At 35.9% G+C, this 239,961-nt stretch overlaps 9 protein-coding genes across 14 annotated transcripts in view; 3 read left to right on the forward strand and 6 right to left on the reverse strand.

Moving 5' to 3' along the window:
• smg (sterile alpha motif domain containing protein 4 smaug) overlaps positions 1-4,098 on the forward strand; it is a 9,632-nt gene extending 5,534 nt beyond the window's left edge. For both annotated transcript variants that reach the window (XM_014352605.2, XM_014352604.2), the window contains exons 2-9: positions 860-1,087; positions 1,169-1,490; positions 1,578-1,822; positions 1,901-2,011; positions 2,090-2,479; positions 2,563-2,725; positions 2,804-3,053; positions 3,123-4,098. In XM_014352605.2, the coding sequence (XP_014208091.2) occupies positions 874-1,087; positions 1,169-1,490; positions 1,578-1,822; positions 1,901-2,011; positions 2,090-2,479; positions 2,563-2,725; positions 2,804-3,053; positions 3,123-3,287 (1,860 nt within the window). In that variant the 5' untranslated portion in view covers positions 860-873 and the 3' untranslated portion in view covers positions 3,288-4,098. The remainder of the gene's footprint in view (positions 1-859; positions 1,088-1,168; positions 1,491-1,577; positions 1,823-1,900; positions 2,012-2,089; positions 2,480-2,562; positions 2,726-2,803; positions 3,054-3,122) is intronic.
• Positions 4,099-12,582: 8,484 nt separating this feature from the next.
• On the reverse strand, positions 12,583-31,239 carry LOC106639204 (uncharacterized). The gene is made up of 26 exons (XM_089594613.1): positions 30,778-31,239; positions 28,990-29,094; positions 28,518-28,902; positions 27,155-27,232; positions 25,844-26,024; positions 25,441-25,666; positions 25,048-25,201; positions 24,837-24,966; positions 24,526-24,750; positions 23,735-23,908; positions 23,342-23,502; positions 20,569-20,851; positions 20,367-20,481; positions 20,159-20,273; positions 19,311-19,439; positions 18,044-18,397; positions 17,788-17,958; positions 17,561-17,716; positions 17,151-17,258; positions 16,721-17,060; positions 16,518-16,656; positions 16,321-16,426; positions 15,852-15,961; positions 15,646-15,778; positions 14,138-14,241; positions 12,583-13,305 (listed from the first exon to the last, which is right to left on the reverse strand). The coding sequence occupies exons 1-26, from the start codon at positions 30,882-30,884 to the stop codon at positions 13,212-13,214; spliced, it is 4,383 nt and encodes a 1,460-aa protein (XP_089450739.1). The 5' UTR covers positions 30,885-31,239; the 3' UTR covers positions 12,583-13,211.
• A 1,953-nt stretch (positions 31,240-33,192) lies between these two features.
• On the reverse strand, positions 33,193-34,169 carry LOC149374221 (leucine-rich repeats and immunoglobulin-like domains protein 1). Its single transcript, XM_089594813.1, has 5 exons — positions 34,145-34,169; positions 33,949-34,104; positions 33,575-33,871; positions 33,353-33,453; positions 33,193-33,249 (listed from the first exon to the last, which is right to left on the reverse strand). The coding sequence occupies exons 1-5, from the start codon at positions 34,167-34,169 to the stop codon at positions 33,193-33,195; spliced, it is 636 nt and encodes a 211-aa protein (XP_089450939.1).
• A 901-nt stretch (positions 34,170-35,070) lies between these two features.
• LOC149374222 (vascular endothelial growth factor receptor 1-like) lies at positions 35,071-37,158 on the reverse strand. The gene is made up of 8 exons (XM_089594814.1): positions 37,020-37,158; positions 36,758-36,909; positions 36,390-36,680; positions 36,131-36,296; positions 35,923-36,037; positions 35,664-35,845; positions 35,384-35,553; positions 35,071-35,082 (listed from the first exon to the last, which is right to left on the reverse strand). Exons 1-8 carry the CDS (start codon positions 37,078-37,080, stop codon positions 35,071-35,073), a joined length of 1,149 nt encoding a protein of 382 aa, XP_089450940.1. The 5' UTR covers positions 37,081-37,158.
• An 8,711-nt stretch (positions 37,159-45,869) lies between these two features.
• LOC149374223 (platelet-derived growth factor receptor alpha-like) lies at positions 45,870-53,401 on the reverse strand. The gene is made up of 18 exons (XM_089594815.1): positions 53,394-53,401; positions 53,191-53,241; positions 52,945-53,029; positions 52,679-52,853; positions 52,417-52,568; positions 52,056-52,349; positions 51,789-51,960; positions 51,581-51,698; positions 51,380-51,522; positions 49,809-49,964; positions 48,731-49,027; positions 48,514-48,614; positions 48,270-48,420; positions 47,722-47,946; positions 47,525-47,648; positions 46,843-47,098; positions 46,235-46,566; positions 45,870-46,155 (listed from the first exon to the last, which is right to left on the reverse strand). Exons 1-18 carry the CDS (start codon positions 53,399-53,401, stop codon positions 45,870-45,872), a joined length of 3,126 nt encoding a protein of 1,041 aa, XP_089450941.1.
• A 40,549-nt stretch (positions 53,402-93,950) lies between these two features.
• On the forward strand, positions 93,951-150,832 carry LOC149374224 (uncharacterized). Its single transcript, XM_089594816.1, has 8 exons — positions 93,951-93,979; positions 148,235-148,658; positions 148,733-148,871; positions 148,947-149,084; positions 149,178-149,317; positions 149,497-149,759; positions 149,811-150,155; positions 150,508-150,832. Exons 1-8 carry the CDS (start codon positions 93,951-93,953, stop codon positions 150,830-150,832), a joined length of 1,803 nt encoding a protein of 600 aa, XP_089450942.1.
• exp (expansion) lies at positions 113,881-233,322 on the forward strand. The gene is made up of 10 exons (XM_089594507.1): positions 113,881-114,061; positions 223,562-223,693; positions 227,879-228,036; positions 230,599-230,830; positions 230,921-231,119; positions 231,593-231,843; positions 232,198-232,221; positions 232,584-232,683; positions 232,778-233,083; positions 233,207-233,322. The coding sequence occupies exons 2-10, from the start codon at positions 223,583-223,585 to the stop codon at positions 233,320-233,322; spliced, it is 1,497 nt and encodes a 498-aa protein (XP_089450633.1). The 5' UTR covers positions 113,881-114,061; positions 223,562-223,582.
• On the reverse strand, positions 179,886-184,096 carry LOC111643296 (vascular endothelial growth factor receptor 1). 2 transcript variants are annotated; one of them, XM_089594482.1, is made up of 8 exons: positions 183,992-184,096; positions 182,199-182,302; positions 181,962-182,112; positions 181,456-181,680; positions 181,239-181,377; positions 180,768-180,951; positions 180,346-180,677; positions 179,886-180,254 (listed from the first exon to the last, which is right to left on the reverse strand). In XM_089594482.1, the coding sequence occupies exons 2-8, from the start codon at positions 182,241-182,243 to the stop codon at positions 179,990-179,992; spliced, it is 1,341 nt and encodes a 446-aa protein (XP_089450608.1). In that variant the 5' UTR covers positions 182,244-182,302; positions 183,992-184,096; the 3' UTR covers positions 179,886-179,989. The 2 variants fall into 2 exon arrangements, with proteins under 2 accessions (XP_089450608.1, XP_089450607.1); XM_089594481.1 differs by lacking the exon at positions 183,992-184,096 and adding an exon at positions 183,004-183,299.
• A 762-nt stretch (positions 233,323-234,084) lies between the features above and the next one.
• Positions 234,085-238,275, reverse strand: Stt3A (catalytic subunit 3A of the oligosaccharyltransferase complex). Of its 4 annotated transcripts, none has more exons than XM_014352583.2 (11): positions 238,064-238,275; positions 237,583-237,686; positions 237,348-237,515; positions 237,110-237,270; positions 236,629-237,018; positions 236,163-236,555; positions 235,913-236,077; positions 235,581-235,769; positions 235,287-235,506; positions 235,022-235,210; positions 234,085-234,528 (listed from the first exon to the last, which is right to left on the reverse strand). In XM_014352583.2, the coding sequence occupies exons 2-11, from the start codon at positions 237,677-237,679 to the stop codon at positions 234,383-234,385; spliced, it is 2,118 nt and encodes a 705-aa protein (XP_014208069.1). In that variant the 5' UTR covers positions 237,680-237,686; positions 238,064-238,275; the 3' UTR covers positions 234,085-234,382. The 4 variants fall into 4 exon arrangements, with proteins under 4 accessions (XP_014208069.1, XP_014208067.1, XP_014208068.1 ...); XM_014352581.2 differs by having other exon boundaries at positions 238,093-238,274; XM_014352582.2 differs by lacking the exon at positions 238,064-238,275 and adding an exon at positions 237,800-237,984.
• Between the last annotated feature and the right edge of the window lie 1,686 nt (positions 238,276-239,961).

Consider the following 239,961-nt stretch of genomic DNA (forward strand, 5'->3'; position numbering starts at 1 on the left):
TCATCGAGTGAGTTTTAATCCATCGGAAGATGGAATAGATAATCAGGTTTAGTGATTTTCAAATTTAAGAAGACGATTTGTTTGGTACCGTCATCGATTCTGGAGCTTGGAGTCGAGATCATTGCTATTGTCGTTTGGTCATGCTTGTGCAGTACAACTGTATAACTAATTGAAAGGTTTATATGCACATAAATGCAACATCTGCAGTACATTAATTTGTTGTAGGGTTTTTTTTTGTACCTAAGTGATACCTAAGCAAGTAATTTTGCATAGAGATTTTGTTCTTTCAACATTTCAATATTTTTGGTTGGTCCAGTTCAGGTTTGAAAGAAGTATGGGTGAAGAATAATAATCACACAAGAAAAAATAGAAACATATAGGTGACCTCCCCTTGCCAATTAAGCATGTGAATATGTGTATGTGTGTACGAATTTGAGTGCCTGAGCCTGATGAGTGTTACATTGGCTGTCTGGCTATAATAATTGATGGTTAACTGGGCGTGTAATAGCTGTTATACCGTTATCAAATTCTTTTATCAGGGCATTCGTTTGGCTCTGAACTTCATTGCCACAGCTTGCAACATTGCATTAAATTCAATCTACCATAAGTGATATCTTAAGACGTTAACTCATTGTTTATTAAAGATTGAGAAAACTTGGATAGTTTAAAAAGTTGAAACAATTGTTGCAATTCCACACGTCTGCATATACTGGTTTGAACAACTGGAATGGTTTTAAAATGGTCTATTATGCCATTACATGATAATTAGTGTTTTATTCATACCCCCTTGTTATTGCTAATGACTTGTATCATTATTATTACAATAAGTGAAAATAAAAACCTTTTTATCTGCTTCCAGGTGTGGTGTACAAAATGAAATGGTCCCCACAAACTCTGTTTTGCGAGCAGGTGGGCGAGTTGACGCGGGTCTTCTCCCAGTGGAACGAGTGCGAGCAAACAGTCGTGCTTTATGCCCTTTTGCGCCGAATCCCGGCCGTGCAGGCGCGTTTTCTCGCCCAGGCAGTCCAGCACTCACTGCACTCCGTCACTGAGCTTGACTCACAGGAAAGAAATGCCAACAATCCTGGTAAGTTTCTTTCTTTTTTTTTTTTTTTAAATAACGTTGTTTCGTTTTATTTCCATTCAAACAAAAATTTAAATTTCACAGCTTACATCAATTCATTGCTGTCGGAGACGACGGAGGTCGCGATAAATCAGCTACTGACTCACCTCCCGCTCCTCAGACCGGGAAACGTCGAGTGCAAACAGTCGTACCTGATGGTCATACCCGAGCTGATTAATCACTGCGTGAGCACTGGCCAGTACACCGAACAAACGCAACAGTTGCTCAGCTACACCCTCATTCATCCTGCCATTACTAGTCAGGACAGACGTTCGTTATCTCAATGGCTAGGACAGCTCGAGGAGCGAATCTCGAACACGCCGATTCAGAGCAGCACCGAGGATTATTCCAACAATGCGCCGCTGAGGTAAACAAACTTTTGTTCGGCACATCTCTCCAACAGAGCTATTGGATGATTATTTTTTACGGATAGAAAACAATATTTTGCCTATAGATGGGACACGACATGGCAAAAGAGTGTCAAGCAAAACGACCAGGTTGGACAGAATTATGGTACACAAAACGGCAGTCCCTTCAGTTTCCAATTCCAACTACCAATAACGCGTCAGCGACGCTCCAACAGCCTCACGCCTCCCGTGGCTTCGTGTCTGCAGCCCGAGATTCTCGATCGTAGCGGTAGTGCGAATATCTCCACGAGGCACAAGACGAGAAGTTTCAGCGTGTCCGGAGATCACTCTTGTGAGTTTTACACGCTATGAACTTTTAATTGTTTCGGTAACAATTCACTTTTATTGCAATTATTTTTCAATCTCGTAGCTGCTATTATTGGGATGGGCCCTCTAAGTCCTCCCAGCTCATGTGCGAGTAGTGGTAGCGAAGGTCGCTTGGACGAAGCTTCTGCTCGGCCACTTAGCTCAGGAATGCGAGGTAAACGCAATCTAGACTACCTTAGACCGATCATCTTCTATCTTGGACAATACAATATAAATCCTTCATTACTTTCAGACGTTCCAACGTGGCTAAAGACGCTGCGTCTCCACAAGTACAGCTACCTATTTGCAAACCTGTCGTACGAGGAGATGCTCGAACTGACAGAGGATCGCCTGGCCGAGCAGGGCGTGACTAAAGGTGCGCGTCACAAGCTCGCTTTGTCCATATCAAAGTTGCAGCAGCGCTACCAGACGCTTTGTGATCTGGAGAAGGACCTGGTGCAACCACAAGCCAACGCTACCGGTACAGGAAGCTGTCAGTCTGGACAATCGTCGTTTTCTCCAAAACCACTGCTGGTCAGCGCACTCGAGGAGCTTAAAGCCGTATTGGCGACTCCTCTGAAGCCCAGCCAGGAGAACTTTGCCCAGGACATACCCACGCAGTTTACCAAGGTCTTGGGTAAACGTAAGTCTCAAATGATGGTGGATTAGTTTATTTCAAGTTGGACATGATTAATATTGTTGGTTTCGGCTTGATTGTGTTTTTAGTGACCAACAGACTGGCTCTCGAGAGCAACATCGACGACGCAGTGCTGTGTTCGTGCATAAACATCTTCGAGAAGATACTGCAGCACGACTGCTTTACTCCAGCACAGAAGGAGAAAGTACAGCAATGGCGCAGCCGTTTAGGCAATCCCCGACCTACTGCCAAGTAAGAACAACTCTTTAATGAAAAAATGAAAGTAGCTATAATTTTACGTGCCAACTATATTGTGGATTTTTTTTGCAGATGGCAGCATAATCACGCGTACTTCAATCGCAAGTACATAAATACACAACAGCACAACCGAAAGCCAAGCTTAAATTTAGGCCACATTGGCAGTGTAAAATCTGCAAGCAATTTTATGGTCGCGCCACACCGAAACAGCATATCTACGCCGTATTTACAGTCAAGCTCAAGTCAGTCGTCTAATCAGAGTGGACTCCAGTCGATCTTAGTTCCCGAAAAACGTCCCAGTCTTCAGGAGACTAATCTTGAGGTAACTTTGTTTGACATTAGCAAAAATTATCACGAGGATGAATTTAAACATTTTAACGTCGAATTGCAGCTGATGCAGAGAACGTTACAGCGCACGTATAGCGCGCCAAGGGACAATTTCCTTGGTTACTCAAGCAGTGCAATCGAGACAACGGAGCCCGAGATCAACTCACGCTTGGAATCTCTCTGTTTACGCATGACCGAGCAGGCAATTGGTGGCTTCGGTGAGGCCTAAGCAAAAAGAAGAATCAATAAAAAACATAAAATTATTGCTTTATCAAGAATATGTCAGAATGACGAGTATTCTTATAAAAAATTTCTCGACTACTCACTCGCACGCTCTTGAGCGGCAACAGGTTAGCGCTATTTTTATAATTTTTTTTCGTTTTATGACGACAACGTTGATTAATATTATTGACAATGAAGAGAAAACGAGAGCGAGAGAGAGATAGAGAGAGAGAGAGAAAGACAATGAATCCCCAGATAACTCGGTTATGCGTGTTCACACATTGTGAAGTATATAAATTTTTCTTTTTTTCCTTCGTCCGGTAACTCGTATAGTGAACCGACGACGTGTAATATATAACTGTGTGCGTCTATATCGTAATCTATAATTTTTAAGGGCGATTGAGAGAACAAATGAGCATACACGGAGGTCCAAATTTGACCAAATAAATCGATGACGTTTCTGCCCGACATTATAGGCGTAAGGTAGAATATGATAAAATACATTTTTCCTCAATCCAATAATTATCAATTAATGAAAAAACAATCTTCGTTTGATACACTTTTACTGCTTCGATTGCATCGCTCTTGTATTTTTCTCGGAACGCGCGTGACACAATGTGTGAAGATTTAAGCACACGATTAAGTAAACCAAATGTTTTTCATTAATCGATGTTATAGACAGAGAGGAAAAAAATAGGAATCACATGCTCGTAAATTTTTTTTTTGATTTAAGCCAAGTTTACCTAGACTATATTACACACTTAAACTGCAACGCCCTTTAAGACACAAGCAAAGGGTCTATCACGCGATTGAATTTTCTCATGAGCCGGTATTAATCGCAAACAAACTCGCGCAACGTTGAAAATAAGTACGCTAAAAAAAAAGAAAATTTTCATGAGAAAGTTTACTCTTGCTTTTTAACGCTAAGGACTTAGTGCTTACGACTCTTTGAATAATGAAAAAAAAAAAAAAAAAAAAAAAAAAATTAATTAAGTCGCCTAGGACTATCGGGTGATTGTTGTCTCTCACACACAAAAACACACAAACACTAGCACACAAATACAAAGACACAATTACACACGTACGCGTGTGGAAGGTTAATTATTAAAGGTAACCGGCTCGGGGTCGGCGCAATATTAATTAAAAAAAAACGAAGAATTTATTTCTATCTTGACGAAAGACTAAATCTTGGATCTCAACTGAGAATGTGTTCATCAGTCGTAAATATGAGGAGAGGGTGAGGGGTTGAGAATACGACAATAATCCCTCGAGTCCTAAGTGCTAACGCTATAATTTATATACACATATATTATAATATATGTATATCATATTATTCTTATTATTATTATAAAGTAATGGAACTGACAGAATTTGGCAAGCCAAATGCTAACAGATGAACAGACGAAGAAAAAAAAAATTATAAATAACTAGAAAGATAGATTCTTTCCTTTAATATTTACTTAATCAGTAATATTCATAAAAAGTATATATTATATACACGAATATATTCTATGTATACATGCAATTAATTATATATATATACATATATTATATTAGAAAAATACTTTTGTTTTAAGAAGATGAACAAATCGCAGCTATGATCAATGTGTGTATAGGTACGACTGAATGTGCGGTATTTTTTTTTTTATTGCAATATTTTTTTTTTTTTTTTTTTTTGTACAAACGTAATTGAGTGGTGTAAGTGTGCGTATGTGTATGCGATTTTTAAAAATCACGCAACTTGCAATATTTGTTTTTGTGTTATCCATTTCGGGAAATGGAATTATTCTGATTTTACGCTCTCAAGCATCGTGTACTCTTTATCAATTTTTTCTCAGTTTATTTTCGCTCGTCGCTCATTATGATAATAATTTTTTCTTCCTTTTATCACTACTTTGTGTGTAACGAATGGACTGAATAATACATGGTTTCGTCTCCTTTGTCGTTTCGATCGTGACACTTATTGCGTGCAATGATATTTTTATTTTTTTTTTTTACTCCTGACATGTTTCGAGTGTAGCGTTCGTTGCATGTCTTTTTCGTTGTAAGGATACAAGAAGGATGAAGAGAGAGAGAGAGAGAGAGAGAGAGAGAGAGTTCGTGACCTCGTTCGTGCGCTCAGTTGGATTCGATAGAAAAAAAAAAATTTTTAGTGTCAATGGAGAAAATTTTTTCTTACATACACGTGCCACAGCGCACGATAATGTTGTGTTAGCTTATTCCTCTGCTTTGCGTTTTCTCCGTTGTACACTCGACATTTTTCTCGGGGTGGAGAAACCAGTGCAATTTTTATTAATAAATTTTTGCTACTGTTTTTTTTTGCGAGTCAAAAAAATGACGATACAAATTCAGTTAAATTCTCAAGCTACCAGCACTTTGTACGTTAATTTGAACAGTAACATTTGTGATTGTTTTTACGAATTTTTTGTCCGTACATTGACACAGTACTTCATTTTAAACATAACATTTTGATTAATATTAAGGCGATCGAATCATAATATTATATCGTATCAACATTGACTGTAAAATGTACTTGTAAAACGCTGTCAATTCATGAATTCCTACAAAAGTGTAAAGAAAAATAATAATAGAGAAAAAAAAAGAGAAAGAAATATAACAAAGTAAGCCTGCGTTGCACGCAGTTAATATATAAATAGTAAATCTATCGCGCGTGTATCTATATAACAATATCCACCCCACGAGAGAAGAGATATGTCGGAAAACGTTGAACGAAAGAAAAAAAAACTAATGAAAGAAAATAGAGATCGATTCGAGCTAAGCGCGTGTTCGTATCAGGTCTGTGATTCAAAGTGTTCGCGTGTGTTGGAGAGAGAAGAAAAACGTCTATATATACATACATATTTAACATTGACATGTACGAGCACGCATGGCGTGCGCTTTTATTTTGCATGGATTTTTTTTTTTTTTTTTTTTTTTTTTTTTTTTTTTCGTCAAGCGCAATGATTATTAATTAAGGATATTATCGACTACTTAACTGATATAAAACACTATAATTGAGATGGAGAAAAGGAGCACCGGATGAGAAGACGAAGAGTCGCTTTAAAACTTGTATGCTTTGTTGTAGTTTTTTAAACACAGATTTCGCGAGTTGCAATATCCACGGCGTGCGTATATATGTACTACTTTTGCAATATGCGTTCGTGTACACGTGAATGTGCTTATGTAAAGTAAAATTGGAGTAAAATTGAAATTACTCGCTTGTTAGGATATAAATATACTTACTCGAGTGGTGGAAACGATGTTTGCCAATTTGTTGATCGATTGTTTAGATTTTTGTTTTAGACATGAGAAGTTTTATTCCAACTATACTGAAAAGAAAAAAAAAATCAATGATGTACAGTTTTTAATGGAGGCGTATTTTTTTAAAACTTTTTATAACATTTCCTACGAGCGTATTGATGCTTTACGGGAGAAAAATAAAAGAGTCAAATTCAAATGGTAACGTGATATTAATAAAGTAAGGAATTTTTCTAAAAAAAAAATAAGAAAAAAAGAAAAACAAGGTTGATCTTGATTGTAAATATTCATTGTTTTTTCACTTACCTCCACGATTTTAAATAACAATAAAAACAGCAACAACAACAATAATAATAGTAACGATAAAAATAGTAATGACAAGAATCTCTGGATGTGAAAATTCAAGAGCTATTTTCAATACTAATATTTTGCGTAATTTTTTCTACAAAGAAACTTTTCCACATGTAAAGAAAAAGAAAAAAAAAATCTTTGATGATAGTAGTCTAGAATGATTTCATGTGCTTGCTAAAAAAATCTGCATTAGAAAAAAAAATAAGAGTAAAAAACATCGAAATCTGTGGCTTTGGATGATTACAAAAGCATACATTTCTCCCGCAAATGAAATTCGCGAGCGAAAAAACAAAATAAGCTCTTAGCATTTGACCGCGAGTAAAATTTAACTGAAAACAAAAAAAAAAAAACAACAAAATAAAAATAGTGAAGAAAAAATAAATCCCTGACGAGGGTTAAACAAAACACAGTCAGAGAAGAAGCGCCTTTCGAATCGTTAACGAACCCTCTACAACTAATTGTAAGACTAAAATTAACTCTTAAAGTATAAATAATCAAAGACTGACAATTTCACGCGTTTCCTCGAAAGAACCCAAAAAAATCTGAAAAAGAACACGAGCGAATCGTCGCCGGATGTATCGACGTGTTCTTTTTTTTCCTGTAGAAGAAAGAGCGTGTTCTCGAAAGCGCGTGAATGCAACAATTGGAAGACTGCAGTTGTAAAAAAAAATTTTTTTTTGAAAAAGAAGAAAAAGTTACATAGTAACGGGAGGGCGTTGCAAAAAAGCTGAACGATTGAAAAGCGAGAAACGTGTGACGTGCTAGCCGAATCTCTCGATATCGAACTCGAACGCGAAGCACAGCCCACGTACTTCGTAGTTACATTAATTTGTAATCGTCGGGTTATACATACATATTATTAATGCAATTATGCAAGCGTTCGATCGGCGCGTTTACGCGTACTGTAAGCGGTGAATTTGCAGGTTGTAATCAATGCTGATATCAGCCGTGTAGTGTGTTTGAAGGATTACCGATGCTTGCTCGCGTCGATCTTTTTTTAATTTTAATTTTATTGTGTAAAAAATTTTGTTGGTGTGAGAAAAAAAAGCCATCAAATTATAAAAAAAGCTCGACGAGCTTCGGTATATCAATGCAATTCAAAACACTCGATAAATATCGTGAACTTCATGGAGGATGATTATTTTTGTTCTATCAAAAGCTAGTCAATTGAATGTTCTTTTTTTTTTTTTTTTTTTTTTTTTTACAGTAACTTCACGTAAGTATAGCGCTCATTTTATCGTAAGTTTAATCGAACTTGTGCATGATCCCAGTGTAAGGAGGGAAAAAATTTTATTATGATAATTTTTTTTTTTTTTCTTTAATGTTTTAATTGTAAGTCGAGAGACAGCCAAGTTGGTTGTTTTGAAAGATTGATTTTTCCAAGCGAAAACGGGCTTGTTTGTGCAAATAACGAAGAAACTTTTGACTGATTTTTCCCTTTGCGCTTTCGGTTCTTTAACTTGCGTAACGGCATTTGCTTATTGCTACATTGTGTAAAATATATACCATTGGACATTGCTGGTGTCGCTGATTTTTATCGATTACAGGAATGGCGATATCGAAAAATATACATACATGCATACATATATTTTTGTTCAAAGATGTATAGATATTTTTTTAATCAACGAGTTTTTTGCGCAAAGTACTTAATGTCCACCATAAGTTTTACCACTTTTGTCTCAAAGACACTTGCAATGTTCGATAGTAATATTAAATGCGAATGATTTATCGAAAAAGCACTGATTTTTTTTCCGAAATGTCGATTCAAAGTGATTGTTCCAAAATTAATTGGCGCGAGCCATGATGATTCGAGGAACGCCAGAGATAGGCTGTATTTTGATGTGCAAAGTGAACCAGTGGGTTTGAATAACCTTTGACTGCTAGGATTATATTGCTAGAATTTAACGTCTTTTTCTAAAAAATAAAAACCAAGTCTCGCTAAAAGTACAGTTGTGTCGATAAAACGAACGAGACTTGAAAATAAAAAAGTTGTAAGCCAAGTGCGATAATAATCGTGTGAATTTTTATAATTGCTTAGACTACTTTAGCTTACTGATAGAAAATTGGGGAAAAAAAATTTTTTTCTTAAGATGGAGTTTCCTGGGACTCCTATCGAGTCGAAAAAAAAAGAGGCATCAATCTTTCGAAACGGCATCACGGTTACACTTTTGAGAAGCATAATAAAATTGTGCGCGAAAAAAAATGGAGAGAAAAAAGAATTCAATGATCAAATCAATCACTTTGTCCTTTGGCGGGGCCTGAGCGAGCAAAGCGAGTGAACATTTAATATTAAAAAAAAAAATCTTTAAAAAAGAAATAAAAAAAAAAAAAATGCGAAATCAAGTTGAATTCTCGATGAGTGCTCCTTGATGGAGTCGCGTTTGGTTATCGTCGCACGATTTACCCTTTCATTTTTTCGGTGATTCCCGTGATTTTGTAATTTAGATTTAGAGAACGAAACGACCTTGTCGTCGACATTCGTTCAATATCCAGTTGCATATACTACGTGTAATAATTTTCGTATGATTTAAGCCAAAATTATCTCATATACATGTAATATGATAAATAAGTATTTGACATACTATCATTATTACTTTGCGTATGTATATTTTTACAATTTAAGACATTGTAATGATTACTGTAATAATAATGATGATAATAATAATAATGGTAATAATTATAACGATAATAATAATATTAACAATACTACTATTACTACTAGTACTACTACTACTTACTGTGTGAAATAAAAACTAAGAGCTTTAATGAAATTTTCTTGATGATCGGAACTCGGCGTCTTTATGAAAACTCCACACACATAGTCGCCCGGCAAAGTGCACAATCGCATGCCGTACTTTTTTTTTTCGTCGCTGTATTTTCCTCTTACGTTGAGAAACAAGATGATAACTTTGTAAAAAATCCCACCTGCAAAGCTTTTGTATACAAGTGTGCGTTATAACGCACGTACATTGTACATCACGGAAAACCTTTTTTTGTCCCAACATGTACTTATATCCCTTTTCTCGGATAAATAAAAATTGTGCAGAAGCTCGTGTAACGAAACAAAAAAAAAGATAATTCAGGAAAAGTATGATCGGACGGAAATCTTGGAGTCGAAGACTCACAAGGTTGTGCATCAGTCTTTACCAAATACTTGTTTTTTTAAATTCTTTTCTACACAAATTTCTTTTACCTCAATGTGGTCTATACATCAAATGAAACAATTTGTTAAAAAAAAAAAAAAAAAAAAAAGATGCATCACCTTTTAAGAAAGCACGATCGTGCGCTCTTTTATTTTTTTTATTTCGAAAACAAAAATAATCATGTAACTTTTCGCATAAAAAGTGGCGTCCTTGTAAACATATATTTTTCACGAACCACGATAATGTATTTAGCATTTGGAAAAACTGTGTAAACGAGCTTGCGAATGATGTACACCACCGAATAACTCACGTATTCATGTATGTATGTAGTGAATGTGATTCACTACATATATTTAATATTACTATCGTAGATGCCGGTGGCCGGCATAGCGTATAGATTTTTTGCGTTTGAATGGGTGATAGATTTCTGATGACATCTACGCGAAGTGTAATTGTGAAAGCGAGTGCAATTTTTGTAAGCTTTACTCTGCGATTAGTTTTGGGGGCGGGGGAAAATTCATATTCGACCCGCTGTAGAAAACTATTAGGAGAAAAAAAAAAAAAAAAGAAGAAGTAATGTCGAATGAAACTGCGACGATGTGATCGTCGCGGCGTTGTGACGTGTATACGTGCGCGGCCGCAGGCATGCGGATGATCCCTTTTTAATCGACGATACGAGATGGGAAGGCGTAGCTCTCCCCTTAATTTTTTTTTTTTTTTTTTTTTTTTTTTTTTTTTTTTTTTTTGAGAAAGAAGGAGGGAAAAAAAAAGAAAAAGAACGGTGTGCGAGAGAGCAAAGAAAAAAAAAGCGTAAGCTCGGATGATGCATTATCTTATACGAAAATAAATGAAAAATAATCACGATGACGGTAATGATTATTGTAATAACGCCATTTTTGTACTGTTACGACGTCAGCAGTTTTTTTAAATATGACGATGGTATTCCGATGTTGTAGCATGGAAAAAACATTTTTTAATAAAACATTTTTCATACGGACACTGTATATGTATGTACGCACATGTGATGCGAGTATCATTGTTTTGTTAATGTTTATCCGCTTGTTCCTCTTCCTTTTGTTTTATTTTGTTGAAAATTTTACCATTAAAGGAGCCAATGAACAAAATAATATGAAAAATAATGTCTTGAGCGTCTATGGCATTCTCCAGTAAAATTTTACTCGTAGACCAATATTGGAAACTATTTAATATCTGTAAAATCAAATTAGTTATCAATTAATTGTCGTAAAGTTTATCCTGTAACTGTTAATTTCTGTTATTATTTTAACATTTCTTATCCTATACCAATTTTGATTTGATGTAAAGTGATTGTACATGTAACCATCTACTTATAAACTAGCTTTCACTTGACAAGTACTAATTTGATTTTTATATTCCCAAAAAATTCAGGGACTGAAAACATAAATATTTATTGCGATATTCTTTGAAGTTGGAAATAAATTTTTTTACGCACACATTTGGGGCACTGATTGTTGATAAAGTGCAAAACCTTGGTTAATTTTTGATTAAAGTTTATACTCACCTAGGAAAAAAAATTTCAATTTTCCAAGATGGTAAATTTTAAACCAATAACCCAATGAATTTTCTTCCAATTTTCGTCACACTCAACTGTTTATGTGTATATACCAGTGTAAATTCTCCCGAGGGAAAGAAGGAGCCAAAGGAAAAAAAGAAACCCACTCGCCGAAAGCACAGGTAAGGCCCTCGTCCGATTTCTGCGTGACAGGTTTTTCGTCGTGGTCGTCGTCGGCTGTAAGGTAAAGAGCACACCGCCACAGAGAAAGAGCCTCTCCTGAGACGACGATTAACTCGGACGTGCTCGCGAAGCCACCCTGGCGTTTATAAATTGTGTTTATTCCCTGCCGTAACGTGTACTGTTCTTCTACTCCCTCCACTCCACTTCTTCTTTTTCTTGTTGCAAGCACAGCAAGGATTTAACGGGGATTGGATGGAGAGAAAGGAAAAAAAAAGGGGGGGAAGACGTAAGTTTTGGTGTGTGCTGCTTATGTAATTGCGCTGGAATCTGCATGCATCGATTTTTCAAGATTACCGCACGTGTGAGTGTACGAAGGGAGACCGGAAGAAAAATACCAGCTGGCGCTCTGTGCCCTGAGATGTTGATACGAGTATACGGTTGCATTTTTTTGTACTCTGCATTGGGGAACATGGCGAGGATGCATTTGGCAATACGGTTTTTGTGGTTTTTCTTTTTTTTCCAGTTCAATGCTTCTACTTTTTTCTTGTGTTTAACGAAATCGTGAAGTTGCACGAAAAAAGAAATATGTAATACCATCTTTCTGCCAATGTAAATTTGTAAAAATTGTGACGACATGTACATCTTATTAATCTGTACTTTTTTTTATATGATTTATGTAGGGATGCATGTTATTATTAATCATACCTGATGACATATCACTTCAGGCAGTTTATTTAAATAAACGAGCTATCAACAATGGATAACATTGTATATGTACAAAATGGATTTTAATTTTGGGGCGGAAAATCGTGATCGTCAAAATAACACAGTCCAAGTCGATTGATCAACATCATTACTTTTAATGCGATAACAATATTTACAAATAAAATAACAATAATACGTGTATGCAGCTCATATCGGTAGCAACACAATTATTGCATAATTCACGCATTCCACTGGCACATTTGCCTGTGCCCTTTTACATTGAACGATATAAAAATCGAACACTCGCCACTTCATAGTTGCCAATCGGCAAAAAGGCACATTTCGATCGAATCGTTGGGATTTTGTTGATTAGAAAAAAAAGGCAATTTTTTTATGTCAAATTTTTTCAATCCATCGTTTTTTCCAGGATAAACACCTAAATGGGTAACTTTTCAATTCAGAACTTACGACACCATAATCAGTAGACTTTTTAATCGATACCAATTCGTATACAAACGTCGATCGATCGTTTTCAATGTATTTTTTGTTTCGTCAATTAATTCATACACCATAGCGAATAAGATACGCGCTTGAGTGTACGTGTCCGTATAAAATGCCAAACTGGTAAAGCTTTGCGTATGATTAATATGCATCTTTTTTTTTTTTTTTTTTTTTTTTTTTTAATTTCATTTATGAATTATTCAACGAACGATAAATAATGAAGGTTTCAATAACGATGCGTTTATTGGTGCTTCGGGAATCATGTCTTCGTGGCTTTCGAGACTCTCGAGACCCTCGAGTCTTTTGACGCCAAGGAGGTCCGTGACGGTGGCCGGCTGTCTGGTTTGTCTAATCTAGAAGGAAATAAAATTCATTTGCGTTTGTGTAAATAATGCGAGATGATGTTAAATGGCTACGAAAAATTAATTTGTAGCAAATTTAAGTGTATGTTGAACACGTGTGGGTATTAAAATAATCGACAAACTGGTCGATCAATTTATTCCCTCAATCAGTTCTCTCACTCACTTTACCGGTTTGGTTTAATATACGTGTATATGAAAAGGGTAGTATAATACATACGGATATAAGTTAGTTGGCAGTAAAGTTGAGAGATTTTTTTTTCTATTTTGGAATTGATATTTTTAATTTCTTTTCCTTATTATTATAAAACCGATAGTGTGTCTTGTATCATAATTTTAGTCAAAATCATAAGGGTTTATATTTTATTTTTTTATTTTTTTTTTATTTTTTACGAATGGTAGTAAGTTTTTTGATTAATTTCTTTCAGATAAAAATACTATCTAATCAACTTTTAGCGGCAATAAAATTGAAAACAATGTTTCGTTAATAAGTCCCAAAGAAATGATTGAAGTGCCGTCTTCAGGGCTTTTTTTTTTAAGAATAAGTATTTTTTTTACGCGGGCTTCCTTGGCATATCTTTGTCCAAAATGAAAACAAAGTTTGAAAACAATGGGTGTACCCACATAACACGTATTCCAAAGCCCGTAGTCTCCGTACCCACGCCAAAAGTCTTTGTTTCCAATTCAAGTCTCCTGTATTTATGATATTTTTTTTTTTTAATTTTAAAAAACCCAGATGAAATATAAACAAAAAATAAATAAATAAATAAAAAAAAATAAGTGAGCTAGAAGGTGATGAAATAACATGCGTAAACTATAAACTCACCCGTTGCTTTTTGAGCCACGCTTGAACATGTCCGACAACTTTTTTTTCAGGTTCTTCTTATCCTTCTTCAGTGCTTCGGTTAGGTTCGCCTCGGATCCCGAGCTCTACAATGCAACAGTTTAGAAAATTATTGAGTTTGGCCAGTACTACATTTGTGTTCCTGTCTGGAGAAGAAGAAGATGGGGAATTCAAACGGAATCGACAAGGTAACGAATATGATTTTGTTTAATATGTTTAGACATGTATTGTATTAAAGTTGTACTATAATAATAGTCACTGGGATTGGAAAATTTTTTTTTTGAACGATTAGCGAGTCACGAGATGAAGTTTTTTATTCAAAATTCGATTTGCTTAGATTGATCGGTGGCTTCAGTGATGAATAACTTTAAGTTATATCTAAGGTGGTTCATGGTAAAAGTACCAATAGTAAATTTTATCTCATATCATATTTAATAAATATAATAATAAACTTTACTGGGCCCAAGTGTTAGTTGTGTCTCTAGAAGCCAGTTCTTAAAATTTTATTTTTCATTGTACAGACTAGTTTTATGCATGAACCATCTCAATTAATATTAATTAATACATTATTTTTAAAACTCTTTAGACGTTTGTAGGTTACATTAATAATTATAAATGACATGATATATATTCACGTGCGTTTCATACAGTTGTAAGAAAGAAACAATGATCAGATGCATGAACGAAGGATAACAAGGCGTGAAAATATATTTTTTCCTTTCAAACATTCTCAGAATGTAACACATATTATTTAAGTATGTGCGGTGATCATTGATTGTTCATAAAATAGAATCATGCTAGAGTATAAAATAAATATTAGTGAAAGAATGGAAACCGAGACTTCCATTTAACAAGAATTAAATAAAAACAGTAAATGACAGGGGGATTCTGACAAAACACACAAAAGGTGATTTTTTTACAGACAAAATATGAATTAGAAAAAAAGTATGGGCACAGTTTGAGTATGAATTTTTTTACCTATTATATGTGTAAAACATGATCTGAACGTCATGATTCTTCGGTTCATCATGGCAAATTGACTTGACAGCCAATTCAGTTACTCACGTATTTTGGTTATAATTGAAACAACTTTTATAAAATGAGCCATGTATGTATTTTTCCTTGTGATACTTAAGCCTTAGTATTTACATTTACATGTCTAATGTATATGTCTTATTGGTAAATTTTTTGCTTGAAGTAAGAAAAAAAAAGAAAAAAAAGAAAGATAAGCGAAAGCGTAATTGCAATTTTAGTTTACAAAACGAAGAAGAAAAAAAGTAAAGGAAGCTAGTCCTGTCAGCTTTGCGAGCGATTTATTCCAAAAAGTGTATCAGTCGATATGACTAAAAGCACACAAACGATTCATCCTTGTCAATTGTTTTATTGAGAATTTTCATTGTTATATTTTTTATCATAAAGAATATAATGACTTGATGCAGGGCTACAACATGAGCATCGTTATATTGTCAAAAGCTTCGGTATTCACGTACCTGAAGGGACGAGTCGTAAGATGGATCGTCCAGGCTCGCCGATTTCGTCAGTTTCGTCGTCATCTTGCGAAATATTCCCTTGCTGTGTTTTTTGTCGAGTATCTCGCTCTGCGTGGATTCAGTTGACAATTGGCTAGACGGACAAGTTTTAACATTTCAATTTTAATTCATACGTTTAATTTGGAAAAATTAATGATCGCACGAACCTCTCCATACTCGCGTCTCGAACTAGACTACCGTGCCGAGTACTCATTTCCGAACCGTTCAACGACTGTAGGCTCGAGACGTTGCTGTTGCTGTTGTTTCCCCATATAGACTGGAAAGCAAACATGAATTGCAAGTATCAGAAAGAGGATAGCTATTGACTACGTTTCATGTGTACAGAACTTGATTTTTCTTTTTCACACCCTAACAAAATTTGTGAAAATCCTTGTTTTATTTTACTTTAGAAAAAATAACTCGTCTTTTCATTTGTTCTAAGCCAAAGAGAATCGACAGGCTCACAAAAAACGATGGAAAAAAAAATTTTCTTCCTTCGAAACTGGTATAAAAGAAAATAAAACTATCAATACTTTATAAGATAAAAATCCCAAATGCGTGACTTCCACAACAAACTTTTTCAACTTTCAAAAGCACCTTGTAGTATATTTTTGATAAAACGACTCATACGCATACCTGGTCACCTCTTCCGGTCGTTTGCTCCAGTGAGAGGCTCTTCCTTTTCAAGCTCGGTTTCGAGCGACCCGTCACTTTCCCAGCATCGTTTTCAATGGACGAAGACCTACAGAGAAAAAAAAAAAAAAAAAAAAAAAAAAAAAATTAATTTACTTCTGTATACAGGAGCACAAACACACTTTAATGTTTACACCCACCGTTTGCTCGATTTCTTCGTCCTACCAGCGCTCTCGTCCGAGGACTTTTTCGACTCCTGCAGCTCCCTGGCGACCTCCATCAGCTTCTTTATCGTGTACTCCAGCTTCTCCGTCTTCCCGGCCGGTGCGACCGACGAGGCTGCAAAAACAATTGTCACGTCAACCCCTCAAATGAGACCGACTCTGCCGGCTCAACGCACTACCTCGACTGACGTCCTCCCTCGACTCCAGCATCGGCGAGGACTCCCTCGACTTGGGTCCTTTGAGCCTACGAGGCGGCGTTGGCGTGTACAACTCCTGCCTGCCGCGCCCGTCATCCGCGTTACCATTCGTCTCCGGGAATAGCCTCATGAGATCATCCACCTGCTGCAGCAGGACGTTCAAATTGCGCGCCTCCAATTGCTCGGCCCTGCGTTTGCTGATCAGCAGGCCCCGCAGGTCGTCTATCTCTTGCTCGTACTTGTGCTTGTCGCGGCGCATCTTTTCGTTGCTCGTGCGCAGCTTCGCGTGGGCGTCTCTCAGCTCGATCAGATCGGTTTGGAGCTGATTTTGGCGTTGGATGAAAACAAGCTTGTCATTGCTCGTACATCGTACGCTTGGGTTTTGTGGAAAATTACTGGGAGCAGTACTCACCCCGAGGAACTGGTTTCTGCTCTCGGTCTTTTCCTCCTCGAATTGTTTTTTCATTTGCTCGGATCTCCTTTTGTTCTCCAAGCGCTCCTTGTCCCGCTCTCGCTCCACCTACGGGGATCAAATGAGCGCAAATATGGGTGCAATCGTTTATTCATTCGTCGTATGATATTTCGATGCGACCAAGAATGTATTCACTTGGTTATTTGTAATATATGGGCCCAAAAATGAGACGAGCTTTTCATCCAGTGGGAACTGACTTGGTCTGTCCATCTCGACAACGAAAAAAAAAAAAAAAATTACGAAATACTGCGAGTGGCTGGATAAATTTGGTCGTGATTTCAGGAATTTACCCCGGTATCGAAAAAACATTGTTTAAAATTTATATTAAATACAAAAGAAGGTATGCATACCTCGAAGAGCGTCTGTCTGAGGTCACGTGCCAGTGTCGCCGTCTCCTGCAGTAGCCTCTGCTGGTCCTCGCGCTCCTTCTGCCAGGCCAGTTCCATGCGCACCTTCAGCCCTGGAATCTTTGCTCGTCCGCTAGCCAACAGCCTCTCCTCCTCCAGCTGTGAATAAAATTTTTTTTTTTTCCCACAAAAAATCTCACCATTTTGTCGTGAGACGACTATATACATACCTCGTTGACCCTCGACTGCAGCTCGGCCATTTTAATCTCCGAGGCTGCCTTTTCAGAGACGAGTTCCGTCTTCAGCTTGGATGCCTCAAGCTTTGTCTCCGACAGTTCGTCCTCCATCGTAACGATCTGCTTCTCTAGCTGCGCTCGAATGGCACTCGACACCTCCTCGTCCTTAAAAAATACAGTAGAATTAGTTATTATTAAAAAAAAAAAGAAAAAAAAACACAGTCTTCTATCTTACGATTAATATTCTTACCTCGGTCGATGCGCCCGTCGATGCGTTCGATTGTCTCCTGGGCCTGGCGTTGCTCTTGAGTTCACCGATCGTCCTTTGTGCTCCTTCGAGCATCTGCTTGTAAGTGTCGCGCTCGCGTTTGTACCTCGTGAGTTGCGCCTGTATGCTCTTGATTTCGTCGCTGATTGCCTGGATCCTCTGCTCGTAGCGTAGTTTGCTCTGAGCGAGCTCCGTTTTCCGCAACTTTTCCGCATTCTCCAGTGCTAGTTTACTTTTGCGCAGTTCTGATTCCAGGGCCGAACTGTCGGCTGTTAGGTTGCGCTGGACCTTGGAGACCCGCGTGTAATCTTGCAGCTTGCCGCTTAGGTCGTCGTTCTGGTGAATATGGTTTTTCATTTTTTTTTTAGATGTTCTTGGATCTTTGATTGTGGATTATGACAAAATCTTTATGAACATTAGGGTTTCTCGAGTAGATATTTCTTTTAGCTCCAATCGCTTTTTTGTGACAGTAAACTTAAAGAGTACTGTAAATTTTTGAAGACGAAATGAAAATGACAAATTTATTTATTGTTTCATCTATTTGTTAGTTCATAACGAGTAATCTTCAATATTTTTGTTTGCAACTGCATAATTAGAACTTGACCAAACAATGAAATATAATTGAATATTAATAGCTTCAAGAACATTTGATTGTTTCCCGAATGAATCATTAATTGTGATTATGGATTTAGTTACAACTGCAAGACTAAATGCTTATTTTTGGTTTTATTAATGATAACTGGCTTTTAAAATATTATTTAATTCAATTAAATTAAAATAAAATAAATTGATAAATGATTAGTTTTGTAATAGAAATTAAAAAAGTATTTAACACTTGAGCAAATTTTAACTGACAATTAAATTTGTTGGATGAAAGTTTTTTATAGAAATATTTTATGCTAAAGATTAAATTTAATTAATTATTTAAAACAAGTTTTAGTTTAAAATTGAATAAATTGTTTCTTGCATTACAAATTAATTAAAAACGTGAACTTGATTCTTAAATGAATGCCCAATCAACAAAAATTATATTAAATTATTTCTAACATCCAACCTACGTGAACAGTCTCTCTAAAAATTTAATATTATCTGTATTTAGGAGTATAGATTAATTTTACAATTTTGAAACTAGTATAGTTTCAACCTTAGTTCAAAGCTGCAAAGAAGCGATTTATTGCTCATCATGAGGGAGCGGAAAAAAATGCAAGTCTAAAAATTAATCAACAGCTCAGTGTCCACGTGTACTCACAACTTTCTTCAAGTCCTCGATTTGTTGAGTCATCGAGCTGCTCGCCTTTTTAAGCCTGAGATTTTCCTCCCGCAAATCGTCTTGCGACAGTAGTCCATTCGCCGTTTTTTCGTACTCTCGCAATTGTTCCTGCAACGCAGACAGAATTATTGATGTAGGTATACGGGAACCGTACCCATTAATTTAGCTCTCCGGTACCTATCGCTCAAGGCGATTTCACACTGTCATATATGTACTATCAAAGAGGGAATGTCAGATAAATGGTTAATTTGGAGTTTTCGTGCCAAAGTTAATTGTCTCTGATCTCATGGGGTGTGGTGAGAATCATTGATGTGATTGGATTTTATAAATGTATGGTTGAATATTTCTGAAAAACTAACAGTGTAGGGTGGTGGATTAATGCAATTAATCAATCAATTTTTTGTCGTTCGGAGTCTCTAGTCTACCTTTGGAAACCTAATGGGGAAAATCTAGAGTACGTATATAATATTTATTATATTGAGTATACTTATCGATTTTATTATTGGATTAAATGTTACAGTTATGCTAGATATATAATCTGTTAGGTTTTCGATTAGATAAACGAATTAGCACATAAAGTAGTTAACAAGCTTCTCTCGTTTCACGTGAATTTCTACGTGATACTGCAGTAACTTGCCTACAAAGACAATAAAAAGAGAAAATTAGTCAAGAAGCTTTGGTTTCACACTTGAACAATTATTAAATCAAACTCAATGAAAGTCTGCTATTTTGTTAACGATGATAAATTGTCGGACAGTGTGAAAGCCGATAAAAAAAGAGGCAATCTATATTATATTGAGGGATGTTAAAATGTATGGCATAATTACTTCGAGGCGCGACTTCAGCGTTAGCCATTCGGACTCCTTGAGCCTATAGAACTGACGAAGCTCTTGCAGTTCCGCTTGCAGAGTTATGTAGTCCTGCTTGTGGTCGATTAGTTGTCTGCGACGCGAATAGATGGATTATTTTTTCCTCTCCTTTCATCGCTCGATTGCGTAAATTTCTAAAGGCAATTCATTTTCACTAGACACTTACCCGTTGAGAAGTTGGCTTTCCTTTTCGAGCTGGGACTTCGTCTCGGTTAGTTTCTCATGTTTGCTACTCAGATCCTCGTACTGACGCGTTCCTCTTTTGACTTCGTTTTCCAAATCTTTTTTTACGGGAATTTAGAGTATAATTTGATTTTAATTTTACCGTGTAAAATATATTTTTCAAATTTTTATTACTGCAAGCTTACTTGCTATTTTTTCTTCATACGTGCTCTTAAGGTCTTCCAATTTTTTCGAGTTTAGTCCAGCCTTTTCCAGTCTAAGGTTCTTCTTTTTTAATTTTTCGATCTCCTCGTCCTTAGTTTGTTTTTCTTTTTCCAGTTGGCTCGTCAGTTTGTCCTTCTCCTTCTTCAAATTGGCCAATTCTGACAACAAATCTGATACCTTCGATGATGTTGAATTTTTGAGATTTTCCAGTTCTAATTTAGTCTGCTTTAGGTCGTTTTCCATTTGAATTTTTGCTGTTTCGACCTGAAGTATATTTTACAAGTTAGTATTTTTGTTCTAAATAACTTTTAAGTTCCGTTAAAAAAAACTTTTTCTTACTCAATACAGCTACTCTTTTAAAGACATGACTCCTTATTACAATTTTATTACAAATAATTTTTCAATTTGTGGAAATTAACAAACTTACTTTACAAATAATAAAAAAAAAAAAAAAATTATTTTTGAGAAAAACGATTGACCATTAATGGCACTTGTAATTCGCTTTTTTTAGTTACAAAAATACTATTATAAGTTATTTGTACATAAAAAATTGTTGTTTTTCATCTCTTATACCAAATTAAAAACACAATATTATATGAAAACATAATACTACTGTATCTGCAATGTTATCATGAGAAATCAATATAATAGAGACTTAATACAACTATTATTAAAAACCCATTTTTAGTAGAGGTTTTACGGATCCTTTTGTGCACTTATTTGTCGTAGTGACAGTTTAAAAACGCCAAAAAACTCAGTTTTTTTTTTTTTTGGACGTGTCTCACCACTTTTTTAAACCTGAAAAATTCACAATAACAGAACAAAATGTGTCCATTACAAAAAAAATATTTTTTCTGCTATACCACTTTAAAAGGCGTTTTTCTAGAATTTTTTAAAAATCTTTAACGGCTCCAGAAATTTGAATTTAATTCCAAAATTAAAAACAAAATATACATTAATTAGTTGCTTAAAAGAACATTTTAAAACATTTTTTTGAAATTTTTAAAAATTGTACAAGGTGTCAAAAAAATTAAATACATATTTTTGGCATTTTTTTACATTTTCACTGCTACAAATAAATACAAAAAAAAATTGTTAAACAATTATTAAATCTTTATTTATCATTGAAGATTCACAAAATCTTTTTTGTACTTATTTCTCATAGTGATGTTGAGAAAAAATGCCAAAAATCTTAGTTTTTAATTTTTTGGATCCATTCCACTAGTTTTAGAAATTTGAAAAAATTCACACTGATAAAAAAAAGTAATTGTTTTGTAAAAAAAATATTATTCCTACGCCACACAAAACAGGGCTTTTTCTAAAATCTTTCAAAAATTACGAACGTCTCTAAAAATTTGAATTCAGGGCAAAAAGAAAAAAAAAAAATTTTCTTATATTTTTTACCTAAAGGGCATTTTTTAAACAACTTTTTAGATTTTTAAAAAATGTGCAACAGGTAAAAAAAAAATAAATACAGATTTTTAGAGTTTTTTTACGTTGTCACTGCGACAAATAAATACAAAAAAAATTGTTAAACAATTACTAAATCTATATTTATCATTAAAGTTTCACGGAATTTTTTTTTGTATTTATTTCTCATAGTGATGTTGCGAAAAAATGCCAAAAATCTTAGTTTTTAATTTTTTGGATCCATTCCACCAGTTTTAGAAATCTGAAAAAATTTACACTGATAAAAAAAAGTAATTGTATTGTAAAAAAAATATTATTCTTACACCGCACAAAACAGGGCTTTTTCTAAAATCTTTTAAAAATTACAAACGTCTCTAAAAATTTGAATTCAGTGCCAAAAATTGAAAAAAAAAATTTTGTATATTGTTCACCTAAAAGTGTATTATTAACATATTTTTTTAGATTTAAAAAAAATGTGCAATAAATCAAAAAAATTAAATACAAGTTTTAAAATTTTTTTTTACGTTGTCACTGCGATAAATGAGTAAAAAAAAAAATTGGTAAGCCAATATTAAATGTTTATTCTTAGTTGAAGTTTCACGGAATCTTTGTTGTATTTATTTCTCATAATGCTGTTACAAAAAAAGCCAAAAATTCCAGATTTTTATTTTTTGGGCCCGTTTCACTAGTTCTAAAAATCTGGAAAAATTCTTGGTTATAGAAAAAGAAGGTTTTTTTTTTAAACCCACAAAAAAGGTTTTTTCTAAAAATTTTTTTCCATTTTTAACAATTCCGGAAAATTTGAATTTATCGCTAAAAATAAAAAAAAATTTTCGTTTGCTTGTCACCTACAAGAGCATTATTTAAAACTGTTTTAGAGTTTTTTTTATTTAGCCGAAAAAATTAAAAAAAATTTAAAGAAAAAAAAAAAAAACTGAAAAAGATATTTTTACCAAACCTTACTAACAAAATTTTACTGAGAGTAGTCTAGAGACCTAAAATTTAGCACATGAACATCTTTATATAGTATCTTCTGATCCGCAAACTTGAAGTAAAGTTCTTTGGAGCATTTTTACTTTCCTTAACTGGCTAGACTTTTTTATTAGAAAAAAAATGCATCATTTGAATAAAATTTAAATTTTTTCGCCGATATTACCGTAAACACATAAATAAGAATAGAATTTAAAAACACTAAAGAAAATTCACGTTTTTGGAAAATATGTACTTTCAGTTCAAAGAAAATAGCACAGATATTAATTACGTGTACGTAAAATATTTCATTTTGTGTCCATTACAAAGCTACGATAAATGACAACTCTAACAGCTGCATAATACGTTACTCACCGTAGTTAGTGTCCTTGCGAGTTTCGTCTCCTTGTCGCCAACAGATTTCAGGTCCTCTTGTAGTTTTTTGCATCGCTCCTTTTCTTGGGCAAGTTCCTTCTTCAGATCCGTCAGGTCCGTCTCAATCTTGGCTGTATCCTTCTTCGTCGACGTTGCTGCCTCTGTGTTTGAAACATTTACACACGTACAAGAAATCGAAAATATTAAAAAAAACTTTTTCAATTTTATTTCTGACAAAAAGCAAACAAAAATTATTCCATTAAAACAGAGATAACAATATCATAGCGTTGCAATTCGAAGTATTTTACGATCCAATTTAGAAATGGGATCTCTCCGAGAAAGAAGAGAGCACAAATTTCGGATAAGGTACTTAAAAGGGTTGTGACAATTTACCGAGATCCTTTTTGAGCTGTACGACCTCGTTATAGACCTTGAGCTTATCTGCCGACAGTGAGAGTAATTTCGACTTGAGCTTTTCTTTTTCCTCCTGAAACTTTAACTTCTCAGAATCCCAAGACTTGCGCTCGGTTTCGAGCGATGCCTGGCTTTCTTCCAATTTCTTCTTCACTGTAGTAAGCAATTATAATCGCATGAATTATATACTCTCAGAGCCAGTATGACATTTATAATTCATTTTTTTATCAATAAAAACGGAGACGAGTGCAAACATTCATTTTGTTTTTTATTACCAACGATCATTTTTGTGTGCACGAGGAATTATATAAACAATTTTCTGTTAAATCCCCACAATCTAAAGAAAAAAAGAAAAAAAAAAAAAAAAAATGTTTTCAAGACACCAGACAAATTTTTCATAAAAACTGTTTATGTACACTAAAATGAATCTAATGAAAAACTGATGATCTCTTTAATGCTTTGTTAGTCGTGTGAAACGCGCTTAAAAGGTTATTTTTTATTAATGAAAGATTTCATTTTCATTGTTTTAAAATCAATAATAAATGATAAGTATTAAATAAGACCAGCTTATTTTTCATTTATCTTCGCTAAATAGTGTTTTTAAAACAAGTATCTCTAATAAACTACAAACGTTTTCGTAAATTTAATTGAAATCACCGTCTTTTGACCACAGCCTCGAAGCAACCAGAGCATCGACAAATCGGGCTCAATTAAAAATTATTCCCTTATTTTTATACATTACATAAAAAAAAATCTCATTCAACACTCACAATTGACCAAATCCTCGTTTTTCGAGCTATCCCCGTTTACTACAGCCGTTCCAGTAGTCTTGTTCTTTTTGGCCTCTTTTTCCTTCGTCAATTCTTTTTCCGTCTTGTCGAGCTTTTCTTTCAATAGCTCGTGCTCCTTGGCCAATTTGTCGTACTTGAAACTTGTATTCGGCAATCCAAGATCGCGATTGTCAAGCATGTTTACCATCACGTTGATTATTTCTCCTGTTAATATATTGAAAATGTTATTATAGTGCATCAAACAAAATTTCTTAGTTTATCTTAATTGTATCTCTAAAAATGTTTCTTACCCACATCCTTTTCCATACTGTCGGCCAACTTTTTGATTTGCATCTTCTGCGCGTACTCCGTTGGTTTTTTGTTTGTTCGATTTTTGTACTCGGTCCCAACCTTCTTCAGCACGTCCTCTATCCTTTTGATCTAAATTTTTGTCGATCGAAGAAATAATTAGAGATTCGTACAAAGAAAAAGACACAACCAAAATATCAATCTCACACGCACCTGCTCGTACTTCTTTTCCAAATCAGTCTTGTCGGCCTCCAGCAACTCGGCCTTGCGCTCGATCCTCTTGAGCTTAAACAACAGTACCCGGCAATTTTTGTTCGATTGTTCGAGGTTCTTCTTCAGTTTCGTGTACTCGTCGGCCTGCTCTTCTCTTTTACCATTAGAAAAAAAAAGCGTTTTATTGCCCGTCGCTATATACAATAATAATTTATGATCTGGTAGCTTAGATGTTTACGTGCACGGAGAGTAACGATACTCGTAAAACATCACATGAATTATTGCATAATCATCGTGGCAAATCAGCCGGTATATCGGCGCTATTGTTAAAAATAATAGATACATTGCACCAAAGGTGCCCGTTGGCCAAAACTTGATAAAAACAAAACACACCTGAAGTTGTCCTGCATCTCGTAGATCTCCTCCTCGAGTTCCCTGATCTCCTTCTTCATGTCCTCGTTCTCGTCCATGAGGCTCTCGCAGAGCGCCTCCGCGGCCTTGAGCTTCGAGCGCAGCTCCTCCGCGGCGCGCTCGCGCTCGCTCTTGTGCGTCTTCAAGTTCAGCTCTCGTTCCAGGCTCTTTATTTTAGCTGCAAGACTCGCGCGCTCCTCCGTCAGTGCTTCAAAGAAAATAATATTTTACAAGTCAAACTTTCATTTTTTTTTTTTTACGTATAGAAATATTTTCGAAGGAGAGTCGAAGCCGAAGCTTGTCACGTCTTTGCCTCTTACATCATAGTTCGACGCGACTAAGAAACAGAAGGACTGTGGGGGGGGGGGTGAAAAGAAAGACTCACTATCGTTTTTCCCTTGAAGGTCCTTGACAGTCTTCTGTAGCTTGAGCACGTCGGTGCCACCGGACGACTTGGCCGGGGAGTCCATCGTGGAGAGCTTGCGCAGCAGTATCTCGGCCTTCTCCTTCTCGACACGATCGCACCGCGCCCTCATGTCGCTCAGCTGCGTCCTGAGTTTCTCGACCTCTTGGTCGCGACGCTGCTGTCGTACAGAGAGGAGGAGGAGGAGGAGGCCGGGCCCCGGTTAGTCTTTTTTTAGGGCTCTTATTTTTATGATCGCGAGGATGTCACAATCGCGATTTGCAAGCTAAATGAAACTGCGTGGCTGTCGGTGTGTGCGTAATATCGATGCCTCGGTATAGAGAAAAAGGTACCGTCTCGCAGAAGTTATTGAGGTGAATTTGGTGGTTGTGCTTTTTTTTTTTTTTTTCCTTGCGATTGCCTGAATTTTGGGTGATTATCGACAATCCATGGTTTTTCGAAACTTAGATATAAATTTGATCGAGAGTACTAGTTACAGAGATATTAAATTTTTTCTTCTACAAATCGAGGTGGTGCCTTTTTTTCGTCAACGCATCGATATATACGTAAATATGTATGAGCATGTGTTCTATATAGACACTGCTCGCATAAGCGTTTATAAGTTATTCAACAAATAACTTTTTTGTAAATTGCGTATAAATTTTATCTGTGGGTCACGATTTGACTTGACGGTTTTCGCTATACATGTTTTTTAATATCGAACTAATTTTGTGTGTATGTTTTAAACATATTAAATTGTTCAGGTATATAATAACTTACGTATTTTTTGCATAACTTTGCACCAATTATTTAAAAAAATTATAAACAAACATACAGTAAATACTTCATAAAAAAATTTTATTATTATTTTTTATACTAAAATTAATCTTTAAAAAAGTTTCAAATTATTTGATTGTTGTAAAAATTTTTATTACGAGGAAAATAAAACCGGTTTAAAAGGTTTACAATAAATTTTAACGGATCGACCAAGGTGAAAAGGGTTCACTACAGTTTATTTACTGTTTTTGTTGATGTAATGTTGCATGAGGTATAAGGCTGGACTACGCAAACCATCTATATGCGACTAAAGTAACGAACGATGTCTCGAATGGTTTCATTAATTTTACCTAGTTTTATAAAGTATTTAAGAAACTACTTTGCAAATGTATAAGTTATCTATTGATACGATTAGTTATGATGAGACATTTTTCGATTACACTACGATAGACTGTGACATCCTTCGTTGATAACAGAAAACAAATTGTTCATTCCAGTCAATAAAGTCAAAATTACTTTTTCGGGCTTTTCCGTCACTTTAGTGGACGATTCGGTTTTAGGTCCATTTCGCTCGGCGATTCGCGATTTCCTTACCTTCGATCGATTATAGAACGGGAGAGAGACAAAATAGGAAAATAGAAAAGATTAATGAGGTTAATAAACAGAATTTTGCCTTCTCTTTTTAAGAAATGATAGTAATGGATAGAAAATTAATCCATGAAAACATATAATATATAGACTTGCAACAACAATTAAAGCTCATTATTTTATGCGATACCATGTTTATCTTGAAATAATTTTGCTATTATTTTGATATGAGATTTTTGATTTATAATTTTCAAAGAATTAAAATTATTAACTCATGACATATCACAGATGAGCTTTATCAAAATTAGTTTTTTACAACAATACAGGACATTTATTGTCAAAACATCAGTGAAAAGTACCGGTATATTTCAGTTAACTATAATTTTATAGATGTTTTAGATTTTCTCAAGATGTAAGCTCTCGTAAAGTGCCTACTCTTACAGTTTTCTTAATTGTATAGTAATGAGCATATACGCTCGTTTATGCTCATCACTGATACACCATCTTTTATGTATTTATTTTAATCGATGTATCTTTGTTTCTGAATTTTTATTATGATGATGCTTTTTTCACCAGTTGATTTTTCTCAGTTATTAATTAAAAATGGTAAATAAATCCTAAAATATACAAAAAATAAAAAAAGTTATCGTTTGGAGATATTAAGTACCGATTATTTTTATAAAGTAGGCTCCAAAAACATTTAAAAAAAATTGTTTCTCCAAGAAGCCGATACTTTTGCAATATGTATATTTTCGGGTATCGAAACATCTACAAAGTTACAACCGATTTGATAAGGAGATTTTTCACTGCCTGCTTTGATAGTATATGTCTTGAAGACATTACAAAGTACGTTAACAATGCATTTTTTTAACATGAATGATCATTGTTTGTGTTTGATATAAATCGTACAATCGATGTGAAATGATTTTTAAAACTTCATGAAGAAGATCGTTCATTGGTTCTATCAATTTTTCAAAGCAGCGAACAAAATTGTACATTTCACAAACACAAACACGTAATGAATTGTAATAGGATCACAAGTCATTCAGTCAGGAATAAACTATACACACGCTAGGGAGAGAGTAAGGCCGTCAATTTTTCATGATAAACTGTACTGCCGATTCCTCACCAACTTTACTCTCTCTCTCTCTCTCTCTCTCTCTCTCTTGTATACGAAAAAAGCCTTCATACACATATAAACTTTCTAACCAAATGGGTACAGGAACATTAAAAAAAAAAAAAAAAAAACCAAAAACAAGTAGAAGCAAAATTCCCACATGTCCAATATCACCTGTATAATGAACTCGGCATCGTTGTCCGAGCTCGCCCCGTTGCTCTTATCAATCACGCCCTTGATCTGCAGCTTCTGCGGCTGGACCGTCGACTGGCCTTCCGTCTTCGTGGGCATGGGGTACCTGCGATCACTGAAGCTCTCATCGACACTGAAGCGCCGGAAGTTGTAGCTATCGGACGACGAGCCCGCGTAGGTCTTCGGCCTTGGTGGTCTGACCGTGACCGTGACCTCGGGCTCGTTGGTCACAATCGGCCGTAGATCGCTCAGGCTCGCGCTCGATAGGTCCGCCGCTGAGTTCCAGCTGCCCGTTGAATTTTGCTCGTCTTTCACGAGGTTCGAGGTCGACGACCAGCTCCGCCGATTTTCCGAGCCGTTCGACAGACTGTGGGGGTGGAGAATCGGGAGTTTTTTTTTTTTCTCTTTCTTTGAGATTTTGTTTTTTCGGACAGAGCGGAAAGCATATCGTTACCGGCGCGCTGGAATCATCGGCTCCCATACCGATAGGCTCGGCGACGAGGAGGTCGTGTCCTTCGTGATCTTCTTGACAGCTCCCTGGTTGTGGTCCTTGTAGTCTCTATTGAAAGACAAGTATATCGGTAGAGCAATGAGTACCGAACAAAGATTCGATCGATCTGTCTCAGTGGTGTGGTCGTAGGAAGCGAAGCTTCAACTAATTAAAGACCCCCCCCAAAAAAAAGAGGCCAAAGGAGAGGAAGCTAAAGAGAGAAAAGCTCGCAAACTTCAGCAGCCGGCCTTGAACTTGGGGCCATAATGGCTGGCCACGGCAAGTCCAGGTTCTGGCAGTGAGCGCGATTTTTCCATGTGGCCTTAATTAAGTCCAAGCTCTCATCATGTTCCTCCGTCTCTGTCGTTGTTCTTATTTCTACGACAATTTTAAAAGGCCCCTTTCCTCTCGTATTCAATTTTCTCGGCCGAGTCCGAAAATAACGATATTTCCGCGTTGTTATGCGGCGCGTGGGTGCGGTTTTTTTAACAAATCTGTTTTTTTTTTCTTTCTTTTTTTTTTTTTTTTTTACGGAGATACGTTTAGTGTTGCGTTGATTAACTATCAATGTAAAAGTCGAGAGGCTTTGTTAAATCCATATTTCTTAGAGTTTTTTTTTTTCATGTGAAAAAATGACAACAACCTTCATACGGTGAAGTAGTTTATTGGTGTATATAACTATAGTTATAAGGCGACGGACGTCACGCGAAACGCGTCAAGTGCGTTTGTTTCTTTTTTCTTTCCGTGAATCCAGAAATAAGACTCTAACTTTGAACTTGCGTATAATACTTTGCTTTGTGTTAGTGAACAAAATTTTCAGGCGCAACTTTGCTCTCCACAGCTTATGTTTTTGCCAGAGTAAAAAATCTGATTGTACGTAATAAATAAACTGTTGTAATTATAGGTTCAAGTCCAGTTAGAAGAAGTTATATACCATTTTTATTCATTAAAACCATATTTTATATGATTCATTTTTGGCCATTTTTTTTTGAGAGTGTAACTCTATGTAATTGTTGTGTTTTTTTTTTTTATTCTCTAAAAGGAAAAACTTTGAAAAACAACAATAAACAGTTACAAATGCATAATCAAGAAAATGAGAATGAATTGAAAAAAAAATATTAGCCATATATCTTTTAAAGAAACTTTTTACTCTGGCCTAAAATATAGAAATTGCGTCTTGAGCGTTAAAGTTTAGTTTTTTTTTTTTTTTTTTTTTTTTTTTTGCAAAAATTCACCCATTCGTGCTTTTCTTGTCAATCCGCCTGCTATTTATAACAAACGTCACCGCGGCAGAAGCAAACGTGCGAGATTCCCCATCAATCCCAAAGTTTAATTTAATTTTAGTTTCACTTCATCGCCGATCGTAGGCAATAAACAACATCGTACATTGACGCAATTCATTCAATCCGTTGGCATCAGCCGCACTGCCAACTGTAGTCCACATGTATAAATATACACAATACCTTCTTTGCTCCTCGTTCACCCAAAATCGAAAATACTTTTATCATACAACACACATCTGCAGATTTCCTTTCCCAGCTCGTACACAGCCACGTGACCTAAAAATAACCGAAACAAACCCTCAAAAACACGAGTAGTAGACGCGAACGCATATCGATGCCCGGTAAACCCAAACAACGAGACTTTTCTCGCACCCACATAATTTTCCTCGCTCACTTTTCAAGCTCAAAACAACCTGTCAGCGCGACCGCTCCACCTACTCGTCGACTTTTCATCGGCACTGTAGCTTACCTGTAGCATCTTTTGCATCTGGTAGGCCATTTTGTTTGAGGATGAAAACCCAGGGGACACAGTGGGTCGCCCGTCGAGGTTGGGTACAAGTGGTGCATCTTGTTCATTACCCTTGAGTCCTGATGGTTTTTTCGCTACCTAGCTTCCATGGGAACCAATTGTATTTTTTTTTCGTCTCCCGTGAAACTTTTTACAAAAATCGTTGGGTGGCTGGCGCGAGTTTGGCTGATTTCAATCCACAATCTTGGGCGCTTTTCATAGTCCAGTTTTTTCTCCACTCGGGCACTGGAGGGAAGAAATCGGCGCAGGTATCGCCACAGCCCTTGAAAATCGGTATGACACGCAGGGACACTTTTTGAACTATTTGGTTTGTTGTGGTGAACAAATAAACAAACAAACAAAAAGATGCACTAAATAATAACCAAAGGGCACAGTTTGTCGAAAGCACATACTGGAAAGAAGAAAAAAAAAAAAAAAAAAGAAGAAGAGACTCGTTCGTTTGAAGGTGTCGGGCACCTCGACCCAATTTTCCCGTGGCCCGCCGCGAGTCGTGAAAAGCGGGACGACGGCGGCCACGGCGGTGGTGGTTTGGTTCGTGCGTCTGGGGGGATCCGTCCCTCTCTTTTTCTTACGTAATTATAAGCGAGCTCTCTCCTCCTCTGTCGAACGAACGAGCCAACGCGTAGATGAAGACCAAGAGGTACGGAGGAAAGACGATAGTCGGGCGCGTGTGCGCGTGGCGGATCGGTCGCTAACCCAAATGCGGATCAGAAAGAGACGATCGGCCGATTAAATTTACCCGGGGCGTCTTCCTCTCCTCCGCCCGTCCATCTACGTGGATTCTTTTTTTTTTTCGTGTCGATTTGTAGCCTATACGTATATATGATGTACACTCACGGACGCGCTCGAGAGCTTTTTCACACTAAAAGAGTATATAGGCCGGAGCTTTACCACTACTTTGTATAATAGTGTACACGCACGGCGTGTCGTGGAAGTTGTCCAAGTTTAGAGCGAAGTTTCTAAAATTGCGGGCACACCTGCACTGTCTTTTGGGCGAATTGACGCTAATTTGTCGCTCTTGAGATGCGCTACGCGCGTGCAACTTTTATTTCTTCGAGAAAAATTGATTTCTCCAGGCGTATAAGTCAATCAGAGATCGATGATCATATCATTTTCGCTGATGCTTTTTTTTACAGGGGGTATTTCTACAATATGTAGTGACCGTACGATTATCTTCCTATTTTACGAGAGAAAAATGTCTATGGTTGTCTTATCATCTACCTATACTGAGATCTACCAAAAGTGTAATCCATTGCAACAACACTTTTGTTTCTTACGGGGAAGACACATGCACTGCACCGATACGCAGTCATCATTAAACACAGTGTTTTGCTTGACGAGAAAACATCACCGTGTCACACGAAAATCACAAAAACGGTCCTTCCCGTCGGTCACTATTTAAAAACCCCGCAAACAGAGGTCACATTAGGACAGCGACGATGTCCGGTGTGTCTCGGCGCCTACTACTAGCACATCGGCGGAATCCCCAGAGAGGCTGCTCCTCTCAAAAACACGCGCGTGTGCGTGCGCCGGAACATTACTCGCGTCTATACCTCTGTGCGAATTTTTTGGCCGGTTGCCAGTACAGCAGCAGCAGCAGCAGCTCTCGTGTATATTTGTCTCTAGGCTGTAAATGCATGTTGCCAGCCCCATTAGAGCTTGTGTGTCGTACTTATTATCAAATGTGTGGAGTGGCTGCTCAGAGAGGACATAGAGCTGATTTGAGGATACTTCTTAGCCCCAAAAAGGCCTAAATTGAACGGTTTGGTTAAAGAGCTTGTGGGTATATAACGAAAACGAAATTCTTCTATAATAGTGATAGGTTCTTTTTTGGGTGAAAAGAGTATTTTCAATTGGTTTCATACGTAGATAAGTTATCTGTATTGAAATTTTTTTAAAAATTTGCTGAAATCTCAACCACTTTGTTCTTTATTAGATATCAAGATGGGGTATGGGTTATGCAGGAGTTGTATGTTCGTACAAAACAACAGTACAAATAATATTTTTTCAATATTTTCATATAAATATTTTTTTAAACGCAATAAATAAGCAACAGGTGTAGTTGTAAATAATAGCTGAACAAATAATTGCTCCCACTTGGTATTATTAAATAAATTTACTATTTTTATTCGATTAAATACTTTTCGGTATACAAATTTTACTAAATTTACTTTTCAATGATACTTTCTTAAATGTACATAAATTTTATGTATAAGTACACAGTAGTTTGTATCGATTTTTTTGGATTAAATATTTACAATTTAGTTAATTCATATTTAAATTTGTTTAAATATTATAGAATCTTTTCAGTCCCTTCAATCACTTTTTCATTGGAGAAGAAAAAATGTTTCTTGATCATGACTGTCCAGAGTTCATGAAACTACTAGGTATTTCCTTACATTCTGGGGCCAACTTTTAACTATTATTGTTTTTTGTCAGCTATAAAAAATAAATCTATATAGAAAATTTAAATTGTGTTTGAATTTAAGTTTAAAATATTTGTTTTGAAATTCACCTTTCCATGTAGTTCTTTAATACAAATGAGCATCATAAAAACTATGGAAATAATAATCAACCAACTAATTATTGCAATTTGGTGCAAAGCTGCTCCTGCCTCTGTAATTAAAATTAGCTTTTTAACTCTCATTACTAATGACTTATCATACAGTGTATTATGTATATTTAAGGACCTTTGACCAGAAGTAACGTGCAATAGTAAAAATTATAATTTACACACCTGTCATAGTAAGCTTTTGAAATTTTCGTACGGATCCAAAGCGATTCTCAGCTTGACACGAATAATTTCCGTTATCACCTTCCAAAAAGGATCGTATTATTAATTTTTGGTTATCATCCATAAAAACAAAGTTTTGTGATAGCTCTAACGGTACATCATCCTTATACCACTTAATATGAGGTTTTGGCTTGCCATTAGCATAACACCATAAACGAATACTGTTTTTAGTATCTTCCACCGACAAAATTACTTCGGTGTTATTCAAATTTGTTCTAATAAAGCTAGGTTTCACTGGATCTAATAAATAGAGTAATATTTATTGCAAATAAAAATAAGTCATCTACTTTGTACTTAAATTAATAATACGTCATTACCATTAAGTAGAAGGAGGTATTGTGCAGACTGGCTATTACCTCCTGCTAATCGTGCTGTGCAAGTATATTCTTGTTGATCTGATTCCTGCACGTTACTAATTAAGAGAATACTGCGATAGGTAAAATTAGTTTTTTCTAACGTGATGCTTACTTTACCTAAAACCGATTTAACAAATCGTAAGGTTGGTGTACAGACGAACTGCGTGGTTAAATGTTTTCATGTATTGAGGCAATTACCTGGTACTTCATTTACGTTCCATTTAATCGAAAAATACTTGTAATTAACAGCAGTACAGATTAATTTGACGTTGTCACCTACGTATAGTTTTCTCTTGAGTTTTTCAATCCCCATATCGGTATTTGGTGCTCCATCTTCATTGAACGGTGAATTAAAAAATAAAAAAGAATTAAGATCGGAAATCAATGTTTGATAAAAAAATTAGTATAAAATAATAATAAAGGCGTAAATACCCGTAACGAGAACAGTATGACTTCTAGAGCTACAGTCATAAATATTGCAAACATTGAAATTTATTTTGCCAAACATTTTCAGATTTTTCAGTGTTACTTTTATTGAATAACTTATTGGCTGAGGCGTATCTATTTCTGTAAACTTAATTGGTAAAAGAATCGTTAAGGTCATGGGTATTTTCTTCCCCGTATATATTTAGTGTTGGGATTTATCGATACAAATATATTACCGTTGTTTATTGGTATTTGATGTGTGCAAGTCATTGCAGGGGGTAAAGAAAAGCAACAATAGAGCCCACGATGAGGGAAAAGTGCAAACTTGTAGGACTTTTGAGACTTGATACGTTATTGACTGTACAAAGTTCAGTTTTTTAACTACTTTGCGTTATCAAGCGTGATATAAACAATGAGGATAACAGTAGGTGCATGCTTAATAGTTTAATAATTAATAAAAAATTAAATTTTATTATCCAACAGATTACTGACAGTTAATGAAATTATTAACAGTAGTAATAACATGTTCCTATTGTTCTGGAAGTGTTTTATTCACAATAAATCTGAGGCAGTTTTTTATTATGCCAATGACGATAATATACATAATATAGATACATGCAGAATAACACAGCAACGTAGAGCCGTTATACGCAAAGTTCATGAGAATAGCTGTAAAGAAAAATAAAAATGAAAAATCAAGTTTATGCGTTACTGACTTTGGTGTCATCTTCGTTTCGTCACTACCAACAAATCCCGTTGTCACTCTTTTGCTTTTACGTTTAGTACTATGAGTAGCTATGATATTTGAAATTATTGTGATTCACGTCGATTTCACGTTTAGCATCTCTAGTTAGTAAACTCGCGCGATTTGACACCAGCAATGAGTAAATAAGCCCACAAGAATCCTACAAGTTTTTACTATTATGGAATCAGGTGGTGCCAATAGACTTGCATACAATTCATAGCTAACCTTTAACATAGACTTGCTGCAGCCATAGTTAAATTCAGTTGTTCGGCAACTCGTGTAGGTACATAATGCATAAGGCTTGGGATATCCAAAAGCATGAAGAAAAAAAATGGCGTCATCATCAATGTCGTAATATTTTTTTGAGGCTGATATTTTATGAATCATTGGTCTGCCTGTGAAAGCAAATACATAAATTAACTATGAGAAGATAGTACTAAAAAAAATAAATAAATAAATAAAGCAATATTTAGTAAGACTAATTTGTGCATTGTATTATGCGTACTGTGAATTTCGAGAGTAAAATGCAAGTACTTTATTCCAGCGCTATTATTAGCTCGAAGAGTAAAATCACCCCAATATTTCATATCGATATCTTCAATCGTTAGATTACTTGTTGTTTCATCACTTGACACTGAGAAGCGATCTGTCATTATTTTTTTGATTTCCTGGCCATTGGGCGCCAACCTTAAAAGTTTCACATTAACACCACGATTTATTACCAGTGGCTGTCATCAATTTGTTTATATAGTTGAACATCTTACCATGTGAGTGTTGGAGGAGGGTGTGCATCGATGTGAGCTACAAAAGTAGCTGAATCATAATTGTCTAGTTCTCTGATTATTTTTCTATTGTCAGACGTTAGATTGATGTACGGTTCTACAAAAGATAGATTAGAAGAAAAAAAAAGGTTTTACTTTCCTTGTTAGTTTGTAGGAAAATAATGTATAAGCATACGTTTACGCAACTTACTACATATTTTGATGTAAGTAATGCTTGTCAAGTTCAAGGATCCCATTACGTGGCACGTGTAATTTCCTTCATAATCGTGAGTAATATCATTCAATATGAGCTCAGATGTGACTAGCTTTATAGAGCCTCTGTTCTCTTCAACAACATTCGAAGTTTTGTTTAAATTCTGATAATGGCATTTAGTAAATTTTTAGGCTGATTTTAAGTGAAGAAAAATAGGTCTATTTGAATTTTTAGGTGCGTGTTCATGTTCTCTTACTATATTATATGGAGTCTTCCAAAAAATTTTGTAAGCATTTTTTATTTTTATTCCAAATCTGCATTTGATATTCAAGGTTGAGCCAACAGCAGCGTACCCTAGATCGTCCATTTCGATACTTGGAATTTTAAGCCAATCCTCATTTTCAATAAAAACTTTGACATCTATTTTTTGTGACAAACCATTTTGATTAACTTCACAAGTGTAATTGGCGTCATCTGTGTATCTTGAATTTCTGATGGTGAAACCGGTTTTCGGATCAAAAGATATTCTCGAGTCGTGCTGTAATTCCTAAAAGATAATCGATAAGATTGCGCCATTTTCTTATTTTTTGTGAATAATTTGATCGACTAAGTATGTATTATTACTTTGCCATTTTTTTTAAGTATCACTTGCGCTGTAGGAAAAGTTGGGCGACATGGCAGAGTAATACTGTTTCCGACCCGACCGTGAGATTTTAGATAACCATTAGTAATGTAATCGAGAGAACCATCAAACGGTGTAAAAGCCCATTTGGATGCTGCGCCAAAAAAGTTTTTTAATTGATATGTATAATTTTTTTTGGCGTTATTATTACTTTATGTAACTTTTTTGTGCAGGAAAAGCATGACAAAGTTACAATTTTCTCACATTTAATGTAAACGTACAACCAACTGGATACTGTACGCTCGATAAAGCGTTTTCTAAACATTGTTCGATTTTTTTTCACACAGCCATACCAACCGGTATCTCCAACGACTGTCGATATCCTTGTAAATATCAAATGAGAGTCAGCGTCTTTAGAAATTTCAGGATGGGATGGTACTACCTTCTCATGATTGAAACATTCTTTAAGTTCTTTCCACAATTTATCTCATCATTTTAATAAGTATAAAGAAGTAAAAAATTGCGTGACTTACGTCATAAGCACTCCTTGAATCACTTAGTTCTTTAATATGTTGTCGATCGTAGTATGGGTACAAAAATTTAAAATTACCAATACCCAAACACGACAGTTTCAGAGCATCTCCTTCGTTCAGCTCCAATACATCCAAATCGGGTTGAAGAGATAGGCCGTATACACAAAAGCCTATAATATATTTATAAAAATTTACTCATGTGACATTAAGCTTGTTAAAATTGAGTCACTTCTGAAAAAATCAGCCCAAAGAATTAAACCAAAAAACAAAAAGGAGCGCGATAGTGCAAGGGTAGTGCCATTCTGGTATGTAGGAGAGCTATTGTGTGATGCTGAAGCTGTGATACTCTCGTAACATATTATATGGAAGTCCTTAAGTGGTCAAACACTATAACTGTCTGAGATTTTTTTCTTTTCGAAAAAGTGCGGCTATTTTTTCTCTTAAAATAAGTAAACTGGCTTCTTGAGGATTATTCGTAAGAATGGAAAATGAGATAACGTAGAATCACTACCGTTGCTATAAAAAAGCACAAGATAAAAAAAATCTTGTTCTAAACTCTATGTTTTAAATGCCTATGAAACGTGCTCTAAGAATTATAAACAGTGCTTATACAAGTGCATAATATCTGATGGGAATTACTTCAAACGGGACAATACAAAGAAATAAATATTTTATTTAAACATATAAAAATTATTTTTATTTATTGAACAAACTTCGTATAACTGCGGTATAAGAACTTATTTACGTATATTGTCTTACCGAAGGGAAGATTTATAAAAAGGAACAGCGCTGCCCATCGTAGAAGAATAAGCCAATCCTTGTTTTCTTGATAATCTGGCATGATGTTTCGGAGGGTATACTTCACTCTCCTATCCAAATCTTGCCATCCGTAGACTCGATTCAGTAGAAGATTTTAACAACACTCAGTAACTCAGTAACTCAGTAACCGAGCGTGCACTGAACATAGGTGTATACTTTGGATACACTCAAAGCACGTGTGGATACTACAATAAAGAAAAAAGAATCGTATAGGAAAAATGCTGATTATACGTGAAGGCATAGAGGAGGGGTAAGCTTAATTAGTGTTAGCAATGAAGATTACAAATTATCGGAACACCAATAAAGTCGCTGATGGCGATAATAAAGTAACTAAGAAAGAGAGAGAGAGACATATGTTTATATAAGGGGAGTATACTGTAAATCCGAGAGTGTTAAAGTACACGTTTGAAGCATGAAGTCGAAATTTGTGTTTTTCTTTTAACGTGCATTACATTGAAAATGCAAACATTACAAGAAAACCAAATCGATACTTCGAAAATTATTTCACACATGAGTGTTAGGGGCACGTGATGACTTATTTATTTTTTTTAAACAGAAGACATAGCTTCACTATAAATACAGAATGAAGATGCACTTAATTTGAATTAACTTTATAAAATACATTCAATGAAAAAAATTAATAAGTGCAAGTGAACTCGAATAGTTACTTTTTATAGTTATAACAAAAGACAAATAGCAGGAGAAAGACATTTTTTATTTTTTTTATTTTAAGCAGTAATAAGAAACACTTTCATAACTGTGATGATAAATGATGAGAAATAAAGATAAAAAACTCAATAATGGTAAACAATTGTAGCAATGTCTATCGACAGACCGCTGACAAAGAGCTGCATTAGTAATTTCCTCTAAATATCAATTTGTGTACCAAACTACATTACTTATATTATTATTGTGTGTATTGCCTGTAACGAACTATCGATAACATGCATGTGTATATTAACAGTAACGTTATAATGATGTGACAAAAAAAATTCTGTACTCGTAGGAATGTGTTTTGAAAAGTTCATTAAACTCATGAACAATTACACTAATTGTTATGAAATTACATTCTGTAGTGAAAATATAAAATATTACTTTTTCTAATAAATGCTCATGTTGTAAAAGTGACTCGTTGAAATTTATTTTTACAAAATCCAGAGTAGTATCATTACGATATCACGACAGTGATAAACACTTATGATTAAAGCTTTGTTTGGTAAAAGACACATTTATTTTGCTAGAATATACTTTAAAGTAACAATAGTTTCGTATGAATGCAATTCTCACAAATAATAAGTGGCGACCATTCATTATTTAAAATATTTTGTTAGTCATTTACAAAGAATGTATCACATTTTTGTCTCGACAAGTTGCTAAGTTGCATAACTGGTTGTTGGCGTAAGTCTTACGTACATCCACCTTCATTATTATTCAGTAGCTTCGCCATTACACTATTTCTTTGTAATTCATTAACTAGATCAATTTGGGTTTAAATAATCAGTGAGAATTTCATGACTTCATACCTCGTTTTACTGTTTTTTGGAAAATTTACAATTTCTGTTGCAAGCAAGAAATTCCGTTTGGTCATGAACTGTTTGTTCTGGATCTATAAGATCAAGTACCTCTTCTTCTTCGAAGTATGCCAAGCGAGCTTTCAATTGCTGCTTTTTTTAAAGCTTGAAATAACAATCAAATGATACAAAAATTTATTTCATATTTTTAAATGATATTTAGAACTATTTGTTTTTTGATAACTCGATTACCTTCTTATATATTATACTTAAGCAAAAACATGTTACGAAAGATATTAAAGTCATTATTAACAGAACTCCCATTCTCATTTTAAACAAAGGTTTTTTAACTCCTAAAATCAAAAAAGGTTTTGTTAATATCGTGATCTTAGGTCCAATGCTATTTAATCTGTAAAATGCAGGATCTGTCCAGAGAAATAAAGTATAATTATGTAACATGGTGGTTCAAGTACTTTTAACGATAAATTTTTGGGATTTTCTCACTGATCCAAAGCGATTTTCTGCTGAACATGAGAAGTTGACGCTGTCGCTTTCCAAAAGATATCTAACAATTAATTTTTGATCGTCATCCATTAAAATAAATTGTTGCGATGATTCTAAACGTTCATTGTTCTTGTACCACATAACACTAGGTTTTGGTTCTCCATTAGCGTAGCATCACAAATCAACACCTCTTCGAGCTTCTCCTGCTGATAGGATTACTTCGGTATTGTTAACATTTATCATAGTAAAGTTAGGTTTTACAGGATCTGTAAAAAAAAAAAAATATGTTATGAAAATAACTAATTTCATCTGTTGTATGAATTTAAATACGTGGTTATTTTTGTGTGAAATTGTGAACAGTTTTTAATTCCCTACTATTTCAAAAGCAAGGCAAGTGATTTTGCAAAAATCTATCATAATTTTTTTAAAGACAAAACTTTTTAATGAGGTCTTAGAAAAATCAGTGAGTATCTTACTTTATTTTAAGCAAATTAAACAGTTTTTTCGCACAATTAAAAAACATGTAGTAGCGCAGTTCATGTAGTCGATATTATTTTTACCTGCTAGTGCAAGGATATAAGATGCATATCCAGTACCAACATCTAATCTTTTTGCTTCGCAAATCCATTCTTGTTCGTCTGATTTTTGTACGTTATTTATGAAGAGAGTACTGCGATAAGTTAAATTGGTCTTTTCTGAAGTAATGATTACTTTACCTAAAAAAGTAAAATTTTGCTGAAAAGTTATATAATATTAATTAAGTGTGAAAAATCCTACCAGGTACTTCAGTCGTGGACCATCTTAAGGAATAAAACTCGTAATTAACATTAGTATATATCAAAGTGACGTTATCACCTGCGTATACTTTTCCCTTGCTTATAATCCCAATATCTGCATTCGGTGCACCATCTTTATGAAATTAAATCATTTAGCAATACAAAAAAAAAAGATAAAAATTTGTCAATATGAAATTAATTTTAGACAAATAGACAGCCAATATTTTTATATACCGGTAATAAGAATAGTATGCCGCTTAACGTTGCAACCGTAAATATTACAAGCTGTAAAATTTATTCGACCGAACATTTTTAGATTTTTTATTGTCACTTTTATATAAATGCTTTCTGGTCTAGATGGAGCAGCTTCTGTTCCCTAAATAATTAAAATGATCAGATAATAAAAATAAGTAAATATTCTTAATTATTATTGTAAATTCTAGCGTAGCTAAACTCTAACATAGATGTTTTGCAACCACGAGAAGCGATTATACCATGATGACATTACTGTTTTTATTTTCTGACCATAGGGCTTAAACCTTAGAAGATTTAAATTAAATATTAATCTATTTGTTGCAAATAATAAACGTAGTTCATATTCACATGAACGTAATCATATATATGCACAGTGCAATTCATTACCATGTGAGTGTTGGTGGCGGGTGTGCATCGATGTGAGCTACAAAAGTGACTGGAAGATTATTGCCTGGTTTTCTGATAACTTTTTTATTGTTGGACGATAAATTGATGTATGGTTCTGTGAAAAATTGTTCATCGAAATCGGTTTCACTTCCATAATAAAAAAAAGAAACAATTTTTGTAACTTACCATATATTTTAACGTAAATAGTAGTACTTGAATTCAAGGACCCCGTGACGTGGCAAGTGTAATTTCCTTCATAAGTAATATTATTTAATATAAGCTCAGATGTGACTAACTTTATAGAACCTCTGGTGGTAGAATTTTGGTGTTACAATGTGGGCTGATTTTAAGTTAGGAAAAACAGGTCTATTCGAATTTTTAGGTGCATGTTCGTGTGCTCTTACCATATTATATGGAGTCTTCCAAAAAATTTTGTCAGCATTTTTTTTTTTTATTCCAAATCTGCATTTGATATTCAAGGTCGAGCCAACAGCAGCGTACCCTAGATCGTCCATTTCGATACTTGGAATTTTAAGCCAATCCTAATTTTCAATAAAAACTTTGACATCTATTTTTTGTGACAAACCATTTTGATTAACTTCACAAGTGTAATTGGCGTCATCTGTGTATATTGAATTTCTGATGGTGAAACCGGTTTTCGGATCAAAAGATATTCTCGAGTCGTGCTGTAATTCCTAAAAGATAATCGATAAGTTTGTGCCGTTTTCTTATTTTTTGTGAATAATTTGATCGACTAAGTATGTAATATTACTTTGCCATTTTTTTTAAGTATCACTTGCGCTGTAGGAAAAGTTGGGCGACATGGCAGAGTAATACTGTTTCCGACCCGACCGTGAGATTTTAGATAACCATTAGTAATGTAATCGAGAGAACCATCAAACGGTGTAAAAGCCCATTCGGTTGCTGCGTCAAGAATTGTTATGTAATTGCTACATGTAAACTTTTTTTATGTGCTACAATTGAGTCTGATTTTTTTATGAATAGAAAGGAGGTAAGCACTAGCATTTTCTTACATGTAACGTAAATGTATAGCCAAGTGGATTCCAAATCGTGCCAGTCCTTGCTCAATATTGTCTCATTTTCATAAAGGCAACCATACCAATCAGTATCGCCAACAACCGTTGATGGTCTTATAAATGTCAAATTAAAGTTCGAGTTCTCAAGAACTTTAAATTCTGTTGGCACTATCTTCTCGTCGTTAAATTGATTTTGGTATTATTAAAATTTATTTTTCGCAATAGTGTGCGGAAAATGGGTGTTTTTCGCACTGGTATTAGTGTGGAAAATCGATTTTCCCACATAGTGTGCGAAAAAGGTGTGTGGCAAAGGTTTTTGTCGCACAGTGTGTGGAAAAAGTGTGCGGAAAAGGTTTTGCCACACACCGGAAAAAATTTTGCCACACACTGGAAATCAAAATTCATACCTATTTTGTACCTATTTTCCTCACACATTGTGAAAAAACTTGTACGCAACTCGTGCGGGACAATTTCCCGCACTAGTGTGATAGACTCGCACTCGTAGCCGGTAACTCGTACCTTGCGATCACACTCGTGCTACGCACTCGTGTGCTCAACTGGTACTCGTTCCCGTCAACTCCGGCACTTGTGTGAGTCAATCACTACTCGTGCGGGAAATCGTCTTTTCCGCACTTGTTACGTAAATAACTATAACATTTTAAGAAGGAGAATAAGTCGTGTCACTTACGTCGTAAAATTTTCTCGTATTAATTATTTGACTAATGTTTCTTCGATCGTAGTATGGGTGATTAAGTTTTGTACTACCATCACCTGTACATGTAAGTTTCAAAGCATCACCTTCGTTTAATTTCAACACATTTACATTGGGTTCAAAGAAAGGCCTGACTCTACAACAACCTACAACGTGATTTCTGGTTATCTTCTCGCAAATATGAATTAAAACATGACATATTTGCTCTGTCAACTGATTGTTGACAGTGTAATCACACATTTACTTAAATTCACTTACTAAACGGTAGACTCGTAAGAAGAATCAATGATGTCCATGTCAGTAGCCCGTCTTCATTCTTCTGATAGTATGACATGATGCTTCGAAGGAAGCAATAGCCTAAATTCACCCACCACTTGAGATCCTGCACTTCACAGCAACGTTGTTATGGGATAGAATATTTCAAAGAGTAGAAGAGATAGCCATACTTGTTCACTTACCAAAGTAGGTGTATGTTTTGAATATGCTCGAAGCAGAGACAAGCATACGAGTCTATAGTGAGTAGGAGTGTCACAGCAAGTATAATATGTCAGTACGAAGGAGCTGTAAACATTATCAGCGTAAGCAATTCAAATAATATATACACGAAAAGTATGGAACGACAAAGATAGAGAGAAAGGGGACTTATCAAAACTTACTTTTCTTTCTCCAACGGAATATTTATATTGTACGTAATATTTATGGTAAAACTGTTTTTTCGTACAGATTTTGAAAATAGATATTGGTTGTGAACATTATTTTTTCATTTTATCATTTCCATTTTGTTTGTGCATCAATAGTTTACTAGTAACGGAATGATCTCGTATTCATCGTTCTTTGGTATCTAAAAGTAGTCAGGAAATCAGTAGCCGTACTTAAACTATCTTTATCATTTTTATGGTGACCACATAAACTACTTTATTCTTTGCTGTAGTTAGTATAAAATATAAGTTGGCTTTTTATTATTCTTTAAAAATTATTATACACAAGAAGTGAGAGAGAAGAAGAGGTTTTCAGGAATGAAACGGCTAAATTGCCTAACATAATATACCTGCAGGTGATGAGCAAAAAAATTTCAGAGCACACAAGAGAGCATTGCAAAAATTAACTGTACAACCTGCATTGATCAGCTCTTATTCTCGAACCGAAGAAGTGTCAAAAAAAATTTGGGGAGGACAAGAATAGCTTTACTCGTGATTGAAACGCCGTACAGGTGTGCCATGATAATGAGAGAAAGGAATCGATTTCTCCTCTCTTTTCACGAATAATTTTAACTACACTGAAAGAAATTTACGGCGGTACTTGCTGGCTGACGGATATTCGGAACATTATAGTTTTGTGTCACGCATTTCTTTTGATTATTATTATTAGGTATAATTATTATTTTTAGATCAGTTACGAATAGTTGGGTCAAGATGCAAAGAGATGATCATTTGTAGTGGGAAATGGGTCAATTGAAATTCAATAGTACATTAAACATGCTAATTTCACTCATACGATGCGCTTGAAAGAAAGGTTTTTAGGACACACGTTTAATTTTTATTAGTGGCTGTGGACATAAAAAGAAAAATTATCGAAAATTGTAAATGTGTAGTACTAAGGGAGTTGTTACGGTCGTATAGGAATTATGCCATCAGAAAAATCGAGTTGAAATAATTAGGTTGAATAATTTTGATGGATAAAAGTATGTTAAAATAATCAAAGGCAATTATATCGTAAATAAGTAGGTACATGTTTTATCCAACGCAGAAAATGAATACATATGAATATTTTCTACGTTGTTTTTACATTTATACGACAAAGTTAATACTTTATATACAAAGCGGTTACAGTATAATTAAAGTTCATATGTTTCTTTTATTTTCAGGTGAGTAAGAAGGCATAAAAAGAGTTAACTTACCATCCTAACCGTAAGTCACTATCCATTACTACTAACTATAAGTCTACATTCATATCAAACCCAACACGCAATATGTCTACTGCGATCTATTTTCAATTTAATTCAAAGACGTGAAACTCATTTAGTTTTGACTTAGTTTTGAAGTACCAGTACCTTCATTACAACCCATGTTTCATACATATTTACCCTAAGACCAAGTTGCAAATCACATTTTTTCAAATATTAATTTTTTAACTGCTAGAAAAATCTAAGAGCTTTTTCGTTTTACCCATAACCAATGGTACATACGCAAGTCTATTATATATTATATACTATAAATATACGAAGAGTATCTTGCTATTCCTATAAAACGAACCGTTAAAATCGTTTTATCTTGGTTTCACTTAAAGTGGTTCATTTTTTAAAGATAGGATTTTAAATAAATGAGGGTACAAAATGATGTGTACAGATGTTTCTGAGTGAACAGTTTCGTTTGAATAGTATTTTTTTTTTTTTAATTCACCAATAAGTTTGACAGCTTCACGCATTGGTTAACATTTTAATGGTAGACATTTACTTAATGAAAAATACGGGAAATTACAATAATATTTATCAAAATCATAATACAGATAGATAATTCTGAAAAATATACAACAAACTATGCTGGCTAGAGGGCAAAGTTTTACTTGAAAAATATATTGGGATTAATCAAGTGTTACGTGCTTTTGTGATGACATCAAGGGTGTGACGTTGACGTAGCTATGCTGGGATGGAGCAAGTCTAACATCTCCCGGTGCCGCCATCATTTCCAGATAATTTTTCTCACCTTTCAAGGTATCTAATTTATTAAGATTTTCGTACTTCCGGTTCCGCTTCATAAAGTAGGCTCTGACATCATCGTCTAAAAGCTCGCCTATGATTCGGACCAGTTCTGAAAACGATGGCCTCAAGTCTGGCTTAGCGTTCCAGCAGTCGAGCATGATGTTGTAACTATAATAAAAGTAAAAATTACAGCTAAAACTTTGAGTAAATTGCATTAGAAGCAAGTATCTCTCGCTCTTTTACTTACATGTATTCGTTGGCATATTTGGGTCGCCCCATTCTGTAGCCCTTGTCGAGTTTTTGACACATCTCCTGAGTGTCCATGTTCGAGTATGGTACCTCCGCGAGGGAAAATATCTCCCAGAGTAACACACCAAATCCCCAGACATCTGACATGGTTGAAAAAATCCCGTTTTTAATTGACTCTAAGGCTGCCCATTTAATGGGTATCGGGCCCCCCTTTACTTTTCTGTAGTAGCCATATCTGTAGATTAACTTGGCTAAGCCAAAGTCGCAGATTTTGACGATGTTGTTATCTGACAACAGAACGTTTCTAGCGGCAAGATCACCGTGCAAAATCTAAAAATGGGGACACACGTATCAGTAGAGTGATAAAGTATATAGGTGTTAAGAAAAAATGAAACCATTGTAAATTAATTGAAAAATGAGTCTCTGGAATTTTCATTTACTGTTATTGGAAACAGATGACAAACTTTCGTAGCTACTTATTTACTTGACATCGCGATATTTGTGTTTGGTATTTTTTCAGACAAACTTAATTTTTGACTAATGATAAGTTCATTCCACGAGACCGTAATAGATAAATAAGTGGTGTTATAAATATTTTATACACACCTTTTTTTGTGCCAAATATTCCATGCCGTTTGCTACTTGAAAGGACCAAGAAATGAGGTCCTGGGAACAAATGAACTTAGGATTACGGTCTTCAAAGTCACTGCTGTAGTTAGCGCTCCAATTCGTCTGAGAGTCATCCCAATTAAGTTCACTATCAAACTCGATCAAGTTACTAGAGTTTTGAGTATCTGCGTTGAAGATGACGGGCTCTTTGTTTGAGTCTGAGCTAGAAAATGCTAATTCTGAGTATTTTGTGCTGTGAAAAAAAAAAAAAAATATTTTATAATATCTAACCAATATCTCTAATATTTAACTGTTTTCTTTAACCCTAGCTCTATTTTCTTCAATTTTATCGTTTAAAAATTATATTAACTGATTGAATATTAATTTTTATTAAACATTCGATCACTATAGCAAAACTGTATCTAGTTTTATATGTTAAAATAGGAAAAATGAGTACTGTCAAATTAAATCATGACATGGTGAAATCATCTCAAGGTTTTGTTTTTAATCCAAAGAACTAATCCCTTTAATACCTTCCAAACATCATTACACATACACGCATACCCACATGCATAGTTTTGCTCGTATACTTTAGCCATGCTGAACTACAATAGCTGACTACCCTACGAATATGTAATACAGTAGTATGTACGGTCAATATATTATATACCAAAAATACCTGTCTTTCACAACAGATTGTTTGCTAATTGGTGCAAACTGATTGATGAATTCATTTTGGTGATACAGCAGGTAGTCTTGCAGATTTCCTAACTCACAATATTCTACGATTATCATCAGTTCATCTAAAACACATTTAAATGTTAATGTTAACGAGGGAGACTTTTATACAATACAAACTTTTGTATAAATAATTACGTTCAGCGATGTTTCTGGTACAGGCTCCAAGAAGATTTACAATATTTAAGTGCTTTCCTAAGTGCGCCATGATTTTGAGTTCGCTTATCAGAGCACGAGTGCAAGCTGATTCTGCATTTTTATGGGTCATTTTAATGGCTACAGTCGTAACAGGCTCGTCAGCATTGATGCCATACGCCTTAGCCTTCATAACAACTCCGAAATTCCCAGTTCCCAATTGTTTTTCTTAAATGTATGGATTACGTGAAGATTATTAAAATATTCTAGCATTTACAGAAGAAAGGGGTATTTTAGCTCTTGCAGCAAAAAATAAGTTAAATCAACTCAAAAGATATAAAAGAGATTAATCTTACTAGATTCAATGAAAAGACAACTATGGCGAGTTAAAAGGGTTACTGTAACTCAAAGTATACAAGGAGACAACTTTAAAACGTTTTCTTTGACCTCCTCTAAAAATAAACCTCTTTTATATGGTGAATCTAAGTTTCCCTTTCTTTCTTCTATCGATGACGCTTTACTTAATCTACAGCAATTAGATAATCACATACCTATTTCTAATTTTTCACTCGCAAATTCCCACTTTCTGTCGTATGGAAGAAGTACTGCTTGATCATGCACCGTTAGTTTAGGATTTATGAGATTAGGTGCTCCTTTCTCAAAGTACGCCAGGCCAGCTTCCAACTTTTTCTTTTTCTTTAGCTTCAAAGAATTATTGAATTATGGGAAAAATTAGTCTCATACATTTAAGTTTTATGAAAAAAAATGTTCAAAAGTAATAAAATTTCTTTTTACCATGATAAGTCGGAATTTGATGAAAAAGTAAATTAAAATGAGTACGACGATAACAATTAACCAAGAAAGAACGCTAATCTCAAGCAAAGTAATTCCAATTCCTAAAATTATCATAAATTTTTTAATGAATATTGTGTTAGTTATATTAATCAACCAATTCATTCAATTTTTTACGATGAATAGAGTATAATACAATAACACACGAAGGATACCATACCTTTTACAATATATTTTTGAAATTTATTTATTGTTCCGAAGCGATTTTTGGCCCGACACGAATATTTTCCGCTATCTTTTTCCAAAAGGTATTTTATAATTAATTGTTGATTATTATTCACTAAACGAAACTGTGATGACAACTCTAAAGGTGCGTCATTCTTGTACCAAGTGATATTAGGTTTTGGACTCCCTTTGGCATAGCAGTATAAATAAATAGTATTTTGGGCTTCTTCTGCTGACAAGATTACTTCGGTATTATTCATGTTTACTTGAGTGAAGTTAGGCATTACTGGATCTAAAATAGTATTAACCAATTTGATCAGATAACTCTAATAGATTTAAATAATTATTACAATCTAAAATACTGTGAAAAGTTTAGTACTTTACAATTTTAGTTCTAAGCATGAAAAATGAGATTTCTTCTAAATAAAAAGTTTGTTTCACAATTATCAATTAATGCTGAATAAATTCTCCCTATTCACGGGTCTAGGTGAAAAATTATCTGTATTCAAAATAGACGTATCCGTAATTTGATTTATGTCCTTACTATTGAATTATATGGTTAATTCTCACACTAATAAAAAATTTCGTATGAACAATACTGTCTACAAATCATATACGTATATTCGATTACTTGTAACTCTACTCGCTTATCATTCGATAAAATTCTTTTTGTCAATCAAATATACATTTTCAACACAAAGGAACGTTGTTCCTTTAGTCTTTTATTACATATTAAATAATACGATAAAAACACTGAGGTCCTATTGTCTATGTTTCTGATATTCTTTTTTTTACTCTTTCCTTAAATTTTAGTACCGTAAAAATTTATTATGTCGAAGACAAATTTTTTTGGTATTTTATTCAGTTAAAACATACAATAAAAAGTTCATTAACCAAATGCAACCCATTGCATCTACTGGAGACTCGTATAATCAGATTAATTCCGTTCTACAAGATTACGGGATTAATTTTAACTTGTCTCTAGCTTCACTGGAGTCTTATTTGCGGGATAAAAACTTAAACTAAAAATTTTAATTTTTCGTATATTTTATGTGAATCTATTTGAACGTTACCTTCTAGTAAAAGTAGGTAGTCTGCATAACTGTTACCAACATCTATCTTTTTTGCTGTGCATTTCCACTCTCGTTCGTACGATTTCTGAATATTATTTATTGATAGAATAGTGCGATGAGTAAAATTTGTACTTTCGTACGCAATGTGAATCTTTCCTGAAAATAGTCAAAATATGGTTAGGTTTGTGTTTAGCTATCCAAGTCGTAGAATATTTTCATTGAGAGTTTGGTAATATACCAGGTACTTCAATCGCATTTGTCCATTCCACCGATTTATACATGTAATTCACAGCAGTGCAGACTAGCTTGATGTCATCGCCCGTGTATACTTTTCCATTCGGCTTTTCTTTTATAATCCCAACTCTCTTATTTGGTGCTCCATCTTTTTCAAATGAAGCAAGTTTCATAATATAAAAATTAACATTAGATGAAAAATTGAAGACTAAACTACAATCAAGGTATACATACCAGTAACTAAAATTTTATTTTCCTTTGAGCTGCATTTGTCCTTAATGCAAGCCTTGAATTGTATTTTACCAAAGGTTTGCAGATCTTTGATTAGTACTGTTTCGGAAATAATTCGTGGATGAGGCGTACCTACTTCTGTACCCTTAATTAGTAAGATAATCAATAAGGTCATGACTTTTTTTATTGCCCTTAAATAATATCTACCACGAAAATTTATTGATGTAGCCTAAGCAAACAAGACTTCAGAAAAAAAGTAACAACCAGAGTTTTACTGTTCCAATAAACAATGTAATGTAGAAAATCAACTGACATAAATGAAAAAAAAAGAAGTTTTTCGAGGTAAACAAGAAGAAAAGAAAATATGTTTGTAAAGTATGTTTTTCACAAGCATTTGAAATGGTTTTTGCTTGGTAAGAAAATTTGTGTATAAAAGTTGTAGACGAATAAGAGACATTAATATATTCGAGTTCTTTTGTTTGTCATAATAGTTTACTAAATTTAACGTACTTTGTACTTTGTTTGCTTTTGCTTATTTGGTGGTACTTTCATGTGTTATAGAAACCTGATGTAAAACAAAAATCGACGACGGTGCTGCTACTGGCGAAATGTAGCAAAATATATGTTACTGTGTAATATCGGAAGATAAATTTCTAGTCTAAACTATTAGGGTAATAAAGCTGTGGTTGACTTTTTTTAAATTACCAACATTTCATGCTCGTTTGTATAGGCTAATATACATATAATTAAATGAATTACGATTATTAAGTCCTAAATAGCGCATAGCTAACCTTTACAGGAGATGTTTTGCAGCCATAATCGAGTTTATTCGTTGGACAACTTGTGTACGTCCATGATGTTGTAGGCTTAGGATTTCCATAGACGGTGAGAAAAAAACGTATATCTTCTCCAATGTTGTAATAATCGTGTAAATCTAAAGTTCCTGAAATATACACTTCACCTACAAGAGTAAATAAATAAATAAGAAACAAAAAGGCAACGTTTCGAAAATACTAGTTGCATCCAGCAAAAGATGTCATGTATTAAATAAAACTTACTGTACTGTATTAACTCAAAAGTTAAGCGACGTACTACAGCACTATTACTTGCTTCAAGAGTGTAATTGCCCGCATTGTAACCGACAATCTTCGGGATAGTTAAACTGCTTGTCGTTGCGTTGTTTGAAACATAATAGAGATCATCCCATGTTATCGGTGTCATTGTTATTTCGTTACCAAAGGGATGGTACCTTGAAAGTTATGCAATCAATATTAAGACTAATTAAATGTATCAACAAGTTTAATTACCATTTAAGTGTTGGCGGCGGGTGTGCATCGATGTGAGCTGTAAAAATGACTGGAGGAAATTCATCTAATTCATCCCTTTCGATGAGGTTCTCATCAGTCGTTAAATTGATGTATGGTTCTACAAAAAACGTATCAGGTGAAAAATGTATTTCGATTCTACGTTAAGTTAAAAAAAAAATAAAGGAAGCATATGCGTATCTTAACTTACTATTGTATATTTTAATATAAACATTGGTACTCATCACAGTTAAGGTTCCCTTTACGTAACAAGTATAATTTCCCTCGTCATCATAAGTAACACTATTCACAATGAGCTCAGACGTGACTAACTTGATGGAGCCTCTATTCTCTTCAATACGATTCGTTACATTCCTTGAATTCTTATCATTGCGTAAATTTGGTAAATAATTTATTAAATAATGAGAATTTAATTGTAGGTGCGAATTCTAAGTCATGAGGGTAAATGAGCTCTCACCAGATTAAGTGGAGTCTCCCAGGAGATTTCGTAATCGTCTTTTTCTCTCATTCCGATCCTGCATTTGACATTCAAGGTTGAGCCAACAGCAGCGTACCCCAGATCGTCCATTTCGATACTTGGTATTTTAAGCCAATCCTCATTTTCAATAAAAACTTTGACATCTATTTTTTGTGACAAACCATTTTCATAAACTTCACAAGTGTAATTGGCGTCGTCTGTGTATCTTGAATTTTTTATGGTGAAACCAAATTTGCTATCGAAAGGCATCCTCGAGTGGTACTTTTGTATCTCCTAATGCAATAAAAATTTAGTGCAAGTTTTTAATTTTGTGGAAGTTATTCAAACAAGTATACATTACTTTGCCATTTTTTTTAAGTATCACTTGCGCTGTAGGAAAAGTTGGGCGACATGGCAGAGTAATACTGTTTCCGACCCGACCGTGAGATTTTAGATAACCATTAGTAATGTAATCGAGAGAACCATCAAACGGTGTAAAGGCCCATTCGGTTGCTGCATCAAGAATTGTTATGTAATTGCTACATGTAAACTTTTTTTATGTGCTACAATTGAGTCTGATTTTTTTATGAATAGAAAGGAGGTAAGCACTAGCATTTTCTTACATGTAACGTAAATGTATAGCCAAGTGGATTCCAAATCGTGCCAGTCCTTGCTCAATATTGTCTCATTTTCATAAAGGCAACCATACCAACCAGTATCGCCAACAACCGTTGAATGTCTTATAAATGTCAGGTTGGAGTTTGAATTATTATGGATTTCAAACTCAGATGGCAGTATCTTCTCATCGTTAAAAAAATTGATTTAAGTTTTTTTATAATTTGTTTACGTCATTTTGATATGTTTAAATCAGTGAAGTAGTTAAACTTACGTCATAAACGCCACTAGTATTATTTAATTCTTTAATTTTTGTTCGATCGTAGTTTGGGTAATAGAGTTTAACTTTTCTACCCTCGCTGTGATAGCATGTAAGTTTCAGTTCCAATCCTTTTTTTAGCTTTGTCCACTTGTATGTTGGGTCGAAGCGTGGTCCTACTGCATGGCAAGCTATATTACGTTACAAAACATATATTTTATGAGCAATGTTGAGGTGTTTATTTCCATCCCAACACCTCACTTGACCACACCGTACAGCTTTTTCGGTGTGGTCACGCGACGTTTTGGAATCCTAAAATAATTTGCAACGTTCAGATGAAAATTAGTGTTTTAGAAAACTTTTAATTACTGTTTTAAATCGTTTTATTTTCCACGTAACAATTTTTCAGAAACGAATTGGTAATCATAAGTTTGTGTAAGATTAGGATGTCTTACGACTAATACCCTATCATTGTTATATCACAATAGTGGTACCGTAAGCCGTAAAAATCCATACTTTACAAAATAACTCTAATGATCGTTGCCCACGAATAATATGATTGATTTTATTAATCTCAAGAAACTACTCATTCATTTTATTCAAGCAGCTTGATGTTTCCGAGTTATTGGATTCGACAAAAATTCCCAGAATTCAACGTGTACGATTGGTGTTCAAGTTTAAGAGGCTTTAATGATGTAGATTCAAGACAAAAGCTGCAAAAATAATCCACTCATATTTGAGAGGTCTAAAGACAGTTCACAAATGGAAAAAAATTCGACTTTAAATATAAATATGACGGGACCTAAAGAAAAATTGCCATCATTTACCAGACAATTGTGGAGCTAGTTATTAATATACAAGGTTACGGTTATAATAGTAAAACTTACCTATAAATACGCTCAGAAAGAAGAACAAAAACATGGCACCGTGTGGCAACATGGTCACCCAGTAGGATATCTTCAGGCTTCAAACCTCACCTGAGGATACTAAACTTTGAAACTATGATCAAGTAAAGTATCGGTTAAAAAATTTTAGACTAATTTCCAGAGATGAGAAATTGATCGACCTTAAGTATAGGCATTTGCTTGTGAGTTATGACATACTAGCAGGTGAGTGGGAACTAAGCCAGAAAGGGGACCCCAGCTTCAAACTGCGATGATATGTAACGGCATAAAAGAGGGGCAAGCTTAATTAGCGTTGTCCATTAAGTTGAGAAATCTATCAAGATAAGGTTCTAGCTTAAAACGACACGCATACAGAGGAACTTAACGAATAGTTTTTTTCTCTTACTCAATTTTATTGTAGCTCTACACATATTTTTAATAGTACTGTTTGTTTTCAGCTTTCCAATACTCGAATGTAGATGAGTTGATTGGAAAAATTGGGGATGTTCCTATCAAAACAGTATTAAATTCATCGCTTGATTGCTACATTTATTAAATGTCGTTTTTTAGTTAATAATTAATCAATAATTGACAATAGTAAAAACATACTAAGGCTTAGGTCAACTTGTTGTCTTTGATAGAAAATCAAGAGCAACAGCTGTTGTCTGGTTATTGGCGTATTATTTTATTTTAAAAAATTTTCTTAATACTGAAAAAAATTTTTAAGACGCATGCATTTCTTTAACGTAAGACATGTGTCGGCTTAGTTATAAAAGTCAGTTTAATCACGAGTGATGAAATAAATTAATAAAAAAAAAAAAAAAAAAAAAAATAGAAGTTGTTTCATCATAACGGCACGAGCTAGTAATGCTAAATATCATTCAAGTTCGTAGTCGATTTTATTGTACAAAGCGTAAAAATATCGATGAAATACATTAAAATATATTAATTCGTATTATTTCTTTGTGACATCAGTTCACTTCTATACTTGATAAATGTGTTAATGCTTTTTTAAATCATTTTGATTATGAAAGAAAAGACAAAATCCTTTCCATCTATGCATGCTTCTATGCAGTTTCATTTTGTTGTAGCTCGACAAATATTTTTTAATATTCATGTTTCGTACGAGCAACATGAATTTTTGAAAAAATTATTAGCTGTTGCGAACTATCTACTAGTCCTCTAATTATATATCCGCTGTATTTATATGAGATTTTCAGGTATATTTTATTTTCATATGTGTCAGTATTGTGCTTAATAGTGCAAGTAAGAGTTCATGATGAATACGTCAAGTAGAGAAAAATTGCATGAAATTTTTATTGAAGACAACAATACTTATTATTTTAATCATTCTTGTATCTTTACAATGTTTATCTCATCATGCGGTACATGTGAACTTCAAGTGAAATAAATTACAAGCCTGTGTAAAAAATAATTAAGAATTGATTAAAAAGTATGTAAATATATATACATAAAAATCATTGTTTTTAAAAGTCAAGATGCGCATTGTATGTATCTCTACAACAACACGGTCAGTTAACAAAGAAATTGACAAAAAGAGGAGAAAGTTTTTGTTTGGTATATTTGACGAATATTTTGGACATCAAACGTTTGGGTATGAAAGAGTATCTCTAAGACATTTTAGATGTTTGTCACGTTATTGGACAGATTTTTCATTCTTCCGTTATGCGTTTTTTTTGTACATATACCAACACGTGCATATGTTTGTACAAAGCACACATCAAATCCCACGTAATAGAAGTCCAAATCATAGTTTAATCAACTGCTCTGATAAACTCTGACATGTATTCTTGCAACCATGAGACTAGCATACACCGAAGAGACGGAGGGACGGGGAAGATCCACTCGCGTAAAAAGGGGGAGATGCATCATGGAAAATAACTTTTATTTTAATACATATTATATAGACATTATAAAGCATCATCAAAAGTCAAGTGGGAGTAGGATGAGATAGAAAAGCGCGAGAGATTAGTGAAAGGACGAAAGACGCGCTCGTGCGTATGTACTAAATAATTGGCTTACGCTCTCCTACGCTCCTACATGTGACTATCTGTATACGACTATACCTCCACCATAATACACACCACGAAGGATTGCTCTCTCGTCCTTTTTGTGTGCAACTATAATGGAACATGGTTTTTCCACTACGTCTGGGCCAAATTGTATTGATCAGAAATAGTTGATTGATCAGACATTGATTTCATAATGACTTTTGATTGAGTGCGTGTTATCGTGAATCGGTAATCACTATGTCAAGAGATCATTCAACGGATCGGTACTGTTATTGCCCTGAGATTCTCTATTGTTAAAATTTTTAAGTATTCATAAATTCATTTGTACGTGTGTATATTTACATGATTCTTTTCTAATTTGAGGTCATTCATTCCATTTCGGTCAAAGTACTCGGTACACGTGATTAGGATGGTAATAGAACAGAAATATACGTTCTCTTCGTGAACAAAAAAGACCCAAGATGAAGAGAAAAGTATACCTACGTATTACGTGAGAGGCATCTTACAAAAGTGCGACTAAGGGGAGAGGGAAAGGTGACGGTATTATTTTTCCATAGAAGATTTTTACTTTTGCACGATACACTTATATACTTGCCTTCGTACACATGCATTGTATTCCACGTTAATACAACTCCACTATCTACCATCTACATGCCATCGCATTACCGAGTGCACGAAAATTCACCATCTACCAAATTATTTGCTATGACCTGCGATGTAGCTGCTGTGTACCATATATATGCTTGTTTATTTGCCGCCTACAAAGTATAAAGTTCCCTAGTGAAATACGTTACATTGTGGGACTATAGTCCAAATTTTAACATTTAAATATAGATTATAAATATGGGTCAACATCTTTTCTTACCCTATCAACATTTTTCAAAGCACTTGAATTTTCAAGGAGACAAAATAAGTGATGAGCACGAAACCAAAGGAAAGTAACCAAAGCAGAAAAGATGAATGTGTCGGCATGAAGAGCAACTGTGTGACGTATTGCGTTTACAGCACGTGTACAGTCAGTCTGTACACGCAAAATGCGAACTGCGAAAGTTGAAACAAAAGAAGAGATTTATCCTCCTTCTCTTTTCTCGAGCTGTGATAGCAGACCACCTCATCGAGGATAAATCCTGCGAGAGTGGCTCAGTTTGCCTCTTGCTGTAGAGAGCCACGGATCTCTCTTGCATTCTCCTGTAATACAAATTATGCGCTTCGATTTGTCAACTATGTTATTAATTTTGAAGAATGAGAAGGTGATGTGCACGTGTGCGAGTGTGTTAGGGGGTTGTACGTATAGATGTAGATGAAATTTAAAGAAATCAAATGTGGGATACGAGGGTTTGAAACTCTTGCGAATGTCATTTTTTTGGTTTTATCAATTATATTATGAAAAAGTTAGATTTTTTGTATGATCAATACCAACATGCAAACCGAGTGACAACACTCCACAAATGAATGTTGGCAATGTTTGTTATCCATTGCAAGAAAAATCATAGGTAGAGTGTACACTGTACACCACACCGATGATACCCTGATAATTTCATTGTCCGGTCAACCTCGGTAATGAATATTGTTGGGTTGCTAGAAGAGATAGATGGATGTACAGTGATTTTTGTTCGATGCTAATTTAAATTGATGCCGTTGGAGTGCAGATTTTATTGTTGTTTTATAGCTGATTGTGTAAATTTACATAGTACAATAGGATCGTAGCGTCCCGTCGTTGGACTTGAATAAGCGAAGAGACAAAAAAAGAAGCAAAAGGAGAAGTGTGCGGAGGAGACTCTCGGGACAGCGAGTCCAAGGAGCAAAAGGACCACTAGAAGCGGAGTAGTAGTAGCAGGTGCGTCGACCCGCTTTTTTACGCTTTCTCTCTCTCCCTTAGCCGGTTGCTTGACTTTTATTAAAAGTAATCCAACGTAAGCAACACTTTCAGCCTAGTCTTGTAACTGTAAGTGAGATGACAATGGTTTAGGATATGTTAACAAGTACAGTAGTTGTTCGTTAGTTGGCCGTCCGGAATTAAATTCTTAATGAGATGATTCGAGCAAGTTGGTAAACTCTATAAGTCAATTAAAATATAAGTGGGTCAATAATTAGGACCAAAGCAACGGTATGCCCTCCTCCTCCTCCGCTTCTTCTTGTAACATCACTCGAATCAGCCCGTCCGTGTGACTAAACGCTTTCGATAAAACCTTCCCATGTTTGAATGTACCATCATCGTCCACGTTTAATCAGATTAGGTGCAGAGATTATCTAATAAACGATTTTTTACCGGTCGATCGACCACCTTCTCGCTCATCATCTCCTCGCATTCCATTTTGATCCCTCCGTCCTCCCGCAATCCCAACCCACTGCATCGTACTCCTTGGACACGATGACGTTTTCAATATACATAAACTCTCGTCTCGAATAAATCATCCCTCCCCGACCTACAATAGGGCGAGGGTCTCTCGTGCAGGGCATATGTATATGGTATACTCGGTAGGACTTTTCAGCGTGCCATGCGATGCGCTTCGCGCGTTTATACGGGATACGTGGTATCTTTTTGCATCGGAAGGTAGAAAAAGGAGAAAAAGACGTAATAATAGCCCCTTTAAAGGTTCAGACTTTTTTTTTTTTTAATGAAGAGTATGTAGGATGTAGAAGGTAAAGAGAAATACGTGGTATGGCAAAATTTACGATACTTTGCCGTTTACATGATTTATGATTTTATGCAAGTACGAAATAACATGATGGTATGTTTGAAAATTAAGTTTGGATTATTTATCATTTTTTCTATTTTGTCTTTAATTTTAGTCAGATATCCATTAATTTTATTATCTCCCGGAACGTTCTACGTCATGCTTCTAGCAGATACCCATCATGTATCTCACTCTCCCTTTTTTGCTCTACTTGTATACTGATATTTTATATTTCTACATAAACAAAAAATTCTTGAATCGGAACATTGCGTGGTTTTGAATACATAATAATGTCTTGGTAGTTGGACAACATTTGCCTCAAACTACATAAACCAAATGCATGAGTAAAGGATCACTTTCTTCGAATTAAAAAACCGATGGAGAAACAAAAAATCACGAGTGACAAAAAAAATTGAGAGATTCAAGCGTAAGAGCCTACAATTTTTCTGTAGTGATAAAATTCATTTTTTTTCAGTAAAGAGTCGCAAATAATGATAGAACAATGAGACGAGAGGACAAGAGGGTGCACAACATATATAGAGCATAAATACGAGCTCGTCTTTGAACTGTAAGGTTGTTCGAGGCGTATACAATGCAGTGTACATCACTCTATAGCCTCTTTCAGCATCAGAGCAGAGCGTCTATGGGTTACTCGGTTAAACCGGTGTGCTGTCGCTGCTTCCAGCAAGAGCCTATAAATGGTACCTATATAATACATATATACCCACCGCTTATTTATTGGCTCGTTCACTCACGTGTTGGTATACGTATATCTATATTCGTAGGTTAGGAAAAGTGGTTTTCGCTCCATACGATCGCTTGGGGCTGATTCTCTCGTTAAACACTCTCGTTCTTACGTATGTACGCTTTGGGGGATCATTATTTGCTGCTATACATGTATGCGTGTCATCTACACAAAGGGATTTGCGTACGGCTCTCGAATTGAATCTTATTTTATATTATTAATTTTTGGCAAATGTATTGATAAATATATTTTTAAAGTTTATATTCAAGATATATTAACTACAATCAAGTTTAATTTTTCTTATTTTCGGTAGAAATTACATTGTTAACAATGATAATTAAAAGAAAAAAAATTCTTTATGCTAAAAATATTTCTCATTGAAATGGTTAATCAATTCAACACTTCAACATTTTTGTGAAAATATTTGAAACCTGTAAATAGAATGACTTTAAAACGTAGTGACATTATTTATACATAACAAATATCTCTAGAAAAAGTACAGAATTTAACTGTGAAGCATTATTTATATACAAAAATTGTACTTACTATTACTAACGAATAAAATATTTATCATAATGTAATAAACAGACATGTAGTTCAAATAAATATCCATAATACAAATTTTTTGTACGTGTCGATTCGATTTCATTTAATTCTTTTTCTTATGATACCTTAAATATTTTTTTCGTGAAGCTGTTGCTTTGGATTTAATTTTTAAGAATTAGTTCTCGATGCTCCCTGCAATTACACCTAATCTGCAACAGATCCAAGGCTGTAGACTTTTGTAAAAAATTACAATATATATATAAAAAATTCACTATTAAAATGATTTATCAGCAATCAAACAAAAAATACGGACGGAACATCAGCAGCACAAAAAAAAGTAAAAAATCTCAGCTCAGCAGATTCCCAAAGAGATCTTCGATCGTGTGATCTTGACCCCTATGAGCGTCGACTGCATTTAATTACACTACACTCGCATACTAACAAGTGGATAGGTAGGCACCAATACATGAACAATAGCTCATCAGAGTCGCTAATTTGTCACACACGTGCATTGAGCTACGACCACATCAGCTACGTGAGCAAAGCCTTGTCTGTTTCTCTACTCTAATTAAATGTCTCGTATTTAATTTAATTTTTTTTTTTTCATCTTGTATACCAGACAGACGTGATCACACGGAGAGAGAAGGTGATGAGAATCTGATTCAATGACCTATGAGCAGAAATGCCATGTGATTCTCGAGTAACGAGGCTTCTTCTTGTCGAATGTATATAGCGGTCCGAGGTAGTTTTTTTTTTTTTTTTTATTTAACAAAAAATTTGAAATTTAGCGATAACGATGATGACAAGTAAAGTACAGTATGTAATACATAGCGAGTGGCGAGCGCGGGCGATTGTGGCTGTGAAGGTGTGTTATGCGTTGGGTCGCGCAACAGCCTTCGCATTCCTTGCCAGTAAATATAATGTCTTGAGGTATAGGTAGCTACAGACATATTTTTTAATTGGCTGTTACTTTTACCGCGGTTAAGTGAAAGCCGGTGTTTTCAGGAAAACTCTGAGCACTGATTCATTCCCCAGAGTGGTATTTTCTCCTCTGCCTCCCTACGTCCGAGTATTATGTTTCACTGTACCTTTTATGTATTTGCATACGTGTATATTTCTATTCTTTATAATTTTTGTCCTCGGGGTTGTTGTCAGCTGACCGGCTGATATAGGCATGGATGTACAATGTTCCTACGTATACGGTTACTTCCGGCACCCAGGCTTCAACTTGAAAGCGTGGGTGGCCAGTCAACGCGCCCATTTTACCTGTCCGTTGCGGAAAGCTCCTTAAGCACACACGCGTGTCAATAATGGAGCAAGAAACGCCAGAAAAGTTCTCAAGCGTCCTTGTCCCCTTCCTCTTTTTCTCGGTCAACGTTTTCCGGCCGTTCCCTGCTGCTGCCACGCTTACGAGCACATTACACGTTCACGTAGCTAAAACGGCGAGCTGCTCGAGGCTCGAGAACCAAAAGGGAAAGTCGTGATCCTCAAAGTGGGGAATCACCATAGAGAAAGAGCAAGAACAGAAGAAGAAAACGCGCTTGAATCGTAAGACGTGCTAAACAGTGAGTAGCACGTTATTGGCCTACATTAATTTTATCATCCTTATTACAAGCTAATATAAACGTTCGATCAAACTTAATTTCATATATATTATTAACTATATGTTCGTAAAGAGCAGTTGCTGTTGTCCGGAGAACCGACTGCTGGGCGGAATTTTTCCAGGAAAGATCGACCGCTCGGATAATTGACGCTTTTCACTTTTCGTAATGTGTTACGTGTGGGTTCAAGAAAAAAAATTTCAACTGCACGTATACCTACACTTCCCGAGCAAGTATTGCTGTTGGTATCTTGTAAAGGAGGTGTGGATGAGATAGCCAAAAAATGTTTACACGCTCATTCATAAACCCCTACTTAACAAAGTGTACGAACTTTCATATTAATAATTCGAGATACTTTAATAACTATTGGATTGTAATCGAATCACGTAATATGAGTACATGTGATGGAACAAATTGGAATTAAAATTTTTTTAATAAAAATATGAAATTTAATTATTTTGGGAAAACCAAAAGTAGCTGTACACTTTTCCAATGTATCGGTAAATGAAGACCACACCTCGCTCTCTCGGGTAATAGTAAGACAAAAACAGGCAGTCGCCGATAGTACCGAAGTAAAAGTATCGCCATGTATACCCATACATCAGAACATTCGATCAACGAGTCCACGATGTGTTTTTCAGCTTGTGCCAGTGAAAGAAAAAAAAAAAAAAATTGAAATTACAATCCAGCGTTGGCATAAAGCAGCGGATTTTCAAAGTGAAATCACCGCCACTCGAGAGCAAAGAGAATATACTGAGAGAGACGAGGGAAATCTCACGCGCGTGTGCTAATTGGGACATTATCGCCTTACGTTCGTTCACCACCAGCTACGGTTTATGGGACATGTACCTCGTGTATGTGCCCACGTTTTCAAGAGCAAAGACGAGCTGTCGATTTCCTCGAAAACACGGATCCTCCCGCGTGCAATTATAGGTATTTTTTTTTTTTTTTTTTTTTTTTTCCAAGCGAAAGGTAAGAGGAGGAGGGTAGGTATCGTGCGATGCTTCCGCGTTACTTTTTACTATATAGACACGCGCACGCGTCGGCCAAATAGGCGTCCTTATATCCGTTACAATCGGTGAGTATACAACAACGAACTCGTGCATCGTTTTTGCTGTTGTTGTAAACTCTCACGCCGCGTTTTCTCCCTCGTCGCCTCTTACTTCCGATTCATTGTGTGCTTTTTAATTAAGTTACGCATGAGTTTTACTTTTTTTTTCGCTCGAATGGGGAGTGTGAAACCATCAGAAAAGTGGTAGATCTTCCATAAAAATGTCCTTCACATATCTATAACTAACTATATGAGATAAGTCTTCTGTCTTAACTTAACTTCTGTTACACAATGCACATCTCTTTGGAATATACACCAATGCCAGGATTGCAGGAAGAGACATGGATAATAATGTAACCAAGACCTTGCTGAAACATAGATTACGTCCGTTGAACGTCTAATGTAGCATATAGGTACGACGTCGCGTGCGGTCACACATCGTGTAGGTGTGTAGGAAATGGAAGTGACAACTCTTTTCTTTCCCAGTTTTGCCCTGCAGTCAATGCAGTCGAACATTATTGCGGTGCATTGAGGAAACACTTCCGCAAAACCACAGCTGTAATTACAATAAGACTTTTCCCACTCTCTTCAACTCTCAGGTACACTGTGCGTATAGTGCTTAGTATAGTGTGTATAGTATAGTGCTTATCCTTTGCAGTAAGTAGAGGGGAAGGAAAAATATAGTGGGTGCAATTGCGACACCTCCTCTTCAGCGAGAAGAGTAAGTATTAAGAAAGCCAATGAGAGAGGAAGATACGTGTCTGCATAACTTTGTGTCTGTGTGTGTGTGTGTATTATATTGCGTAAGTCAAACGAGATGCATCTTAAAGCTACACGTGTATGTATATATGTATTTTGTGATGTGGATGATGATGCTGTAGCTAACGAGATATTGTCAGATTTTTTTTTATCAGTAGTTAATCTAGTGCTGTATATAGGAGGGTATAACGCATCTAAAAATTAAATTTGACACTTTCCAGCTCTATATCGATCCGGTTGTGTATAATACACGTGCTCAACAAATGAATACCTACAATTTCTTGCTCCGTCGTCAACTTCAAAAGTTTTCACCGCAGAGATGTTCGGAATCTCGAATTGCAAGGCATTCGATATCCCATAGCACCATCTCTCGTCTCCTCTGCGCGTACATATGTACGCAACTGTACTCCCTAGAACAATCGGGAAAAGCAGATAGCTCGTTAGAGCACCTACTCTGTACGTGCACATTCACGCCTTCCGATACAAGACTCGTGGACAAACAAAGAGGTAACCATAAATTACATGACCTGCCTTTACTGCGTGAATCGCAGATCTCTTTCCCCCTCCTTTGGGCGCATATTATGATTTCGCGTAGCCAACCATCCCATTTATGGATGCATCTTTGTGTCCATCTCTGTGGTTTTTTTTCTTTGGTTCTCAACGTTTAAGGAGTGGCATACTCGTGTCCATTAAATATACCAACTCACAGACCTCGCACCTACTTTTGTATCCACCTCACATCCAACAGAAATTCTGTAACATCTTTGCTCTTTTTGTAGGTTTTGTAGGTACAGTTTTGCAAGTGGTACTTGGGATTGCGTGTACTTACATACATCTACGAGTCAGCTGAGTCTTCTTTATGTTTACTCGCAAGGATATATTTACTTGGGGTATTTGTATCGGATGACAAGCCCAAGTGCTTGCGTTTGGAATTTTTTTTTTTTTTTTTTTTTTCTTCACTCGGACACTTTCGTGAGCTCATCACAATTGGTTTTGAGTATTCAATATTAAACTGATGTGCTGGAAAAAAAAAGGAACCGTGATCTATAAACATTGTGCACCCATGACCATGCAGTACGTGATCTTTATCCTTATGTTGACTGCGCTTACTCGTAGTAAGAATAATAAGTTGTATTATAATATCTCTGATAAATTAACTATTACACGAGTAAAAAAAAAAACTGTCACTCCAAAAGTCTCATAACTTGATAAATGTCAGTTATTCATAGCGAATCGTTACAACAAATTATTGCGACGATGACCTTCCGCGACATCGTTATCGAGAAAAAATGTAGGGGGTCCTATTACCAAACAAGTAGCTCAAAGTACGAAAATATTACGATGCCTATTTCTATTGTATCCGTCTATAGAGCACTTTGTAGCAAATCACTACTATTTTCTTACCTGTACATGTATATACTTAGATTTTTCCGGATGTACGGTTCATTAGCAGATTCTTACACGTGTATATGCGCAATATTGCATATTATATATAGCGGGTGAAGGTACTTGCACGTGAAGTGCCGAGAAAAAGAAGTGAAGAAAAACCGGACTAACCGCAAACGACTCGTGACGATCGAAAGTGAGACAGGGGAGGGGCTGAAGAAATGCGCTTACGCATTGAACTGCATTTTTGTATGCATAATGCCCCGAGCGATTTTTTCCTTCTACAGATTGTTATCGAGTCTGGTCTTGAAAAAGAAATCGCTTTTCGGGGAGTTGCACGTGCATTCCAACTAAATTTTGGAGACATTGGGCTTCAGTCGACTTGTATGATGGGAGTTTTCTTTTTTTGCAAGTAAACGCGCGTGATCGGTACATTGACGGCCCTTTAAAGAAATTTTACTGACAGTAAAAAAAAAATAATAGTCAAGGTAAAAACCTGTTTTCGAATCGGTAGTCGAAGAAATGCTAATTTTATCGCGATATCAGATAACATCCGATCTCGAGCGCCCAACCTGCTGGTTATCGAGATGAGCGACTATTATGATTCATCTGCGGTGTCTGCAGTTGCTCGTACATCAATGTAAATTTGTGTCGATTATGAAATGAATATTAATGAAGTAAAGTCAGACGCGTTTTATGATTTATTACTCGTTAATTGAAACTTCTGTCGTACGTAGGGCTATTAATCAATGAAAAAAATTCCTTGCGTAATCGCCACATGTCTACAAGTCTACTTTAAAACGTACCAATTTTGAATTGGAAAAGTCCTTGTATAATTGGCTTTTTTTTTTTTTTATCTTGACTGTATCCAATTTACTTTATTCTACGCTGCAACGAATACACAAAAATAGTGACAAAATCGTTACTCCAGGATTATAATCATCAACATTATCATGAATCAACTATACAGTATTGCGTTGTTATCGTGTTTTAATAGACTAAGCTGTATATTGTAAAACAATAATAATTATTGGTTAAAGGGCTTCTGGTCAACTGACCAATCTGCTACGTGAGAAAAATATGTCGTTCATTATAAACCGCAGTTGTCGTGATGAAGAGTCGTCGTGAAATCCTTGCATCATGTAACATTTGTACTTTGCATAATTCGCATTTGGTCATGCTCTGGTGTGTTCCATCATGCTTTTATGATATACTGCACCTCTGGGGTCGTGCATACTCGGAAGTGCCGAAAATCGTCAACCACCTGCTGGGCAGCGTAAAAATAACACACAGCAAAAAATGAGCCCATCATCTGCACGCAATGGATAAAAAAAGTGTTCAGAGCACGTCAGACAGCATCGCGAAAAAATTAACGGTATACAACCTGCATTGATTGGCTCCGATTCTCGAACCCAAGCAGCATCGAAAAAGGATTTGACGATGGTAGAAAGGGCCTTAAAAGGAATTTTTTCTTTTATTATGCAGTTAGTTGAACTCATTAAAACAAACATGTTATCTTTGCTGGAAAACTAATAAAATGAAATTAAAAATATGTTAGCGAACAAAAAAATCAAGTGGAAACCATCAAAAGTAATAATAAATAGAGTACATATTTTTTTGAAGCGTGTAAAAAGATATCGCAACCCCACCAAGTAACAACAACATAAAAAAAAAATCAGTTGCCCTTTATATTTTTAAAATCCAACGCGATGTATGTTCATTATGATGTATTTTCAAATTAATCAGAATTATGTTAGTTTTATCGCAACAAATTTCTAATTAATATCTCGCAATGCTGCGGTGATCGTACCTTTATGCGTATACGAAACTAAATCTCGCCTAGAGGCAGACACGCAAAAAACGTAATGATCAACCAACAAATATTGTATACCTACGTTACAGTAGCTTAGGTAGAGAAGACGTATAGAGCAAAACGATAATAAAGAAGCCTGAAAATCCATTATCGAAACTCCCAAGCGCTGATCTTAATACAAAGGGTATACTTCCCTCGCGGGCCGTATAATTTATTTGCATTCTTATGTGTTCCGACAAAGGATTCGCCACACGCTGCAAAGCGTTGCTCTGCTGTACCCACACTTATACCTACGCACAACACACGCAAAAGTGCGTGGCGTACAGAAAATCAATAGGCTTTTCATTCCTTTTTGCGATAGCTCGACGGCCCTGAATAATATTGCAAGCAGTAGGTTAATGGAGTAAGGAGCATAAAGAGTGCCCAGATGCGCTTTCAGCGAGAAAACGCAAACGAACCCCTGTATACCTACGTACCCTCGTCCAAGGATATATTTTTATTCGCGTAGAAAAAAGAGTTTACCTGTATACAGTGCTCGTGTGGCGCAAATTGCGATAAATTGCTATTTTATGACTAATTAAGCAAATTGAAAGAAAAAAAAGAACATTGACCTTTGCAGCTTCTCTCTACTGTACCTATATCTATACAAACGAGGCATGAAGACTAATGATCCTCGTAAATCAGGTAAATCGGAAAATAGCATGCATGGGTATATACGTTTCTGAGCTCTTGCGCTGGGATACATGTATACCTTTATTAATGGGAAGGGGAAATCCTTGTGACGATCTTTTGCATGCGCGCGCGAAGGGATACCTGCGCTGCAAATACTGTATTATACTTACTAGATTCATGCTGGAGAAAGAGGATAAGGATGAGTCAAGGCCGACTAAGGTCAAGAATCTCATTTCGTCTTGCTCACATGGAGATAAAATCAAGACGGCCTAGATTTTTTGCCAATGTTCGAAAATTAATCTTTGCATATCCGAGATTTCTCGTCGTTTTGGGCAAGTCTCACGAGAAACGGTGATAAATACATTTGGATTAATCCCGAGGTAGTTGAAATTTCTTGAAGAATCTGCCCTTACTGCTATCATCGATTCTTCTTGCACTTCCAGGATTCAAGGACTTTTTGGAATTGCTTCCTTGATCGGCATGAGTAATTGCTTGGCATTTGACTGACACGACTGATACTAATTTCTAAAAATTTTTAATTGGATAGAAAATTATTTCTCATATTGTATGGGTTGTCATTAGTACTGCCAGCATCAATTATTGAAAAGTAAGTCAACATGACTAACAGTTTCACAAATACCTCACTCAAAATTGTTTGCCATGTGGAACCTTCGACATATGAATGTTTAATTTTTTCAACTAGTATTTCCATTTCACTTATTTTTACCTTGCCACTCAACGTGTCCATTGAAACGAAAATCGTTCAAGTACTCTTATCATATTCATACTTTTAATACAATAGGTGTTTTTGCCGTCAGTTCTCAAAACACGTAGTCATTATAATAAAAAAAAAAATAAATAAAAAAAAAAAAACATTATTCATAAAATTTAGTATTCGCTCATACAATTTTTCCACCTTGCCAATGTAACCAAAGATTTATTATTATACTATTTAAATTTAAATATTAAATTTAATATTTAATATTTTTCCTTAAAATTCAACATAATAGGTAAGTTGATAGTTTTTTCTATTTTTTTGTCATCTTTACCTTCCTTACTTCAATGGTTAGACAAGTAAAGTAATTTTTTTTGACGGTTAAAACATTTGTTGGATCAGCTACTTGTAATCATTACGTCAAGCAAAGTGTTCTTACTAATGTAATAGTTTACCAATTACAGTAGTTGTGGCTGTAACGTAAACATACTATTATTATCTTTTACGCTAATTATTTTGCTTTATTAGACCTCTCTATTGGGTTTTAAAAACAGTTCTTAAAGCTACTTAAACATAATTTTCAATTGTTGCAACCGTGCAATAATTTTACAACACTTAAATAATTTTTTTGAAGTAAATTTTGTTATCGAATCAATTTATATTATCTTTTTTCACCTGGTGCATGTTATATTTTTAACTTTGCACTTGATACTTTTTTGATGAGTTTTTTTTTATCATTCTAACCAAATATTATGAACTATGCCAGATAATACAGTCTTTACGCACTCAAGCTTATAATCAATAAAAAGGATGCTTACCATTTTCTTATGTTTGATTCAGCACATTAGTTTTCATATATAAGTGCAGCATTCATTCAACGCAGAACACAGTTATTCATTAGTTTTCCAATGGTTGCAATATCAAATTAGAAATTTTTCAAAATTAATAGTAAGTACGCTTACACAGTATTAAAAATTATTCGGTAGTATAAAGAAACCACTAAGATCAAAGTATTTCGATTTTTGCCAATTATCGTGAAAGAATAGTCTAATACTTTTTTAAATTCTCATTCACGTTTTTAATTTTTAGAGGAATTGCTTCATAAAAAAAATGTGGGGCAAAACACCATTTTTCAACTTGCTGTTCTTAAGCTTGGTATTTTCCAACACAAATGCTCAAATAGAAACATTACTAGAAGGTTTTGGATATTTGTATCAAGCTTACGAATTTGTTTCCACAAATTTTGGAAATTTCGAAGTAACACCGTCGGCAGAAGAGCTTCATTATCAGTCATTGCGGAGCGATCTACGTGATTTGAAAATGGATTTGGAGAAGATGGAACATAATCTTCCGACGGAAGTGAATATTAACAACCGTTTACAGGAAGTAAGGATGAAATTTATCGATATTGATGGGGATTACGACAAGTATATCAAATACAAAAAAAATCCATCTCGCTACGAGCCCCAAACTTTATCTGAATATGCTGAAAAAATGACAAATGAATTGCCCCGAACGCTGGATAGAATTTATAAAGATGTTATTAAGAATAACCTAGTTAATCTTATTGAACAATATATCAACGTAAGTACATGATTTTTCGTAAATGTAAGCTGTGTAATTCATTTTTTTTTTTTTTTATTGAGAATTGGTGTTCGCAGAATGTAGACCCTTACTGCGAAAAAACACAATCACGGCAAAGATATTTTTACGATTTTTTCCGTACTATTCTGTCATACGAGATAAAAGGCATCGTCATATTGGAATACGCTCATAAAATGAAATACGAAAACTCCACGCATGGTAATGTAATTTTCCCGCTTTAAGTTGAAAATTATCTAGTTTAAAATAAAAAAATAAAATAAAATAAACAAATAATAATTTTAACTGCTTCAGTTAGTCACGTGCAAGAAAAGCAGGATTGGAAAGAGCATGCAAGCGAAATAATTAGGGATACTATGAAAGAGTTTAAAACAATTATCTCTCGTACCGAAAGAGACATGTGAAGGTGCGATCCAACCACACCTACGGAAAGTGAGCGTTGGCCTTTATGTTTATTTCTAATTTTGGTTTGGACGAAATCTAATCAAGTGTCTTGGTTTTTTTTCTTTTTTAAGATAAAAATTTTGTTGAGCTCAAACTATTTCAAAGAGTGTTATATCATGGCTGGGATTTTACGTCAACATCTGGGTCAAAACCTTCCAAATTGGACTCCTGTCCAGTACCGCAAAAAGATAAAGGCGTTGCACCTATATGTGAATTCAGTTGTTCAAGCAAACAGCGCCGTTGTAGTAACGTAGTGAATTGCACGGCACTCGAGTACAAAAAGCCCATTGTTGCATGTATTTTGGTACGACCATTTTTATTAGTTGTGTAAGTAGTAATTAAATTATCAATGAGAAAATGTTTTTTTTTTTTTACAGCACATGATGCCATTTATAAACGAATCAAATATTTACTTTAATACATACTATTTTTCTTTACAATAAATAATTATTTCGTTAGAGGCGATACAATTAAATATTTATTTGGCTAAATGAAATACTTACCCAGTAAAGAAGTGAATGTTAAAGAGAAATAATCATTGTTTTGAATATTCGTAATTAATAGGTTTCGGCCAATCATCGTTCAAGCCAATCAGAAATAAATTACAAAAAAGAAGCTCTTCAAAGGCACTGCTTTCCTGATAGCTAATTTTTAAAAAAAGTGATGAAACAAATTAGTTTCTAGCCAACGTACGTGTCTATAAATGTACTGACAACTAAATTTTTTTCCAGTGAAGTAAGAATAGCTAAAAAAAGACAGAAAGAACCAAAGTACTTGTTTTTAACTCAATAATGAAGGAAATATCTTCAAAGTAAAGTTATAAACATACCTACATCTAAAATTGCAGATTGTAAATTAATTTCTTTCATTCTGGTAGCTACATTTACATATTGAGCGAGTTTAAAGTTTATTAAACTTCTAATTCTTTGAGTTTCCAAATTCGAAGTTGCAACGCATACTATACTTCATAACTCCTTAGTAACATAGGCTCCTAATTTTGTAGTATGAAATAAAGGCCTTGTTAAGAACACATCGCCTCTATAATGCTAACTTACAGTTAGCATACTTAAAATGAAAACTACCAAAGGTTCACATCACATATTCTTGTGCAGCAACTAAGTTTGAGGACTTAAATTTTTGTATCATGTAACAAGGAAGCAAAAATAATAGGCGGTCTTTTTACGAAGCTAGAAAATCCATTTTAAAGCAATTTAGAGAAAACTTCAGAAACTGGTGTAATTAAGGCCGATAATCACTATCTTATGAATAATACTATTTCTCGTACAAATGATAAAACTTCGCGCTTGTTTTAGTACATAAACTAATTTGAACCGTTTGATGCAGCTATTTTTTTTTATGAAAAAACAGATCGATGAGTTTATACCTCTTCCTCCCATATAAAATAAAAAAAAATAAATAAATAAAAAACTGAAAATTAACACAATAACCCTGAAAAGTCAACGAGTAAGCCGTAAAAAAAATATCGTTTTCTCAGATGATCATTAAAACGACAGATTTCTTAAGATTTCTGGCCTTATTAGATATTTTGAATCATCAAAATTAAAAATTAACTTGGTTGAATTTAGTTGTTAAAATATATTTATCTTCTCAAACAATTTTTCTCGGTGTCCACAATCAAAATTTAACATATTGTTATTTATTTTTTATGACTGATTGTGAAATTGCGAAACTATTTAACCACCTTATACGTCTACTTTAAAGTAAACTCCCGCCATTTCAATATCTCTTTTACAAACGCTTTATATTCCTTACTTTTAATTGTTTAACAAACAACAATAGCGATAATGTAAAAAAATTTATCTTTGAAGTATCGTGTCAAAAATCACATGCATCTTATCCGTGTATTATTTAACTTTTTTATAATTTATTTAACACCCAATTGTGTGTATGCTGTTATTGTTCAACTGAAAATGGCTCTGATTCCACTGTTCTTTTTGCTGCTTTGTATTTTAGTTAGTTCGTAAGGCAATGTGGGTAATGGCAGTGCTGCAATACTAAGAACAATAGCTAATTAATTTTAAAAAATGACGTCCGTTGGTAAAAATTATTATTCTATATTTTATTAAACAATTTTTGAAAATCGTAGCATAAGTTGTGGTCATTTATGATTATTACTATTTTTATTGTTACCATTATCATTATGATGATGATTATCCCTCCTATTGTAGTATTTAGTTATTATTTTTTTTTACTCTTATTTTTATTATTTTTAAAATCAATATTTGGATCAAATATGTGGTCGTGGCTTGAGTGAAAGGCATTGCCAATTTATGCCACATTTCTCATGTAGACTTATATACATTTTTTTTATCATATACGACCTGTTTAAACATTTTTTTACTACTTCACGTTGCTACTTGAAGATTTGAGAAACCTTTTTTCGACCCGACAAGGCCAGATCCGAAATGGTACTTGTGATCCTATTTGACTCACAACCATTGTAAAGAGAGTCGGAAAGCATTCGCTTACAAAACTCGCGTGGTTTAGTGTCACTAGGATATACTGCAAATATGAAGACATTAAATGTGTATATGATAACATCTGGAGACAAAGAATGCGATATTACTCACACCAACGACTCGAACAAAATATCTCCTGGCTTCTTTGTACGAAATCGTTCACGCAAGCTTACACGCAAGCAATCGTACACTTTTGAAGAAAAAAAAATGTAATTATCTATTTTGTTTAATGAGGCTCGTGAATTTTTCTTTTTATAAAATTTTGACATCGAAGTATGAAGATTATAGTTCATATCTACTGACTTTAACAATAATTTTTAATGAAATCCATTTAGTTTACTCAAACTGGCCTCTTTTCTTAATTGTTTTTTTTTTTTGAGATTTTTTTTTTTTAGGAGTAGATGTACAAAATCATAGTGCTTTGACAAAGAAGCCATGCATGCAGGTGTGCTCATATGCTCGATCACTACGCAGTACAGCACTGTGTTTATATGCGTTGCATTTCAATATCACCCTCTTACTAAGTCTTGCATGTGTATTTTTGTACAAGTACAAGACGTCAAATTACAGGAATCTTAACTGATACAAAAAGGCATTGTGTGCGATTGTGTTGCGTTTTGAATAGTATATATTGCGTATTTCAACTCTAACATTTTGCAGTATTTGTATTTGAAGTACCCCCCCCCCACACACACACACACGCACACAAAGCGATTAAATCTGAAGTTTTTTTATATTTTTGAATTTTTAATACTTTAATAGCTTGAAGCATTAATATTCGTCAAGTGATAACATTTCATCAAGTAAGAGGCTCTAAAAAAATTTATTAATATCAATTGAATATTCGTGGTATCATTTCTAATTTACATTTAGTTTAATTAATTCACAATCCAAGTTAACAAAATCACTGCTTATTTAACTTGTTTTATTTCATTGAAGAAACTGAAGAGACCTTAAAATATACAGAATAGTCGGATAAACACAATACAATAGCGTAATGTAATTGTTGTAAACAAAAAAATTTTTATCAATGAGAAAATGTTTTTTTTTTTTACAGCACATGATGCCATTTATAAACGAATCAAATATTTACTTTAATACATACTATTTTTCTTTACAATAAATAATTATTTCGTTAGAGGCGATACAATTAAATATTTATTTGGCTAAATGAAATACTTACCCAGTAAAGAAGTGAATGTTAAAGAGAAATAATCATTGTTTTGAATATTCGTAATTAATAGGTTTCGGCCAATCATCGTTCAAGCCAATCAGAAATAAATTACAAAAAAGAAGCTCTTCAAAGGCACTGCTTTCCTGATAGCTAATTCTTAAAAAAAGTGATGAAACAAATTAGTTTCTAGCCAACGTACGTGTCTATAAATGTACTGACAACTAAATTTTTTTCCAGTGAAGTAAGAATAGCTAAAAAAAGACAGAAAGAACCAAAGTACTTGTTTTTAACTCAATAATGAAGGAAATATCTTCAAAGTAAAGTTATAAACATACCTACATCTAAAATTGCAGATTGTAAATTAATTTCTTTCATTCTGGTAGCTACATTTACATATTGAGCGAGTTTAAAGTTTATTAAACTTCTAATTCTTTGAGTTTCCAAATTCGAAGTTGCAACGCATACTATACTTCATAACTCCTTAGTAACATAGGCTCCTAATTTTGTAGTATGAAATAAAGGCCTTGTTAAGAACACATCGCCTCTATAATGCTAACTTACAGTTAGCATACTTAAAATGAAAACTACCAAAGGTTCACATCACATATTCTTGTGCAGCAACTAAGTTTGAGGACTTAAATTTTTGTATCATGTAACAAGGAAGCAAAAATAATAGGCGGTCTTTTTACGAAGCTAGAAAATCCATTTTAAAGCAATTTAGAGAAAACTTCAGAAACTGGTGTAATTAAGGCCGATAATCACTATCTTATGAATAATACTATTTCTCGTACAAATGATAAAACTTCGCGCTTGTTTTAGTACATAAACTAATTTGAACCGTTTGATGCAGCTATTTTTTTTTATGAAAAAACAGATCGATGAGTTTATACCTCTTCCTCCCATATAAAATAAAAAAAAATAAATAAATAAAAAACTGAAAATTAACACAATAACCCTGAAAAGTCAACGAGTAAGCCGTAAAAAAAATATCGTTTTCTCAGATGATCATTAAAACGACAGATTTCTTAAGATTTCTGGCCTTATTAGATATTTTGAATCATCAAAATTAAAAATTAACTTGGTTGAATTTAGTTGTTAAAATATATTTATCTTCTCAAACAATTTTTCTCGGTGTCCACAATCAAAATTTAACATATTGTTATTTATTTTTTATGACTGATTGTGAAATTGCGAAACTATTTAACCACCTTATACGTCTACTTTAAAGTAAACTCCCGCCATTTCAATATCTCTTTTACAAACGCTTTATATTCCTTACTTTTAATTGTTTAACAAACAACAATAGCGATAATGTAAAAAAATTTATCTTTGAAGTATCGTGTCAAAAATCACATGCATCTTATCCGTGTATTATTTAACTTTTTTATAATTTATTTAACACCCAATTGTGTGTATGCTGTTATTGTTCAACTGAAAATGGCTCTGATTCCACTGTTCTTTTTGCTGCTTTGTATTTTAGTTAGTTCGTAAGGCAATGTGGGTAATGGCAGTGCTGCAATACTAAGAACAATAGCTAATTAATTTTAAAAAATGACGTCCGTTGGTAAAAATTATTATTCTATATTTTATTAAACAATTTTTGAAAATCGTAGCATAAGTTGTGTTCATTTATGATTATTACTATTTTTATTGTTACCATTATCATTATGATGATGATTATCCCTCCTATTGTAGTATTTAGTTATTATTTTTTTTTACTCTTATTTTTATTATTTTTAAAATCAATATTTGGATCAAATATGTGGTCGTGGCTTGAGTGAAAGGCATTGCCAATTTATGCCACATTTCTCATGTAGACTTATATACATTTTTTTTATCATATACGACCTGTTTAAACATTTTTTTACTACTTCACGTTGCTACTTGAAGATTTGAGAAACCTTTTTTCGACCCGACAAGGCCAGATCCGAAATGGTACTTGTGATCCTATTTGACTCACAACCATTGTAAAGAGAGTCGGAAAGCATTCGCTTACAAAACTCGCGTGGTTTAGTGTCACTAGGATATACTGCAAATATGAAGACATTAAATGTGTATATGATAACATCTGGAGACAAAGAATGCGATATTACTCACACCAACGACTCGAACAAAATATCTCCTGGCTTCTTTGTACGAAATCGTTCACGCAAGCTTACACGCAAGCAATCGTACACTTTTGAAGAAAAAAAAATGTAATTATCTATTTTGTTTAATGAGGCTCGTGAATTTTTCTTTTTATAAAATTTTGACATCGAAGTATGAAGATTATAGTTCATATCTACTGACTTTAACAATAATTTTTAATGAAATCCATTTAGTTTACTCAAACTGGCCTCTTTTCTTAATTGTTTTTTTTTTTTGAGATTTTTTTTTTTTAGGAGTAGATGTACAAAATCATAGTGCTTTGACAAAGAAGCCATGCATGCAGGTGTGCTCATATGCTCGATCACTACGCAGTACAGCACTGTGTTTATATGCGTTGCATTTCAATATCACCCTCTTACTAAGTCTTGCATGTGTATTTTTGTACAAGTACAAGACGTCAAATTACAGGAATCTTAACTGATACAAAAAGGCATTGTGTGCGATTGTGTTGCGTTTTGAATAGTATATATTGCGTATTTCAACTCTAACATTTTGCAGTATTTGTATTTGAAGTACCCCCCCCACACACACACACACGCACACAAAGCGATTAAATCTGAAGTTTTTTTATATTTTTGAATTTTTAATACTTTAATAGCTTGAAGCATTAATATTCGTCAAGTGATAACATTTCATCAAGTAAGAGGCTCTAAAAAAATTTATTAATATCAATTGAATATTCGTGGTATCATTTCTAATTTACATTTAGTTTAATTAATTCACAATCCAAGTTAACAAAATCACTGCTTATTTAACTTGTTTTATTTCATTGAAGAAACTGAAGAGACCTTAAAATATACAGAATAGTCGGATAAACACAATACAATAGCGTAATGTAATTGTTGTAAACAAAAAAATTTTTATCAATGAGAAAATGTTTTTTTTTTTTACAGCACATGATGCCATTTATAAACGAATCAAATATTTACTTTAATACATACTATTTTTCTTTACAATAAATAATTATTTCGTTAGAGGCGATACAATTAAATATTTATTTGGCTAAATGAAATACTTACCCAGTAAAGAAGTGAATGTTAAAGAGAAATAATCATTGTTTTGAATATTCGTAATTAATAGGTTTCGGCCAATCATCGTTCAAGCCAATCAGAAATAAATTACAAAAAAGAAGCTCTTCAAAGGCACTGCTTTCCTGATAGCTAATTCTTAAAAAAAGTGATGAAACAAATTAGTTTCTAGCCAACGTACGTGTCTATAAATGTACTGACAACTAAATTTTTTTCCAGTGAAGTAAGAATAGCTAAAAAAAGACAGAAAGAACCAAAGTACTTGTTTTTAACTCAATAATGAAGGAAATATCTTCAAAGTAAAGTTATAAACATACCTACATCTAAAATTGCAGATTGTAAATTAATTTCTTTCATTCTGGTAGCTACATTTACATATTGAGCGAGTTTAAAGTTTATTAAACTTCTAATTCTTTGAGTTTCCAAATTCGAAGTTGCAACGCATACTATACTTCATAACTCCTTAGTAACATAGGCTCCTAATTTTGTAGTATGAAATAAAGGCCTTGTTAAGAACACATCGCCTCTATAATGCTAACTTACAGTTAGCATACTTAAAATGAAAACTACCAAAGGTTCACATCACATATTCTTGTGCAGCAACTAAGTTTGAGGACTTAAATTTTTGTATCATGTAACAAGGAAGCAAAAATAATAGGCGGTCTTTTTACGAAGCTAGAAAATCCATTTTAAAGCAATTTAGAGAAAACTTCAGAAACTGGTGTAATTAAGGCCGATAATCACTATCTTATGAATAATACTATTTCTCGTACAAATGATAAAACTTCGCGCTTGTTTTAGTACATAAACTAATTTGAACCGTTTGATGCAGCTATTTTTTTTTATGAAAAAACAGATCGATGAGTTTATACCTCTTCCTCCCATATAAAATAAAAAAAAATAAATAAATAAAAAACTGAAAATTAACACAATAACCCTGAAAAGTCAACGAGTAAGCCGTAAAAAAAATATCGTTTTCTCAGATGATCATTAAAACGACAGATTTCTTAAGATTTCTGGCCTTATTAGATATTTTGAATCATCAAAATTAAAAATTAACTTGGTTGAATTTAGTTGTTAAAATATATTTATCTTCTCAAACAATTTTTCTCGGTGTCCACAATCAAAATTTAACATATTGTTATTTATTTTTTATGACTGATTGTGAAATTGCGAAACTATTTAACCACCTTATACGTCTACTTTAAAGTAAACTCCCGCCATTTCAATATCTCTTTTACAAACGCTTTATATTCCTTACTTTTAATTGTTTAACAAACAACAATAGCGATAATGTAAAAAAATTTATCTTTGAAGTATCGTGTCAAAAATCACATGCATCTTATCCGTGTATTATTTAACTTTTTTATAATTTATTTAACACCCAATTGTGTGTATGCTGTTATTGTTCAACTGAAAATGGCTCTGATTCCACTGTTCTTTTTGCTGCTTTGTATTTTAGTTAGTTCGTAAGGCAATGTGGGTAATGGCAGTGCTGCAATACTAAGAACAATAGCTAATTAATTTTAAAAAATGACGTCCGTTGGTAAAAATTATTATTCTATATTTTATTAAACAATTTTTGAAAATCGTAGCATAAGTTGTGTTCATTTATGATTATTACTATTTTTATTGTTACCATTATCATTATGATGATGATTATCCCTCCTATTGTAGTATTTAGTTATTATTTTTTTTTACTCTTATTTTTATTATTTTTAAAATCAATATTTGGATCAAATATGTGGTCGTGGCTTGAGTGAAAGGCATTGCCAATTTATGCCACATTTCTCATGTAGACTTATATACATTTTTTTTATCATATACGACCTGTTTAAACATTTTTTTACTACTTCACGTTGCTACTTGAAGATTTGAGAAACCTTTTTTCGACCCGACAAGGCCAGATCCGAAATGGTACTTGTGATCCTATTTGACTCACAACCATTGTAAAGAGAGTCGGAAAGCATTCGCTTACAAAACTCGCGTGGTTTAGTGTCACTAGGATATACTGCAAATATGAAGACATTAAATGTGTATATGATAACATCTGGAGACAAAGAATGCGATATTACTCACACCAACGACTCGAACAAAATATCTCCTGGCTTCTTTGTACGAAATCGTTCACGCAAGCTTACACGCAAGCAATCGTACACTTTTGAAGAAAAAAAAATGTAATTATCTATTTTGTTTAATGAGGCTCGTGAATTTTTCTTTTTATAAAATTTTGACATCGAAGTATGAAGATTATAGTTCATATCTACTGACTTTAACAATAATTTTTAATGAAATCCATTTAGTTTACTCAAACTGGCCTCTTTTCTTAATTGTTTTTTTTTTTTGAGATTTTTTTTTTTTAGGAGTAGATGTACAAAATCATAGTGCTTTGACAAAGAAGCCATGCATGCAGGTGTGCTCATATGCTCGATCACTACGCAGTACAGCACTGTGTTTATATGCGTTGCATTTCAATATCACCCTCTTACTAAGTCTTGCATGTGTATTTTTGTACAAGTACAAGACGTCAAATTACAGGAATCTTAACTGATACAAAAAGGCATTGTGTGCGATTGTGTTGCGTTTTGAATAGTATATATTGCGTATTTCAACTCTAACATTTTGCAGTATTTGTATTTGAAGTACCCCCCCCACACACACACACACGCACACAAAGCGATTAAATCTGAAGTTTTTTTATATTTTTGAATTTTTAATACTTTAATAGCTTGAAGCATTAATATTCGTCAAGTGATAACATTTCATCAAGTAAGAGGCTCTAAAAAAATTTATTAATATCAATTGAATATTCGTGGTATCATTTCTAATTTACATTTAGTTTAATTAATTCACAATCCAAGTTAACAAAATCACTGCTTATTTAACTTGTTTTATTTCATTGAAGAAACTGAAGAGACCTTAAAATATACAGAATAGTCGGATAAACACAATACAATAGCGTAATGTAATTGTTGTAAACAAAAAAATTTTTATCAATGAGAAAATGTTTTTTTTTTTTACAGCACATGATGCCATTTATAAACGAATCAAATATTTACTTTAATACATACTATTTTTCTTTACAATAAATAATTATTTCGTTAGAGGCGATACAATTAAATATTTATTTGGCTAAATGAAATACTTACCCAGTAAAGAAGTGAATTTTAAAGAGAAATAATCATTGTTTTGAATATTCGTAATTAATAGGTTTCGGCCAATCATCGTTCAAGCCAATCAGAAATAAATTACAAAAAAGAAGCTCTTCAAAGGCACTGCTTTCCTGATAGCTAATTCTTAAAAAAAGTGATGAAACAAATTAGTTTCTAGCCAACGTACGTGTCTATAAATGTACTGACAACTAAATTTTTTTCCAGTGAAGTAAGAATAGCTAAAAAAAGACAGAAAGAACCAAAGTACTTGTTTTTAACTCAATAATGAAGGAAATATCTTCAAAGTAAAGTTATAAACATACCTACATCTAAAATTGCAGATTGTAAATTAATTTCTTTCATTCTGGTAGCTACATTTACATATTGAGCGAGTTTAAAGTTTATTAAACTTCTAATTCTTTGAGTTTCCAAATTCGAAGTTGCAACGCATACTATACTTCATAACTCCTTAGTAACATAGGCTCCTAATTTTGTAGTATGAAATAAAGGCCTTGTTAAGAACACATCGCCTCTATAATGCTAACTTACAGTTAGCATACTTAAAATGAAAACTACCAAAGGTTCACATCACATATTCTTGTGCAGCAACTAAGTTTGAGGACTTAAATTTTTGTATCATGTAACAAGGAAGCAAAAATAATAGGCGGTCTTTTTACGAAGCTAGAAAATCCATTTTAAAGCAATTTAGAGAAAACTTCAGAAACTGGTGTAATTAAGGCCGATAATCACTATCTTATGAATAATACTATTTCTCGTACAAATGATAAAACTTCGCGCTTGTTTTAGTACATAAACTAATTTGAACCGTTTGATGCAGCTATTTTTTTTTATGAAAAAACAGATCGATGAGTTTATACCTCTTCCTCCCATATAAAATAAAAAAAAATAAATAAATAAAAAACTGAAAATTAACACAATAACCCTAAAAAGTCAACGAGTAAGCCGTAAAAAAAATATCGTTTTCTCAGATGATCATTAAAACGACAGATTTCTTAAGATTTCTGGCCTTATTAGATATTTTGAATCATCAAAATTAAAAATTAACTTGGTTGAATTTAGTTGTTAAAATATATTTATCTTCTCAAACAATTTTTCTCGGTGTCCACAATCAAAATTTAACATATTGTTATTTATTTTTTATGACTGATTGTGAAATTGCGAAACTATTTAACCACCTTATACGTCTACTTTAAAGTAAACTCCCGCCATTTCAATATCTCTTTTACAAACGCTTTATATTCCTTACTTTTAATTGTTTAACAAACAACAATAGCGATAATGTAAAAAAATTTATCTTTGAAGTATCGTGTCAAAAATCACATGCATCTTATCCGTGTATTATTTAACTTTTTTATAATTTATTTAACACCCAATTGTGTGTATGCTGTTATTGTTCAACTGAAAATGGCTCTGATTCCACTGTTCTTTTTGCTGCTTTGTATTTTAGTTAGTTCGTAAGGCAATGTGGGTAATGGCAGTGCTGCAATACTAAGAACAATAGCTAATTAATTTTAAAAAATGACGTCCGTTGGTAAAAATTATTATTCTATATTTTATTAAACAATTTTTGAAAATCGTAGCATAAGTTGTGTTCATTTATGATTATTACTATTTTTATTGTTACCATTATCATTATGATGATGATTATCCCTCCTATTGTAGTATTTAGTTATTATTTTTTTTTACTCTTATTTTTATTATTTTTAAAATCAATATTTGGATCAAATATGTGGTCGTGGCTTGAGTGAAAGGCATTGCCAATTTATGCCACATTTCTCATGTAGACTTATATACATTTTTTTTATCATATACGACCTGTTTAAACATTTTTTTACTACTTCACGTTGCTACTTGAAGATTTGAGAAACCTTTTTTCGACCCGACAAGGCCAGATCCGAAATGGTACTTGTGATCCTATTTGACTCACAACCATTGTAAAGAGAGTCGGAAAGCATTCGCTTACAAAACTCGCGTGGTTTAGTGTCACTAGGATATACTGCAAATATGAAGACATTAAATGTGTATATGATAACATCTGGAGACAAAGAATGCGATATTACTCACACCAACGACTCGAACAAAATATCTCCTGGCTTCTTTGTACGAAATCGTTCACGCAAGCTTACACGCAAGCAATCGTACACTTTTGAAGAAAAAAAAATGTAATTATCTATTTTGTTTAATGAGGCTCGTGAATTTTTCTTTTTATAAAATTTTGACATCGAAGTATGAAGATTATAGTTCATATCTACTGACTTTAACAATAATTTTTAATGAAATCCATTTAGTTTACTCAAACTGGCCTCTTTTCTTAATTGTTTTTTTTTTTTGAGATTTTTTTTTTTTAGGAGTAGATGTACAAAATCATAGTGCTTTGACAAAGAAGCCATGCATGCAGGTGTGCTCATATGCTCGATCACTACGCAGTACAGCACTGTGTTTATATGCGTTGCATTTCAATATCACCCTCTTACTAAGTCTTGCATGTGTATTTTTGTACAAGTACAAGACGTCAAATTACAGGAATCTTAACTGATACAAAAAGGCATTGTGTGCGATTGTGTTGCGTTTTGAATAGTATATATTGCGTATTTCAACTCTAACATTTTGCAGTATTTGTATTTGAAGTACCCCCCCCCCACACACACACACACGCACACAAAGCGATTAAATCTGAAGTTTTTTTATATTTTTGAATTTTTAATACTTTAATAGCTTGAAGCATTAATATTCGTCAAGTGATAACATTTCATCAAGTAAGAGGCTCTAAAAAAATTTATTAATATCAATTGAATATTCGTGGTATCATTTCTAATTTACATTTAGTTTAATTAATTCACAATCCAAGTTAACAAAATCACTGCTTATTTAACTTGTTTTATTTCATTGAAGAAACTGAAGAGACCTTAAAATATACAGAATAGTCGGATAAACACAATACAATAGCGTAATGTAATTGTTGTAAACAAAAAAATTTTTATCAATGAGAAAATGTTTTTTTTTTTTACAGCACATGATGCCATTTATAAACGAATCAAATATTTACTTTAATACATACTATTTTTCTTTACAATAAATAATTATTTCGTTAGAGGCGATACAATTAAATATTTATTTGGCTAAATGAAATACTTACCCAGTAAAGAAGTGAATGTTAAAGAGAAATAATCATTGTTTTGAATATTCGTAATTAATAGGTTTCGGCCAATCATCGTTCAAGCCAATCAGAAATAAATTACAAAAAAGAAGCTCTTCAAAGGCACTGCTTTCCTGATAGCTAATTCTTAAAAAAAGTGATGAAACAAATTAGTTTCTAGCCAACGTACGTGTCTATAAATGTACTGACAACTAAATTTTTTTCCAGTGAAGTAAGAATAGCTAAAAAAAGACAGAAAGAACCAAAGTACTTGTTTTTAACTCAATAATGAAGGAAATATCTTCAAAGTAAAGTTATAAACATACCTACATCTAAAATTGCAGATTGTAAATTAATTTCTTTCATTCTGGTAGCTACATTTACATATTGAGCGAGTTTAAAGTTTATTAAACTTCTAATTCTTTGAGTTTCCAAATTCGAAGTTGCAACGCATACTATACTTCATAACTCCTTAGTAACATAGGCTCCTAATTTTGTAGTATGAAATAAAGGCCTTGTTAAGAACACATCGCCTCTATAATGCTAACTTACAGTTAGCATACTTAAAATGAAAACTACCAAAGGTTCACATTACATATTCTTGTGCAGCAACTAAGTTTGAGGACTTAAATTTTTGTATCATGTAACAAGGAAGCAAAAATAATAGGCGGTCTTTTTACGAAGCTAGAAAATCCATTTTAAAGCAATTTAGAGAAAACTTCAGAAACTGGTGTAATTAAGGTCGATAATCACTATCTTATGAATAATACTATTTCTCGTACAAATGATAAAACTTCGCGCTTGTTTTAGTACATAAACTAATTTGAACCGTTTGATGCAGCTATTTTTTTTTATGAAAAAACAGATCGATGAGTTTATACCTCTTCCTCCCATATAAAATAAAAAAAAAATAAATAAATAAACAAGAAATAAAAAAAAAAAATTAAAACAAGAAACAAAAAAAAAATAATACAAGAAATTAAAAACAAACCAGGGGGTATAAATGGGTCATGGGACCCACGGTAAGAACGAAGTTCTTTAAACATGACATGAGTATAAAAACACAATTTCTCAGGTAACAAGGGGGTCGCCAGACCCGTAGAAAGAACGAAGCTCTATAAACGTTAGTACTGCATTCATGTAGTTCACTAAACAAAAACTTAAAAAACGAATTAAAGAAAAAAATTAAAAAAATAGTTCAGTACTCACGATGGTTGAACTTCGTGAGAACGGCGTGCATAAATACAGTACTCACGAAGTTTAACCATCGTGAGTACTGAACTATTTTTTTAATTTTTTTCTTTAATTCGTTTTTTAAGTTTTTGTTTAGTGAACTACATGAATGCAGTACTAACGTTTATAGAGCTTCGTTCTTTCTACGGGTCTGGCGACCCCCTTGTTACCTGAGAAATTGTGTTTTTATACTCATGTCATGTTTAAAGAACTTCGTTCTTACCGTGGGTCCCATGACCCATTTATACCCCCTGGTTTGTTTTTAATTTCTTGTATTATTTTTTTTTTTGTTTCTTGTTTTAATTTTTTTTTTTATTTCTTGTTTTATTTTTTTTTGATATTTCATTTTAATACATTTTTTTTATTTTTTTGTATTTCCTTTATTTAATTCCTTTTTTTATTTTCATATTTAATCTTTTTTTTTCATTCCCTTTTTTATTTTATTTTTTTTTATTCCGTTGTATTTATTCATGTCTTTTGTAATTTTATTTCATTTTATTTTCATATTTCATTTCATTAATTTAAAAAAAATTTTTTTTTCCACTCATTTTTTTGCGATTTTATAGCTTATTAATGCAATTTTTATTTTATTTTCATATAATTACTCAATGACATTGTGCCATTATTTGTTTATCAAATTCAAAATAAGTACCCTTAAAAACCATTAAAATGATATGAAACTCGAATTATATTTATATAATGATCTTACATAATTCATTTATAATTGATTTACTTTGAATTACTTTATTTATATAATTATGTGATAATGTAACATAATTTGTTTATCGAATTCGAAATAAGCGCCTCTAAAAACCATTGATACATTCTTTAACTCTATTCCAAGTATTTAGAAAACAAATACAAAAACAATTTATCATAAATCGAATGTATTATCAGTGAATGCATGTAAAAATGGAATATTTCAGTTACGAACCACACCATAAGTACAAGAAATCAAGTTTCCATAAACGGCAGCACTCGTAGCAGAGTGGGTAAGGTACTGGACTCACATGCAGAAGGTCGAAGGTCGAGGGTTCATAACTCTTTATTGGAAAATGTTTTTTTTTATTTTTTTTTTTTTTTTTTTTTAGAATTGTAAAAGAAAGAAATTCAAAGTGAAATAAAAATTATTGTGAGAAAATAAAATTGGGAGTGTGAGGGAGAATGGTGGGCAAAGGTGTGTAGAAGAGTAACACGGCACGGTTGGCCGATATACATATATAGTGGGGAGAGGGGAAGTGTATAGAGAATAGTCGGTGAGGGGGACGGGGTAAGGGGGGGAAACTTGAGAGGAAAAGTAAACCACTTTCGTTTCAAAAAAAAAAAATCTGTCGGTTTTAAAATTCCAGCCCCCCGAGTAACGCGACATAAAGAACTTCGTTCTAAAAGATGTTCTTTGTAAACTGTTTTTTTTCTTCTTCCGTTTAGAAAGATCAAAGTCAACGTCGCAGGTACAGTTCTGTCAATGAAACACACAAATACATGGATGAATTCAGTTTGACGCAGAAAATCTCCCCACCAAGTTACTGCGACAAACACTCTGAAAGAAGAGTATTTGAATCTTCTTTAGTTACAGTAAGATTAACAAGTATAAATTATATAGCTTGTGACTGTATCTGTAATGAATTAACAAATTCTGATCGGTACATTAGCTTGGAACCCGTTATAGCAGATGTTGAAGAAAATTTGTAAGTTACCTATAATTGATATTTAAGAATCCAATTTATACGTTTTCCAGAACAATTTCAACTCATTTCAAATATTGATGGCGACAGTGTTGTCACTGGCGTGAAATTTGTTTTAGTAAACCACACGCTTCACATTCAAATTCAACAGGGAAAACTAAAGCAGTATGGATCGATAAATAAAGAATCCCTTAAGTGGAAAGATATAGAAACAGTTACTGAGTACGCGGATGAAATCATCACTTTTACTCCAGATGATAAAGAGAAGTACAAGACTCGTGATACTTATAAGGGAAAGAAAACATTTAAACTGGACTGGTACGACAAGCGTGGATTGTATCTGGACGACATGGATTTGAAGAAAAACGAAGTCGTTGCTGGTGTGAGATTTGGCTTAGTTCGTCAGAAAAACAATTTTATTTACGTCAAGCTGGACATAATGGCAATGGAATTTAACTACAATAAAGGTCAATTAAATTCTAGAGAGTATTACTGGTGGTCATTGAAACAACGTTCGTTAGACAGGTATGTATAAAAAATTATATTTGTGCTTGTACATATACACTTGCACTGCGTACATGTTCGTTCTTATAACTACATTATGTATAAATGCAAGTGAAATGCGTGTTCTATCACCATTATCTGTTACATAAGATACCCTTTTTTATAAGTATAATAATTTCCAGAACTCATCTAAATCTGGAAGAGTACGGCACTCCAACTTTATTAGAAAACATCAAAAACAAGCCAGATGGGGTAGCACACAAATATGCGAAATTCACCCCTTCGGCATATTCATCCAAGGACGCGGGACAATCCACTTTGCCTTTCATTGACATCCAGCCTGTCGTTTCGGATCCACCTGTACCCCTTTCAGGCATCAGCATGGATATCAAGAGAGCCGATAAAAGTGGAGGATACCTAATATTAAAAACGAAAACGTACGACGTGTTGTGGGAATTCAATACTACAACTGAACAATTAGAGTTTTAGTTACTCTTATCTAACATGTATTAAAAATAATTTAATAAAAACTGTTAAAAAGTTTGAATACTGGTCTGTATCTATCCCCAGCAATGATTGTGATGATTCTTTAATGCATAGTACTGTAATTTTTCATGAACATTTAAAAAGATAATGATCACGTATGCCTGCTAAGAATTTATTTTTTACAAGTTTTCTTAAACGATTCTTGCTCAAGTATTATAAACAAAATATAAAAAATACGTATGTGTAGTAGGCGGGGCCGACACCACATGGTAAGCCGCGTTTTATAAATTTAAATTCATTTGAAATAAGTGTGTTATCAACCATGTACGGTTCCATCCATGCACTGATGGATTAATCCATCGAAAAACGATGTTTCATATTAAGAAATAAATGATCCTTTACAATCGTCAGCACCAACCAAGCCTTTCAATCAAATTTTTCTTATTCTTACATTTAACGTTATATACAATTTATATACAAACTTTTTTTTTTTTTATAAATAATCTATTGGTATTGTATGAACAGTATATTGACGACTAAGATTTTGAGAAAAAAGTAATTTGTCTTTTTTTGCGCATGTATAGATAATAATAAGGTAGTCTAACTTTTGTTATTGGCGATATTTTCCGACTTTTGAAGAAATTGCAATATATGTAATTAAATGTATATGTAAGTTAAACGATTTTTAAGAAATAAATACCTCTTTAAAAAAAAGGCCCCTCAATTGTTACAACACCTAATGCCAAAGCCTCCTTAATAACTACAAAAGATAATACATGCAGTTACTTTGATGGTACACAGACTCTGTTTGGAAATGATGTATCGGTCAGCTCTTAGGTTGGCAACTATTCGTGCCTATAATTGACTAACCAATTGTGTGATCACGCACTGTTATAATAAGTTAAGTAATTAGCTGATTGGAAACCAGGCGATTTTGTAAGATATTGAGCAGTTTTTTTGAAATTCCTAAATTATTACATTAGTGTTAATACTAAACTATTACAGATGCATGCGCCAATTAAAAAGAAAGTTAATACTGCTAACAATTTGGCAAATACATCACTCAAAATTTATGACCATTGTTAATCTTTGAATCATCATAAGTGTAAAATTTTTACCAACTAGTTTTTTTAGTTTTGTTTACTTTACCTTATTACCCACCGAAGTGTCTATTGAAATGAAACATATTTGAGTATTTTTATCACCAATGATGAGCGATTTTTTCCACATGTTGTATGCGATGTCAATTTTTTTTTCTTCACATCTAATGTGCCTTCGATGATTCTTTAATTCTCTAACCAAATATTATGAACAGCGTTGGATGGCCTATTTTTGGCATTTTTGCATGAGTAGTTCATGAATTATTAAACATTTTTAGAAAAGTATGTTTAAAAAAGGACGTTTATTATTCGTTATGGAAAATTAAGCACATTAGTGATCGTATATAAGCAGTACTTTTTAATCCATGAGAACCAGAGTGGTCTAACGTATTTGCAACGCCAACTTACTCTGATTGATAGTGTTATAGAAGATTATCATCAAAGGACGGTGGAGACGGGCGTTGGGTTAAATCTCGTTTACGGGCCACGTCCGTCACGATAGTAAGTAAACATAATATTTATTACTAAAATTATTTTGCAGTATTTCAAATTACATTGATACTTTTTAAATAACACGTAATAAAACTGTATATAACAAAACGTACTTTATTATCATAATCAACTGTAGCGAAAAATATAGAATTTGTTCTTATTCTTATCAAAATTTTTAGTTTTTAGGGATATTATTACTTCGCATTGAAGATGTGGGGTGAAAAAACCTTTTTTAAACTGCTTTTTTTGAGCTTGGTATTTTCCATCACCAATGCTCAAATAGAAATATTACTAGAAGGTTTTGGATATTTGTATCAAGCTTACGATTTCCTCTCAAAAAAATTAGAGAATACTGAATTGAAACCGTCAGTCGAAGATCTTCATTATCAGTCATTAAGGAACGATCTAAGAGATTTAAAAATAAACTTGAAGGAAATTGAACATCATATTCCGAGGGAGGTTGACATGCATCGTCGTTTGAACTCATTGAGATTGACATTTAGTAACATTGACAGGCGTTACGATGAGTACATCAAGTACAATCAGAACATATCTCGCTATCAACCCGAAACTATATTGAATTATGCTGAAGAGACGAAAAATTTACTCGAAATGTTACGTCAAATGCACAATGATGTTATTGCCTTGGATAAAAACAGTCTTGCTGCCCTCGTAGAGAAATATATCGACGTGAGAACACAGTTTTTAAAAAATTTTTATAGCATGATTACACCTTTTAACTTATTTATAATTTATTTATGTGTGAAGAATTTGGACCCTTATTGTGGAAGAACTGAAACACGACAGAGATATCTTTATAATTTTTTTCGTATTTACTTGTCATATGAGACCAAAGGCATAGTGATCTTGAAACACGCTTATAAACTTAAATACCAGAACGTCACAGATGGTATCAAGATTTTTCTCACATCTCGTATATTAAAATTGTTTCCTTATTTAGTAGAATCTATTTTTACTGTTTTAGCCAAAAACTTGCAGGAAAACAAAGATTGGAAAAAGTCTGTGCGCAGAATGATTAAGAATACAATGAAAAGTTTCAAAATCATGATGTCTCGTGCCGAACGAGAGTTATGGAAGTGTGATCCAAAAACACCCGTTGAAAGTTAGTACTGCACTTTATTTAATTTTTACTCATAGTTTATGTGACTCAAATCAAATGTGTATGTTTTTTTTTTTTTTTTTTTTTTTTCAAGACCAAACATTTGTTGAGCTCAAGCTTTTTCAAAGAGTATTATACAAAGGCTGGGACTTTAACAATTTTGGGGTTTTTAATCCTCCTCGAAGAGACTCTTGTCCAGAACCGCTAAAAAATAAAGGCGCAGAACCCATATGCAAATTAATACCTTGCTCAAGTAAACAGCGCCGTTGTACCAATGTAGTGGGTTGCAAGGCGCTTGAATTTATGAAGCCCATCTCCGTATGTGTTTTGGTCAGTATAATAATTTTCACTAGTGGCTTTACAATTCCAATGATATGGTTTTCATTGATTTGGTTTCTTCTTTTTAGAAAGATCAAAGCCAACGTCGCAGATATAGTTCTGTCAATGAAACATACAAATATTGGAGTAAACTCTCTTTCATAGACCACATTTTTGTGCCATCTTATTGCAATGAGAATTCTGACAGAAAGTTATTCAAATCTTCTGAGAATACAATGTCTCCAGATGTTGTATCTACTTTAGCTTGTGACTGTATTTGTGATGAAATCGAAAACTCTGATCGGTACATAAGCTTAAGACCCGTCATGTCGAAATTCAAAAAAAATTAGTGAGTTACTTTGGATTAATTTTCAAGAATTTTACTTTTAGGTTTTTATAGAAGATTTTTAATCATTTTAAATATTGACGGTGACAGTGTTGTCACTGGCGTGAAATTTGTTCTAGTAAATCATACTCTTCACATTCAGATTCAACAGGGAAAACTGAAGCCGTATGGATCGATAGGGAGTAAATCTGTGAAATGGAAGGATATTGAACCTTTTTCAAATTATAAACTTAAAATTCCCACTTTTTCTCGTAATCTGAACAATGTATACGATACTAGTGAATTTTATGATACAATAAATACAGTAAAACTTGACTGGTATGAAAAACGTGGATTGTACCTGGACGACATGGACTTGAATAAAAACGAAGTCGTTGTTGGTGTGAAGTTTGACTTAATTTATGAAAAAAGTGATTACATTTACGTAAATCTAGACATAATGGCAATGGAATTCAATTACACTACTGGAAAATTAAACCCCGATAAGAACTACTGGTGGTTCTCAAAGAAGTATTCATTTAACAGGTATGTTCACTAAGTACATTCAAACTCGTATAATTAATTTCATATTTATTGATTAGTCCATGTTAAATTAATTTCACACATATATGTATGCATGATAATTATTTTATCAATTCTCTAAAATTTAATACTTCAATTATGACACACTGTATTTCCAATAATAATTCGTGTACTACTCGCGTAAAATTCACTTTCTACACAAGTACACCAATTTCCAGAACCGAACTGAAACTGGAAGAGTACGACACACCAACTTCGTTCGATAATGTGGAAAATAAGCCAGATGGGGTAGCACATAAATATGCGAAATTCACCCCTTCGGCATATTCATCCAAGGACGCGGGACAATCCACTTTGCCGCTCATTGACATCCAGCCAGTCGTTTCGGATCCACCTGTACCCCTTTCAGGCATCAGCATGGATATCAAGAGAGCCGATAAAAGTGGAGGATACCTTATATTGAAAACAAAATCATACGATGTGATGTGGGAATTCAATAATACAACTAGTGAAGTAGAGTTTTAGTCATTCTTAACTAACATGTATTGTATTGAATGAAATAAATATTTAAAAAATAAATTGGACTAATAAATTTCTGTTATCGATAGTGATTTTGTTAAAAATTACCGGTACAAATAAGTACTATCAGATTTTATAACCATGTAAGAAAATTATAAATTACAAATGGCTTTTACGAATTAGTTTCTGACTTTCGAAAACGATAGTGGCTGAAACAAGATGCACAAATGGTATGAAAAGAAAAAAAAAAAGTAAAAGTAAAAAAATATATGGATTAGAAAAACGTTATTGAAAAAGCTCTTTGTCTGTAAGTCCAAACTTTCTATAACGATCGTCGTAGCTATACAGACTGAGCATGATGAAGTTGGTATGGATCATTACAACCATGGGGGCTAATGGTATGTCATGTAATATGTCTCATGATTTTTTGCAACAAAGGCACTTTTCGCGAAGAATCCCAGGAGATAAAAGCAAGCAAAGGCCCCTGGGTCGCATAAAAAAACAGCATTACGAATCGTGTGTGCTGTTGAGGCTCCACCTACGACTCATTCTTCCCTTTTTTATCCCCAAGTTCTCCCTGGAGCCCTGGTTTTCGCCACACTCGAGGGCCCGCAATTTCATGCCGTATCGATGCATACCGCGCAACACGTGTCCCGTGGTCACGCCGAGACGAATGATGACGTTGCGTTTTAAAGGCCAACGTGGACTGTTTTCTTTTGGTACTCGACTGTGGTGAATGAACTCTCGTTCGAGGAATTCGGGATTGTTGGCTGTGAAAAATAAGGAGCAGACAAATTGATTACGATATCGGGAAGACGCCGAAAAATCGATCGCAAGGTTTATCCTGGAAGGAAATAAGAGCTTGTTGGAAGACCCACCTTTTGAGAGAGAAAAAATAAAAATAAAATCTTGGTCTGCACAACTCCTGGATACGGCTACTGTATCATATTTACACTGTGGCAACAGTTTATATATCCATACACGACTAAGTGGGCGCGGCAACGACTGGACGGTCAGACAAAAGAAGACGAAAAAATGTGGTGGACCGTTAGCAAAATAAAAAGTTTACCCGCGTACATGTACGAAAACCACCACTCCACGTGACACGTACGTGCGTAACAGTACATAACGTAACGCTGCTAAAACGTACGCAGTTGGAATATGGTAGATGTAACACACTCTTTTATCAGCACGCGAGCGCACACGTGCGGATTCTTCAGTCGTTCCTTTACTTTCTTTCGCTCCTACTTTGTACTTATTTCTTTCTCTCATTCGATGGAGGTGAGAATGGCTTGTATTTTTCTTCTTCTCTGGCTGCAATGTCATCATCGATAGAGTTAGTTTTGTGAATAGTTGGGTCACAAAACAGTTCATGGAGAAAAAAAAATTGCTTGAATTGCGTCATATGGCCGGGAGTCAAGTCCACATTAGACACGCATATCCTTTTTCGCCCAATATCCTTCGTGTGCTACGTCGTCGCCTATTTTCTTCGAGGCATGGACGCGTTTATGAAAAAAAGGGTGAGAATGAGCTTCTGTGGTGGCTGCCTAAGCTAATTCCCTCCGATAAAATTTAACACGGATTGGGGGTTGTAAAATATTGGCAGCGCCACGCAGGCACGGAACGAATGAACAACTTCAACCTGCTCTCGCTTTCTCCGAAGGAACAGCCTGTATGTACGTCACACCCACAATAACCCACACCCTTTTTCCTCACTCGCATACTAATTATACGCGCACAGATATATACTTAAGCACAAATCGTCTTCGTTATTCCTTTATGAAAGAGATTGGCAATTATTTGCCTCGTCGTGGGCTGTATTTATACCTATGCTCTACTCCCGCGATGCAAATTCGGTGAAAGTTACGGCTGATGCCACTGCGGCTTCGGACTCTCTTCCATCCACATATGTATATATATTTTGGGCCTCATGTACAACCTAAACACAGACGTTGAAATCTTCATAGATGACCTTGAACTTTTACGTATGAGAGACTGTGTAAATTTATTCCCGCGCACATCGTGCTAATTATGGTGTAAATGACAACTAATGTTCCACAATAGTATTCATGTTCGTCACATTTTTTTTAAGCGCTTGAAAAGAGAATTTTTCATTTCAAAAAATTTGAGTCGATGACAATCATTGATAACATACTTAATATGTACGAGTAACGGGGGGATTTCGTTTTATAGATGTTACTAGACAAAAATTATTTTGATCCAAGCGATTACTAAAGAGTATTCAAAGTTTTATTAGCTATCTTGAATTTCTGAAACGTATACTTGCGCAAAAATTACAGAATGTACATTGTCATACTTGTTATAACGTCTCCGTGAAACAATGGTGACAATCGAAAGCAATAAAATTCTACTTTCGGTACTGATTAAGAAAAAAAACAAAAAAAAAACCATCTAATCTGTAAAATTCCACCCTATACTTATCACACCTCACACAATGTGGATATACGTACGATCCCAGAGTCCACCCCACTTCCTGGTTCAACAATATGCTATTCACCCATCACCTCCGATATTAAATCCCACCTTCTCCCTCCTCGACAAGATAAAATTGACATAAAGAGCAACAATAAAGACAGTCGCGGAGTGGCGATAAAGTTGGGCGTCACAATGGATCTGCAAATGGTGGGCCTCTCAAGGTACGTACGCTGCCAAAAAATTAACGCAAGGATAAGATAGATATGCGACTTTCCACGAGCAATTTCGTGCAATATGCGACCGGCAATACATTCCTTGTTTTGTTGAATGGGGCTTCACGAGGGCGATTAAATGTCGAAAAATTCACGAATAGCCGTAGTTATCTGGTCAACGCTTGTTTCTTTTGTATCTTCGTGTATGATTGGATGCTTGAGATTAGATAATGGCTGAGCAGCATTGCCTTGGGCTTACGTATATACCAAAAGAATTCGATGGTTTTTTTGGTCTTGGAACACATTCTTACTCGACATTTTATCAAACTACTTTGTAATTTACACACGTACGTATCGAAGAATTGTTGTTTCCCACAAATATTTGATACGTAATAGTTAACGCATCTTAAATACAGTAAAATACACGATCTCGAAAAAGTTAACAAAGTTTTGTTTTTAATTTTGATCATTTATCATCCGATCATGTATTTTGATCCTCATTGATTCCATTTATCAATCATGTACACGTTTATTCACTACATAAAATATTGGAATGATTTTGTTTTTTTGTCTTTTTTTAAAATTTTTTAATTAGTTATTTTAAACAGATTTATAGATTTTTTTGAACGTAGGGAAATATTTATGATAAATATTTATCGCTAATCACTTTATTCAAACGTATGCGTAACAGTCCCGTGTAGCAAGTTGAAGCTAGGAAATCCCAATCCGAACTGAATTCTTCTAGTATCACATTATCTCACCTTTTTGCTGCCTATAATGGAATTCCCTACCCTTCCTCATCTCTCTTATCTTTAACATTGAAAATTTTACCTGCGAGTAAGGGTAATCTTCGTGCGTGTATTTACCATGAACAGGAAAAATATATACATGCACGTACGAATGAGATCGTAAGAAACCTAAGGACTACGTGTAGTAACTCCATATGCACACAAATTAAATAAGGGTAGGGTGAAGAAGCTGGAAGCGCGCGGTTACGTGTATGATCGATCGTTTCCGGGATCGATTATATCGAGCCGTACTTACTACTCTTGCGAACGTGGACCACCAGTATGAGACACAGCGCATACACACATACAAGCGTACATTCACACGTGGTAACAACATCGTTCCGATGATATTTGCATGCATTCTCGGTGCATGTACAATCCGTGTGCGAGTCTTACTACGGAAGTGGGACGAGTTTTGATTTTTTTTTTTTTTTTTTTTTTTTTTTTTTTGAGCTGCACACTGTAGACTGACTTGTAAATTGCACGCAATGAGAGATTCGGATATTGTACATACCCTTTATTACCCTTATTGAAGAGAAATAAAAATAAGAGGGACCCGAAGAAGTAGAGTCCCTTAGAGAGTTCCGATTATTTTATTTGCTTCTCGTGACATTGGCATGTATTTACTTCCGTTTGATTTTTTATCGACCAAAAGCAAGAACTTCTCAGCTGTGATTTGAACAATTTGTCCTCTAAATGCAAGCTTTACTTTTTTACTTTTATCTTATAATAAAATGAAAATCTCGCAAGTTTTTTCTACTGTACAGATTCTTTACATAATAAATAAATAATCTTTGAAAACCTAAATTGATTGTTCTGAATCCGATCAGACTATTTTTAACACTATTTTTTCATGATTTCAAATGTATACATACGTAAATTACATTGCTGCTTTTTTTATCCATCATAAGCTAACTATTACTTTAAATTACTTTGTTTCAGGTGACTCCATTGAGTATTTATATTCTCTTTTGCAACCCAAGTAACCTTCAACTCTTGAGATAAGCAGTAAGTACACATCTGTGTGATATGTATACATTTTTAGTCATACCCACATTATGAAACAATGAAACAAGTACTAGAACACGAAAAATATAATTTACTCATAATTTACCGAAAAAAAAAAATATATTCTCTCTTGTGAGTCGTAAGTGGTGCTAAACGACGCGTCAAGATTACCAGTTTTCTCTGCCAGGAGCATCTCCCCCTCTCTCTCTCTTTTCACTTTCCATCTTCTTCAACTGCTCATCCCCAATTAATCTTTACGTTCACTGTAGTATAGCAGTAGCAACACTGCTCCCTATTTTCCTCCCGAGTACATGCGTTTACTTAATAGAAACTGGGGAAAAGCATTTCCGCATCCAGTCGATTTCTCCTCTTTATGATGCCACAGTACATACGGCGTTATACCCGATAGGTTGAAAAGTAACGCACGAGATCTCTTGATATTTTGGGGTGTATGTACATGTTAAAAAGCATCTGCACGTGAACATACTATTTCGCTATAATTTGACAGATTCACGCGGGCAGTAAATACTTTGTGTCACGTGCATTACGATAAAAAATAAATATTTTAAATTTTCAAGGGATACAAAGATATAGTTACGACTATATGGACGCATAGCCTTTTGAATGTGGATACAAGAGATTCAGAACGCAAACTAATATTAAATAACCACTTGAAATCCTTTATCACTACCAAAAAAGTGGTGTATTGAGATTAAAAATGTAGAGACAGAAATATACATTACCAGAGCTAGAAATAAAAACAGTGTCTTACAGAGACTGAAAGATTTAAACGTAGATAGGTACACAAGAGACAGATTAATAAAACAGTACTTAGTGATACATCGTTACGGGAAAAACCGAGAGACACAAGAACAGAGAATTGAAAAATCATGAAGATAAAGAGTTATTAATAAAAATTTATTAATTTATCTTTTCGATGGTAATTATCTAATGAAACAATAAATAGATCGGAATTACAAAAAAAGAAGCAATAAACTCTGATCTACTTTTGTACGATCCAAAATTAAATTCAAACACACAAATATTAACTAAGCGGATTTTTTAAAAAATTTTTATAAACAGCTGCGACATTGTAGAATATCACAAGTGTATAGACTACCGCAACAACCAATTACTGAGTTGAAGCAACGATTGAAGCACACGTAATCCTCAACAACCTATTAATTATAGAAGCCGCGAGAAAACACGCGCTGTTCAACACTAGAGGTAACAACTGCAACAACATACTCACTTACCCTCTCTCTGTACGTATGAATATTCATAACAGCCATACCGGGCCCTTCGTTGTGTCTCAGCAAGTGTTGCATGAACAAATATACGAAGGAGCCGAAACCACCTACCTTCGATAAAGTGCTATGTCATGTAATGTACACCTCCAATACAGAAATAACCGCCAAAGTAGTACAAAAAAAGACCAGATAGCCGTACGCTAATTATCCAGGAGGCCGGTCGGGAGCTGATCGAACAGCTGCTGCTGTTATTTCCCAGGTAATTTGCGTTACTCGCAATTCAAGCCTAGCACTGGCCCAAGATTCTTTTAGCTTTACTCGCTGTCTTACTCTAGTTTGGCAAAAAAGTGTGAAACCGACGCTGGATTTTCCCATAGAGTATGTGGTACACGTAGTCTTAATGTGGCTCAGAACTACGTGGGTCTGATGTGAGATGCACATGCACGTAAGGTGTCGGCGTGGGACTTGTTGTTGTGGTTGTTCCTACAACACGTGTGATAGTGTACGTACCTTCTTACCTCCAAGCCACGTGTACTCTAGTAGGTGTATAGTTTGATGTTTAGATTTTCTCTTGGAGGGGTAGGTGCTTTTTTTCCTCCTCCACGTTTCAAGTGTCTGGATCTAAATGTCGAAGGCGTGTTTTTTCTACTCTCCCGGCGCTGCTATTATTTACGGGTACGTCTATACTTTGATTTAATTCCAATGTACCTACAGTTACACACTTGGTAAATCATTTGTTTATTCCATCCCAATTTAAATTACTTACACCTTATCAATTCATAATTATGACGAAAGCGCATGTGTACTCGTGTGATAAATAATTTTCATTATTCTATTGTATACCTTGAAATTTATTTAATCCATCCAAAATGAGATACAAATAATCATCATTCATTTGGATATCGATTATTAGCAAAAAATTATTTCTTCGCCCTAATTTTTCCATCACAGTAACGTCCCATCTTCACCCCGACATCACGAAATAACTAATAAACTAGGGACTAATTGGCTTTAAACTACAGTACCCACATACTAAAAATGTCCCTCCCATGCACAACAATATCTCCTCAAAATCCTCTCTTTCTCTTAAAGTCGTAAAAGCTCAAGCTTCTTCTGAAGTTCTAGCTGCTGTGCGAGTTCGGTCATACCTTGTATAACACAACATATTATATTTACGAGCAATAATGTGCAGTGGAAGCTAACATGCACGCCAACTTTTTTCGACATGAAGCACCGAGATAAAGGTACAAACCCTTAAAACGTGCAGGGATACATTCGCAAATACGGATGTATTACATTCGCGATGTGCACTGGCTTATGGTCGGTCCAATGTCATAATAACCCGCACGTGTCAAGGCGTGACGACACTTACTTGCGACGTAAAACCTCGAAACGAGGAATGAGAATTTTCCTCCCTGTTTGCACGACAGCAAAGAAAAATATCGAGGGTTGAAGATAAAACATGTGCACCAACAGCGATAAAATGTAAGTAAGAACGCGCGCAGTGGCGTGACGAGATTTACGAAGATTGAAAAGTGGGCTCGCAAAATTTAGACGCACATGACTCAATTTTCTCCCTCGTCTTCTCTATACTCTATTCGATGCAATACTTGGTGCATACCCTACTCCACCGTGTGATCCGTGTGAGCGTATCCGTATATAAATATATGCTATACGCCCTGGACTAGAGTCTGATTGAAAGGCTGGTAGGGGTGTATCTTATGGCGCTTGTCCTTTGGCCAGCACAGTGGTAAAACATCCACCTACACTGGGGAAGCTTGGCTTGTACTTATGGGTAACGTAGCAAAGAAGTTGTTTTCAAAAAAATCCAAAGAAATTAATTGATGACGTGCAAAGGGAAAATTGGGCAGACTTGGATACCATAAAAACGTGACGGTGCTTGTAAGAGTATGTACAAATGTGGATTACCTTTGACGATTGTTTCCATTGCTGCAGGGGAGCGTACATAAATCAAGGAACTGATGAATTTTCATCTTCTCCACTTCCTCTTCTTTTGCTCAAACTTTTTTTTGGCATTTAAATTATTTCATCAAAATACACTTGATAAACAAACGTGTTTTACGAAAACTCTACAGCACAAAATTTTTTTATACATTTTTAATTAACTTTCGAAAAATTGAATGAAAATATCTTTCTGTGAACATTGCCTTGTACTGAACAAAAACAAACAAAAAAAGGTTCTACGTTCTATAATAACTTGTCGAATCAAAGCGTGAAAATAATACCAATAATTTAATCGAAAATCTGCGATTCATATTCCGAAAGGTAAGTAACAAAACCTTAAATACCCCATTGATAACACTAACGGGTAACCTCTATCAAAATAGAGAGAGAGAGGGAGGGACAAACTACGTACCAACAACATAACGATGTCCGCGCCTGACTTAAGTACAAACCAACGTGGGTAACGATCCAACGTAGCCTCTGCTTAGCCTTAAGAATATATCGACGTCGTTACCGTACACCCACACAATCTTTTAATGCGAAAAGTAAAACAAAAATATGCTCGTTATTAACTATTCGCGTTGGTCATTCAGTCGACGAAATGTTAAGTATGAAGCAAAGCTTACCTATAAGCGGTACAATAAAGAGCTTTGAAGTAAGTACCAGAGTTGACAGCGATTAAAATAAAAAAAAGAGGAAAAATGAGAGACGAACGATACGGGTTCCTGTACACATGAGAGAACTAATCGGGCATAATTCGCGTTGTTGGTGCTTATGTCATAAGAAGCCGATGAGCAGTAAAATATAGAAAGCCTATCCCGTACGTCGAGAGATCTGGGAAGGGGAGGCTCGAAAATTCATACCCGATCGTACGGATCATAAATCGCGGTGCTCGGAGCAGCTGTCGTCGGGACGTTTATGTGTACTTACTGTTTTTCCTGTGAGCCTCATCTGTATTAGCATTTAGAGTACTTGCTCTTTATTATATATACACATGTTGTTATGACCGATGTGACGAGCTTTTCTTGTTTTCCTTTCCTGCAAAGAAAGCTGTTCGTAGAGAATGAAGAATCCAATGTCATGCAGAAATTTTACGAGATTACATTAAAAGCAAAGTACACTATTTTACCAATAATTCTTGTCTGTACTTTCAAATGTGTGTCTTGGTGGCTAAAAAAATTCAACAACTTCTTGAGAAAATGATTGCTTTGTTAAAAAGTTTTGCTTCCATTGTAATTTGACTTGTGTACCTACCATGTTTTATCTTAAAAATGAGACTAAAAATAATTATTGGTAATACTGATACTTTGTAGTATGAATTTCAAACTTCAATCAAGAGAAATTACTTTGGGAGATACGTACATTACAGCATGACTTTATTGGATTATTTTCACGCAGACGTGGCATACGTGTTGAAAAAAATACGAAATGATTGAATTGATTAGCCAGTGCTAATGTCGAGTGACTAAGTAACTATTTAAGTTACATCGTGTCAAATATACTATACATGCATTCCAGTACAGACGATCGTGAACACACCTTAGGAACAAAAATTAGCAAATAACTTCACCCATAGTGCACGTTATATACACGTAGCAAAGCTCATCGCAACAGAATTAGAGGCTGCATCGATGTGGAGTCGAGATAATCAATGAGGCTTCATACACCAAGCATCGTGTATTGGTACAATAGACAGCTGCGTGGTAAAATTTTATTCTCTCCTTGCTCGTGCTGTAACATTTACGGTTTGCATGTGTAAATTAATTTTTAAGGAAATATCGAGCTTAATGGATGAAAAACATCATCTCCCTTACTAATGCTACCATTTAAATAATTGAACACATACAAATCTGGCAAAAATTATAAAACTTGCAAAAGAAAGTAAAGATTCTCTATTGACATCTTCCAAAATCTTCTTTTCCAATCATACGTAATACATCGAATGAATTTGTCCGATCGGCAATAAAACAACGAAAAAAAGAGCACCACCTACCGTCCACCCTTTCCACGCCACACACGAACTTTCGTGCCCATGTGAGTCTATAATTCACGCGAGGGACATATCAGAAAAAGAGAAAGAGTCCCGATCATATCTTGATACCTGTACGTACGCTTTCCAGGCACCTTAGCGACTCCACTTGTACCACGTGCAAGTGTATATGTGTAGGGTAACGTGGAGTGTCGATGATGGCACGGCGCGATTAGAAGAAGCTACGGCACCACCAGTCCCCTCTTCTTATTCTCTGCGGCTTTTTGTCCGTGCTGTGGTCCCTCCGGTGACAAATCGCTAAATTAATTCGATGATACAGCCAATGCCGATGTCTATGCTCGTACTTGCCGTACTTTGTTGCGTTTTGCGCTAGGGATGTTGCGTCTATGGGTATCCGCTCATTTTTTCCTTCCTTTCAAGCCCAAGAGCACAAGCTTTGGTTTATTGCCCAATGATAACAATCAGTACAGCTTGTTATGGCGCTATTGTACTGCAACTTTACTTGTTAGGAGATGCGTGTGTTCTGATTACGATAACACCTGCTTGTGTTGTTGACCGTGTAGTTGTTGTTGTTGTTATTGTTGTTGTTTTTTTATTGGCTGAGGTGTATCGTTGCAATACTCGACTTGAAGACGATTCAATTTGAATTTTGATTGTCTTATTGTTGCTGTTGCTTCAAAGATTTTAGATTGTCATCTGCAGGTCTAACTGACGATTGTTCAATACAATAATGCGCCAATACTTGGCTCAATTTTCGGGATGAGAAAGAAAGTGCTGCATAACAAACAATGAACATATTATTTGCATGTTGGTACTGCATATATTTTGTGCAATATTTCTATACACTCCACTATTGTATGAAACTTAACAGTACATACAAATATGTACTTCTTTTTAGGCTTTATCAATCTAAACGAATTTTAGATACAGTAATTATAGTTTTCATAGACCAATCGCACTTTTATACAACTACTCGGTGAGTACTCCTTCAGAGCTAATTTATGGATCACATTCAGGACACACGAGGTCCTTAAAAATCGACATGAGCGATACTTACTTTGTTTATCAGACTCTATTATTAAAAGTGCTAACTTATTTTGCAAAATTCATGGTTCAAGTTGCATAAATGCCGAGCAACGCGTGTTACAATGAAGATGAAATCATCACGAGAAGAATCAAATAGTCACAATACGCAAACGCCCATAGGCCAGTAGTGAAATACACATTACGCAAATTGGAAACCTCAGCATTGTTGCGCACCGCACAATGGAAATACTTGAGATTATTGAGCCGATGATGCATATATAAATACACACATGTGCGAGGCGCGAACGATTGAGCATAAAAGCGAGAAAAATCGTAAATCAGGAAAAAGAGTAATGAAGTGAAAAAGAAGCACACCCGAATGATTAATATTGTAGGTAATGGCGACAATATTACAACAATAACGAGGATGCCACAATAGCCCCTTGGGAAATTAATGCACGCGCTCTGCATTCCACGAGCAATTCCACTTCTCGTTTTCGCGACGCGACGCAACAACATTAAATGTACAAGTCCGTACTGAGAATGCCGGGACGACAATGCCGTGAGACATCATTAATCACCATCTCTTTTATGCAGATGGACCTGTTGAGCTAGCGTAAGGAATAAATGAGACGTGTTGAAACTAAAGTGATGGCTGTCTGCAATGAATTGAAGTACTGGTCCCTTTCCAGGATATACACTAGCACTGATTTAAGAAGATGCTGCTGCTGCCCTGACGTTTAATCTTTTTTCCTCCTCATTTTGAAGGCACCCTAATTCATATCTGACACTTATTCATCATACTCACGAATTTTCCAATTTTCCTACAATTTCAAGACTCGAGTGTCTCTCAACATTCAGTTTTAAGACTACCGTTAAATGTTTCGATAATTTAGGACAAAGGAAAGTAGAAGTAGCAAGGCGTGGTAAAACAGGCAGATCCATCCTGAAAGGCATCCACAGCAAGTGATACAATAAAAGTGATAGTGGATACAGCACCGAGAGGGAAAGAGGAGGTAAGAGTACGTAGAAGCAAAAGTTCTGGAGTAGCTCTGCGAATCTAGAAAGAGCGAATTGATGAACGTGGAAGTAAACCCGTTTCGTAATTTAAAAATTCACCCTTTGTGATTTATTCCAGATAAAAGAAAAGAGAATCTGATGGTATCGGGTGTAATGTGTATATGCATGTGGGCGTAAGAGATTGTTTTGATATTTCATACGAGTTTGAACAGAGGACTGGGAAAATGCGTATTGATGTATATCGTGTACCTATGCATTCCCTCGAACTTGTAAAGAGCTTATATTTTATATGTATGGTGCGAGTTAATCGGTATAATAGTGGAATGCAGTTGCGTTTGAAAATATACCAAACTTAATTATTTCTACGAGTATTAGTACTTATTAGTACAGATGCCAATTACTGCAGTAAAAAAAAAAAATTTCGCATTTGAGAACGAGACTATTCTGGTCAACGAGTGAAGATTCAGGCAAAAGGTATGGAAATTGTTCTGATAATTTTCTTATATTTGTTTATTTCTTTTTTTTATGATTTTCTTCAATCTCGTATTTGTACTTAAAGAAACATTCTATCTGTTTGAGTTATCTTTTTTTCTGCTAAATTTTTCAAGTTTTCATGTTTATGATTCAGTAAAAAAATTTTTAGTAAATGTCTAGATATTTGTACTTCTATAAAGTCATATGCTTTTGTTATTTATAATTATATCCTTTGTTTTTTATTCAATAACTCATCTTAACCTTTTATTTTGGTTTAAATCATGAAATCCTCAATGATCAATATCTTTGCTTTTCCGTGCCTCATTGTTTCCGGATGGTAATTATTCACTTTGCGTTATTTTACCTTAAAATTTTTTCGTGCATATAAATGATAATGTCTGTAGGCTATTTTTCCGTCTGGTATTTAAATTTCTTTCCCTTTTATCTCCAACGTTTGCTTTTACATCTTGATGTACCTAATTTTATATCTCTTAGTAGCTAATTTTGTGCTTCTATTACTACTACCTTAATGTCTTTGAGATACTAATACAAGATTTTCTCTTAGAGTGTTTTGCCCTAGAGCTTTTATTGATGTCTATGCTATTAAATTTGTATTACCTTTACTTTCTTGATATTGAGTCAAATTAGTTCATTATCACTTTCTCTCTTTTACTGTTTTTGTGTTTATAGGGCATCATAGCTACTTCGTTAACCGTGTGTTTCGCGTGTAACTTATAATTATTGTGTTGAGCAACTGTTCCTTATACTCAAGAGAATAGACCGGACGTATAATGTCAGTAAGCTTGGCCTGGAAATAGAAAAGGAGGGACTGATTTTTGAAAGGAGGTGCTGTATTTTGAAAAATTTCCTCCAATTTATTCAGAATAACTATTAACTATTTTACCGCTCATAGTTACGCATCAGTGTAACTTCAATTTGTGAACTTTTTTTCTCCCAGATTTGATAAAAGTCAAGCTTGTCGGGGCAATAAATATTAAAATATTAAAATCAACAAAATGGGAAGCCATCATCGTCGTATAACTTCCTTAACGTTGGAAGAGAAAGACATGAAGACGACTCGTAAGGTAACGAAAGCATCGTTATTGAAACTTTCACCGTCATTCGTTGAATAATTCATAAGCGAATTAAAAAAAAAAAAAAAAAACGCATATTGTACGTCAGATTCTACCAGTTTGACATTTTATGTTGGCTCACGTACACACGCGAGCATCTTTTTCAATAAGGTAAATGAAAAATCGAGGAGGAGAAAACAAACATGCGTGATTGCATTTTGGGTATAATAACTTTTTACGAATCAAATTTTTATTTATTTAACAAAAATTTTCGATAAACTAGATCGAACTCGATGAAATTCATAATAGTAAACTCATCGTCTCTAAAAATTTACCAGAACACCTAATAAGAGCAAAACCTCGAGTCCCTTACCCACAAGAAAAAAATCTCGAATCAAAAAGCAACAATATTATAACTCCCCGTTGACACACTTAAATTACCCAAAACTTTAACCGTATTATTGCATTCACATCTCGAGAGGAGGAGTGAGAGCACCAACCAATTCTTCTTTCGTTCTTGCCTCCCTCGATACTCACGGTAATCTTGAAAAATCGATGTATGCAAATTCCAGCACAATTACATAAGCAACAGCACTGTATCCTCGCCGTATATTACGTTTCCTTTTCTCCTCAAACCCCGTTACATCCGTGCGCTCGTAAAAATAAACAAGAATCAAAGTGGAGGGGATGGAGAAACGAGCACAAAAAAGAAATAAGGGACGAGGTACGGAGACGAGCTTATATTTATACGCACACGCATTTTGGCAGAGAATAATCACAATTTATAAATGCCAGGATGGCTTCACACGGCCTCCCGAGTGAACACGTCCGAATTAATCGTCGTCAAGAGAGTCTTTTTCTCTGTGGCGGTGTGCGTATATGGAGGCTCTCTGACGTTGCCGCCAACGACGAAAAACCTGTCGTGCTCGGCCTGAACCAGGTGAGAGCCATACTTGCGCTTCCGACAAGTGACAACTTTTTTTTTTGTTTATATTAACATATGGTTGGTTCCTCTCTGTTTTGACAAGCTCACCCGCGTACATGTGTACATGTTTCCACTGATCAATAGCGTGATGTGTAAAATAAATTAATAAACATTGCACATTCATTTATATATGTATCACATTTTTCAGCACATTTTTTAATTTTTTTTACAAAAATCACGCGATAAAAAGTACAAAATATTATGTTTTTTACAGTTGCACGAGTCATAGATTGAATTTTAGATGATAGCTCGTGTTAAGACGTCTTTTTCCCAGCACTAGGAAGTTTTTACAATTCTTTAATCAGTTGGGACAAAATAGCTATATATATAAGACTTTATGTTACCCCCATTTTTGGATAATCTCTTTGCTTGTGTACCATTTGCGTATACAGTAGGTGCACTAGCATACATATGCACGTATATCTGATGGTCGGTTGAGGTTTATCTACTTCCCTTTATTTTCCGTCTGTCTGTCTATACGTTTCCTAATCTACTGCAGCTCCCAGGCTACTGTGCAGAAACACACTTGTAGATTATATCCTTTCGCTTGAAAGTTCATAATATTATTGGGTTCCTACCATTGGCGTCGTTCAGGATGTTACCTTACAATATATATTCCAACAAGAATTACTAGCATCTTAAAGGGTATGAAAAGCTGATATCCCAATTTTTATTTAATATACAAGCCAGACACTCTCAATGTACATTACTTACTTTCGGTAAAAATTTCACAAGTTCCCCATAATTTTTCTTTTCTGCATAATATTTAAACTAAACTAGTTTTAAAGAGCATGGTGATAAAAAAGTGAAAATGTCGAGGCAACATGTGGCGTCCTCTCAAGAGATGGGACGACCTCGCCACATAATCGATGATGCGCTCGTACTCGGTTACCTTAGTTGTCTTACATGAATTCTCGTAGCATACGCCGAGGAGACGAGGGGGAGAGAAAAAGAGATCCTCTCACGTAAAAAGGGGGAGATGCATCGCGCAATCCAATTCTTGTATTATGTGTGCATGTATATACACGTATTGGTACTGTACATAACGTAGCAGAGGTAGTAAAAGTCAAGTGGGAGTAGGAGGAGATAGAAAAGCGCGAGAGATTAGTGAAAGGACGAAAGACGCGCTCGTGCGCACTAAATAATTGGCGTACGCTCTCCTACGCTCCTATATGTGGCCATCTGTGTATGACTATACCTACACCATAATACACACCACGAAGGATTGCTCTCTCGTCCTTTTTGTGTGCACCTATAATGGAACATGGTTTTTCACACTGCGTGTGGGCCAAATAATGTTATCGTGAATCGGTGATCGCTCGTTTGATGGGTCAATACTGTTAAATTCGTCAGTTGGACTGGGTATTACACAATAGGAGCTCAAACCGCTGGTATGGCTTTTTGCGTATTTTTATTTATAAACAACAATCAATTTGATACGATTAGGCGTTGTCGTTCTCAGCATCTCTATTGTTATACTTTTTTTGGCTCTACTACTTTGGTGCGTTCGCTCTTTCTATGTGTTAAGAAGCCATTGGTGGGAAAAGAGTAGTAAAGCCATGGGTACATTAATAGTGTGCCTTGTGAAAATTTATCGAAAAAAAGAAACGAAAAAAAAACAGTTGCTAACTACAAATAAAACCACTTATCTGTAAGTACTTATACGTCAAATTTCAGCCAAAATACTTGGTGTACGCGGCTACGGCGATGAATATAATAGAAGAGAGGAACGTTGTCCCTACGGACAAAAAAATCAAGAGAGAGAGAGAGAGAGAGAAGGGCATATCTTTCGTACGCGAGAGTTATAAAACCGCGACTTTGAGGGAGAGGGGGGAAAGGTGACGGTTTTATTTTTCCGTGGAAGATGCTCGCTACTTTTGTATTATAAATACTCAGACTTACCACCGTACGTGTATATAATATAGCTCCTACTCTTTCACTGACGCTGCACGATGATGCCACCACATTTCGGAGCTTACAGAAATTAACTCACATTTACTCGTTCATGTGATTAGCTCTACTTTAATATTGTTGCTGTGCTTGTGCTAATTCACTTTCGTTCTACATACTCTGCACTCAAAGTGTGGGACCAGCTGTTCACTTCAGATGCGCTCTTTGATACATTTACTGCAGCTACTGTGGGAAAACAAGAGAGACCACGAGTAGTGGTGGTAATGGTATGGAGTGTAAAAACACTCGACTGTGTATACACAACACTCCACTCTTCAAACGAAGTTATTCAAATCCGATTTTATGTGTGTCGGCATTGTGTATTTATGGTTGCGCCACAATGAGATACTCTACGTGGTTATTACGTATAAATAACTGTAGTGCAATCAATTTTGCCACTTTGATGAATTGAAAATTTGAATAACTCCTGTTATATACTTAAAGAAGTAGTATGATATTTTAGAAATTTATCACAGGATTCACATAATCTTGTGGCTATCAATTTTGGTCTTGATTAAATATTTTTAATTTCAATAAATGAACCTTCCTTTTTTTCAACTGCTAAGAGCACATGTTTTTTCATGATAGTTTAACCTCGAAATGTCTATTAACTTAAAACCCCCTGATCCCACAACCTCCTAACCAAATGTAACCTTATGATAAATACATGTTTAAACTTCGTAACTCAAAAATCTTGATCTGGATATACTTATTTTACTTTCTTGAGCTCATAATTTGTAACCCCGAATTTTTACCTCCAACACCCTAACTCTATAACCTTAGCCCCTGAATAACTAAAGCATACAATGTAAACGTGTGAAACAGATGGGAAAAATAAACCGATCAAACAATAATTAATTAATGAAATAAGCAAGTAAAGGTTATAAATAAATGAGTCACCTAATCATTGCATGAATAAACAATTTTTACATAAAGTTAATTCATGAGGTTCTCATGAGTCCATCGGGACGTAATCTGCATAATGTGTGAAAAGAAATAAAAAGAAAATACCCGTGTATGCATGCAAGTTCTGCGGAAAAAAAAAAAAAAATTTACGTAGAAATCGATGTGAAAATCACAACTGCCATTAAATTCTGTAGACGGGAGGCGCCCTTCCACCATTGATATCTACCAAAGATCTATTGTACCAACGTACACCTTCATTCCCATGGATGTGTATCCCATCATCACAAGTCCACGCCACCACCCTCTCCAACACCACCACGAAAATACGAAACGATTTAATGGATTCTCTATACCCCTAATCGTCCCTCGTGTTTGTTTTGTGCCCACTCTGATCCCTCCCGAACGTAAAATAGATGCACACGTGTACAGTCACGTCTCTCAATAAAACACACACACGCGAAACTACAACGTCTCCGTACCCTATGACTTATGACCCAATAATCCTCTGAAAAGCCAATTAATCCTCGCTGCCGCGCCATCATCAGCTCGACTCCATAAAATTCATCCCAGCGCCATTCTAACGACCACGGAATTAAGTCCTCTCCTTGGCTTTTCGATCGTAAAATACACACGGACACTGTGGGAGGCCGCAACTCTAGAAAATTAGACCAGGCTCCTTAAAGTTCCCCCAGGCAGGTTTCTCTCGAAAAAAAAAGAAAAAAATACCCTATAAATCAACCCTTTCCCTTTTTTCTCCGCTTTAATCTTTACTATTCGCTCAGTCGCCTCGGCGATAAAGAATCTTTTCGAAAAGTTCGTATACACCCACAAACCCTGCGATCTCCACGTGCATTTGAAATAAAAGTGTCGTTGCATAACAGCCAGCGCGAGTGAGCGAGTCGTGAAGGGAGCGGTGCGAAAATTTCCGAGGTGCTGCACGAACGAGCGTACGCGTATTCCGTACAAATCCACATCACCGCGTCTGTGCGCAGTGCTCGTACTCTCCCAAGGATGAGTTTGAAAAATTTCAGCAGTGAAATAGCTGATATGTTCGTTAGCCTCTCGACTCGTTTGGTTGTCGTCGGTGGTGAACTTTGCGATTTTTTTTCTTCCCGCTCGGCGCTCGTGTGTCTGACCCTTCGGCCACTCGTGCATGACTTTTTTTTACATTTACGTCCTTTTGTCGATTCTTTATCGTTAAAATCCACGATTCACTCTCTGGACAGCAAAAGAAAGCTCGATGTAATTGATATCTGTGGGCAGGTACGATTATGATGGTCGATGAAAGTAAGATGGCTATCGGCGCAACGACAGATCGACACTCGTGACCTCAAGACACACTTTGCTCGATTGTTACGGATGCTGGGTTTGTACGCAAGTGAAGGCGATAGCGGCATTTTTTTCCAACTGTCATCATCCTTTACTGATTCTTCTTCTTTCTTTGAAACGGAGAAAAAAAAAGTTTTTTCCCAAAATAATCAAATTTACGTATTTACCAACTGCTTGTCCGGCCAAACTCGTCTTTATCTACTAAATCTTTGGAAATACTCGCCGTTGTAGAGGTCGAGGCAACCATGGAGTAGGAGAGGATAAATATTGAAAAACTGACAAGTAATGGAAGTACTGCTCGAGTTCAGGGTAAACCAATAAATTTTCACATCGAAATAATTGGTAATCACATGCAATCTAACTAGAAATCGAAGAATTAAACCAAAATTTGTTCTAGACATCATAATACACTTTAAAAATTAGCGCAAAAACAAATAGAAAAGGTACCGAGGCTATCCTTGTATCATACAGTGAGTAGTGACGCATCACGTCTCAACTCAATACTAACGAAAAATGTTAAAGAGAGAAGAAGAAGAAGAAATTCATTTTAACTCGAACGCATTGATATTCCGCGAAGAATTGGATTAACTTTGAGAGCATAGTGCACGTCCAGCTTTCGCCCAAAATAGTACTTATATAAAAGCAGCATAGCAGCAAACAACAACAGGCGAGGCCAATCCTTCATCTTCTAAGGTGTACTCGGGAGGGCCAACGTCCCGAAAAAGAAGAAGCGTGACAGAGGTAGTCCAAGAAAGACACGCGGTGTCAGTAGTCCGGTATACACGTATGGTGTACGTATACCGTTCCCCGTCCTCTTCTTCTTTTCCCTTTAGCTTGTCCACCTCATTCCACCCGCTGTTTTTTTTTTTTTTTTTTCACTCTTGCCCTCGTCCCTTTTATCAATTCTTTTTCTCCGCCATCCGTTCCGTACATACGTACTGCTTTTGTGCACGTGCATGGGTACCACCCCGAGACACGATAAAGGGCGGGGAGGTATATTTCACTTTTGACATAATAAGCCACGTCCAGACCCCAAAGCCCGAGGCCCCGAAGCGGTAGCCGCCTACAAAATCTCGCATCTCTCCCCCTTTCTCCTGAAATTAAATGTCATTAGGTGACATTAAACGTAATGGCATCTCTCTCGCGTCTTCTTCACCCGAAATGTATGCCATTTGTCGTCCTGCACCGTGTCACGTCTCTTTCGTACCTTTTATTGTTGAACACTGTACCTCCAATACTGAATAAACGTGTATATATTTTAACAAAAATAAGGTACCTGTTGTGTCGTCAACTTTTTCTTAATCTTAAAATATTAGCGATAATTTATTGCCACTCGAAACACAAGTTGAATAATTTTTCTCTCATCTTTCTTTAGCAACTGAATCGACGGGTATGTATATTATAATTATTATTAAGGGGCTCTCAACACTGTCGTATATTAAATGTCCTTTTACCTTCACCGCCAGACTCTGCTTTCGATCATACGTTACAACATGGTTGTATACCTGAACTCAAGTACTTGTATTCTAGTAGTTGGTATACACGTATAAATAAAGGTGACACTCTACTCACACCCATATATAATACCCTTACGTTAGAGATTTACGTATGTAAAGGTTTATTTTCATTTGTCAAGCACATTAAATAGAGCCATCAGTACTTTTAACTATTAATGTGTGTGTGTGTGTGTGTGTGTGTATGACTTCCTGATTGCATAACCCTCCCGATCGAGGAGCGAGTCGACACTTTTCGATATTTATCAAGATCCATCGCATCGATCGCATTGACAATGGGCCATTATTAAGTTTGACGTTGCATCGCTGCACCCCCTACCCCCGTCCTTCTTTCCATTCATTAATTATGTCATTCGTTCGTTCGATAGAACTCGCTCTGAAAAGTGATGTTACAAAATTTATTTATTTTTTTTCGTTCTTTGTACAAATAGCTTCCGCAAGCGTTGATAATAAATAAGCCGCGGAATTGACAGACTCTAAGTTATGCGGATGCATCACTCACGATCCAACGTCTGAAGAACCGGTTCTCTTTTAAAGTCGACCTACAAAAATTTCACCCACCCCCCCCATCCTCCCATCAGACGTAATATTGATAACGCAGGTACCATGTCGTGTTTCGATCATAAAAAAAACATATGGTCTAATTGCATCACGGTCATTATATCCTGTTTCATTTTTTCTACAATAGTTTCTCCTGTCACGTTTTAGCCAAACTCTCTTTTGGCATATTATCCTTATTTGGATGGGTTTTCGCAATGTCACTAATCGTCAAAGGAAAAATCTCATGTTGTTTTAACTCACCACACTTTGGTTTATTACTTATGACATCTAGCTTTATCAACATCAAAATAGTTATCCAATGACTGCAAATTTTAACTCTATGTTTTCAATGCTCCAAACATTATTGCACATTGCCTTTTAAACGTATTTTGTGGTTGTAGAACTAGTGATGACATATAAAATGTGACACCTGATGGACCAAACTCACCAAAGAAGTGCCAATCAGCTTTTTTTCAAAACATTAGGCATACGTGTTTTGGATATTAAGGGTAGATGAAAGGTTTGTAGAGTTGATGGAATCCAATAAACAAAAAAAAAGGGTGTTCGTACCTTTAACGGTCAGTAATCTGGGACGAGTATGGTTTTTTATTAATAAAATGTCCGTGAAACAACGCAACCTTGTCGTTCAACTTTACCATATGTTTGTACGACCAAGACACAACTCGGCTATAATCAACCGTACCGGTCGCATACCGACCCCATAGCCATCGGTACAAAGACACAGACGTGGGTATTGTTTTCAAAAGACGACATTATCGAACACGCATCGCCCGTAGGGTCCACACTAAACGTACCATTCAGGCCTTTTCCTCGTGCCTCGCGTGTAATCGTAGGAGGAAAAAAAATCAAGCAGCTGTATCAACCCACTCCCTCGAATGCTCTCGCTCTCCTCCCCGTGATTTTCTGCAAAGGCCGCGCGCTTACACTTACTTTTCTGTCCTATTTCACGTACGTATAAATATAAGTATAAACATGCCTACGTACAAACAAAAGCAGCGCAGAGAGAGAGAGAGAGAGAAACGAATCAAAAGGGCGAGAAAAAGAAAGATCGAGAGATCGGTAAGTAACGGCGCATGCGCGATCTCTTTGAACGAACCCCTCCACACGCTCACTTTCTTCAGTACCCATGTTTGCACGCTGTGTGTGTGTGTGTGCAAAGGCAAAGAGGAAAGGTGGTGTACACATATCATCAGGAGAGAGATACGAGTATGTAGGTGTGGAGGGCGAGTGTGTGTCGTACTACATTCACCATGGGAGAGTGGGTATATATGTATGTGGCTGCGCGCAAGACGAGAAACCGCGAGCGTTGAAGCGAGAGAGAAGAATTACAAGGCTGCTGGTTCTCCTCCTCCGGCTCCTTTGAGCAGCGACAGCGAGCCACCTTGCTAAGGAGAGGACTTGGAAGCGCGGCTCAGTTTGCCTCTTGCCGCAGAGAGCCGCGGATCTTTCTTGCACGTTTCCGTGGCATTGGCGCGGATTTGCGACTCGAGATCGGTACGGTTTCGGCGCCACTACGATCTGTATCCCGTTGTTTATTCCAAGGATTTAAAAGAAAATAGTGCATGTTTGGGCAACTGTGTCGGGGGGGTTGTGCGTGGAAAAGTAGGTAGGAAAAAAAAAAAAAAGAGAAACAACAACAACAACAACAAAAAAGAAAATCGAAAAACAAGTGCGGGGGAAACAAATTTTTTCAACCCCTGCGAGTGCAACGGTGTTTTGTACCAGCTTCACTTTCCTTTGGTCTCCCGTGCAAACTCTGTACTCGTACTACAAAATTAGTGTCACTTTACTCATTTAATTGTTTATTTTTTTATTTTTTTATTTACATTTTTTTTCGTAAGACAGAAACCGAGTGATTGTTCGCTAACAATCAACAAATTGATGTTGATTATGTTCGTTAACTATTGAAGCAACAACACCAAAGTGTTGAGTGATGATTTCCTGATAATGTCGTTATCCGGTCAACTTCGGTAATGAATATTGTTGGGTTGCTAGAAGAGATAGATGGATGTACAGTGATTTTTGTTCGATGCTAATTTAAATTGATATACCGTTGGAGTGCAGATTTTATTGTTGTTTTATAGCTGATTGTGTAAATTTACATAGTACAATAGGATCGTAGCGTCCCGTCGTTGGACTTGAATAAGCGAAGAGACAAAAAAAGAAGCAAAAGGAGAAGTGTGCGGAGGAGACTCTCGGGACAGCGAGTCCAAGGAGCAAAAGGACCACTAGAAGCGGAGTAGTAGTAGCAGGTGCGTCGACCCGCTTTTTTACGCTTTCTCTCTCTCACTCTTCCTCGGTAGAATGCCTGACTTTTATAAAGAGAAACCAATAAAAAAAAAAAAAACCAAAATAAAAAACAAAATTTGGTAGAGTTTCGCAACTGTGTCTGTACAATGGACACGTAATTTTATTTATTCTCGGTTCGATAAGTATACGCCCGCAACGTGTTGTAGTCGTTGCTTACGCCCACGCTTTTCTTTTTTTTTTTTTTTTCTTTCTTTTTCTTTGCTTTTGTGGAAATCGAGAGATTGTGTCACGACGGCAGTATCACGATGATGACGGCGAGGATTGCGCGGCTTGCCGCCTGCCCCGCCGGCTGTGCAGTTGGTCGGGAAAGTTATGAAATCGAAAAATAGGATAATGGAGTCTTGGGGGCGCTTGGATAAAGTGTCGCGGGCTAATGGTTGGGTGATTGGTCGATCGTCATCGTCTCATTGAGATGGTAATTTTTGGGTATTAGAGGGTATTACGAACTCTTACTGGGTGTCTGGCGCGACTTAAATCAGAAATGTTTTTTTAACGGGTTTGTAGAACATTTCGCTCATTTTGTTAGTCACACACGGTGAAAAAGAGCCACTGTACTTTTTACCGTTAAATTGCGTAACATGCAGTGAAAATCTCCAAATCTTTACAGTGACACAATAAAAAGTACCTCTGGAGTGAAAGTTTTTTTTCATGATGGTATGGATCATAATAATCGATAAAGTTTCCTAGCTTTAAAATTACTCCATAGTCCTGCCCTATTTTCAGTATCCTTGTATCCATATGAATTTTGACTCAACTTTTTTTTCGTCACACGAGACTATAGGGGCAATCGATTGAATGCATTACATTCTTGACGCGTACCGTTATTTAATTGATTGGATGAATCGAACTTCATAGCAATAGTCGAACAATGCCAGTTGACGCTCTGGACGACGATGATGGAATATGTTAACAAGTACAGTAATTGTTCGTTAGTTGGCCGTCCGGAATTAAATTCTTAATGAGATGACTCGAGCAAGTTGGTAAACTCTGTAAGTCAATTAAAATATAAGTGGGTCAATAATTAGGACCAAAGCAACGGTATGCCCTCCCCCTCCGCTTCTTCTTGTAACATCATCCGAATCAGCCCGTCCGTGTGACTAAACGCTTTCGATAAAACCTTCCCATGTTTGAATGTACCATCATCGTCCACGTTTAATCAGATTAGGTGCAGAGATTATCTAATAAACGATTTTTTACCGGTCGATCGACCACCTTCTCGCTCATCATCTTCTCGCATTCCATTTTGATCCCTCCGTCCTCCCGCAATCCCAACCCACTGCATCGTACTCCTTGGACACGATGACGTTTTCAATATACATAAACTCTCGTCTCGAATAAATCATCCCTCCCCGACCTACAATAGGGCGAGGGTCTCTCGTGCAGGGCATATGTATATGGTATACTCGGTAGGACTTTTCAGCGTGCCATGCGATGCGCTTGACAGCTGTGCACATTTTTGCGTCTTTGCACGTATGTAGACGGATACACGCAGTATCTTTTTGCATGGAAAAAGGAGGAAGGGAGAAGACACAATACTGGCCGTATTTAATCCCTCGGGAGATTCATTCCTGTTTTTTTTTTTTTTTTTTTGTTTATTTAAAATGTTTTTTATATAATGCGTAAGGAACGAGGAGAAGAGAGAGATACGTTGCGTTGCAGAATTTACGATTGCTCGCCGCTTGCACATTTTATGGTTTTATGTAGGTATGTAATGCATGTACGTACGCGCTCGCCACTCGGTGAATTTTTTACTTTGTGTCTTTTTTTGTCGTCGTTTCAGTATTATTTCTCGATTTTTAAAGTGTTTCTGTATAAAAGCGAAGATCGTCCTACGTAAAAAGCGCAACGCCACCACCGAAACATGTGACGTACACTTACGAGCCACATAATTACAGTACGACAACGACGATGATAAATTATTGGCTCGCCTGGCGGCTGGATCTCTTATTTCTCTTTGCTTAATAAACCAGGAATATAAGGCCAAACTCTCGATGGGTCATTAACTTGTCTGTTATTGTATCTTTGATGAAAACGGTTCCTTTCGTTAGAATTGAGTAGAAATACGCAAAGTAAAGCATGACCAAGTAAATAAATTTTTTTTAAAATGAGATTTATTTAATATGTAACTCAAAAATTTAACAGTCCGTAAAAAACAAATAATCACTGGTTCCAAATAATTAATTGTTCATTTCGATACATGTAATTTCGATGTAAATCAATAATTAACGTAAATATTTTTTTAAGCAATAATTATTTTATTTGAAGGATGATAAATTTATTTAATATAATTTAATACATTTATATTTTATTTAATATTATAGTCGATAGAATTATTCTGAAATATTAATTAAATTAATGAACACAAATATTTTTTTATACACGTCTCAAAATAATCAAATAAAAGAGTTAAGACTGAGATAAAAATAATATTTATTTAATTAAATGTTTAAACTAAAAATTCTCAAATTATCGCTTAAAAAAGTATACTTTGAACTACAACTAAAACCCGTAAACGAAACCATTAAAAATTTTTATTTGACAAATAATCATTAAATTTATTATTCATTAAATAATAATTCATTCTGTTACGCATTAACTAACATGAATACAAATGTGTGTACAAATATTTTATATAAAAATGGCTTTATTTCTAATACTACCAGTAATGACTTTAATAATTAATTTTTTCCATTAATTGTTTAATTTTTTTGTTTAATATACATATTTATTATGTAGTACAATTATTTCATTAAACGTATACTTCTGTATGTTTAAAATAAAAAAATGTTTCAGATCCTTACACAAACGTTTTAATTGAAACAAAACATAATTGTGTATTTTTGTGAAAAAAATAAAAAATTTTGTTTGCTTTTTCGTTTTCTTCGTTTCCCTTGCCAACATTGTTTACCGAGACAAGAAGGAAACCGATCCCTTTTACCGATATCCTTATTTCTTCCCTCTATGACTTTGTACGAGTGATTCCAAGTCGTGCTCTCACCGAGTGCATAAATTGATCCGGAAACTGTTTCTGCATTGCTTATTATCTGAATATTATTTAAAAGTCATACAGTACGAGCACAACACGATATGTCTGTCCACCTCTCTAGCGACGACCGACCGACTACCCGATTTTTCACCTTTTTCAACTCATATAGTCCACAAATAAAGATACCTGTACGCCTCTACACACACGGCATCGTTATCCTCAATAGCTTTATAACTCCCCTTCTGGAGGAAAGGAAGATGAGAGTGGGCATAGAAGCACGCGCGCGTGCACCTCCTCCCCGGCACGCTTCCTGCCTCTCTTTTATCTATACTCGTCTCTATAAGGGAACCGCACGAGGAGCCGTCGAGGCGTTTAAGTATATAGGCACGATGCAAGTGCGGAAAGGGAATAATACATAGTTAACAGCTCTCCCCGATGCTGATGGTGTGTGTGTGTGTTAATTCATTGGCTGGAGTTATGGGTGCTGCATTGGTACCCTCTGTGTTTTTTTTTTTTTTTTTTTTTTTTTTTTTTTTTTTTTTTTTTTTTTTCCAAGCCACCCCATTCTCGCTATTGAGCTGTATATAATACGATACGGCGAGGCGAAAATTGTAGTACCGATCGTTACGGATACTCTGCAGAATTTGATGCACGCTCGGTGATGACGATAATCGTGTTTTGTATTATTTCGCTGGAATTTCTATTGATTTTTTTAACAATATTGCACAATACGCGCATTCACGGGGGAACATTCGATGAATGGTATATTGTGCCTACGCACTCGATTCTCAAGCACGACACGTGTGCAAAGTTGCGAAATCGATTGGCGAATCGGTGCATCTCTCGACGTTCTAAATAACACTCGGCCATCCGAGAAAACAAGAGCCGAACGAGCGAACAAAGAAACACCTTCTTCGAACTGAAAAACCCATGAAAAACAAAAGCTTACAACAAATGAAAAAAAAAAAAAAAGGAAAAAAAAATAATTGAAAGATACACGCGTGAGAGAGCTCTGGTGATGCATTTTATCGTTTCGCGTGGATGAGAAAACGAAAGACAACACACTGCACTGGAGCGGAGAGTCGCGAATAATGAAACCATATAAAATAAAAAAAAATAAAAAAGAAGAGAAGACAAGAGGGAAAAATAGGTGCACTACACAGCCAAGCTCCTCTCCGAACTGTGGCATCGTACAATCCCCCTATGTATATCCTGCTCGAGGCGTACAGTATATGTTATAACACACTAGCCTCTTTCGGCGTCAGGGAACGCGGACGAGATGTGTCTATGGGTTACTCAGTTAAACCGGTGTACTGCTGCTTCCAGCAAGAGCCTGTGGTACCCATATACACATACCTATCGCTTATTTATTGGCTCGTTCACTCACATGTACGTATACGTATATCTATACTCGTAGGTTAGGAAAAGTGGTTTTCGCTCCATACGATCGTCGGGGCTGATTCTCTTGTTATACACTCTCGCTCTTATATTTACGCTTCGGGGAATTATTATTTGCTCCTATACATGTATTGCGTGCGACCCACACGAAGGGGTTTTTGCATGTGACTCTTTAATTAGATTTTTTCAAAAATCATTTGTTTATTAAAATATAGATTTTTAAGACATTTAATATGGCCTAGATATTTTTATGTTGGCAGAAAATTGATCTTGGAAAATGTGCATGTTAGCATTATTTATTTAACTATAACGTAGTTCTTAAAACATTAACATTTTTTTTACTTCCTAAACAATTTCTAAAATTTTTTCTATGAATTACAGCTAATTATATTGTTGTATTTGATTGATTAAAAAAAATTGTATACCTCCTGTCTTTGCAATCTTACATTAAAATTCAATTCATTAAACCCTAAAAATTATATTATATCATAATGAACTACATTACACTATTTTATATTATATTATATTATATTATATTATATTATTTTATATTATGTTATATTATGTTTCATTACATTATATCATATTATAGTAAGACTCATGATGTGTGCGCACACTGAATTAATTGTTGTACAGAGGTGGGCAAAAAAGACTAAAACCGATGGATATACCTTTATTTACGTAGTTAAGGGGGTAAATCTTCATAGAAATTGATATATCGCTTACCATATGAATTTACTTATTAGGAAGTCTTTACAGAATTAAACGATAGAAAAAAAAAAAAAAAAAATAACAACAGGAAAGTTACACAAATCTTACCTTTATTACTTTGCGTACATTATAATACAAAGTATGAAGCGTTCGAATAAATTACATTAACAAATCTCAAAGTCCATCGTCCGAAAAGTCCGTTTCACCTACATACATACACGTACAAAAAATATACAGTTAAGCGCATACCCGAATGAGGAAGGCGTATATACGGCAACTCATGCAGGAATCTCACGTCTTCCACTCTTGCGTTCTCCTTATACAGTTTTCAGGCAGCAGAACTACTGGGTTACTCTCATATATATATTATGTCCATTAATATGGAAATAATGCGCTAAACCAGTTCTCTCTTGTGCTGTTATGGCTCTCCTTCGATTTCCACCACATCCACGACTTCACTACTACCATAGTACAGGCACAACCTAATGCCGATACTTGCAAACCTCCACCATACTTCTTGCCGCTGACTTTCTCGTCAATGCCGTATACATAGGAGCTCACAGGGTGGGGCTGGACTGGCCTGTCTGTAATGTAAGCACCGAAATGTTACAGTTGAGAGGAGATGAAGCAAAAAGGATCGTACGGGTGCACTGCAGGTGTCTATTTACGTCTCGCGTGTGTTGCGAAATGCATGCTTAGACGATGGAGGAAGGAAAAAAAAAAAAAAACTAGTTTTTCCACGTGCACAGCCGATACTTTTGCCGATCGATCGACTTTTCCGCGAGCCGATGAGCCGGGTTGGACGGGTTTTTTCTTTTCTTGCGTAATGAGATTATGGGCTGCAGGCTTCTTGATTTTGTACGTGTTTTGAAAGAGGGCCAGTGCAGGTAAAGTCTCTTTCGAGATGAGATGCGTTGGCTTAGTATTATATGTATACACCGAGAATACGTACGAACGAAAGTGGTACAATTTTAAGTGGACTGTGATTATATTTTGCGTCATCGAAAATTGGAAGAAGTTAGGGATAGTATAGGGGAGAAATTCTTTAACGAGCTTCGTCAATTACTTCGGAATTGAGTTTTCCCTCGGAGCTATGGTGTGTGGCTGTAATACTGATAGATAACTTTAGAGAGAACATAATTCATAAATAAAAACGTGTGTGTGTATGTGTGTAAGTGAATTTTTTGAGAGTGTAATACCGATCAGGGGGCACGAAATTTCCATGAATTTCTGGACAATTTTGATTGAGAAAATATCTCGTTGCGTAAAGGATTGTTCAAAGTTGCGGGGCTCCGCAGCTACTGCTACGAACAACTTTCACAAATAATGGACTAACAAGTTTTCCTACACGTGTGACTTGTTGTTCTTTTTTTTTTTCTACTCCTTTTTATGTCACCACTATCTTATTAAAATTGTGATTAAAGTGATACATGTGCATTAATGCTCAACAGCAAAAAATATTGAACAATAAAAAATACAGCTTTGTGAGTTTCATTTTTTACTGCAAAATTTTTGGAATGTTAACAATTCTCTACGCTTTTTCTCTGTGTCTAGTTCTAGATACCTCAAAATTCTTTATATTTGGTATTACATGTATATTAATATAAAGTTATTAGCTAAATTTCCATATTAATTATTTAAGCAAGCACTTATAATAAAATTAGACTGAAATTCGAATAAAAATTCTTACCCCACGATGTAAGAGTGATGAACCTGTGAAGACATTAAAAATATAAAAAGAAGATATAGTAAAAACACATTATAAACCATAAAATAAAAACTAAAAAAGAAAAATTGAAAAAAAAAAAGAATAATATACAGGCATTGTGTCAATCACTTCAATAAATAAATATACTGTAGGTACATGACGTATAGTCTCTCGTCACCGAAGTCAATTGCCCATATAAGCAACTTCCCAGTTTCAAGCTGCACACGTAGTATAACAATATATAGGAAACTGCATCATCCTCATAATCATTTCTCTCATCAAACAAGACGCGCCTACTTCTTCGCGCGCTTGCGCAAAAAGCAAAAGCTCGTAGCTGTAGCTAAGAAAAACACAGTTATGTGTATGTAAACGCACAATCGTGGGTGGTGCTTGGGACGTTCGGCTCGTAATAGGTCGTTTCTTCGCGCTTGCGCCTAAACAACTCGTGTACAAAATGTAGAATCGTAATGCTGGGAGGGAGAGAACATATAATATATATACGAGCGTGTAACGTAAGCGACCTACGCGCCGTTCGTCGAAGTCTCCGCTCTTTAAGCAACAGAAATGACGACCTTCGCTCTTTCTTTCCGACAATCTGTCCCTCCATTTTTGTTTTAGATGCATCTGCCTGATGCATGTTTAGTCAAGTTTTCTTTATTTTTATTTTGTGGTTTATTTTTGTTAATGTAGATGCCACAGCCTTTTTTTGATTATGACAAATAAAATTTTTTAATTGTTAAAATGTTTGATAATAATTTCAACAATTTTAGTGCCTGTCAAACGACTATTTTCACAAACAATTTCTTTCTCCATTTTTCAGTTTTTTACTGAATAAGCAAGAAAAAAAAATTTTTGGATACGCTTGTTTTTAGGATACACTTGAAAAACACTATTCCAATATCTGTTTTTTGACATGAAGTAATCATTCATTAAATGGATCAGAGGAAAAACTATCTACTTACAGATGAATTTAAACTAGATGAGCTCGACAGTTTAATGGAACTGATTACATGGAGTACTAAACATTTTAAAAGGTGCACAATACTTTAAATATTCTGTGTTTAAAGAGAATAATGAATGCTCGTTATATAAAACTACAATATGTGCATATTCATTCTATCCAGTAGGTTTGAATTAATTTAAGACATTAAGCTTCGTTAATTATCGATTTTAGCAAATATAAATTTTGTGTTGATTTAGTCTTCACATGCCTTACGTTTTTCTTCTTAAACTTACATGCTTCGTTGCTTCAAAAGTTAGGAAAATTATGCTGCTCAAAGCATTTTTTTTTTTTTTTTTTTTTTTTTTAATTAATAATCATCCTTAATCTCAAGAAATCGCTTTTTCCTCCATGATCAGTAAAACCAAAACGATGGCAACATGTTTTATTGCTTAACAGCCTAATTGTATATCTCTTAGCCTGAGAATTCTTCGCCTATATCAAACAGCCCTCAAGGCGAAATTCGATAAATTTCGTCATTTACAAAAACCACGTGATCAGGCGCATGCGTGTGTATGTGAGCGAACGAGGCAACTTTTTTTTTTCTCGAATCAAACCCACTCCTTTACAACGACGATGACGAAGACGACGATGCTTACGACGGTTCTGACTAGTTTTCGTTGATATTCCTTTACGTAACAATCCACTCGAAGTGAAAAGAAAACTACTTTCTACTCCGGCTGAGCTGATGGCCATTTATACATGTACACGCCTTGGAACGTCTGAATGATGAATTAATCGCCCAATTGGATTATAAGTACCTACCTACGTTATTTTTTTTTTCTTGCTCAAAAAGGCTTCCTTTCCAAGTAATGATGTAAAAACGTACGAGCAAAAGTGCGTGTTAGAGTTTGGAATTTGTTAAGGAATTTAATAAACTTTTAAATCCTTGTAGTCTTTGTGGATTAAGATTACGCAGTACTGTGAGAACACTCACTGTAGTGGTTGCTATAAAATGCGAGAGATGACGGTACGTCTAAAGATGATACTCAGCCGCGGTTATTGAGCAATGAGCTTATTTCACCTTTCGAAATGCACATACTTATAGTGCTGTAATTAATTTTATTTTTAATTAAAAATATGGCCAAAGTTTTTCTCACTTATTTATATTATTAAAAATTATTATATAATACAAGCGTATTTTCGATTTTCAATAAATTATTCACATATTTTTAATGTTTATTATTTTATTTAACAATATAAGTCGTCACACCATAGATAAAGATTCATATCAGCATAAACAAGACTAATGATTCACACTATTAATGTATAAAAAAATTTTTCATAAAATTTCTTAGCATTTTACATTTATTGGTCATTTAAAGTTATTAAATTAATCACAAATGTCAATACAATAGTTCCATTAAATTCCGCGAAATTGTTATTTTTTTTTTTTATTTATTTTTTTTTTTTTTAGTTTAAGTGAAACATTTTAATTTAAATTAAATCAATTATAGTAAATTAAATATTGTAAATAAGTTAAACTGTAGTAAAATAATTTTCTCAAAAATAAATTTTATTTTACTGTATAAAATTGAAACAATCTTTTTTTGATAAAATTAATTTTATTAAAAAAAATGTAATACTATTTAGTGAAAAATTTAATCTGTTTTATGTGATTAATTATTTATCTTTAAGTGATTAATTTTTAAAATTTTGTTTTACCACATTAAAATAGAAATAAATTTAATAAAAAATAAAAAATGTTTAATAACGCTGAAAAAAATGACATTTTTTTTAGATTATTGTATGTGCCTATGAATTTTTCAAATATTTTTTTTTGGCTTATTTTCGAAAAAAAAATCATTTAAGTTCAATTTAACACAAATTCCTATATGGATCAGTTATTAAACTACACTAAAACAGCTATTTAAAGAAATCAAAATTTTATTAAAAAATTTCTCTTATTTAAAAATAAGTTTATTAAAAATTAACTATTTTTTAAAAAAGAATTAAAAAAAAAATTACAAGAAAAAATTTCAAAAAGTCACATTTAATTAAATTCAATTAGTGACCCCCATACTCGCCTATCTTAAATTGTCGAAGTAAATAATTTTTTTTTTCTTGAATATACGTCTGAAAGAAAATTAATACGCTCATATTATGCTCTTAAAAAGAACGTAATTTTTTCTAACGTTACGTAATATTTTTTATTTTTTGCCAGAATATTAATAAATTTAACAAATAAAATTAAGTTTATATGTATAGTCAAAACATCGCGTGTAATATTTTTTTGATCACAGTATTAATTATTATAGAATTTTTATGACATATTTATTATTGGATTAAATTAAAAAGAGCCTACAAAAATTTTTTCACACAATTCGTTTCAGTTTTATACAATTAAATAATTAGAATTTATTTAATTTTATAATTTATTATTAGTAATTTTAGTAATGACTCTTATTTTTATCTCACGTGTATCTTTATCTACCCCTAATTTTTATTATTTAATGACTATTTGATACCTATACTATCGTACGTTACAAAATCAAGAAAACTTTATTTTAGAAATTTAAATATTTTTCAGTATATATAATTTTTTACACAAGCATGTACTGCACATTACGTATGTAAGTATATCAAATATATAATATGATGTTAATATTTGTAAAAAAAATGTTTTTTAAACAAATCGTCCAAATGTAATTAGTTATAGTTTTTTACAAAAAAAAGGAACCGTAAAAAATATTTTATTTGATGGAGCAGTTTTTTTACAACCTGTTTCTTGAAGAAATCTTTCTTATTATATAAAAAAAATTCTTTTAATAAGATTATAATAATCCTCAGTTTCTTTAAATTAGGCTGCTCCGGCTGATTTTATCTGATAAATGGACATCCCGTTGTAGGTTCAAGGCCTCATACATTTATAAAAAAATTAAAATAAATTTTTTCCTATAAGACACAAGTGAAGAATCAATCACTCGTGAAACGGTTATTAGCAATCATAAAAAAAACTGCGACATCAGCGGTGCAAAAAAAAATTCTCATTCATCAGATTCCCAAAGAGATATTATAGCGTGCGATCTTGACCCCTGTGAGCGTCGACTGCATTTAATTACATTACAGTCTTCTGCTCACAAGTAAGTGAGCACCTACACTTGAACAATAGCTCATCAGGGTCGCTAATTCGGTACATACACAGTGAGCTACGACCATATCAGCTACGTGAGCGAGCAGAGCTTTAGTCCGTTCTCTCTACTCTAATTAAACGTCTCGTATTTAATTTAATTTTTTTTTTGTCCGACCTTTTCGTCTACCTGACGCGATCACACACAGACGAAGGGAAAGAGAGAAGGTGAGAAATAAGAGAATGTCCCGCGTGTGCCACACACACCAAATCGTGACAGTCTGATTCAACGCCGAAGATAACGAACGGCCTATGAAAAAAGATACACACATGTACATACACAAGACGAAAAAGGCAGTAATGACAAAGAAGGTTTTTTTGTTCTTCCTTTTTTCGGAATATTATCCTAATTTAGAGAGCAGAGCCGCACGAAAAGTATCACAGAAAACGAATTTTTGCGGCATATGGCTAATAAAAATTATAAAGATGGATTACTACATACTACAATATTATAATATGCTCTTTCTCTCGCTGCAGATTTTATCATCTTTATCTCCTCCTGGGTAGTTTTAGAAGAGGACCTTTTCCATACAAAATGCATAATTTATGATATATATATATATATGCTGTGATTATACATTATTTAAAATGCAATGCATTGACATATTAAAATAATAAAAAATACATGCTTTTTACATAATGCATCATACATTATTATTTTTGTTATAATGATCGTAACATCATCAAAAAATAACTGTGAATGTGAGTGTTTGGAAAAGGAATGCGCGCTTTCATGACTTGAAGAGTTTTTTTCCTATGTACACAAATAAACCAACCTGCAAAACTGATATTGCGCAACCCGCGATATGGAATTTAGGGAAATTAAGAGAGCCAACAGCAGCTGATTTGTTGGCTCTTGTACCATCCTCAGTCTTATGTAAGTGGCGTTGTAATTATGTACTCGTCGATTGTTCGATCGTATGTATTTTGTAAATTGAAAAGACACAAAGACGAGGGGATACGTTGCAGATGCTTATCTTTTTGATTTTGAGTCCCTCACTTTTCTTCTTATTTTCATTTTTTATTTTTTTTTTATTTTCATACAACAGCAGCACGAGTGACTAATTTGTCTCGTTAAATCCATCAGATTTATGTACGTGTACATTATTAAGGGTATACTCTTAGATTAATTGATAATACAACGTATATCCAACATTACACATGATTAGCTTCATGTAAGTACATTTAAGTTACAACCATCAAAATAACTGAAAACTAAAATTGTTCATAGAAATAAAATTTGTTTTAGTTTTATGCACTGATTGCGTAAGCTTCCCCATCTTTTAAATCTTTAAAAAGATTTTTGTCAATTTAATTGGTACCACCAGATCGGCGAGGACGATATTTTATTGCTTTTAAAAATAATCCTGAATCCTTAATTTGCATATACATCCCGACACTCCAACCGTTCTCTTACGCGATAACTATTTTTAGATGTACAAAAAAGCAAAATCGCACACTAAAATCCGAAATGACCCCATGGAACAGATAAGCAATTAATGAAAGAGAGGGAGAGCAAGATCATAAGACGACAAATGTACAATATGTATATGTATGTGGCGAATGGTATATACGCGCGAGCGACTGTTGACGTGAAGGTGTGTTACGTGGCGGGCCGCGCAACAGCCTTCGCATTCTTCGTTGGTATACATGTCGAGAGGTAAGCTGGTTCTTACTCTTACCGCGGTGGTGAAGTGAAAGCCAGCGGTTTCAGGGAAATTCTGGGCGCCGATTCCCAAGCGAGTCTTATTTTTTGCCGTGTCTGCCTTGCTTTTGTATTCTATACCTTACACCTATAACTTGTATACGCATGTTCTCACTAGGTTTATTTTTTATTTGTTTTTATTTATTTATTTATTTTTTTTTTTAACGTGCACGGGTATTGCATACGGTTGGAATGAAAAATTAAAAAAAACAATTTGTTCGTTAACTAAAAATGAAAAGAATTTTTGAAACGTGATATACAAGGTAAGAGAATCGTATAAGTGTAATAACGCGTTATTTCGCGTAACTAACATCGTAAAAATTGAGATAATGGCCCGCGCTGCCATTATACCCTAAACGATTAAGCCGGAGTTTACACAATTATCCACGCTTTGCTGCTGTGCTTTACGCGTGTAACAGAATAATTTACAGTTCGCAGACCATACGAATCTGTTGGAAATAATAAAACAGCTGTTTAATGTTCCGTGATATACTTTTATATTAATTGTTGAGAAAAAAAAAACAAAAACATGTAATATCAACCTCGTTTTGTGTAAGAAACAACAGAAACAGTTTTTTAAATAGGTATTTTTATCTATCGACCGATGAAACTAATTTCTAATCCGATTAGTTCTCATTTAGGTAAAAAACTCACGTATCAAATCAATGATTTGCTCTAGTTATCCTCATTTTTAATTTCCTGACAATTCCCCTAATTTCCGAAAAATTAAATACATCTCACCAACTATAAATGTATCATGATTAATTACAATTAGAATGAGCATCACAATCGACACGTAACTTTGTCCTACACACAAACGAAAGATGAAAAAAAAAACTTTCTCCCTTGGCATGGCGATTCAAAATATTTTTATCAATCGATCGATTCGAAATCTCAATTCGCATCACTGTAAGATTCATTTGCAATTCACAGCATTTACATGCACAAACGCATACGTGCAGAGACGCAAAGTCCCCATCAATCATGATTTCCTCCAACGGAGTCTTACAAAGTGTACGGGGAAAGGCCCATTATCGTACAACAATAGAGCATTTATATCAATTTCTCTCGACGCGTCGCAGCACATGCTAAATTGGCGCTTGTTCGTCTTTCTCTCTCTCCCTCTCCCTCCGATATGTAAGTAAAAGTCTCTCACAGATAATGGTTTTTTTTTTTCAACCGGAAAAAGTGACTACTTTCTACGAGTCTTACGACCTTTTTTCTTCCCCTATCTTTTTCTCTGCTCGTTAAGTTACTCGTACACACAGAAAGAAAATCACGGCTCATAAGTGGACGTACTTATGCTTGAAGTACCTATACGCAGTTCAATGTTTTCCTATGGAAGTAAAGTCCAAAGGTACTTAAAGAAACTTGAAATCTTTATCATATTTCCTTTTTTTTCACCTAACACAATGTAATGGTCTGTATGTATAACTAATAAGACTTCCCTTTTTTTTATTACACATACTTCCTGCAGAAAAAAGATTATGGCTATTCATCTAATTTATTTGTTATAATATTAAAAACATGTGTTGTTATTGTCAAGTATGTAGACGATTTTATTAATACTTGCAAAACAACCTTTTACCTGTAGAATCAACTCCTTCCAATGATTCATCTACGTAATTATAAAACGTACTTTTTTTTGTTACAGGTAAGTGTCGAGTCACTGAAACCATGAAATTTTGTAATCGTAAGTACCACTGCATTTTATATCCAATTATTTCAATAAAACTTTATTTACGTAGAGCTAAAAATAAGTTGATCTTACAATCGTCTTGAAAAAACTTGTAAGGTCACCAAGAAATATAATTTACTATCTTTAGTTATGCTTACACTTGAGTATTACACGTATAATGTTTGTGATACAAAGTAAGAGAAAATTAAGTTTTATGCCCCTATTTATCTTACATAGCTATATGTGTAATAGCGGTTTTTCTACGCTACCCTAAACCTAGTGGTGATGAAAAAAATACTCCACGGAAGATTTGTAGGTGCAGGAGATATTACTTAAGTAAGGTTCTTGATTTTTAAGCAATTAAAAGTGGCTCCGATGTTCGAAAAAAAAAAAAAAAAAGAAAAAGAAAAAGAGAGAGGAGAAAACCAGACGACCTTAAAAACAATCCCAGAACGTTAAACGAACAAACTTGTTTTATAGAAAGTTTATATACATTAAAATACCACGAAAAATGCCTGCATACCAACTTAATACGTGACACCATCTCGAATGAAAGAGATAAAGATCTTTTGAAGAACTCGGAAAGATTTTTTGAAAAAGTACTGCTTTTTAAACTAATTTGATAATTATGGAACAACTTTTCTTAGCATTAATTATAATTTAAGATTTTCGATATCTTTGAAATAAATTTTATGACGTCTTACTAATTCTAAATTCTGAATAAAATTTGATTTACATATTTGACGAATACTTTTATAGGTAAGTAATTTCTAATAATCAAAAGTAACTTACTTATTTTTCATAAATTATAGAATTAAAAAAACGAAGGCGTCTCGAAATTTAATTCAAAGATGCATTAAAAGTACATAAAATCATTGTTAAAAAAAAAAAAAAAAATAGTCTCAAAAAATCTCGAAAGTATCTCTACCCACATGTTTTCACTTTCAAAGTTATCGAATATACCTCGGGATCGGTAATATTTTTAAGCCGTATCTTTTGAAGATTTCAAGCAGATCGTAACCTTTTTTACCCGGGTAACTTGCACAATCGCGAGAGTCCCTTCTCCGATTGAAATACATTTACGCACAATTACCATCGTCTTTTCTTCACGCAAGTATCCACGAAAAAAAAAAAAAAATGTGTCTTTACGATCGGATGAGGGAAAAAAAGGCAAGACGAGGAAAAGCAACGACACCAGGGCGACCTCAAAGTACATACTTTTGCGCATTAAGACACTCTCACACTCACACAAGCGATGGGGTCGAAAATACCAAGTAAGTATATATTCGTAAGTGTATACGCGAGTAGGTATATAGAGAGAAGGCGACCTTCCTTTCGCTCAACGGCAGCAGCAGCCGCGGCGGCAGCAACAGGCAAAGTAAGCGGGACCTCGCCTATTTTTCGATATTGCCGTCGAGATAAGCCGTTTATGTGGTACCACGCCAACCATACACCATACGAATATGGGTATACATGTATATCATGTGTATGTGTACATAGATAACTACTCTGCACAAAGTACATGAGCATGTATATAATATGTATATGTATCGCAATGGCAGCAATGTGGAGCAGTCGTTACGGCTTGCGGAGCAGACCAGCGCAGCAGCCAAAGTGAAAATACAAGAGAGCCACGGCGATTATATGTTCAGCAGCGGGAGTGGCGTACGCGAGTTTTCTATTTTTTCTTTTTTTTTTTTTTTTTTTTTTTTCTTATTTTCTCTGTCTCTCAATTTATGTCGGCGCACGCGTTTATGTGTACGCAAGGTGATCTTTGTGTGCACTCGAGTCCCTTGGGCGGGGAGAAATTGATATCTGATAATGGACCCCAGCTGCACTGTCTCTGAGCTACTTTTACTCGCGTCCCTGCGTAAGTATCTAACAGTACGCCCATGCACGAGTTTCAAATTTTAGTTTACTGCCTCGTTTGTGTAGGTACGCAGGGGAATTCTCGTTTCTGTGCCTCCGTATGATTTCCCTTCTAGAAATTTTAACGGGGAAGTCGATTGGTGTTGTTTTACGGCCATCGTACTCACGCGCGTGCGGAAGGAGTCCAATACGCCCAGGTGTATTCTTGTACTTACAGAATGTTTTGTGTAAACGTAGAAATACACAAATGTGCTAAGGATGATGTGTGTATTATGTACGCACTTGTGTATATGGGCACACGGTGGCAGTTGTTAGTTGTACCTGGACTAATATATAAGTACTGCTCGTGTGTGCTGTCGAACCGATTGTCTCATTTGCTGAGAATAATGGACTGTTTTTGAGTGATGGTCAGTTGAACAGAAAAATATAGCGCATCCGAATACGTCATAGAACACGTTGGTGTCAGACAACTAAATGGCATTGGCTAATGCAAATTATAAGAAATTTTTATGTTTTTTATCAAACTGCTGTGTTTTTAACAGTTTCATCAAATGTTTTTCATTTAAATCTTAGCAAAGTCATCGTTTTCGTTAGCTATCAAACACCTGCATCTTACCGAAACTATAACCTTTCTTAGTAGGTACTCAGCCAATTTATCTTCTTAGCGGTCTTGCATGCGTAAGTTTGACAAATTAATTGAAACTTATACATATTTGAGAATTAGTGCAACTATGATGATGAGTAATGCAGCATTTTTTATTACCGATTTATAGGTGTATCTATAAATACAGAAAGTACTGTGTGACTCCTAACTCAATACGTACACGTAATTATAATTACAAGATACTAAAGTATTTTATCGAATAAGAGAGTTTTGCTCAATCGTTTACGAAAACAACGCACGTATACACCTCGCATATGCCAGTGTAAGTATGGCCTTGCCACGCTGAAACTCGTCCTCCTCGTCTTTTTTTTTTTTTTCAATATATTTTTATTCATTCTGCTCGATTGCACCGAGAGAAAGCTTTCACTTCTCTCGGAACGTTTCGTTCCTTTTTTTTTCTTCTTTAATTTTGTTTGTGGTACTATTCTCGATTTCTACCGGTTTCATTGATGATTTGTACGCCTGTACCCGCACTTATAATTACTGATAGTGCTTTCGAGTATATATGTTAATGGGGAAAAACCTGTTCATGTACACTACATCTGACTTTGCATACATAAATCTGTGTGTATATCATGAATCAAGAGAAGTTTCGAGCAATAAAATTTTAACACTAGAATATAATTGGTGTACACTCGCGCTTGCACTCGTACCTAAATTCAACAACAAATTATTCTTGCCCGTATGAAAAAATTGACTTTGTGAATTACAACGAACGAAGTACGTATATGTATAAGGTTATTTTTGAACGAAATAATTCGCACGTTATCCCATCACGTCTTCTCGTAGCGCAAACAATTGTAATAAAAAAGTCAATTAAGATATCGTTCGACTGTTGGTGATGTGCAAAAAAAAAAAAAAAAAAAAAAAAAAAGAAAATAAATAATATCCACACGTTCTCTCACAACTTCATTGCACGAGCGATATTTATGATTTTACAAAACGCGCGCGTTAATCAAAAATTTATGGCTAATATAACTCAGTGCGAAATCGCTTGCGCTCACGCGTGCCAATAATAGCGCGAAGAATACCAAAAAGTAAGAAGAAAAAAAAAAATACTCGCGAGCGTCCTTGCCCGTCCCTCCTTCAGCTCACATTTTCCGGCCGTTCCCTATACTGCTACCACGCGTGCAGACACACACACATATGCTTGTACGTATACGTTACGGTGGAGAGCCAAAAGGGAAAGTCGCGATCCTCGAGCGTATAAAGTGGGGAATCGGTTGAAAGAGAGAGAATAAGAAAAAACGCGCTCGCACAGCACGCTATGCAGAGCACCGAACGGCGGCCTCCATTCTCCTCCTCCTTTCAGGCTAATATATATACAAATATATATAATACAAGTATACGTTCGATTTATTCGTCTACTCTTTCTTTCGTATGTTACATATTATGTGTGCGATGCACGTGAAGGGTGACGTTGGCGTCGAGGATTTCCAAAGTGTGACGCCAATTTTTTTTTTCACAGAGGTGTATTAACGGTATATACATGCATGGGTACATCATCTTCGTGACGAATGATCGCAGTTGTCTGGAGGTGCGGACGCTATGGACTAAATTTTTAAAGGAAGGATCGTGTAATTACCGATTTTCACTTTTCCCGTGTGTTACACGCAGCTTGTTCTTATATTTGATTGCTGGGGAAATTTGTTTTTGGCACCTTTCCATATAAAAAAGCAGAAAATAAATATGTATACGCTAGTCCATAGAAAGTATAAAGGAAAAAATGTTATCGTCTGCACATTTTTTTTCTTCTCGGTATGTATTACCGTTACCGTGGTACCTTTTTTTTTCGGAGGATAAAAACTTTTCCACAAAAAAAATATTTATCTCCAACTGGAAGAACCGTTTTGTACCCCCGACTCTCTCGAGTACAGCGGGACAAATTACTTTCCTTCCGCGGTACTTGGCTATGGCGGCTCTAGGATAATAAATATTTAAAACAGCCGAAAGAAATTCTCGAGGAGTATTAAATTCAGCGCCGCCCGATTTTCTTTTTCCTTTTCCACGGATCGATAGATCGTAGGCATGTAAGCGAGTCAGACTTTCGTTTCGGCCTTAAAAGTGGGCTGTATACGCCGTTGTTGCAGGCGTGTGTTTCTCTTTTACTTCGCTCGGGAGTACAGCGCAAACGCGCGAGTGTTTTTATTGTTCCATCAGGGCGATATTCCGTTAATTTCGGATCAAAAAACTTTTAAACACTTGATAATACGTAACATTGGAAATCAGCATTGAGATCGGCAAAGAAATCGGCCTACTTTTTTTTTAATCACACTGATTTCGGTGCCTCGAAATCGGTTTGTGCCAAATAAAATATCTCTAACACGTTGCGTACATTCGAAACAAAAAAATAAAATCCTACTCGTACACATTAATCTCTTTTCGCAGACTATAACACATATTGTGATCGCTCAAACGGGTCCTTGTAGATCGTTATTAAAGATTTTTTGACGTACCGATTTTTATCCACTCGATCTCAACTACACCGCTCCTGTGTGCTCCAAATTCTCCCAAAACCTCTACACAACTCCGTTTCTTTTTCTCTAAAACAAAATTAAAATTAAAAAAATCATTTGTACGTACGTGCACACTTAAAAATTAAAAAAATACAACGCATGCACGATCGCTTGTAAAAGTTATATTGCGTATGTGCGTGAGTATTCGCTTATGAAAGGCGTACAAGTTGCGACGTCGTCGCGCGTTTCTGCGAAGAAAGTCGAGCAGTCGCGAATTTATATATATATACATACATTAACGTGCGATCGGTACACGTAAGTAGTATGCCGTACGGCGTGTGTGCAACCTACTCTCCCTTTCCTTCTCAAGAACGTTATGTAGATGCGTTGAGAATTACAGAGTAAAGGTGTATACTGCGATGAGAATTTATGGATACCTTTTGGGGATTTCCCGGACAAATGGAGAGTTTTTAATTCGTGCGCGTAAAAACCGGTAATTAATTTTTCAATATTGTCGTATTGCTATCAAACTCTACTACTTCTCGGGAATTTCCAAAGCTGTAAACGCACGAGGTCAATACACATCCCAATAGTAGAGAAAAAGATTTTCATTATCGCAAAAATCGGTATTATTTATCTCGACGCATTTTTCTCATGCCAGAGTAATCATAATTCTAACGGTCCGAGAATATAGTACACGTTCACAGTAATTGTTTCTCAGACGACAAATATTACACAGCATTACACATAGAGAAAAAGAAAAAATGTATTGAAACAATTTTTCGCACAAATTTTCATCATCCCAAAACATGTCGAGCATCTTTGCGCGCAATGTATATATACCGATCGCTGTAAAAAACCGATAGCGAACGAGGTACACATTCCAAATGAAACGTGCTGTTATTAATAGAAGTACACTTCTCTCGTGATTTTTTTCTTTTCCTCCAAACAAGGAATGTACGTATAGGTTGATTTATACGTACAATAGTGAGAGATAGTTCTCGGTGATCGTCATCACATCATCACCATGAGGATACGTCATTTTTCAATCTATTGAATATACCTTTAATTAATCGTAGGCCCTTACTTGGACACTATAGCATACGGATCACTGAAAATTTAAGATATATTGATGACCTGACTGATACGAAGTGAAAATTCAAAATTTCTCATTACAAAAGTACGAAAGTTAATTACGCCGAGAAAATCGAAAGCCGTGGTACACTTTTCCAACATCGGTAAATGAAGACCACACCTCGCTCTCTCGGACAATAATAATCTGCAGCAGTAAAAAAGACAAAAACAAGCAGTCGCCGATAGTACCGAAGTAAAAGTATCGCCATGTATACCCATACATCAGAACATTCGATCAACGAGTCCACGATGTGTTTTTCAGCTTGTGCCAGTGAAAGAAAAAAAAAAAAAAAATTGAAATTACAATCCAGCGTTGGCATAAAGCAGCGGATTTTCAAAGTGAAATCACCGCCACTCGAGAGCAAAGAGAATAGACTGAGCGAGACGAGGGAAATCTCACGCGCGTGTGCTAATTGGGACATTATCGCCTTACGTTCGTTCACCACCAGCTACGGTTTATGGGACATGTACCTCGTGTATGTGCCCACGTTTTCAAGAGCAAAGACGAGCTGTCGATTTCCTCGAAAACACGGATCCTCCCGCGTGCAATTATAGGTATTTTTTTTTTTTTTTTTTTTTTTTTTTCCAAGCGAAAGGTAAGAGGAGGAGGGTAGGTATCGTGCGATGCTTCCGCGTTACTTTTTACTATATAGACACGCGCACGCGTCGGCCAAATAGGCGTCCTTATATCCGTTACAATCGGTGAGTATACAACAACGAACTCGTGCATCGTTTTTGCTGTTGTTGTAAACTCTCACGCCGCGTTTTCTCCCTCGTCGCCTCTTACTTCCGATTCATTGTGTGCTTTTTGCGGAGTTAGCTGTAATTAGTCAGTGCGTGGTCGCTTAATTAAGTTACACATGAGTTTTACTCTTTTTTTCTCTCTTGAATGAGAGTGGGATTAGGTATATGTTTGAGCGATGACGATCTGAGCCGATTTCTCTATCAGAAGATGTTAAGGTTTGCACAGATGCCGTAATGCTTGTGCTTCGATGAAAAAACAACTAGTGGTATGAGATTTTGGGGCTTCTGACGGAAGTAATTTATCATTGATTTCTTGTTAAAAAAACCATAAATACATGCGTTCTTAGACAAAAAAGACATCGTCGTTCTGTTTGAAACATAAATCACCATCAGGACTATTTTTTATCCGCTAATTACTTCAAACTTTTAGTTAATTTTATTTTCCGTTTGACTGTTTGTCGAGGACAAATCTGCCAATCGATTTTTCGAGCTATAGTGTCCATACTCAGTCATGCTGGAATTGCGAAATCAGCTTTAATTTTATAGATAAAAACAATACAAAATAGTATGGTAGATAAATAATGGATCTCCTGTTTTTTATAAACACACCGACATGGACATCAAAATATCAATAATACTTGACATGTATGCCATCCAAAGTTGGTGTGTCACCCATTTGTCCACAACCTCTTCGGCATATGGATTATTCTTTAAATTGATGATAAGACGTGCAAAACATGTGAAGACATCATGATAATAACAAAAAAGTAACGTTTCAACAAGCATTGAAGGTGAAGAAAAATATATGTAAAAAATTTAACTTACAGAGCGAAAAGTAGCAACAAATTTAGTTTGAGTAAGGAAAAAAAAATTTATTTTTTCTAAAGCCTCAATTGATTAAACTGAAAAGTAGAAAATGACTCATATGTCTTCAAGCCATTCGCATGTTATTATAAAATCCGGCTGATTGCTCAGAGAAATTAATTATTGTCCATACATTGTAATTCCACAAATGAAATGTTGTTTTAAATAACGAGTTTGAAAAATACTTTATTCTTTTCTCCAAAGAATCAACAAATTACATCTCACAAACATTGCTTGACAACACAAGCCGATATTAGGATCGAAGGAGCTGATGGATACGCGCTGAATCATATACGTATATATATATATATATGGAATCGCGTGCGTCGAGCCCACAGACGGACAAACATCACCAATAATGTAACCGAGACCTTGCGGCAACAACGATTACGGTATACGTCTTTTACACACTGCTGGCAGGCACGTATACATGCGTACACACATATCCTGTGGACGTCGCGTGCCGCCACGCGTGTCGTCTAGGTAATATAGGAAATGGAAGTGACAACTCTTTTCCTCTCTCTTTTCCTGTCTGTACTACCGAACGTTATTGCGCTGTTGGAGAAGCTGCAAAAAAAAACGCACTTCCACGCGCCACAGCTATACAAATTACTATAAGACCTCCCCACTGTCTTTCGCTCGTTCGTGAATCACCGGTAGGTAGGTAGGTAGGTAGGTATAGGGGAGGGTGGGGCAGGCAGAGCACGGCGGCTCAGCACGGCACCCTCATAATATCAATAATCATAGACTTAAAAAATCGAATTTTCCCATAAATGTAATAAGAAATACTTATCCTATTATCCTCTATGCTTTCTATGTCGAAAAATGACGTTTCCGATTTATTATGTAATTTTAAAAATTTCACTGCTGAGAAAAAGTTGGCTTCATTTTTCATTGGCTTGAGACAACTCGAAAATAATAGATTCTTTTTTAACGAAAATGGGTGCATTTGATAGCTTAAGTCTTCATCTTCAAAGCACTATTTTTTTTTTTTTTAATTAATCTGAACAATGTTATAAACAATATAAAACCTCATTAAAATGGGGCAGGCGTAGCACGGTCAGCAGCTGCGGTATATATTTGCTGCACTTTATCAGCTGACTGCGCCTAACCTGATTACGATTCTACTTCAATTTTTCTTTTTGTTTCTTTTTTTTAAATATTGAATTCATCTTTAATGTTACTTCTACATTTGATTTAAGTTAGAGTGCCACGGCCGCCCCACCCTCCCCTATACACACAGTGCGTGCCGATGTGCGGCAATACCTTTTCCTTTGCAGTAAGTAGAGGGGAAGGAAAAATATAGTGGGTGCAATTGCGACACCTCCTCTTCAGCGAGAAGAGTAAGTATTAAGAAAGCCAATGAGAGAGGAAGATACGTGTCTGCATAACTTTGTGTGTGTCTGTGTATATTATATTGCGTAAGTCAAACGAGATGCATCTTAAAGCTACACGTGTATGTGTATGTGTATTTTGTGATGTGGATGATGATGCTGTCGCTAACGAGATATTAGATTTACCTCCAGAGATCGAAATGAATACGTGTCTACTTGTGTGCTTGTGGTGAATTGTGTGTAAGTTTTGGAAGATTTTTTCGGTGCGATGATTGCTGGGAGCACGATTTTTTGTTCATTTAGACGCTAGTTAGATAAGTATGTTTATGTAAGCGTTGGCAGAACATTAAAGTAAAAGCTATACATACAGGAACCTCAATTGTAGTGATTCGTATTTTTGATGCGGAGAAATTTGTCCTATTTTTTGGGTGGTGTACTTACACGTGACCGTAGATGTTGTGTTTTTATCTTCGCTCTTCAAATCAAGGACAGTCAATTGAGTGAATCGTTTAATAGCAACGCATCCAAAAAATATTTATAATTTTTCCCGGGTGACGTATGTACGCTCGATGTATTTTTTTAGAATTAAATAATGGCCCTGCAACTAATCAAAAGCATCAGTTTGATAATATACCCTACCCGATACAGAATACAACCTAAAATAGAGAAAAAAACAAACTTTTCATTACATGTACAATCTATAAACCTTCACCTCTAAAGTAATACCTTTACCACGTACAAGTCGTTTTTTGCGCATGTATCATATCGCGCACGTATACGCGTTACGAAATCTCTCTAGCTGCCACACTTTTTTCGTCGATATCACGATACAAAACTTACACATAATACATGGAAGCTGCAAGGCTTCCGATCGCTGCTACCCGATTACGAATATGTTTGCAAGCATACCCGTGTTTGCCTGCGTAACTTTGCTTGCGCGCGTGACTGTACGAGAAATTCTTCTCCCCCTTTTTTTTTATTTTTTCAATACTATTTGCGGACTTTCTTTCGGGATTATATACCGAAAAAGTAAGCGCGACTATACTGTTGCCGTTGACGAAGCCAAAAGTGTTTGCCATACGTATATATGTATAACCGGTAGACGTATGAGAGTCTATAAGTGCGGGTAAACGCGTGGAAGAAAGTTGCTCCGCTTTGCTGTGTGTTACATGCGAGAGACGTTTTTGTGAGGGCAGGATACATAAATACGCGTGTACACGATATACCTACGACGTGTGTTTTTATGATGTAAGGAGTAACTGTGGAGTACATGCGTCCGAAATGAATCCGACTTGTACACGTGTTACCAATTTTTTAGCTGTTACTTCTGTTTAAAAAATATAAGAACAAATCAGTGACTTAAAAATAAAACATGCATACAGGTGAATAATTGAAACACGCTATGGAAATGTAGGAAAATGTTACCAGATAGGAGTACAAAACGAAGATTCACTTATTGCAGAGATACAGTTGAAGACTTATATATGTAAGTGGATAAACCAATAATGTGAATATCACGAGCAGATTTAGGGACACGTTGGCGGAAAATGAAAAATTAGCGTAAGAATATTAACCTGGAGACATAATATGTGGAGTAAAGATAAAAATTGGAAACATGAAAGTTGACCAAATCACAGAGTTAAAGACACCCATGTGAATGCCAAAGGCAAACGAACAACTTAAGTAACATTCAAGGAGCATTTTAATAAAAAATAAGAACAAAGAACAAGCCATATATTGAATCAAAGAGAGTCATAAGGGCAAAAAGTATAAAATGCTTACATCGTTAATTATAGCATTGATTGAAGTTAGGCAAATCGTTGGCGATGGGAAGCAATGCCAACAAATGTTTTGTACGTGATGGAAACAAAACTGTTTTTTGTGATACGTTATTAATTATACTCGTTCAAACAAAAAGAAAACATGTTTAAGTAAGTGTAATACACCTTGATGGACGAGAGGGTTACGTAAAACTCATGGCGTTTTATTTGAAAGGAGGTGGTGTATATGTGTACGGTCGAAATCAAATTTTTTTTTTTTTTTCGTCACTCAAAAGTAACATTTCAAACTTCGCGAGTTCAATTAAACTTTTGGAAAGACAGGGGTGCGTGGAGTTTTAAATAACGTGTCAATTCGATGTGTATGCATTTATAAGGTGGAAATTCGTTGAAATTAACTGCGAATTTTTTCCGTTTTCCGTACACAAACGTTCCACTTTCTATTTCATTATTTTGCGAGATCACAACGTGCAATGTTATTAAGTACACATGTCTTGCTCGGTTGTTTTGTGTTTTCAAATATTTTCCCTGACTTTCAATTTTACGTTAAATTTTGTCATATACATGGGTACGGTGTAATAGAAACAAATATACGTATAGGATTTCCTACAAGTGCGTACTGCGTATAATTGTAGGTGTACGTACACATCGTTTTACTGCTTGCCCTTCCAAGAATAAGTGCATTTGAGCAGAAGCTAAATTGAAACATCTCGGTTTGTTACACCATGTATAATTATAATGACTCGCTTACATTAGTGCTAATATCGCAGCTGCGAAAATTATCAGCACATTATAGGTTTATCGTATGTACGTGCCTTTCGGTAAACAGCAAAGGATAATCAATCCTTTCAAATCGTTGCCCAACGCGTCCCCCCCCCCCCCCATTATCCCATCAAACGTATCGACACGTATAGAATCGGTAACATAATCGTCTTATACCGAACCAAAAGTGTGCGCCAAAGAAGATGATGGCATAAAATGATCCGACTCACTGATTTCGCAAGTATAACATCTTCTCCCTAACTCTCTGTGGGCTTATATCAGCAGGTCATAAGCACACCTGACTCACATTTCGAAGGAGAGAGGCAAGGACAGGATTGCGTTGAAGATCCTTTGCAGCAGAGACGGGGGATTATTAAAAATCGAGAGTCTCCCTTTCCTCGCTTCCGATGACACGATTATCTGACAGTTGTATACGCTACGCTCGGCTCACTCGTGACGCTTGGAGTTTCGCGTGTTTTTAATCAATCTTTGCATAATATGGTATTAATGATGTCTTGGCTTTTTTTTTCTTTATTTATTTATTTATTTATTTTTTTTTTTTTAACAACTATTACTAAAAAAAAAAAAAATGATTCATTTGTTTTCTCAAAATTAAAATCTCACTACTTGGCACATATACTTATTATTTAGAAAAATCGAAGATGCCCACGAACACGGGGGAAAACGTACTCGGGGAGATGTTCAATAGCCGCATTTCAATACCGATCCATTTACCGATTTCATCAATATTGTACGAAGCGCGAGCTTTGGGCTTTGGGAAAAATAATGCACAATCACCATAAACAGAACGCAATAACATCTCAAAGCGTAAATACGTGCACACATAAACACTCCAACAGCTGAACGAAATAGACGACAACACGGTGGTGGCGCAGCTGTTATGAAACCTCGTTCCCCGGGTTTTTTTTTTCTAACTTCTGCAGGTATATTACACATAAAACAGCTGGCACTGGAGTTACATAAAATACCCCCCAACTGATATAATACGTACACGTATACACTTACCCTGTGACTGGCTTTGCTTACTTATATACTCTTTTTTTTTTTTTTTTTCTCGTAATTGAGCGGTGAAAATGCCAGTGCGCGAAAGGAGCATTTTTTATATTCTCCCTCGCTCTCTTGTAACCAGAGTACAGAAACTAGAATACCCGCTCGTGCAGTGTGTGTATAAAATCTGTAGAGAATGAGAAGTCGAAAGTAAAAAAAATTCGCTCGGTCATGCAGCCGACAGCTAGACTATATAGCTTGGGCATTGTCTCCTCACTCTGTTCTCCGATAATTATTATTCCACCCCCTCGCGGTGACTCTATTTTTTTTTTTTTTTTTTTTTTTTTCATGTCGAGAGAGCGAGAGAAGTGTGGAGGAAAAAGAAATTTATGCTAATACCCCAGATTTCTAGACCTAGCGCCTGTACACGCCGCCGCACTTGGTTAGTCTCTTTTTTCTTTCGCGTCGTCGGCGTCTCGCAAGAAAGTGAGGATTTATGGTGCAGGCCTGTCGATGAAAGTTCTCGACCTCCTCCGCGAGGAGTTGAGCGGCGCGTCGGGGCTTGACGCTATTTAACACACTGGCGCTGGATGGATTATACATTCGGCTTTCGTATCTCTCGACTCGAACCTCCAGGGATTCGATGTTTGCTACTGAAATAATCGTCAGTTGTACACCAAACGGAATTACTCCCTCGTATCAGGTGGAGAATGGATCTTTTTTCAAAAGTACTTTATCCGCCAGATGGAAAGTTGATATGAACTGATCTATGCACGTCTGCATTCGTAAAATAGCATAGTTGCTTTTGTTTTCTCGTCACTCCTTGCATCGATTAGTCACCTGATGTATATTTTTACATCAAAGTCACAATTATCTAACGTAAATCAAGAGCAAGATATTCATCGATTGTAAAATTAACTTTCAATCAAATGAACCCTAACAGATAAATAAAAACACTCAATCTTTTGTACTTTGGCTTTCGCCCCGAATGGTCAACTGAAAATACCAACGACAGCAGTAAAGACCGAGGAGGAGAAGGTAATTTAAATAATGGCATTCAGCGTCAAATTGCGCTATTTCATTATTACGACTGCTGAAGTCATTGTAGAATATGGTGGCTTTTACTGTTTTCATGGAGTCAGGTATTCTTGTCTTGCCTATAGCATATGACGCTAATATATTTACTGCACCTATAGATATGTAAGCTCTTGAAATTCATAACTTATTGCCGGACTAATTTGTTTGCTGTTTATTTTGCTCTCGTCTATCCATAAATAGAATATAATACTTTGTATTGAAAATTAACGGTGCATGACTTGCGTCGTACGTGACAAGTATAAAAAATATGTTACCGAAAAAGAGTTCAGCGGTTTGATAAGAGGAAGGAAAAAGTTTTCATTGCTTATGTTACAAGTGGAAATTTTTAAATTGCGAAAGCAACGAAAAAACGCCTGGAAAAATAGTTTTGCGAGATAAAAAAGAGAGAGGCTGCCGTGGCTCTTGAATGTATAACAAAAAGAGGCAGTACTTAAAACTTTACTGCCTCCAAGGAGTTTGTGCTCTTGTCGTCGCAGTGATCCCAATAATTTTTAAGGTGAAAAAGTTTCTCCCAGCTGCCATCATTATTACCATCGTCCGTTCCCAGAACTGTGTGGGTTATTATTGCGTTGCGTAACAGGGTATACCCTTGTTCCTTACCTCATCGAATATCCTTTCCATCATTATTTTTGTCATTGTTATGGTCACTTATACTTCAAGATTTTTCAACTCCCCGGTTTCATGTATTAAACAAATTAAAACTGTTATCGAAACAATGTAAGCAAATAATACGTATGAAAATCATGGTGGTAAGTATATATAGAAATATCTACTGACGCTGAAATTATCTTCCCATAAACGGGAATGACGAAGAAAAAAAAAACGTAAGACTGTAAGGATGTAAGAGTACGATGAAGGTAAGATATATACTTTTTTTTTTTCTCATTTTTACATTGTTGTACTATTTGTAGTACTCTTCCATTTCAAGATACGTGTTCGAGATGCAGTTGGGAAGCAATTCGGAGCTCTACCTTGTGTGTGCAGGTATATTATTTGTGTGTATGTGTGGGAAATTGACGCGAAGATCATGACGCGGGTGGCTATGAGAAATCAGTTTGTACTGATTCCCTTCTCCAGCTTCGAGAGCTGCTGCTGGGTGCACAACTAACATTTGTATACATGTATGGTTGCGTGAAATCTTTGTTTTTCGTCTAGTGGGAACGTGGATCGTGTATTACGCTGTTGTTGTTGTTGTTGTTGTTGTTGTTCGTTACCATCTTGTAAAATTAGCGAACCGAGCTGTATTGTATGGATGTACGTATAGAGTGAGTTATCTCTCTACCGTACATATACTGCTGAGGCATTACGTTGGGTGATTATTTAAGAAATATTGGTGCTATTATTTTAAGTATATTTGGAGTAAAAAAAAAGTTTTTTTTTTTTTTTTTTTTTTTTTTATGCTTCCCTTAGAGATTACAGGTTCGTGCCATTTTTTTTAGAACAATCTGCTTTGCTTGATCCATTGCTTGAAATCGACCAACACTTTTAACGTTTAATAGTTAGAAGCCATTTAAGGAATGTATCAAAGTTTAACATTAAAAAGCATCATGGAAAAAAAATCATTTATACAAAATTAATAAGCTCATGTTCAAAAAAAAAAATGCTTCTTGAACAGGTGATACAAAAGTAATAGCTTGTTTTAAGCTAAATATAACTGTATGTAAAAAAAAAAAAAAAATAGGACTTGTGCATGTACATGCGTAATCTCAAGGGTGGCCTAAACACAAACTTGTCTCACGCAACCCAGGCAATTTATTACTAATTACTATACAGATCACAAGACGCATAAGTATCCACTGTAAAACTGTTTAACGTATCGGTAATTAACGATAATCGCTGATGTCCTTTTCAAAATTCTTATGATACGAAGCAACCATCAAAACAACAGTGTACCTTTCACAAGAAGAGTCAACTGTGTACCGCAAGCGTATACTATAATCTCAAAGACCTGCAGTGTATTTCTAGTGTTCTGCCATTCTCTCGCACACCGCAAACGAAAGTAATAGTTTTTGTACATCACTTAACATTGGGCAACATAAACAAACAGAGAGAAAGAAAGACTCGATATTTTAGACAACCGCTATTACGCTATTTTTAGCTGTTAGGAGTGTAATAATCGTCCTCGCTTCTCACACTCTTCCTTTTTTTTTTTTTTTTTTTTTTTTTAACGCAGAAACAACAAACAGCTTGACGGGTTTGTGAAATACTTTAAATATTTTCAAACACCTAATATATTTTTCAACAAGTCTCTCTGGCTCTCTTTGTCGGGAGGTAAAATTATATACACTTACGTGCGTCAAGGGACTGCAATGTTACAACGACGAAACTTAATAGATTTTTCACGCTAAGGATTTGATGTTATTATCATTATTATTTGTTTTCGTAATATCGCGTAGCCACCTCTGTTACGCACATTTTTCGTGTATACCTACAAGCGTTAAACACACCCCATGCAACGCGCTTAAAGAAAAACCATTGGGCCCTCGCCCGAAAATCACCATATCCCACGCAATAACGTATTCCCACGGACAATACGAACGCATCTGAAAATCAAATTTCCTGCTCCCTATACCCATAAGCTCCGTATTATTCCAGCCACACATTATAAATACGCACTCGGCAAACAAACGCTTAACTTCCTACTGTACTCCGTCGTCCACTTCAAAGGGTTGCACCGCCTCTGCGTACTGCACGTCCGAAATCTCATAACACCATCTCTCGTCTCCTCTGCATATACATACGCAACTGTACTCCCTAGAACAATCGCGAAAAGCAGATCGCTCGTTAGAGCACCTACTCCGTGTGTCCCTAACCACACGCGCGGACGTACGTTCACACCTCCCGACACAAGGCTTGCGGACAAGCAAGGGGTGGGGGGAGGAGGAGCCGTAGGTTATTACCTACCTCCTCTCTCTGTTGCGCGAATCGCAGATTTATCTCTTTCTCTTTCCTCTTGGGCGCATTGTACGTTCGTGTAGCCGACGATCCGACTCGCGGGTACACATCCTTGCGTCCGTCCCTTCGATTTCTTTTTCTTCGACTCAGGTATACTACTTGTAGTATCGCGGCGCCCAAGGAGTGGCATATACGTGCGTCTTTTGGATATACCACCCTAGTCTTCGCACCTATTTATGTATACATATCTAACAGGAATTTCGTATCGCCTTTGCTCTCTTTGCACTGTATACCCGAGTACATCGTGTGGGCACTTGTGCAGAGCTTATCTCTCTCTCTTTGTAGGTATATTTTAGGTACACCTCTGGAAGTTCAAATGCCGCCCGAGCGACTCCACGCGTAGAACTTGTATACATCGCACCACGAAGTAAGTATACATACTATCTACGAGAGTCGGCTAGCTTTTCTCCCACAAGGATGTTTACCGAGTGTGTCCTCGTAAATGATAAAGAACAAAAGTGTCGGAATTAGTATGCTTTGTTTTTACATTACTTTTACGTCCAAAGGGACAACTTGGCGAGCACGTGATTGATGGTTTCAGGATTTCTATGAAAAAACTGATAACGTGACCGTGATTCATAACCGGGATCTCCATGCGCCCACGACTGCGTAAGTACCTATTGTGTAATTGCTTTCCTTCTGCTGACTGTTTTCACTCAGATGTGAGAATTTTAAGAGTTTAATGCGTTATTTGGCTGCGGATTGCTGGATATTCTGTTACCGATTTTTTTTTTAAAACAATCACAATTTACTAGATTTATCTGTATCATGTCAAATGTTTCCGAATGTTCCAAAACTACATGATACTGGATCCAACCAGCAGTTATACTACAAAACACATCCAAAAATGTTGAACAAATGAAAGTATTTTATCGTTAGCCTTTATTTTACAAAAAGGTAGATTATTACCATCAACAATCTTTCGTCGTCATTGGAAAAAAATGTTAGGATTCCTATTACCAAATACTATGTAACTTGTGGTACGAAAAAATCTCGAGGCCTCCTTTCCCATATCCGTCTGTTGTGCAATTCGCTGCAGTTCACTATACCGATCTTTTACCCGTACATGTATATACATACACTATAGTGCAAACGGAGATTCTTCCGGATGCTCAGCCTATTAGCGGGCGCTTACACTTGTGCGTGTGCAACATTGCGTGTACCGCGTAATGGTGAGAGTGCAGAAGAAAAGAAAAACCGGACTAACCGGAAACAACGCGTGACGATCGAGAGCAAGAAAGGGGGGAATCGAAGAAATGTACCGATTGCACGCGTGCGCGGTGAGCTGCATTTTTTACATAACGCCCTGGGCGATTTTTTTTCCCCGCCGATCGTTACCGAGTCGGGTTTTTAACTCAGTCACTGACGTGTCCCTTTTGGAGGAAAAGATCGATTAGAAGAGTTTTGTACGGCGTTCCAGCTGGATTTGGGGAAAATGAGTGAAATCCGAATCGCATAATTGGAGCTTTCCACTTTTGATGTACGCACACGCAAGTTCGTTATAGAAACAGCGTTTGGATCTGTTGGATTTTTTTGGGAATAATGGGCAAAAACAAGTCTTTTTGTAAAAAAAGAAAACAGTCATTCATGGAATGCAATCGTGAAATTTCACTTGGCGATAAATATTGATGAAAATAGTGGTTGAGAGCATTACTGATTTGATATAATCGATGGTACGCCAGTGTTATCGCGATATCAGATACTGACCGATCGAGTGGCCAATCTGCTGCGATTATCGTATCGGGCAACTATGCAGATTTGTCTGCTCCTACTGCTGGAGATGCTTTTACGCATTAATAAAAATTTGCGTCAATTATGAAATTGATATTAATGAAATAAAGTATCCGATGCGTCCCCTAAATTTATCGATCATAAATAAAAGATTCCCACATAATTGTTTTTTCTGTGAGTCAATCAAAATTGTTTTGTCTGCGAGTGTACTTTTGTATGAATGTAAGGAGTGCTTTATTTTGAAGTTGTTTTAGATATAAAAGCAATTTATAAAACTTAATTTGTTGTGCACCTTGAAAAACTATTTCCTTAAGTACTTTCTGTTTTTTTAAATTTTCATTAAATACTTTTCCATCTCTATTACCTTTTTTCACTCGGATCAAATATTATTAATACCGTGAGGCAATCAATTTTCTGTTTAGCCATCATTTCATGAGGTACAAAATTCATTAAAAAAAAATGTTTTTTCACTTCCTACCGGATGTTTTTATCTTTCTAATCAAATGGTGTATGCCTAATGACGTATTTTCGGAATTTTCAAACAAGAAGGTAACAAGTCATTAATCTCTTTAAGAACATAGAATAAAAGACTACTTATCACTTGCCATATTTAATTAAGCATATTGAACATCACATATAAGTATTGCCGTTACTTCGTGGAAACCAGATGTCCAACAGTTGCAATAGAGCAACTTCATGAAGTTTTGAATTTTTATCGTAAGTATGACTTACATAACGCCTAATAATAAGATAACGCAGTATTTTATTTTAAAAAATTAATTAAGTTGCTTCATGAAATTTGATAATTCACTATGTCTGAAGTAAATATATTACTTTTTATGTATCAGAGAACAAAAATATTTGATTAACTATTTAATACTGCATCATTTTGCAGTTTGTATTAAGCCAAATATAACAACTAGAATCATAAGGGCTTTTTTTCGATTTTAGTTTTTCAAAATTCAATTTTCATTTAAAATAAACGTTTTAAAGATTATCAAACTGCAAACTTATAGTATCAAAATTTTAACACTGTCAATTCCATTTATTTTAATATTAACAATCGTACGTATATTTTTATGTACGTGACATTCGAAAGTCTAATTTTGGTAATATTTATGTAATACATTTTTGTCAATATTACAATTTAAGTATCTTTCTAATAAGAAACTCCTCAATATTTAAACAATAAAGATAGTAATATACATTTTGCTTTCGATTAAATAATACCACCTACAGTCAATCACATTTCTTTTTCGTAGATGATCATTAAAAAACTTTAATATATTTTTTACTCATGCAAGTGTCTAATTTTTAGGGACATTGTTTACTCCACGTTAAAAATGTGGGGTAAATCACCACTATTCAGTTTATTGCTTTTAAGCTTGGTATTTTCCGTTAGCAATGCTCAAATAGAATTAATATTAGAAGGCTTTAAGTATTTGTATTCAGCTTACGAATATGTCTCGGAACATTCGGGAAATTTCGAAGTAGGACTATCAACCGAAGAGATACAATATCAGTCATTAAAGAAGGATCTACATGATTTAAGAATTGACTTGAAAAAAATGGAACAACATCTTCCGTATGAGATCAATATACAGGCCCGTTTATACTCATTGAGAATGAAATTCAAGGACATTGATAGATATTACAACGAGTACATCAATTATAAACAGAACAAGTCTCGGTATGAACTGGCCACTTTGGAAGCATATGTTCAAAAGACGACGGAGGAACTGCCCATTGCGATGAATAAAATTTATGATGATGTCATTGATCTGAATAAGGATAGCCTTGTTAACCTTATAAAAACTTACATCGACGTAAGAATATGACTTTTTGCAACCATGTACCGTGTAATTAAATTTTTTAGTTCATTCATAATTAATTTGTGCAGAAATTAGACCCTTACTGCGAAAGAACACAATCGAGGCAGAGATATTTTTACGACTTTTTCCGTTTTATTATATCGTATCAGGTGAAAAGTACAGTGATCTTGAAACATGCTTACAAACTGAAGTACAAAAACGCACACGGTAACATAATTTTTCCCATTTCTGGATTAAAAATTTTTTCACTAAACAAAAATAAAATTACACCAACTGCTCCAGGTCACTATGTGCAGGAGAGAAAAGACTGGAGAAAATCTGTGCGGAGAATAGTTAAGAGAACAATAAAAAAGTTTAAAGCAATAACGTCTAGTGCTGAACGGAACGTATGGAAATGTGATCCAGTAGAGCACGTGGAAAGTGAGGACTGGACTTTATTCAAATTTTTACTGACAATTAACACAAGATTACATAATCAATGATCTTGTATTTTACATTTTGTTTTTTTGTTAGATAAAACCTTCATCGAGATGAAACTTTTTCAGAGAATACTATACAAATCCTCGGATTTTAGGCGCAGTAATGATTATTCAAACTTAAATTCAAATTGTCCAGCAGCGTATAAATCGGAAGCATATTTAGGCGTCGAACCTGTATGCGATACAAATGGTTGCTCAAGCAAGCAGCGCCACTGTCGAAATGTTGTGGGTTGCGAAAGACTTAAACATGGGGATTCAGTGTATGCGTGTCTTACAGTAAGCATAATAATATTTTTCTTGTTGTTTCAAACTGTAACTTGGAATTTTACTGCAAACTGAATTTCTCCGTTCAGAAAGATCAAAGCCAACGTCGGAGATACAGTTCCGTCAATGAAACCTACAAATATTATAAGGACAAATTAGGATGGTTCGATAAAATTTTTCCATCCTTTTACTGCCCCCAAAATAGTACCCCAGTATCGTTTAAGAGTAGAGATGATGCAGAGGACCGAGACAGTTTGTATAATTCAGCTTGCGACTGTATTTGTGATGAGGTGGAAAACTCTGATCGATACATTAGCTTGGAACCCGCCATATCAGACATTGGAAACAATTTGTGAGTCAAGTTTCCTTTTTACGTAAATAATTAACCTTGTATGTTTGTCAGAACGTCATTGACTAATAATAATATTTATGGCAACAGTGTCATAACTGGTGTAAGGTTTGCTCTAGTAAATCATACGCTCCAAGTTCAGATTCAACAGGGAAAATTAAACCAGTACGGATCGATAGGGAATAAATCTGTTAAATGGAAGGATGTAGAACCAGTTCCTACTTACCGGGGTGAATACGAAGCCAAAATCGCTAATTTTACTCCAGATGTACAGATGATTTACAGAGATAGTGACCAGTACAATGGAGTTCACAAATTAAGACTAGGATGGTTCAGGCGACGAGGATTGTATCTTGACGATATGGAGTTGGGGAAAAACGAAGTTGTAGTTGGTGTTAGGTTTGTTGTTAACTGGGAGAGGTATAATAGACACACAGATTCCTTTCACCTCCAGTTAGAGATAATGGCAATGAAATTCAACTATAGCACTGGTATATTAAACTTAAAAGACTATTACTGGTATTGGTCAAAACAACCTTCATTAAACAGGTGTGTTGACAATGTATCATTTAACATATAAACATAATTTTGTATTTGTTTTAATAATATGAATTACATTTTTTAAATTTTACACATGTATATGTAAAACATTTCTTCGTATACTATCATCAAACATTGTAATTGAATTTTTCAACTAACGTATTTCCAATGGCACTTAATGTACTCATCACGTAATATACAACTACTTTAGTAGTATACCTGCTTCCAGAACTCTGCTGAATCTGGAAAAGTACGACACACCAACTTCGTTCAGTGGTGTGGAAAATACGTTAGATAGCATACCACATAAGTATGCAAATTTCACCCCTTCGGCTTATTCATCCAAGGACGCGGGACAATCCACTTTGCCGTTCATTGACATCCAGCCCGTCGTTTCGGATCCACCTGTACCCCTTTCGGGCATCAGCATGGACATCAAGCATACTAATAAAAGTGGAGGATATCTTTTGTTGAAAACTAAAACATACAACGTTCTATATGAATTCAATAATACAGAAAAAGAATTCGAGTTTTAAAGCTTTTAAAATACTGATGGCTTATTCGGAACGTATTGACTAAAAAAAATTTTTATCAGCCACAATAAAGTCATGTGACAGTTTCATGAATAGAGCAATTATTAAAGTTTAAAATTATATGACCAGATAATTGATTATATTAGACCGCAAACTAAACGTGATTGTTTTTGCATGTTATGATTTGTATAAACCAATTTGGGAATGTTGATTTATAATGTAAAATTTTTCCATAAAACTGAATAAAATATTTCTGAAATGTACACTTTGCGAATAAAGCTATTCTTGAAAGTTAAGTTTTTTATATTTCCTTACCCATTTTTTTGGATATGAATAATATAATATTCTAAGTATTAAAGAGGAAATTTTTCTCGCATTTTCTTGTATGCAGATAGGAATCCTTGCACTGCACTATTACAAATTTGACTTAATACGAGAGGGAAAGGAGAATAACGAGATCAGATAAACGGTGATAAATGATTTTGTTTAATTTTGGATATCCTGAGAATGTTTTCCGTCAATAAAAAGTATATTTAATTTACCCTAACGCAAGCGAAAATTTTTAGAATATGTGACAGTTTTAACTCATTAAAGCACATCAAAAAGCAGAATTAACAGTGGAACTCCCAATTAACAACTCTAGCTCGCGAACCGATAAAGCATCAACGAAGATTTGGGGATGGTAGAAATGGCCTTGTCTGAAAACGGAGAAAAATACGTGTGCTCAATCGTACAGAGAGGAAAGCCAGGATTCCTCCTTTATTTGCGTGATTAATTTGGACTGCGCTGTAACAAATGTGTGGATAAACTTAAAGGCCAAAGAGTATTTAGGGAAGTTCCATCTTTGCGTCACGTATCACTTCAGCTTCATTATCTTCAAAGAGGCAAAAACTAAAATCCATATGTAAAAAATTATTTTTACTACGGAAATTTTCATCTCTTTTAATCTTAAGTACTTTTAGGTTTTAGGAAGGGAGTTTCACGTCATCCGCAGTTCATCTGAATCTATTTAATTCAATAGCCTATTATTGATTTTTCTAATGATCATTAAATACCATTAGCTGGTACATCAAGTATTATTAAGAATTTTTCATCATGGAATAGATAAAAATGTTAAAAAATTTTAGCAGAATACTGAAAGTTAAGAATAACATAATTATTATTGAATAGATGTACTAAAAGTATAAAAAATTATTGTTGAATTAGGGCATCTTCTTTGAAACATTCGTAAAACAGTTGAAATGAAAATAAATATGTATAAATTAATCACCTATCTAAAACCATCTTAAAACATTCAGATTTAAAGTTAGATACCTCGAGAACGGCACGACTGAGTATTCATTTTTAAATTCCAAAGCATCTGTAAGAACGTTCCTTTTTAGATAAATTATTTGAAGATCTCCACTCTCTTCTTCCCACTAATAACAAACCTTATACTACTTTCTGAACTAAAAACAATACATGTGATGAATTTTCAAGACATGCAGCGTAAGAAAAATTTGTAGGTACTGTGAATGAGTATAATTTCTGTATTTGCTTATGCAATTGTTTTATCCAGTTAAAAATGTACGAGAATTTTTATGATTAAACTGAATTTTTATATGATTTTTAAAGTATGCTGTGAATAATCTCTGAATATAATAAACATGAAAAAAAAATTTTAACCTTTCCTCATTAAACATCTCGATAAACTATTTCCTAAAGTAATTTGCATTTTTTCAGTTATTATTAAGTCCATTGTTATTACCCTACCCTTTTTTTTAATCGGATCAAATGATGTAATGTCGTCTTGTGATCAATTTTTTTTTTAGCCACCATTTTGTGACGTTAAAAATTCATTCAAAAAACATGTTTTTTCACTTCCTACCGGATATTTTTATCTTTCTAACCTAATGGTGTATGCCAAATGACGTATTTTTGGAATTTTCAAACGAATAGGTAATAAGTGATTAAGCATTTAAGATTACATATAAGTGCTGCCGTTACTTCGTGGAAACCACATGTCCAACAGTTGCAATAGAGCAACTCCATGAAGTTTTGAAGTTTCATCGTAAGTATGGCTTACATAATGTCAAACCATAATATATCGTAGTACTTTATTTATTACAATCAATTAAGTTGCTTTACAAACTTTAACGAGGAATTCATTGAGCATCTAAAGAAAAAATAATTATTATTGAATTTACAATGCTACACAAATGTACTCACATAGTCGTGTATCAAAATATGCACTATAATCTTTGAGACTTTTTGATTTTTGTCGCATTTTACTTTTTAAAAACTTACTTTTTATTTAAAGTAATAGATTGGACGATTAGCAAATTATAATTTTGAAACGTTGAAGGTAACAAAATTACGCTTGAGTCGCTGAAGTTTCTTTTTATTTTATATACATAAACTAATATGCACAGCTTTTTTTGCAAATGATATTTGAAAGGCTTACTTTGGTAATCTTGTAAAAAATTTTAATTTGTTTGAAAAACTGAAGCTGAAGACAAAATAAATTCCTCAACATTCAACGAATTTTTTAATGATTGACAATATGTATTAAGCATCATTGCGAATTCAAAAAATAATTTTCTTTCCCTCATATTACATAATCTATTTGATGTCAAATATTATGAAGCAACCTAATTGCTTATTACAATATAAATAATTTTATAAAACGAAATTCTCTGACATCTAGACAATTTCGACAGTAATATACATTTTCCTTTGGATTGCTATTTGTAGTAATACCACCTGCAGTCAATCACATTTTTTTATTCAAACTGTTGTTTAATTTTTAGGGACATTATTTACTTCACGTTAAAAATGTGGGGTAAAAGACCACTACTCAATTTACTGGTTTTAAGCTTGGTTTTTTCCATCACCAATGCTCAAATAGAAAAATTACTAGAAGGTTTTGGATATTTGTATCAAGCTTACGAATATGTCTCAGAAAATTTAGGGAATTTTGAACTAAAACCTTCAGCCGCAGATCTTCAACACCAGGCCTTAATGGACGATTTGTATGATTTAAAAGTGTATGTAAGTAACATAAAACGTAATCTCCCGGATGCAATAGATATTCGTAACCGTTTGAATACATTAGGGGATAAATTAAGCGATATTAAAAGACGTTACGATGAGTACCTCATGTATAATAAAGATCAGTCTCTTTATGAACCTGATACTTTGATCAATTATGCTAAAGAAGTAAAAAATAAAATTCCCGATACTTTGCAAGACATTTTTGATCAAGTTATTACAACTACTAACCTACGAAATAGTCTCGTTACGCTTATGGAAAAAAATATCGAAGTGAGTACATAATTTTTTTAAATATCTATCGTGCTATAACATATTTAATCACTAATTACCATAATATATTACGCAGCATTTCGACCCTCATTGCGAAAGAACACAATCAAGGCAACGATATTTTTACAATTTCTTTTACACTATCTTGTCATACCATATGAAAGCCATAATGATCTTAGAATATGCTTATAAAATACCATCCCAACACGATGATAATGGTAACATAATTTTTCTCGTTTCTTGATTAAATTTATCTAATTAAGATTAAAAAACATAAAATTTTTCAGATCGTTATGTGCAGGAAAAAAAAGATTGGAAAAAGTCCATACGGAAAAAGATGAAAGAAATAGTAAAAGAGTTTAAATCGATAACGCTTCGTGCCGAACGAAGCTTATGGAAATGCGATCCAAAAAATCCCGTGGAAAGTAAGTACTGGATTTAATTTATATTTTTAATAACAGTTAACACAAGATAACATCATCAACGGTCTTGTATTTTACACTTTTTCAGACAAAACCTTTGTTGAGATGAAACTATTTCAGAGAGTATTATATCAAGCCACAGATTTTGTAATACCCGCGCGTGCTACAAGAGATAATCTACGTTGTCCAGCGCCGCAAGAAAACGAAGATCGAGGCGCAAAACCTTTATGTCTCGGACTTTCTTGCTCAAGCAAGCAGCGCTATTGTAATAATGTCATGGATTGCAAACCACTTGAAAACGAAAATAGAATTGATGCGTGCATTTTAGTAAGAATAGCTTTTTTTTTTTCTTACTTATTTCATGGTTATAACACATAAATATTTCGTTAACTTGATTTGTTCGTTTAGAAAAATCAAACCCAACGCCGAAGATACAGTTCTGTCAATGAAACTTACAAATATGAAGACAAATTTGGTTTTATCGAAGGATTTCATCCACCAACTTATTGCGACGAAAACTCTGTCCCAAGAAGATTCGTAGCCTCAAGAAATCCATTAGCCAGTTTAAGAACGTATAGACCAGCATGCGACTGCATTTGTGATGAATTGGAAAACTCTGATCGGTATCTTAGCAAGGAAGCCGTTATTTCGGACGTGCAAAAAAATTTGTGAGTTAAAATTAAATTTATTTTATAAAAATTTTATGGTTTAACAAAACTATGCAAACTAATAGAGTGGATTTATTGCGTCAGTGTTATCACTGGCGTAAAATTTGTTTTAGTAAATCATACGCTCCAAATTCAGATTCAACAGGGAAAACTAAAGCAGTATGGATCGATAGGGAATAAATCTGTTAAATGGAAGGATGTCGAACCAGTTTCTTTTAACAAGCACGAATATGATGCTAAAATCGCTAGTTATCCTCCAAAGAAGAAAATGATTCACTTAGCTAGTGACTTGTACAATGGACAGCACATGTTTGAACTTGGATGGTTAGATAGACGAGGATTATACCTTGATGACATGGAGTTGGGGAAAAACGAAGTCGTTACTGGTGTTAGATTCATATTAATGTTAGATAGAGACGATTCCGTTTACATAAAGTTAGACATCATGGCTATGGAATTCAATTACACTACTGGTCGATTAAACTTAGAAAATTTTTACTGGTGGTCGGAAAAAAATAATGTACTTAACAGGTGTGTTCACAAAGTATATTCGAGCAAGTATAAATGATTTTATACTTGCATTATTGCACATTAAACATTTTTGAGTTTACATGTCCACGCATCCCAGTGCATTGACTTCATACATACGCGTGTGAAACATTTCTTCGCTCACTATCATCACATGCAGTAATTTGATTTTGAATCTACAGTATATAAAGTCGCACTTTATGTACTTGTCGCATAAAATACAAATCGTTTAAGAAGTATCCACCTTTTTCCAGAACCGAACTGAAACTGGAAGAGTACGACACTCCAACTTCGTTTAAAGATATTGAGAACAAGCCAGATGGCGTAGCACACAAATATGCGAAATTCACCCCTTCGGCATATTCATCCAAGGACGCTGGACAATCCACTTTGCCTTTCATCGACATCCAGCCAGTAGTTTCGCGCCCACCTGTACCTCTTTCTGGTATCAGTATGGACATCAAGCATACTGATAAAAGTGGAGGATACCTTATATTGAAAACGACAACATATGACGTATTGTGGGAATTCAATAATACATCCAAACAATTGAAGTTGGAAAGGTTTTAAAACACTCTTGACATATTTAAGTTGAATTGAATGGAGTAATTGGTTTTACAAAATTTCCATCATGAACAATGAATTGTCATGCAAATATTTTGTGAATAAAATAATTGTTAAATTTTATAAGTATTTAACCAAGAAAATAGATACATGTACCTTCAAAAGTTGAGTTGAACGAATTTTCTAAAACAATTTTAGCTCAGAACTACATAAATTATTTCAAAAAAAATGAAATAAAAAAATGACAGCAACGAAAAAGTGCTAACTGCAAACCGTGCAGAAGCCATCTCATACACTAAATACATGCAGACATATATTGTATCGCTGCAATTTTCATATTTTTATGAGTTACATAAATGTATTTTAGAGAATGTTTATCACAAATGCCATAATTCTTACAAATAACTTAATTAGTAATAATTCCAAAGTCTTAAATTATTTTACTAAAGACGTTGTATAGTATTCCAGAATCATTATCAAAGTATAAAGGATATAATTGTGTAAATGTAATTCGTTTTAAATATTATTACTCTTGAGTATTATTAATTTTTTTAAACTATACCAATATACACTACAACATCCTCGATAAACTCGTTTGAAAAAAAAAAAATTTGTTGAAATCCCAATATGTACGGTTAAAATGCTTTTGTAACGTACGAAAGTATAGGTAAGACTCTACGCTCCCTCTCCTTAAGTCTCGTAACAAGGGGCCCTAGGGCCAAGAAAAAGGAAACGCGAGCAAGGAGAGAGAATCTTTGAAATAACAAGTACTGGTCATTCTCGCGGCGCACCTCTTTACCAATATCTTCCCTACGTAACAGTTTTATTACATTTCTAGAACATATTCAAGGCATATTTTTTTTCTTAATCTTAAGTACTATATTCTATTTTTCATGTTGGGATGGAATTAGTATTTTTATTTAACTTAATAACTTGGAGATATTGTCAAGTCTATATAAATCCAACGGCCTTTAGTTTAATAAATTCTATTCGTTTCTACTGTTTTTGCAGTGTTTGCACCACTTCACATATGTTGTTCTTACACGGCCGACATTAAATTAAATTTGAGTGGAATTGACGAGTTATTCGCAGAAGTGCAGTGTTGGATTCAGGAGCTCATATAGACACACATATGCATACAAAAATTGAGTTACATACAAGTTATATCGTGTAAGTATATAGAAAAAGATGATACTTTATCGTAGAAAATTTCCATAGTTCATTGTCATGACTGCTCTTTGATACATTATAATCTAGAGTTTTCCAATCCATTAACTTCTCTTTTTTACTTAGTGTCTCTATTGACATGAAACATATTCAAATGTTCTTTTCGTTTTCAACTGTTTCCTTTTCCACTCCGGTAATATCATGTTACGTCACGATGTTAACAATTTTGTTCAGTCATTGTGTCTTAACGTTCAAAGTTCATGTGAAAAACATGTTTTTTTACTCCAAATTCACACTTCTTTAGAAAGTTTTTATCTTCTTAACCACATGACAATTAATATATTCTTGGTATCATCAAAAGAATATTAATGGGACTCTATGCGACAAATTAAAATAAAAGGATGCTTATTGTTTGATGTGTTTAATAAAGCATAAGAGAGATCGTGTCTATAAAAGTGTTTCATTCACTTCGCGAAAACCGTAGTTGTCCAACAGTTGCCTAAAAGCTACTGAATTAAATTTTGAAGATCAATAGTAAGTATGGCTCACGTAATATCAAATTTATGATAATTTATTATGATGCTCTGTAGTATTAGAAAAAAAGTTGATTGTAAATTAGTAGCTTGGTTTTAGATTTTCAAAAATTATTTTCTAATGAAACAATTACATAAAAATATCACGGTCGTATTAATAAAAAAATTTTTTTTAATTAGAAAATACGTGAGTTACAATTAGGTGATTAGCTTACTTTAAAGTTTTTAACTTAATTTTGTTGTAATACATATTTGATTTTGAAGTACCATAATAGTGCCACCTACAGCAATCACATTTCTTTTTCGTAGATGATCATTAAAAAACTTTAATATATTTTTTACTCATGCAAGTGTCTAATTTTTAGGGACATTGTTTACTCCACGTTAAAAATGTGGGGTAAATCACCACTATTCAGTTTATGGCTTTTAAGCTTGGTATTTTCCGTTAGCAATGCTCAAATAGGAATGTTGTTAGAAGGATTTGGATATTTGTATTCAGCTTATGAATTTACTTCAAAAAATTTTGGGAATGTCGAATTAGAACCGTCAACCGAAGAGATATATTATAAGTCATTAAAGAAGGATCTGCGTGATTTAAAAATTAACTTAGAAAAGATGGAACACCATCTCCCAAAAGAGGTTAATATACATGATCGTCTGTACTCACTCAGTATGAAATTCAAGGACATTGATAGATATTACAACGAGTACATCAATTATAAACAGAACAAGTCTCGGTATGAACTGGCCACTTTGGAAGCATATGTTCAAAAGACGACGGAGGAACTGCCCATTGTGATGAATAAAATTTATGATGATGTCATTGATCTGAATAAGAACAGCCTTGCTACCCTCATGGAAACGTACATCAACGTGAGAATGTGATTTTTTGGAACTATATACGTTATTATTAAATTTTTTAATTCATCAATAATTAATTGGTACAGAATTTAGACCCTTACTGCGAAAGAACACAATCGAGGCAGAGATATTTTTACGATTTTTTCCGTTTTATCCTTTCGTATGAGATCAAAACTATTGTAATATTGAAACACGCTTACAAACTAAAGTATAACAACACAAATGGTAATATAATTTTTTTCATGTCTCAATTGAATTTGTTTTGTTGTTAAAAAATAAAATTACATCAATTGCTCTAGATCGTTATGTGCAGGAAAGAAGAGATTGGAGAAAGTCTGTACGCAAAGTAATTAAACATACTATGAAAGAGTTTAAATCCATAATATCTCGTTCCGAGCGAGACATGTGGAAATGTGATCCAATAGAGCCCGTGGAAAGTGAGTACTGCACTTTATTTGTGTTTTTACCTGTATATCATACGAGATATTATCATCAACTATCGTGAATTTTACTTTCTTCAAGACAAAACTTTTGTCGAGCTCAAACTTTTTCAAAGAGTACTGTACCAAGGCTGGGACTTTACTGAAAATATGGTTGACTATTTGAAAATTGAATCTTGCCCAGCGCCCAGTGCCCAAGGCGTGGAACCTATATGTAATCCTTATTCTTGCTCAAGCAATCAGCGCCATTGTAGCAACGTAGTTGGTTGCAAAGCACTTGAATACGAAAAACCAATTACCACTTGTCTTTTGGTAAGCACACTCTTTTTTTTCACAGTTCACTTTTAAATTAAGTTGTTACATTAATTAAATTATCCATACCACTTATGTGTAGAGGATGTTGACTAGCAATCTCTACCCCCTTGTCTATTAACCAATTATGAATGTATAACTCCTGTCCCAACTAATTCTTTTTCACGCTTACCACAACGCTTACCATCCAAAATGCTTCTCCCTCAGCAAGATTCTCTTTTGAAAAGTTGATTTGACTGAGATTTACACCCTTACCCCAGTTCTATCAGCCATACCTCAGATTAATTACTTGATTGTTGAGTTGCTGTAAGTATAGCTTCAAAATTGCTTATTTTGAAAATTAAATTTTTACGTTTAGAAAAGTCAAAATCAACGTCGTAGATACAGTTCTGTGAATGACACAAGCAAATATAGAGATGAATTCAGTTTCACTCAAAAGATTATTGCACCAAGCTATTGCGACAAACACTCTTACAGGCAAGATTTCATGTCTTCTCGTATAATAACAGTAGCCGGAGTTGAGCACAATTTAGCTTGCGACTGCATTTGTGATGAATTGAAAAACTCTGATCGGTACATCAGCTTGGAACCCGCTATATCAGACATTGAAAATAATTTGTGAGTCAATTTTTATTTTTTGTGTGTAATTTTTTGTAAAAAAAAAAAAAAAAAGTTGACTAATTATAAATGTTTATCGCATCAGCGTCATAACTGGTGTAAGATTTGTTCTAGTAAATCATACTCTTCACATTCAGATTCAACAGGGAAAATTAAAGCAGTATGGATCGATAGGGAGTAAATCTGTGAAATGGAAAGATATAGAAACAGTTTCTCGTAACTCGTCTCAATATAAAGCCAAAATCGCTAATTTTACTGCAGATAAAAAAACAATATATGAAGACAGTGACCGATACGATGGGTGGAATCAATATAAACTTGCGTGGAACGAAACCCGTGGATTGTATCTGGACGATATGGATTTGAAGAAAAACGAAGTCGTTGTTGGCGTAAAATTCGTTATAAATTGGGAAAGACGCGACGATTCCCGTTATCTACAGCTTGACATAATGGCAATGAATTTCAATCACAGCACTGGCCAATTAAACTTGAAAAACTATTATTGGCATGGGTCAAAACAACCCATATTTAACAGGTGTGTTAACAAAGTACAATTTAATATACATACAAAAAGTTTTATATTCGTACATCTGTGAAGATTGACGCCAGTACCACCAAATACAGTTGTTTGGTTTTAAACTTACTGTACCTAAAATCGCACTTTGTACAGTTTTTGAGTACTGAATAGCTACTTAGGAGTATGCCTTTTTGCAGAACTCAACTGAAACTGGAAGAGTACGACACTCCAACTTCGTTTAAAGATATTGAGAACAAGCCAGATGGCGTAGCACACAAATATGCGAAATTCACCCCTTCGGCATATTCATCCAAGGACGCGGGACAATCCACTTTGCCTTTCATTGACATCCAGCCAGTCGTTTCGGATCCACCTGTACCCCTTTCTGGTATCAGTATGGACATCAAGCGTCATAAGAAAAGTGGAGGATATCTTATATTGAAAACAAAAACGTACGACGTGTTGTGGGAATTCAATAGTACAACCAGAGAGTTAGAGTGAAAAAATCTGAGTAGTAACAGTAACTTGGCACGTAAAAAATAGCTCTATCCGTCTCACACTCTAGTGATGCATGGTCATACTATTTCTTCAATAACATATTGACATTCATTGCATTCAATATTTTTATGTATGATATATATTACAAAAATAATACGGCTAGGATCTCTGTAGTTTTTTATGTATACTCGTTAAGATGTATTTTTATTAAATATAAGTTTTTGGTGTGAATGTCGAAAACTTCCTTTATTACAATTCCAACGTTAGATACTACTGCCATACTATTTTTACATGAAGGAAATCTGTGGTGATGCAAATATTTTTCGAACTTATCCATTGCTCTGGACGTACAAAGTATTTTATAAAAACCTCAATTTTGTTGTTCAATGGGAGCATTGAACAACAATTTTAAAGTGCTAAAATATATTTTTGGAGACAGCGATTTCTCTCCTGAAATGTAAACTATTTCGTTCCCTTTGCGACACAAAGCAAGTTACAGAAATAGGTTAATGAAGTAAGACTTTATCCATACGAGTAGATACACTATTAAAACGGCACTTTGGGAAAAGTAAATAATATACCATAAACCGAAAGTGAAACGAGTGCTGCAAATTACAATAATTCATTATTTTACAACGTATTAAGTAAAAGCTAAGTGAAAAAAAAAACAAAAAAGAAAATGAGCCTTTGTACGTAAGTACATAGCTTCTTTCTTCGCATGTACCCATACACATCTGCGTGCGAGGCAGCGAAAATAATGATCCTCGTTAATCAGGCAAATAAAAAAAAAAAAAAAAAAAAAAATTACATGTGGGTATATGCGGGGGTGGCGCCAGCTATATTCCACGTTATACGCTCTTCTTCTCTCTTTCTTAGCTCTCGGGAAGGATATATCTTCAATAACGAAGGGAAAATCCTTCTGGTAATCTTTCTAGCACGCGTGGAGGGACACAAGTACTCGTTTATTAGCTTAATGTGAGAGGAAGAGGAGAAAAAAGGAGCAAGGCCGACGAAGGTCACACGGAGAATCTTGGCTTTTATTTTTTATCAATTCTGTTTCTTTTTTTGCTTTTCTGTCTTTGAAATACAGATACAGTGTGGTGAGAGAGGGCCTCTATATTGCTGGTTTTAGTTGGTTTCTCTCATTTTCTTTTTTCTTTTCCTTTTTTTTTGTTCGTCGGTAAAGTTGAGGCTTTACATCTACCTCTGCTTTTTATTCGTTTCATGGTCACACTCAATAAATGTAGGTAAAAACTTAGTTGGGTGATGTTATAGTATTGTGTTCTTACTTTGCCTCGTGACATCTAATAAATATTCTATGTGACTTAATGAGTGTTCCATTAATATATCAGATTAAAAATTTATAGTTTCACTTAGGGAACGAACGTGAATTCAATTTCTCTCTGATTAAAAGTACATTTACTGCAAAGATAATGTTAAATTAAGGCTCTCAATGTACCAGCGATCTATATAATCGGCCAAACTTTGGAAAGGGAAAGAAAAAAAAATCAAGAAACAAGATGCCCAGTTCGTTTCGTTCGTGCGGTCATTTACGCGATCGGCTTGTTGTACCTAAGATGCATAAAAATGTCTCAACGCACGATATCGTGCAAGAGTCCCTCTCATTTAGGATCGAAAAATGCAAATGCCGATTATAAACGAGAAACGCACGCGGTACCTTTGGCTTTTTTTCGCAGTGTACATATATAGATTTACTCCAGGATTACACGAAATTTAAGGAAAAAACGCCTGAAGCATAAAGATACAAACAAACGTTGTTATTTGTACATTCGTTCACGAAAAAGGGAGGAATATGCTTAAACTCGAAGTTCATTAACCCCATGTATCGAGTAAGGAAAAAACTGTAGGGATTAAAAGATAAAAAAAAAAAAAAGACTTGAAATTTCCAATCTTACGCTCGCAATATTTAAGACGATGTTCCCCGTGAGAAATCCCAGATAGCAGCAAGCAAACCCCCTCAGATTGCATTAAAAAGCAGGATCGCGAGTCACGTGCACGCGGTTATTCCACTCTCGCGATGAATACCGAAAATACGATGCCTCTTGCAAAAAAAAAAAAAAAAAAAAAAAGGACCCGTGCATCCACCATTTGGATAAGACGTGCACTCGGCCAAATTTCAGAAAACACTAGAGCACACACGCGTACACGCAAGTAGTTGTGTATGCGTTGGTAAGAGAGCATGAGATTTTTAAAGTCATTAAAATTCATCGAAAGTCCGTCGACATGGGGCAAGCACTTTGCCGTATACGTAGATCATCTACAAGTGTTCCAGCTTTGCATTTTTTTCCTCCGGTCACGAGGGACCGCTTACTGTTGTTGCTTTCGAGCCTCGATCTACTACTCACTCCTCTACTATTTTTTTTCCGTGTTCTCTTGAAGGATTTTTTTTTTGTTTGCTTGTGAAAAATACGTGACGAGCACACGCGAGGATTCGCAGTTTCGTGCCGTATGGTTGCATGCCGTGCGACTCGTGTCCGCGCCCAGGTGAATGAAGATGTTACCTTTTGCAGAGGAACACTGATTTTTTTGATTTGTGAGAGGTGGTGAGAAATCTTTCAAGGCGGATGAGCGTATATGCTTCCGTCCATCATTGTGTTGAAAGAAAAAATTTGAATACAGGCACCACGCTCGCTTTAAACAAGATTTTAATGGCAGGGCATTGCAGTTGGTGACTCATGATGCTTGCAAAAGAAATTGAGATATTTTTTATCCAAAACTGCAACCACATAGACTAAATTGCGTGATTGCTTGTACGGAAAGAGCACGAAAAAATGTATGGGTAATAGTATCTGGTTTTTTCGTTTCACTCGATACTTGATGATGTGTGAGAAACTTTGTTTAAAAAAAGCATCATTTAAATAACCGGTCATACTGATATTGATTTTATTTTTTATGTATTCTAGTTAATCCATATAATCAAAATTCGTATAAACTACTTGTAGATTACTAATGAATTAAAGGATTTTTGTGTCTTCATTTATCATTTTCATGTCTTAATCAATGTGGAAATAAATGATCTGACGATCCAGTGCTTTTTTATCTCTGTATGTATGACTAATGGTATACAACCAAATTCCAATGTTTTCGGCAATATTTTACATGTGATTCAGTTGTGTGGACGCTAAATCATTTTAATATCTCTTTAAAAATTGATTGTAGGCAAAAAAAAAAAAAAAAATAGAAGAAAAGACACATAAATACTCACATGCACTTATTAATCATAAGAGTCGAAAGAATAAGAGGAAATCTGAGAATCCCGAATTCCAAGGGATTCTTATTTCTTTTTATTTTATAGTTTTTTTATTTTTTATTTTTTTTTTATTTTTGAAACTAACTGCAATTAATATCCAAAACGTCAATAAAATTATTTGGCTTCGAAATTCTCGTGGATTAAAATAGTTGTATATCGAAAGGCTAGCTTAAAATTTTTAATTCAAACGAGAATTCAAATGGCATTAAAAAATATTAGATCTACTAGTTTCATTATGCTCTATTTTGTACTTTACTTTTAATTTTATGTGATGTAAAATGTGGAAAAAAACTGTCACTTGAATAACGAAAAAAAAAAAAAAAAAAGAGAGAAAGTCAAGCTATACTGAGAAACAACTAGCTAATGAATATATATATTTTTTTTTAATTTTCTCGAGTGTGTGAAAACAACCAACCACATGATACAAGAATTCGTGGGTCAAGTTCTATTATACTATCAGATCGAAACAACAAGAACAAGTTTCGTATTTATAATGCGTATCGAAAGTCACATTCATTGCTGCAGGCGATAATCGAATGCATAGATATACGATTTCAATACTGATGCCAAACGTCAGCTGTTTGGAATGTATCTTTCCCTTGTAGCACATAGGTTGGCTAATCTCCACCAGCAGGATAACAAAAACGCGTTTACCTTACTCGTGGTGTCCGCGGAAAATAAAAGAGTTTACGCCCAAGAGTCCGCACGTTTCCATGTAGAAAAAAAAAAAAAAAAAAAGTAAAGTATACGAGAGTGTCTTTGCCCTCTTCTCTCCAAAAAAGCTACGGAATTATCGCGGTGGAATTCCAAAAAGAGGAATCCGAGCAATCGCGCGCATGTGCGTCCTAAAAATATACGCGATGCCAAAAAACTCAGCGCCCACGGGCCGAAACTTTTTACGACTCCCCCGGCCCAGTGTACGGGCTTTTGATAAATATTGTTTTTCTCTTCTTATTTTCATCTTCCGACATTCACAGGAGTCGTTGCCAGCAGATCGGCAACTTTTTCTGCAACGAAAAACAAAATCAAAGGAAAAGAGATAGAAAGAGAAAGATATACAAACGGATACTAAAACAACAACAGTCTCGACCTGCTAAAAAGAATACAGCGGTGTAAGAGAAATTAAGAGAGAATTCGAAAAAAAAGAGGGGCTATTTATGGCTTTCCTTGAGAGAGTGTACGTAATTGCCTTTCGATGCACGACGGCGTCAGGGAGAGAACACCTCGCACTCGCAGCTTATCTCTGTAGGCGATGCGTGGGGCTCTCTCCATCGGTTCTTTATTCAATAAAAACCACAATTGACTTTCCTTAACTTTGCTGAAACGGAAACGCCTCAATTATCAAAGTTGCTAAAATATTCTCATTCTAAAAGGCAAAGCCATTTTTTTTTTTTTTTTTTTTAATAAGACAGAGCTTATACATTTTAAGTCGGCATTTAAAATCAGCGCACATACAGTAACTACAATCAATCTTCTAATAGTTTCATATTTTTCAATACCTTTTTTAATACCTTCTAACGTTATTCGTTACTGTCGTACCTATTTTTATCTTTGTAACTTTGAACCTAAAAACTAAGTTTATCCAGGTCAACTTTTCTTATTGTTGTGACAGTCAAATACATAAAACTAGATGTACTTTTACTTGAGCTATAATATGCTATTAAAAAATATTATACAGTTCATATAATGGTTGGCTTAAACTAAATTATAATAATTTACAAATAACTAAATTAAGTGGTATAAAAGATGATAACGTGTATGATACAGTGAAAGATAATCTAATTTTGTTCGAGACGTGACTCATGCGATTACTTTGGAAATTTTACATTTTGACTTCTCATATTTGGTATACCTCCAAGTTTTTCGCCTGAGTTGGTACTTTTTTTGTAAACTGTTGTACCATAAAATGTCCGAAATGAAAGTACAATCCATCCTACTGAAAGTAACTTGTTAATGCCATCTAAAAGAAAAGTCCGTCGTAAAAGTACGTACATACCAACCCAGTGTAAGTAGTCCATGGCAGCACCTCCACCAAACGCTCATTTGTAATTCAAGCCCATCGCGCATGGCCCGTCTCACGCTTTTGAGATCTCAAATTCTCACGTTTCGGACCCAAAGACCATACGTACCTACTCACGAATATCGTCTTGACCATGTCCTCGACTTTGACCTCAATTTTCTCCAATAAATGTTCAAACACAACTATACTCTGTCCCGATGATCCACACGTATGATAGATACCACATGCGGGTTCCCATCCACATGACGAAGCCATACAATGATTATGCCTACTCATGCAAAAAAAAAAATGTGCGTCTCTTTGCGGATGACCGACCTCTCAAGTCTGATGGTATTTTTCGGGGCTGGGAAAGTTAGATGGGAAACGAAACGCTGGACTTGATTTATCACCGCACCTTGAAACAGTATCGGATATACTCAGCTGGCAGATCGATGAATCGAGGAATATAATGCTAATGCCGTGGGCCGGATCTGTAATTCCTGTGCTCTGCTTTCTTTTTTTTTTCCTCCCCCTCTTACAGCAATGCACAGGAAATCGCTTTGCATTTAGACAGAGAGAAATCTTCTTGCTTTGATTGTAAAAGCGTTTCTCTATCAAGCGAATCGAATCCAGAGAAAAAAAAAATAGTATTAGTAACTTTGCTAGTCAATACTTGCCGATCTTTTTTTTTTTTTTTTATCTTTTCCAGATAAAAAAAAAGAACTAAGGAGAAATTAAAGGAAAGTCCCACAGCTCATCTCCCTCTCGGCAAGATAAAAGAAGTAAATCGCACGTAGAAATCTTATAAAACACATGGTTAGGCTCAGCAACTCTTACAGCTAGAGCACGCCGGCGCTTGTACACTGTTGCAGCCGATTGTTTTTTCTAGACCCAACAGATTGATCGATCGGTTGATAAATCGGCCGGTTTATGGACGCTCGCTTCTTGGAAAACGTAAACATAATATATACATGTATATACACTCGTTCTCTGGATAGATTCGATTTCGCGTGCGTACACTTGCCGATGATGGCACTAACTGAGATGTAAACAAGCCGGTGTTTTATTTGCATCCAGGAGCTCTATGTGAAATGTGAGGTGAGATGATCCTTTTTTGCGTACCTCGACGTGATGTGAGGAGATTTATCAATTACGTGTAAAAGAGAGGTAAGGTTGCTTGTGTCAGTGTGGTTATGGTTGTGAAAGATGTAGTGAAGAAATGAGCCGCGGAAAGTTTTGGATGAGATGGATGGTTTTCTCGTCCATGTGAAATTTGCTGCTTACTTGTATGTTTCTTAAGATTCGGATGATTACTGTAGCTGACGTGGATTTTTCCTTTGTATATATATGTACTTGAGTAACTGGTCGACTTGTAATTAATATTTTAATGATACGCTTTGAAATCATAGCACATAATCAGTGTACTTAAATGAGGGTGTGCTTTGATTATGATAATTTTTTTTATCTGGGCGTAAAAGTGGTTCTGTAATGTAGTAATCTACAGCGTTAAAGTTAAAATTAATTAACTTTTCTTCAAACTAATTGCTTCTCCTATCGAAGGATTTACAGAAAAACTATTCTGTAATACACTTCGAGTTGGAAAAAACTTTGGATAAAAACGTAAGCCAATTAATCCTCGAAATCCAACCAAACGAGTAAATTGATCGATTGTTTCATTTACATGTGCAGTAAAAAGTCGTAGCTCGAAATTTCATCGCTGATAAAAAAAAAAAAGTTGTTCCACGACATCGTGAAAATAAAAGTTCCAACCAACTAATTGAGCGAATACCATACTCGAACCGAAACAGGAAAAAATCCCTCGATAAATACACGCTCATTCTCATGAGCCGCAGCCTCGTAATGTACGAACACAAAAGGATGTAACGACACGAGATTTTCATTAAAGGCACCAAAAACAGAATTCCCGACCTATTGACTATGTAGTAATAGCATACACATTCCAGTTCTCATGTGCCCCACCGTACCGAGCACAAACACGATTATTGTACCAAATAACTTATAGATACTCATTGTCATTACGCTATAGTGACCGCAGCATTGAAAAGTTTCCTTAAGCACAACAAAACTCGATAATTGATCTCTCCCTTACGTTACACGTGCACGAGGGCAATTTTCAAAACACAATGTCGACTTCTCTCGTGCATGCGAACTATTTTCGTTGTCCCTTTACGGGCTCTCCTTTTGTCGTCTATTATTCTCTGTCTTTTTTAACGTAAAAATGAAAACAAAAAAAGTTCAGTGCAGAAAGACAGTCAGGTGACATGGTAGATTTCGTTGACGCGACTTCCAAGCCAATCCAGAGATTCAAACGAGAAGGATAGACAGAGTACATTTAAATGCATCGTGGAGCACATTAGAGATCGGCTCGGAATGTCGACGCCCATGTTTGTTAGACCACATTAGGATACCAATGAATATGAGCACAGGGAAATCGAGTCGCGAGATATGGGTCACGATGTTTTCTTTGCTTGTCGCGTGTCCGATTTTTTTTTTTTTTTTTTGCTTTCTTAATCGAGGGTATGGAAATAAGTAAGCGTATCTCACAGTGAGAGTTGGAAGGAAAAAATGTGGCGGGACCGAATGACGGTGTTTATATAGAGGGGCTGGATCGATGGGTTTGACACCATAAGTACTGGTTGCATTGGCATGAAGGGAGAACTATGGTATGGGAGAAGTTTTTGCGCACTCATGCATTTTCATGCTCACGCACGTATGTCAGAACGTGATTTATTATTGGACGTTATTTTGATTTTTCATGGAGGAAACTTTGCGAAGATGATGTAACGTGATATTAATGGTTTCTCCACCTTTTACGATTAAAGTACGTTACTCTCTTGAAAAATGGCCAAAAAAACGTAAAAATTTTGTTTGTTCTTCAATTTGCCAATCTTCAACTTTCAAACGCATCTCTAAACAATCAGTCATATCGTTAACGTCAAAAACGTCAACAAAAATTTCAACCACTTTGTTAAATTTTTATGTCTAAAAATTAGCGAATTCCCTTCCTAAATAGAAATAACCGCACAGACATTTTCCGTCCAAAAAATTCCTGTTTAAGTTGGTAGAACATTTTTATTAAAATCTATAAAGGTATAATTTTTTTGTGGAGTTGAGTGCGATCTCTCTTTTTATCTCTCTAAAAATTAATAGAAATTACATGAGAATCAATACTTTTTTAACATTGGCAAGTATGACACACTAAATTGCCACTAAATAATACGTATGTACCATCTCGTTTCACTAAGTTTGAATCATGACTTTCAATCAGCAAAAACTTGTTTACATCTTTAAATGAAAAATCTCCGTACACGTACTCGTATTTTTTAAACCACGTTTACTTAATTATGCAAAGCACCCTTTTCTTGTCATATCAATGTAACTTTCTTTTTGTTAGGTGAGCTTCTTCGCTAATACGTCACACATATCTATCTATTCCTTTTGGGTACACCGATATTCGTAGCCAAAATTTTATTTTTCGATTTCAATGGGACCGTCGCGAAATCTTTTTTCCCAAAAAACGTCAATCAAACAAATCCGTCGCCCCATCCTCCTTAGCTCCACCTGATATCTCTGTCTCTCCATCTCGAACGTTTGCCAAACCCTCGAATAATTTTACTCGACGACCCTCGAGGTGAAAAAAAAAAAAAAAAAAAAAAAAAGACTGCACGAACGTGGGGTCTGTAACGATGACGATGACTGACCAAGAATTCGTCGTATGGGTAAATCTCCCTCGCAACAAGGGCAGCATCAAGTCCTCCCGTGACCCGCATATTATAACGAGAACCTGTACCACACCAAAACCATAACTCAAACCACTATATGTGTCCACAATACCCATACTCACGTTGCAAATATTCATATTTGAATTTCGCGCTCCGCCTTAAAGGGAGAGAGAGAGAGAGAGAGAGAGACAACGGCCTTCCCAACGACCGCACTAGAAAAGAACGAACAAGAAGACGAGATGTCTGCAAAGGAAGAGATCACCCCATACCCTTACGGCCGTTTTCGTTCTCCTCTCTCAACCTGTTCCCCTTGGGCTTTGGCTGTTATTATTTTCTTTTTTCCTCCTCGACTATCGTGGTCTCTTTTATTCGCGTATCTGCGTACACCCGGTAGGGAGAAAGAAGGAGCCGTACGGCAAATACCGCGTGCAACTCGAAAAGGACTCGCCTAATATACGAGGGGCCGCATTTTGCTGGGCTTTTAAGTCGCTTGGTCGAGCGGACTTTAAATTAGACGCTTTCGCTCCCGAGTGCACGTCGCCAAGGTGTTCCCTCCTTCTTTTGTCCCCCCCCCTCCTGAGAGGGAAAGTTTGTTGACGCTAGCTATTTTTTTGGCTCCTTCATGACTCGTGAGGTCGTTTCGCAACTCACAAATGGTTTGGCCCCTGCAACGATAAAAGAAATGGTGGAAGTGATCGGTTGTGCAAACGAACGCGTTTCCAAACGTGCCTGTGGTCCATCGGCTAAAATAGAGTCCTCAATCTTGATTAACAGATTGACTTGTGTCACACAATTGCGCTCTTTATACACACATGACATAGAGTCCCAATTGAATAACCCTATAGTGTGCCCATTTGTGTGTTTAATGGCAGGTACTTTCAGTCTGATTGAGGATAAAGATCGAACGTCCATACGAGAAACAAAATAATAAGAACAAAGGTCGCAAAGTAGAAAAAAAGGGAGAGAGAACAAAAGGCGGTTAATTCGATACTTTTTTTTTTTTCTAGTCCCTCTCGTTCATCATTCATCGTCGTCGTGCGCTTTCTTCGTGCCGTATATATTATACATCATCGTATCACAGCTCCTTATTGTTTGTTACACGCGAACTGTGGCATAAGTCATCGGTGGTAGCGCTGGTAAACTTTCTCATGATATCATAGGTATGTGTAGCGAGAACGCTGCAGGTTAACTAATTTTTTGTACACGTACCCACGCTCTTGCTCGCTTGCGACACTTACACGCGAGAGAAAGGGGCCATCGAGGCGTATGTACTTACACCGTGCTCGTAAAAGAGCGCTACGCCAAATTGTAAATTGCGCATACATGGCCCTGCCGGAGTGTCTGTGCCATGGACGGATAGATCCGGAGTCGGTGTGTGTTATTGTTACGTAACGGGCATAGCACGCGTGGTTTTCATTTTTGGATAACGAAATGTGGGAAGTAGATTTCGAACGGGTGGAGTTGCTGCCTTTGCTGCGCTGATATGGTTACTTTAATCCTGCGTTACGTGATGCGTTGGATTTTGTTCTGTTGTGGTTACGTTAAGGACAGCCGCATCTGAATTGGTTTAATTGTCAGCTGTGACGAAAGTTTGACGAGCTTTGCTTCTTGGTGAGTGCAGTTTTGATTTGCTCCACTTTTAATCGCATCTCATTGAAATTTTTCGAATAGCAATTATAACGAGAAAGCAAAAGGACTTGGATTTTTTTTTCACACTTTTAATTGTTCATACCACCTGGGTGGTATCAGCCTCGGACATAAATATTTTGGTTGATCCTAGGAAATACCAATCCCCTGAGATTTTATGTCGTCCGACACTAGTCTGGCCTCTTCTTCGATTGAGCAAGTGCGACAGGGGTCGTTAAATCCGTTGCTAGAGCTGTGAAAAAAATTAATGCATTTGTTGTTTTGAATAATAATTTAGCTGAAATTAATAGTCTTGTAATTTTTTTCTACGCTTATCGTTACGATTTTCGTCGAATCCACTTTGAGAAGAAAAAAATGTTGATAAACAAGTGGAGATACGGAATGTCGATGTGACAAGAATGACGATGATTTTCGTCTCTTTTATAGAAATGTTATGATCTGCTCGCAAATATTTATGGTTTTTGTATTGTTTTGGCGTTTTTAATTATCACAGTAAATCAAAGGTTTTATTGCAACTGATACAGGATAAATTGCGTCAGTGTAATATTATTATTATTATCATTATTATTATTATTATTATTATTATTATTATTATTATCATTATTAATATACATGTGAATGTATATATTTATGTACTGGTTAAAATCATCTTCTGTCAACGCCCGTGCTCACTTTTAATGGTATTTCTATTTTTTATCCACCACTACACAAAGGATCCGAAAAATTATCGAGCGGCAAATGAGTAAAACGAAAACCCTAATTAAAAAAAAAAAAAAAATCATGTGATACGTAAGACGTGAAAACACTTGGGCTATAAAAAGGCCCACTTCAACAAGAATTACACTTGAAGAAAAAAAGCGGCATTCTGGCCTGCAACTGTGGCTACCGGTATATAGTATTGTAATACACACTTGCAGCAGTTGATACCCATACACGGTCCTGTGGGCGCAACGATGACTGGACGGGCAAACGGAAGAAGACGAAAAAATGTGGCGGACCGTTATCAAAATAAAAAGTTTGCCAGCGTACATACAAAAACGGCTCTCCACACGGCTCGCACGTATACGTAACAGTACATAATGTAATGCTGCTAACGTATACACTGGGTATGTGTGCTCTTTTATCAGCACACACGTGCGTACACGTGCGTACACTTGCGAATTCTCCAGTTATTTCTTTCTTTGTACTTTATTTTTTATTTATTTTTTTTTTTAATCTCATTCGACGGGGGTGAGAATGGCTTATATTTTCACATATTTTTCTTCTCTTCCTCTCTCACTACATTGTCACGTAGCATACGATTATTCTTCGTGTATTTTTTATCTTAATTTGAAAAAAATTGAAAAAAGATGAAAAATTTAAACATTAAACATTTTTTTTGAAGGTTACAGCAAGTTAAAAAAAACGTATTGTATTATTTGTTGGACCTTTTTTCGAGATCAAGTAATTACATAGAAATGTAAAAAATAAATAAATAAATAAATTGATAATTGAAGAATATAAAAACCATTTTGCAGTTAATAATGGTGTATAGATGTCAGAAAAAATCTAATGAATTCAAATAACTCAATAGCAACTGGAAAAGGAAGAAAAAATAAATGATACAGTACACAAATGTCGCAAGCAGAAATTCCCAACCGGTACCTGTGCAATATGTGTATCGTTTAACGATGTCTCACTAAAAATCTGTACTACTCTATTTTCTACTGTACCAACATCGTATCTTTTTTTTACTGCCACATACCAATTACAAAAAAAAAAATTACACGCTAGGAAATCGCTCAGATTAAAGAAATAATGCCCACGTACGACTACCACTTAGATTCGTCAATTATTTCCGATCCCAATACGCCCCGCGGATCCACTTTCACGTTCAAAGTAATCGTGGCGTTCCTCTCCACTTGGACACAATGGCTACCTAACTTCAAATAACACGTTTCCAGCACCTCAGTGAATTGGCTTCATTGCGAAAAGTTCACATGTTCTCTCCTGTATACTTACCCTTTTGGATTATCCACGAGTCCGTACCTCCATTGTCCATAAACCGACTTACCGATTTTTCAGCCGATCGCGTTCTTTCTTTTCCATCTTTTCAAATCGAAAGTTGACGAAACAACGTAAAGGTCTCGCTATACGCCCGTTACATCGCACATTCATATTCCGAGCATCATTAAGCTGCATTGTTCGTGATACGAGTGAATCCCTTTCTTCGGTCATTTTCTGATTTGGTACGTGGTTTACGCAAGAGCCGATGCATATTGCGTAATTACTGGAGATCACGCGAGAAAATACACCTTTCATTTGCAGCTTGATTGAGTAATTTTGTTTAAGTTTTGATAAAAAAAATCAGATGCTGTACATAGGCGAGGTCATATCAATACCAATCAAACTTGTGTACCTTTAAATTAGATTACGTGTAGGCAAAAGTATATATTGTACGCAGTTCCTTCTGTTGATACGATCTTTTGCAACTCCTAAATCCTTGTACTTTAGTTCAATACTCGAACGTTCATTATATGAACAAATAAATTCGGTTGACTTGCCTCTATACGCACTCAGGTGCCGTTGGCAGGTATATCGCGAAATCTAAAATTTCTGCATTTCCTGTGCCTACAATTAATAAGAACCCACAAGAGAATACGAGGGAAAACCAAGCTCATTTATCACTCTCCTCATACCACTGTACCCCGATCAATTCTCAAATCCGCCTTATCGGCAATAAACACGCGCAAATCGACGATTTTTCCAGACGATCGCCCTGCACACGTGCTGGAACAGCCAGCCGATTCCAGCACGGTAAGTTTCGACCCGAATTCCCCACCCCTCTTTCGTCAAACACGCAAATACGACTCATTAGAGCGCAGAATTTTCGACCTATCTGTTCAACCGATAAGTCCCTTTCCCTCTTGATTCGACGCACGCCATACGTTTGTGTGCAATACCGATTGCGCGACTGCGCAGTAAATCTGTACAGGCTACCATACACACAATACTCAGGAATCGCCTTATCTCTCGAGGAAAGAGACACACGTGGGCGCGATGGATCCGTTCACTTTTCTTCCTTCTTTCTTTCTCCTTTATGTAGGTACACTAATCTGCCTTTTTTTTCTTTCTAGAAATCATCAGTTTGTTCGATACGTTGGACACCCCAGCCTGCTACTGTCACATTATTTTATTTGTTTAGATTGATGGGTTTCATGAGAAAAGAGGGGATTACTTGCTGATCTCCGTTGCATAATACATGGGCACACCTAGAAGAGATGCGAGAATAAGAGAGAAATAGAGTTGGTTCGATGATTTCCAAGTTATCGGAACGATCTAGTTTATGGTACCTCTTTTGTTCCTTTTTTCCGTGTGTATCGTATGGTATGTACTCGATATAATCGATAATACTGTACTTATATTTTGTACACATATAAATCCACGCTAATTTTATTCAATGGCTACTTATTATCTCTTTGTGAGATTCTTACTTTTTCAGATGAGGAGATACGTATATTACATATCTCGTTTTTTCTTTCTTAGTTCTTTAAACTTTATGTGGAGATAATGTGACCATGTCTTATCAGTCACAGCATTAGATGAACGTTATAACTTAGCTTACACTTCAAAGTTATCTAAACTTGGATAAGTATCCTCTATGTGCACTATTAAAATTTGAATTTTTAAATCACGACAGGTTCAAATTAATGAGGTTTTACCATGTCTTTCCAACATTTCGATTATTTAAAAGACTTTGCTGGCTCAATCCTCGAGCATGTATAAAGAAAAAAACATGATACAATAGTTAAAAATGGTACCAACAATTCATGGTGCTGTATTAAATGGCTAAGTAGGGCATGAAGCTTTTCTGAAATGACCCACATACTTACCTACGCACAGTTTATCTCAACTGTATTTCTGCTGTATGGAACAGCTTGGCAATTTGCCTCGTCGTACGGCTGTACCTACACTCCATGCTCCTATAACGTAAGATGCGGCGAGGCGCGCGAACTCAATTCATGCGAATCCGGTGAAAGTTACGACTGCCACTGCTTATTTCGATGCTAGCTGCTCCGGGCGCTCCTCCATCCACGCATGCCTACACGTACATTTTTGCACCGTAAATGCACACCCAACCCATACACAGAATGTGAAATCTTAATTGTCGACCTTGAACTTATTCACGTATTCATGTGCAAACGCATCGTGGTCTACACGTTTATGGGTACGTGATTAGTTCATGATATTATGATTTGGGGGGAGCTCTTGTTAAGGGATTACAACCACACTGGTATTAAATTTAATACATTTTTAGTGAGTACTTGAATAATCTGAAGAGTTCGATGGACATTCTTGGTGTGAACTTGAATCCCACGTTTCCTAATTTTTTTCCAGCTCACTTGTAGTACGAGCAGAATGTTTAGCATTTCATTGAAACGTCACTAGCGCTGTGACCAATCTTTACACGAAACGAAAAAATACAAACATTTATGAGTACTTTATGCGTTTATTCTATCTAATCTCGTACATAGCTTGCATGTAGGTTGATAGCATTCGTATACCATTCAGTTCCATTGAACATCACAGCACAGGTGGTCATGTATGTATACATGTATGTATCCATTTATGGAATTGCAACAAAACTGCCAGCAATAGTCAATGTACGTTGCAATGATTGTAAAGCTTTTTCCATGAAATATACGTATACTCTCAAGGGTGTAGAGACCATAGAGAGTGCATTAACCTTGTGTACTTGTGTAAGTAGGTACGTGCTTATAGTCATATCGAGCTCTCTCCCCCTTTGGTAACAAAGCATACATCACGAAGAAAATTTGATCGGCAACGCTTTCGGTTGATTGAAATCTACGTACCGACTGTCACGATTCCACAATTTTCGCCTTGCACAGCGAAGCCTTAGCTCTTTCTCTATGTGCTTTCCTACAATTGTAGGCATGTACGCTATGGTCACCATAAATGTACAAAGTAGGTAGGTACACGGATAATGAAGTACGTACAGCAATCCTACCGGTATATAAGCGACAAAGTGACAGATTGGAGGTACATAGAAGAATACGTATAGGTACATGCATACACGTTAACCTGCGGAAAGGAAGAACTACACAACTATATTATCTACTCCTACCAATTTGCAATCCCTGCGAGACGCCACATCGTTCCAACAGATACCTATACACGTATGCCAATTTCGCGTACGGCTCCACTCTGTAATTCCATTTTCAGGTCTATATAGTTACAAGTATCCCTCACTCGATATTCACTTTCACTCGTGTAGTAACCATTTCATGTATCCCTCAGTACGTAACAACACGCTCTTGATCTTTCTGGGTAAACGAATAGGCGATACTTCGGGGAAAAATGCCCGTAGGGGGATCGTGAAGATCGAATTTTCATATCCACCATTTATCATTAATGGCCGCGTTTATTTGTCCGTCATGAAGTGTTGAAACGATTTCTGTTTTTCTGTATCTTTGAGATACAACATTGAATAATCTGTTCTCTGTTGAAAAACCACTTCTTACCATTCTATCTGATATATTAGGCAATAAGTGTAATAAATAATAGGCACGCACTTACTTTATGAAATGTATACGAATGAGTCATAATTACTATTCTTTTTGAACGTATACACACGGACCTCGTACTTGTCTCAGATAAGTGAACTAAGGGAATTACAATTTTAATTAAAACAAAGAAACTTTTTAAACCTTTTGTGACTCTTTTTTTTTTCATTTTCCTTGCCCATATAATAAATTATTCTCTACCTAGCAGTACTGTAACTGAACCTTAAAAATTTCACCAACAAGTAAGCAAAGTGTATGTGCGTTTGCTTATACCGAAAATATCAGAAATATGTAGGTACAAAAAAAAATTTGTATCTTTGTAGTAACTCTATACATACATGAACCCAAATCGAATGAGGATCGGATGAGGAAGTCAGAAGTATGGTTACATATGATCAATCGTTTCCGGGATCGATTATACCGAGCGGTACTCCCTACCCTTACAAAACGCAGACCACCAACATAAGACTCAACACAAGCTTGCACGTAGAAACATCATCGTTTCAATGATATTTTCTTACAAGCTGTGTGCGTGTGTATGCTCAAGCAGCAACAGGGCGACCGTTTTGGTTTATCTTTTTTTGAGTTACACACTGTAGACTTGCTTATCGATTCCTTGTACAGAAGTATTCTGGGCTTGGGCGTATGCCCCTTTGTACGAACGAGGTGGAGAAGAGACAGCGAGGAATAAGGAGAGAATCCCTTAGCCAGTTTCGATTATGTGATGGTGATAATAAGAATAGTAATAATAATAGCGTAATAGCTTGTTTTTTGGCATAATTTTATGTACATACCAGTGCTTCGTAGATCTTTGCAATTTTGATAAAAGTTACCATCCAAGTTATCCTACATTATATTTATTCCTCTATAAAGTAAACCATAAAATTTAAAATACTCTTGTAAGAACTGTCTTTTGAAATTATCATCCTTTGAGACAGTACATTTATTAAATGTATACAGTAAAACTGTAAAACTGAAACCATATCTTTGCTTTCAAAGGCAGTATCATCTTTGTACCAATACCTAATGATTTACAATCAATAATATTTCATAAAAAAAAAAATGTTTACCAGTACAAAGAGTACAATCCAACAAACAAAAAAGTGATCTACCACTTGACACTTTAACGTTTTAAATAGATAAGTGAATGCATAAAGTATATTATATCGCATTATCTTGTTTCTACTACAAAAACCATGTCTTTTTCTTAGTTATATATTGCTAAAAAATTTTAAAGAAACTTAACTATAAATTAATCATCGTTTCAATATTTTTTTGTTCCAGGTGAGTCCATTGAATGCTAATTTTCTTCCACGAGCGAAATAACCATCAACTCCTTTCTGATAAACAGTAAGTGTATGTGTAAACAATTTTTTAGTTTTTTTATTGCAATCCATGTTAAAATAATTAAATTAAAACCAAAATCTAAAGTAATACCAAACATGTCTTTTGCAAACATAAGTATAGATCAACAGCTTTGATATTGCGATCTTTTCTTGACTTTCCTCCTCTTCAAATCATCCTCCTAAATTAATGTGGACTAAATGTTGCCTTTGTGTTATAGTGATTGAACCAGCAAACAGTCTCGATTTCATAGTTAGCTGGCTATAATAAGCACTTACAACTGCTTCGTAGATACATGTGTCTGTATCTCATCAGATTTTCCATATCCAGGGCGTACTTGGCTCCCTTACCGGTAATAACACCATACATTCGCTAGCTTGTATGTTTAACCTGAACAGTCATGTGTCCGTATGTATGAGTTAGTTCGAGAATAATGAGGTGAATGTGAAATTTTTCCTTAGATATTCACCAGTTTTAATATAAACTTTGAAAATCAGATCCCTTGAGCCTACATATATCGAATATAGAGTGTGACGCGCTTCATCGTCTACCTATATTAAGGAAAAGATATAGGAGGAGATAGAGGTAGATATGTGAAAATATGCATGTATCCAGAATCAAAGGCTTACTTGCACGATGATGAGAAAACTTTACTTTTTACAGATTCAACCCTGCAATTTTTACTATTAGTGCTTGGTAACTTTGATATCCAGTGGGTTGTGGTTTATACAGTACGTAATAACAGTGACAATGGTAATGATTATGAATCTATGTACAGTGTCTTAAAATCGTTAGATACAATTGAGGTAGAGATTTGAATTTTGATGACATATTATGCTCGTAGATGTTTAGTGACACCTTAAACTAATATAAAACCCCGAGATATTTCGTGGAAAGAATAGAGGAACTGTGATAACTTTATTGTAGTTTATAATAGTAAGAGTTTCAGTAGCAAGCAGTTGAAATAATAGCTGTATATATACTTGATTTGAATGCTAGAAATTTTATATTTTGCTGTGGAATGCAGTAGTAATGGATAAAGTAACAGATGGTTTTGAAAATGCTTTATTCTAAATTATTAAAATTATCATTATAATTACTTTATTGAAACACAAGTAATTAAAACTTCATATTAAATGTCGTAGAGTTGAATTTCTTCAATTAATAACGACCAGACAAATCAATGTTCATATAGATACTCTGGGGTGGGATATGTGTAACAATATCCGGTGATGCCATCATGGCTAGATAGTCTTTCTTTCCTTCCAAAGCCTCTAACTTGTTAATATTCTCATTAATGTGGTTTAGTTTCATCAAGTAAATTCTTACGTCATCATCTAAAAGCTTGCCCATGATTCGAACTAGTTCTGTAAAAGATGGCCTCGAAGTTGGCTCGGCCTGCCAGCAACGGAGCATGATATTGTAACTGAAACAAAAACAAATGGTCTAAAATATTAATCTGAAGAGATAAATTTTGAATTAAAAAAACATGTATAAACAAAATAGTAAATAATCACATATAATTGTTGGCATATATGGGCTTTTCCATCCTGTAACCCATGACCAGATTTCGATACATATCTTGTCCGTTCATGTCTAAATAAGGCGTCTCTGCGAGTGAAAATAATTCCCACATTACTACACCAAACGACCAGACATCGGACATTGTAGCGATGATCCCGTCCCTGATTGCCTCAATAGACATCCATTTGGTTGGTGCTGGTCCTTTATTACTCTTACTACAGTGGTCGGACTCATAGGTTATCTTAGAAAAACCGTAGTCACAAATCTTGACAATGTTATTATCCGCCAGTAAAATATTTCTGACAGCCAAGTTACCGTGTGCAACCTTTGTGAGCGTGTGTGTAAATGTACAGATAAAACGATAAAGTCCACACAGACAAGGAAAAAAAAATTTGTCATGTAAATTTGTACGTACTTTTCTTTTGGATATAAACTCCATTCCGCAGGCTACTTGAAAGGCCCAGGAAATAAGATCCTGGGTGCAAATTGACTTGTGGTCCATGTTACCTGATTGAGAATCACCGCAGATAGAGGCATCATTGAGATCCATCGACTTATCAAGAGGGTACTTATCAGTGCAATGGATGACGGGCTCATTCCTTGAAGACAAATTATGTAGTGTACATGTGGCATATTTCAACACGATAACAAAACAATAAAAAAAACCATATGCAACCCTTAAGATTCGTTTCTAAAGTTTAACTTTTTTTCAACTCAATTTGTGTTTTATTATTATGGATACTTAACGCTATGTACATCATATTTTATTTTAATTATTTTATTATTACATTATTATATTATTCAAAGAGTATCATTCTTTAATAAAATCATGCGACAAGTATGTAATCTCGTAATAGGTTTAGTTATTGATTAGTAGAACAATTACCTCTTTGAGATTTTTCTAATTGATGAATCGATTTTTCCAGTAGATGGATCAATTTGATCTATGTAAGTTTTACGGTGATGCAATAGATGATCTTGCAAATTTCCAAATCTACAGTGCTCTAGAATTACCAGCAGTTCCTCTAAAATATGTAAAATTGGTTCTAAGATTAAAGGAATTTATCGTCATTTTTACTTAAACTGGCGTTATAAATCCTCACGTTTGTAGATATTTCTTGTACAGGCACCTAGAAGATTCACGACATTCAAATGCTTTCCTAGATGTGTCATGATTTTCAACTCGCTCATCAGGGCACGAGTGTAGAATATATCTGCATTTTTAGGGATTATTTTAACGGACACCGTTGTAACGGACTCATAGGCACGGATCCCGTAAGCTTTCGCCTTCATTACGGCCCCAAAATGTCCATTTTCTAATTGTTTCTCTTTAATTTGTGAATTAGATATAAGTTTTTCATCAATACATATTATCAATTTAAAAGAAGAATGAGTCGATTTCACTTATCTAATACAAAAGGGGTCAATTCAACTTTTTAGGGTGTATGACACAACTCAGTTTTAGAGTAAAACTGTAACTTTCATTTCTCAGATATCTAGTTTCCTGTCATCCCAAAGTTAAATTAACCTATTTCATATTGTAAAGCTGATTTTTCGCTCCTTTCTTCGGCATAAATTTTCTTAATCTGATAATTTTATAAATTCATACTTAACACAATTTTTTTTCTGGGGAATTCCCACTTTATGTCGTATGGGAGAAGCGCTGCTTGATCGTGTACAGTGAGATCAGGGTTTATCAGATTAGGTGCTCCTTTCTCGAAGTACTCGAGGTCAGCATCTTCCTCCTGTTTGTTCTTCAGCTTTAAAATTTCATAAAATTATGTAAAAGTTCTCTATTAAATGTTTAAATCTTACAAAGATATAAAAGAAATAAAATTTTACTTACTCTATTCTGCCTTAGTCTAAGGCAATAGTTAATTAAAATAAACATGAGAATAACAATGAATAACCAAGCACTCAAGTAGATTTGATGGAAAAAAATTCCAACTCCTGAAATCAAAACAACTTCTTTTAATAACATTATTTATGTCATGAACCTTGGAAAATAAAAAAAAATTAGTTCTTACTATAGCCTTACGTAAGACTTGCACAAGAATACTTACGAGACTCTGGTAGACATATTGAAAGCTGTGGCAGTCACACGCTATATATGAGTCAGTCTTTTGAGCAAGTCTTATGCACTTTAGGTTATCTTAATGCAAGCTAATTATGATAGATTTGAAGTTGACTTGCGATGGATGTAAGATTTAGCTTTTACGCAAGTCTTATGCAAGTCTTTTTCGTATCTTTTGAACACCTTACTTACCTAACCAATACCTGGTTCAATTACTTTTTCCTTAATATAATTAATATTTCGACATTTGTCTCACTGCAGAGTACTTTAATCGAGACTAATTTCTAATCAAATTTATATTTCTTACTAATTTTTTTAATACATTTAGAAAGTTTTCCTTATCTAGTTTTCTTTGTACTACTCTATGTTGTTGCTAAGGTATAATAGAAATGGATTATTCAACATTACTTGGTTTCAGTCGATGCGATTTCTTGATTCTCAGAAAGTGGATATCAACTACGTACTGTAGCAAATTTTGCAAAAACGTTCTATTTGATTTACGTGTGGACTATCTTTACGTACACAGAGAATAATAGCTATCGATAGAATAAGTGTACATCTATTTTAATCAACTTACCTAACAAGAAGCTCAAAGTAAAGAGCAAATATTTCCACTGCAGAAACATTGTAATCTATTAAAACTTGACTCTTTTATTAGTAGACTATAATTCGTAACAGTGGCTGCGCAAAGGTTTGGAAAAAAATAAAGGAAAGATTTTTGAGATGATGAAGTAATCACTTCTGATGGCGTACTAAAAGGTGTGTGCTTTCAGTACACAACATGGATACCAGTGACTAAGTCGACACCGAGAAGGTATTCACGGTAAAAACTGATGTAAAGAATATCGAGTAGAGGGGCTAGGATAATCTAAGTTAACGATAGTGATTAAGATAAGAAGTTTACAATATCAGGTAATTAAAACTAACGATTACAAACTGAAATAAAAAGGGAGGTCGGTATACATATCCTAAGTCTAAAATATTCAAGTATTAAACGATAAATCGTGCAAATCTAGGATATGCAGATGTGAAATATCTAGAATTTTAAATATCACTGCTTGATTATCTACTATATTTTATTTCCACTTATAAATGTATTGTCCTGATAAACACGTCAATAAACTATTCGAGGTGGTTCCAAAAATCTGAAAGGCTATTTTGTGTTTAGTATAAGTACTACGGTCATTAAGAATCCAAAAATATGGATTTTAGAGATATCCTTATTAGGTTTGAACACCATTTCCAAGAAACATAGTTTATATTAAAGAAAACCTTCTTTTCTGCATGTCAACTAAAATAATCATACATCATCGTCTATGCAATCAGCTTTACCCAATTGTTTAATGCATTTCCAATATGCAAGAGGCCTTCACAAAAGACATATTATTCAACTCAAAAGAATAATTGAAAATAGATCTTATTCCACAATTTTTCCAACTCTTATCAACACGAACCTTATGGATTTTGTAAGTACGTAACAATTCTAATTCCACTATTGGATTTACAATACATCGATGATTAATTTGAAAAGCATATTAAATAGACTTGATCATTTTTCGACTCACCAGTACGTAGAAATAAGTTCAGCCCAACAGAAAGTTATGTTTAGGGTATTTATTCGACTCGTATCTCAAAAGACAAAAGACAACTACGACAAGTTATCAGTGAAAAAAAGGAACTAAACAGTTCAGAGAATGGAATATTACTGGCTTAAACTAAAAACTACTATACGACGATAACGGTAACTCCAAAATTGTTGGTCTACTTCGCGTGCAGGTCACGTGAGCTTATTTAAAATTAATTCTTGCAACATTCAAGCGATATGGTAACTTTTCAGAATTTTTGATGAAGTAATGAGTGTAGACAGCTTTTTGTTTTTTCAAGCTGACAAACAACTTTTACTCCAAATTACAGATAAAATATTTGTCATTTTTAGTCGAAACTTGTAAAAGACTCTCGTCCATTTTTAAGTATTTCATCATTTGGAAAATTATCTAGATTAGAATGTTCTACGTATTTTGGATACAAAAATAAAATAACTTACAAGACTTTACAACATACATGATCCATTATACTAATATTTGTAGCATCACAAAAAAAAATTCATAGCTAATTCTTTTGGACTTGCACGCACATCATTCGATTTGCAGTGTTGATAATCACACTGTAGTACTACAGGTCATACTACAGGTACTGTCTCTGGTTTTCATGCCTGAAAAATCTCATTTTTATTTTTACATTCATACGAAATGTGCGTAGAAAAATAATGGGATACAAGTCAAATTTCTCCTTTGCAAATGAGATCCTTCAAATCTACATTTGCGCACATAAAGTATAGAGTAAGATACGCCAGATCTTCTAAAGGAAATACATATGAGGGGTTAGAGGCAAGTGTGTGAAAGTGTAGATGTACACATAGACCAACAGACTTACTTTCTCGGTGTTGAGCCAACTTCACTTTCCAAAGATTGAAGTCTGCAATTTTCGCTGCTGGTACTTAATAACTTTGATACAAAGTGAGTCATATGGTGCATACAAACGATAGCAATGGCGATGATAATGGTTTTAATATTGGGTATACCCTTCCGTTTGGCCACTTTACGTGTAGTCATTTTATAAGTAAAAATACAAAGTATCAGACAGAAAATACAGATTAAGCATTTAATTTTTAGTTGATTACTTTTTTGGTTTATTAAAAAAAAAAAAAAAAAAAAAAAAAAAAAAATCACCCTGGAAGACTTTCATTCCTTTCCAAGAAAAGCTCTATGGTATTTCAATGCATAGGTCTGCAAAATATATGGTACCTAAGAATGCCTTAGACGAAGGTTAGAAAGAGAGGGAGAACGACTGTGGCCTGGAATATTGATGCAACACCACGCACGTGCATCATACACATAGCTTCTCGGTGATTGTTGTACAGAGAGCGAAGAATCCCTTTCTTCTTCTTCTTCGTCCTTTTCTCCCTCTCCCCGTCACCCACACACGTGTATACACTAGCATCCGTCGACTGCGATTCCGTAACCGCATTTCGATCACATGTCTAATCATTTCGAAAGCATAACACATGTACACACTACGACTCCTCTCTCTCTCTCTCTCTTCACTCGCTAGGCTCAGATCTCTTTTTAATGAATAAAAAGATGGTTTGAATTAATTGCGAACGTTCGCAGGAAAATATTTTTCTTGGTCTTCTAGGCTCTGCTTTTCAGCGCTCCTGCCAGCACACGTGTAATTGATCTATTTCAGGGATCTAGAATCAATGGTCGTAAGTGCATACAGAAATGCGATCTATGCAGCCCAGAATAAAAGAACCATACAACAGCCGTGGCTGTGGATGCATTGTTATTTTCGTTACACGTAATTGAATGTGAAACAAATTGGGCCTCTCTTTTCTTGCAACTCTAGAGCGTCGATTGCATAAATCGGCATCTTTTAGTTTTTGTAGCCCACTCGAGATACTCCAATTTTTGTTTTCTTCCTGCGGTGACTTTGGAATCAACCGTTTGCTGGTGCGCCTATAGGGAATTTCTCTTGAAATCAAACTTTTCTTCCATGTAATGAGGGTCCAGTTGGTTGGTAGCCACGAAAGTTTTTATGCTGCCCATGACAGGGTCCAAAAAATATCAAGCGTTTATTTTCTTCTTGAGAGATACAACTGTTAACATTCGTGAATAAATACAGATGAACTCTTTTTTTTAATTGATGTATTTTAGAAAGATGTTCATCGTTATTTTAATTTTCTTTTATTCTTTAGATGTGATGTGACCTTCACATTATAAAATATATTTCTCATGCATTTTATAAGAGACCATCTTCAACCGATAAGCTAATATCAAGACTTAGTCGAGAATGTTCAGAAAAATTTATTCTAATGACATCAGGCATTTTTTTCACAAATGAAGCGCTCGTGTGTTTCTAACTAAACTTCGCTAAAGTTCATTGTTATCTTTTTATCAGTAACGACATAAAATAATTACCAAAAAAAAGTAAAACACATTTTAAAAAATTTTTTATGTGAAACATGCGCCAGTGATTTTATCACTATCTTGTTGTAAGCGTCATTGAAACTACTTTAGATAAAAAAAAAAAAATTTCCAGCCGATGCCGTTTGCTAAAAAAATTACAGTGCTTTTAAAACTAGAAAAACTCCAGCTCAGAATTGAGTACTTGATAATTTAAAAATTAATTTCCAAGCCGATTTAGTTCTAAACTCCCTACAAAAACTGAATAGCGTTAATTCATTGATTTCCATAACGATTTGCTTCAACTTTTATTTCCTGTTCTAACGAGAGTACACGTTAAAATGCCCGTTAGTCTCGTCACTCGCGCCCGCGTACACATCATCATAAAGTCAAATGGACTCTTTGCTGCATGCAACGTGAGCACCACCCCCGCCTTTCTCCCATAGCTCAGCCCAAACTTTTTCTCTCTTTCTCAACACAGCGCGCTCCCCATTCTACTTTTCCAAGCATTTTTTACACTCTCCTTTATGACTTTATTACATTCCCACCTCCTCGGAAATGCAACACGTACACCTCACGAAAGTTGCCAGTTTGTCTTACTCTACTTCGCGCACGTCGTACATAACTTTCTTACAACTTTCCTGCGGCTCCTCGTGCCAGTTGTGCAGTACAGCTGCTTTGGGTTTTACGGCGCAATACAATTACCACAACGACTCTTTTACGTTATCATTCGTAGCAAAAAAAATAAATAAATAAAATCAATTCCATCCTAAAAAAAGATTGCGCAATCCTACAAATTTGCCGTCCGATTTTTCTCGCAGAGGAAAATTTTCGAGCGCGCCAGTTTAGCAACAGGGACGATCGAGCGCGGCGTCTCCGGTATATATATACCCTCGGCAGCTCGTCATCTTCACGTTCCCAACTCTCCGCTCGCTATTAATCTCAACTCGTTGCGTTGCAGAAACTTTAGAGTCGCTCGTTGCTCGCAATGCTGCATTCGCTCCACTTTGCATGCTCTCACTTTGAGCTGTGATCGCGATGAGCGAGATCGAGTTTGCGAAAGTGCGAGGCGCGTTTTGAAACTGCACTGGCAATGTCGAAGATGAACGGGAAAGTATCCTGTGCGTGTGTATTATCTCGACTTTTCTTTTTTTTCAGAGACACTGCGATGATCTCTAAGGGAGCGAGACTACCTTTGGTGCAACGCGTCATCGGTGCTCCTAAGTTGTTTCTATTATTGTATCGCGAACGAGATACGAAGAAAGAAAAAGAAAATCCGTCGACTAATTGACGCCATAACTGAGAAATGATTCGCAATGCGAATTTTTTATGTATCTTTTTTTGTCTCTTCGGGTTGTGTCGGAGAACACATGTTCATCCGTGCTCGCGAGACTTTGCGTTTGATTTAAGTTGAATTATTTTCAGTATTTTTTATTTGTTGTTAGTTATTAGGCTAAAAAATCAGATACCAATGCATACGTTTATCCTTTACCAATATTTTAATAAGCATATACCGTAATGATTATATTTTTTATGACACCAATATACGAGTTTCCCTTGGTCTTTAACATAATATTAATTTGAGAAAAAAATTGATACATTCTTCAAAAGAAGTAAATTTTAATTGTGAGGTTCTAAATAACTTGCTGATCAATTTAATATGATCCACAAAATTGTCTCTGTTTATATATTTACTTTTTTTTTTCTTTTTTTTTCCAGGCAGTATATTGCACACGTTTCCTCCATTAGCGTCGATTTCACTTCGGCTTTTCTCACGCAAAGCGTGCGCGTACATGTGTCGGTGGTGCGAGAGAATTCCCCTTACAAAATCGAGCGTAAGTCATCGAGTGCGTAGATGTTAACTCTATATAGTAGTAAATGGAGAAAAAGAAGGCCAGATTTTTTCGAGGAATTTTAATGGTCTTCTAATTCCCATAGGTTTTCGCGCGCGAAACGATGTCTTTTTCATCATCATCAGTTTTTTCTTAACTAGAGGCCAGCTATTTTTATGACTTATTTCACGTGAGAAATAGACTACGAGTTTCAGATTTTTTTCTTTACAAACTTTTTTTATTAATAAAAAGAAATAGGTTGATAGCTTCAAATAAAATTAAATATGTTAATAAAATTAAAAAACTACTGTGCTAAGTGCTTTCTCAAGAAGATATTTTTTTTTTTATGCTTACTAATTTTTATTTTTTTTACCACAATTTTTACCTTATCAAACAATGAATTATCATTTAAAAGAAATTTCAGTCACGAGAATTTTCAAAAAAATTATTCTATAAAAACAAAAAAAACAAGTGTGTGGCTGAAAGTTGCAGTTTTCGCTGTTTTGCTCTCACTATTCTGAGTAAAATATTTAACCAAGAAGCAACTTTATGTGAAATTCCAAAAGGTACTTTTTTTTGCTCAGTAATAGATTAATACATTTACGTTTATCAACCAAAAAAAGGGGGGAGTCAAAATTTTCTTGTCTAAAAAAAATGGATCAGTCTCAACATTATTATAACCAAGCCAAAGCCATCAATAACCTCACGGTTGGAACGATGAATGATTCAAGACCTAAAAAACGAAAGCAAAACCTCCTTTCATCCTATTGTTGTCCAGTCACGAAAAAAAGTCACACACGCACCTAAAAACCGTACACTCCCTCTAGACTAGAAAGAAAAAAATCACAGCCCCAAGATTATACAATGTCCCGCGCCCGTAATAATCGAACGCACCAGCCAAGAAGCCCTTGCACGGTCTGCAATGATTTTCGCGCACGTAATCCCCAACGACCTATCAATTACGGCGCAGGAGCCGCGAGAAAAATCATGCCGCTCGGCGCTGGGGAACAACCACAACAACACGACGCACACGCTCACCCACGTCGTGTCCCTGCGGTAGGCGTTGCATTAACAAATGTATAAAGGAGCTGTAACCCCCTACCCTCGACAAAGAGCCATATACCACGTATAATATACACCTATGAGATATAGAGATACACCAAAGTAGCGCAAAAAAAAAAAAAAAAAAAAAAAAAAAAGAATGAGCAGAGAGCAGCGCGCTAATTATCCGGGAGGCCGGACGGGAGCTGATCGTTAAGAGTAAAACAGCTGCTGCTGCTGTTGCTCGGATAATTGACGTCAATCGCAATTTAGGCCCACCACTGGCCCAAGATCCTTGCTCTCCTGTACATACGTAGCCACAGGAGTGTAAAACCAACGCTGGTTTTTCCCATAGAGAACAGAGGAGTGTAGCACCCAATGTATAAATATATAGTCTTATGATTCGGGACTGTACGCGGGGACTGATGTATGTGAGGTGTGTATATCGGCGTGGGACTCGTTGTTCCTGCCGCGCGCGATACTGTACGTATATCTTCATGCCCTTCCCCCTCCTACTCCGCTGTTACTACACTGCGCGCACCATAACAATGTTTGGCTTTGCTGTCGATGGCGCTGTTTTTTTTTTCTTTTTCTTTCGCGTATCAAGTGTCTGGATTCGGATGTCGAAGGCGTGTTTTCGCTGCTCTTCTGACGCCGGTTCGTTATTCGCGCGATGTTGTTTTAAATATTCACAAGTGCTATGCGCAAATTCTAAAGAAAATTTCGATCTACGATGGTATTAAGATATTGTACAGCCATTTTTCGCCATCACCTCATAAGTGCTGGGAAAAAATAAATTGCCGTGTTGAGAATACGATTTTGCTCTTTTTTAAAGAAGTTTATCTTTTTTTTTTTTTTTTTCTAAATTTCACTACAGCCGAAAATACAATGTATACATACGTTGAAGTTGATATGAGAAACAATCGGTCTGCACTTGAATAGAAAGCTCGATTCACTTTTTCTTACATGGATTGAGTAATTGGATGCGCGAGATGGTGTACATCGATCGATCGTTAATGTACCTACACACGTTGAATGTTCTTTTGTTCGTTCGACTAATTGAATTACGAAAGGAGGGAAACGCGATGAAAAAAATGTTAATGAAGATACACTTTTACAATCGAATTTACGATGAAGAACAATGCGATTACGGCATTGGAATGCATTAATTAAAAGTACGCGTAGTATCAGGGAATGTAACTATCCTTCGTTCGTGCGTTGGCCGTTAAACAAACAAACATTTGATTAATTTTTTAATTAATTAGCTACTTGAAATTTAATCACGAAAGTAAGGATGTCTCTGCTGATAGTCGAATTGCAATCCACTGGTAGTGAGTCACGTGGAAAAGTTGCGTTGTAAGCTTTGAACGCCAAAATGGACAGGTACGATAAACACTTTTTTCGAAAGTTACCCGATCACATTTTTTTCCTCTACGTAATCCGCGTGGGTGCTCATACGAGGATTGCGTAATGTTTTTTTCCCGCATACAGAGTGAGAGAGATCAAGGGGCTCTGGACATTTATTTAAACGAGATCCAATGTTTTCGAGTGACTTCCACAAAGTAAAACAACGAAACCAAATTTTAAAAGCTCACTCGATAAAAATTCCGTAACATAATGAGCCAACTCCCTCACCCTAATGTACGCGCAATTTGATGATTCATACCTACTCCCACAAAAGTATACCTGCAGAACTAAACAAGTAACGAAGCACAAACAGTATAGGTATATTCATAGGAACGATAAAAAGCATTGGATACTCGTCGAACTGTACCTATACGCATTTATATTCTCAGTGCTGTCGGGATAACGCTACCGCGCATTGCTATTCAGAGAGGAAAGCCAACGCCAAAAGAAAGCCGAGGCTGGTATCATGGGTCCCTCTCTTCGGGTATTTAACGTCCAAGGGGGAGTGGGTATGGAACAACACACGTCCCGAAACCTTTCAGTCGACCCGTCGTGCCTCGCATAGGACGTACGTAGCATGTACATCTATAAAAGAAAAAGGAGGACACAATGGCTGTGGAAGAGAGGATGCACTTGGCGACAATGGCGACACTAACAGACGATAGCTTTTTGCCGAGGTGCATATATATACACGTTTGGCACGGGACGTTTGGGAAATGTGGACGTGCGAGAAAGAAGCATATGGGATATGTATGAGTGATAGAGGTGCGTTGCGCGAAGATGCCGACGTTACTTCCGTTTGATTGGGAAGTGCGTCAGTATCTGCGTTTGTGTGGACGCGCGTACGTGATGTCTATTGGTACCTTTTGGCTTGGACATTGTACGTATGTTGAATGTTCTTCGTACATTTGGTGGATTAAGAAAAAAAATAAAGTAAAGATCATTAATGGTGAATCCATTATTGAGGATGTAAAATTGAACATAGAACATGGAATCAAAGGAATCAGCTGCATTTCCAGCGCACATGTCATCCTAATTTTTTCTTTACCTCAACTTCACAAAGTGTCCAACAAAATAGTATTCCAATGGACTATTATTCTCGCATACTAGTAAAGTCCCTCCCCATAACTTTATTACCTGGAAACTTTGTATACAATGGCGTGGTGTCCAAAGGGAATTATCACACCTATAAGATCCAATTGTCACAAAAGCAGAAGATTAAATATCAATAAAGACATAAGGTGTAGGTATAAGTGGAGGGTCTACGCTATTGGAGGTCTATAATGATAATGACAATACATGCGACACTCATTTTGTCGTGGACATTATTTATAAAGACGAAGATAGAGAATCTGTCCTCTACTATAGGGTGAGCACACAAGGTGGTAAAGGAGGGTGGAACGGGAAGGAATGTGTCCCAAGAACGATAAAACGTCGAGCGGCGCTACAAGATTTACAGAGATGGAAAAGTGGACTCGCGAAATTTAGACGCGAGTGGCTCTGTCTTCTTCCTCGTTGTCTCGCCTCTTCTATGTTGTGCAGTTCCGTGTGGTCCCCATGAGTGTGTATACCTGTCCTGCGACCTACGACCTGTACGACTAGAGTCTAATTTAGAGGCTGTAAGTGATGTGAGTTCCATGGCGCTCGTCTTTTGCTCGGGACAGGAATGAAACGTTATGGGAACGCTTGACTGGTATAGGAATACTATGTTCATCGGGATGCCTTTTTTCTTCGCCCAAACGAGAACCTGTTAACGAGGGATATTCATGTCCATTAAACAATTTCTTCCGTGGCGCACCTTCAGGACAAAGGTTCTTACCGTCCCTAAATTGCTAGGAATGCGAAGGAGTTTCCAAACATGCGACCAACTAGGTGTGACACACTACTGCTCAAGTTTCTATAATTACTGAGTCAAAGACTCCCAAAGTTAACGAGGACCGAATTTTTCGGAAGATTGAGGATTTTACCAAATTCAGTATGTACCATAGTTATCCTTACCCTGTAAACCAAGTCCTTTTTCATCCAATACCGCTTCACCGCACACAGTGTTGCAAGCGACCGCGTAAATCAATCGGGATGCCACGCGCGCGCCGATCTATTGTTTTTTTTCTCTACTCTCAGTATATCTTCTTCTTCTTCTTCTTGTTTGTGTATACGAACTGGGGCTTTTTTTTGCTCTACATTTTTTCTTTTCAACATAGTTAATGAACGGCTTATGAGAATTCGTCTATTTGCTCCTGTGCTCGCCGATATTGTACGTATAAATTATTTTGTCGAGATGCGATGATTAATGAGCCGATGAGTTCTGCGAATTACTTGCCACACGAAGGAGAGAAGAAAAGGAGAAAGACGCCCGATCCTTACCCCGCGGGTTATTGCTTTGGTGTATCCTTTAGTACTCCGTATTTATGTTTAATTATCTTCTCGAATACGCGAGTGATTATTTCAAATTGATGATACCTCGCGATAAGTGCTTACAGTACCTGTAATTGAAAAAAAGGATCGTTATCCGGTAGTTGTAAGAAAATTAGAGTACTAAAGAGTTGGTCCTACATTATGAAAAAAAAAAATCCTCAATCGTTAACACTAAAGCACAGCCGCGATCGAAACAGAGAGACGAAAACCAATATCAACTTGGGACCGCCGTTAAATAAACGCTTGTTCATTACACGCGTACATTGTACCCCCCGACGGACTTACATAAACCAACGTAGGTAACGAGCCAACGTGAACTTTTATTACCCCCTGAGCCTCTGCTTAGAAAAATATTGACGTCGTTACGATACTTACTTTGGATGTGTGCACCCACACTGTTTCTCATGCAAAATAAACACCCCTTATTCTCGTTATTAACGACGCTCGCTCGGTCAACTAAATATATTATGTACATACATGCGAGCAAAGCTCGTGAGCGGTGCAATAAAGAGCTTTTAAACGAGCACTGGGGTTTTGACAGTGAAAAAAAAAACAAAAAAATAAAAAAAATAAAACCGAGGAAAAATGAGATGGTTTTCTACGCCCAAGACAACTAATCGCGCATAATTCGCAACGAGTAGTGATATATACGAGTCCATCCTGTGTGTCGGAAGATGGGGATGGAGAAGCTCGGAAATTAATTCTCGATCCTACGGCTCATAAATCGCGGTACTCGGAGCAGTTGTCGTCGGGACGCTTGTATGCACTGTTTTTCCTACGAGCCTCATCTGCATTAGCATTTAGAGTATATACTTGCTCTTCATTAAATGTATTATGCTCGATATTTTTACTAGGCTGATGTCACAAGCTTTTCTTGGTTCTCTGCACGCCGGAGGAAGCTTTGCAGTGCGTAAAAAACGTTTTTTGAATTGCATACCACAAGGAATGTATGTTTACTTCCCAAAAACGTACGCCTGCACTCTAAACGGCTACTTATTTAAAATTTTAAAATGAATCAACAAATACAATACATGAAAAAAAAAAAAATTAATCTGGACCTCTGTCACTTGTCATTGGCTAATTCCCATTTATCCGTTTGCAACCTGTCGTTTAACACTTACCACACAAGCACTTGCTGGTTATCGGTTGCCATGTACCACCAAATACTCACTATTCATTACTCACCACTTGTCCATTGTCACTTGCCTACTATCCAGTTTGAAATATAAAACCCAGTATACTAGGTCAGAACTGAATGAGCCGTCAGTTGAATTTTTTTCTCTTTTTTTCAAGGACCACACATCGTAGAACAAAAAATGTTAATGGTTTTGATCGACTGAGGGTTATTAATGACAAAATAAGTTGAAACCTTAATTGTTAATACAGATCAACTTTCGTACTTGTGGCGTTGAATTGACAACACTACTAAAATATCCTCACTGATGGTCCCATGGTCTCTCAGGCACTTCTTTATTGTTTCAACGATGCAACAGCGCACTTAATCAAAGTTCTCCGTTTCCAGCTCTTCCTTATTTGCAAACAGTTCACCGCCTCTATTTACACATGTTTTATGCATCTTCTATCCTCTCCGCTGCTAGTGTCCTTTGAAAAATCCCCTACGCTCCTTCTCCTCCAGACAGTCGCCGTCGTCGTCTCACGTGACTCTTCCATGCATCATATGCCTGGCGGGGGTAAACGTACATACTCTCTCGCGTGCGTTCCCTCCTGAAAAAGGAAGAAAGCCGGTCAAAGTCCACGACGACAACCGGCGAGAAACGCCACGGGAGGGCCGTAGGATACTCGAGCAGCGAGGAATAATTGCTCCGTCGCTGTGAGTACTTTTTGCTTTTTTTTTCTTCCTCAGTTCACTGCAGGTCTGACGAAATTATTGGCGACAATCAATTTGCCGTGCAACTCGTGACGTTAATCAGGACCAACTACCCTAGTTACGCGACACACGCACCACTCTTGTAGGCCTTTTCTTCTGTATTTTTTTTTTTTTTTGTTATTTATTTTGTTCACACGTGTTCAGTGTCTTGATCAATTCCCGACTCGTTTGGGCGAATTTCCGAGTGTCTTTTCACACAGTTCGAGGATATCGGCATTGCACAAAATTGCTTCAAAAGGCAGCACTTTTTATTTAAGGATCGTCAAAAAGAAAAAAGAAAAGAAAAACATATACGATATGGTTACCTAAAGTGACAGTCGAACGGAGTATTATATCACGATTGAGTAACGCAATCGCGGACGCGCGTGGCTTCTGGCATATGAATTTATGGATTCGTATGTTTTTCCGGCGTCGCTGAAAGGGTTTTCTTCTTGATTGCTAATTCGCGTCAATTATGCAAACACGTAAACGAAGAAGTTGGAAAAAAAAGTATGATTATATGCGCAACGCATACCTTGATGGCTGCAGGGTACTGTGCGACGGTGAACTCCGAGGATTTTCGAAAGCTCGTAACGCACTTGACGCTGAAGCAAAATTAATGGATGTACATATATATGTTCTTGAAATCAACTAAAAGGCTTAGAAAAAATAACGTGTTACGTCTTTTTTTGGTGTTTGGACATTGATTTGCCTGAAAAATCCATCGTACGTACAAAAGTTGATCAAAGTGTCGCGTTTGTTTCTCATTTATTTCGAGATCCAACGTAGACTTCATCGGCATCGTGATGTTAGTAAGTATAGGAAAAAAAAAAAAAGGAAATCGCAGTATTTAATCTTTAATCCATGAGCAAGTATATAATATAACATTGTTTCCTAACTTCTAAAATAATTTCCAAGTTATGTCAGACACAGGTACTTTGGTATAACCGATCGAGACCACACCTTAGAAACGAAAATTAGCAAATAACTTCACCCATAGTGCATGTTATACACACATAGCAAAGCTCATCGCAACAGAATTAGAGGCTGCATCGATGCGGAGTCGAGATAATCAATGAGGCTTCATACACCAAGCATCGTGAATTGGTACAATAGATAGCTGCGCGGTAAAATTTTATTCTCTCCTTGCTCTTCGTAGTCTATTGCATATCTGGGCTGTGTGTGTATAGGTACACACACGAAAGAAGTATAGCGTGAGAGACAAAGCCATCTGGTTAGACGTAAACGTATAGAAGACAAAAAGGGTATAGGTGATTCTCTCTTTCATCGTGTGGTGTATATCGGTAAGATTAAGCTGAAAGTTTTATGGGCACAATTTCAGGTTTATTATTTTTTATAGTTCAAAGAAGATATCTATTTATATACATATATAAAGCACCATTATTGTGGGACAAGTTGTTTTACTCTTTTTCTTTTAAACACCGACTTTTTGGGGATAAATTGTCCTAAAATAATGGGCTTCGTCAAGTCTAAAAAGTGTAAGGATCTATACATTCACGGTTTCTGATGTACATTGAACAAATTGTTTAAATTTTTCCTATAAATCAAAAACATTAATTACGTCTGATAATTTCATAAGCTACGAACAGTCCTCCACTTGATTATGATTGGGACCTAACTATAAAGGATATACTAACTATATTGAATTTATAAGGGTATACTTTAACTTCAAAACTCATTTATTTAAAAAAAAAGATCAAAAGATTAAAAGCAAGTTTTCGTTTATATATCTTTAGAAAACCACAAGCTCTAACACTCACTTCAACCATCACAACGACTCCCTTCTCAAAACACTTGATCTTTTTCTTCTTTTTTTTTGTGCTAATAATCAGAGAAATTCGACCACACATCGATCTCTCAGTCGCATTCCTTGCATACGTAACAATGACAACTGCAATCATCGTAAACCTCTAAATTCCAGTTAGAAACTGCAGTTGATAACTGATAAAATTGACTTTGTCAAAGGATGCACGTATACACAGACTCTGTTGCTACCCTCTAAGATCTTCTTTTCCAATCATACGTAATAGATCGAATGAATTTGTCCGATCGGCAATAAAACAACGAAAAAAAGAGCACCACCTACCGTCCACCCTTTCCACGCCACACACGAACTTTCGTGCCCATGTGAGTCTATAATTCACGCGAGGGACATATCAGAAAAAGAGAAAGAGTCCCGATCATATCTTGATACCTGTACGTACGCTTTCCAGGCACCTTAGCGACTCCACTTGTACCACGTGCAAGTGTATATGTGTAAGGTAACGTGGAGTGTCGATGATGGCACGGCGCGATTAGAAGAAGCTACGGCACCACCAGTCCCCTCTTCTTATTCTCTGCGGCTTTTTGTCCGTGCTGTGGTCCCTCCGGTGACAAATCGCTAAATTAATTCGATGATACAGCCAATGCCGATGTCTATGCGCGTACTTTGTTATACTTTGTAGGTAGGTATCTTGCGTCTATTGGTATCTATACTTTTATCATCGAAGCGATAAGTAAAAGCTTTGGTTTATCATTCGATGATTATAATCAGGGCACTATTGTATATGAGCTACAACATCAGCTTCACTTGTTAGAGAATTGTGTGCATGTATGTTTCGATTGCGATAACACCTGGTTGTGTTGCCGATCGTGTTGTTCTTGTTGGTTGATTGAGATATTATATCGTTACGTTGCCTGGCTTGAAGACGATTCAATTTAAATTTTGATAGTGTCATTGTGGCTGGACGATTTTCGATTGTCATCTACAGACAAGTGGTGACTGACGATTGTTCAATACAAAATGTTATCGATACTCGGATCAATTTTCAAGATCAGAAAGAAAGTACTGTACACCAAACAATGAACGTATTATTCGTGTGTTGGTACTTTGCATATTTTTTTTTTAACATTCCAAACATATTACATTATTATAATAAACTCGAACTTGTTATCAAATCGCTGCAGACTTTGACTGATTAACAATAAGTTGTGTACCTTAACCATACATCATAACATCGTTTCTGATCTTTTCATTGTCTCGAAGAATTTTACCATCTTAAAACTTTGCTCCTCATTGCCGAAAGTAATGATAATTATTATTGGAGCTGTTGTAATAATTTATTGTCTCCCAAGTCATGTAGAGCCCCACCTCACAATTTGGTCTTTATTTCCCATCATTCTGGAAATACTTGTCACCCACAAAACCATGTATCTCTAAATATCAAAATAATAACTTAAGATCTTGATTACTATAATATTTACTTTTTGGTAAAAATTATACATTGGTTCCAAAAATTTAAGCTGAGCATCCACCATACCTCCGCAACGAGGTAATCATCAAACAGAGAATATTATGAAGAAGAAAAAGAAGAAGAAGAAATGATTCCAGCAATCCTACGCAAAATCGAAAAATATGCATCAAAACCCAAATGACCTCACAGGCATAATGAGCAGCAAACCGGCACGTACACACACGCATAGGCCAATGGAATGAGGCCCTGAATAATGTATGGGTCGCCGGCTAATGGCGACTCTTGAGAAATAATGCATCGCCGAAGAGAGTAGGAGCCTTGCCCACAAGAATTTTGACACACACGCGCCCGCACCCGTATATGGGAATAAAAGTTAGAGGCGGTAATTAAGACGACCGGCAGTATATTATGCACTTGACAAAATGCAATGGAAAAAGAAAAAGTTTATTACAATGACTCGTTGAGAGAGTATTTTGTTCGAAATATTAGGCGATTATCTCGGTTATTTAGTATTTGTGTGTATATATACCCAAACAGTTTAACATATTTGTGACGCTATTGGTAAGTTTTCTTCCTTCTTTTTTTTTTTTTTTTTTTTTTACGTAAGCTTATGCGTATGTTTTTTGTGTAAACAAGCCAATAGGAGGCCTCACGTGGGCGAGGCAAAAAAATTTTCGTCAATTAGCTGTGCTTCAAATGTATGGTCTATTGAATAGCTATTCGATTATGCTAATTATTTGTACATATTAAAGGTATCTTTGTATGGAATTCAATCGATGTGGTATTTACATGTCAAAACAACTGCAGACTGTCTGTCCCTCTGACAGGCGATTGACGCGCGGTGGGCTGTTGAGCGATATTTGAATGCTCATTCGAATGCTGAAATAAATTTTTTTTTTTTTTTACTCAAATCTGAGTCGAACGAAGGTGAATAGACGTCAGTCGATCGCACAGCCGAGTACAAGGAATGGAATGACTGTACAGTGTGACAGATTGGAAAAGGTTTGAGACAACCGTGTTGCAATGCACAGTGAATTTTATGGCTGGAAAAAACGTATCGTCAAAGGTGATGCAAAAAATTGATCGACATGCGGATAAATAATAGAGACGGATGAAAAAGTGTTTACCAACTTTTTTGGCAAATGTTTGTTCGCTGAGAGGAATTTGATTGAAAAAGTCATCCGATGCTCCACCTACGGGTTTCCCTCTGACGCTCGTAAATGAGCCAACAAAAAAAGCCTACTTGCGAGTGACTTTTAAACCAAAACAACGATTACCGATACCGATAACCCTACAGGCATCTTTGCTCTTGTGACCTTGATTTCATGCTAACAGAAAATAAAAATAAACACTCAGATCGATCGCTTTGTGTCTCGGATGTATCTCTTTTTTAAAGATACAAAGTTTGGTGTTTGTACACAGAGAAAGCACCAGATTCTCTCTTTTTCCTTAGATACTGATCACTGGATCAGATAAAACAGCCAAGTTAACACTCGCAGAGCTTCTCCTTCTGTATATTATACTGATGCCAATACAATACAGTTTGCTCGATCGCTCACCCGTTATCATCGAAACATGTAAGAACTGCTGTAAGATTCGTTCAAGCATATGTCTAGTGTCAATTGTTCGACACGATCAGCTTCATGTTTCTGGGCAAATTTTTCAAAAATCAAGTGATCCAACTAATTCTTGTACAAAAAAAAAAAAAAAAAAAACTAAAAAATGTGCAAAGTCAGGCCTCCAAAGTACAATGATCAACCAAACGAACGTATAAACTCCGTCAAGTATAGGCAAAGTAACAATATGAGCGGGCGTACGTGTACGTATAAATATATACGTATATACTGCACGCTCGACACCAAAAGCCAAGCAAGAGTAAAATGCTCGAGGTTACACGATACACACACACACACACACACACAACATACACATACATATACGTACAGAAAACAGCAGGGAGAACTCCTTCTCGCATTTTATTAGAAGTGAAAGTCTCCACCAGCTGGTGTACCCCTACACTCCATACATCCACGAGTCCCAACACACACACATTCGTACCAGCACAACAGCGTTTTTAGGCTGTGCGGCTCTTTTATACGAAAATGAATGTATGCCAACTGCCGTTGATTGCAGAAATCCATAGTCCTCCCCCCCCCCTCCTCCCGTCCCACCCACCCACCTACTACCACTACAAATCCGAGCCTTCTTTATTTCAAGCTTTGTCTTTGGGCTCGAGCGCGAGGCTTTTCTTAATTATCTCTCCTCCTCCTCTTGGGGCTCTTTTGTGTGTGTGTGTGTCTGGGGATGTATTGTGTTCAGTGTTCTTTTCCTCGGCTCGTAAGACATTTTTCTCTGTCTTCATTACGCAGCTGTGTGTGTGTATGTGTATTTAGCAACTCATCCGCAGTGGTCTGAAGATGATTGTTTTTCATGCTTTTCACTTGTACTTTCCGTACATACATACTTATTGCGTATCGATTCCTCACCTGTTCAACGCAGCTGGTTCATCTCGTCTTGGTTTGCTCGTTCGGGATTTCTTTAATTAACGCCCGATGCCTGTTATCTTGCGATCGTCCGCACCTGGGATAGCCAAGAGTTAATTCCTCGCGTGTTGGGTTAATTGATTGTGTAGCATTGGTGCTAATGAACGACCGAGAGCTAATGATTACTTCATTATTTCACTCGTTACTACCTATACGGGTACACACAGTGTGATTAACGATTGTTGCTGGTAGAACCATTGGGTTGAGTAAATACGTTGGTTTGTTGAAACTTCATCAGTTTGACTTATTGTCATGGGAAAATGATCAGTTTCAACTCGCTCCGAAAACCTTGATTTTTTTCTTTTGGTCTGACCGTACTCGTCTGTATCTACTGATGCCACGGTATACCATTTTTCTCCCAACGCAAGTACCTACCTTTTTTTCTGCTCGGATGGGCGCTTGTATTTTTCTCACGACCTCTTCCTGTCGGTGAGAGTACCCCTTCCACGTTGTAATGATTTTTTTTTCTTTTGTTGGTTAAATAACATACGGTACGCTGAGCTTTTTGAAGGTGTAAGTACTTGATCTTTCGAAGCACTTTGAATGCTCATTTCGCCGATTCGAGGCCGATGTGAATAACCACGTGAACGTAGATGCCTATCTATTATTCGAAGCATAACTCAAGGAAACAGAGCCAACTCCAGTATAACAGCTCGCGAGACGTGAAGGTACACCCCGACATCGTATATTTCGTCTTAATTTTAACGATTCGCGAATATACGCTCGTCTTTGGGGGAAAAAGAAAAGGGTAAATATACGTCAACAGGCCAGTACTTGAAAATGATTAACAACATATACCGGCGAGTGCACGGCCTCGCGAAGCAACTTTACGAATCGCATGTACTTGCAGTGCAAGCACGGCCACGTGGCCCTTAAGTGCGACCTTCAAATCTGTCTCTTCTTTGTTTACAGCCACAGTCTTTTTTGCGAACCGCTCCAGTCCACGCATGTACAACAGCGCGTTTTGACAAAAGTAAAGTTGAAGAATCAAATACCCAAGCGTGCAGTATTGCGCAAATTAGAAACGACACATTGTTGCCGGCGATACAATGGAAATACCCGAGATCGTATTGTATACCAATGATGTGTTTACCTACGCACACGTGGGGCGTGAAGGATTGAGAGCGGAGAGCGAAGAAAAGCAAATGATGAATATTGCCAACGTGAAAGACCAACAACATCAAGGATATACGTGACAATGAGAATTAGAACTCGTGTGATCCTACGTTTCGCTTCTAATTTTCGTGACCGATGAAACAACGTTTAATGAATGAGCGCAACGTTTGTGCTGGTTTACTACTTATTAATCACCACGACCCCCTTTTTTTTTACAAAGATCGAGTTGCACTGTAGTACGAAAAAAAAAAAAAAACATTTCCACATGATCCCTAGAGGATCACTTAATTTGAAAGATCGTGGCTTCACGCACGTATAGGTGAGTAGCGCAAGAGACAATGAATGTGGTAGCGAGACCACAGAGCAGGAGATCGGTATCGAGGGTGGATAGGTTGTAGGGGAAGGTAGCAGAGTCCCGGCGAGGATCTGGAAAGTGGAAATTGATGATGACCTTCGGGATGAACCCGTTTCGCGATTTAAAAGTCCACCCCCCGTAATTTATGATTTGAATATAAAGCATAGGTGGATGTAGTGTATACGTTACATGCGCGAGCGTAGGAGGTCGATTTGAGATTTACCATTGAATGGGAAGACGCGTCGGATGAGCCACTGTTAATTAATTCTACTTCTAATTCTAATAATTCTACTGACCTAATTAATTCTAGCTTCTCAAAGTATACATACATACACCGAATGATGATTGGAAAAAAAAGGCTACTTATGGAATAACTGTACAAAATTACGTGCAAATACTGCCAAAATTGTGTGCCCGCTGCTATTCGCGTATGGAGCCCCAAAAAGGGAATGAGCGCGGGTGAATAAATAAATCAAAGGCATAGTCATACACGTACGCGTACACGTCAGTATATGTATTTGACCTTTTCCTATCTCGCGTGTACACACACATATGAGCTGTTGATGCTCGGGTGCAAGTATAACAGCAGTGGTTGGGCCTGTGTATACATAGGTATATATGATACGGGGGATAGAGAGAGGGCCTTTATTTTCCCGGCGTCCTTGGGACTCTGGCCAGCCGCGTTGTATACGTACACCACCGTCGCCGCCCCGTATATTGTGTGCGGTAGCTTCGAGTCTCTTTCTCTTCTCTCTCTTTCTGCTGTATGTACGTATATATAGTATATGGATGCCGATGTACACCCACCACCTACATACCTACTCCATCGCAAGAGGTAAGAACAACGGGTGGTGTATGTACGTACGTGGTAGCTTGGCCGCATTGTTTTTTCCTCCCCGAGTCTTTGAGTGCACTACTGTAACGCTGTACGGGTGTCTGGTTATCTCCCTTCCTTTTTGTTTCTTCTCTTTCTGTCGATGGATAAAGTGTGGCTGCTCTCGTTGTCGGCGCGAGGGCTGGGAGGTTTTTAGGTTTTTTTTTTTTTGTTTTTTTTCTCTCTGATCGATGATTGCTGACGTTTGATGGATCGATTTGCGGTAGCGAAACGAGAAAAGTGAGCCGTTGTCTGAATCGGGATTAAATTGTTCAAGTGGGAAAAAAAGAAGGATCGTCAAGGATAAATTAGACACCATAGTTTGCGAAGCCAGCACTTTACATTTCCTTATATTTTGTGGTGATCTAATTCTGGCTATTTAAATCATTGGACTTGCAAAGACAATGAGTCAACAATGCAATCGTTGGCCTATCCATGCCCAAATTGAACGAAATGTTCCGTACGTGTCCAAGAGTATAATGTAGTACTTTACTGCTTCTCGTGAAATTTGCATGAATACCTAACATATTTGAACACGGATGATTATAGAAATGGCTACTCGATCCGTACAATCGATTGTGTTTGTGTATTACGTAAAATAAAAAATTCATCCGAGAAAAGTATACATGTGCGTGTAATAGATGTTAATACGCACCCTCTCGATGATAAATCGTGTACGTTGGCACATTACGTGGAGGTACGCACGAAAGGTATACGCACGTGGAAAATGCAAACGGGGAATAAGTAAAAGTATCAGAGTCACGGCGCAGGTGCAGCTCACACGTGTGCACGTAGGTGTACGTAATAGACGAGAATACGAAATGTCGCGGGTGGCTATAGCCCATAGGAATTCCGAGATGGCAAATCGCTATACTTGGCCAACACCGGCACAACAGGAACTTGTGCAGCCCACGCGTCATTGGTACCACTTGCTGGTGGTTTTTAATCGCCATATGGTGGAAGCAACGTTCGCCCTCTAAAATTTAGTCTTTTGGACTCGATTGATGTACCATTACTAACTTTGTATCAAAGATTTCAACAATCACCCAAGTATACGTTACCTCGTCTGATTAGAAACGACGTAGGGTACAAAGCAGTTTTTCATCGAAAGTAACATTTCCAGTACTTTTCTAACACTGTTTCAACAATAAATATTCGTCTCTCATTCCCTGCGGCTTTCGTTACTATCTCGTTCCACCGATCGGGCGCCTTTTCATTTCACCTTCCAAAAACAAAAACAAAAGTTATGAAAAAAAAAAAAACCGCAAAATGCTTGCTCTTTCTCTCTTGAGGCTCCAAAGCCACACACAGTTAAACTCTTAAGCGCCTCGTTAATCGCTCGTGCACGCGACCGCTCACTGTAATTTGTACACCGCACACATTTGACAGTGCCCTCGCTGGTGGGCATATACATATATGTACGTGTATCATAGGTATATACACGGCGATATGTGCCCGGAGAGACGCCACGAATTCGTGAGGTAACGAAAGAGTCGGGCTCGCGGTCGCTTATGTCACGCGAGCGCGGATAAAAAGGGATGGGGGGAGAGCGCGCCCTGGGATTTCTCAATTACGCCATTTGCGAATCGGTAAGAAGACGAAGAGGAGGAGCTTATCTTTGGGATCTGCCGCGATGATAAAGATGGGACCTTTGTTTTTCGCCCCTTTTGGCGTTAATGGGGAGTTTCGATCGAAAATCCGAGAACCTTTTTTGCACGATGGTATTCCAATGACGAGGGTAAGGGGATCGACTCGGCTTCTCGATTTATTATGAAATTTTTGCTCCTTTTTTTCACTGTGAGATTAGAAAACTACACCTGTTCTCAAGACCAGCCCCTGCAAACTCTACCCACGTTAAAAATTGTACCATGTAATCTGTACAACATTGCCAAGAACCGCCAATCATTTCGGGGAAATTACTTATTAAATCTACACCGATTTTTCTCGCCCACACCTGTACAACGCGCAGAGAAGGAAAATGGCACGCAAAATCTCCCACGAAAAGGAATATATTAAGGACCATTTGGTTTTTAGAAAACCGTATGTATGTGCTTGTACTCCACCCCCGTACACTTCGATCTGCGAACGCAGCAAGGCTGAGGAAATAAATCGAGTTTGTTATCACCATGTGAGTAACGTTGGCTCGACTTTGCTCTTTTATATATATGTAGGTACGTGGGGTGTACTACTACCTTTGAGGGGTTTGCAAGAACAATTTTGTTAGGAGTAAAGGGCTGACGATTGATTCACTTGATGAGTTTTATGTTGGGTTGCTGTTCTGGATGACAGGTTATCGGAAGAAACCACCCACCGACCTAGAAACCATAATGTCAGAGACACATCACCAATAGCACTGTCTAAAAGAAAAAAGGAAGAAAAAGTCTTTGAAAATTGTAGGAAATCGTGTCCGCGTATAAAGTACAAGTGGATGATGTGGCAGGTACGAGGGTATACCCATGTCTCTTTCGCATCTAATAATACGATACCCCGGGTCCATTCCAATCCCAAATCGCAAAAACACGCGCGCGCACACAAGCGTTCCCATATGAAATTTCGCTTAAGGAAATATCATCGACATCACATTGTATATATGCATGTACCCAACTTTGCGGGTAATATTATGCTTAACGAGCTTGCGCCGCAATATCAGCACTGTACAGGTTTTATCTACCCGAATCCGTTCCGGGATGTATCGTACGTATTATATACGCGCGCGTACAATTTTATAACGTTCCGCGCGGATACGTGATCGAAGAGCCACAAGCGCGTGTTTATGTAAATATAAATGCACGCAGTTTCGGTGTTTCGGCGCTGCAGAGTTCATCCGGGAATATTGCCTCGCCGTAGCTCGGTCCATCCATTATGGATCGACGTTTGCTATAGCTGCTTCGGGTAAATGTACATCCGACTCCCGCGCAGGAACATCGCGGGAATGATAAATTTTCGGACGACGCGGTGGTTGTGAAATTTTCTCGTGTACGGGAATGCTTTTGCGTGAAAACGATACGTTGAGATCATATACGAGTCCCTCCAACTGCGAGTGGTTAATGTGTTCGGCTTGTCCCGAAAAAATATTCCTCCCTATACTCAAGGAAGATCGCGAAAAGCTGAAAGAGTGATGTTTGCGATGGAAAAAAAAAAAACCAAAAACTTTTCGTTCCGACAAGTCTAAAACAAGGTGATGATGATGATGATGTCTCGGACGGTGTGTGTTATACGCACGCCGTGTCACCGATAAATGTTTTTTGTTTCACCCAACTTGACACACGATACGTTTATCCGACGATTTGCATATGATTCAACACATCCGTGTAACGTACCTCATAGAAGCGGCTGGTTTCGCGTCACACACAGCCACAAGATTCCACTTTCTGGGACGACCATGTTTTTACACTCGGTGGGTATACATGTGTCGGCGTGGTGGTTTCGCCAGTGTTTCGTGAGATCCCGTGAGCTGACGATGCGTGGTAAAGTTCGTGGATAGACAACCGCGAGTGCCCCTGTGTCGCGGTAACAATATAATCGTTCGACCGAGAGGCTACCGATTTTTCTCTAAACATACGTAAGTACGTACCTGCATACACATCAGGATTTCATTTCAGGCGACAAACCTTGGAGTCAATTAATTCTTGAGTCGTCAATCTCGAGTCCGCGATCGGACACCTCTCGTTTCCAAAAGCACGTTTATTATCTCGTGTGCATGCAAAGTGGGACGCGTACATAGCCGCTCAATTCGTATATACTTTCGAAACTGGCAGTGGGTCGTGTGAAATGAAACGAGCCGATGGAAAGAAAAAATAATAATAATAATAATAAAATAAAGAAAAAGACACATCAGATGTAGGTATTGCACACATGTATATCCATGTATACGTATCGATTTGTTGGAGAAAAAGTGCACGCGCGAAATCAATCGAGGTTGCAAAACGGTCATATATGCGCCAAAGTACCCATTCAAATGCTTTGCCGAGTGCCCATAGGTGTGTAAATTCCATATTGAAACTCGCGAAATTCCCCCCCACCGACCCTTTCCTCTCTCGTGACATAGCGTCAATTGCAGGTATACTTGTATCCAAACAGTCTCTTTTGCACTTTATGTGAAATTAATTTGCAAACTTTAGTCGTTTCTTTGAAAAATCACAGTTTATTAGGAAAACAATTAGCCTACCTCGGAATGGTCGATCGAAAAATAACTTGGCCAAGAAAAAAAAAAAAAAAACTCGCGGTTCTCCTTATGGTGCATTTACCAACTTTATAAATGTTTCAAGTAAAAAAAAATTTATCTCAAAAATCCAAAAGTTGTTCCTCAGTCGTTGACAAGGTGGTTTTTCCGTACGAAAATGAGCTTTGATTGGTTAAAATATCATTTAAGTGTGATAAAAGTAAAAAAAAAAGTATTGGTTATTTATGAATTAGTCTACAAAGGCAGCAACTAAACTTTTACGAGTGGACACTATCACTAGTCGCTTATACATATTTATAGATAATTTGACGAGCTGACTATGTGCCTGCATCTGTTTTTTTTTTCGCTACTCAGGATTTACAACAAAAACTATCCTCGTGGAATTTAGATTCGCAAAAGCTTGTCCCTAATTACTTTCCATCTATGGTTATAAAAAAGCTCCCCATTCAAATGTAAGTACATTTGAGCTTCGACTGAACTTAAACCCAAAACTGCACCCATTACACACAGACATACGTGACATCATACCACCTTTCGATTTCGAAGGTAAAAAAAAAAAAAAAAAAAAAAAAAAAAAAAATCGCATTCCCAAACCCAACGCCATACGGTAAATGTGCATACTTACAACTACGATTGCTGTTGCGAAATCGACGCCACCACCGAGTCTAGCAGTGCTCGTGACACGTATATACCTACTTATGCTTAACCCTTGCGCACTGACAAGTGCAGCTGCTCGAGCGCCTTCTTTTTGGACCCCCTCCCCCTAGAGATACATACACTTTTACTTACCTATTTCACCAAACGCCAACCTGTCCCCAATCCCTTTCATGGTGGACTTTTGTGATGTTTATCCCCTCGATTTTTTCACACAAGTGCAAACAAATCATGTGCAACGCACAATTCTTGACACTCATAATACATGATATAATATACTAACAAAGCATTGCAAGGGAGATGCCACCGTTCTGTTTTATCTGTTTTCAATTTCATCATCTGACGACAACTACTTATACCCCTTGCAACCCCGTCATTTCACCTGCAATGCCACATATCTTACTTTTCTTTTATATTTTGTGATGACTATTTTTTTGAACGGTACTACGAAACCCTGCATCGATTATATGTTGTTTATACAATATAATGAATCTCGGTTGTTTGATTGAACTGATCGAGGAATGGATAGGGGAAAAGGGAAGCATTGTTTGATGCGCGTAATTTTATGAGCATCAAAAGATACGCTCTCCCTTTCACTTCCCTTTTCTTTTTTACTTTTTAAGGGAGACAGATTTCTATTTATTTGTAGAACTCACAGGTTTTATACAATTACAAATATTTTAATGAAAGAAAAATTTTTCTAATTTATAATAATAATTAATCTATATTATACTTGTTTTGAAATTTCAACAACAGATAACAACTAAAATTAAAAAAAAAAAGTATCGCATAACTCTCGAGGAGACGTTCATTATTTGGTTGTTTCAAAGATTCCGCTTGGCGCGAAGAGCACAGAAAGTATGCGATCATTAATATGCAATTAACAATCTATTGTACACTACTCAAAGCGAGTACGGTATTTTAGAAAACTTTTCTTGCCTAGTATATGCACTGGCTTATTGGAGTGATGACTGTATTAACCGTAGTTTTTTTTTCACGCCATTGAAGCAAATAATTTCGTTGTTTAACTGTGTTAACTATTAATTAATCAACAATTGATACATATGTAACTTGTGTATGTATGAGCACATATTAGGCTCACGTGACATAAGAAGTGGATTTTTAGATCAAGTTTTAAATTCGAGGCCATTTTGTTTTTGCGTATCAGAGTCGACGAACTCGGAGCAACGAGTACTTTCACACGGTTATTCGATCCAACGAATGGAAATCCATCGTATAGAAAAGGTGAGTTTTTGTTTCAAAATTAACTGATATTCATAGTAATACTGTTTTATACGGTTACAATTTTAATCACAGGCCTAACAGAAAAATAAATCAGCTACCAAACGGCCTGTGTGATGATCCCATAACCTACATTGGTGACACGGACTCACCAAATATGGCAGAAGATCCTAGTTCATCGAAAACATGGCAACACCGTTGTAACACGTGTGAAATGACTTTTATCTGTGCAGATGATCTTACGGAACACACATACATGCACACGGGAAAAAAATCTTTCCAATGCTCCGTGTGTTCGCAGACATACCGCTCAAGAAGTTACCTAGCAGTTCACATGCTTATTCACACGGGAGAAAAACCCTATATTTGCAACGTATGTCATAAAGCTTTTACGCGTAGTTATACTCTTACTTTGCATATGCGTATTCACACGAATGAAAAACCCCATGTTTGCAAAATATGTCACCGAACTTTCAGGGGTAGTAGCAATCTTACGCAGCATATGCTTGTGCACACTGATGAAAAACCCCATGTTTGCAAAGTCTGCCAAAAAGCTTTTAGGCGTAGACAATATCTTTATTTCCACATGCTTATTCACACGGGTGAAAAACCTCATGTTTGCAACGTATGTCATAAAGCTTTTAGGCAAGGACAAACTCTTCATTCTCACATGCTTATCCACACCGGTGAAAAACCCTACGTTTGCAATGTGTGCCAAAAAGCTTTTAGGCGTAGACAAACTCTTCATTCTCACATGCTTATCCATTCGGACGAAAAACCCCATGTTTGCAAAGTCTGCCAAAAAGCTTTTAGGCAAGGACATACCCTTTATTCTCACATGCTTATCCACACCGGTGAAAAACCCTACGTTTGCAATGTGTGCCAAAAAGCTTTTAGGCAAGGACAAACTCTTCATTCTCACATGCTTCTCCACACCGGTGAAAAACCCTACGTTTGCAATGTGTGCCAAAAAGCTTTTAGGCACCACCATATACTCAAGAAACACATGTTGGCCCATACGAATGAAAATTCCCTTGTTTGCAAAGTGTGCCATGAAGCTTTCAGGGATGATGGTGCCATTTCGATACACGACTGCCCACAAATACACAAGGGACCGAAGCCTTCCGAGACCAGTTCAATGAGTACCCCAACATTCAGTGCAAATGGTACTCTCACGTCGCAGGTGTGTGCCCATGTCAACTCGAAATGTCAGACATCCTCCAGTCAAAACGAGGACCTCGTGCTTAAGGTGGACCCCAAACTCAATTGGCCATCGCAAACTTCAGTCAAAAAAAGGGGCCTTGCAGGGTCTACCCAACGATGCAAATCCATCTGGTGTGAAACTAGTATTGTCGAAAATGATGATCTTGCTTGGCAGTTCTTCGACTGCGACGAGTGCCAAGGGACTTTTCCCGATGAAAGCAGCCTTAGGCATCACAAATATGTTTACCATTTCTACCGATGTTCGCTGTGTTCGGAAACTTTTAGATTAAACTGGGATCGCTCGACGCACATGGCCCTTTGGCATTGCTACCGATGCCATTTGTGCCATAAAATTTGCACCACATCCTCTGATCTTAGGAGACACGAATGGGAAGCCCACGGACTATGACTAGGCCATTACGTGTATACAATATCCTACTTTCATAATTATCTACTGCTGTAGTCACTTTGTCATAATTGTAAGTTCTTTGGAAATATTCAAGTCATGATGTAGGATCAACATATTTATACATCGTTTAGTTTTAGCTATTACAACAATGTTAATTCATTATTTTGAGTAATATTCTGAAGCATCGGATGATGTATACGATGAACATATACAAAAAAAAAAAAAAAAATTGTCCAAAAGACGATAACTTCCTTTGTTTTTTTTTTCTTTCCTTACAATGATCGCTTCCTAGAGCGTCGTTATTACAGTACTGGCACTTGAAAGAACCTTAGACAGTTTGCATTGTTATACAGTTAATAGAATTTGTTTGTATTTAAAATATTAATACTTTCATAGATATATTAATGTAAAATGACATATTTTTAGTAACAAAAAATGTAACTGTGATATTTGTGTGATTCTTAATTTGTACGAATTTTTTTCAGTAGTTTCTAAGATTGGAAATGTTGTTACGAGTAGAAATATTCAACTGTGCGTTCTGAGTACCAAAAAATAAAATACATCACGTAAGCGTCTACTGTGATTCAATAATATACGAATCTCGTATTTGAAAGTCAACTGAATCAATACATTTGTCTTCGTATAACAGACACCATTAGTCCATGTATCAAAAAAGTTCTCAAAAAATCGGAAGCCACGATTGGATTATCCAAAATAACATCTATAGCCTAAATCGTTTTCCACGCACTTGTTCACAGCTGTAACACACGAAATATATGCTCTCGCTCTACCGGAAAGTCCACCCCACTCCTGAGTAGAAAAAAAAAAAAAAAAAAATTAAAAAAAAATTAAAAACCTACAACCATAACCCAAAGTCCATTTAACGCTGTGTATGATCACGAAGTTTTACGTAACGTATGTACTCCATACCTATACTTACAAAAGTTTCGATAACAAGAGCCAGATGTCGAGATGTGTCAACATATTAAAGCAGTGAGATCTCGTGGAGATAAAAATCATACCAGGATTTTAGACTTGCAATGAGCATTTGCCGATCGCGCTCACAATGGATAGATCGGTTTCTTTGTAGCTTTGGCTATCTCATTGAGGACTCTATAGGTGTGTTTTTTTTTTTTTTTTTTTTTTTTTTCAAGCTAATGGTGAGTTAAATCGTTCGCTTCATTACCAATTGTCTGTAGCTTGTGTATTTTACTCTGTAACGAAAATTCAAAGGCCAGTCGAGTATAGGTGAGGAGAAAACCACGGGAACGTGTTTTTGTTGGTTTATTTCGAAAATTAGATGCCACAGCATTTGCACGTGTTATTGTTATACGAATATGAGGTGTAGAAAGTATAGAACTATAGTAGTAAGTGATGGTGAAACACCCAATATGGTTGTTTCGTTTAAACACTTTTTATCCACTGAAATTAATTTATACGTCATTTATCCAAACTTTCGATATTCTTCCATTTCAATCAACCTACTTTTCGTAAAACCCGCAATCATTTTAGCGTAAATTTTCTAATGTTTTTACAACCGAAAAAATAAAAAATCGATACACGCGCCGTGTATTAATCGTCTCGCATAACGAGCAGACTCTTCCATTAAAACTAATAGCAAGTAAATTATAGATTCTTGGAGCTTTCTTAGAGTGAAACAACAAGAGCACCACGGGCCTTAATCGTACGAAAACAGAACAAAATAATACCATGAAAGATTTTTTTTCTATCAGTATTGTATACCAGCTCAGAAAAATGGCTTCATTTAACGTACACACGCAAGGACGAGTGAAAATAAGGCCCTCGGATCCTTAGTGAGAAGCAAAGGACGATCGCCGAGAGAGTGTGTGCTTCTGTCGTCCTTTCCCGCGAGTTGTCGCCGACCCGCCAAGGACGGAGGGAAGGATACGACTCTCGTGTACATGTACACACGCTCCCTTAAAGTGGATATCGGCGGTATAATATACTCTCGTGCATTTGTATAAATTCGAGTAAAGCTATTACGCGCTGATGCTTGTACAAAAGAAGGACCGGGACGGAAAATCGTTTTTTAGGGTTATTGGTCTCGCTGGCGCTTTAGAGGGGAGAGCGGCGATATCTCCGGGGCCACTGCAACCGGATCTTACCGGTCGGATCGTCACTACTCCATTAGGGGAGAAAAAAACCTATATTTTATAACACTCGCGTGTCTCTTACAAATGGCTTTTCGAAATAAAGATAAATCGGCGCGGTACGTGTATGTATATACCGATTCTCGGATTTTCGCCGGTACAGCTGCGTCTTGACAGAGATACACACACTTGTATCGACTGCCGTTGTCTCGCGGACTCTGAATTGATCTATTATGACATCACCACCTCTCCGTCTCTCGCGTACATATAAACACATTGTCACATGGGCACTCGATTGCCACGTGGATTTGCAACATCGAGGGAGATTTATGGTATGCCTTCCGCGGAATCGGTGATTTATTTTTGAAGTGCACGTATATGCACACGCGTGATGGCTCATAAAGGGAGTAAGTATTCACCGCGTAGAATGACATTTCCCGTAAAATCGAGTGGAAAAGGGAGATTTTCCAAACGAAAAAAAGTGAAAAAAAAAAATGGAGGACTCGAGTGTCCGCGCGTGAGAAACTCGAGTTCTCTTTTTTCCAAGCATCCGTCTCGGCCAGAAGGGAGGGAGGGTAACCTTAGAGGGCATGCATTTTCCTCCCGATAGGCATCTGAAAATCGGTAACGCGAGAACCTTGCGTAAAACTGTACACGTAGCGAAAGAAGGGGTAGGAGGAGTAGACCAACTCACCGTGGCACATATAGTGTACAAACACACGCGGGTAGGAGCTGATTTTTCGGTGAGATTTCGCTCGCGTGAAAAATGTCAGTCCCCGGAAAATGTATGCCGGGGAGCTCGGTGAAATCGATCTCGGCCTTTTTCGCTCACATTAGCCCGGAGGGGGAGTAATTAAAGCCCGCGCGTATATATTATAACAGCAACAACTCGGGAGTTACGTAAACAATAATCGATGGCCCACGTGGGTCGAAAATTAATGTTTTGCAATTATTTTGGGAAAAAACGAGAGGCAAAGCTCTCTTCCCATGATTAACGCGTTTTGCACGGCAACGGAGAAACACGCACACCCGCATGATCCCTTTCAATTACACCTGAAAACTTTCACTCGAGTGTCGGTTGCACTCGCGTCCCATGAAAAACCCACCATTGCCAAAGTGACCAAAGTGAAAAGTCACCTCCCACGCGTTAACCACTCCAAGTAGCAAACTATTGGAATTTAAAAATAAAAGACCGCCCCATCCCCGCGAGCGCGTAAATCTGTCGTTACGCTATCGCGCGAGATGAACGAACGTACATATAGAAGCGGTACACGTATACGTCGCGCCGGAGAATCCCAAGTTCATGAATCAAGTCGGATATCTTTTTCCTGCGCGCGCGCGCGTGCGATTCTAATTTTAGAAGAGAGAGAGAGAGAGAAAAAAGGTGATTCATGCGATCGGCTGCAATTTTGCAATTATTCCTCGGTCGCGGTCGTTCCGTCGCTACTGCGGCGATGGCGCAACCCGCGACGAGTCTCTCGAGTGTGTGCCACACATGTACGCGCGGTTCCGATCGTTTTGTTATTGTAATTACCGGCTACCGTTCCTTCAACGGTGCCAGCATCCGTATATATACAAGCGAGTAATTTTCCTTATTTGTTTTCCTACTTATTTTAATGAAAAAGGCGCGATTTTATTTTCATACGTGGGTGCAATAAACTTACGCGTGAATCATAACGACAATAATCGTCCCTCGAAAACAATTTGTCTCGCAACTAATCAAAACCAGCGCGCACGCGAATAATTTTGATACCAGACCCCGGACCTGTACACCTCGGACCGCCCGTAAATCCTCCTGGTCCCTTATCTTCCCAGTGTCAAACTAGTGGTTGTCGAGGCAACCCCCACACACCGGTGACTTCGGTAGCTCCTCGGTTCTGAGTACGCACTACGCACGCCGACTCAATTCATCATCCTATATATAGGTAACACAGCGCTGCCAGGGACGGACCCTCGAGAGCTTCGCACTCGCGCAGGGTGGCTTCGCGCGTCCCGGAGACTTTAACGCGCGAGGTATATACACCTTGCTACGACATGACGTCTGGCTTTTACGCGTCTAAAGTTTGAAAACAACCGCCACCGGAGATTCATGAATATTTATGTACTCACATGCATTTTGCAGACTCTGGGTAGTCGGAAAAAAAAATTCTGTACTAATGTGCTTTTAAGGATTACTTCCACAAATAGCGGAAGTGTTTCAATCTGAAGTTTTTTCATTTTCATTGTCCTCCTGTTTGCGATACTTTAAATACATTTTTTAAAATTACGAAAAACGTTTGGAAATTTTTTTTCTTCTTCAACTTGTACTTTAAGGACGTTCGGTAGAGATAGAACCCTGTGATGAATCTTTTTGAAATAACTTTAACCAGGCGTTCTTATTGTTGTTACAATAAAGCTGTTAAAATTTTAAGAGGTTCGTCTGTTTCGTTTCCGAGATATTGAATTTCAAAGTTCAGTCATTTTAACACGGTCGCTTATGGGGAAACATATAAAAACTCAGTTTACAAAAATTGGCGTGATGAATGTCTCCAATTTTTTTACATGTCACAGATAATGTTATCAATTATATGTATAAAAAGTTTCGTGACAATCGTCTGATTAGTTTATGAATAAAAAAATTAAATAATAGTTCGACAAAAACGCAACGGCAACATCGCAAGAAACGGGAAATTCAAAATGTTCCAGGACGTACATTTCAGTAAATATTTGAATATTATGGTAGATATTTATGTATTTCTGTATAAAACATAAGCTTGTATATGTGTGTGAATGTATGTACATAGGTTCCACCCGTACCCATAACAAAACAATGTATTATAATAACACATATTTATTTTTCTTAGTAAAATTTTTAATTTGTAATTTTTATACGATACAATTTTTAACACACGATAACAAAATCACATGTTTGTAGTAATCGCAGAGACTAGAGTCTGTCCTAATTATTTAACATATCACTTCCAATGAGACTTTTCAAGTCACATAAAAATTCAAGAATTTTATTTACATTAGCTACCAATATATTTGTATGTACATATATCTGTCACAAGTCTTTTTAATTATTTAATCATTTTTATTACATTGTTATAACGAATAAAAATCAAATTCTTAAATCTTTAGCACAAATACATTACAAATATACACATACGCTGCCGTAACCGACGCAGCAGACAGTGCAGACACTAGATCTAGAGTTATTAATAACAACTCGGCTATATCGATGAAAATACCAAAAAAAAAATCGAGAGTAAGTTGGTACGAAGTATGCGCAATAAAAAAAAAAAAAAAAAAAAAAAAAAAAAAAGAAAGAAAAAAACCCTCCACAAAGGATTGAAACGTAAGTACAATACGTGTAAATATACACAGTCTGCAGATATCCTTGTAAACACCCATACAGAGGCAAACGGTCAAGCGTCGTATCCGGGGTCCGAAAGACAGTGAAACGGCAGCCACACACACGTACCTATTACCAGCACGGATTTCGCAAGCCAACGTAACTCTCGCTCTTTTGCCCATACACACACACACACACGTATATGCTTACATCCGGGTGCGCGAAGGACCGAAGGCCTTTTGCGTGGATACGTATCTAATCCGAGTCTCTCTCTCTATCTATATCTCTCTTGGCGTGGCTGGCCCACTTTTACTAAACGCGCGTATTATGGGCGTGTTTGTGTGCGCTTGTGTCCTTTAACCCTATCTCTCTTTTGTGCGGTGTAAGTTTACATTGTTTCGTATCGTTGTGCTTGTACTTACCGCTTACCGTGTATATATATATTATATACGGAGTGGGCGGTGGGTACGTATTATGAGTGGTGCAACGGGTGTTCACTATTAGGTATGCTGGATAAGGTTTTTATTTTCGCCAGTGCCGGCTCGTGGCAGGTCCGTTCGCTGTTATAAAACTGTTTTCGTTGCTTGATCGCTCTATCGGTTGTGTCGTAAATTGCGATGTCGGTTTGGTACAAGGTCCTACTCGAGGTTTTTTTTTTCTGATTTTCATCGCACAAGACGATATTTGTCGGCTAAAGTGATGTGGCACTTTGAGCTTGTTGCAAAGCAATTTGATGTCCATCAGTAACAGTTTCAAGTTCAAATAGTAGAAAAATTCATTGAGTGGAATAGAGGGAGTCATTAAGGTAAAAAGACAAAGATGCTGTGACAAGCTTTGTGTTTTTGTTGCAAATGCATATATTTATGTACATGTAAAAAATTGTTAACACTTACGTAAGGGCAAACAGAACAATAAAACAACAGAGATAATTACATAGAGACGAATAAAACATTAACAAAAATTAGACCATCAACATACATTGAAAGACATGAATTTATAAATGTAAGAGCCCACTAGTAGATACAACAAGACACATAAAAAATCGGCACGTCAGTGTAAACGATTCAGTTGCGGTATCCCTACAATGATATCGGCACTCTCTCGTTCAGAGGCTCTCGCAGAGAGAAACAACCCTAAAAAACGATTTTCCGTCCCGGTCCTTCTTTTGTACAAGCATCAGCGCGTAATAGCTTTACTCGAATTTATACAAATGCACGAGAGTATATTATACCGCCGATATCCACTTTAAGGGAGCGTGTGTACATGTACACGAGAGTCGTATCCTTCCCTCCGTCCTTGGCGGGTCGGCGACAACTCGCGGGAAAGGACGACAGAAGCACACACTCTCTCGGCGATCGTCCTTTGCTTCTCACTAAGGATCCGAGGGCCTTATTTTCACTCGTCCTTGCGTGTGTACGTTAAATGAAGCCATTTTTCTGAGGTAGTCTTTACCATACCAAGACCGAGAGGTGATGATACAAGTTGTTGAGGTAGAAATGCGAACTTGTGTAAATTTGAATAGTCATGGCAGTTGAAAATTATCGAGAGGAGAAAAAAACTTAAATCTGGAGTTGAACCATACAGGAACATTTTTCTCACCACGAGGCATACTACTTTTTTCTTTGAAAACACGTTTATTCAAATTAAGGTTTTACAATTAATTGTATAACAACAAGCGCTTGAGGCGCTATGTAGCCAGCTTTTACAAGTGTAAAGTTTTGGTTAAGATAAGGTTTTGTAGTCGATATCATCATTTACATATAATGCTTTGTATACATTTTTGATTGCTCCATTTTATAGAGAGAAACATCATAGTGCGAAAAATCCCTTATAATATTATTTGGCAATTTGGTAAGGTAAATCAGAAATAATTGGGATTGTTTAAATTATGCGCGCATTTACAAGATATGCACCTGTAGTTATGACGTACAAAGCTGCTTACATTTACAATAAAATACTTAAACTTGAGAAAAAAAGGGATCTTTTTCGTTTTTTTTATTTCATTGTATGTTTTTGTTTCAGAATTTGTATAAAATAGTTTTGTTTACAAGACAACTCCATGCATGATTAGTTTATCACCAGTTTTTTAATGGCAGATTCGTGACACAAGCTCATTTTCTAGCATTGTACTTGGTAGCTTCTCTCTAAGTACCAGCTAGCATCCCATCGTCTTCTGTTCATCACCAAAATTCTCCAGTCAGGCAGTCCTTGTTATGATTTAAAAGTACTTAAGAGCCAGCACAGCCCTGTCAGCTATTTTTTTTTTTTTTTCAGTCTAGACGAGTAAAATATTACTTGAATCTTTGTGGTGGTAAAGTGAATACAACAGTAGATAATTCATGCAGTATACAGAATGACTTAGTCAAAGTCCGTGAGCTTCCCATTCGTGTCTCTTAAGATCCGAGGATGTGGTGCAAATTTTATGGCACAAATGGCATCGGTAGCAATGCCAAAGGGCCATGTGCGTCGAGCGATCCCAGTTTAATCTAAAAGTTTCCGAACACAGCGAACATCGGTAGAAATGGTAAACATATTTGTGATGCCTAAGGCTGCTTTCATCGGGAAAAGTCCCTTGGCACTCGTCGCAGTCGAAGAACTGCCAAGGAAGATCATCATTTTCGACAATACTAGTTTCACACCAGATGGGTTTGCATCGTTGGGTGGACCCTGCAAGGCCCCTTTTTTTGACTGAAGTTTGCGATGGCCAATTGAGTTTGGGGTCCACCTTAAGCACGAGGTCCTCGTTTTGACTGGAGGATGTATGACATTTCAAGTTGACATGGGCACACACCTGCGACGTGAGAGTACCATTTGCACTGAATGTTGGGGTACTCATTGAACTGGTCTCGGAAGGCTTCGGCCCCTTGTGTATTTGTGGGCAGTCGTGTATCGAAATGGCACCATCATCCCTGAAAGCTTCATGGCACACTTTGCAAACAAGGGAATTTTCATTCGTATGGGCCAACATGTGTTTCTTGAGTATATTGTGGTGCCTAAAAGCTTTTTGGCACACATTGCAAACGTAGGGTTTTTCACCGGTGTGGATAAGCATGTGAGAATAAAGGGTATGTCCTTGCCTAAAAGCTTTTTGGCACACATTGCAAACATAGGGTTTTTCATCCGAATGGATAAGCATGTGAGAATGAAGATATTGTCTACGCCTAAAAGCTTTTTGGCACACATTGCAAACGTAGGGTTTTTCACCGGTGTGGATAAGCATGTGAAAATGAAGATATTTTTCACGCCTAAAAGCTTTTTGGCACACGTTGCAAACATAGGGTTTTTCATCCGAGTGGATAAGTATGTGCTTCGAAAGATTGTTATAATATTTAAAAGCTTCATGACACACCTTGCAAACAAAAGGTTTTTCTCCCGTGTGAATACGCATATGCAAAGTAAGAGTATAACTACGCCTAAAAGCTTTATTACACACGTTGCAAACATAGGGTTTTTCGTCCGAATGGATAAGCATGTGGGAATAAAGATATTGTTCACGCCTGAAAGCTTTTTGGCAGACTTTGCAAACATGGGGTTTCTCATCAGTGTGCACAAGCATGTGCTGCGAAAGATTGCTACTACCCCTGAAATTTCGGTGACATATTTTGCAAACATGGGGTTTTTCATTCATGTGAATACGCATATGCAAAGTAAGAGTATAACTACGCGTAAAAGCTTTATGACATACGTTGCAAACATAGGGTTTTTCTCCCGTGTGAATAAGCATGTGAACTGCTAGGTAACTTCTTGAGCGGTATGTCTGCGAACACACGGAGCATTGGAAAGATTTTTTTCCCGTGTGCATGTATGTGTGTTCCGTAAGATCATCTGCACAGATAAAAGTCATTTCACACGTGTTACAACGGTGTTGCCATGTTTTCGATGAACTAGGATCTTCTGCCATATTTGGTGAGTCCGTGTCACCAATGTAGGTTATGGGATCATCACACAGGCCGTTTGGTAGCTGATTTATTTTTCTGTTAGGCCTGTGATTAAAATTGTAACCGTATAAAACAGTATTACTATGAATATCAGTTAATTTTGAAACAAAAACTCACCTTTTCTATACGATGGATTTCCATTCGTTGGATCGAATAACCGTGTGAAAGTACTCGTTGCTCCGAGTTCGTCGACTCTGATACGCAAAAACAAAATGGCCTCGAATTTAAAACTTGATCTAAAAATCCACTTCTTATGTCACGTGAGCCTAATATGTGCTCATACATACACAAGTTACATATGTATCAATTGTTGATTAATTAATAGTTAACACAGTTAAACAACGAAATTATTTGCTTCAATGGCGTGAAAAAAAAACTACGATTAATACAGTCGTCACTCCAATAAGCCAGTGCATATACTAGGCAAGAAAAGTTTTCTAAAATACCGTACTCGCTTTGAGTAGTGTAGAATAGATTGTTAATTGCATATTAATGATCGCATACTTTCTGTGCTCTTCGCGCCAAGCGGAATCTTTGAAACAACCAAATAATTAACGTCTCCCCGAGAGTTATGCGATACTTATTTTTTTTAAATTTTAGTTGTTATCTGTTGTTGAAATTTCAAAACAGGTATAATATAGATTAATTATTATAAGTTAATGATGAGCCCTGTGTGACCCTTGATAGGTTCAAAACGTGTATGAAACATGGTGCAACTAATTTGTTATCACAATGGTAAAAAAATGTAAAACGAAATTTTTTATCGGTACTTGAGGTATCTATTAAAATTTAAAGATAGACTAAATTTATCTATGTTTAGTTTTGAATAATTGAACCATTAGAACTAGAGTAGGAAATTTCCGTTATTTAGCTGAAAGCCCTATTTTGTAAGCGTCGTGAGAGACAACTAAAATTAGTTAGCAAATTTTGATTTCTACTCTACACATAAAATGTAATAAATCATATTCTTACCGAGGAAAAAAATATTACCTCAACGTCTTAGGAGTTATAATTCTGGAAAAAAATGTAATCACTGACATCTCAATTGACGATGCTAATAGAGTGCTTCCAATCGTTTAATCGTCATCAGCAGCTTAAGCCTCTTTTTATAACATACCATATCGCATGACAAGAAGGTGCAAATCAGCTTACAACTCTAGTAATGAGTATCCCGTGCACTTGGCCTTGAATGGCTCACACGTTGCAAGGAGCAAAGATCAAGATGTTCAGTAAAGTATATTATATAGCCTTGGTAATAAAGAAATCGGGGATTATGTACTGTATACATTGACAGGTCTGAAATCTTTATTTTCTCGTGCAAACACAACACTGATTCTTTCCACTTTTCCTTTCCGCTTTATACTTGCCTCGACTCAATCAGCGAAAACGATCACTTTTTTCCTCAACTTTTCGTAATTAATTAATAACAAAGAAGTAAAAAGCTAGTCTCATTGGGGCAGATTGAGAGAGTTAATTTTGTTCCGAAAACAGAATATTGAGCACTGTAGTGCTGGGGCAGAAAGTTTATTTTTTCTTTGTTCTGAAGTTTTGGATAGAGTAGCCATCGATCTGATTTTCATTTAAACGAGTCACCAGCTCAGCTAGCTTTCCTGCAAAGATTCGATTCATTTGATTTATTTTGTGCAGTAATATATTAAAATGAATCAGATTTTATAAATTTCGTAACTGCACTTGCCTTCTCTCTCTCTCTCTCTCTCTCTCTCTCTTTCTCACTTCTTATGCGAATTAATTTTAATTATTTTTATTTAATCTCTTTCATTCAACTAATTTCAATTGAATGGCTTTTTAGATGTTCTACTCGAGATTAAATCAGATTTCAGCATAAGTGTAAACAAAGTCCCGTGTATTAATAAATTGATTACAATATCAATGGTTTTAATTGGTAATTGTATTTTACTGAGTAATTAAAATTGTGTTTTCGTTTTCAATTATAAGTTGTAACTTTGAATTAAATTTCTTAATTGCCGTTTTTTTTTTTTGGATACGTAATTTGCATTTTTTTCAACAAAGATAGTTGAGTTCATTTTTTATTTTTCAACTAAAACTCAGAGAAATAATAAATAATTTAATCAAACCAATTAAAATCATAAAAAAAATTTCAATTCATACGTGTAGCAAATACTACCTACACTACTATTAATTTTTCGTACTTTTGCTGAACAAGAAATAATGTTGCTCGCAAAACTAATTAAATACAAGTCATAAAACCGAGTGCATGCAAAACTTGGCAAAATTAAATTCCCACCGAGGTAGTTACCCAATTATACTTACAATTAGAGCCGACGATGGAGCCTTAAAAAAAAAAAAAAAAAAAAAAAAAAAAAAAAAAAAAAATTTAATGCTCAGGAAAGCGAGCAAACGGTAATCCAGACGGGCCCGTTACGAAAGTAGCCCCAAAAACAAAGAAGGAAGGGGACAGAAACGCGTTTTACTGTTCCTCGCGTTACATATTGTTACGCACCTGTAAATGGTACATCAAAAAATTGTGGAGGAAAATAATACGTTGTCCGTGATTTGCATGGGCGTTTTTTCGGCCCCCCACTTAAAATGTGTTACAAAATGGGTCGTAAACGGCAATCGAGAGCTACGTGTACTTTTTTTCGAGATGCAATAAAACTATTAGTGATCCGCTGGCTCAGGAAAGCTGTAAAAAACCCCTCGTTGCGTTATTACGCAAGTTAGATGCATGCACACATTTAAATGTAGTGCACGGGATCCTTATATAGGTACGCTTTGCTGTTTTTGCAGTCCAGCGCATTGAAAGTTACGACAAAAAGCAATAATACGACGCGCACGAAAAAACACTTAATCTCGCGTCCTTGCTGTTGTTGTATACTTACTTGTACGTGCTCCATTAACGTATAATCCCTCTCGATCTTTACTGCTTAACTCTCTCGAGTCCAATATACCTAATTGTGTTTTGTGAATACACACGTGTATGTAACTTCAGCTTTCAATTTAATAGTACTTAACACGTGTTGTTGTATATATATATTACAGGGAGTTATATTGATACAATTTTGTATTCATAAAACATATTTTGACACTTTGACATTTTCGGGGTTGTATATGAAAAAAAAATTGGGTTGTAAGAGATATTCTTTACCAATGATTTCAAAATCATACATCTAACTACATAAAACTCTAAATGAAAGTTGCAGTGAAAAATTCGTGAAAAAGTACGTTTCACTACTTCGTATGTAAGAATATCCAATTTCTATTGTTTTTTACGAAAAATATACCATTTTTTTTTGTTATTTTGTCTAAATCGTACGCTAAATTAGTTATTGTACTTTTCGATGAAGTTAATCGTAAATGGTACAAATGTATTACTATTGAACAATAATAAATGTGAATTTTCTTCTCTGTTTCAGATATAAAAATACCACACAGGGATGGTGTCGAGGCGAAAAATCCTGTCGCGCTCGCGAGACAATCTCGCGGACACGCAATACGAACAAGAAGAGGAGGAAGATGTCTGGTATAACATGGACAAACTGTACAAGGTCAGTGTCATCACTTTGTATTGACATTATTACTACCACCATATTTGTTTACCAACAAAAATGTAGGATCCACCATTCACGTACATCCAAAGCCTAATGTAATTTACCAGACCATTAGCTTCCTTTTGTCTCAAAGTCGACAACACTTGTTAATAAAGAAGAAATAAGTTTTAATGACTTCCTTATAAGAAGTTGAAGGAAATAATGTTTTCATACTCTTAACTTTAATTTTCAAGACTCCTTTTGTACTTAAATGTGGAAATTGTGAAAAATCGCCTATTAACTCTTTGATTATAGATGTATTAATAAACGATTTTGAGATGCATTAAAAATCGAGTATAGTTATACGAGTCAATTACAAGTAAACGGTACACATATACATGCACACTCGATCAGTAACCTCCAGCTCGAAGTACCCCCTATTCATTACAAAGTCTTATTACAGGCCTCGGAACCGAAATCTTTAAAAGCAGCTGCTTTTAATACTCTGTGTTCAGGTAATCGGTGAATTTCAGTGCAAAACGCAGTAATCGCGATCGAGAAAATTACGTGTTGATCATCGGGAAGTTTAAGTATTACCGAGAAGCGCAAGTCACAAACAATTACTTCTTTCGTACATTATGTGCAACACATCGCGTAATCGTTGTAATAACCATTTACAATTGGAATTTTTTTTTATAAAATACAAATTTTTTTTCTGAAATAGTAGTGTATTATTTTTGTTAAAAAAGTACCTTGTTAAACAAAAGTTGATTAATATTTTAATAAATTAATAAATATGGAAGAAATTTTTTTGAACTACTCTATTACAGATGAGAATTAAAAAAAACGTTTTTCTGGCGCAAACAGCCTTTACTATTTATGGGAAAAAAAAAAATAATGATGCAAAGCCGAATCAAGGTCTTGTCATTTTCGCAATAAACAATTTCCTTTTGAACGTAAGAGCGTATCGTTAAAAAAAATGCACCCACGTCCGAGTACTTATAAACTGCTTGAAAAAACAATCTCGAAAAAGAGAAAGACGTCAGTCGAGAGAAGCTGTGACAGGTACGCGCCACGGGGTAAATAGTCGATAAACGCCTGGCGCGTCTTATTTTCGCCTTCCCCCTTTTTTTTTCTTTTTATCGTTCGCGGCATCGTAACGTTTGTGCGTCTCGAGAAAATAATGATAGGCCGCTCTCACGCGGGGTGTGGATAATAGGCGCATACATGCAGTCGTTTGTTCTTCTTTGTTTTTGTTCTTTTTTAATTTTTTTCACTCGCGTTGTTCTCGAGTATATGGTGATTTCTTTAAAACAATTTTTGAGTAAGCCTTGTGAGTCCGTTTTTCATTTTTTATTTATTTTTTTTTCATCATACAGGATTTTCTTAGTGGATGCCAATACAAACTATTTTTATTCGTTAATTTAACGGTTCGGGGACAAATTTCAATACTATTAGCTTAATTTTTTTTTACGAAAAAGACGTTCCTAATTATTTGGTACCTATACATTCGCTAAACAGTGAATAAAATTAGCGTTGTATTCGGCTACTGGCAAAAAAAAAAAAAATCAACGATAACTGCATGTAGACTTCCAGAGACCGACAAAACAGAAATCATGCAAAAAAGCGCCCGGTTTGAGATCTCAATTTCGTACGTGGTTGGCACGGATTTGAAGAAAAAAAATCCTCGCTCACTTCCTTCGAATCGACGGTTTCTCTGGTTTCTCTATTGCACCAGCAGCGTCAAAGATTTTTTCATCCTGCGTATTAAAAGGTGCGCGTATTTATTTACGCAACCATACCTCTTTTTCCCAAATTGGTTTATAAAATGGACTAATGCGAATGTGATGGACCGACGAGGGGCTGGTTCGGGATTCTGATTTTTAACGAGGAACCGAGTGGATTTTAATTCGATGTTAGCCCTGTTTCGTAAATCCGATGAAAGAAGATTTTTTTCTTTTTAATAGATCACGGACAGGCGCGAATACAATTAAGTATTTCTTTTAAATCATTACAAAATTAGATTGTCCGATGGAGCAATTTTAAAATTATACTTGAACGACGTTATAACGAGCAAATATGCAATCATTTGTGGTTCAACTGTATCATTTTCTCGAGGTTTTTCATTTATAACTAATAAATCCTAAGAGCAACTCTGCATCGGTTAACCGCAAAGTAATTGAGGCATTGGATACGTACTACCAGCTACTACGATACAAAAGAAAATCCGAGCTCCCACACGTGTGAGTCCTGCACGCAGTAGACTTTTTTTTCCAACAAAACCACTTGTAAGTAAAAAAAGTAACAAAAGTACATTCGAGAATAACGCTTAGTAATTATCGCATCAAACAAAAGAAAAATTGGCTCTTTCGGGCTCTTTTGGGCTTTTCAATTTTTCGTCACGTGTACCAGACCCAAACTAAATATACATATAAACTACTACAAATCCTCAGCTCCCCTAATCACCTTTGTAACAAGCTTGTAAAGAAGGGAAACCAAAAAAAAAAAAAGAAAAAAATCGAAATCAACAAAGAAATGCCTCCTCTTTCTCTGCGGTGATAAAAACAACGCCTCCTTATAGCGCCAAACGAGCGAACGGCCCATAAAACGCGTCTCGTAAAGCAACCACATAGCTGCCGGCTGGCGCGAGATAACAGCTGGAGCTCTTGCGTGTCTCGCTTTCTTATCCCGCGGCTTAGCGCTCCGCAGTCCACTCCCGGAAGACGAAGAGGGACGGGGGGCTCGAGTTCGCTTTCTAAAAGCGCCCGGGAACAATCGCCCCTCTTTTTCTTTTTTCTTTTCCCTTCTTCTTCTTCTTCTTTTCAATCGAGCTTCGAAGGGAAATCAGCAGGGCGGTGTCTGTTGGATGGAAAATCGGCGTTTCCATCGATCTCGGCTCCGGGCGGATTTCGCGGTGGGTGCGACAAGGAAGTGAGATTTTCTGAAACCCGATACACGTGTAGGGGGTCGCCTGAGCTTATGATGGATGCTCTTGTGATGTTTGGGGGAATGGATCAACTGAGCTGACGTGCCGGGCCTTCGAGCGAATAATAAAGATCGCACGTAGATGCGCGCCAAATGTAAAAATATATTGGCTTGGGTATCGAAGAGAGCCACTTCACTCCAAACACTCCAGTCGTGCATGAGATCCTATGGGGAGCGGGAAAATTTGTTTTTGAAGTACTACCCCTTTGGGACAGAGATTTTCATCTCTCACTTACTTATAAGTAGATTTTTTTTTTTGCCATCCTGTCCGAGTGCTGATTTTGGAAGTTCTTTTATTGTTTTTTGCTATCTCCATGTTGAACAAAATAAAAATAAACAAACGGAATTTTTTTACTAAAAACCATGGGGTGTATGAAGACATTTTTAAATATACTTTCTTCACAGAGTAAGCTTAAGTATCAAGAAAAAATAAATATTATCAATCAGAAGATTATTCTCAATGGAATCAGCTTGAAGCACTTTGATCAATTAGAAAACTCTCGTAAAAAGTATACCACCCACCTTATTAATTAATTGTCTCATAATCCTTGCAATCATGTGCAGAAGGTAAAAATCTCTCTTTTTTTTCTTTTTTTTTTTCTTTATAGAATGGCTCCTATAATCCGCTTAGTTAAATAAAATAAAAAAAATCACTCGCGTGTATGCGCATTCATTAATACACAATATACCGCGTGTAAAATGTAAGAGAGCCCCGATTTTTCTCTCTACCGCGTGGATCTTCGCGTTTATAGGTATTAAAACCCACACTGTAAAACCCCGAGTAGGTACGGGCAACTAACTCCATGCTTGCCATACGCGTTGCGTATCGTATGCAGCTTTATTGCTACGGGCCGCAGGTGGTTCCGTATAGGTACACCTTCAACAAACACATACGCGAGGGCACGTTGGAATATCTTTCTAGGATTGGTTTTTTTTTTTTTTTTTTTTTTTTACATTTATTAACAAGGTCCACGCGTTCGCATCGCGGATGTTGCGGGCGAACGGAGATGCAATTGTTGTTTTTATTTGTCCCAGTGTAACAGCCCCACTAGAAGCTTGAAAAAGCTACCCAACCACGTGAGCTCAAATGCACCTCGATATTTACCGATCGCAGCAACAATCAACTATTTTTTTTTTATTTCTTAAACCATACACGTATATTATTATAAGCTTATCGCACCCTTATAACGCAAGAAACAATTTTTTTTGCTGCTGCAGGACCACATACAGGAAGTACTGGACAAGTGGAACCAGATAGACGACGAGATATGGGCGAAGGTGATCGTCTTCGAGAGGAACAGGCGCGTCGCCAAAGCGTACGCCAGAGCACCCGTGCTCACGGTCAACGGATCCAACGACGGCTTCGATGGTTTTAGGTACGTGTAAACACGTACGGTTTTTCTTTTTTTTTTTTTTTTTTTTTTTTTCCTTGTCTGCCATGGAATTTACTTAAGGCACAGGTACTTATCAGAGTATACGCGTAAGCTGCACAAAATATAAATAAGAGAACGAGGAAGAGCAAAGAAAAAAGCCCCCTTGCTTAAAAATACCGTGGCAGAAAAAAATAATAATTAAAGCCCATTGCGTGATAACTCGAGCGAAAATTCCCACTCAGACCCTGTTTCTTTCTGTTTTTTTTTTTCGCTCCATTAACCTACGCGATCGGCATGCATAAAATATTACACGTTCGCCGATTTCTCTGGCTTCCGGGCGTGTGTTACACTTTTGCCCACCTTTCGGCACTTGGGCAAAGTATATATATACCGAGCCCGTAATATTATGTATATACACATACACGTAGTGCACAAGATCGTGTGACGAGGGAAATCGGTATCGCGTACGGAGAGACTAGAAATAGAGGGAGGGAGCGGAGGAAAAGAAAAGATCGGCACGTAAGCTAGAGCAGCTCACATGTAACGCAAGAGTCGTGACTTCCTGACAGGCTGGGCTCGCCTGTAATCGATACTTTTATGATACTTGTACGTGTGTGTATACGTTGTTTTCTTGTTTATCATTTGATGTTTGTCTCTTTTTTTCTTTCTTATTTCAAAGGGGGGTGGGGAGGGGTCAGTCCTGTCCTTCCCGGTGCGATTGGCATCTCGTGAGAATCGGCGCGATGACCGATTTTTGGTCGTACAGCAATGGAATTTCTAAGACGTAATTGAATCGATATGCATTCGAAGGAAAAAAAAGGGGGGGAGAGAACAGAGAAATGATGGAGCACGGCGTTTTAATTAGCCGTTAAGTGTATATATAATACACAGGAGTTCGATCGGCGTTACGTAAACGCGTCGAAGAAATTATTATATTCACGTGCGGGTATATATATCCGCATCGCGCGCCTTTACGTAAACTTTGATTTTAACAACGTGGATTTTTGCGAGTTCAATTAAAAAGCATAGGTATACCTCGTTTTCGCGTAAAAAAAAAAAAAAAAAAAAAAAAAGAAAAAAAAAGAAAAAAAAAAAAAAGAAAAGAAAAGTCGTGAATCTCCGGCTTTGACGTTTCGTCAAACGCATATAATATATACATACACGTATATATGGGGGCACGATAAATTTCCCTGCTCGTGAGCAATCGAAACGCTAAATTGAACCGATCGCGCGGTGGTGGTGGCTTCGTTATGTGTTCGCTTTCACCGGCATCGCGCGCAAACACCTTTCAGCTATTTTTCTCCGCTCTCTCTTTTTATACTTGACGACGATGTAACGCACACAATTTACACATATATGGTGTATATTATTTGCATTAGTGGCAAAAGCCAAAGGGACGATAGGGGGGGGGAGATGACGCCAGAGGCTATATATATGGGCTGTTCGTTTTCGAATGTTTACTTTTCGAGAGGAAGTCACCTTTCTAATCGATTTAATTGTGGTACATATCGGATAGCGTGAAAGATTATAAAAGACGGTAGTTTTTTTGGCAAAAAAATAAAAGTAAGAGTTGCTTTGTGAAATCTATTGAATGACAATTTATTCTGATTCGAGTCATTTCTTTCATGGCGCATCAATGCGAACTCAACTTTAAAGTATAGACGGTCACTCGCTGCGTATACAACGACCGGCAACAGGTTAAAAATGATTTCACGATCAAATACTTTTTGTATGTGCTATAACTGATTATATGTCATTGTTAATTTCTCAAAAGTATATTAAGCGATCTGGAATCATATCACGAGTCGCGTCTGTACTTGTACAAGTTCGGTAGAAAATCGCGTGCATGCATGATAGTCGTACAGCGTGGTTCTCGCAAAAGGTGAAAACTCTCCTCTCGTGTGTATTAACGGCGTTAAACGCGGGAAAGTCGAGGCTGGATGGTTTTTGCCCATATTTTTTTTATCCTTTCTTGCTGGTGCGGTGCTGCCTACCGCGTCCTCATTTCTCGCAATTACATCAAAGTTGATGCATTTTAACGGTCGCGTTCCGATTATCATCCTAAACGCTGATAAATATGGGACGTACGAGGAATTTTTTTAAGCTTTTGTTTTGGGAAATTGTTAATTATATTTTAGATTTTTTTTTCTTTCTCGACTCATTGGGTTACTTTCTATTTCGGTTTATGATGAGCCCGTGTATGTCTCATGTTAAACATTTCTTATTTTTTGTTTTCCAATTTTAATGAGTGTTCTTAAATACGATGGCGACGAGATCCTGTGGATGCATACACTGTCAGTATAGTTCGCCGTCATTTCCCAAATTTTTCAGTTGGGCAAAGTTTTTTTGTCGTGGCTTTCGAAATCATGAAAATGAAGTTGGGATTTCACCATTTCTTATTTTTCCGCATGAGGGTATTGAAAATAAGTTACTTTTGAAAAAAAATTTCCGATACTTTCCAACTTGCCGAAACGATTTTCGACCAAAGTCGTCGTGTGATATTTTTAGTATAAGAAAAAAAAAAAAAACAAAAAAAACTAACACCATCACCTTCGAACACACCAGGATAGGCCTGTGCGGCTTCGACAACCCGATGCGCGACAGCAAAACGGAGGAGGCAAAGCGACACATAAACCAAGGCGTGAAGATAAAAATGGACGAGCAGGGCAACATCCTGATAAAACGGCTGTGCAAGAGCAACGTGTACGTAAAGTCGACACACCAGGAGGACAACGCGATCGGCTCCGAAATCATCCGCAACTCCCAGGGCGCTCTCGAGCACGAGAAACCCGGCAAGGTTGGTTTTTCCTTTTTACTATTACGCAATTATTGTGTACGAAAAAAAATCCGTACGTATACATACAACAACAAAAATTGTCCTCCCCAGCTCTTCGACATGAACAAATTCCAAACGAACCTCTCGCGGGAGACGCGGCGAGCCTACCCTGACCGCAAGCGCCTGGAGACCCAGTGTCTCAGCGCCATTGTCTTCGTTCGCATGGAACCCGACATACTCCAATGCCCCGTTTGGGTGCTCATCGTCAACGTCGTTGGCCTCGACATGCTCAAGTCGAAGCTACCTCCAGGTACACACATACCTACCTATTTATTGCGCCTATGCTCGATATAATCGGCTTTTGTTGAACGCATGAAAAACTCAAAAAGTCCAGGGATCACGAACTGGCGATTAGAAAAAAAAAAAATGAAAAAAAAGTTCCCACAGTCATTTGCAATAATATACCTCCTCTCGCGACGACGGAGGACACCACGGCTAAGTACATATATATGCCTTTCAGCGTTGATGGTCATGGAGATCGTGCGAAAAAAAAACCGGTAAATCGGGAAACAAAAAACCAGGCCAGCTGAAAGTCGTGAGCGAAAAAAAGAAGAAAAAAAAAATATAGACACCCGTCCGTGTCATTAACAATAAAAACACCCGTACAAATTACTCGTGACGTATGCATGGTCCTTCGCTCACATGTGCTTGCATTATACGTATACATTATCTAGACACTTGATAATATAGTAATGAATGTCATCGTTACCGATCTGTCCGCAGTACTGGCACTGCAGAGGCCGGTCGACATAAAGAACCGGCCGCGCATACCGATCCCCGACGAGGACCCTTACAGCGTGGCGGGCAGCTCGGGCGACGGGAACGGCCGGGTCGATCCGATTTACATCGCGTACCAGCAGCAACAGCAGCAACAGCAGCAGGAGCACAGGGACGCAAGGCTCGCCCATCGTAGGGCCGAGCGGCCGCCGAAACTACCGCCCAGGGAGAATCTTTACGGGCACGACATACCCAAGGTCAGTGGGTTAATTGTTACTACGTGGCTTCTCTCTCTCTCTCTCTCTCTCTCTACGAGTGTGGGACCCTCTCCATTGGTTTTTTTGCGAAATTATAAAGAAGCGTGCTGATGTTGTTTGGGGGCGGGGGGGAAGGCTGTTGGTCGCACGAGCGATTTGTCGTGATTCTGGGTAACTATACGTTTTTTCTTTTTTCTTTATTTTTCCCTCGGTGTAATAGTATATGAACTTTTGATAAAAAAAAAAAATTAGATATGGTTTTTTTTTTATTTTACATAAAATATACATCCCTATTGCCCTTTTGATGTTATATACCTGGCTTTTGTAATTGTATTTTGTGTATTGTATTTTAAGATGCCGAGGCAGGTTTACGTTAAGGTACGTTTTTTTTTTTTTCTTCACTTCCAATATCACGATTTTACGTTGTATACTTACTTCATGCGCACGTTTTTTCTGGTTTTTCTGTTTTCCTCACCTGCACATACCTTCATAACTGCACAAACGAGGACTGTTCGGTCGTTTTGTTTTCTTTTGATATTTTTTCATAAATAATCACAGACGAGTAAACAAAATGTATGGTAATAATGGCACTGTTTTTATTTTTAAACAACGAAACAAACAAAATACTGTACGACCTGCCTCGATTTTTATCATCACCGCACAAGTGTTTTTTGGTGGCAACAAAAAAAATAATAATGATAAATAACAACAAGTAGATGATTAAAATGTATCAATTGCAGCCGGACTACGACGACATAGAGGACGACTACATGTCGGGCCCCGTGAGAGCACCTGTTATAGAAGACAAAAAGAGTAAAAAGGAAAACATCAAGAAATACGGTGAGTCTTTAGCAGGAAAAAAAAATTCCAAGCCAAAAACTAAGTATTCCATTGACCCGAAAAAAAAAAAAAAAAAAAAAAAAACATTCCACAGACGATCCCTACTACTGTGGCCTACGAGCGCGCGTCCCGAACTTTGTGAAAATGGCCAAGAGCAATGGCCTAGAGCGCCCCAGTGGAAAACTCCCAGCAGCTGCATATGGACACTCGACTAGTCGCGCCAGCCTCCAACAGCAGCACCACCACCACCATCCCGGCTACATCGCCGCGCAAAACTACTCCGCGTCAGCTCAGATCGGCCAGTCGGCTCAGATCTACGGACACCAAGTCGCGGCCCTCCCAGCTTCGGCCAAGCGGCCGCCCATCATGTACCACACCAGGAGCTTCGAGAGTGGACTCGGTGAGGAATTCTCTCTCTCTCTTTTTTTTTTTTTTTTATTATTAAAAAGTTAAATTTTTATGAAAAACAAGCTTGACTCACACCATGTGACTGAAACGTTGTTTCTTTTTTGTTCGTTTCCAGATTCCGACGACAGAATCGATTCTCCATACAATCACATTTACGGAAGGTTACCGATCCCAACGAGGGGCGTGATACCACCGGCGCCTCGCGCCATGTTCATCGGCGAGTGGGACTAGATATTCGATTTTCTTTCTCTCTCACCTCTATACTTTTTTTTTTTTTTTTTTTTCATCACACGCCGATTCTCACCACTCCTATACGATGTACACACTCCTGTTCTCTGCAATTCGTACCTCTATATACACTTGTATGTATATTCATGAAATACTCAGTTTTCTCTCTCTCTTTTTATTTTTTAATGATAGGACGTTGTAATTGTATTGTCTCTCTATGTACTGTAATATCGTTCTTTCTTTTATTTTTCAATACTTCTTTTGTAAGTCGATATAAGATGTTGAATGATACTAATGATAACGATTTTTCTTGTATGCCTATGAGAAAAGAGAAATTGTATAATACTGTAGACGTGTAAATTGTTGAATTGTGCATTAATTTTTTTTTTTTTTTTTTTTTTTTTTTTTTTTTTTTTTTCTAATACTTCTCAACCATTATGAATGAATTTTTGTGTGCCATGTCAATGGAGAACAGTGGCAAAAAACACGTCGGCTCTCTTCTTTGCTCTCTGTATTGGTATTGATATAGTGAGTCAATTTAAAGATATATATACTATTCTACTTAAGATTACATTTTTATGTAGCAAAGTGTTCTTTTTTTTCTTTTTATTCAGTCAAGCAAGTTATGTTCTAATTTAAACTCTTATCATCATAAACAATAAAGACACACCTGTCACATTGAGCGTGTATTTTAATATTGTTGATAAGGATATTATGTTGTAATGTAGTTATAATTTTTATAGGGATAACGAAAGAAAATGTAAGTCTTAATGTTTCTCGGAAAAACTTTGATGAAAAAGTAATAAGTAATATATTTTTTCTGTCTTTGAAAAAAGTTCTTACATCTGTTGATACATTTGTGTACATGGTGCGTTGGACAACAGTTTTCTATAAAATCGAGTAAAAACATTCCACACTGTTTGCGCTTTTTTTATCATTAAAAAAATGTTAAACAAATCTTATGGTTTTTTTCCGTCTATTTTTTTTCTTTATCTCACTGAGAAGTCCGAGAAGAAAATCAATGTCTCGTGAATTTTCGTTGCAAGGAACTTGTAAACAATCGTCAGTTGCCTCGATTCCTCAAGTCTTTCACTTTATAAATACGAACAAGCCAGTGCTCCGTCGTGTAGGCCTCCTCAAGGGTAGTGAGTTCAAAGTCCTTGTTACCGATTTCCATGTTCCTCACACGATCGTAACCAGATCGTTTACCTGAATTCGAAAGATATGTATTTCTGTTTTGATTTCAAAGAACACTTGAGTGCATTAATTTCCAGATTAAACTGACGTTTTTTTATAAAGACCTCAAAGAGCGATTGTACTAATACGTATTAGATAAATTTTTTGGATGGAAGGAACTAAGAGATCTAAGTTTAGTCTGTATTTTTAATAGTTGTACGTTAAGTATGATTAAGTACTACAATTCCATGATATTATATTTAGTCCTAAGTATAATGTATTTGAATCCATTCAAGTAACATTAACTAAGTAATAAAATTGCTTATTCACGTTACAACTTCAACTTGTAATATAATTACGATGAAAGTCCAATGTAAGAGGAAAGAATATGTTCTATCATGATTTATAATTTTGCAATCAATTATGTTGCGCACATGCGAATCTTTTTAGAAATCTTAGTCTTTAATGATTTGTAAATAAATACGTTTATCAAATATAAGTTAATTAAAAAAATACCATGCATTACCTTGTTCAGTGTAAACCTGGCCAAATTTGTAGTAGCACATTTTGTACATTAGACAGTTAAGTAGCGTGGGAGTTCCCTCCTTGTCGACTCGGAATTCACCAGCGGGATTGTAATAGTCCCACTCCGATATCGACTTTCCCTTCTCCGTGCTTCCCGCGATTCTCACCATCCACAAGAATTTGTTGAGATCTAGTGTAAAATAGAAAACATTCAATAGTAATTTAACACTTGAAAGAACCCACGGGAATATTTTCTTTGTTCTCACCATCTGATGAGTATCCTGTCAGTCCACCAAAGATAACTAGAACGTAGTTAACATCGAGTTCTCTCATGATTTCATAAGACTTTTCTTCACTGCTTGCCATCGCTTGTCCTACCCTAGATATATGCGTATTATTCCACGTATTATTGTCTACTAATATCGTTCGATTTGCCATTGCCGTTATTTGATACCCATAATCCCACCAAGACATCACTTTTGCATCCTGAAATGTGATACACACGAGATTAGATATTCAATGACATCGAAATGGTCAGAGATGAAAACAAATGTACAAGCCTCGGGAGTATTCATACGAAGCCAGTAGTAGGCTTCTCTAAAATCATCAAAAATCATCCTGCCACCATCTGGAGATCTGGCTGATAGTACAATACTGGGTGAACTGTAAGCTTCAACAGTAACCCATGTGCAATGGTAAGTGTACGAGAAGAAAAGAATGCACATCACGACGACAAACAACGTTGCAATCTAAAAAGTATCAATGCAAGAATCAGTATCAAACAATACTGATTGTACGTTTTTGTCTTTTAATTAAACATAGAAACGCATAGAAAATTTTAGATTGTAATAATCGTAAATTAAGCCGCTATTTTTATTTGAATATAACGTACCTGGCTCCTCAGAACATAGTTGCTTTCAAATTTCTTAGCTTTCTTATCGACGACTTTTGTACTGTCCATGTCTTTCATGTATTTAAGAAGTAAGGAAGAAGCACCAATTCCTCCCAAAATGCACATTACAGGCGCCAGCACCAACATCAATCTCACCATCACACCCTAAGAGATAATTTTTTTTTTTTTTTTAATTTAAATTACTAGTACTCAGAGAAAAAGTCTTGATAATAAAAATTAATTGACTCACGGCGAAGTAAAGACTCGTGGCTCCATAAAGAATCAAAAATATATTTGAATCAGTCAGCTTAGAAAAGCAAAAGTATAATCCTGCAGGGAATAGGAAGACTAAAATCTGTAAATCAAAGTAAAAAGAGCTCCAAGAGGTCGGCTGGTGCTCCGAGACGGACGCGATGATTGGAATGTGATTCTTGGCATAGGATGGATCCAAGAGGGAATAGAATCTTCCAGTCCATGGAGAAATTTTGCCGGTAATAGTTAAAATAGTACCAATGACGACGGACACGATCACCGTTGAAATGACGAGCCCTTGGAAGAGCACTTCAAAGTCGTGCGACGTTAATTTGCTACGGAGGTAGTCGACAAAGGCGTGGATCTGGCACATGCCAAAAACTAAGAATGCCTGTATAAAATTTGCAATATTTAAACTCGTTTCATTAGTGCTTGGCAAAATAATTACAAAGTATCAGACTTACAAGCATGTGCTCAGAGCTCTGAACAGGCTGGAATCCGACAAACGGTATCTGCATGGAAAATATTGTTCCAAGGCAGTATAAAATGCTGTAGGCCACGTAAATTCTGTGAGAGAATCGCCCTGTGACCATCAGAGTTAAAACGTGTAAGGGAATCAAATTAATCAAAAAGACGTATCCACCCCAGGACGACACCATGTAAAAGTAGGCAAGAGCTGTACATGTAGCCCAGAAAATCGTTCCTGTTTTCACAGCCTTTATCCACATGTAATAGGTGAACAACATACAGAAAATCGCGATCCCTTCGTTATCATATGATCCTGCCACTGATCTGGAAATGTAACCTGGGACTATGGCAATCATAGCTGCTGCAAATAGTCCTGACGCCGAATCCTTGGAAAATAAACGACTCAGTAATGTGCATTTTTATCTAAGACACATCAGTTTAAAGCAGCGTATTTAAATTACGATGATGCAAGCTTACTTTCAATTCCTTTGTAAGTAAATATGTTACAATAGTTGTAAAACTTGAAAACAGCGGAGCAAGGAAGACACAGACGTTCCTGATATCTATAGTAATGTTTAAGAGCCATGCCAAATGGTAAAAAGCTGCAGAAGTAACCATCAAGCCTGGATATATCGTGCCTGTAATAAATATTGTCGTCAATAAGACCTAAACTTTATTATCAATAGTACAAAAAAAACCAAGAATGTATAAATACCTCCGATGATTCTGCCAAGCGGATACCACACTCGATCGTCAAACCAGTTCAAAAAATTGTAAAAACCCTCTTCGGCCAAGAACTTTGTTGTTCTATAGTTGAAGTATGGATCAAACTCATGGATGACACTTTCAAACTTGAGTACGGAAAACAAACGCGTCGCAAAAGCTGAAAGGTAAAATTTTCATCAACAAGCAAGTAAAATGTAAACAAAAGGAGTTGTACAGTAACATACACAGAATCGCAGCACAGGAGAGAACGGTGAGTTTCAATAGAGTCTCCTGTTTCTGGGCGGACATGCGAAGTCCTTTGGTTTTCAAAAGAACCCCCATGGTGGATCTGAAATGTATTTAAAAAATAGGATAAGAAAAACTGTTGATTCTTTTTCAAGAAAGCAAACTCAAAGTGACTTGATAAACAATCTTTGGGTACATAAAAATCGTCCAACTAACAGCTACAGTTAATTCAGGGCGAGCAAAAACCACTGAGCACGCTCCTCGACTCCGAAACACAAGCAGAATACAAAATACACCAAAGAACCGAGTGTGAATACAAAAAACTGACCACGTATACACAACTGCCGCGCGGGGAAGGTGAGAGGAGGGAAAAAAGAGGAGTATGTGAAGAGTTTATATGCACGCACAACCGGCCGGCTAAAGCACAACCTTTTACAAACAACCTCAACTCTTTCCTTCAATCGATGACTACAAGCATACCATATCATTCGCTGCTGAATAACACTTACGATGCTTCTGTCTTGCAATAAGTGTGGAAGACACTATTTAATGAGTATATCTTGAATGTGATACGATGTAAAGTAAAGAGAGGCACTTTGATGCTTATATACCGATACTATTATTATTATTTTTCTTTATTTACTGGCTAACAGTGCAAAATCTCTGTTCCACAGACAAAGACGACGAGACGAGACGACGTACGACGTGCGAGGTGTGTCAGCGCCATCTTGCGTTTTGTATTACGCGGGCTGACGCAAACTATTTTCTAGGGGAAGCGCCACCACGACCTACGTAACTTTACAGCCTCTGATTTTATCATTCTGGTAAAGAGAGCACGGTGTAAGATGTACGTGAAGTTATGTGTAGTAATTAAAGTAATTATTACTAAGTAATGCCATATGGTCGATTTTATTAAACCATGTGAATGTCTATATTTTTGGAGGTCGACTTTTGGGTAAAAAATAGATTGTAGACTTGCCGCAAACAGCACAAACCACGTCAACTTTTTATTATCTATCTATAAAATTAGTTGCGGCTGGTTTATAATTAATTAAATAGCTCTAATACAATAAGTAATAATTATTTGGATCAGCGCCATCTAGCGGTCTTTATTTTTTGGCCAAAAGTGGCTCCTAAAATTCTCAATCAGAGCATTCAGGATTAGAGCCATTTAATCAATTACAAACCAGCCGCAACTCATGATGAAGCTATAAAATGAAAAAACAACAATACATGTGTTTTTGGCGTCAAGATAACAATCTATTTTCTACCAAAAAATCGACCTCCTATGTGTTTGTACTTTTGAAGATAAATTTTCAAGCATAAGACGTATTGTTAACTTGCCGCTAAAAACACATGTATCGTTATTTTTTTATTTAATAGCTTCATTATGAGTTGCGGCTGGTTTATAATTGATTAAATGGCTCTAATCCTGATTGCTCTGATTGAGAATTTTAGGAGCCACTTTTGGCCAAAAAACAAAGACCGCTAGATGGCGCTGATCCAAATAATTATTGCCATTTACAGTAAAGTTACTTTATTATAGTTATAAACCAGCCGCAACGAATCTTGTGGATAGATAATAAAAAGTTAACATTTTTGTGCTACTTGCGGCAAGTTTACAATTTATCTTTTACCTTAAAATCGACCTTCAAAACCATGAATATTCTACTTATCTTATATGGCTCATAAAATTGACAATATTTACAAAATTACAATACTCTTGACCTTTTACCATTAACTCATGTAAGCACAAATTAATCAGTCCATTAAAGAGACAACCGAAGAAAAAAGGCCTGAAAAAGAAGCACAGTCACACGAAGAGTCTCCTAGGAATGTAGGAATGGAGCATTGGATCTCACTTGATCAGAGAAGGTTGGGTTCTTTGTTTACTTATAACACTTCAAACTTACATCTCTGTAATAAATGTATTTTTCAATTAGTGAGATCCGATGCTCCATTCCTAGGAGACTCTTCGTGTGACTGCTTCTTTTTAAGACCTTTTTTCTTCGGTTGTCTCTTTTCGACTGATTAATTTACGTATATATTTGATCGTGATTTACGATTTCTGTAACACAAATTTTGTTATGTACATATTATATAAGTTAACTGTTTATTGGAAATCTAAAGTTGAAGGGCTGTTCTTTCATTAGTTAATGGTAAAAGGTCAAGAGTATTGTAATTTTGTAAATATTGTCAATTTTATGAGCCATATAAGATAAGTAGAATATTCATGGTTTTGAAGGTCGATTTTAAGGTAAAAGATAAATTGTAAACTTGCCGCAAGTAGCACAAAAAATGTTAAATTTTTATTATCTATCTGTAAGATTTGTTGCGGCTGGTTTATAACTATAATAAAGTAACTTTACTGTAAATGG

Source organism: Copidosoma floridanum, unplaced genomic scaffold (assembly GCF_036245765.1).
Source record: "Copidosoma floridanum isolate Cflo_tuat_1 unplaced genomic scaffold, Cflo_Japanese_pri ptg000021l, whole genome shotgun sequence".
NCBI classification, from domain to species: Eukaryota; Metazoa; Arthropoda; class Insecta; order Hymenoptera; family Encyrtidae; genus Copidosoma; species Copidosoma floridanum.

Bases quoted from the DNA above. Each gene is read 5' to 3' on its own strand.
- LOC106639204 (XM_089594613.1), bottom strand. From the start codon at position 30,884: ATGAACAAGATGCACCACTTGTACCCAACCTCGACGGGCGACCCACTG. The intron at 26,025-27,154 runs GTAATTTTGACT...CGCGACCAAGAG, and splicing joins TGACGGAAAAGCCCGAAAAA to GTCGAGAAACTCAGGACGCA. The intron at 13,306-14,137 runs GTGAGTTTATAG...ATTTCCTTCTAG, and splicing joins CGTGGCTCAAAAAGCAACGG to ATTAGACAAACCAGACAGCC.
- LOC149374221 (XM_089594813.1), bottom strand. From the start codon at position 34,169: ATGAAAACATTTAACCACGCAGTTC. The intron at 34,105-34,144 runs GTCTGTACACCA...AATCGGTTTTAG, and splicing joins AACATTTAACCACGCAGTTC to GTAAAGTAAGCATCACGTTA. The intron at 33,872-33,948 runs GTAATGACGTAT...TCTATTTATTAG, and splicing joins ATACCTCCTTCTACTTAATG to ATCCAGTGAAACCTAGCTTT.
- LOC149374222 (XM_089594814.1), bottom strand. From the start codon at position 37,080: ATGTTTAGAAAACGCTTTATCGAGCGTACAGTATCCAGTTGGTTGTAC. The intron at 36,910-37,019 runs GTGAGAAAATTG...TTTTTGGCGCAG, and splicing joins GTTGTACGTTTACATTAAAT to CATCCAAATGGGCTTTTACA. The intron at 35,554-35,663 runs GTACGCATAATA...TTGCTTTCACAG, and splicing joins TTTTACTCTCGAAATTCACA to GCAGACCAATGATTCATAAA.
- LOC149374223 (XM_089594815.1), bottom strand. The intron at 53,030-53,190 runs GTGAGGTGTTGG...ATGCTATCACAG, and splicing joins AAGCTGTACGGTGTGGTCAA to CGAGGGTAGAAAAGTTAAAC. The intron at 51,699-51,788 runs GTAAGTTAAGAT...CGTTTTTTGTAG, and splicing joins TTATATTAAAATATACAATA to AACCATACATCAATTTAACG.
- LOC149374224 (XM_089594816.1), top strand. From the start codon at position 93,951: ATGGATCTGCAAATGGTGGGCCTCTCAAG. The intron at 93,980-148,234 runs GTACGTACGCTG...ATTTTCCGTTAG, and splicing joins CAAATGGTGGGCCTCTCAAG to CAATGCTCAAATAGAATTAA. The intron at 150,156-150,507 runs GTTTGTTGTTAA...CAACTACTTTAG, and splicing joins GAAGTTGTAGTTGGTGTTAG to TAGTATACCTGCTTCCAGAA.
- LOC111643296 (XM_089594481.1), bottom strand. From the start codon at position 183,052: ATGTTTCTGCAGTGGAAATATTTGCTCTTTACTTTGAGCTTCTTGTTA. The intron at 182,113-182,198 runs GTAAGTAAAATT...GAAATTTTAAAG, and splicing joins TTAGACTAAGGCAGAATAGA to CTGAAGAACAAACAGGAGGA. The intron at 181,378-181,455 runs GTGAGGATTTAT...TACATATTTTAG, and splicing joins TACAAGAAATATCTACAAAC to AGGAACTGCTGGTAATTCTA.
- exp (XM_089594507.1), top strand. From the start codon at position 223,583: ATGGTGTCGAGGCGAAAAATCCTGTCGCGCTCGCGAGACAATCTCGCG. The intron at 228,037-230,598 runs GTACGTGTAAAC...CGAACACACCAG, and splicing joins GACGGCTTCGATGGTTTTAG to GATAGGCCTGTGCGGCTTCG. The intron at 232,222-232,583 runs GTACGTTTTTTT...TATCAATTGCAG, and splicing joins CGAGGCAGGTTTACGTTAAG to CCGGACTACGACGACATAGA.
- Stt3A (XM_014352583.2), bottom strand. From the start codon at position 237,679: ATGGGGGTTCTTTTGAAAACCAAAGGACTTCGCATGTCCGCCCAGAAA. The intron at 235,770-235,912 runs GTACGTTATATT...GATACTTTTTAG, and splicing joins ACTATGTTCTGAGGAGCCAG to ATTGCAACGTTGTTTGTCGT. The intron at 234,529-235,021 runs GTAATGCATGGT...TTTCGAATTCAG, and splicing joins CCAGGTTTACACTGAACAAG to GTAAACGATCTGGTTACGAT.